This window comes from Meles meles, chromosome 8 (assembly GCF_922984935.1).
Source record: "Meles meles chromosome 8, mMelMel3.1 paternal haplotype, whole genome shotgun sequence".
Classification (NCBI taxonomy): domain Eukaryota; kingdom Metazoa; phylum Chordata; class Mammalia; order Carnivora; family Mustelidae; genus Meles; species Meles meles.
This window is the reverse complement of record NC_060073.1, coordinates 21118774-21401752: the sequence shown is the minus strand read 5'-3', so window position 1 is coordinate 21401752 and position 282979 is coordinate 21118774. Positions and strand designations below refer to the sequence as shown.

The 282979-nt window shown below is 53.6% G+C and overlaps 2 protein-coding genes across 7 annotated transcripts; one reads left to right on the top strand and one right to left on the bottom strand.

Moving 5' to 3' along the window:
* Positions 1-59853: 59853 nt before the first annotated feature.
* On the top strand, positions 59854-237399 carry TSPAN18 (tetraspanin 18). Of its 4 annotated transcripts, none has more exons than XM_046015226.1 (11): positions 59854-60150; positions 90928-91006; positions 181049-181186; positions 210417-210499; positions 218422-218494; positions 220994-221188; positions 227332-227406; positions 228563-228661; positions 229070-229252; positions 232220-232303; positions 234340-237399. In XM_046015226.1, the coding sequence occupies exons 5-11, from the start codon at positions 218432-218434 to the stop codon at positions 234385-234387; spliced, it is 747 nt and encodes a 248-aa protein (XP_045871182.1). In that variant the 5' UTR covers positions 59854-60150; positions 90928-91006; positions 181049-181186; positions 210417-210499; positions 218422-218431; the 3' UTR covers positions 234388-237399. The 4 variants fall into 4 exon arrangements, with proteins under 4 accessions (XP_045871182.1, XP_045871184.1, XP_045871183.1 ...); XM_046015227.1 differs by lacking the exon at positions 59854-60150 and adding an exon at positions 66037-66134; XM_046015228.1 differs by lacking the exon at positions 181049-181186.
* A 153-nt stretch (positions 237400-237552) lies between these two features.
* On the bottom strand, positions 237553-254163 carry TP53I11 (tumor protein p53 inducible protein 11). 3 transcript variants are annotated; one of them, XM_046015232.1, is made up of 8 exons: positions 253974-254163; positions 243902-243919; positions 242925-243084; positions 242277-242335; positions 241992-242040; positions 241486-241582; positions 240436-240537; positions 237553-239934 (listed from the first exon to the last, which is right to left on the bottom strand). In XM_046015232.1, exons 3-8 carry the CDS (start codon positions 243051-243053, stop codon positions 239801-239803), a joined length of 570 nt encoding a protein of 189 aa, XP_045871188.1. In that variant the 5' UTR covers positions 243054-243084; positions 243902-243919; positions 253974-254163; the 3' UTR covers positions 237553-239800. The 3 variants fall into 3 exon arrangements, with proteins under 3 accessions (XP_045871188.1, XP_045871187.1, XP_045871186.1); XM_046015231.1 differs by having other exon boundaries at positions 243821-243919; positions 253974-254162; XM_046015230.1 differs by having other exon boundaries at positions 243846-243919; positions 253974-254161.
* Positions 254164-282979: the final 28816 nt, after the last annotated feature.

Here is a 282979-nt window from a genome sequence, read left to right as displayed (position 1 = left end):
TAATCTCTGTCTATCAAATAAATAAATAAAATCTTTGAAAAAAAATCTATATAGAATCTTGATTTCCCCCAAAACGGAACTACTAATATCCTATTGTTGACCAGAAGCCTCACTGTGAACATAAACAATCGATTAACACATATTTTATATGGGATATGCATTAAATACTGTATTTTTACAATAAAGGGAACTAGAGAAAAGAAAATATTACTTTAAAAATGATAAGGAAGTGAAAACAAATTTGCAGTCCTGGACTGCATTTATTGGGAGAAAAAAATTCACATATAAGTGGACCCATGCAGTTCAAACCTGTGTTGTGCAAGGGTCAGCTGATTTAGGATTAACAAGAGAATTTAGCAAGGTTGCTGGATACAAAAGCAACGTAGAAAAATCCATGATGTTCTTCTATCCCGGGACTCTTGGAAAATGTAAATAAGGAGGACAGTGTGTGTGGCGGTCGCTTCATCTGTGAAAGGTGGACGGGGGTGCCCACCCCGCTGTGTTTGCACAGGGATTATGGGGATAAGTCAAGTCCCAAGTGGTGCAAGCTTTACTCAATGAGTAAACGTCAATTCTCCTTGCTCCTTCCCCAAGCCCCTGGGTCGGGTGCCCTCTGGGGACCACCTGGCAGGACACACATCTTGGCCTCGAGAGCTGCAGAAAGACAACATGACCCTCACCCTAATATCTGTAAGGCAGGACATGACCGGAACCACAGGAGACAAGGCACCCCAGGGCCAGTGCCTGGAGAGGGAGATGCTTTCCATCTGGAAGCACTTTATCAGGGAACCTGGAGTGGGCAGAACCGAGAGCCACAAAGAGATAGGAGGGGCCGGTATGGACAATGGCTAGAGATGGGAGCGTGGGGAGAGAGCCAGGGGCTGGTGTGGGCGGCAGCCGGCCTGGGAACCGTGGCCCCTCACCTCCTCCCACGCTCTTTCCTGTGCTTTGCCTCTGAGCTCAGCAGGGTCAGCCACTCGGTTCCCTGTTCCACCCAGCCCTTGCGGCTCCCATGGAGCTGGTGGCCTTCCGGGCTGTGAAGGTTAGCAAGAAGCCTCCCGTCTGCTAGAGGAAATCTCTGCTGAAGGTTAGCAAGAAGCCTCCCGTCTGCTAGAGGAAATCTCTGCGAGGTGTTTACTGCAGGGACCCAGGGCGGCTGTGAACCGGGGCTGAGTGCTGACCAGGGACTTTGGAAGGAAGAGGGAAGGGGCCTGGATGTTTGAACAGCTGGGGTGGATCAGGGGCTGTCGTCCCCCCTGCTCCCCTCTTCCCTCCCCTCCTTCCGGGCTCAGATGCCCCTTCCTACCTGGGGTTTCAGGCTGTCAGTGGATGGAGCTGTATGGCCAGAGGACCTTTTCTGCCCTCCGGCAGATTGTGGGTGGAGGGGTACGGGGCTCACGAGCGTACGGGCAGAATGGGGCTCTGCGTCCCACGGAGAGCTGGGTTGGAGGCCCAGCCCAAACCAAACACACCTACCCGTAAAACTGTCAGAAGCCACAGCTAACGGACAAAGGATCAAGTACAAAGGACACGTCCTCAGCAAGGGATACGGGGGATTTCAGGCCTCCCATCTCCCAGGTCTCCATGGAGACAGGCCTGAGAGAGTGGCAACTAGGCCTGGGACTTGTGGGGAACCCCCAGGGAGGGCTTTCCCAGCCCCAAGCTCTAATCGCATCTCCCCAAAAAACCAGCCAGAATCCCTCATATAGTTGCAAAAATGGCCTTTCAGAAACCAAGTTTCCTGAAGGTAGCATCTCAGGAAACCTAGAGTAATTACCTGTACCACCAGCAGCGTCTTGCTTATCCCTCCTGGGTGGATGAGGGGGACTGGGAGCCTCCAGGCATGGTCACTCTCCTGCCCCCGGCCAGGGACCATGGCCCTGAGTTCTCCCCATGTGACAAGGCCTGGGAAGGGCTGAGCTCGTGAAGTTCCATGTGGCCCACCCAAACCTGTGTTCTTGGAGAATCCCCTGCAGCGACCAGGGTCGCTTTCAGCCGGAGTCCTCAGAAGACATGGGACTCTCCAGGAAATCTCAGACATGGTCCAACAGAGTCCCCAGACCTCCTGGGCAGACAGCTTTCACCAGAGGTGGCCTGGAACAACCGGGTCACGCAGAAAGACCGAGACGGGTGGAGTAACTTGCCCCTGCTGGGTGGGAGGCTTTGGGGGAACACGCCGTTCAGCTCCGGTCTCAAGCACAGAGCTCCCCAGCTATGCGATCTTGCTGGGCCTCAGTTTTCCCATCACTAAGGGGGCGGGGGGTAGTGACTCTGACCCACAGAGTCGTGAAAGTCAGAATGGGACACAAGAGCCTTCTGCAGCCGCGGGGGCAGCTGGAAACCCCCTGCTAGGCCTGGCCAGGCCAGAGAGCTGGGCTTTCCTGCCTCCCTGCCGATGGCATCCCTGCCACCATTTTTCTAGGGCTTTCCAGCCCAGTAACTGCAGGCGGTCCTTGGAGCGTGGGGAGCAGGTGGCTGTAGGGCTGGGAATAGGGACAGGGCTGGGGCAGGTGGCTTTGCTGGCTTTGCCTGCCTCCTCCTGCCTGGGTCAAGGGAGTGGGAGGCTCCAAAGGAAGAGAAGCCGTTCGTGTGTCCTGCCAGCCTTGTTTCCTCTCTTTTGTGCCAGAGGCTGCAAGTCCAGAGACCAGAACAGCACATGGGGCCTATGGCGGAGAGGCTGGGAGTGTGAGGGTCATAACCCCTTTCCGGTCAAGGTTCTGGGTCCCCCAGCACAAACCTAGAAGTTGGGGCGCCTGGAGGGCTCAGTCAGTTGAAACTCTGCTGGAGTTCCCTGCTCAGTGAGGAATCTGTTTCTCCCTCGCCCTCTGTCCCTCCCCCTGCTCTTGCTTGCTCTCTCTCTCTCTCTCTGTATCTCAAATAAATTAGTTAATTAATTAAAAAAAAAAAGAAACAGAAAAGCTGGGCTCTTCATTCTGTTTCTCTCTGGCTGCCTCCCTCCCCCTCACTCTGTCCTGCCCAGTACTCCTCCTTCCCCTCCCTGGGGCACAGTCTTTCCCCGGAGAGACTGGGGCGGAAAATGAGGGAGCCGCTGGGGTTGCTCCTCGGTTTGGCCGCTGCCCAGCTGAGCAACTTGGAACAAGTCAGCCTCTCTGAGCCTCGAAGGTTTCATCTGTCAAATGGCCACAATGATGTTCAGTCTGTGGCCTGAGACCTAAGGAAGGTGGCGTGTTCGGTCCAGAACAGCACTGAGGAAGAGGGCCCTATGGTCACGGGCTCCACTCTCATCCTGGGTGTCCAGGTCCCCAGACGGCTGCCTTTCTTCCGTTCTGAAAGGGCCCCAGGCACCACCTCTGCCCCGTTTCCCCCTTGGCCTACTCCAGGGCCCGGACAGAAGTGAGGGCTGTCTCAACAGCCCTGGGTCCCAGGAAACCCACTGCTTGAATTCCAACCCTGGCTGTACGCTTCAAGGCTGGCGGACCTTGGGCAGCTGCCTCGCCTTCCTGAACCTCACTCTTCTGGCTGCAGAGTGGCGCCCAGCCCCGAGGGCTGTTCGGATTGAACGACGTGGTGTGAGTCGAGTCTCGGACCCCTGAAGTACATGGACCACTTGTTTACGTGTCAGCTTTTACATGATTCCCGGAGTTTCCTTCTCCCTTACCAGATGTCTCTGTGGCCTAGACAGGGCTGGTCTGGGCCAGGGAAGGCCTGGGAAGGAGGCATCAGGTGTGGTCTGATTAGACCTGGGCTCCCTAAGTTCATAGTTCAATGCCCTCCCCTCCAACCTCCCCAGAGACTAGACACCTCTCAGCCTCTTTCCCACGCGGAGGCTGAGATCAGGCCAGATGCTGGGTGGAAGGAAATCGCAGGCAGGGATGATCCTCTCTGTTGGTTCTTACCTCTCTGCCTGGCTGCTTTCCGCGCTCTGCTGGCTGATAAATATAGTAATATCACTTCTGGTTATCGATCTGGTTCCCCTGTATTACTTGCCCATGGTAGGCCCCCAACACACTTATGGAGCTCAGAAGGAGAAAACAGACACAGCCCCCTTGCTCAACAACCTTCAGAAAAGACAGACAATACAATGTGTGTGTGTGTGCGGGGGGAGTAAGTAAACCTTTGTGGGAAGAAAGGAAATGGCTAACTCTTGCTGAAGTTGGTAGAGGGAGGGGCAATCTTAGAAGACCTCCTGAGGGAGGCATCCTTGGGGATGAATCCTGGAGGGGGATGTGATTTCTTCTGGGAGAAGAGGACTAGAGTACTCTAGGAGAAGGAGCAGGGGCAAACCCATCAGGCCTTGAGGTGTGGGCTGTGTTTGGGGGAACACGGGATTTGCTGGAGGGAGGATTTACAGTGAAACCAGAAGAGGCACCATACATTTGATCCCCATAGTGGAATTGATGGTAGGACAGAGGTATTCTCAGATTTCTGTCCTGTGCCACGGCCTCTGGGCCCAACTCCTCAGCTGATAAAATGGGGGTAAATCTTATCTTCCTTCCAGGATGGCTAAGAGGAAACAAAGAGAGTGGGCAAGTAAGGCTCGTGGGTCACTGTAAGGACTCCTGAGAGCTGGTCCGTCCAAAGCTTCTCTTCTGTCCACCTGCTTCCCAAGCACAGAGGATTCTCAACTGCTGACTCAGCAGAATTGGAGCTGGCCGTGGACTTCACTCTCACTGTTGCGTAAGCTCCGGAAGGCAGGGGCGCCATTAGGTCCAGTCAAAAGCTTATTGAGCTGTCACAGTATGCGGCATGCTGGTCCCCTCATGGGGTACAGTGGCAGTGCCTGGTTCGTGGGGAGCTCTCAATAGCCAGAGAGAGGGAGCGAGAGGTGGAGGGATGAGAGAAAGGGTAGAGGGAGATGGAGACAGCTGGAGGGGGGATAGAGAGGCCTGGTTAGCTAGATGAAGGGTAACGGGGTGGAGGGATGGGTAGAAGGAGGGAGGCATCGAAGGAGGGAGGAAGGGATAAAAAGATGGATGGAGGAATAGAGAGATGGATGGATGGATGGATGGATCCACGAAGGGATGGAGGGTGGAAAGCGGATGGCAGAATAAAGGATGCAGAGATTGAGAGAGGCACAGAAAGGGGGATGGGAAGATGGATGGATGGGTGGAGAGGTGGTTGATTTGGTGGGTCGAGGGTGGGTAGATAGATGGGAAGACGGATGGTTGACTAGATGGGTGGACGGGGGAATGGATGGACAGATGGACTGACGGTAGGATGGATGATTGGAGGGAGAGAAGGAAAGTTGCTTGATTGGCTGGATGAAGGGATAAAGGGGTGGATGGATGAGTAGGACTAGGGAGAGATGGATGGAGGAAGGGAGAAATGGATGGACGGAGAGATGGATGTCTGGTCCTCAGGAGCTCACTGTCACCTGTCCCCGCAGGTACTGGAAAAGGATATGTGCCTGTTTGATTTCTGTTTGACTTTACAGTATGTACGTTTGCTTAATGGAAACCAGTGCACGTGAACCTGCTTTGGAAAGTGGAGGACCTGCAAACGCTAAAACACCCCCTTCTACTTGCTTCCTGGTCAGGAGCGGGAGGTGCCCTGAGGAAGACAAAGAGGAGAGAGGCAGGGAAGTCTGCTGAGGGAAGAAGGGGAGGCCAGCTCAGCTGTTCAGTGGAAACGTCCCACCCCGGTGGCATATGGGGGACATGTGGCCCTGTCCCTCCTGGCACCAGACAAACGTCATGCCGGGAGAGCTGGCAGCCGAGGGCCCAGAGCATTCCAGAGGGAACAGTTGGGCAGGACGTGAGAGTTCGACGCTGCAGCCTGGAGCCTGGCTCTGGAGCGGGGCCCGGCAGACGGCAGGAAGCCGAGAAGAAGTGGGCGCACAGGCTCCCCATCCTCCAGGGCTCTAGGCATCGTCCCTCCAGGCCTCCAGCAGGGACCAGGCCCCCACGGACCCAGGCCCTTGGAGCCCACCTCACTTTAAGGAGTCGGCGATGCGGAAAGAGCCCCAGACTTGGGCTTTCCTTTGCCACCCGCTTCCCATAGGACCTCGAACTCGTCACTCCTTTCTGGGCCTCAGTTTGCACACAGTTTCCACATCATTCCAAACACCATCTTGCCTCCTGGAACCAGTCAGCATCAAGGTCTTTATCGCTAAGGAAGGAAAACAAGCATTGTACAGGGCGTTTTCTACGGGCTCCGTGGTTTCCGTGTAAGAACTGTCCGCTGTCTTGCAATCATGCCCACCTTCCCCTCACACTGTTGGCATTAAAGCCTGCCATTTCTTTGATGAAATAAGGGCTAATAATAGTAATCTTGTCAGACAGCCCCCTTTATTGTAATATATTACTGGGGGTGCACGAAACCCCAAATTGTGAGCCACTAACCCACATAATTCCTAGAGGGCCTTCCAGAGCTGGGTGGAGTTCCCTCTCCCCACCCGGGCTCTGAGTTGGAACCTTGATGCCTACAACTACGGTCTTGAACCTTCCACCTGTGCCCCAGGAGACAGCAGTGTCCTTGGGGTTCAGGTGCAAACGGGCATTCCAGGCCAGCACTGGGTCTTGCTTTCAATAAGCCATCCGAGCCCCAGCATTTGATGTTCCATCCACCCCACCCCCAATGCAGCTCAAGGGAGGGAGGACGCCGTTCCCTCCTCCAGTGATGCTGTGACCAGACTCCCAGGAGGTGCCCTGATGACTCCAGACAGCGTGAGTGTGGTCTGAAGGCCGTTCCTGGTGAACTGGGATTGCTGCTTCTGGAGAGAGCCAAGTTCAGTTGAGACAGGGAGCAGCCCACTTGGCCTGGGTGGGCCAGACCACAGAGGACAAGACTGCAGGCTTGTTTGTCTCAGGGCATGTGGACAGGCTGGAGCGGACCCGGAGTGCTCACAGGCCTGCCGGAGGGAAGGTGCGGCCCCTTAGAGGCAGCGGGAGCATCCCCCACTCTGTGCGGTCTCTCCCTCCGGCAGACAGCAGGCAGATTGGGGGGCAAAGGAGGCTGCAGACAGGCGAGGCTCTGGCTTCCTGGATCTGAGAGTTTGCACTCATTTATTATTTAGTAAATATGTCTTAATCACGGACTAAGGGTTGTGTAAAGCCCCCCAGAGGGTGGGGTGGGAGTGTGTGTCTGTGTGTCTGTGTGTCTGCATGTGTGTATGTGTGTGTGTGTCTGTGTATGCATGTGCATGTCGGCATGTATGTGTGTCCCTGTGTGAGCACATGCGTGTCTGTGGGTGGGGAGGGGGTGCTCTGAAATGCAGCAGTGGGCCTCTGTGCTCCAAGGGGCCTGACCCCAGCAGGTGGAGAGTGGGAGGGTGGTGAATCCACACTCACGGGAGCAAATGCAAAGTTTGTGGGTGCAAGTTTCTGCTGCGTGCCTGACCCAGAGCCAGCAGCAGCAGCAAGGCCGTTCCAAGGTAAGTCGTGAGCCTTGACTAACCTAAGCAGGCTCGCAGTCCCTGGAGGAGGGGACGATGTGGAACGAATTAAGCTTAAATTTTCTTTAATTTGGTTCTTTAATTGGTAGTACACGCAGATATGGAAATGCGGATAATTTGGAAAGATGTCAGCGGAAAGTCAGCCTCCCACACCCCTCACTGCCCAGTGTCTCCCTTCAATGTCACGGGCTCCCCCCAAATCTGTATTCACAGGAAAGGCCATCCTATCTGGTCCCAGGGGTGCAGTCCAGGTTAAAGTGTCTTGTCCATATGGGGAAACTGAGTCATAGACCCCATGGGGCTCAAGATTCTCTGGGTCAAACTCCTTCCTTCCACAGACTAGGAAGAGACCCAGAGAGGGGACGGGGCCTTGAAATGACAAAGTGGGTGAGGCTGGGAGTCGGGGGCGAGGGCCGGAACCCTTGACGCCTGACTCCCACCCAGCATTCTTTCTCCTGAGAGCACTGCTCCCCTAGTTGCTGGGCAGAGGCAGGTGGGGCCCCTAAGGGGGCCTGGGACATGGTCAGTGCTGGGGCTCTCCCCAGGCCAGGACCACATGCTCAGCAGGACTTCGGATCAATGAAGTCTTCTTGGGTCAGAGCCAAAGCAGGAGCCTGGGCTGGGACCCCCCAGGCTGGGCATCACCGGATGGCTGGGGTGAGGCCCACTTCTTCATCCGTCTCCCCCCTTGTGCCAGACTCCTTGAGGGTGGGGGGGGGTAGAGGGAGGTCCCCTCCAACTGGCTTGTCATCGCCGGCAGGTGTGGTACTCTCTCTAGGTGGCCTCTGTGTCGTCACACACAAAGTAGAGACTCCCAGGCCAGCAGTGAGGACGGAACGAGAGAAAGCTTAGTTCTGGGCCTGGGACACACACATGTCTCCATGTCGGAGCAAAGAGGAATATTGGAGGCTGTGAGAACATGCCATGATTACCCCCTACCTGTGCCCTGGCCTTGATTTCTCTCCATGGCACTTATCTACATGTGACGTTCTAGATATTTGACCCACTTCTTTATCATCTTTGTCTACGAGAGGACGGGGATTTCTAATTGTCTTCAGTATGAATCCCCAGCACCCTGAACAGGGCCCAGCACGGAGGAGATGCCCTGTGAAAGGTCATGGAATGAACGAATGAGTGAGTAAATGATTTTTTAAAAAAATATATTTTATTTATTTATTATTTGACACAGAGAGAGAGATCACAAGTAGGCAGAGAGGCAGGCAGAGAGTGAGGGGGAAGCAGGCTCCTCGCTGAGCAGAGAGCCTAGATGTGGAGCTCAGATCCCAGGACCCTGAGATCACGAACCGCGCTGAAGGCAGAGGCTTAACCCACTGAGCTACCCAGGTACCTTCGGTGTCTTGGTAAGGCATCATGGACCATGGGAGGGAGTGAGTGTGAGGGCAGAAGTGAGCTTGCCCTGAAGAATGTTAGGGTCTGACCAGTCGTCAGTGAGGTCCTCAGCTCCATCAAGGACAACAAGGACCCACCTGGGCAGAGAAGCTGGGGGAAGGGCTTTCAGTGTCTAGCTAGGTTTCCAGATACTCAAAATGTGACCACCCTCTAGACCTTTGTCTGGTGGTGAGGACAGGACCCAGGGCACCTTTTGCCCAAGACCCTGGGTACCAAAGGCGGGACAGCCATGGGAAGGCTGTCTACCCTGTGGCCCCGGGCCCACACTTGTGGTCCCATGGTCTCTATGATTCTGCTGGCCTAGCACTTGCCCCGGGCCCCTTACCACAGCCTGCCTAGCTGGGGGGAGTGGAGTCCCCCCAGTGCTTGAGGGCATGGGCAGGGGCTGATTGGTCATCCTTTGCCTGGCCCTAACCCTAGCAGAGAATGTCACAGGGACTCGAGCTGCTGGAGTTGAGTGAAGGAACAAAGGTAGAAGTGCCTCCCTTCCCCAAAAAGGCAGCCCCTGCACCAGCCATCTCAGGACTCACTGCTGGCCTCCTGCAGTGCACCTTGGCTACTTACTCACTCAAGGGCAGCCTCAGAAAGACCCAACTGAAGGAACAGACCCTGCATCTTCTTCCCTCTCTTGTCTCTCCCCACCCCCAGGATTGGTCTCAGCTCCTTCCCTTCACCACCCGTTAAAATAAACATCCATTTAATGGGATCTCCATTTAATGGGATCTCCAGGGTGCCTCCCCTTCCTGGGCAGCCCCAATATGGGCTGGGAAAACTGCCTTCCTGCCCCTGGGTTTTCTTTTTATTGTCTTTTTCTTTTGACTTGCTGGGGGGGCAGGGAGGGAGAAATGCAGCTGTGTGGCCCAGCTGCTTCCCCAGCAGCCTGGAGCTGCTTCAGAAATGAGGTGACAGCCAGTCCCCCGCACCCCCCCAAGCTGGGCAAGGATGAAATTACTAGACTACCAAATGTATGCTTCAGGGCAGACACTCCCGGCCCCCCGAGGCAGGGGAAAATGGGCGAAGAGGGGAGTCCGCCCTGGTCCAGCGAGGTGCTGACCCACCATGAAGCAGAGACTCTTGGGCTCCCTTCCAGCCGTCCTCAAGCCACCCCCCAACCTTTGATCTTGCTTCTACTGCTTTGGTTACCAGGGCTGCTCTGCTGCATGACACCTGCAGGCCTTCTAACCTCTCTGGCTCCTCATTTTACCTTCTGGAAAGTGGGATGGAAAGAACAAGGCAGAAATGGGTGTTGGACTCCTGGTGCCCTGACAGTCCTTTTGGACTCTGGTCCCTCCATCACTCCTTGTGTTCATACATCAGTTCACTCAGCAAAGTTTTCCTGGGCCTCAGGATGTGTCAGACTAGGTGCTGGGGATTCGGGGGTGGCAAAGCACGCATTCAGCCCTCAGGGAGTCAGGTGTGGGACTGGAGGCAGAGGCAGAGGGAATCCAGTGTGGGCAGGGCTCTGGACAGAGGGGAGAAAGAGCCCTGAGGGGCACACAGAAGGGTACTGAGAGGTCAGGGAAGGCTCGAATTTGAAAGACCGTCAGCAGTTGCGGGTAGGAGAGAGTCGCATCAGAACCCAAACTGCTTTGCCCTGGGTGGCCACAGTTCTTTATGCATCCTCTCTCTGGAGAGCCCAGCTTCCTGGTTTCCATCTTGCCTGATGAACCCGTCCCATTACAAACATCTGTCAATGTCACTAGGTCTTGAATTAGTCAGGATTCTCAGGAGAAACAAAACCAATAGGAGATCGGTTTCATATACACGCACACACATACCTATTTATGTACGGCATATGGCATAGAGAGAGAGAGAGATGACATATATATATACAGAGAGAGCATATTTTATATATATATGGAGAGATTTATTATAAGCAATTGGCTCGTGCAGTTATGGAGGCTGAAATCCCATAATCTGTCATGTGCAAGCTGGAAACGCAAGAAGGGCATTGGTATTCAGTCTGAATTACTTTCAGGTCGGATGGCCTGAGAACCAGGGGCCCTGAAGGTTGGAGATGATGTTCCAACCCAAGCAATCTGGCAGGAAGGGACAACTTTGTTCTTCCTCCATTTTTTTGTTCTATTTGGGCCTTCTATAGATCGGGCGATGCCCACCACATGGGGGAGGTCACTGCTTTAAAGTCTACTGACTCAAATGTTAATTCTCCCCAGAATTGCCCCTATAGATTCACCCAGAAATCACGTTTGCCAAAAATCTGGACGACCCATTACCAGTTCAACTGACACATAAAATTAACCACCATATCCTTCTATTGACTTCCTTTCTGGTAACCACCTTCTACCTCCCTTTCCTTCTAAATCCAACTTAGAGACTACCATGACCCACCCTGTCAAAGACACTTGCCAATTCCTTCCTGAATCCCCCTCTTCCATTTATCTTTTGTATGCACCCAGAAAATTCCAGGCTTAGAAGACTTAATTCTCAGCTGTCTCCTTACCTGTACCAGGACAGCGGGAGAGAATCTAGGGTGGTCCGATTGCACTGTAGATGCAGGAGCCTTGGTGGGCCCTCATGATACTCACAATGCCTTCGTGTACCTCGGGAGCCCCCAAGCCCCACAATACCTCTTCCCTTTCCTGCTGCTGTGTAACAAAATGCCCAAGACCCATTGGTATTAAATAATGTTTAACTCGCAGATCTGTACTTTGGGGCTAGGCTCACTTTGGTTCTATCCAGGTGCTTGAGCAGCTCAACTGAAGATTGAGAGATCCACTTACGAGGGTCTCACTCCCATGACTGGTAAGGCAGTGTTGCTCTCAGCTGAGAACCTGGAAAATGTGCGTGTGTGTGTGTGTGTACGCGCACGTGCTCACGCCCGCGTGTCGGAAGAGTGGGGGCGGGGGGTGAGAAGGCAAATGGGGGTGAAATGCTTACAATAAGTGGATTTAGGTAAAGGGCATATGAGTATTCTTTGTACTATTTTTACCTTGGCAACTTTTGGGGTAATTTTGAAATTACTTCCAAATGGAAGTTAAGCAAAGGAAGTGTAATACATAAATCCCAAACACTGGAAATTTGGGGGTCATTGTCATAATGCATGTCACAACGGTCCAAGACCAGACTGGATTCTGTGTTAGTTCAATCCGTGGAAATCTGTTGAAAGTTATTTTGTAGCCCAGTAGAATCATTCTGGCAAATTCCATGTGCCCTTGGAGATAATTCTGTCGTTACTTGACGTATGTTTCTGTACGTCAGGCATTGCTTGTTGACTGTGTTGTTCCTACCCTCTCCATGCTTACTGGATTGTGGGGGGTTTTAGCCACCATGTTGTATAAGCTGCTGAGAGATGTGTGTTAAAACCTCCCACCACACTTATTGATCTATTTCTTTTTGTATTTCTCTAATATCTTTGTACTAGATGCAAATAAAAAACAGACATCGACAGCAAAATAAACCAAACAAAGCAAGTCCCCTCCACTGCTCCTGCATCCCTCACAGCCAATCATTCTTCTTAAAAGACTTGACTATAGCTGGGGCACCTGGGTGTGGTCTGAGGACCAGTAGCACGAGCATTAGCGGGGAGTTTGGTTGGAAAAGCCAGTTCTCGGCTCTGCCCCAGACCTGCCGAATTAAACCCCTGGTGGGTGGAGCTCAGGCACGTGTTCAGACAGGACCGTTCCTAGGCAGGGTGCATATTTGAGGGTCATTCACCTTCATTGCTTGCCTTGTCCGTGCCTTCCGTTTACTCCTCTACCCATCCAATCTGGCTCCTGCCTCTCACTCTTTCCAAGTGACAGCTTCCATCAGACTCAAAAATGATATTCTGTTTTTTGAGATTTTATTTATTTATTTGACAGAGCGAGAGGGAGCACAAGCAGGGGGAGCAGCAGAGGGAGAGGGAGAAGCAGACTCTCCGCTGAGCAGGGAGCCCAATGCAGGGCTCGATCCCAGAACCCCGGGATCATGACCCCAGCTGAAGGCAGATGCCTAACTGCTGAGCCATGCAGGTGCCCCCCAAAATGATATTCTAGCTACTAAGTCCAGTAGGAATTCTACCCCTTAGCAGTGTTCCGCCTGCTGACAATTTTCTCTCTGATTTTAGAGAACACTTTTTCATTTTCTATAAAAATAATATATATGTTTACACAAAAATTAATTACAGAATACGGAACCAAACACTACACAAAAAAATCACCCAAAATCACATCACCCAGCAGCAACTGTTATTAACATTTGATTACTACAATTCCAAACATGCTTTTTTGTGTATGGAAGGATAGAAGGATGGATAGATGGTAGAAAGACAGAGAGGTCTACTGTAATAATATGGAATAACAAATTATTATTTTTAGGTTAAAAAAAAACCCTGAAGTTAATTTTACTTGACCTTAGCAGTATAAAAATGAATCAGTGGGGGGGCGTTGTGGGGAAGAGATGACCTCGTTTTAAAAAACAATATTTTGGCCGCGTACCATCAAGCTAAAGGGGAAACACTGTACACAGACACTCTGTTTTCATTCATTTGTTCTCCAGGCTGCCCAGGTGAACCACTCTGAAACGGCTTTACACGCATACTAGGGCTGAACAAATAAACATGTATATTCTAGATTATGAGAGCCAGGTTTTTCACTGCCAGAGAAAGAAATCACAAGGAAGCAAGGCAGGGAGGCTAGAATGAATGCTGTAATCTTGGATTATACTCAAGATGTCAGTATGAACACGTTTATTTTATGTGGTTTTTTTAAGAGACATATAACTCATGTGTATCGACATGTTCCAGTAGGTGAATGGGTCGGTGGGTGGATGAGGAAACTGGGGTACATCCAACAGTGGGATATTATTCAGTACTAAAGAGATAAGCTAGGTAGCTACAAGGAGACATACAGGAACCTTAAACACATATTGCTAAGAAAGAGAAGCCAGTCTGAAACCCCAGGCACTATATGATTCCTGCTATATGTCATTCTGGCAAACAGGACAAGGCAAAAGCATGGAGACTGTAAAAAGATCAGTGGTTGCCTGGGTCTGGGGCAAGAGAGGGATGACTAGGTGGAGGACAAGGGATTTTTAAGGCAGTGGAACTATTCTGCACAGAGCTGTAATGGTGGCTACTTGTCATTATACATTTGTCGAAACCCATAGAATGTACAAGAGGGAACTCTAATGCAAACAATGGCCTTTAGTTAATAATAATGTGTATTGACTCATTGGTTGTAACAAATACACCACACTAATGCGAGGTATTAATAATAGAAGAAGTGGAGGTGGGCTGGGGAGGGGGAAAAGGGAACTCTGTACTCGCCACTCAGTTTCTGTGTGCCTGAAACTCTCTAAAATATTAAGTCTCGTCAGTAAAAAAAAAAGAAAAAAAAAAAAAAGACACTAGAACCACCCTGATTAATCTGCCAATGGCTAAGCCCAGAATAATTTGCACAACAAAATAGATAATGAAAGTATTGGTGATAACCCAAAGAATAAAATAAATATTCATGAGTCCATACTGACGTAAACAAATGATTGACTAGATAAATAAATGCAGGAGAAGGGACAAATCTTCCTCATACAGAAATGCCAAATAATAAATGTGGGATGAATGAGGGCAATTGGAAATTATCATTTGAGCACAAGAGTAATAATTACTGCCGATGAATGTCTCCAAAGTATCTCTCTGAAAATATTTATTAATTACTGTGGTGTTTTTTTGTATGTTTCCACAAATTCTTTCATACACTTCCCTCTAGAAGCTGGGCATTAACTCCTCTTCCCTTGAATAAGGGCTGGACTTAGTGACCCACTTCTGTCAAAATAGAGCATGGAAGGGGAAAACTAGTTTCTTTTCACACAGAAACCTGGCAGACCTCACTTGAACCAAGTGATCAAGGTTAATGTCACCAGTAATGAGTCCTGTTGCTCTCATATACTTACTGATATGACATGAAAGGGGCACTTGAACTTTTTAGTATTCTTCCCCCAAAATCTACAGTATCAGTCTGATTGTAAGGAAACATTAGACAAACTCACATTGAGGGACAGTTTAAGAACACCTGAGCATGGCTCTTCAAGTGTCAAGATCATGAAAAATGAGAAAGGACTGAGAAACAGTCCCGTAGTGAAGGAGGTTAAGGAGGCATGAGAGCTCAATGTACTGTGCTTTGCTGAATTGGATCCTGGAGCAGAATAAGATCAGTAGGAAATTCGGTCAAGTCCCAATAAAGTCTGTACTTTAATAGTATTGTACCAACATCAGTGTCTTAGCTTGGACAAATATGGCATGGTTATGTAAGATGTGAGCGTTAAGGAAAGCTGGGGAAAGGTATATGGAAAACACTTGCAACTTTTCTCTACATCTGAAATTATTTCAAAATAAAAAAATTAAAAGTCCATTATAAAATCGAAATAGAAGAAAGTGCTAAATTTCAGATAAAATTTTTTTCATTACTGGTGGTACTAGTTTCTATCAGGCCATTTAAAGTCAAGAAACATGATTGTGTAAAATAATAATTATGAGATTAGAATAATTATGGTATTTCTAAAATGCCATTTTCTCCTACTTTATTCCCAGTATCTCTTGATTCTTGCTGCGAAAGTGGAGGAAATCAACATATTCACACTTTTTCCCACTTTCTGTACTCCATATCCCAATCTTTGTTCGTCACATGAATACAGTTTATTTTATTGTTGATGTTTACGGCATTTACACTGTGCTCAATACTCCAGATTCACAAAGATTGTTATTTCTATATTTAAACGGATTCCGTGCTTATTGTCAATATGTTTACCCTGCCTTCTCCATTCTGAGATATTTATTTTAAGAAATCCTTTGCTGGGGCACCCGGTAGTTCAGTCAGTGGATTGTTCGACTTGATTTTGGCTCAAGTCTTGATCTCAAGGTCCTGGGATTGAGCCCACGTTGAACTCTGGGCCCAGCAGGGAGTCTGCTTAAGGACTCTTTCCCTCTTCCTCTGTCCCTCCCCAGTCTCTAAAATAAATAAAGAAAGAATCTTTAAAAGAGAAAAAGAAAAGAAAACCTCTGCTGGCTAGATTTTATTGCCCAATTGTCTGCTTCAAGGAGTAAGAGGTGCTCATTTTCAAAGCTCTTGGCTTTGTCTGTGGCCTTCCTATTGGAAGGAAACATATTGGAAGGAAACATATCTGGGTATAAATTCCCAATTTCTGTCCTTCAGGACCTTGTAGACATGGCCTACTGACCCTGGCATGGTGTATGTCTGAGAGGTCCACAGCCAGCCTGATTTCTCCCATTTTGTGACTCAAGATGGAGTTTTGCCTGGGTGCCTGTACAATTCTCTCTGTGACCTTGAAGTTCGGGAACTTCATTAGAATATCATGCTTTATCCTGAAGGTCCCGAATCTATTTTGTGTCTCCACATTCAGATCTTTATTTCAGGGAAATTTTTCCCATTATGTCTGAATATTTTTCATCTTTCTTCCACTCCATTTTTCAGAAACACTATGCAAATATTGTATCTCTCTAGTCTTTTCTCCATGTCTTTTAGTCTTTCCTATAACTACTTGTTATGGGCTGAACTGGTTTCCCCCAAAAGATATGTTGACGTCCTCATGCCCAGTACCTCAGAATGTGACCTTATTGGAAAATAGGATCGTTGCAGATGTGAATAGTAAAGATGAGACCATACTGAACCAGAGTGGGCCCTTCATCCAATATGGCGTCCTTTTAAGAAGTGGGGACTCAGAGAAGAATGCACGTGACAATGGTGGTAGATTGGAGGGTCACCAAGCCATCACCAGAAACTAGGAGAGAGCCGTGGAACAGATTCTTCCTCCGACCCCTCAGGAGGAGCCAATACTGCTAACACCTGGATTTCAGGCTCTGGTTTCCAGAACTTCAGGACAATACTTTTTATTTTCTTTTAAGATTTTTATTTATTTATTTGATAGGCAGAGGTCACAAGTAGGCAGAGAGGCAGGCAGAGAGAGAGAGGGAAGCAGGCTCTCTGCTCAGCAGATGCAGCCCTCAATCCCAGGACCCTGGGGTCATGACCTGAGCCAAAGGCAGGTGCTTAACCCACTGAACCACCCAGGTGCCCCAGGACAATACATTTCTGTTGATTTAAGACATCCAGCATAAGCTACTTCATTACAGCAACCCTAGGAAAATAGTATACTATTTTTATATGTTTATTTGTTCCTTCTCCATTTATTTTTGTGTGGTTTTCTGCAGGTGTTAGCTACGTGCCCCTCTCTGTTCTTTGTTTATTCTGTTTTTTTTCCCCCGATATGCTTTTTAATTTCTAAACAGCTTTATTTGTTGCTTCCACATCTTTCCTGAGCCCTACCAATTCAGTGTATTTCTGTCTGTGGCCTTGTCATACCTCTTTAGGGACATCTCAAATGATGTCCTTAAAAGATGTCCTCTTGAAAGATGTCCACTTCCCTGGACATCTCTTAGCTCAGAGAGTGCAAAGTGCCTGTGATCTCTTGGACTGCATGGAGAGCTATGAGCTTGAACTCTCCCTCGGCTTTTGTTTTATTTTTTATAGTAATTCCTCTTATGATGTAAGCTCTTTTGCCTTTTGCTTATGTTCCTCAACTCCATTTGCTTTTTTTTTTTTGAGTCCCATGATGATGGTTCCTTTGTGATCTCATTCACCTTGGAACAGGCCAGTCATTTGTTGAAGGATGATGTTGAAAAGAGCAGGCTAGGTAATCTGGGGAGTGATCGGGTATGTGCTCTCCAACGTACTCTTACTAAATCCTTCATTTCCTTTCTGAGAACACAGCCTCCCCTCCAGTTTCCATGCTCAGCGTTCTAAGATTCTCAGTAAAGACCTCTAGGCTGTAAAGCTCCAGAGCTGTAATCTGTAACTTCTACCTGTCTCCCTCCTGCTCTGCCTCACTTGCAGAGTCCCTGGGTTGGGCAGCCTTGGGTGCTGGGCTGAGAGAGAGGTGTCAGCGAGCAAACTCCTTTCCCGCCTCCACACTGCCCAGTGGCATTGAACTGGGTGTCTGGATGGGGAAGTGACTTACATGTCGATGGCCTGAACTCAGCCCAGCACTGTGCCATCCGGAGGGACACCCACTTCCTCCTGCAGGCTCTTTTCTCTCTTGTTTGAGATCATATTTTATAACACGTAGCAGGTATTCTTTATAGTTTAATAAAAGATGGAGCTCTTCTTCTTTTGTTCCTTCTTCTTTTTCTCCAAATTTGCTATTGTTTCCAGTGAGCTTTGGGTTAAGGAGAGTAAATAGGCTTTCAATTCGCTATTTAAAATTCCTTCATCTTGGAAGATTCTCTTCCCTTGGCATCTAGGACCCAAAATACATGCTCAATTCTCCTCTTTTCTGGCAGGCCACCTCTCCTCAGTGTCCCTTGCCCCATCATCCATGTATTGAGACATCCAGTGTAGGAGAAAGACCACACCGCTGGTGAAAGGGGAGATGCCAGGCTTCCCTCCCCAGGCACACGGCTCCATTATGCGGGGATGGGCCAGTTGGAGTCAGTTAGTTATCACTAGACAGAGCTACACACCTGCAGGTCCATGGAACGCTCTGTCATCCTCATGCCCTCCTGAGGTCAGAGTCCCAGAGATAATAACCAGGGGCTCCTGCAGTAAAGACATTTGTCCCACCTCCTTCCTGCAGTTGCAGGGCTGCTGGAGAGGGTCTGTTGGCTTCCAGGAATCCTGGATATTGATCCACCTGTTACATTACAGGGATTGCAGTGGAAGGAACATCAGTTTATGAATATAAACAAGAGACCGTGCCAGCCATGGTCTCACTGAGAGGTCCTGGAGCTCCCAACTGATTCCATACTCTCAATCAAGGACTGGATAAGAGGGTCTGGTGGCACCGAGGATAGGGAGTGGAACTCAGTGCCTGGGACTGCATTTAAGCCCAGCTGTGCTATTGATTGACCCATGGGACACACCCGGGGAACCACCCTCTCCGGCCTCTGTGTTTCCATTTGTACAAAGACTGGAGTGGCTGGAGGGATCCATGGGTCTGATTCTGGGTCCCCTTCAAGCCTCTCCTGGGGGCTCACCCTGCTCTCCAATCCTTCTGTAAACCATCTTGGGCAGCTGGGTGGGGATTATACTGGGACTTTGCTTGGGTGAGTATGAGAAGGCTCCTTAGAGCCTGAGGCTAGGGTCAGGTGGGCAACTCTGGAGCATTTGTTTCCAAGGCCTTCAGGTTACCATGATCATTCACTCTTCCTTGTCAGTGGAAGAGGGAGTCGGGTCTTCTCTTCCCCAAGGAGGAAACTTATGGTCAGTGAACTGAGGGACTTCTGTGGCTCTGGGGGAGCCTTTCTGGCCAAGGGGAGTTTCCTAATGAGCCATTTAGTTCTTCAGATGCTCCAAAGGAAATTTTTACTTATTTCAGAGACATAACCCTAAGTTGGTCTAGAGACAGCCTGTGGGAGGCTAAGTTACAGAACCCAGTCGGCATTTGGGCTATACACGAAGGCTTCTGGGACAGGTAGAATTTGAGTCTTATCTCCAGTCCCTAAGACCTTTGGATATTCCTGCCATTTTTCTTGCTTTCCTTTCTTCTATCCTTACTTTTCCACCTGTTCGTCCATCCATCCATCCATCCATCCATCTTTCCAACCATCCATCCAATCATCCATCCATCCATCCATCCATCCATCCATCCATCCAACCATCTCTCCAATCTAAGACCATCCATCCATCCTCTATACATCATCCATTATCCTCCATCTTTTCATCCTTTCACTCATTATACATCCATCCATTATCTATTCATTCAGTCATCCCTCCCTCACTCTATACATCCCTTATTCAAAAAAAACCATAGGCTTAACAACAATGCCGCTATGAACAATAATGGCCACTATTTATTGAAAGCTGTATGACTACAAAAGGTGCTGTGCTAAGTGCTTTACTTGTATTATGTCATGTAATCTACCTCTATCCAGTGGGCTCCATGCTACAGCTGAGAAAACTGAGATAGATAATCACCTGCGTGCTTTCCTGGGGATACAAATAGGAAGAAGATACCATTTCTCTAACGTCTGGTGCTCACCGTAAAGAAGACTGATCAGTGAAATCACACAGGGTGTCCATAAAATCTAGAAGCATAGACAACATTTATTTATTTATTTATTTGTCAAACTGAAGATGTCCTTGACAACATTGTCTATATTTGCAGACACTCTGTACAGTAGAAAGACAAAGTAGTAGATGCTCCAACAGCAGTAAAAAGAAAATTCCTTGCAGAAGCAGAGCAAGAGGGGAAGAGTCCAGGGAAAGGAGGAGGAGACCAGAGAAGGTCAGGGAAGACTTCACCATAGGGGTAATATTTGGATTGAATGTGATTTTGCTAGGCAAGGAATGGCTTCCCAAGTCAAGGCATACCAAGTACAAGGGCATGGAGGCACCAAGAAAACGTGATCAGAGAAAGGCAAATGGCTTTCAACGTTGGGTGTAGAGGAGCCATGGAAAAACCTGGGCAAGATGAGGTTTTCAAGAAAGGCCCTGAACCTGAACCTCTGGGGTCCTTCATGATGCAGTCTGAGAAGTAAGTGCCCCAGGGCTGCCTAGTGGACTTGATATATTTAGGCAGAGAAAAACAGCAGATTACAAAATAATCTATTCGTATTACCCCATTTTATGCTATAAAGGGCATATATCTTCATAGAAAAAAGACTGGCAGGATACCTAGAATTTTAATAATGGAGATTTCTGGAATCGGGATTTTTTTTTTCTTTCTTTCTTTTTACTTTCCTCTGTACTTTCTCCATAATGAGCATGAAGGATGACACTAGGGCTGGTAGTTAGGACACCTTGGTTCCTGTCTCCTTTTGGGCCCTGACTTGCTGGAAGAGTTTGGGCAAGTCCCTTCTCCTCTCTGGCTGTCTGCTTCCTCATCCAGAAGACAAGAATTGGCCTAGTGTGCTTCAGGGTACCATCTAGACTGGCTGCTCCAGATCAGGGTTTCTCCAGTGGGGGACTGACAATGTGTTCTTGGGAATCCTTGTATCCCATGAAAAATGTCCAAAAGATGTCTGTATGCTTTTGTTTTAATGATAATATCTAAGGAATGAGTTCATACACGTAAAATACTAAGGATTATGTCTGGTCCATAGTAAACCCTCCTTACCTGTGAGCTATTTTTAGTAAGAAAAAAAAATGTCGTTGCCATTTATCAAGACGGTCTCTCTTTTGCATGACAATTTACAATGGAAAGACCTTCTCCTAGACTAATATTTAGATCTTAGGCCCAAATTTCTCAAATAGGGGCCTGAGAGCCTGTGGACCTCAGGGCTCCCCAAGACACGTTTTCTTTTCTAAAGTGGGCCTACACGCTAGTCAAGTTCAAATAAGAAACACAGATCCAGAGGCCCTGAAGAGCAGGGAACGGGGGCCTTGGCTATCTCTTCTCTCTGTTTTCACAGCTTCCCTTCAGCCTCAGTGACTGGTTTTTTTCCCCGAGTTTGGCGGAGGCCTTGGAAACACACGTACCTTTCCCAGGAAAATGAGTCCCTGGGGAGGCCTCCCGGCCCGCAGGCTCACTCTAGCACCTGTGTTCTGTAACGGAGCCCTAATTGAAATCACATTAACATTATGATTCCATTACGGGGAACAAGAGGCTGGCTGCAGGAATGCGCCCCATGGGGCCTAATCAGCTGGACTGGAGCATTTATAAAGGACGGTGCATCTGCTTGGAGCTCAGTGTTAAGTAAGGCAGACGGGGCCCTATTCATTATTAACAAGGCTTTATGCGTTTGGCCAAGCAAGAGTACAAAGCTGGCTGCAGGGGGAGTCTGATGGAGGAGAGGCACGGGCACCGATTGCAAACACCCCGTCTGCCTGGCCCCTTGGTGGAGCCCAAGAGGCCTTCACCCATGTGGCCGGGGCTCCCATCCTTGAGTCTTGCTTGCCTGTGGCAACCCTTCTGCTCACGGGAGAGGCTTGTTAACTTGCCTGAGTCCCGTAACTAGTACAGGAGAGTCAGAATGTGAACCAGCGCCAAGTGGGATCCAGAGCCCAAATGCTGAGCCAGCCTGCCACACACAGTCCACCCCTTGGCAGCTGACATGATCTGGGACGTACTGTTGTGCCACTCAGACTTCCTGCAACTTCAGACCTTGGAGTTGGCGATGGGAAGGAAAGAGCACTGGAAATCAGGAAAGGAACTAAGAAAATGTGGCTGGACATTCAGCTCTCCTCTCTTCATTGATTTCATTCATGGCTCTAAGTATCCACACTGTGCCGGGCGCTGGGCTTGGTGCCACAGCTAAGAAGGTAGTTGAAACCCAGTCCTTGCTCAAAAGGAGCTCAGAGCTCCTTGGAGAGTCCCCGCTCCCTATAGAAACCCCGTAGACACAGGATCTCTTGAATCCTTAACTGCTGCAAATGAATCCTTAATGTAATGTGTAAGAACCATAAATGAGAAATTAATGATGTATAAGTACTCCGCTATGAAATATAAGGATGTAATATTAAATACGAAATTAACTAAATATGACCAAAGCCAATACCAGAGGACAGAAGCGCAGGCTCTGGAATGTACCAGACCTCATTGTAATCCTGGATCTGTTGCCTAACTGTCGCGTAGACCCTGGTCATGTCATTTCGCCTCTCAGCAGCCCCTCTCCTGCCTTGCTTTGTCCTGGGTGTGGGCATGAGGCGAGAGGACAAGCGACATGGACATCTCGGGGGAATGGAAGTTGTGTCATCACCAAATCCGCTCTGGGGTCGGGAGAGAACATGGTGGTCGGAGTGTGGTGGGTGAGAGGGTGAGTTCTGAAGGCTCTGGAAGGCTTTCCAGAGTGGACCTGGTTCCAAGTCAGGGCTCTGCTCGGGTGCCTGTGTGGCCTGAGCAAGTAATTCTAGGTCAGGATTCTCAGCATCTCCATGCGTAAACTGAGGACAAACGTAGCACGTCCCTCGTAAGGCTATGACGCAGGTTATATCAGACAGTAGATGTAACACACACCATGTGGTCGGAGACATTGTAAGTGGTTAAAAAAAAAAAGAAAGAAAGAAAGAAAAAAGAACGAAAAGAAAGACACCAACAAAAACAACCCCACAACAAACCACAAGCTCAGCTAGCATTCCAAAAACCTAGACAAGATGTAATGGGAGCATCCTTAGATCCCCCCGGCTGTGTGTCCTGAAACAAGTCTCCTGGGCTATTTGAGTTGGTAAAATAGGGGTAGGCAGAGGATTGAGGCTTTGGGTTGAGAGGTGGTAACAGGTATAGATATGTTTTATAAGCCATAACACAATGCACACATGTGTGATTGTCCTTATCACACACAGTGTGACTGTGTACTGGTCCAGAACTCAGAGATGGGAGAGATGGGGAAAAAGAGACATGGTCTTCTGATCTCCGGGTACCCGGCTGGCTGGGGGAGGCACTGTGACAGCTCAGACCATCCCACGTGTGTGGTATCGACTGGGAAATGCAGGTCCTTGGTGCAGGGTAGAGAGCTTCTTCTGCCTTCCTATCTATGGCATCGTGGGGCTGTCGGTTTACTGGGCATGAGAACACGTCATGTGTCTTTCCTTGGCCTCACATTTTTCTCTCCCCCACCCCGCCTTTTTTGGTGAGAACACTTGAGTTCTGCTGTCTTAGCAAGTTTCAATGATACAATACAGTGTTATCAACTGTAGTCACCGTGGTGAACATTAGATCCTCAAACAGTACTCAACTTATAGCTGAAAATTGTACCCTTTCACCAACCTCTCCCCATCTCCCCCTGACCCCAGCCCCTGGCTCCGCTTTTCTACTCCCTGTTTCTATGAATTCAACTTTTTTTAAAAAAAATAAAGATTCTAATATAAATGATAGCAGGTGTCTTTGTCTTTCTCCATCTGGCTTATTTCAGCATCATGTCTCCCAAGTTCAACCACGTGGTAGTCAATGACAGGGTTTCTGCCATTTCAAAGGCTGAACAATATTCCATCGTATGTGTGCAGCAGTGTCCTCCCCCGCCTCCCCCAGACGCCACCCTCTAGTAGTGACTGGTTATTTGTTCTTTGATCCCAGTATTCTTATGAAATAACAACAGCAACCACGACAGCTGCCATCTGTCTAACGCTAGCTATCGGTCTGGAGCCATGTGGGCATCATGTTCCCTAGCCCTTGCATCAACCACAGAAGGCGGATATACCCAAGCTACCATCTTACAGGTGAGGACACAGAAACCTAGACAGCTTCGTAGATCTAGGATGTGGCCCCGAGATCCCCCCACCCGCGAATTTCAGCTCAGCTTCTTCTCCCATTCATCCGACCTTTCTTCTGCAGGTACTGTGTGCTGAGTCCCACAGACACAGGTGCGTTCGATCCTCAGAATTTCCCTGGGAGGTTGGTACTACCATTATCCCATTTCACAGATGAGGCAGTTGAGGTTCCACGAGGAAACAACTTGCCCCCAGATACATCATTTAAGCAGCAGAGTGGGAGCTCGAACACGCTTCTTTCTGAGATCCAAACCCATGGTCTCCACCTCTCCTGTGTGCATGGGAGGGGGTCCTTGTGACCTTTCACATGCTGGGGCTAGAGAGGAAGGGCCCCGGGGCACAGGGCGAAAGCAGCCTCCTAGGGAAAACAGAGGCAGCCTTCTTTCAAAGCAACCCAAAGGAACCAGTTGTCTCCACCAAACTGATTAAAAATAGAGGCTGCCAGCTGGGCTGCTCAGCAGCCACGCCGAGATCAGAAACCACTTCCAGCAAGCCTGGGTCTTTTAAGTTATTTATCTGTCTGCATTTTTCATCATTTGCCATTGATTTGCAAGGGCCCTTCCTGAGAACCAGCCCCCACGCCTGCCTGGCAAGGTAGCTGGCTCTTTGCCTCTTTCACCCCTGGGGTTCTCCCCACTTGACCGTGAGGCAGCCGGGCACCAGCTTCCTGCTCAGTGGCCTCCGAACCTGGATCATGCCTTTCAGGAACTGGGGGAGGCCTTGGTCTCCCTCGGCTCTCCACTGCACCTCCGGCAATGCGGCGGCCATGGAAAGTCTGGAGAAAGTGGCTGGAATGCCCGTGGAACTCATGCCCCTCCACCCGCACTCTGCCCTCCCTGCCCCAGGGGGGTCAGCCTCTAGGGATCGCATCTCAGGCTCCCCTACTCTCCATGGTGGTTGGGAGATGCTGGTAGGAGACCAGAGTGGGAGGAGAGAGGGTTTGAGGTGTTTTCAAATAGGATCAGCTGTGTCTTGCTGGGTGGCCCCCTCTCACACCCCAGTCCTGGGGAGGTTCTCTCCCCTGGTGACTTCAGGCCTCGGAAGGTAATGGCCCCCTGCTGTGGCTGGTTCTAGGGTGTCTCATTCCTCATTCGCATCTCTGTGGAGTCTCTTTGTTCCGCCTTCCTCAACATGTAGGATTTCTGGCTTCTTCCAAGATCCCAAGTGATCCACAGGAAATCCCGGCTGCTGGAAATGCAAGCCATGGACAGAAATAAAAGCTCTCAGGGCAAAGCTGCCAGGGATCCAGGAGAGACTCATGTTCGTTCCTGGTTAGAGGACGCATGTCATGGTCTATCCACCACTCACCTTAGGTGGACTGTCTTATCTTGATGGATAAACACAGAAGCTCTGTTAGAGCAACACTCGCTTGACAGCGGCTTTGTCTAGAAAGGTCAGAGCCTTGGATTTGCACCTCCTGGATGGGAGACAAAAACTTCTGATGGGGAGGGAGCTTGGATCCCACAGGTTCAGCTGTGTCTTGCTGGGGAGGCCCCTCTCACACCCCAAGCCTTCCACTGTCCCTGGCCAGGGTGTGACTTCAGGCAACTCTACCACAGATCTCATGGAGCATCTCAACTGGCCTGCATGTGATTTAAAAACCAATGAAAAGAGCTTGACTAGCAGGAAAAGTCTTATTTCATCTAGAACGAACTGTTGGAGAATTGGAAAATTCAGTAGCTTCATGGGAGTAGGGCCCTTGGCTGTCTTCTCCACTATCCTCTTAGCTTTGCCCTCATGGTCACAAGGTGGCTGCCACAGCTCCAGCAACGTTTAGGATTACCTGTGCACTGGTTTTCAGCTGGGGTCTGAGGACTCCTGGAGGCTAGAAGAGTGGCACCAGGGCAGCAAGCCAGGTTCACCTGACTGATCTATGTGTTGGTTTCTGCATCTATAATTTGGCAATAATAATGGTAACTAGCCAGGAAGTTATTTTTAAGGTTAAATTAGAAAAATCTATATGAAGTGCTTAACACAGAGCCTGGCACAGAGGAAGGGCTCACACCTTGTTGGCTAGTGTTGTTGTTATCTAGTATTTTTTTTTTAAAGATTTTATTTATTTATTTGTCAGGGAGAGAGAGACAGAGAGAGAAAGATCACAAGTAGGCAGAGAGGCAGGCAGAGGCAGAGGGAGAAGCAGACTCCCTGCCAAGCAAAGAACCCGATATGGGACTCGATCCCAGGACGCTAGGATCATGAACTGAGCCGAAAGCAGCCGCTTAACCAACTGAGCCACCCAGGCGTCCCAGTTATCTAGTATTTTATATAAGAGATTTGAAATAAGAGTTCAGGGGCTAAAGCAGTTTGAAATGACTAATCTTAGGGTCCAGGGACCCAAAGACCTGTGACCTGGCTACCAGGCGCCCCATGACAAATCTCAGTCTCCTCTTGCAGAATGGACCTGCCCATACGGGGCTCTTATGCCAACTTGGAAAACACTCCCAACCTGGGGTTGTACCCCCACGCCAGGGCACGGGACTGGGGGACCATCAGCCTGGCTCCCAGCTCCCACCTGCTCCTGAGTTGGGCGCCCTCATGAGTCCACACCCGGCCCATCTGCTAGGGTTTGCTTAGGTGGAGGTCACAGAGCGCGCCACTTATCTGGGGTAGTTGTACTTGATATGGCGGTGAGGGAGCGGGGTTTTGGCACCTGTTGTGTGCTCATGAGGAGGTGTGTAACCACAGGTCCTGTGAGGCGACCAGCTGGAAGTCACAGGTAATGGGGGAGGAGGGGCTGGGGACGGGGTGGGGGGCAGCAGTCAGGAAGAGCTCTTACCTACCTCAGGGAGAGAGCGGGGGTGACCCTCTGACCCCCTTCACGGGGCCTCACCTCAGGGCTGACAGACCCACCTGCCGGGGCCTTTTAGATGAGGTCTTTGACCCCACGCTCCATTCAGGTGGTGGGACGAAGGGGGCTTGGGGAAGGGAAGCAGGGAGAGGAAGGCCCAGCCTCCCATCCAGCCTCTCCAAAATATCAAGAGAGACCCCCTCCCCTCCTTCATGACCTGTATTTTTAGAAACCAGATGTTGCCTTCTGGGTACTTTCTAGCCCTCTCTGGATAGGTTCCTTCGACAGCCCTAGTGCAAGATTTTCCAGACATGCCTGATCGTAAGAATCACTTGGGGCATTTGTCAAAAACATGGTGTCCAGAGCCTGGTTCTTGTTGCATTCTGATTCAGGGTCTGAGGAGCCTGCATTTTCGCCAGCACTGCAATGTTTTGATGGACACTGACGCTGGAGAGTCACATAGCCATGGAGATCAAGGGAGGGGAGTAGGCTATGGATCCCTTCTGACCCCTGCTAGATGCTGTGTGACCTCTGGCTAATGACTTAACCTCTCTGATTCCTTCTGAGACAAAATGGTGACCAAGAGGGTCACCTATCTACCCCAGAGGGTCATTGTGAAGCCAGAGACCAAGCAGAGGAAACTCGCCACCTGCCTGGCAAGCATCAGGAGATGGCAGGGACTGCTACTCTTTTTTGTTGTTGTTATTGTTAATATCAGGGAGAAGCCCTGCTCACAAGAGGACGTCACTGAACTGGTTGGGAGCCCCCAGGGCGCCTCCACCAGCCTCAAAGCCTACATTTTGGTCCCTCCCATGGCCCCAGAAAGAGTTTGGCCCTGTTTGCCCTTAGTATCTGTTGATGCCATTAGCTCTGGGGTCACACCCCTCCTGCCACACTCGACACCTCCCTTCCCCAGAGCCCCATTGGGCAGTGTCTGCTTCTCCCATCAGCGCTGCCCCGCATGCTGCCTCCTTTGGGGGCGGGGGGATGTGTCAGTCCCGCTTCAGGTGATGATCAGAGAGCTGCGGCAGGCCCCGGGGCTGAGGACTGGGGGCTGGGCAGGGATTGTGGGGGAGGCTCTCAGCTTGGAGGGTTACCAGTCCGGGCTCTGCCCTTTGTGTTGCCTGGCTGCCGAGTCCTGAACCCTCCCCTGGACTTTGTGGAGGTTGGAACGAGGTTGCTAGGTAAGGAGAGCAAATTGGGAGATATAAAGAGTCCCCCACAAGCCTCCTCCCTGACTTCCCTTGGCCTGAGGGTGGGGGGTCCTCGAGATCCAGAAACCAGATGTCTTCGCAACTCCCTAGCCAATGGTGGGTCCGCAGCGGAGTCTCCCCATTGCCTCAGCCCTGCTCAGATTTCTACAGGGAGAAGGATGGTCGAGAGCCGACAGGTCTGGGTTTGTCCCGGGCCTCAACTTTCTCATCTGTACAATGGGGTCCCAAAGCCCCCCAGGCAGACTCCTGGGAGGATGCATTCGCGGCCGAGGGATGGCAGCCAGCAGGTTGGGGTGGCCTCCTCTTCACACCTGCACCGCACAGACCATAGTCCAGGAGAACACAGTGTGGTCCCAAGCCTCTCCCCGCCTCACAGTCCTGGCTTCTTCCCCGGACCCTTCAGTCCTCGTCCACAATCAGACATCAAGTTTCCGAGTCACCATCTGATCTATATAGCCAACACTGCAACTGAATTTTTTCCCCCTACTTAATCTTCACCGAAGTATTTTGTTCATTTCATTCAGTCCCATACAAACTTACTGACCACCCCTCCTGCATGAGGCCCTGAGGGTTGTCATCTTTCCAAACCTTTACTGGTTCCTACAGGGGGAGTACCTCTATTCTTCCCATTTTAAGACGTGCGGTTAAAGGGCCCGCCTACGGCTCCCATGGTGAATGACAGGGGAAACTTGAACCCAGAAGCCAGGACTGGCTGATGCTGCAGCCTTGTTCTCCGCTGCCTACTCTGCCTTCGTGAGATCGGGTATAGTCCCTTCCCATAAAGAATGGCAAACTTGGAGTTTTTAAGGCACGTGCCGTGCCTCTGAGGTCAGACCTGACCTCGCCATTGCTCTAAGATAGGGTCTTTGCGTCGTAGCCAGTTGATTTTTTTTTTCTCCCTTTGGCTACCATTATGATTTTCACAATTCTGAACTACTCCCACGGTCTGGACCTCTTCCTTATGTTGGAGACAGGTCCTCGGGTGGAGAATTTCCACGGTAAGGTGAGAGATCAGAGGGGCGTGTCCTCTTTGCTCCCACCCCTGCTCCAGAGCTATAGAAGTTACAAGCCCTTTGCAGGTGCAGCAGAAAAGAGGGGGGTCAGACCCCTCATGAGTCCGCAAACCACTGTTCCTGCCATGTTTTTAGGATGCAGGGGGAAGGGTGCTTACCTGCCTGTGCCCTCAGACTTCCAAGCCTCCCGTTGGACATGGGACTGGCAGCAAGGGCAGAGTCAGAGTGCCTGGGTTCAAATCCCAGCTTTGCCACTTATTATCTGTGTGACCTTGGGCGAGTCCCATCACCTTGCGGTGCCTCAGTGTCCCCATCTGTAAATGGGGATAATAGTGGCACTCCCTTCATGAAATGATTGTGAGGGATAATTGAATTCGTGCCCAGCAAGGGGTTATTCATGACCCACTGCCTGGTTCGGGGGCAACAGACCATCGGGCCATCTGAACAGAGGTTCTGCATGTCCACCGGAGACAAGCTGTGATGTGTCCGCGAGCTTCGTGGAGCCCCCCGCCATCTGGAGACTACTCTGGCTTCAGCAAGGTCTCTGCAGCAAATACTACATCATCGAGATCTCTACATCAAATACTGTTTCTTACTCAGAACCAAGCCCAGGGAATTGTGCTCCCGCTTTTCCTCTCAGGGCTCAGATTGTGTTTCCTGTTTCCTGCCATCACCGTCACGGTGGTGAAAAAAGTCCTGGATCTGGACTCAAGTCATAGCCTCTGAGCAGACTTCCCGACACCTGGGCTGCTTCCCTTCCCTCTCCATCGGGCTGACTCCAAACCTATGCGGTGCAGACGCCCCATTCTTACCCCAGTGGGGTGGGCTTCTCAGCCAGAGACCCTCCCACTGTACTCTCTAGAAACACCAAACTTCTACACCTTGCTCTCTCCTGCCTCTATGCCTCTTCTCCTTCTTGGAGCCCCTTTCACCTTTTGTGCATTTATCATCCTTCCAGGCTTGCTCAGTCAGATTATCACCTCCTCCTTCAAACCTTTCCTCAAGTGAACGGAGAAGACATAAACTCAACATATGCTCAGGATTCTGTTGGTTGCAAATGACAGGAATGCAAATCAGAGCAGAAGAAGCAGTAACAGGGATCTCTTTCCTCAGGTACTGAAAATGTCAACACACAGGGCTTCAGGCACTGTTGGATCCAGGGGTTGTAATTCTCTTCTTGCATTGACTTCTGGCTGTCTCTCAGTTCTGCTTCCCTCTGGGCTGGGGCTTCTCACCCAGAAGCCAGAGAGCCCCTGGCACATCCAGGCTGACACATTATATACTCTTAGCAATCTTGGTGGAAGTGCAACTTCCCTTTTCTGAGTTAAATTCCAGAAGGGTTTTTTTGTTTTGTTTTGTTTTGTTTTGTTTTTTCCTATATAGACTTAGAATCACAGGTCCAATAGTATTAGTCATAATCCTTCCTGTGTGACACCCTCTTGTCATGGGTTTAGGAACAATTCTGTCTTGTTTGCTTATCTATATAAATAAGCACTCGGGACCTGATCATCCAAGAGAAGAATCCGAACATTGATTTTAAAACTTGCATGTCTGTGGGCTTCTGTCCTATTCCAGCTGTCAGCCTTCCTGTCTCCAAAGAAGCCACCAGAGAGAAATTCACTTTTTATTAGTTTTAAAGTATATACATGTATTTCTTCCACAAAAAGGAAGTTTAAGGAAAAAAAAAAGTCAAGCTGAATAAATGAAGGTCCGTCCACAGGATGACTAGCAGCTGGTCTGCATGGGCTGCCTTGGAAAGTTGTCCCCAACATGTTATCTAGTGTAGAAACAAGTTATAGAATAGTATAGATTTAATATGATCTAGGTTTCACAGAAGAAGAAAAAATTAGTGTGTGGATCGGACGTTCAGCAAAAACGTGGAGAAGGGCACATCGCGAGTTCTTAGCATGGCAGCCGGGGGCTGGTTAGTAGGCGAGAACAAAGAATTCCACTTTTCCTACTGCTCGGAGTCCTCTTGACGGTGTGCATCATGTATAAACAGAAAGTGTGGAAATAAATAAACGTGAAGCAAATGTGACGGGTTTTTAAATTTAATTTATTTTTTTGAGAGAGTGGGGGAGGAGCAGAGAGAGAAGGAGAAGCAGACTCCTCGCGGGGCTTGATCCCAGGAGCCTGGGATCAATACCTGAGCTGAAGTCAGACGACTAACCATTTGAGCCACCCAGGCGCCCTTCAATAAGGCATTTATAGCATTCGGTTTTAACTCATATAGTTAATGTTCTTACTATATAAAAAGCACTTCCAAATCAGTAAGAACAGTTTTTATTTCTGTTTAAGAATAGATTAGAAATAGGAAAAAATGGATAAGGAATAAAGGGATAATTTTTTGTAAAGATTTTATTTATTTCTTGGTCAGAGAGAGAGAGAGAGAGCATAAGCAGGGGGAGTGGTAGGCAGAGGGAGAAGCAGGCTCCTCACTGAACAAGGACCCTGATGCGGGACTCGATCCCTGGATCCGGGATCATGACCTGAGCGGGAGGCAGATGCTTCACTGACTGAGCCACTCAGGCACCCCAAGAACAAGGGATAATTTAAGAAAAAATATGCATGTCCAGTGAACATGGGGGAAGACTAAATTATACTAGTGATCATAGGAATGTCACTTAGAAGGCCAGTCCATTTCCCACCGGAACCATGCTCCCCCCACTTCCCTTCCCATCTGTCTGGACCTGGGCAGGAATTCCCAGCTGTCTCCCAGGAGATGGGACAGTGTGGCCTGATCCATGTCTGGCTGGACCTTCACATCCAAGTGGCCTCTGTTCAGGGGTCTTGAAGGCAAGACTAAATTCATCCTGAGTAATTTCCTGACCCAGAAAGAAGCTGTCTCCTGGAGTCAAAAAAAGCCTGGTGCTTTAGTGGCTCTGTGGAAAGTTCCGGAACTGAGAGCAGACAGGTCCAGGTGGGCCCAAGCAAGACATCCTCTGTGAATGGTAATGTGAGGAGTATCAGAGAGCTACCCCCACAAACATGTCTCAGTCATTCATGCATTCACCCATCTAATGTGTGCTAAGCCCCAACAATATTGTCTCGATTCTTACCACTTCGTAAGTGTTCTGCAAACTGGTTTTCCATCCCCTCGTGCCCAGCACCATCTTTTTATGTTAAAATTATGTAATATCCTCTTTACTACTCTCTGAAATGACTCCCACAGATACTGTAACTATCTAAACACACGATTTTAAAAAAATAACCATATATAATGCCCCGATATACAGGAGATGTATAAAGAAACTTCCATGGAATCAAATCTGTCAGAGTAAGTAAGAGCTCAGGCCCCAGTGCTCGGGAAGACATAAGGAAGGTGTCAGGAGCTGGAGCCCAGTGCGCATCCCTCACAAGGGTGAGGGCTACCACGCACAGGAACGTTGGGCACAGCGCAGAGACGCCACCACTCGCACAGGGTCACCGTCCAAAACTGAGCAGTTTTCAGCATGTCTCAAATAAAACAAAGTACAGACTTCCCTTGTTTTTGTCCTTGTTCATTGCACCTCTGGAAAATCCAGTGTCTGTTCAAACTGTGCAAAAATGCAGGGCTAAGGTCTCAGACCATATAATTACAATTATCTTTTCTCCCCTGCATGCATGTCCAGCAGGTTACCCGGCCGTCATGTGGGCTTTGGAGCGATTCCTCATTGGGCGGGACTGTCCCCCTCTCGGCTCACCCCCTGCCTTCCCTGGTCCGCTGCCCACTGACCCCTCCAAGTTGAGGCCATGGACAGAGGCACGTGCAAGGCACCGGGTACCCGTGGTGCAGGGCGATCGCAGAGTAAGAGCTCCACAGGAAATGGAGGCAGATGCATAGTGTGGGGGATGGCATTCGGGGCAGGGGGAAGGCCCAAGGAAAAGCGCAGTGGACAAGGAGGAGTGATGTGCTTCTTGTGAGGGGCACGGGGGTGGGTGGCAGGGACACAGGCTTGCACAGGAGGCTGCGATGTCACTGTGACGTGCCCGAAAGGTCCGGCGAAGCACTGGGATCTGGTTGGGTCGGCAGTGGGAAGCCATGGGAGTTTTTTGAGCAGGGTAACTCCACGAAGGTGTGAGTTCTGGAACAATCCCTAGGATCAAGGAGGAGGATGGGGACATGTGCTGTGGGACCAGGGAAGGGTGTCTCCGCATCCAGGCTGGGGAATGCAGGTAGGAGCGTGATAGCAGGGCCGTTTCACAGACAGAGGTCTCAGCCTCGTGACAGAGGGGCTGGGAGGTCCGGCGGGGAGCAGCCTCAAATGACCAGGAGTGAGCAGGTAATGGCTGGAGGAGAAGTTGAGGCAGGCAGGAGTCTGGATCGGGACACGGTGATGGTGAACTCTTTCTCCTCCTGGCACCTCTCCACCTGGAACAGTCTCCCCCCGTTTCAGGGTGGTGGGAGGTGAAATGTCTCCTCCTGGGAAAGGCTGTCCTGACCCCCAACCGCACTCCCCCCAAGTCTGAAGCCTACAGACCCTCTGCTACTTCTGTCCCTCCCCACCTCGGTGGCTCCTCCTCTCTGAAAGCCATCACTCTGTCCTTTGATGTCATCTCTACCACCTCCTCACCCTGTGGTCTTCTTTCAAGTCACAGGGGGTCGTGGGCCCTTCTCTCTGAGCCGCGTGGTGACTAAGGGATTTGTCAGGCTTTTAGTGGGAGACCCGGGGTAGGAGTGGGGTTGGGGAGCTCTGTGGGCCTTTCCCCCACCTGCTGCAAGAGGACAATGGAGGGCCTTCCTCCACCCCTACTTCGTATGTGTTTGTGTGTGCGTGTGTGTGTGTGTGTGTGTGCATGCGTGCACACATGCCTCTGTGTGCCTATGTGCGTGGAGAAGTGTGAGGGGCGGCAGTGGGGAGGCAGCCTGAGTCTTTCCTGGAAGCCAGAGGCAGGAGGCCAGAGGCAGACAATTCCCAGGCCCAGGGGAGGAAGTGCCAGACCTGAGCTCAGCAGGCTGGAGATGCGCCCGCTACTCCCTCCCCTGCCCGTGTCCTGCCCAAGGTCCTGCAGGCCTGGCCAGCACCCTTCTCCCCTCCCCACACAGCTCCTTCAAGGAGGCTCTGCTTTAACCTAGAAGCTAACCGTCCTCAGCTGTGCTCTGACATCCACTGTCTCCCTTGACCCTGCACCAGCTCTGGGACCTATCTCCCAGATGGGGAAACTGAGGCTGAGGGAGGCTGTGACTCACCCAGGGACTCAGACTAGGCAGAGGCAACATACACCGTCATTGCCATCCCAGCCCCATGTGCGGGCACCCCCCACCTGGGCTCCCCACACTGGCAGAGGGACCTGGCCGGATGGGGGCCCTTCAGCTGTGGGTGGTCGGCCCAGGCCCAGAGCCCCTGAGAGCCTTGCTCCCACCATCACAAACCCTCTCAGGAGGGCCTGCCTTTTTCTCCCTATCTCCTCGGGCAGGAAATGCACCAGGGGCAGATAAGGAGAAAAGGAGGGGGCTCTATGGACTGGGGTTTTGGCCGCCCTCACACAGGGCAGAAGAATAGAAGGAAATGGCCAGAGAGAGCCAAGTGTCTGGGGGACTGGGGGCAGAGAGGTTATCGTCTATAAATAACCCTATCTCCAGGCTCCCTCCAGGAGAGGCTCAGAAGGTGGTCAGGCCAGAGGGTCTGTTCTCAGGGGCCAGTGGTGGGGCCAGGGGTCATTAGTGTGGCCTGCCATTCAGATCAAAGGGTCCAAGATCTGTCCCCTTGCCTCCTACTAGAGGCAGCTGCTCTAACCCTATACTTGGTCAGGCAGGTGGTGCATTCTTGAATCTTCCACACTATCCTTGGATCTGTTCATGCACCCACCCCATTCACTCAGTCATACCCCTATTCATCCATTTTTTCACCCCACTCCCTCCTCTATCCATCTACCCACTCTGTCCTCTTGGCCTCTGAACTTCCCCATTGGCTGTTCCTTCTGTTCCCCACATTTTCTTTCACTCTTCACCTTGCTAACTGGGCTGTTAGGTCCCAGCCTAGACACAACATTCTCCAGAAGTGCTGTCAGACCTCCAAGTCCAGGAGAAGGAGTGTGCCCCCACGGACCCCCAAGGCCCTGGTCTTCTCTTTCTGTGGCACTTAATCACGATTCTACTTCTGGCTTGCTTCCATTCCCCCAACTCTCTGAGGGAGCCGATGATTCCATCCTGAGTAGCAGGCAGGACAAAGCCTGGCACTTAGGAAGCACTTCATAAATTCCTTTGGCATCTTTATGTTCATATCTGTCTCCTCTCCCTCCTTCCTTCTTCCCACCTCCCGTTCCGGGCTTCCTGAACACTGGCCTGAGCCAGGTCTGACGTTTGCCAGTGCCCTTGAGGACGGCTGAGCCTGGTGTGCAAGTAGATGAGAAGGAGGAGAGCGGAGCGTGAGCCTGCGCACAAGTCACAGGACAGCAGGTAGAAAGAGAGGTCAGCACCTGGGACTTGGAGGGAGTGAGCTCTCAGTGGCGGGGGAGGGGATGAGGAGGCAATGGGGAGGGGGTGCTTCACAGAGGAGGTGGCCCTCGAGCCAGGAGTTCATTGCGTGGAAATGGCGGTAGGCTTAGGGGCTGGCTCAGCTGTCTCAGGAGACACATAGGAGGGAAATCTCAGGCCATGAAGTGGCGAAACAGGTAGGAAGGGAGCCTCCCTGACACCAAGGAGGGCACCGGGAGAGTAAGGAAGCAATCATGAGGGGGAGGGGGAGACAGAGAGGGAGACAGACAAAGAAGTGAGGAGATGGGGGAGAGAGACACAAGACAACATGACAGAGACACAGAGACAGTGAGCTGTCCCCAGACCTCATTCCATGCCCAGATGTGTGTTGGGGAGGTCAGAGAACGGTACAGGTGACCAAACGTGACATGTCCCACTTGGAGAGCAGGGACAGATGCCTGGCTCCTAATGTCCTCAAGACAAATGGTCACGATCATAGACCTTGGGGGCTGATGACTCATGGCTGGAGGCTGCTGCCTCTGCATGCGTGGTGGGGGGTAGGGCCCATGCAGACAGCAATGACCCCACAGACAAAACGCCGGAGCCCTGGGGGGCCGTGACTGCCTGGAGGCCTCTGACGCAAAGGCACCAGTCCCAAAAGGAGAGGCCTGGCTGGGCCCACCGCTGAGCCTCTGGCTAAGCCGTACCCTCCCCCTACTGTCTGACTCCTTCCTCTATGGGCTCAAGGAGGGAAGTCCCCTCTCTGGGAAGTGTGGGCTTCCGGAGGTGAGCAGCGGGGAGTGGGAGTGCGAACCTTGGGCTCACTCTGAAGTTGAAGCTGGGGAGCAAAGCAGGCTATGGCTCAGCTGGGACCCACCATGTCGTGGACATCAGGATGTCTGGGGCCCTTGGCAGGGCAAAAGTGAATTGGCCAGGGGTAGCCCTGAGCTTGGAGCAGATGGTCCAAGGCTGGCCTTTCTAGATCCAGATCTTAGCAAAAGCGAATCCCAAGCCCTATTCAGACCCAAAGTTCAGGGAGTAGAGGCTTCTCATTTACCTCTGGGAAGACTTAGGTATAAAGAGAAAACAGCTACTTTAAAAACTCACTTTGTATCAGGCAGGAGGCTACGTGTCTCATACAAAATACTGTGTTTGGTGCCCCAACTAGCTGTCAGTGGTAGACATAAGTACTGGCTTTGTATCAGTTATCTCTTGCCATTAGCAAATTACTCCAAATCTTGGCAGCTTAAGGAAACACACACTTACTGTCTGTGGGTGGGGGTCTGGGCATGGCCCAGCTGCTCCCTGTGCTCCAGAGTCTGGTCTGGGCTGAGATCACCATGTCTGCTGGGGCCGCAGTCTCATCTGAAGGCTCGACCTTACGTAGTTCCATTTCCCAGCTTGCTCAGGGGTTGTTAGCAGCAGTGCGTTCCCTGTGGGACATGACTGGAGGCTGTCCTCAGTTCTTTGCCATGTGGGCCTGTCCTGCATGGTCACTTGTTGCTTCCCCAAAGCAGGCAAGCCCAGGAGACAGAGAGCCTTCTCACAGGATGGAAGTCACAAGCTTTCGTAACCTGATCAGAGCAATGACATCTCTCAGTGTTGTTGTTTCCTCTTGGTTAGGAGCCAGTTACATGGTAGAGAGGAAGGCACAAGGTCATGAGCGCCAGGGGCAGGACTGCGAGTGTTGTCTTTGAGGCCATCTGCCACACCCCTGTCTTATAGGTGCAGAAAAGGAACCATGCACGTTAGTCACCCAAAGTCACAGCTAATAAGTGCCAAGACTTGGATGTGAGTTTGCTGAATCTCCAATCCATAGTGCTACTGAGCCCAGGGTCTTATAAAAGACTGGCTCCCACCTCACACTAGTGGTTGACCTTGGGCGAGTTAGCTGCCACTCAACGCCTCAGTTTCTTCTTCTGTAAATTGGGTAACAACAATAATAATGATATATAGCCTCATATGGCACTTTCCGTAAGTCTTTTCAGGAATTAACTCACTTTATTCTCGCAAGCTCTTGCAGTGTGAACCTTTCTATTCTGCCCACAGCAAATCACATCCTTACTCAAACTTGACAATGGTTTCCCCTCCCATTGGAGGTGAAAGCCAGAGCCTTCTCCCTGGCCTTGGGGGACCTGCAGGATCCATCTCCCCACTCACTTCCTTCCAGCCACACTGGCTTCTGGCTTTTTCTAAAACACACTCTAAAAAGCACATTCTTCTCTTGGGTCCTGGTGTGCCTGGCACCCCCCCCCCCCACCCTGTGCCCCTGCCTGGAATCCCATTCCCATGTCATGGTTCTCTCTCTAGCCTCATGCAGGTCTCTGCTCAAGGGTCATCTCCCAGAGAGGCTCTCTAGGACCCCATTTTAGATACCCCTTTCTCTCATTTTCTATCCCCTTACCCTGCTTCTCTTGCCGTCATAAGACCTGATATGACATTTTAAACACTGGCTTATGTATCTATTGTCTACCTCCCTCCCTCACTAGATTGTAAACTTTGTGAGATCAGGACTTGTTTTGTTCACCCCCAGATCACTGGGACCCAGAATAATGCCTGACCTAGGTAAAGGTACTCAACTAATTGCTGAAAGAAAGAATGAATGAGTGAATGAGTAAATGAATGAATGAATGAATGAACGAATGAAAAAAAGTGCATGGTCAACCAGGGACATGGCCATGAAAGGCATGTCTGACCCTCCTGTTCAATCTGGCTACATTTTCCTTCCACTCTTTGCCTTCTTCCTCTGAAAGCCTGATCAAGGTAAAAAGGAATCCTCCAGGAATAGCTAAAAAGAGATTCCCCTGTTGATGCTCAGAACAGAGAAGCAGTCAGCCCCCGAAGGGCAGAAACTGCTCTGGTACCTTCCACCCGCCAGCCCTGGCTGCCATCAGCTGCCATGCCTGGTGCCTGCCCAGAGACTGGTCCATCCCACCAGCTTCCCTCACTCTCAGGAGCTGCTAATCCCCTTGTTGCCAATGGCCCATGTAGCTCTTATCACTCCTGGCTGAGGTACTACCTGGTAGGCAAGACCATAAAGCCAGGGACAGCAGGGCACCATCACCAGCAAGGCCTCCAGGCTTTACCCAGCAAAGCAGGCAGGAGCAAGCGGCCCAAGGCATGTTCCCTGTCCTCCAGAGGAGAGCCTCTCCGAGTCCTACTAGCCGTGACCCTTCTCTGGGTTAGGATCTTCATTTGTGAAGCTGAATCTCTTATATGGTCCTTTGATGTTGTGTAAACAAATTCCACTAGAGTTAGAGAACACAATAATAAAACAGCACAGATATGCATACAGATAGCCAAGAGCTCACATTTATGGAGCTCTCATTGGGTGTTATGAGCCCTAGTGTGTCCTCTTGAAGTTCAAAGTCCTAGCCTCCAGGACCTCAGAATGGGACTGTATTTAAACATAGAGTCTTTAAAGAGGTAATTTTAAAGGTAAAAGTAGTTTATCAGGGTTAGCCCTAATCCAATATGATTGAGGTCCTTGTAGAAACAGGAGATTAGGACACAGACAAGCATGGACAGCGTGAGGACACGGGGAGAGGCGGCCACCAACCAACCAAGGGCAGAGGCTTCAGAAGAAACCTGGCCCACACTTTGATCTTGGACATCTGGCCTCCAGAATTGTAAGAAAATACATTTCTGTTGTTTAAATCAATTAGTCGGTGGCCCTTTATTATGGCAGCCCAAGCAAACTAAGAGGCCAGGCACAGAGCTAGGGTCTATGGGCAATTCCATCCAATGGAATTGGATGGAACCTTCTAGAAGGTTCTTCTGCCCCTTAAAAAGGAACAGCAGGAGGAAGGGGCCCACTCTCTTTCTGGACTTCTATTTATATGAGGAAATAAAATTCCCCAAGACTTTAGGCCACTTTTTGTTGGGCTCCTTGTTCTTCGTATCAGTGTGGACTGATTCAGCAACCAGGGACGGACAGAGGCCCTGGTCACAGCTGGGGCTCAGACAGGTGGAGATGTATCCCAGATCACACAAGTGAGTGGGGTTGCTGAGACTCGGTCCCCCTCTTTCCACTCCAAAGTTCAAATCCTCTGAGCTGGGTCAGGCTGCCTTGGTCCTGACATCTTGGATGGCACAGGATCCCTGTAATCTGAAACCACTTGGCCTCCCAGCTGCTGAAGAAGGCAAGGGGGACTCACCAGGGCCCAGAAGCAGATGCCTGATGGACGTGGTCATGGGTTCAGGGAGATCCAGGACTTGACCAGGGTTGGGGCAGCGAAGCATGGATGGGCAAGGCTGTCTCCAGAAGCCATGAGCCTCAGTTTCCCCCAATGCACATTTGCGTGTATGATGTAGCATATTGAAACCCAAGAGCCCCATAGGCAGTGTCAAAATTCAGGGAAAGGGACCCTCTATGTTCCCCACACAGACCCCCCAGGCCCACTTGCTCTCTCACCATGTCAGCCTCGCTGACCTTCAAGGGATGCTTGGCCAGGGTTGCAAGAAGTGAGCTGGGGATGGTGACCATCCTCACAGCTACGATTTATCCAGCACCCTCCACGGACCTCACCTCCTTCACCCGTGCAAACCTCCTCGTCAAAGGTACCCTGGCCCAGAAGAGGGGACTGAGGGTCAGAGTGGCAAGGTCACTTTTCCGCAGTAAGCAGCTGCCCCCAGACATCTCTAGATTCAGAGCCTGCGCTTTTCCCACTCTTCCACGCACACTGGAAAGCGGTCACTTTAGTTCTCTGCTAAGAAACCTGTTCATACCCCTGACACAGAAAATGCTTTGGGGGAAGGTCAGTCTAGAGAAGGAGAATGCGGAAGAGAGTCTGTCTGGAGCCTTGAGAACAAAGCGAGGCCACTTCCTCAGCCAGGAGGCCCTGGAGAGAGCAGAGAACCTAAAATGGATGGACTCTGGACTTTGAAAGTCTCACAAAGGAGGGAGGCGTTTGAGTCCTGGGATGGCAGATCTGCGGGGACAGAGGGGCAGGGGAGACAAAAAGCTGATCTCCACCCATGCTTCCAGCCCGAAGGAATTCTCTGGGCTGCGGGAGGGGAGATGAAGAGTGAACTGGGAAGGAGTTGACCTAGGACCCCGCTGTGAGGGTGCAGGGCAGGAAGTGGGAAACTCTCGGAATCCCAGGCCCCCTCTCTCCTTGCCTCCACACCTCAGGCAGGTGCGCTGACCTGCGGAGCCTCATGCCCCGGAATCCCAGCGCAGAGGAGTCTGGGAATCTTGTTTTTCGGCCCTCCAACTTGCCCCCGAGGAGAGAGACTGAGAGAGCCCATCTGAGACTCTGGAGGTTAAGACAGGAGGTTAAGCCTGTAGGGGGTTATGTTTTCCACAAATCGAGACCTCTGGAGGGAGGTCTGGACGGGGGGGAGGGCTGGTGTTGGGTTCATGTCATGACAAGGTTATGGCGGTCCTGAGCAGCCAGCCTCTCTGAGCCTTTGATGTCCGCCTTCTGGTGGCAAGGTGGGGGTTGGGCACGATTTGGGGGGAGCCAACCAATACTTGTCTGCCATCAGAGCTGAGAAGCCAGAAAAAGATTAGAAAAATCTAGAATGTCTTCTCTCTTTACCTGCCCCCCCCCACTTTTAAATCCTTTAAAGCCACCAAGTCCAGAAAAAATAAATTAATTAATTAAAAAAAAAAAAAGCCACCAAGTCCTGTCCACATAGTATCCTCTCATTTAGGCCCTGCTTGTCAGCCCTCCTGCGTGGCCTTGGTCTAGGTGCAAAGGCCTGGGTACCACGACAGCTTCCCGAATGTTCCCTGCGTCTGTCCCTTTTCACCCGGCGAAGTTTGTCAGATACCGAAATGTGTCAGGCAAGACCTAGGCGCTGGGATAGTCTTGTCCTCACCCTTGCATTCATGTGGGGGAGGGGAAGCAACAAATCACAGCCATCGCGTGGGCCACGTGGATGTGGGTGGTCTGCCCATGACCTAGACGTACAGAGAGAGACTGGGATCAGGGAGGGCCAAGAAGGCGGTTCAGTTTTAAATTTGGGGGCTGTTATGGGTCGAATTGTGTCTCTCCCACAAATGTCCTTTGTACTGCAGCATGGGACCTCGTTGTAATTCATTTGGTCCCAGTGAGCTCATCCTGGGCTAGGGTGGGCCCCTCCTGCGTCCTTATGAAAAGGGGCAATCTGGACCCCGACACGCACATGCAGAGAGTGCCCTGTGGAAGAAGAAGGCAGATTTAGGACTCGTAGCCTCCAGAGCTAGGAGACAACAGATTTCTGTCATTTAAGCCCCGTTGTTTGTGCCAGTTCATTACGGTAGCCCTGGGAGACGAACACAGCGCCAGGTGGGGCTCATTGAGAAGGTGACTTTTGAGCAACGGCGGCGTGCAGGAAGTGGAGGTGAAGGCGATGAGGTCATCTGAGGGCAGAGCAGAGCAGGAGATGGGAACCGCTGGTGCCAAGGCCCTGAGGCAGGCAGCTGCCTGTGGCGTTTGAAGAAGAGTAAGGAGGCCAGAGTGTCTTAAGTGAGAGGCTGCAGACTTGTAGGAGAGGCGATCAGGGACATGAGCGGTGAGAGGGTAGATCCCGCAGGGTCCTTTGGCCATTACACAGACTTCAGCTTTTACCCAGCCTCAGAGAGAACCATCTCGGAGTTCAGAGATGAAGAATGACAAGATGTGACTCCCATTTTAACAGGATCTCTGTGGCTGCCGGATAAGAGGAGACTGAGGGGAAGGCTAGGCACGGGGAGGGGAAAGCCGCTAGGAGCTGTGGCAGTAGATGGGGGAGCAGGAGGCGAGAGTGTTTTGGAGAAGCGGGGGGGGGGGGGGGGGGGGGGGGGGGGGGGGAGGTGGGGGTGGGGAGAAGCGGTTGGATTCCAGGCACGTTTTGGAAAGTGCAGCTAACAGGATTTCCTGACACATCAGATGCAGGGGTGAGAGAAAGAGATGAGTCAAGGATGACGTCAGGGTGTTTGGCCTGAGCAACCGGCAGGATGGAGTTGCCATCAGCTGGATAGAGAAGGCCACGGTCTTCCTGCTTCTTGTGGCTTCAGTGGGGGGAGGTGAGGAAGACCAGCTCTGGACATGCGAACCTCACGGCTTCAAGCTCCGGTTTGTCCTCCTGACGGCTGCCAGAGTTAATTTTTCTTCAAAAAGCAAGCCAACAAACAAAACCCTTAGTTGGGGGCGCCTGGGTGGCTCAGTGGGTTAAAGCCTCTGCCTTCGGCTGGGGTCATGATCCCGGGGTCCTGGGATGGAGCCCCATATTGGGCTCTCTGCTCAGCAGGGAGCCTGCTTCCTTCCCCTCTCTCTCTGCCTGCCTCTCTGCCTACTTGTGATCTCTCTCTGTCAAATAAATAAGTAAAATCTTTAAAAAAAAAAAAACAACCCTTAGTTGGCTGAGGCATGAAGTCCCAGCTCTCTGGCAGGGGTGGAATGGTCTTTAATAAAACCTGCCTGGAAACCTCTTTGCAGTCCTTCTGTCCCGACCCCTCCACGTGCCTTGTACCTCCAACCTCCTCTACGAGCCTCCTGGAGCTCCTTCATTCACCCCTTCATTTACTCCCTCAGCATTCGCTTACCATGTCATCTGCCCGACCCTGAAAGACGCATAGAGGCTACTGCCTTACACAGAGCTCCTGTTACCCACCCTGTGACATTCTCTCTGACCCCAGTGCCTTTGCATAAGCTGAGCCATTTCCACGAAAATCCCAGTCACTCTTTCTCCTATCCCTATTCACCTTCTAGGGCCAACCATTAGCCTGTCCTCTGGGAGAACTTTTGGATGCCCTGGGCTCAGGCAGCTTGGTGTTTTCCAGAGTCCTCCATCCCTCTCATCTGTGGGGGGTTTCTCCAAGGTAGAGACCTATCTTTATTCAGCCCTCTATCTCCAAATGTTTGAAAGAGGGAATGACTGAATGATTGCGTGTGTGAGTGTTAGCCAGGACTCGGAGGCTTTAATCTACACTTGGCCCATGTTGTCCTGGTCATGAACCCAGTGGAGATGCGGTAGCAGTGGGTCTCAATGCCTTTGAAGGAAGTCCTTTAAATGTCCTTTTGAAGGTTGCATGGCCTCCTAGAGAAATATGGTGGGTTCTCCAGGCTGGAATCCCTTGGAGATGGGGAGAGAGGCTTGTTGAGGGGGAAATAGGAGCCAAGGAGATGCTTCTGGTCCCAGTCAGTCCAAGCCACCAGCGCCAGCATTTGTCCCCTGTGGCCTCAGGGAAGAGCCTGGGTAACCATGGCAACGAGGCACTCCAGCCAGGAGGGGAAGAGAGCCAGTACCAGGGAGAGGCTGGTGGACCAGGCTGGGCTCCAGGACTACCGTGTGTGTGTGTGTGTGTGTGTGTGTGTGTGTGTGTGTGTGTGTGTGTGTGTGTTGGGGTTGGGGACAGAGGGCGATGTGGGGAGTGTCCCAGAGACCAGAGTGCACTGGCTGTGGGGAAGGGGGACCCTGTAAGACACAGATTCGGGGGTTCTGAGCTGATTCTCTGTCCTTGTGCTTCACACCAGCGTTCTCTGGGCCCCAGCTCCCTTCTCTGAGATTCAGGAAGGGAAGATGGAGTAAGAGGCATCAACATAGAGGCTGACGCTGGTAACAGAGAGGGAGATGCACTGAGCCAGAATGCTGAGAGGAGAGGGAGGGAGGTGGGAGGGAGAGGGAGGGTAGGAAGGAAGAAGGCATTGGGAGGGAGAGAGGGGAGAGGGAGGAGAGAGAAGGAGGGAAGGAAGGAGGGAGGGTAGGTGAGAAGAGAATGTTGGAAGGGAGGGCAGGGGAGAGGGAGGGAGGAGAGAGGTGGGAGAAAGGAATGGAGGGGAGGGAGTACAGAGCGGAAGAAGGGTAGAGGGGAAGGAGGATGGGAGGGAGGTTGAGGTGAGAGGGAGGACAGACAGGAGGAGGGAAGGGGAGGGGAGAGGAAAAGAGAAAGGAGCAGGGAGGAAGGAATGAGGGGGGAGGAAGGGGAGAGAGAGAGGAGGTAGGAGGGAGGAAGGAGGGAGGGAAGGGGGAGGGAGGGGGAAGGAGGGCACAGGTGGAGGGCAGAGGGAAGGAAGAGCAGGAGGGAGGGGAGGGGCAGGGAAGGAAGGAGCAGGGGCAGTTGGATGGAGAAAGCCCAGAGAGCAGGACAGGAAGAGAGGAGGAGAGTCAGGGAAAGTCCTCACAGGAGACAGAAAAACAGACTCAGAGATGAAGAGACACACAGGGAGATGGACAGAGGGGACCAAGGGAAAGGGCTAATGAGAGGTGGGGGTGACAGGGTGACAGGAAGAAGAGAGTGAGACTGATACGGGAGATCAGACACCGGTAGGCCAAATGGGTAGGAGCAAACGGTAGGAACCAAATGGGCCAGGGGCTACCCCACCAGAGAGAGCCGTTGGCGAAAGCCAGACCAGCAGAGCAAAGGAGAAAAGTATGAGAAAAGTCCCCAAAACACTAGGTAAAGAAAACGGAGAGAGTTGGGCAGAGAGGGGGAGGGAGGAGGTGGGGGGCGGGGTTGGGGTGGAGGTGGGGGCGGGGCTGGGGTGGAGGGGGCGGGGTTGGGGGTGGAGGTGGGGACTCCAGCTCCACCCCCTTCCCCATGCAGTCCCAGAGACAGACCCTTGTCTGCTCCAGGATGGGTCATCAGGACTCTGCCCCTGGTCTGTCCCCAGGACAGCAGCCAGGCAGGGTGTCTCCGGGGCCCAGAGGCTGCTGCGTGGGGACTGCAAGGACAGTGATGGCAGCAGCAGGGTGGCTGCCAGGGACGTTTCCTGGTGGCAGCTGCGCACCCCGGGTCTTCCATGTGTCCCTGTGCATATGTTTAGCAACCTACCTCTGCAGAACCCTGAGCTGCATTTACACGGGGTGGGGAGGAGGGGGGACCGCCTCTCTGGGGAAAGGAAGCTGGCAGTGTTTTGGATTTCAAGGTGTTGTTGCCCTCTTGCCAGGTTGGGATTCCCAGGCAACCCGCACTCCAGCTGAGTGAAAATTAAGCTACTACTGTTTTGCCGCCAAAAGATAAATTCCTCTCCAGAGGATGGCACCAGGAAAGCGACTTTTCTCTTTCAAATAACTCAATAAGTTTCCCCTGCCCCCAAGACAAAGGAGAGCTAGAGAACCCACGATGTCCTTTTTGCTTTGGCTGATGGGAAGCTCAGATCTGAATTGCAATGTAATGCATTTATAAATAGCTTCTAATCTGCGAATTCTTCACTTGAAGGGCATGGATGCTGAACTTGTATGCAAAATTACTGTCTTAGCAGGCTCCAGCTACTATAACAAAACGCCATGGGGGGCGTGACTACAACAACACCCCTTTATTCTGCACAGTTCTGGAAGGTGGAAAGTCTGAGGTCAAGGTCCCAGCAGATTTGCAAATGGCTGCTTTTTCACTGGATCCTCACATGGTGGAGAGAGGAAGCTTGGGTGTCACTTTCTCTCCTCCTAAGAGCACTAACCCCATCCTAGGGGTCCCACCCTCAAGATGTCACCTTCTAATCACCTCCCAAAGGCCCCACCTCCAGAGACCAGCACAGCTGGGGGTTAGGGCTTCAATATATAGGCATTTGGTGGTGGGGGGGAGGGGTGGCACGAACATTTGGTCCATCACGATTATATGTGTGTGTATTTTTCTGAGGAGGGGGTCCTCAGCTTTCTCATGGTCCTCAAAGACGTTCCTTTCCTTGAAAAGTTTAAGAAAAAGGGGCAGTCTGGATTAAGCTTGCCATAGCCCGTCTGTTGGTCAAGCCCCATCCCGTATCCATCCCCCTGTTGCGGCAGCTGCTGGTGGTTCCCCAAGGTGGGGGTGGACCCCCCCAGGTGGACCCCCCAGGGCCCTGTCCTCTTCCGCCACAGTCACATAACAGCAGGTGTGTACTCGGCTCCCGAGGCGGCTGAATTTCCTGTCCTTCTCTGCACCTGGACGTGGCCGTTGTTGTGAGTGGAAGTCATGGTAGGACTCCCAGGTCGTGCCTCAAGACCCTGGGTGGACCTTTCCTGCATTCACTTGCTCCTTCCCCATGGCTAGAACCTGGCGGTGCCAGGGGCTCATTTTCAAACGACAGTGACTTTGGTGGAAAGTCCTTAGAAGAAACTTGTTAATCTTGGAACTATTATATGAGGAAGAAAGGCATCCCTATGGTATTTCACGGTCGTTTGGGGCCAGATGAGCTTGATCTCATCAAATGTGCCATCCTTGAGTTCCCACAGCAGAAACATAAATTTCAAACCGGAACCACCTACTTCCCAGGCTATCCAGCATGGGGAGAAGATGCTCCTGTCCCTGTGATGGCCACCCACACGGCCTTTGCCCCTAGCTGGACTTGCCAACCTCCTAGCCCTCCAGTCCTCTTGAATCTTCTCTTCTGCAGCAATTGTCACCAACACATGGGGCCCTCGCTCAAGTTCCCCCACCCCGAGGTCCCTCTGAATACCAGGCTTCCCCGTCAAAGGCTGACATAATGGTCGAGGGCACAAGCTTTGGGCTCAGTCTGGTCAAATCCTGACTGTGTTCTGCATGGACTTTGTGACCTCGGGAAGCTCAATGAACCCCTCTGAGCCTCTGTCTCCTCATCTTTAAGTAGAGGAGATGAAGATAAAGAGGGTCGTAAAGCCCCACTCCACAGGGCTGTTACGAAGATGATATTAGAATGCATGAGAAGATTGGGGGGTGTAGGGCGACTCCCTCTGGGAATCATCTCATTCTTGTCCCCCTACATCCCATCCATCCTCTCAACTGACAGCTGCCGTCCATGGAGCCCCCTTCTCTGCCCTCCTCCCCCTGAGATCCCAGGAGCCTCTCTCCACTCTCTCCCAAGGCCAGTCCTCTTCTCATTAATTATCTGATGCTGCAAAACAAATCACCCCCACAGTTAAAGGCAGAGAAGAACTCTCCCACAGTCTTGTAGGTCAGGAACTGATGGCGTGTGACCAGGTTACTTTGGTGCGGGGCCTCTCACGAAGTTGCGTCAAGATGGCACCTGGGCCTGAGGGCATCTGAAAGTGGGACTGGGGCCGGAAGGCCTGTTTCCAAGATGGCAGACTCACATGGCTCTTGGCTCCTCACCACATGGACCTCTTCTTGTGGCAGCTGGCTTCCCCAGAGCAAGGCATGAAAGAGAGAGACAGAAAGACAGACAGAGACAGAGCCAGAGGAAGGAAGGTGGAAATCAAAATGCCTTTCACGATCTAGTCTCAGAAGTCACCCGTGGCCACTTCTGCCCCATTCTGTTTGTCGCAAGGGCATCTCTAGGGGCAACTGGGTGGCTCAGTCGGTTAAGCATCAGCCTTCAGCTCAGGTCATGATCTCGGAATCCTGGGATTGAGCTCTACTTGGGGGGGCGGGTGGTTCCTGCCCAGCAGGGAGCCTGCTTCTCTCTCTCCCCTGATGCTCCCCCTGCTTGTGCTCTGTCTCTCGCTCTCTGTCAGATGAATAAATAAAATCTTTAAAAGGGGGTCATCACTAAGTCGGGCCCACACTTGAAGGGAAGGGAGTCAGGCTCCACCTTTCAAAGGGATTTGTGGACATAAAACAACCCCCCGCGCATTGTCCCTGAAGAGGTTCTGTTTGTACTGTGAGCAGGTGCACACATGCATACCCTGTCCTGCCCACCCCCATCCACCTACCCCTACCCCTGCCCCATGCACGGGCCTCCTGTCCTATCACGGAGCCATGGTCAAGAACACTGTCCCTCAGACAGCTAAGCCTCCCTTCAGCGCTACGGCTTCCTCTTCTGTGAAGTGGGCTCTAACAGTAGGAGTAGTTGACAAGAGCTGTCTGTGGTTTGAATGAGCTGAAACACACAGCTGGGAGCAGAGCTTCTGGCTGAGAACAGATTCTGATAATTGACGGTGGTCACTGGTGCTCTCCGGGGCTGCCCTCTGACGTGACTTCTAGCACTGCCCTGTATACAGTAGGCGTGCAATAAACATGTGCCTGCCTGACCAACTTACTCTCAGGAGCCTCCTGGTGTCCCCAGGTGGCTCTAACAGACCTCCGTAAACACAAGATGAACTCGAGGAAATTTGAAGCACAAGGGCAGATGGAAGGAGATTTAAAGGAAATAAATCACGCTGCCAAGCCCCACTCACAAATGAGCCCTCCCATGAATGACAAGCCCACCTGTCCCATCTTCTCTGTCTTGTGATTTACTGTATCGGGGATTTGGGCCCAGATGGGGAGAAGGGGCACCAGGAAGCCAGGGCCAGGCTGCCTCCCTCTGCCAGTGCCGGTGATCAGCCTGAGTGTGGGGAGGAGGGTGGGCTGGAGCGGTGCAGGGAGAGGCGTTTGCACTTGGTGATGGCCTCTAGAAGACCACCCAGGTCCTAATGGGTCTCTCTCTGTCATTCCCTCGCAGGGGTGGGGCAGAGGACCGAGTGCTTAGAGGAACAGGATGCAGAGCTTCCATGCAATATTTCAAAGTTTCATTCCGAAGGAGCTGGGTAGAGGAATAAAATTCTTTCATTCATTCATTCATTCATTCATTCATTCATTCATTCACTCATTTGTTCATTCCTTTAGCAGTTGACCATAGAACCTCTGCTGTGAGTCAGGATTTAAGCCAGGCCCTTTCTCCATCTCCTAGGCGTGACCTTTAAAACTCATATATTCCAGAATGTGGACCTGTGTCTGTTCTATAGCAAACATTTTCAAACTGTTTGTTGAATGAATGAATGAATGAATTCATTACCCTACTTAAGCTCCCAGCCTCCAGAACTCCTAAAGCCAAAATTCTTTAGCTTAGCATCTCAGGGGGGACTACCTAGTTCTCTGGATCGGCTTCCTACCCCCTTCCCCACAGTCATCCCAGGAGTTCATCATATGAAGCCCTCACAATTCCCAGAGAGTTCTCACACTCTTTCCTATGCTCCTCCCTTTGATTTGAAACACCTCCCCCTTTCTTCAGCTGGTGAACTCCTATATATACTTTAAAACCTCAATGAACATCACTTGTCATGAAAAGCCTTTCTTGGCCTCTCTGGTTGCCTTTGCTGTCTCCCGCCAGAGTCTGCCACATGGAAACAAAGACGCTGAGTACACCACCTCCGCTCTCAGAGGGTCCCAGTCCAAGGCTTCATCCCCATTTTGTGTCTTCTTTGTGCTAGGCTTTGTTCTAGGTACGGGGACACAGCAGTGAACAACGCAGGACCTCCATCCACAACGAACTTATCTTCCACCACTATGAATAAGTACATGGTACAGAATCTTAGAAGACCCGAAGTCCGATGAAGATGAGGACAGGATTCGTGGTATTAGGATTGCAATTTTAAACCATGTGGCCAGGGTAATCCTTGCTGCTTGGGAGCAATGAGATGAGACCGTGTGAATCTTGTTGATATCCGGGGCAAGACTCCAGGGTGTTGGAACAGCAAGTGCAAAGGACCTGAGGGTAGGAATATCTGCATGACCGTGTTGGAGGAATGGCCAAGAGCCGATATGGTTGGAGAACAGTAAGCAAGGTGGGAGATGGGAGGATGTGATACAAGGCAAAGGGTTGGGGACAGGTGAGGCTGTGCCTGGTAAGTCATTGTTAGAACTTTAGCATTTCCTCTGAAAAGAACAAGGACAAATGCAGGCCTGACCTTTGATCAACAGTTCCCCCCCCCACCCCCCGGTTCTCATGGGCCTGTGTGGGGGTGGGGTGCTCTGGGTGGAAACAACTGGTAGAAATGGGTTCCCCTATGGATGACAGAGAACAAGAGCCAGGATTATCCTCTCTGGCAAGCTGCAGGAAGGCCAAGTGCAGAGAGGCTGGGTCTGCCTGAGCCCTTTGCCCATGTGCTCCCCCAACCCCTGGACCACCAGCACCGGCATTTTCACCTTGTCACTTCTGAGCCCAGTAGCATAAGCTGGGGTTCCCTCCCAGGCCTGGGCTTGGCCGAGTCTTCTGTGTGCCCCGTGGCCACAGGCACCCTGGGAAACTTGCTTTGGAGGGTGAGAGCACACTCCTGAATATGACACAGTAGGACGCCCCCGCCCCCCCAAGAGTGCCGTCCCACGTGGAGGGACAGCAGGCAGAGAGGCAGGGAGGACAGGGAGGAGAGAGAGAGGTATTTATCAGAGCTGCAGAAAGCATGACCTGGAAGGGACTCGTGGCTCATCTCTGCCAACCCAGACCACTCAGAGAAGGCAGGCCCTTGTCCAGGCCACCAGCATGTCACCAGCAAAGCTGGAACTGGAATCTCCACCTGCTGATGTTGGGTGGGCAGACCCTGCCCCCAGCCCCAGCCCCAGCCCGGAGCCCCCACCCCAGTCCCCACCCTTATCCCCCTGCCCCAGGCTGCCAGCAGGTGCAATGATCTCTCTCTCTCTCTCTCTCTCTCTCTCTCTCTCTCTCGGCTTAAACTATTCCCTTGAGTTTTTGTTAGTTCCTTTATTTTAGGGGCAGTGGATCCAGGCTTGAACAAGTAAGAGTATGGATTGTTCAGTGGGTTTTTATCTCCAATAAAGCACTGTTGCTTCCCCCCTCCCCTGCTGTGAGCCCCTTAAGTGGGAGGTGAGTCACCCCCATTCCCATAAGCCACCAGCAGCAGTCTTTCCGTGCCTTGGGATGCCAGGCAGGGACTGGGGCCACTTCCCCATTCATAGGGCAGCTTCAAGCTCAGTAAATCCCAAGGTAGACAGCCTTGCCCAGGATCTGGGAGCTGCATCAAAGCAGGGGCTACAACTATCGGGTTCCCCATCTTCTACCCAGTGTTTACCCAGCATGGTTGTCCGCACCTAGCAGAACTCCGAACCACCGACTGGCGACCGGCCGGCTGGGACCTCTGCTTGGAGGGGTTATGCCCATGAACGCGGCCCAGTCTCTCCGGTAAGGGCTTGCTTGGTGGCCGCCCAGTTGATTAGAACAACAAGCTCTTTTCAGCCCAGGAGGATAGGCGATCTGACTTTTTTCCCTGCAGAGGATTTCATCTAATTCTGTTTTGTGTAAGCTAATACTTATTGATTATTTAATTCATGCTGTCATTCACTAGGTATTTCTCGAACCCCTCCTGCTGTCAGGTTCTGTGAATTCAACACTGGACAAGGCTGTCCCAAAGGGGCTGGTTTGTGTGTAGCGGGTGGCCAGCCCCCGTGACCTGCTGTGTTGCAATCATCTGAGCGGACCCAAGGTCTTGTAGCAAAGGTCAGCCTCTTAAAAAACGGAACCACTGAGCAAACATTCTGGGGGAGCTTTACGGAGTTAAGCTGTTTATGCTGGGGAAGCAGTTCTAAAAACCACACATGGGGCCTTTTATCCACCTTGTAATTGGCTCTGGCTTCTCTGTAACTGGGGATAAATCAGGCATCAGCCTGTCTCTAGGTTTATTAGAAGCTTACGTATTTGGAATAAAAAGCAAGGAATCAGGTAGGCAGTGGCAGAAAAGGCAGACACCTGGAAAGGAGAAAAACCAGAAGGAGAGACGTGGATAGCTGGACCAACAGGCCCTGGCCCCAGGCCTGCCGCAAATCAGCGGATGAACTTGGCTGCCACGTCCCCGCCGTGGGCTCCCACACCCGCAGAGACAGTCACTGGGGCAAAGTCACTTTTTGATAAACTGTAAGACTCTCCTCTGGGGGTCCTTCTTTCCTGCCTTCCTTCCCAAACTCTCACACCCGTTTTTGTCTCCCTGTTTTTGTCAGAACGGTAGCCCGAGGCAAGCAGGCATTGCAGGAAAGAGTAAGTGACGCTTGGCCAGCGCCTGTTAGCTCAAGAACGAGACACAGTCCGTATTCTTTTGGCGAAAGGGTCTGGAGGGTCAGTTCCCACACAGGCACATGAACTAACTGTTCCCATTAAATGAGTCAATCACGATGTGAACATTCATTTGAGTAAGGGAATCAGCCTCACTCTGGAAAAAAAAAAAAAGAGACACGTGTTTAAGCAGCACGGATGTGTACCAGCGCTCATGCGCGAGTGCACACACACGCATACACATACACACACAAGTAGGGATGTTTCCCCCCACGCTCTCTCTCATACACACAGACATATTTCGTGACATTTACACTTCTATACACGCATGCACGCACAAGTATAGACACACACAGACACACATGCCAGCACTGACATGTTCCTTACATGTACACCCATAAGCACACACACTCACACACTCAAGCATAGGACTAGCTAATCAGCCCCGTTCCTTCCATGGTCAAGGATCTGGGAGCTCCACGACAGGAACTGAGATCCTCGGGAAAAGAAGAGAGAGTGATTTTCCTCCTGCGAGAGTATGTTCCCATTTAACTGAGCGGCTAGCAGATAAAACAGGATCGTTAGAGGCAAAGAGAGAAAGAGGTGAAGAGCTTGGGTCCTGGAGCCATATTGCCCACGTTCGAGCCCCAGCTCTGCCACTTAGCTGTGCAGAATGTGTCCAAGCCCTGAGCCGTTCTGTCCTCAATGTTCCCCTCCGTGAAATGGGGATAAGGACAGTAGTTAACATTTGGAAAGCACTTCAAAATACACCTACCACCCAACAAGTGCTCTGTAATATTAGGTAAATGAGGAGCCCTTTTCCAAGCAGGAGGAGAAGCCTCTGGAGTCCTAGGCTTGTGTGCACCCTTTCTGGGGACAGCGGGCACAGAGCACAGCTGTCAGGGAGAACTTGACATAGGCAGGATCCTGAGTTTTGAGCCTGGTCACGTTGCAGTGTGTGTTTGGAACATGGAAGCAAGGACCGAGTGAAGCGGGAGCCTGTGTGTTTCCTTGGGACGTCTGTCTTACTCTCTGACATCAAGGTGTGAACAGCGCCGCTTTCCTTGGAGATGCTGGATAGCATCTTCCCACACTCTTGCCAGCTTCTGCTGGTGGTGTATGAGCCCTGGTTTGTAGCCACAGCCGATCAGTGTTGGCCACTGTCAGGGCATCTTTGTGTGTCTTCCCTGTCTTCCCTCCCATCTGTTTCAGGGTGCAGACTCTCCTCAAGCCCCACTTTTTTCCTCTTTTTTAGGAGGACACCAGTCATATTGGATTTGGCCCACCCTAATGAACTCGCATTACCTTCATCATCTACAGAGATGCTCTCTCTAAGCAAGCCCCTGTCTACAGGTGGGGGAGGCTGGGGCACCCATATCTTTCGGGGAAACACAATTTAACCCTTAATGGAGGGACAAGGAGGGAAGAAAGGGGTTGGGGGGAGGGAGAGGAGGCTGGAGGCAGTGAGGGAGCAGCCTGTCACTGTGGCAGCCAGGCACAGATCTGTCCTCGAACCAAGCCAGGACACAGCCCGGACATAGCCGGAACCAGCCGGGCACGGAGCCAGCTTCTTCAGCTTGGCTCTCTGCTGCTGACTGGTGCCCCAGAATGGCCATCGAAATCAATGACCAGGAGGGGGACTGGCCTTCCAGACGCCATGCCCAGCACACATGCCAGTGGCCTGAGATGACTCCCCATGAGGTCACTTAGCTCCAGAACAGACAGCCCTTCCTGCCTGGAGGGAACCCGTCACCCAGTCTCAACAGTCAGAGCCACTGAAGTGCATCTGGTACCTTCCTAGCTCTGCCCTTGCACTGTGCACTCCACCTGTCTGAACCTCACTTCTCCTCTTCGCTCTTCTGTAAAATGGGGATGATACTAACAATCTCTGGGTTATTTGGACAAACAGAGGGATAATGGGCATGAAGTAGTGTGAGTCAGGATAGAGAATCGGGAGCTCTGGAATATGACTGCCTGGGTGCAAATTCCAGCTCTGCACTTACCCGCTAAGCAACCGAGACCAGGTAACAATCTCTCTGAGCCTCAGCTTTCCCCTCTGTAAAAGGGGACAATAATGGGTGCTTTCTCATTGGATTGTTGGGAGGAATTAATACAGGTATAGTGGTGAGCAAAGTTCTGGGGACTTAGTAAGAGCTCAGAAAAGTTCTCGGCTGGTGGCCTTTATAGCTTTGCTTCCCCCAAAGCACACGGCAGGCTCTCGAAGCCTCGTATATCCATGACACTTGGTCTGCAAGGAAAATAGACACAACGGTCTTCCAGATTTGCCTTGTAACTTCTACGAGCACTTTCCATGTGTTAGCTCAATCAACCTTCCCACTCCCGTAGAGCCTGATACTATCTCCGTTTTGCAGAGGCCGGACCTGAGCCTCAGGGAGGTTAAGTGACTTGCCCAGGGTCTCAGTGGGCGGAGATTTCAGCCCAGAGCTCCCCCGTCCCAGAGTCCAAGAGCTGTGACGTTCCAGCACTCCCAGAAGCTGATCTTAGTCCTACCTTCACTTCCCTGGCCGGATTTAGCAACCTACACAAGGTGTCCACTGCTAATGGGCACATGAGCCCTTGGCCATGGACCCACCTCTAGGGTCTTCTGGGGCAACTCCTGGTGTAATTTGTCCTCCCATTCCTCCTCTTGGGGAGTTGTTGGCATGGGAGTGCAGAAGGGGAGACACAACAGGTTCTGGGTTGGGGAGCAGAGATTCAGGCACTCATATCTCACCGAGGGGAGAAGATATCCTTGAGAAACCAAAGCTTGGAGCACAGAAAATGAGGCAAGACATTTGGTCATAAGAAAGCTGATTTGGGAAGCAGGACCCAAACTTCCCTAAACTCCGAAGTCAACTTGCGGCAGATCTTGGATAAGTGGCCCTAGCCGAATCCCCAGCTTAACCTCAGAGTTTTCATCTGTAAAATGGGCGAGCTGTTGCCCAAGATGAATCTTAAATTTAAAAGTTCAATGGTCGTATTGACTGTTTCCCCATCCACCATCCAAACCAGGACAGGGACCACATACATCCCTTCTTCTGACTCCAGTTTGGGTGCCCGGGTGTTGGGCGAGTTCACAGATATGGTACCTTCACGAATATTTATTGCACAACTGAAATGTACTGGGGGACCCCGAGTTCCAAACCTGTCATCTCAGCAGTTCTACAGGGATGATAAAGGTGATTTAAAAAAGAGAAAGAAGTTACATTTGTTACATGCTTTCTGTTTATCAAAGTCCCTTTGCCGATGTCCTTTCCTTTGATGTTTACAACTGTCCCGTTGGGCATCCCCCTTGAGAAGAGGAAGAAGAGGGAGGCTCAGAGGAGCCAGGCCACTTAGCCAATGCCAACAGCTGGCAAGTTCAGTGCCAGGCTGGCTCCAAGTCTTCTGACCTCCTCCTGCCCACTGCTCTCTCCTGCTCTCACGGAAGTGAGAAGAGAAATGTTTGAACTTGAGTTTTTCATTTGCTGGGTGAACTCTGATTTCTGTCCATAGAACAGGATCCCTAGCTACCTGTACCTAATAGAGTTGTTGGAAGTCTTAAGTGAGCCTGTGTTCTAAAGGCCTCATCACAGTGCCTGGCATGGTACATGCTCCTTATGTTAAAGATGAAGAGTCTAAAGCACAGAGAGGCAAAGTGTCTTGCCCGAAGCCACACAGCTGACAAATAAAGGAGCCAGGCTTTGGGCCTGGGTTTATCTGTCCTCATAACCCGAGGTTCTACCCTAGAAAGCACTCCCTGATGGCAGTGATTAGTATTGTATTGTTACTAGCAGTTTATTAAAATAATGAATCTATCTCTTTTCCTACAGAGCCTGGGGGAAGAGAGGAGCATCCCCCCTCTCTTCTAGCTCCCAGTCAGCGGCATTCCTGAAGGTGAAGGGGGACCCTGGCAGGTTAGCCCTTGGCCCCAGGGCCAAGGACACTCGGAGAGGCTGGCCATGAACTGTGGGCAGCTGGGTGGAGGGATACCAAGAGGGAAAGCAGGAGAGTCCCCGCAGCTGGTCCAGGCCCTAGAGGATCCAGATCACACTCTTCAAACCCCCAAAGGATGTTCCTAGGATTTTCAAATTTATTCTATGAAAATCAACACAAAGATAAACAGATTCAATCACACTCAGTTGTACATTTAATGAACTGTCATTTTGGGGGAAATGATTGCAAATTACACATAAAAAGAAACACTTCGGGAAAAAAAAACCAGGGAGGCAATGATTAAATATTTAATATGCAGGCTGCCTTGGAAAAGCTAGATTGTAAGGTCAAGACGGCTCCTGGGGAAAGGACGCAGTCCTTCTAGCATCCTCCATTTGTCCATTCACACAGAAGTCTGCCCTTTGTTGAGCACTTATTATGTGCCAGGGGCGGGGCTGGGAGCTTCCCCTGAGAAACTCAGCCACCCATTGCTGGAGGTGTGGTTCCAACTCCCATTTAAAGCTGCTTCAGCTGAGGCTCAGAGAGTTTAAGCAGCTGGCCCAAGGTGGCACGGTTAGGAAGTGGCCTCCAACGTCCCTCTGAGCGCCAACTGTAGAAAGTCCTAGAGACCCAGACATGAACAAAGACAGGGCCCCTGTCCTTGAGAAGCTCACAGTCTAATGAGTCCTAAATTAATAAAGGTTAGCAGCAAGAAGAGGTCATGCCTTCTAGTGTTCTACATTCTTTGTAAGTGAAAGTGACTTTCTCATGGAAGATGGCATCATACAAAAAAGATGAAAGGGGAAGGGCTTGGGGTGAAAGCCGGAAGGGAGCCTCCCCCTCGGGCCCCAGTCCTTAGGCACCTGGGGACGGGACTGCTGGCCCATCTCAAGATCCGCTGAGAGCACCCAAATGTGTCACTTTACAGATGGGAACACGGCATCCTAGGACGGGAAGGGAATTGTCGAGATGGCCAGGACTGGAACCTGGGCCCGTGGACTCCTTGTTTGGGGCCGTTTGGTCTGCATTAGGGTCCCCAAGATGCCCACAGGCAGATGCTCACTTCCAGTGTCCTTTGTCCAGTGACGCAGGCAGCCCAACACTGGCCGCTCTCCGGCCAGTTTGGGGCTTTCGGGCCATTTCATCAATTTTTCCCAGTCGTCGGAGAAAAATGAAGTCTGTGAGCTCCTGCGGGGAGAGGTGAATATTTTCAAAAGAACCATTTCTACTAGTACCCCAAACACGGGGTGGGGGGAGTCGATAGAGCCTTAGTTCGATGCCCAGCTCTCCAACCATGACTAAGATCTAGTCCGTGGTGCTTCCTCAGTTTCCCCATCTGTCAAACTAAGTGGTTGAATTACAATGGATTCTCTACAAGGCTCTTTCCAGGATGGACACATGAGGGTTCTGGAACGTTCTGGGTTGGCCACTTCTGGATTTGGGATGACCTAGACTCCAGTCCCTCAACAGTGGCCCTAACACCTCATTCACTCCCTCCCGAGGAGTGCTGACCCTCGTCCATGCCCCCCTCAACGTTCTCTCCCTTTCCACGCCTCCCCCTTCCCTTCCCTCTGCTCAATTTCCTGATAAGCCATGACCCAGCGCCTTTCTTGCTTTTCTCAAAGAATAGCAAATGGGATCCCGGAAACCATGTGTCAAGCCTCTGGCTGTAGGGTGGAGACACTGAGGCCAGAGAAGGGAAGGACTATCCCAGGGATCACCCCGTGAGGGGGAGGCCCACTTTCTGCCACCAGGATCATCTCCTCCAATCCAGGACTATGCTCTTGGGGTCCTTCTGCCAACAAATACTTTTTTTTCCTGAAGTCTTCGAGGAGATTTAAGGAGTTCACCCATGGGCCTTCAGTCTCCCTGCTGGCCTGTGAGGACCTGGAGGTGGGGACTTCCCTTTCTGTTCCCTTTCAACCCTTTTGATCACAGCTTGGAGCCTCAATTTGTTGCTAAGGCGTCTTTAACACCTTTCTAGCCCTTGTTAATCTCCCTTTACAAGAGCTGGGGCCTTGGGCTCAGCACCTTCCTTGGGCAGCCGTATTTTGCTGGAGATTTTTTTTTATTGTGGTTAAATATACATTGTTAGAATTTAATAACACTGTTTTATTTTCATTGTATTTATTTTTATGGGACCTTCTATTTATAGTAATGTGATGCTGGTTTTCCATTTATGGGAATGATATAACATTTCTTTGTAAAAACAAGCACATTTAAGTAAAAAAAAAAAACAAAAACAAAACAAGAGTTGATTTAAAGAAAGCTATTAAGCAAACAGCCTTATCTGGTGCACAGATTCTTGATGGAAGCAGGAGAATGGCTGAGGTCTGGGAAACATTGACTTGGAGCTGGACCTATCCTCCCAGCTGGGCAGCTGAGTGGTCCAACTGGACTGTGCTGCCTTCCCCAGCCGGTGCTCCCCTCCCCTCTGCTGGCTTCTGCCAATCCCCCAGACCCTCGGAAACTCCATCCACTGCTCCTGCTGTCTCTGGCCTCCACCTCCCAGGCCCCAGTACCCTCGCTAGGGGCTGAGCCTTTTCCCTCTTTAAATTTATGTGGCGCCTTGAGTCCAAGGAGGCCCACACAGACAGCCTCTTCCAACAGCATTCCATAAACGCAGGGCCCAGGGGGTTTCTCAGAGTAAAGGGTCAGCCTCCCCCAACCCTGTTTTGGCAGCGGAAGGGATGAACGTGGAGGCTGAATCCCTTTAGGGTTTTCCTTGTCCCTGTTTTACAGAAATTGCACTATCAGAGATTTTCTTCCCTGGGGTTAAGCACTGCTCAATTGGAGTCCATCTGCAAATTCAGGCAGACCAGGTTTACTGCCCCCCAGTCACACCTCTCTTCTCTGTCAGCTCTTTCTCAAGTAGCCCAGGTGAACCTGTTGAAAGGACCAGATACCTCAAAGTCCTCAGAGGGATATCCTTTTCTGGAAATGTGGGCAAGGAAAGGCAGAGATTTCCAGCCCCTGGGGCCTGACATTACCAACCCTCATATCCAAGACTGGAATAGGGTCAAAGCCTATCAGTCACTCACCCTTTAGTGCAAACCAGCTAACCAAGGGGTGCCCTGCAGAGCCCCTGTGTGTGTGACTGTCCAGGGCTATCAGACACTCCACCACAGGAAAGCTTCAGAGTGGAGACTCAAAAGCGAGCCCTCTAGGGAAGAGGGGTGGGCATCCAAAGCCCTACTCATCTGGGGGTTGCCAAGCACTTTCACTTGGGCTGCCCTTCCATCTGCCTGCTGGCTCTTTTGGTCTGTGGCAGGAGGGGTAGAGGGAGCTTCTTCACGGAGGAGGTTCAGAGGTTAAGTGTCTCAGTGAAGTCATGTGTCAGGGGCTGGGGAGCGGATGGGTGACTGAGGCCGAGGAACAAAGATGAAAAGATAAGTCCTGAGATTGGAGACACAGCGCCGGCCTCCTGCAATCAAGTCATTTGCATCTGGTCTGGGGTCAGCCCCGCCCCCTCAGCCCCCGCGCCAGCGGCCTCTGTTATCCACAGCCAGCCGAAGCGGCCCTTGGCAGGGTGAATCCCTCCGGCTTTCAACAGGTACTCCCGGGGCAGCAGGAAGCCCAGGAGAAGCAGCGAGGTCCAGATGGACGGTCATCCCTTCCAACCCTGCAGTCGGTTATGGGGGGGCGCTGCGTGAAAGTTTCCCCGGAATGAATACTCCGGGTCTAGCCCGCCACTCGGTTCTCCCGAATTCAGACGAAGCGAGGGCCCGGGAGCAGAGCGGGAAGGCGGGCAGGGGGTGAAGGACGGGAGCAGGGCAGAGAGTGGCCCTGGGGCCCCGAAACAAGGCCCGGAGGCCGCACCGCAGGCGGAGACCGAGGCAGGGAGGAGGCGAGGGGCAGCCCGCCGGAGGAAACGTGCTTTCTCGGCGGCAGCCACGGCAGCGGTGGCGGCGGCGACTGGAGACTGGAGACTGGCGGGGAGGAGGTTTGGGGAGGGGAGGGAGCGCGGGGGAGAGGGAGGGACGGAGCGGTGGCTGGGAGGTGGGGCCGGCGGGCGGGCGGGCGGCTGCAGCTGCCGCCGGCGTCTCGGGGGCTCCAGGCTGCGGGGCGGACGCAGCGCCGAGCTATCCACAGCGGAGCCGCGCGAGGCCGCCCGAGCCCCGGCCCCGAGCCCCGCGCCCCGAGCCCCGAGCCAGCGCCTCAGCCTCCTCGCGCTTCCCGGTCCCCGGACACGCCGCCGCCGCCACCGCCAGGAAGGCAGCCGGCGCCGAGCAAGTTGCGAGCGCGCCTCTCCGCCTGGGGAAAGTTTCCCCCGCGGCCGTCGGCGGGAGTTGGCGCGGGGTCTGGCTGCTGCTGCTGGAAGGTAGGAGGCTCCGCACCTCCGGTCCCTGCGTGCGCCCCGGTGCTGCACCCCCAGGGACTTGGAGACCCCAGGGGCCCTCCCCCCCGGCGACTGTTGGACACGGTCGGGGATAGGGATGGAATGGGAGAGGGATCCCAGAACGGTCCCGGGGAAGCCCAGAAACCAAGTTCTACTTAAACTAGCCTGAGGAGGGGGCCGGGGAGATGTGTTTGCCCCGATCCCCGCCCCCGATCCCTGCCCGGAATTCGCGGGCTAGAGGCTCCCCCCCCCCCGGGACAGGTGCGGTCCCAGTTGGCACTTGGCGCTCTGTGTGGGTGATTGGGGGGCATCGAGAGGATGGCAGGGGGTAGCAGGTGTGATTAACAAGATTGGGGGCTCAGCGGGGGCTGTTCCCCGAGGGCGGGGGTGCGGGCCACGCCACTCTGTAGGAGGTCTGGTAGAGACTAGGGATTAGGATCGAGGATCCCTGCCCGGAGGATTGTTGGGCCCAGCCAGGGCACCGAAGGCGATCCGCCTTTGGGGTCCCAGCAGCGGGGCGGGGCGGGAGGGGCAGGGGCGCCACGCTTTCCTCCCGGGTCCTCCTCATCCCGTACGGGGTGTGCGCGGTTTGGGGAAGCGAAGCGGAGACTCAGTGGGTGCTCGGTGGGGTCCGAGCCTCTCTGGCACGTCCGTATTTACCGGGTATATATAATAGGAGTCCTCTGGGAGGGTTGCTTTGGCTCGCGTGGGCTCGCGCCAGCTCTGGATCCCCGCTAGATTGAGGTGAGCTGGCCCCCGCCAGGGGGAGCCCTTCCCCGGCCCTTTCACCCACAGGAAGGCGAGTCCTGGTTCCTGCGAGACAAATGCACGGAAACCCAGGACTTAGAACTACAGACCCTCCAACAGGCGCGGGAGGTACCGGCCGCCCCCGTGCGACGGCGCGGGAGAGGTCCGAGCGTGGAGCTGGGGTGCACGGTGTGTGGGAAAGCTTGGTAGTCAGGGGGTGGTTTTTCTTGGGGAGCAGGCAAGGTGTGTGGTTGATTAAAATACTCACCCCCAGAAAAAGAACAAGAGAAACTTGACACTAACAGCGAACTGGTGTAGAGAAAGGGGATGAGAGGATCAATTTGGTGAGGTTTCTTTGGGGTCTACAGCCCAAACGGCTGAATGCACCCTTCTTGTGTACCTTTGTTTCCTGCATGTGGCCAGATGGATGGGCTGGATGACGGTCTTGTGGGCGCTTCCGATCTGTCCTGTCTGGGCACAAGTAAGCTGGCAGGCACGGACCGGGAAGGGCCCTGGGAGATTTCAGCGGTCCAGGCTGAAGTGGGGGATTTCTCAGCCTGTGACAAGGGTCACTCTGCTTTTGGGTCTGGGTCTACAGTCCACTTTCATTCGGTCATTTCACAGCTGTTGGTAAGACACCTGTGATGTGTCCCTTTTTCTGACCTCAGCCCCCCACCCCCGTGCTTGGAGTCTGTGTATCTGTGCAGAGCCCTTGGGGGAAGCAGGTTTGCCATTGGCATCTCTAAAGAGTATCTGTCCTGTGTGGGCCTGCTCGACCTTGAACATGGACTGAAGGGACTCTTGCCCCCTCTTCTCTAATTACCCCTCCTCCCTGCACCCCAAGAGAGGACAAATGAGCAATCAAAGAACGGGCGGTGGCCTCATAGTGGCCCTGGGAAGTTTTCTTGTGTCTCTTGGCCAGCAGTGTGTGCTCCCTGGACAGCCCCTCCCCCACCCGCATCCCCAGAGTCCCCTGCAAAGGTCATGGAAATGGGGGCAGTCCCCGAAGGAGAGTTAGTTGAGGTTCTGGCTTTCCGTAGAGCCCACCAGATGTTTTTGCTGGATGTTACCAAAATGCTGTAGGGCAGAGGTGCCAAAAAGATCAGCATGATTTTTATTTTGAACAGAAGGGGTGGGAGGAGGAGACAGGGGAAAGGGTGGAGAGGCCCAATGGATGTCTCTGCGAATGTCTTCAAGACCTTCCATGGGGCCTGAAAACAAAAGGAGTTTGGGGTTGTGTTTTATTTCTCGTGATTCTTGTACCTCTGTGGAAGAAAGCCTCCTGGCACAGGCTGGACCCTGGGACCCAAATGTGAACACGGGGCCCCTGAGGGCTGTGAGCTCCTTCTTTCTGTGTCCCACCCACGACCCACCCCACGTGCCCTGAGGAGAAGAGGGAATTGAGACCTCCCAGGTGTTTGCGTTTGGGTAGTGTATCACGTGCGGACCCGGTATAAACTCCAAGATCTCTGATTCAGCAAAATTTCAAGTCTTGGAAATTCAGTCTCCTTATCTTCCTGTCCCTAAGTCCATTACAAAACTGGCCCTTGGGACAGCTTTACCCCGAAATGGCAGTCTACCGGGGCACTTTCTAGAAGCAGAAGTTTGTCTGGAATCGGAGTTAGGATACTTTGGGTCATCTAGGGAGTAGCCCCTCCTTCTTTAAAAAATTCCACGTCTGCCTGGAAAGAGCTACTGAGTTCCTGGATGAGGTTTTAGTGGCAGGAGGGAGGGCTGGAACACAGAGTGAGGGGTGGTGGTGAGATGGGTGGGAAAGGGGTGTGGAGGCAAGGAAGTATGGCAGGGATTTGTGGGAGGGGCCAAGGAGGGGAGGAAACAGCAAAATGGGGGGGGGGCTCAGTGGGGGCTGCTTTGAAATGGACCTTTACTGGATCATCCCCGGGGGCTCTGGACCAGTCACTTTCAGCCTTGAACCTGCTTCCCCAGTCTGTAACCTGAAGGCGTTGGCCGAGGAGATCTTGGTGGGCTTGCTGCTGAAAGGCAGGAAGGTGTAACTTCTTAGGGCAGTAAGCAGCTCTTGCTCTGCCTTGAGTCCAGCGGAGGGCACCTCTCCAGCTGTCTTGCCCCATCCCGCCCCAGCCCTGAACAACATCAGACTGCCGTTTTGGACGGAGAAGTTAATGTCAATAACCAGTGCCTGCTGGGAACCCTAAGTTTGTCTGCAGGCTCACAGGGGTGCCTGTCTCTGGTTGCTTGTCTAGCCCTCACTCCCTTTCCTTAAGGAGAGACCGTGTTGGTGGCTGGGCGCCCCTTTGAGGGACCCCTCTTTCCAGAGGGCTGGAAAAATCAGGAACATTTGTTCGCGCTCAGCTGGTACGCAGCAGGGGGGGGGGGGGGCTTGGAACCAAGCACTTTGGTCCCCCCGGAGCAGATGATCGGTCGATCGGATATTTCTGCAACCTGATGCAATGGAGCAAAGCTGCCAGCTTGGGCTCCTCCTGCTACGCGGGCTGGCACTTTGGACCCGAATCAGCACTTGGATCCCGTGGCGGGGGGTGGGGGAGTGGGGGGGGGTGGGGGGGATGGGTGTGTCTGCCGGTAAGGAAACTCTTTTTGAAAAGAGACACTGAGATGATGAGCCCCAGTGTTTGCAGCTGGTGAAGTAGGTCTTTCATGTCCACACTGATTATCTTAAATTAAGGTCCAACCCTTGTTTGTTGTCTTCTCCCAAGACCGCTGCTTTAATTAATAAATCAAACAACTCGGAGATGAGCAGAAGCGTGTTCACTGGTTCTGCGCATGTGCGTCTGGACCGAGAGGCAACAGGGTTTGGTGGGGGGAAGGTCCCCAAACTCTGAGAGAAGAGACTTGTGTTTGAGCCCTGATTCTCTTGCAGGTGGAGCTGTGTGACCTCAAGGGAGTCACTGGCCCTCTCTGAGCCTGTTTTGCTATTTCTTCAGCGACAGTGTCGGGTGGTGGTTAGGCTGCCTGGGTTTGAATGTGTGTGAGGCCCGGGAAAAGTCTGCTTTGAGAATGGAAGACACAAGTGAATAAAATATATCACTTCCCCCACCTCACCCCCCCCCCCCCGCCCCGCCTTTTCCTTCCCTCACTGAGGGACGCCTGAGTTAAAACCTTGTGAATATTCTCCTGATAGCCCCATCCCCGTGGCAGGGAGCCCAGTGTGACGTCACCGGAAATATCCCGGTTTCTGGCACTTGAGGGATGATATTTCCTCTGCTAGTGTTTGCCCATCCTCTCCCTTCCATCCTTTGTTTCCCACCCTGAACCATAGTATGAAGACCATATGTGCAGATAATGAGTTTAAGCTGATAAACAACTCCCAGATTCACCCAAATAAAAGGCCGTCTTGCTAGAAGACGCTTGCGACTTTAAAATAAATAAGCTGGCTTCTCTGCCCTGTTGTATGTCTGGCCAGCCCTGCTAACCCCCTTTGTCTTCTGCCCCTTGGTCTGCTGCAGACACAGAGGCTAGACCAGGAGTATGTTCTGGGCTTTCTGGGCTGCCCTGGCTGGGGCAGCCTCCTCCTGCTGCCCCCTTGCCTCACCCCTGCCTGTCAAGGTTAGTGCTCGGAGCCATCGTGGGGGTGATCTTCGCGGTGGCTCACGTTGTGGGCATGCTCACCATCGGCCAGCAGCTAGACCAGGCTCCATCCCATCTGCACCTGCTAGGCTGGGTCAGATCTCATCCCCATTTTGCAGATGTTAAAGTAAGGCTCTGAAAAAATCAAGTGAGAAGTGGTGGTACCAGGATTTGAACCTAGGCCGATCTCTTGGCCCATCCAGGGCTTTAAACCCGTGTGTGATACTTCCTCCTCGTGTACAGCCACAGGCAGAACCTCCTGTGAGCTCCAAAGCCCCAGGAACGCTAGCTTTGAGCCCATCAGGCCCTCCTCGCTGCTTCCGCTTGGCTTCTGGGCTCAGAGCCTTCTGTGGTTCCCTCTTTTCTCTTGTGTCCATTTCTCAGCCCTCTGGGAAGTCAGTGACCTTACTGAGCAACAACAGGGTGTTCCTGGAAGAGGATGCGTGTTGGAGTCACAGTTGTGAATGTGAACCCCGTTTCTGCCCCTGACTGGCTTTATGGCCTTGGTTTCCTTACCTGGGAAAAGCAGCAGAGCAAGTCATAGCAATAACACCGTTCAGCTAAATCAGCCGCCGCCGCAGAGGACTCCATCTCTCCATGGCTTAACCTTGTGGGTGTAATTCCTGCTTGCTTGTCTTGTCTGGGGAGGGTGTCTGCTCCACACGGTTACTCAGGGACTCAGGAGGATGGCGACTCCGCCATCTTGGTAGCGACACCTTCTGGAATATGCGGCATCCAAAGTTACTGCCGAAGGGCAGAGAGAGGTGGGGGAGGCCCTCAGATGCCCAGCCGCCTCAGCCAGAAGGTGACCCCCATCACACCAGCTCCATGCGTGGGTCAGAACCATCACGTGGTCCCCAGCCAGCTGCAAAGGACGCTGGGAAGGCCAGGACGTGCGTGGAGATTTGCTGAGCGCTAACTCTCCAGTTATACTTCCCAAAGAGAGTACTTTAAAGATTAATTGAGATGGTGCATTTAAAGCTTCCTGAGTAAACCTAGTATGTTGTCCGCCTGTAAAACATGGATGCTTCTGTTCCCTAAGAATCCGTGGTATGCATTGTTCTTTGTAGATTTCAGACTGCGTACAGGGAGGTGATCACAGGGGAGATCGTAAAGTACTCATAACACCCTGGAGGGAGGTGGCACACAGAGGAGCCAAGGGACTTGCAAGTGAGTACACAGCAAGGACACTACGCTGGGCCCTTGACCTTCATTCAGCCCAACGCTCCTGTGGCCTCCTTTGGCTTACCGAAATTCACTGTCCTGCGAACTTCTTCTAGGTCTTCCAAACCTACCTCCCATAGCTGCTCCTCCCGTATGCTAACAGCGTGGAGGGGAGACCGCAGGCACTATCTGGATGCTGAGGGAGAAGGGTGGGGGGTGAGGTGAGGGAATCCTAGTTGTCGGTATTCACTCAAAGCCGAGGGAATTCGGTGCCCCCACACACTGCTTTGGGAGTTACTTTGGAGTTCTTAAGCTTTGGAGCCCGCCCGCCCCCCCTCCCCCCACTGGCCATGACCTACAGAGTTACCTATGGTTCCTGTCTCACCTGTGCAGCCCGTGGTGGCCCGTTTGCTCCTTTGTGGGATTGGGCAGGGAACGAGAGGGACCCTCCAGCCCAGATTTTCTGCCAGCAGGAAGACGGTCAGACTCAGGTAGGGATGCTGATCCATCCGTTAGTGCTCGTTCATTCTCCTGGGACTCAGTTTTCTTGTCTGCAAAATGGGGAGTATACGGGAAACCATAAGGCTAATCCGGCCCGGGTGCGTAGTTGGTATCAACATGTTTGTGTATCTCTTGTCTGCCACCTGAGTAGAAGGAAGGGATGTCTCGTAAAGGATCAGCACCCAGGAGAGGCTAGAAGCGGGTCTAGCACCTTGGCCTGGAACTTCCGGGTGGGAGGTGATGGCCTCCCCCCACACCCCGCCCCACCGCCCGTGGTCTCAGCCTCTGCTCTCCTGTTGAACTAACAGACCTTTCATTGGCAATGGGAGAAGAACTTGAAGCTCTGGCCTTTGGATGTGGGCCCCATCTTTTGGAGTCTAAATAACATGCAGGGGTGGGGCCTGGGGTGCTGCGGGGCACCCCCTCTCTCTTTGATGCCTTCCTGGCTGGGGCGGATGACAATACTCTCCCTGGCAGGGCCGCTGTCTCTGGACTTGTGCTTTGGTCTCCTGGGGGAGCGGCATCCCCCCCTCCCCTGCCACCTGGTGCCTCACATTTCGGGGACTCCCACCAGCAGAGCAGGCGCGGGCACTCTTCTGCTGTGGGTTTGAGCCCATAGGGGAAGGACATGCTTCCCCAGCGCAACCATAAACACCTTCCAGAATAATGGGGGATTAAGTGTCCCTTCAAAGGAATAGCCAGTGGGCTGGACACTGGAGTGGAAGCGTCTTTGGTTAGGAAGACAGTGGTTCCTCAAGACTGGATTTTGAGGGCATCCCCCGCTCCCTGGGCATGGTGGATACTTGCACCTGGGGGCTGAGGAGAGTGGTCTTCTGCCGGAGCTGCCGCCAAGATGCTAGGGAGGCGAGCTGCTTCCTGCTTCTCGGAGAAGCACGGGTGGGCATGCGGGCCACGGAGGCCTGGGGGTGGGCATCGCGGGGTCCCTCAAACACACCTCATTCACTCCTGCCCCCAGACCTCACTTCAGCCGCCTCTGCCACCTGAAACACTTGGAGTGGGGCCTCGGAGCTGCTCAAGGGCCCTAAGAGGTGGCTGGATTCCTAGGGCTGCCGTGACAAGCAACCATGGTGGGAGCTGGAAGCCACGGACAGTTCTTGGCTCCCAGTTCAGGAGGCTAAAAGCCCCAAGTTAAGGTATGTGCAGGCCTCTAGGAGAGGGTCCCTCTTTGTTCCTCCTTGGTTCTGGTGACCGTCGGCAATCCTTGGTGTTCCTTGGCTAATGGACAGGACCCAGTGCCTGTTCCCGTCATCCATGCGGTCTTCCCCTGAGTCCGTCTTTGCTCTCCCTACAGGGACACCAGTTCTACTGGATTAGGGCCTTAGGGCCTCATCCTAACTGATTACATTTGAAAAGACCCCATATCCGAATAGGGACACATTTGCAGGTCCCAGGGGTTAGGACTTCCACATATCTTTTGGAGGTCCACCATCCAACCCGTAATGAGTGGGTACTAGGATTGCCCCATTTTACACCCCAAAAGTCAAAGAATTGGCCCAAGTTCCTGCAGCTAAACCACTGTCAAGTGATGGGTAAATTGGTCTTGGTACATTTCAGTTTTCTGAGCAGAAAGGAGGGGATTTATAGCCACCTCCTAGCGCAGCGAGGAGCAGAGAGGAGGTAAATGTTTGCATTCAAGCACAGTGAGTCCGCACTTAAGCACCTGCCAGATGCTGCAGTAGGGACAGGCAGGGTGTCCTGTCTGGACTCAAGGAGCAGGGACGTATGTGAATTGTAACCAGTTACAAGTAGCATGTTTTCTAGAAATAACAATTTGAAATGACTGAATGGAAGGCGCCAGTGATGTTCTTCCAGCTTTCTGGAGTCGTCTGTCTTTTCCATGTTCTCCTACGTTAAGAATAGCCCGTTGAGACAAATTGTCCCCACTTTACTCTTTATCCCAGACTCTGTTTCGTGCCAGAAGTCGCTGTGACTTTTGCAAGTTGGGCTTTTCTCCCCAGGGCCAATGTCTGGGCCTCTCTGCTTGAGGAGGGAGCCTAGGAGGCCTGAGCAGACAGCTCTGGGCTCCAGAGCCCACCCCAGGGGAGCCCCAGAGGGTTTAGGGGTTCAGCTGATGCTGTTGAGGGTTGAGATGAAGGCATGAGGAGGCAACACGCCATCAAAGGTTAGGAGTCCTGCTTCTGAACATAGGGGCCTGGGTTCAAACCCTGATTCAGTCCCATATCATGGCCTTTGTTTGGCCTTTGACAAATTACTAAACTTCTCTGTGCTACCATTTCACTTCCAGAGTTTTACGAAGATAGGATGACAATGCACAAATATGTCTCTGAGGATTGAGTGGGACACTTCAAGGATTCAGTGAATGCCAGAATTGTTCTAGGTATCTTATTGTCTGCTTCCATCAACGGAATAAAGGTGGGGAGACCCCATGGGGTGTAGCTCGGCGCCTGGGGTTGAATCGATGCTCAATAGGTAGAGAATGAATGAGTGAATGGGGAATTCCTCGTTCTAGCATCTTCGCGATCACATCCTTCTTGTTGTGCACTGAGGCTTCTAGCCATAAGCCCCTCGTATGTGGGGCACCGAGATACCATGGAACAAACAAATAGGGATCCTTGGGCGCTATGGAAAAGTTGGGAAAGGCACTTAGGTCTGGGAGCAAGGGCAGCACAGGCCTGCTCATGGAGTCCAGCACAAGTTGAATCTTGGAGAAGGGGAGATGGGGAGATGCTGGAAAAGGGGAGCCTGGAAGGTTATGGTCACCCCAGAAGGCAGGCCATTTGGGGGCCTGGTGTGAAGAGCCACATTTACGGTATCCAGTGTTTCCATGGCAAGCAGAGACACGCCCCCCAGCACCCCCAACCCCAGACCAGTTTTTTTTTCTTTCTTTCTTTTTTTTTTTTTTTTTTTAAGTAAACTCTTCCTCCAACACGGGGCTTGAACTTACAACCCCAACCCCAAGATCAGGAGTCAAACGTTCTGCCGACTGAGCCGGCTAGGTGCCCCTCCTCCAGGATCTTTACCTAACAGGTGCACCTCACTCGAGGCAGTCCGGATCTCTGAAAATGCCAGCTGGGCCGGGGGACCCCCATTCAATTTCCAGACGGATTAGCTCTCGGATTCCCATTGCTCCCTCCTGCCTTAAAAATAAAACTCAATTTACGGAAGCTCGACTTCCACACTTTGTTAGGAAAAACATCTGTCGTGCAATGTGATCGCGCTGGCTGTCTGGCTTGCGACCCTTCGGTGGATTCTCGATTGTGTTCAAAGGCTTTCCCACAGCCCCTGCCCCCTCCCATCCCAAGCCGGCCTCTCTCCTCCAGCCCACCTACCACCTTGCTTCCTTCTGTCCCCCCAACTAGCAGCATGGCCCCTCCGCATGGCACTGCCCCCTCCCTGCAATAACTTTTCCTCCCTCTTTAGCTACGAGAGTCCTCCTCATCCTTTGGAACTCAGCCGCTGCATCACCTCCTCCAGAAAGCCTTCCTGGACTCTTGCGTGGGCCAAATTCTCTTCCTGGTGGCTCAGATCGCACCCTTGCTGACTTTGTCCCTGTCATTCTTTAATGTCTGCCTGCCTCACTCTAATGCAGGTCCCCAGGGCAGGGATTCCCTCCCCCCCCCAACCCCCCAGCCATTGCTCAACGCTGCATCCAGGCCTCAGGCACGACCCTGGGTAGCTGGTGCCTCTCTTCATTTTCTCCCCTGCAGGCCGGTCTTTTCCGGGTTGTTTTGGGGAATGAGCACGGCTAACGGGTATTGATCTCTTGGAGTGTGCCAGGCGCTCACGGGTCTGAGCTCATCCAATAGAATCAAGGTTTTCACTCCCAGCTCTGCCCTTTGCTAACTCCACAGCCTCGGGCAAATTGCTCATCCCCTCTCGGCCTCATCTTCACACCCATAAAATGGGACTAAAAATAACACCTCATTTATTGAGATGTTGTGAGGATTAATTCAATTGATTTATGTTAAATTTATTTTCTCCATCCAGGAGGCTAGAAGCTCATGACTAAGGTGTCAGTTAGTTTGGTGAGTTCTGAGGTCTCTCTCCTTGGCCTGCTGAGGGCTGCCTTCCTGTGTCCTCATGTGGCCTTTCTTCTGTGCGCTGGCCTCCCGGCTGCTTCCTGAGTATCCAGATCTCCTGTAATAAGGGCTCTAGTCAAATTGGATTAAGACCCACCCCACTAGTCTCACAGGTCCCTTCATTACCATTTGAAAGACCCTGTTTCCAAACACAATCATATTCTGGGGTACTGGGGGTTAGGGCTCCAACATGAATTTTGGGGGAATGCAGTTTAGCCCATAACACCTTCTAATTCAGTATTATGATTGCCCCCGTTTTATGGCTCAAGGAAACTGGGGCACAGAGAGGTTAAGTCACTAGTCCAAGGTCACACAGCTGGTGAGCAGAGGTGTAGAAATGCATAGCCAAGCGGTCCCAGCCGCCAGCCCACTGTCAAGCATTAGATGGTCTGTTTCCTGGCTGTGCTCCTCTGGGGGGATACTGCGGGTCTCACCTCCTGGAGCTAGCCTGTGTCTCAACCAGAGCAGGGAGGATATCAGGTTCCAGGGGTCTCAGAGATCTCTTGCTTGGCCCTTTGTGCCCTTGCAGCCCTTAATCCCTTGTTCCATGGCTGCTACCAAACCTGTGGGGGAGTGGGGACCTGACCTGTTCCCAGGCTAAGAGAGAGGCAAGGCCATGAAGGGATGGGAAGGAAGGGAGAGGGTCTCAGAAAGGGAGGGGATTACTATTCTGGGGTTTGCTCCTTCTCCATAGTTCATTGATCCGATTTTCCAGGAGCTCTCAAAAACTCTTTGAAGATAGTCACGTTTTACTGGTGAAAGATGGAAGAATTATCAGAGTCAACGTAATAAGAGAGTAACAGCTGGAACAAGGGTGTATTCCATGGAAATGAACTCTCAGTCCTAACCTAGGCTCCTCACCCGGAGACCACCAGGTCACTTGCCTCTTGCTTCTCTGGAATTGTTTGCAAGGTAAATGGGTGCCTCTGTGTGTGTGTGTGCGCGTGCGTGCGCCCGCTTGCGCACGCAAAGCACCCTCTGTGGCCTGTCCCCAGGGGTGCTCTGTCCCTGCCGTTCTGTCGCCTGGCTGTCTTAGTGCGTGTCCTTCTGCCTTGTCTTAGCTGGGTGGCTCTCCAGGCAGACCCCGAGCAAAGATTTGGTTGCAAATTGTTTATGTATGAAGTTGGCCCTGGAGAGGTGAGCGGCCAGGGAGGGGAGGAGAGTCAATAAGAGATGTGCTGGGTAGCCCACTGCTTGGGGGGACTGGGGACCCTCCCAGTGACAGTCCTCTCGCCCCGCCTTCCTGATGCCCCACCTGTGGACACTCTGTGGGGACCACCTGTGGTGTGGTGGCCAGCTGGGTTGATGGCCATCTTCTCTCCCGAGAAAAGATCTTGACCCTCTTTGGCCTCTTCCTGTCCCTCCCCCACTCGGTCCCCACAGATGTCACCATGATGCTTTCATCTCAAGGGGTCAAGGAGCCAAGGCTGGGGTCTGTGGGAGAGCCCTGGGCCCTTCGGATAGGCCCTGTGGGCGGGAGGCCAGCAGGTCATGACATAGGGTGATTTCCACCTTCCCTGAGGGTTGGATGAGGCCATCCGTGGCACATCAAAGGGCTTTTTGTTGTTGTTTTATTTTCTTTTCCAGCGGCTTCTTGCTGGGCAAAGGGACTGAGGAGCCAAGGCAAACAGAGCGACCTCTGAAGCCATTGCCTGCTTGCTTGCTCTTGGAGAGGCTGGATAAGCTGGAGGTCCCCCAGCAGAGGGGCTGGAGCTGGGGCGACAGGTGGGAGCTGCCCAGGGCGCTTCCCCCCTCGTGGCCCAGAGACCAGATGGGGACCCTGGGGGCTGAGTTCGGAGCCTGATGCATCTCTGGAGACCTTGGAATGTGGTATTGCCATGGAAGCAGGGTGCAGGGTGGGGGCACCAGGAATCTGGACTGAAGCCCAAACGCCCCCCCCCCCCCCCGCCCCGGTGAAACATCATTATCTCCTCTGTCCCCCAGCTGAAGAGACAGCGAGAGCACTGGACTGAGAGTCCAGAATCAGAGCCTGGGGTCTAGTCCTACTTTTGCTCAAACCAGTTCTCTGTCCCATGGTGGACTTCTGACATTTCATCCACATACTGGGGATGGGGCGGGGGTGAGTGGTGCTTTTTTCTGGGTCTTCTTCCTCCGACTCGACAGTCTCCTCTGAGTCTCCAGCGGGGAATATGACCAAAAAGCCTTGAATCCCCTGGAGAAAAGCACTCAGGAAGCCAAGGCGTGGTTGTTGATGGAAGTGGGGTGTTGTTTAAATAAATTAAGAGCGCAAGAGGAAAATCCATCAGCATTATTTTCAGTAGCTGGGATGATATGCATAACATTTCCTTCCTTTCATTTGATAATTTTTCCTTCTCAAAGTAGTTTGAAGAAAGAAAGTGTCTGATGCTTGGCTACACAATGAGCTCAAATAAAAATATTCTTTTTAAAAAGCGGTTGCTATGTAATTGAATTTAAATAATGGGCAATTTTTGTTTCTAAGTAGCCGCAGGGCTCACAAAGTTTCTGCTCAAACCTGTCTGAGAGGTGCACGGGTGTGCAGAGAGAGAAAGACAGCACCGATAGAATATTTTTGGCAAAACAATAACAATGCTAATAACATATTTAAAGTTGTGTGCCTGAGTTCACGCACGTCTGCTGGGTCGAAATGTACGGGATTAAAATTAACCACTCTTTCGGAAGGAAGAGTTCCAAGGGCAGCTGTGGCGTCCGCGTGGCCTTTGAATGGGGCTGTCTGAAAGTGAGTGAGTGAGTGGGAATTCTGGCTTCTGGGTCTCCAGGAGCTGAGTTCAAATTCCGCCTCTCAGCCGCTGCATGATGGTTGGCAAGTTTTTTATCCTAACTGAGCCTCTTGTGTTCTCATCTGAAAAAAGGTCGGGACACGGGCCCAATCAGGTGTCTCATCTGGAGCTGGGTGTGAGGCGACCTGCCACGTGGGCTCTCTTCCCTGCCCCTTTCCCTCTGGAAGCACAGCAGAATTTTTTCGGGTGCACACCAGACCCATAAATGTGATCCCATTCGATGCCCAGCCCATCCCACTGGGCGGAGATTTTTAATCCCCATTTCGTGGAAGGGAAGCCCAAGATGATGAGGTGATGGAATTCCAGAGATGGCCCAGTCGGTGGAGGGGGATACGAGGAACGAGGAACGGGAGGGCTTGTCTGAACCATCCCCCAAGGCTGGCCCTTCCCATCCCAAGGGGAGTGTTGCTCTGAGGTCTGTGGAATGTGAAACGGCTCCCAGTGCGGCTTGGGGTAGGCGTGCATTCCTTCCTTCTTTCCTTTCTTGTGTGTCCACTAGACTTCTCCTGAAGATTGGAGGCTGCGGATAGCCAGCCACCCAGGCAGGACTGTGCAACTCGGTCTCGCCTAGGTCTTTAATGCCCCGATCTGTAACCACCACGAGGACTTCTCTGGCCCAGGCTGGGCCTTTTCAAGCTCCTCCCCAGGCTCAGGCCCCCTCTGTCCCTCCTTCTGGGGACACACGGTTTCTCCTAACTTTTGGTCACACCTGGAGGACCCCCTGCCCCTCGTGTGGGTGACTCAGGTGTCGCCACCCCACCACCAGAGAGCGGAGGAAGAGACAGCCAGCTCACCTCCTTTCCTGCCAACCCTCTCCAAGGCCCTGACCCTCCTGAGGCTGCCTAATTCCCAGGCACTGACCTAGACCTTGGTGCATGGACCAAGAAGCCTTAGAAGACATTGCTCTTAGAGCCCTCCTGTGGGGAGGGGCAGGCCATCTTCTTAGCTTATGTCTGTCTTCTTGTCCCTCTTGTCGGTTAACAGGAAACTGTGAACAGAAGAAGCAATCTTCCCCTCCCCTCGCCTGACCCAGAGAATTCAGGACCCCTTATGCGTGTGCCTATGCGTGCACACACGTAACATGCATGTGCACACATGTGTGTGCTTGTGTGCGTTCTGTAGGACCTGTGCCTTATGGCCTCACCAAGGGCTGAACGACTGACTATACTTTTGGGATGAGAAGAAACAGGATTGGGCCAAGGCCTGTCCCAGCCAATTTCGTGGGCAGTGGGAAGAGAGCCACGTGGAGTGGTGGTCAGAGCTGGGGTCCTGGGGGGCAGCCCTCCAGGGTGGCTTCTGGGCCTGCCACTTTCTGGTTTCTTCCTTTCCCTTCCACGGAACCTGGCTCCCAGCGGTGAGGCGGGTGGGCGGCCGAAGGCAAGGAGTGGACACGCGGTGCTGAGCGGAGTGCAGGAGAGGCTGCCCTGGGCCAGGCCCACAGCCAGCAGCCAGACCTCAGGAGTTTGGGGAGCCATGAACTAGACCTCTAAGAGAGGTGTGTGCCGGAGCGGGCAAGCATCCCCGCCCTTCAGCCATTTCTGGAGGTCTGCCTGGGGTGGTGGACGTGGATGGTGGACGGGGGTGCAGGGAGCCTTCCTCTGCCCCCTCCCGCCCCCTGAAGGCCCAAAGCTCCGTAAAAGAGAAAGACTGGAAGTGAAGACAAAGCAGTTCCCGAGGGAGGAAGTACTGCTGGACGCAGCTTCAGACACACGTTCCTGAAAATGGCCTCAGAAGGCGGATTTGCGGATGTTAAGGAACTTTTGGTATTTTTGAGGCTCCCCCCACCCCCCGTGTTTTTTGTTTTTGTTTTTGTTTTTGTTTTTGTTTTTTTTGAGTTGTAGCCTGAGGGAAGGGCGAGGAGCAAGAAGGAGCTCTGTGGCCTGGTGGAGGGGGGAACATGAGATTGCTTGGTTTTCATGTGCAGCGAGAGGCCCTGTGAGTTTCTGTGCAAATGTTAATAAAGACGGATTGCAGTCAGACAGCTGGGGGCCTCCTGCGCGGCTGGAAACACGGCCACGTGGCCGCCCCGCCCGGGGCTTGTGTACATTATCGCTTCAGAAAAGGGCAGTTCTCTGCTCTCAGATCACCGCTCTCTGCTGCATTGGGGAAAGTCTCTTTCTTACAGCCCAGGGACCAGCAAGAGAACTCGCCCGGCCTGCTCTTGGCTGGGGCCCTTGTCTGTGTGCTGAGATCCCTGCCCACAGCCCGCCTGGACGCTGTCCCCACTGTTTACTGCTTAGCGGGGAAGAAGGGAAACAGATGTGATTGGTTTGAGCTGAAAGAAGTTACCATCATGTGTCGGCATTTTCTGGTCATTCCTCATTGGTTATGAAAGGCCCACAGCAGTAGAACCTCGATTAGAAATGGGGAGGTGGTGCAAATTCCAGCGTTGGTGCAGCCTCACTGTGTGACCTTGGGCAAGGCACCGGCCCTCTCTGGGCTTGTTTGCCACCTATAAAACCCAAGGGGCAGAACCCAAAACCATCCAAGCAAAAACACCCCACTGCAGAGACAAATTATTTTCAAGCTACCTGAGCAGTGTGGGTGTGGGGGGGGGATCAGATTCAAATAAATCAAAGAATGAGCCAGGCTTGGGTTTGGTCCTGTTTTTCCATCCTAAGTGTCCTGTTAGGTCCTGTTTACCATCCTAAGTGTAAGAAAGCTAGCTTAGACTAGCAAGGGTTTCCTGGGCCAATACTGAATAGCAGGAGTGGCGTGTTATGGTCCCTGGATGATAAATGATTTTCATCCCGAATGCCAGTTCTGGTTCATTGGTAGGAACTGCTCGAGTCCAGCAGAAGGGTTGGGCTGGATGCTTGTTGTGATGGGAGGAGGGTGAAGAGCTAGCACACAGGGGAGATTTGGGGAGCCCTGGGGTGCTGGATAGAGCCTTTAGGAATTGGGGAACCTAGGTGCTTTGCTGTCACAGGGTTGATTGCTGTATGACCTCAGGCAACGGGTCACCATTGAGCTAGATTTCATGTGCATGAAGAGGCTGCTCGTGACTTTAATGTAATTTCATCCCAATGGAGGAGCACTCACTGAAGGACAGGCTCATTTCATTGATCAGTATAGGGGAGAAGTAGAATTTTCCCCCCACTATTACATTAATTTGTGACATGCCGGCATGCTCTCAAGGAAGATGGTCTGGCCAGTGGCTAAGAGGAACAAAGCACACAGACCAAAGGTACAAAACGATGGCCTGTAAGCCACATCTAAGCTGCATGAAATTCACCCAACATTGACATATTGGGAAATGTAACCAAAGGTGAGCATACACTGTCTTTATGACCCAACCACTCCACCCTTATGTATATATGCAACAGGAAGGCCCATGTATGCATGCATTTCCCCAAAGGGCATGCATAAGAATGTTCCTAACTTCACTGTCCAAGACAGGCGATACCCGGAAATGATGCAAATGTCTACGGAAAGTGGAATGGCTATGGTCCCGGGGTGGGATACTACGCAGCAGAGAATAAGCTCTTGTGGTTGACGGTGACTTGGAAGAGTCTCAGAATCCCAGTATGGAATAAAAGACACCAGATGTGGAAGAGTCTACACAGTGCACTTCTATTTATATGAAGTTCAAGGTCAGCCAAAGGACGCTCTGGTGTTAGAAGTCACAATAATGATAACCTTTGGGTGGAAGTTGGGGAGTTCTTGGAAGCAGCATGAGGGGTTCCAGGGGCTGGTCTGTTTGTGCCCTTATTCTGGTTGGTACTTTCATAGGTACGTTCAGTTTGTGAACAGTCATTCACTTCAGATCTCTGTACTTTGTCGTGTAAATGTTCTATTTCAATTTTAAAAATCCTATTAACTCAACAGAAGACATAAAGCGGATTCTAAGCTGTTGAAATACTGAGACACGTAGCTTACAACTCCAGATCCCTGCTTTCCTTGATAAATGGGACGCTGTGAGAGCCCGGGCCCCTATGTAGCAAGAGTGGCCCGAGGCGAGCAGGGTCTTTGTTGGGATTTCTAGTCGGAACCCCTGAGAAAATTCTGCCCTCTGAGGCTCCCAAACTCCATCAGAGAGAAGAGCTTTGTGAGGGATGGGTGAGTTAGAAAGGGCTGAAAGTGTCCCGGTCATGTCGTGGTGCGATTCTGTGTCTAAATTTATCATCTTGGTGACACTGGTTGTTATTTAGTCTCTCTGAGCCTCGGTTTACCTACATTGGAAAAGTGGTAGGACTTTTTGGGCTTAGGACAAGACCATCGTTCGCCAGTGCACCACGGGCCTGGTGGCTCTGGAGGCCTGCAGAGCTGCATCCTCTCCCCAGCCCCCAGACCTCACCACCCGCCCCAGGCCTGGTACTGCCCCCTTCACGCTGCGGGGAGGGGAGATGTGGTAGATTCGAGGGGGGGGGGTGGGCACAGCGTTCCCTTTGCTAATGGTGGGGTGGGAGATGGGAAACCCGTTTTCTGGGGTTCCGGCAGTGCTTTCCTCCCCGGCCCACCCTGGGCGCCGGTGCCCCCCTCACTTGGAAGGGCAGGTGCCTTTCTCTGGCCGGGCAGGGCCAGGTGCGCAGGCGCGCAGAGGACCACAGTAAATGCTGCAGGTCTGGCGCCGGGCACTCCGGGACAGGAGAGCACGTATTTCGCCTTGTGGGGCAGCTGGCGTCCCTGCTCCTTCTGCCAGGGCAGCCGGGCCTCCGGCGGGGGTGGGACATTTCCCAGAGAATCTCCCGGTGGGGTCTCTGCCGCCTCCCAGAGATCCCCGGGGCAGGGAGGTGTGCGGACCTGGCTTCAGGAGCCCTACCTGGAAAGTGGGGGGTTGACCATACCTGGCTCATCCCCGGAGCTCGGCAGTCCTGGCTGTGGTTGTCCGTCTTATTGGGGCTGTCATTCCAGGCCACGAGAAAGCACCCAGTGGGCCATTGGGGGTTGACTCTGGGGTAAAGGATGTGGTTTGAAACGGCCTCTTTGTCTCAGAGCAATCTGTTTTGATTTATTCAACTGTGGGAATTTGAAAATGGCCCAAATGTTTTCCCTCTTGTTCTCTCTCTCTGGCCCGCTGATTTCCTCGTGCTCGCCCCGCCCCCCATCCTTCTTGCTCACTCTCCACCCTCACACTCGTTCACACTCATCTTTTCACACCCAGGTAAAGTCCAGGTGGGGCTTCAGATGACCTGGCTGTTTTTCTCTCTACCTCAGACGCTTCCTCAACTACGTCCACTTCTTCTCACCCAGACTTCCGGACCTCGGTGCCCCTCCCTGGCACCAGCAGAGCCTGAGGGCAGGAGACCCGGTTCTAGCTCTGCCTCTTTTACCAACTGGTTCCGTGGCTGTGTGACATGGGCCAAGTCACTCAACATCTCTGGGCCTTCTTTAATTTCCTGCTTCCCAGCGGAGGCAAGAAGTCTACCAGCTTATGCTTAGATAACTTTCTTCTGCATTATCTCGGGTGCTCTGAGTTAAGGCCCCTTCTGCATCTTAAATTCCCCCACTGAGCCATTGAGTGGATTCATTCTTATTTGACAGCCTGTGTGCTGACCTGAAATTACTGTGTAGCCTTTTCCTGGTACCGAAGAGACATCATTTTATTTTGAGCTGGGAATTAACACAAGGTCAGGAGAAAATAGAAAGTTCAAGAGGATGATTCCCTCTTGACTTGAGGGAGACATAGTGTCGTGGCATCTCACTTGGAGTCATTCCTTTTACTTCTTCCAGATGTCCCTGGCAGAGGTGACTGGGGAAATGGGGAAATGGGGGGGAGGGGCAATGGTCAGCACTGCTGATGGGGGAGGGGTGGTGGAATCAGGGTAGAGACCCTACGTTTCCTGCGCTCAGCTCACCAGAAGGGTCCATTTCATTCTGTGGCCCCCTGTCACCTTGCCCCAGCCTCCACGGATAAGGAGAGCTAGAATTTATTGAGGACACATCACACGAAATACACTGTCCCACGGAATCCTTGCAGCAGGCCTACAGGTCAAGCGCAAATGTCATTCCCGTTGCAGGGATACTGAAACTGGGGTACGATGAGGCAAGTGTCACAGGGTGTGTGGGTGGTAGACCTGGGCCTTCAACCGGACAGCAGTCTGCACTTGAACTAAGCTTTGATCACCACACCATGCTGTCCTGGGTGGCCTCCTGGTGGCAAGGTGGGGTGGGAAGATGAGATTTCAGGACAGAGTCTGAGTTTTAGTCCTGCTCTGCTACAAACTCACTCTTTGTACCTTGGGCAAGTCCCTTACCCTCTCTGGGCCTCAGTCGCCCATTCGAAAATGGAAGCAAGGGACCAGTGGGACCCCAAGTCTGTGGTCAGGGTGGTATTCCGTGGCTTTCTGGGGCAGGATACTTTCAACAGTGATTAAGAGTCAGTGAGCTGTGGTTAAATCCTGCCTCAGGAGCTTGTGGCCTCAGGAAGGTTATCCAACGTCTCTGATGCCCGGGCTGGGCTCTCTGTCTGAACAAGGGAGAGAAGGTCAACACTTATTGCTTGAGGTTGCTGTGAGGATAGAGGGCTTGAGCACCTGGGGTCATGCCCCTCCCCCATTTGTGCCATTTAGGATCTCTCTTGGCAGACCCTTTGGCTTGGAATGGGGGCTTGTTACCTGACATGGAGAGTCCCCCGTTCCAGAATTGGAGGCATTCCATCCCCAAGCGATGTTGTCCATGGTTTGCCATGAGCCTTCTGGAATGCCTTGGGGTTTCCTGACCAAGATACCATCTTGTGCATTACAGATACTAAAGTGAGAAGGGCCTGGGATGATTTAGTTTGGCGGCATGCAACTTCCTTGTAGCCACAGAGCTCAAAGAAAGTTCGACATGGAGCCTCTGAGAAATCATTTCAAAATGGAGCTCCCCTATCGGAGCGGCCGTGGGGGGCTGCTCAGCCCTCCCCATCTCCTCCCTCCACTTTGATAGCTTCTGAGGCACTGGGAAACCCCATTTGACAATCACAGGCCATTAGGTGGTAGAGAATGACACTGGGACCCCGACAGGCGCCGTAACGCATGCAGGAGTCGGAAGCCGGAGCATCTGCTACATTACTTTCACTAGCGGGATCGTTTTCTGTCTTATAAGAGAGCTCACCTGTGTTTCTTTTGTCCATCCGTCTTAATTAATCACCTAGAGATGCATCTTTCAATATTGACACTGACTAAGCAGCTGACATTTCTGAATTATTCTGTCCCCTCCCTTCTTCACAAGCCATACAGAAAGGCTGGATGGGTATTTATTGCTAAATCAAGGAAAATAGGGCTTTTTATTTGGAAGCCTTTGAAACAAAGTGTTCACTCAAATAATCCTGCCTGAGTTGGCAGGTGTTTGGAAACCTAGGGAAATGTGTTTGGCTCTAATAAAGAAAGAAAGAGTGACCCGCATGAATCCACAGATGCCGTGGTCTGTAGGGGCTCTCAAGGGTCCTGTTTAAATGAAGCATCTCTCCCCGCCCACCCCCTACACCCCCTCTTTTGCCGCCCCCCACCCAACACCCAGTTCGGTCTTCAGAGATCACGCGGTCTTCCTCCCTCCAAACCTAATTTCCGCACAGACTTAGCCCATAGTGACCTGCCACGTGGAGAGCTTTAGTGAGAATCAATAGGCAGGGGTTCCTGGTGTGGGCTTCACGCCTCCCAAATGTAAAACACCATGGCAGCGAGGGTAAGATGGATGCTGGCCAAACATCCACGGTATCGGGCCACGATGGGTCCCCCCTCTGCCTTGTTTGGAAGGCAAGAAGACATGGCCCAGGGAGGAGGCTTGGTGATTTGCCCAGGGTCATGCGGTGACTTTGAGGCAGAGTCTGTGGTCTCTCGGGCTCCTGGAGGTCCTGTTCGACACCCCTCTTTGCTGAAGCCTGGCTGCCCTTCGCTCTCTCATCTAGGTAATGAAGCCGTTCCGTAGGACCTGCGTGGGCAAAGACTGGGGCGGAGGGACCTGTTCATTAGCAGCAGAAACTGGTTTCTCTAGAAGCGATGGTGTCGGAGCAAATAGAGAGTGGTTGGCTTTCATTTCCCGAGGGCCCGTGGCGCCCCCTCCCAGGATGATGGGAGGCCCAAGCCTGGAGAAGACCGGTTCCCAGCCTGCAAGTGTCGGGGAGACACATGTGAATTCAATTCAAGGCTGGCGAGGCCTGCGCCTGGCTTCCCAGCGCACTGTGAGCTCCGGGAGTGGGTGGGAACACGGTCTTCTCCAGGCCCAACCCTGGCTGCCCGGCAGATGTGTTTATTTCTTCCTTTTCCACTTGGGAGGCAGAAGTCTGGCAGGGTGGTTAAACAGGAGCAGCCCACACCTGGGAGCTGAGGCTAATAACTTCCTGGGTTGCCATCTCCTTATCTGTAGAATGGGGTACTAATAATCCCTTTTTCCTAGGGTAGTGGGGAGGCCTTAGTGAGATAATCTCGCATGAAGTGCTTAGCGCCATGCCCCACACATGGGCTAGGGAAACAATTTACATGAGCTATTGATTGGCTAATCTCTGATGAGTGTGTGTGTGTCTCCATTTAAAAAATGGCGTTCATCACTTTTTTTTCTGGTTATGAAACTCACTCGCATACCTATGCCAGCTACCAAAAGAGATCCATGGGTAATGTTTTGCTATATTTCTTTCTAGTTTTTACCCCGTACAGTGTGTGTGTGTGTGTGTGTGTGTGTGTGTGTGTGTGTAATCGGGCATGTGCTGACAATGTATAATTTTCTAAAAGCTAGAAATCCTCTCAGATCTCACACAAATCTGCAATGAACATGGCTCAAAGATTGACTTAATTCACGAGCAGGGGAGCCGGCGAGATGGCGAAGCCGGGTCTCAGGAGAATTAGACACATGGCGGTTAGCAGTTATGTAAGCATTGGAGCGGTGGGGGCTGGGTAGGATAGAAAAACCGTCAAATGCCCTTTAGGACAATAAAATCGTAAACTTTGGGGCTAGTTTCTCTACCAGACCCTCCCCCCCCCAAATATCTACTCCAAGTTCACAAGTAACTTGACATGAGTCGAAGTTAGATTCTTCTAGAATCCTCTACCGTGGATAACTAAGCAATCCGTAGGTAGGCCTGCTAAACAAGACTCCATGATGATGTTGGAGAGACGGGCCTCTCCTTGCCTGGTTTCCCACTTCTGCATCATCCGTGTTAACAATGTCGGTATCTCTGCTTTCGGCATCTACGGCAACATCACATCTGCTTTCAAAGGGGAGTTCTGAGGAAGGACAGGAATGCCCCCAAAGGGCGTGACCTGCTCAGACACAGCTGGTGGAGGCCCCCTCCACCTCGGGGTCCCAGGACAGCTGCTCTTGCCCTCCCCCGCCCCCCATCACGTTTTCTTGGATTCATCTCCATCTCTCTCTTTCTCTCCATTTAGACTGAATTTCTTGAGGTCAGGGATTTGCTGAGTTTAATGTCTTCCGGCTTCTTCCCCTCTAAGCACCTGCTGTGTGGGGCATGGTGATTCTTTGGGGCAGCTTTGCTGAATGAGGGAACGTCGATGGTAAGAGGCCTGGCCTGTGTCACTGATGGGGGAGAAATGTGCCTTTTGGAACAAGCAGGGCCCCTCTCCTGGGCTCGGCTGGGTCCTTCTAGAAGAACCCAGTGCCCAGGAAGTGTCACAGCATTTCCTCCGCGCTTGTCCCCGATTCTGTCTTAGAAGGCCTTCCATGGGCAGTCCAGAAAGCCATCTTGGCTCTTCTCCATAGAACTCCCATGACTGAGTTCCTAGCTTGCTTTCCTAATCAAGGTCTTCAAGGGGTACGAAGTTCTTGGCCACCTCAAGCTGCGGAGGGAGAGGCGTGCCTGGGATTAATCTCCGCACTATGAATTTTAAACTGCTCCTCCACGTGTTGGGAAAAGCCATCAAAATGCTAATGGCTCTGCGGTCTTACCTCCCGCAGACCCTTCTCGGCATTAGAATATATTTACATGGACTTGAGTGGGGGAAGGATTGCAGAGACCTGGGGTGCCCTTTTCCCTCCCATCCCACCGCAAGCAAGCCTGGAGGGCTATAAAGTCTGAATGACAACCCCCCCCCCCAGAGCCCCAGATTTCGGAGGGAAGCTGCTGTGGGTTGTGGGGCGGGCCCCTTCCCTCAGCTCCGATTACGAGTTCTCAGCTGCTGGCTTCCTTGCTAGCAGCACGGGGGGCCAGTTTGGAAACATCTCTATGTCCTGTGGCTTTTGCAAACTGCTCCTCTCCGAGGCGAACATCCCCGGCAGGTGCTCCTGGATGCGTAAGACCGCACGGTGGATCCACACTGAGTTCAAGATCTGGAACACGTGGAGACACAAAGGCTACTTCAGCCCTAAGACAGTCTGCGGTTCTTGAGCCCTGGACTAGAACCACTGGGCTGTTGTTGAAATCTTTGAAAGCCCAGCTATCTTTGCTCAAGTAGACAATGGCTTGAGGACCTCTCAGATGTACCCTCTAGAGGACAGATGCGACGGGCAGGCTGGACTCAGCAAAGGGGCTCTGGGGACTTTGGGTGCAGACCAGATTGTTGACTCTTATCCTCTCGTGGCTCAGTTTGGCTCTGTGACTGTGGAGAAGCGGTTGGACCTCTCTGAGCATCAGCTCCTTCCTTTGCTAAGGAAGAGGAGGACACTGGCCACTTGGTGGATGAATTAGAGAGCTCACATCTTTCCTTTTTTCTTCATGCACATGGCACAGTGGAGCCGGGTGGGGTGGGGGGATGGCGGGCCGGGCTCCCCCCTCAGAGAGAGAGAGAGAGGTCTCTTAAACCATCAGCTTCCTCTAGGTCCCCGTGGTGCCAAACACCCAGGTCTGGGATGCTGGGCACTCGCCTGGCAGGGGTGCTGGGGACCCGTCCTGAGAATGAGTGGGACTTTCTGGCAGACACTGTTGCTAGAATGACTTATGCTTTTCTGTTTTCCTTTTTCCGTGAGCAGTGCGCCCATGTTTACTTATGTAAAGCTGTGGGGCCTCAGGCTCCCTTTCCTCCTCTGAGAAATGGGAAGAGTGTAAGAGGAAGGACAAAGATCAAAAGGAAAGAGAGCTCCAGGGGATGGACAGCCTTTGTCCTTGCCTCCTTCGGGTGATGAGAAAATGCTTGCAGACAGGGCAAAGAGGGGCAAGTGCAAGGCCAGGCCCACTGGGGCAAGGGGTCTGAGGCTCCCAGAGGCCACACGTTCTTCATGCTCAGGTGAGCATCGTGGAGGAGTCCAGATCCCACAGGTACTACCAGGGAGGGCACGAGAGACTCAGGCTTGTCCACCTTAGGGAACCCCCAGACGTGCTGGGAACATGGGGACTGGAGAGATGATGATCCCTAGTGAAGGCTGCACAGAGAATAAGCTTCACGTGTTAACTTATGGGGTTGTATATGCCCTCTTCCCTGGCCCTGTCACCATCCCCATGCAACCCAGAGCTAATGGGCTCAGACTGACTCAGAGTCCTTTCCAGCTGGGTGGACCCTCCAGAGCCCTTGCTAGCGGTACCGGCGCCTTCTGCGCTGTGCCCAGTTCCGTGCGGGAGCGACCCTCTAGTCCCCAAGCAGAAAACAACAACAACAAAATCTCAGTCTTTCTGAGGATGTCAGGGCTCCCACGTCAGCCCCACTGGTGACCCTGGGGCACACTTAGCAGGCTCATTCTGGGACTCATTATGGAAACTAAGCTGGATGGGGCTGAACGACAAGGGCAGGTTGGGCAGGCAGCACAGAGAAGTCTCCCTCCCGCAGCAGAGTCAAGGGCAGGTGGAGAGGAGGTAGAGACCTAGAGACCAAGGCAATGGGAAAGGGCTTTGGGCAGCGGTGCTGGATGGGGGTGGGGTGATGACTGTTGTTGAGTCACAGAACCCAGCAGGAGCTCATCCCCCAAACTGTCTTGGCTTCTCTTCCTCTGGCCCACCCCCACATCGCCCCCCTGCATTGTCAATTTCCAATACAGCAAAACAAAGCCCCGGCTTTGCTTTGGAGCCAGAAAGTACAGCACTTTTATCTGTCAACAAGCAATGCATCTGGCTGACAGTGGCCCAGGCTGGCATCGCTGTGGGGAGAAGGGCCAAGGCTGCACTGGCCTCCAGGCTCCCGCTGACGATGCTGTCCCTTCTTGGGGCACGTGACCAAGAGTCTTTGTGGTCATGGGGCTTGGAAGGACACCTGTTCCCCCAGGAGCGAGGTAAAGCGAGGGAGCATACAGCACAGGAGAGAAGAACTGAGGGCAGGAGCTAACGAGAAAGGCTCCTCATGGGGCTCATCACCTTCCTCCTTCCCTCCCTTCTGGCCTGCTGCCTCTTCCAGGAAGACCTCCCTTTCACTTCCCCTAGAATCCTACTGACTTGGAGTTCTAGGACATCAATTCTGAATCAGTGGTCTTCAACATCACGTGGGAATGTAATATATAAAATAGGACCAAGTCAGGCTGCCGTGAGCTAAGTGTCAGGGTGTGGATGAAGTACGGTCTACATCTGTTCTTCACACGGGCCCCGAGGGAGAGAGGGACAGGTCTGGAGCTTAGAACTTGGAACCGCTGATCATGGCCACTGTCCCTTCTACAGAAAGTGGCAGTAGCTTCTGTTTATGTAATTCCCGCGTCCTCTATTGGTCGAACACCTGGTAGGGTTGGTCCCCGTGGGAATCCCTTGTGGCCCATTAGCGCCTCTGACCCTCCAGCTCAGGCCAGTGGGGTGGGGCTCTGATTGCCCACACACTGCAGGTGTGTGTGTAAACCTCACCTGAGGTTTACAGGGGTAAGGAACTTCGCCAAGGTCACACAGGGGGCGAGTGGCATAGCTGAGATGGAAACCCAGGCCTGGGGACCATGAGTCCTGGTCTATGGCCCACTGTTCGGTGCTGAGGGCTCCCCACCCACTGCCTGGCCTGACCCACGCTGCAGACAGACAGCAGGCTCTAGAGGCAGATCTGTTCTCCCAGAAGCTCTCTCTCAGGTAACCATCCAAAGGGTGCCCTGCTGTCCACGTGGCCTGGCCCTTCTGCCATTTTGGGGTCTCCCAAATGGCATCTTTGCAAGGGAGCTTGAAACCCCCATCATCAGCCATCCATCTGCTCTGGACCAAGGAGTTGGCCTGTTGCAGACCTGTCCCATGTCTGGCGAACCCCTGCCCCACAGTCTGGGGCTGGACTCAGACATAGGGAAACTTCGATCTCCTTGTAGCACTGATCTTTGCCACCTGTATCAAGACCAAGACAAGATGTAACTCTGACCCCTCCTTCCTGAGGCCTCATCTTGTGGGTCCACAGCTAGAGCAGTGAGGAGAGATGGGGCAGAGCTGGGGGCTGCCGATGTTCCATCATGTGGTCTCTGCACAGATCTGTAAACTCTAGAGGGAGAAAGCAAGCCATCACCCGTAGCTGTAAGAGGCTCAGCCCCCCGGGGTCCAGAGAAAATTATACAAGTGGTTGAGTCATTTATTCCCTCTCTCCTCCCATTAACCTAGTTCTGTCTTGCTGTTGTTAATTTCACCCATCCTTTCATAGATCCGTTCCCCTTCAACCCGGCTGTTTATCCATCCCTGCCTTCATCTGCCCGGCTATCATCCATCCCTCCATGCATGTGTCCATCTACCCATCCATCTATCCATGCATATGTCTGTCCATCCATCCATCCATCCATCCATCCCTCCATCCATCCATCCATCCATCCATTCCTCCATGCATGTCTGTCCATCCACCTATCCATTCATCCATGTATCCTTCCATCCCTACTGTTTTTCATCCATCCCTGAAACCAACTATGACCCATTTTCTCCCTCCCAACGTTTAGGCTCTTTTATAGACCCATTCTCTCCTCCTCCATCCATCCATCCATCTCTCCTAGCACCCATCCCCCCATCCAGCTTTATTTGCTGAGTCAGGAGCTGAGACCACAGAGGAAGTAAGAGACCATCTCTATCCTCGAGGAGCTCAGAGTCTGGTAGAGGAGAAAAACCATACAAAACAAAACACATACGACACTGTGATGACTTGACCACTGAGACACACAAATTGTAAGTGGAACCCAGAGAACAGTGACTGATCATGCCTGTGCCGGTCTGGGGAGGTTTCTCAGAGGAAATATTAAAGGAAGGTTTTGAAGGATGAGTAGGAGTTTGCCATGAGTTTTGGAGAGTGGGAGAAGAGGTAGAGTTCAAGGTTAGGAAAGGAAGAAGGGACTGCTGGGCCGAGTGAGCAGCAGTGAGGTTGGGCCAAGCATGTCGCGGGGGGTGTAGGGGCATGTGGTTCCCAGTGAGTTCAGTGTGACTGTGGGGTCTGCGCATATTGTGAGGACCTGAAGGCCCCCTGGAAAAGACAAGTGGGGCTCAGATTATCAAAAGCCCATATGTAGGCAAACGGAAGCCAGGGGACCCACTGACGCAAGAGAGAGACACATCTCTGGGCTCCGTCTGACAGCAAACCAGGGGGCAGTTTGGAGGGAACAAGGCCACAGCCTAGCAGACCAGTCAGGAGCCCGTTTGCAGCAAGCTGATGGGCAACACTAAGGCTCAGTCCGGGCAGGGACAAGCAGGGGCCATGGAGGAGGAGGGTCACGGGTGACTTAGGACACGTGAGATGGTGGAGAAACAAGGGCTGGGAAACCAGAGAGGAGTCTGTGATCTGGGTACCGTGTGTGGGAAGACTGGGAAGACTGTCCTCACAGTGCGTGCACCCCTGAGTGCGTGTGATCCATTTCAGGTTAAAACTAGAGCAGGAACCATTGGTGTCTTGTCTGGGTCTCATCCAGGACGCTGAAGTTCCTTCTTAGGACTTTTCTTACAAACTGAGGGCTGGTTTCCCCCACACAGAGCAGCATGGCTTTGTTCGGAAGGAAGAAGATCAACTAGACCTCAGACAACAGGAGAACTTGGCTCCTAGTCATCACGTTCCTTGCCCTTGATTGCGCACTTCCTCTGCTTTATGGATTTTCAGGCACCCTTTCTTTGATTTTTTTCCTATTTTAAGGTCTCCAGAACCAGAATGTGTCCCTCCACGAAGTGTTGCATGGTAATTCACTAAGCGAGGCCCTCAGATAATGGTGCTGTTATCAGCCCGGGAGTCTTAATTCAAGAAACGGGGCAGTGTGTGCTGGGCTCTCTGGCGTCCTGTCTGTCTGTCCTTCTTTCATGTGATCCTCACAACATCATATGAGCTATCTTGTGGTTTCCCAGATGAGGACTGGAGGCCTGAAGCAGGCAGGTCACATGTTCACAGTGACAGAGCCCGTCAGAGGCTCTCAAGGTGTCTTTGTTCAAGACAAGAGCGAGCCGAGCCTCGAGCGGAGAAGGTAGTGGCTTTTCCCCCCTGGCTTCAGGGTCAGTGGTGAGCACCGTCTCTCAGCCCACCCTCTTCCAAAGCAGCTTCTTGTTACCCTGCCCTTTCCCCCTCTTGGCCCTAAACTCTGGGATTCTCTTCCCCCTCCCAGGAGGGCTCCCGCTCTAATATCTGTGCTGACCTCCCCACTCCCCGAGAAGAAAGGGCCGGAATGAGATCTTGGGAGAAGTGGGGGGCGGGGCGGGGGGGGGGAGGAAATTCTGAGCCCAGCTGGTTTCCCTCACATAATGCAGATTTGCTTAAATGGGAATTAGGATTAGTGCTGGATTTTGCCTTTCCTGGCACACCAGTAATAAACTAATCTCCTCTCAGGCTGCAGCAAGGCAGAATTCCATCGAAGACAGGAGACGGCTTCAGGCTCAGGAGTGCAAAGCCTGGAAAGTAATTTTATTATTAACAGGCTCTGCCCACACCGCCTGACACGCCGCCCGCAGCTCCCTCCCCACGTGGCTGCAGCCTCTAATTTCGTTAATGTGTGACATTCACCCAGGCTGCGTGGCTGATGGGCACGCTTGACATTAATACGTGTTCCTCATGGTCCCCAGAGCTCATAAAAGCTCATTATCAGTTCTGAGCCCATAAATGTAGTTCCCAGCTCAGGTGGGCCCGAGTTCTTCAGACATGTCCCCAGGCAGTGGAGCGGTGGCCGTCTTGTGGGAGCCGAGAGATAAACGTCTCCCTTTGTCCTGGGGACTTGGCCTTCCAGGCTACCAGAAGGTGACCAGAAAGACAACTCGGCAGGCAGAAGAGCCCAGGGTGTAAATTTACATCCAAGAAAAGGGGACTCCTTCTGTCCTGCTCTCTGGGGGGACTCGATCCACTGTTTGGGGAAAGTGGGTTGTCGGAAGCTATTCAAATGTGGACGCACTTCCAGGCGTCCAGGCTGTGGACTTGCTCGAACGTTCCCACATGGTGATGTGAGAGGGAAGGGGATGGTAGCAACAAGGTTGTAGCAGCTGGGAATGGAAATATCCCGCGTATGTAAGGTGGGAGAGCTGAGCAGATGGTGGTCCACACCTAGAAGGAGGGCAGAAGACTCCAGAAGGTCTACGTATGCTCGGATCCATGGGTAGACATCATGGCAATTGCTAGCTGGGAATGCAGAATGTGTGTGGTAAGATCCCACTCGTGGAAAGTGTGTGTGAACCCCACCATCTCCATGGGGGCCCATGCAGGCACGTTCTCTCTCTCTATCAGACACACACACACACACACACACACACACACACACACACGTAAATGGTTGCATAGAAGAAAGCCTAGAGGGTCATGTTACAGAGATTTTGGAACGGCCCTGTGAACTACGATGGATGGATAAGGAAGAACGCTCACTTTTGTAGTTACAATCAAAGCTATGTACATGTACGTCTGTATCCCCCGCCATAGGTCCATGCCTTTGTCTAGGGATGGATATGGGTAGGTGCATGTATATAGATCACGAATTCCTTTGATTGTAGCCTTGGTCTACTCCATGATAAACATGACGTTCCCTGGGTCGACTCTGCCTGGGTGGACTTTGGAGGCAAAGGAAGCCAACTGGGGTCACGTCCTCTGGCCAAGCCCTGTTCCCCGTCAGTTTGCAGGGAGTCCCGAGCAGCTGCTCTCTGTGCAGTGTGCACTGAGCTAGGATCCGTGGAGCAGACCCGGAGCTCGTTGCTCTCGTGCCCGCGTCCCTCCCCACCCCACCCCATGGACATGGTACTGACGCCAGGTTTGACCTCCTGCAGACCTGTCTTCTAGTCCCGGCTCTGCCGCATTTGGGCATGACGACCTTGGGCAAGTTATTTAACCCCTCAGGGCTCATGGCCCTCATCCCCAAAGCGGGGACGCCGTCTCACGGGATCGTCGACATCAGCATCAGAGACAACGTGAAACTTGACCGCGGCTTCTACGGCGCGGCCGGTCCTGGAGGGCGGGAGTCTGGGAGACTTGGGGTCAGGGGACTCGGCTCTCCCATCTGTGCTGTCAGCTCTGCTCTTTTGTTCCTCGGCTGTGCACGGGAACAAGCCGGTCCCCCAGGGCTGGCCTCGGCCTGGGCTGGCAGGTATGCGGCCTGGATGTGGCGAATTTGATCCTTCTCCTGTGACCCAGGGGCTCTCCGTCAAACTGACAGAGAGGAAGTGGGGGAGAGGCTGGGCTTCTGGCCCCCGCACTCGGGGGCTGAGTTGTTTTTTCACTACCGAAGACCTCTTCTCTTCTTTTCTATCTCTTCATGGATACCAGATCTGGGAAATGTTGGTCTGCCCCCAAAGCCTGCATTCATTAAGCCATGATTAATTCTCCTTCGCATTTTCACCATTACTCAGAAAGCCTTTTTATCTTTTTCTTTTTTTCTTTTTTCTGCCCGAGGAGAGTGGAGTTTCTAGGACGGGTTGGTAATGTTCTAGCCAGAAGCAAAGACACGTGATGTGATATTGTGATTAGCATGCATGACATCATCACGCCACACTGCACAGGCTCCTGGGCCGATTTTGAAAGACTGAAATATGTGCCAGTCTGTAGGATCCGGGGACACCTCCTGGAAGCCTCCGGGGGGCTGGGTGCTTGATTCTGTCTTTCTGGCCGCAGCCACCCCATCTGGCTTCTGCACCTGCAGAGAGAGAAGGAGGGAGCAGGAACCTAGGGGACGGGGACACACCTGAACTGAGGTGGCCCCCAGCAGCCATAGGCCCCACTAGCTGCTGCCTTTTTAAAATTTATGTCTCTCTCTTCTTCTTCTAGAGTTTATCCTGAAGCCATCGAAAGGACACTGCAAGAGAATCCTGAGTCTCCTGGAAGGAACAGACACCAGTTGAAACAGGTATGGTTTGGTCACATGGCAACATGGCGGTGGCTTCTTCAAATAAGGGTCTGATCTTCTCTCCTCTTCTCTTTCCACTCAACAAACTCTCCATGGCGAAGTGAGAGAGCTTTCATCTGGTGCCCAAGTGCAGGGCAAGCAAAGGGCGGCTTCCCTTTTGTCCCCAACCCAGACATTTCTTCAGTGTTGGGGAGCATGGCTGAGGTGTGAGGAGAGAGAGGCTGGCGCCAAGGTGGGGTCTCACTGGGGCCGGCGGCTGCCCCATGAGTGGGCCGCCCATCTTGGTCACTCTTCAGGGTCGGTCCAGGAAGTGAGGGTTGAAGCATGGGAGAGAGTGAGCCCTCCCAGGGAAGGCAGAGCACTTCCCCTCTCCCCACTTCCACACCCACCATAGTCTTGGGATTGTGAGAAGAAAAGACCTTCCTAGAATGACTCCCCCACCCTCCATCTCAGGACTCTCTTTTGGATACAGTTCACATTCCAGGATGGAAATGACAATAGAAAAGTCTTGGTTTTCTTCTTGGGTTCCGGAAACTTCTTGGGCTGCCCACAATCCCAGGACTGGTGATGGGCTGCGTGGCCTCATGGAAGGTTCCTGAATGAAGAGCCAGGACATCTGTCCTCTGGCCCAGTCTGGATCACCACTGTACCTCAAGGGTCCTCAGAAATCATTTCTCTCATGGGGCCTCATTTTTCTCACCAGTAGAATGGGCAGCAATGACTGGAATCTCTGTCCCAGGCCTTATGGCCTCAGTGTCTGAGGTTCCCAGCCCCAGGCTGAACCAGAGGAAGTGACGGGTGTGGTGAGGCAGCAGGGAAGCAGAGAGGGGGTGGGGGCTTGGGGAAGGTTGTGAAGAGGAAGGACCTTGGAGGCTCTGAGGAGATTTGACTGCCAGTGTTGGCCAAAGGCTGCCTCAGACCCTCAGTGGAAAGACCACAAAGCCTGAGAGGCAGATGGACTGAGTTTGAGGCCTGTCTGATGGGAAGCCTCGGATCAACCAGCGCCAACTGAGATCTTCTGCATGCCAAGCTCTGTGCTGGGCACAGGCCCCGCACCGTCCATTCAGTCCTCATAACGGCCCTATGGTCTTGGCACCACAATCATCTCCATCTTAGAGAGGAGAGAACTGGGCCTCAGAGACGTGAAGTGACTTGCTCAAGGTCACACAGCAGCGAGTGAGATATGGTGGAGTTTTGAAGCCCTGTCTGAACGACCCTACGATGCTCGTGTGTTTTCCTTTGAGTGCCTCCATGACTTGGATCTTAAGGTTAACCAAATCCTTTAAGCCAGATCACCTCTTTTTTTTTTTTTTTAAAGATTTTATTTATTTGTTTATTTATTTATTTGACAGAGAGAGAGAGATCACAAGTAGGCAGAGAGGCAGGCAGAGAGAGAGGGGGAAGCAGGCTCCCCGCGGAGCAGAGAGCCCGATGCGGGGCTCGATCCCAGGACCCTGAGATCATGACTTGAGCCGAAGGCAGCGGCTTAATCCACTGAGCCACCCAGGCTCCCCGCCAGATCACCTCTTGAAATCACATTGCTTGAAAGGACATAAAAATGATTTGTTTCCTTATTCTAGATTTTTGGCTTTGAAACTTGGGGCTCGTCGTGACGTCTCTGCAGGTCTTGGTTTTCTGATCTCTGAAATGGGAACATAACGTTACCCAGGGGGTTGTTCTGGGGAGAAGATGAGATGAGGGAGGTACAGACCCTTCCCTAGCTAACCCCTCACCGCCTTCCCACCCTAAGACTGCTGGTGCGAGGGTCGACGGGATGTACACACTGTGGGGTGCCATACCCCGCCGTGTGATGGCATTTGTGGTTCCAGCTGCCTCTGGCACCGTGGTTGAGAAGCACTGGGCCACTTTCTCGGTCACTGATCTGATACCCGCCTCATCATTTCACTTCTGGAGTGTACCGCCAGCCGGCTGGGGTGTCTCAGGCCGGAACCCGAGGCATGGTGGCTGGCTCCCAGAGGCAGATAACGCAAGGCCAAACGGCCCTGGGTAGATAGTGACTGGGGAGCATGAGGCCCCCGTGTCGTGCGGCTCACCCCGCCCTGCCAGCTGCCTGGGCCAAAATCTCACCCGCAGCCTCCTGGCAGCCAGCCCCGCTCCCCACAGGAAGCCACTGGCTTATCACAGAGCCGGCATCCCGCACGCTTTTCTTAATCAGGAGAAGGCACTGAAGCGAGTCAGGAAAAGCTTAACTTCCCCAGGACTTTTCTGCTGGGCATGTTTCTCCATCGGGGGAAAACCGTGGGCCTCTGTGTACAAGAGGCAAGAACCTCTTTAGCACAGAGAAAAGCAGCTGGGGTGCTTTCGTTCTCGGTTTGCCTTCAGGAGGGTTGCAGGGGAGCAAAGCGATTCGGACTCACCACCCAACCCCCTCGTTAGCTAGGAAACAGTCGCGTAGAGTCCCGGGAACGTACAAAGAGGACTATCACCGGGAGGCAGACAAGCATGTACCACTGTGGGAAACGTCTGCTGGCCTCTGGGGCCTGGACTGGTGGAGGCTGGGTCCCAGCTCTGCTCTTCGGGAGCTCTATGGCTCCCGTGAGTGATTTGGTGTCCAGAGTCTCAGTTTTCTCACCTGCCAAATGGCCAGATAACATGTGCCTCATTGGGTGGCTGTGATGGGGAGGACCTTCCTGCTTGCTTTGAACAACGGAAGTCCCCTGGGATCATGTGGCCTCCCAAGGTGACCCCCTTGAAGAGGCTTGGGCTCTTGGGATGGATGAGCTGGGTGTTTGTGACCAAACAGGGAGGTTGCCGTGGAGACACATACCTCTTTCCGAATGCGTGGTCTAAAAAAGGGCCAAGAGGGGGGCCTGGGTTGTATCAGCTCTCTGTTCTGACACCCCGGCGTGTGGGGCACACCCCAGGTGTGGGTGTGAACACTTCTTCCTGAGCCTTTATCCCGTGCTTTACACTTCCCTCCCGACGACATTTACAGGACCCTTTCTGTAGATAATCGCTGATCCTCCCCACACCCCAAGATATAGGTGTTAATAAGCTCTTTATAGGTGAGGATAGCTGGGATTCAGAGAAATTGTAAAGTATTCCGGGTTTCATGTCCAAAAAGTGGTCAGACTGGGACCTAAACACAGGCCTCCTGTCCTAAGGATGCTGTGTTGGCCACAGCACCGCACAGCACCCACAGTGCCCTCAAATCTATCCCATGTGGCACTCACCCTTCTACACCTACGAGGTCTACAGCCGCTCCCCACAGCACCGCGGTGGCTTCCCACGTGGCCAGTGACAGCACTCGTATACCCTCCGTGACTCCCCAGAGCACCCCCAGAGACACCCACAGTATCCACAAGGCCCCCCTCAGGACTCAGGGCATCACCCTGACTCACTCATTGTGGCCCTCCTCCTGCATTCTCCACCCAGCCTTGCATGGAATTCGGAGCTCTGGGAGAAAGACGTCCCCCGATGGTTTTAATCTCCCCAGCCAGCCCTCTCCAGCAGGCTGAGTGAGCTAGTGAAGGCAGTTTCGAGGAAGCTGGGGCTCTTCCCCGTCCTGAGATCTGACAACAAGAAGCAGGTGCAAGGATGGGATGACAGAAGCCTGGCTGCCCCAGGAGAACCTGTACCCGGGTTCCAGTTTATCTCCTTTTTCTTTTGTTGCTCATGCTTTTGGGTGTCATACCTTAAAATCTATGGCCATATCCAAGGTCAAAAAGATTTACCCCTTTGTTTTCTTCTAGGAGTTTTATGGTTTTTAGCTCTTATATGTAGGTCACAGGTCCATTTTGAGGTAAGTTGTGTATATGGTGTGAGGTAGGGGTCCAACTTCATTCTTGGGCACATGGTTATCCAGTTCTTCCAGCCCCGCTTGTTGAAAGGACTGTTCTTTTCCCATTGATTAGTCTTGGCACTCTTATAGAAAATCAACTTGCTTTGGGGTCTAGGTTTGTTTCTGGGCTCTCAGTTCTGTTCCATTGGTCTATGTGTTCTTAAGCCTGTACCATGTTGTTTTTTATTCTTATAGCTTTATATGTAACTCCTGGAGGAGCCCTAGTCTATTCTAAAGCTCCCTGGTGATTCTAATGTAGCTCCTAATGTCCCTGGAATTTAAGAGGAAGATGAGGGCGGTTGGGAGACTTCCAGAATGATCTAGAGCAGTGCAACATGGAGAGGATGCCGCCCTGAGGGAAGCCGTGGTTATCGGGGTAAAGAGGTCATGATGGAATTGAGAGAAGTCAGGAAGGGAGATGTTCCGATCCTCCCCAATCCTGGGAAGACCTTGGAGCTGCCAAAGGTGAGAGTGGAAGCCAGTGGTCTCGCTGAGCTTGATGAACCTCCTACCCACCCCCAGGATGATTTGGAGCAAGATCTGGATGCTAGTCACAGCTCCGTTCCCCTGCGTGACCTCGGGCAGATTGCTTGACATCACTAAGCCCCTCACTGCCTCTGTAAGGTGGATTGGTACCCTCTGCCCCTGGTGCAGAGGATTGAGTGGGGGTCAACAGGTCAGCTCTGGAAAGGCTGAGAGGGACTTGAAGACAACTGAATGCTTGGTGGAATATCTACCGATTTGCCCGGTCGGCAGTTTCCTGCCCACCTGTCTCTATGGACTTGGGGTGTGTGGCCTCCATTGTCACCTATGTTGTCTTGGGCTGCCCTGGGCAGGCTGTGACAGCTCCAAGTGTCTTATTCTGCTGAGCTCAAATATATTTTCTGGTACCCTCCGATTGCTCGGCCGCAGAGAAGAGGCATCACCCCCTCCCCTCCAGGCTGCTCTCTGGCATCCCCACTTCACACACTTTACCCTTTGCTGGTGAAAGGTCATCGCTACCTCTGCCTTCCTCCAAGGATGCAGGTCTCGGTGCACTCCTGACGTCCTGTTCTCTTGACCCTCCTCTGGGAGGACTGTAGCATGAACTGGGCATTTTCACAGTTCAACCCTCAGAGCTAAGGCCAGAGCTCCGGCCATGTTCTGACCCCCACCAAGGTGGGTGGAACCAGCACCTCCCTCGGTCCAGACCTCATACTTCTGTTCATTCAGCCGACGAGGCATGGGGTCTGGTGATTCCGGCATTCCGGTTGGATTCAAGCTCTCATCTTTTCATTGGTTCTTGCTACATACCTCATTTTCCACCTAGTATTTATAAATCAGGGGGCAGTTTCTTGCAGGAGGGAAAGCACAGCTTTAGCACTAGACGAACTTCAGGGCTGTTGTTTAGCTACTTATGAGCTCGGGCAGATGAACTCCGTTTACTCTCCTGTTACGTGAAGATAGTCATTGCTGTTGTGGGCATCGTAGTCAAGATTCAATGAGATGATGAATATCAGGTGTGTAGCCCATCACCTGGGAAGGAAGCAACATTCCAGAAAGGGTGGGTATCATTATGGAGTGCAAGGTGGGGTGTGAGCCTTGAGTTTCAGCCCAGGAAGGAGCCCCAGCTGCCGGGCCTCCTCTCCCTCCTGGCTTCCCCATCATGCTCTGGCCAGGACACGTGTGTGAGGGGACAGAATGACAGGTTCTCACCACCCCAGTTTCCTGCTCTCTCAGCCCAACGTCTGCCAGAACTTTCTGGCCTCAGGCCAGCCCTGTGTCCATATGTAACTCTTGACAGCAACCTGGTCTTTTTCTGCCCTCTTGGATTCTTTCCATCCCAAACCTTTTCCTTCCTTTCTTTTTCAAGTGTTTGAAATTTACACAAGAAGGTTCATCCGAGGGCCGGATGCAACCTTGTCCCTGGGAGGAGACAAAGCCTGTGGAGCTTTTCCCTGGGAGATGCTCCCTCTCCGTGACATGGTTGGCTGTGAGAGCGAGGCCAGACAGACCCCTTCGTTCTGTGGGGTGACTGGTCCTCAATGTCATGGAGAGATACTAATAAGTCTTCATTTTCTTCATCTAAAGACAGAGCAAATCATTGCTTTTCTGCTCCCGCCACAAAACTGAGCAGAATGTGCCCTTAAGAAGCTTTATTATTATTATCGTTGTTGTTTTAGTAGTGACATATATTCGCACTGTGAATCATGGCTGAAGCACTTTCAAATGGCCGGGCAGGACATAGAGGGAGGAATAGGAACATCGCCATCAGATGCCTGTCAGCAACAGAGAGGGAAAGTGACTTGCTCAAGGTCTCACAGCTATTAGGTATGTCTTTCTCCTTCCCACTGGGTCTGGTGATCACTCTGCTGTGCCCGGCTGCCTCTTTTATTAATTCAGAATGTGAAATAATATTTTATCATTAACAGCCTAGAAAAATAAAAGGGAAAAGCCCAGATCAGCCGGCAGTGCAGTTGTCTTAGCTGGGGTTTGGTTTAATGACCTGCCCAGAGCTGCTGATGTGAGAAGAAATGAGTGACGTCCTCTCCTTGGACCTTGGGGGTCACTAAGGTGTCTCCCTCCCTGGGGTCTGGGCAGGGTTCTGTTAGGATAGAAGGGCACTGTGGGATGGAGGAAGGAGAGCAAACTCTGGACCCTGAAGGATTTTTTTTTAAATATATATTTTTTTATTTTAAAAGATTTTATTTATTTATTTGACAGACAGGGATCTCAAGTAGGCAGAGAGGCAGGTAGAGAGAGAGGAGGAAGCAGGCTCCCCGCTAAGCAGAGAGCCCGATGCGGGGCTCGATCCCAGGGCCCCGGGACCGTGACCTGAGCTGAAGGCAGAGGCTTAACCCACTGAGCCACCCAGGTGCCCCAGGATTTTCTTTTTAAATAGACTTTTTCTTCTAGAGCAGTTTGAGGTTCACAGCAAAACTGAGGGAAAGTGTAGAGAGTTCTCACATTCTCACTCACCTGCTGCTTCCCCAGCGTGGACAGCCCACACCACAGAAGCCGCACTGACACGTTCTTACCACCCGAAGCCTGGAGTTGGCGTTCCAGTTCACTGCTGGGGGCGTGCCTTCATTCTGTGGGTTAGGACAAATGTGTAATGCCATGTACCCACCACAATCGTGTCCTACAGAACCGTTTCACTGCCCTCCAAGTCCTCTGTACTCTGCCAGTTCATCCCTCGCTCCCCACTAAGCTGCTGATCTTTCCATTGCCTCCATAGTTTTGCCTTTTCCAGAATGTCCTATCATTAGAATCATACAGGATGCAGCTTTTTCAGAATAGCTTTTTTTCACTTAGAAATATGCATTTAAGGGGCACCTGGGTGGCTCAGTCAGTTAAGTGTCCGACTCTTGGCTCAGGTTGTGATCTCGGGGTCATGAGATGGAGCCCTGCATCTGGCTCTGGGCTCAGCAGGAAGTCTGATGGAGGATTCTCTCCCTCTGCCCCTCCCTACTTCCGGCAGTTACTTGCTTGCGTGGGTGCGCGCTCTCTCTCAAACAAATAAATAAATCTTAAAAAAAAAAAAAAAAAGAAATATGCCTTTAAACTTCTTCCATGTCTTCTCATGACTCGACTGCTCATTTTTGCTCTAAGTTTTTTATTTTGGTAAAATATACATAACATATCGTTTACTGCTTTCACCATTTTCAAGTGTACAGTTTAGAGGTATTAAATACATTCACAGTGTTGTGCAGCCGTTCCCCACCGTCCATTCCCTGGACTCCTTTCATCTTGTAAAACTGAAACTCTATACCCGTTGAACACTAACGCCCTATTCCCCTTTCCTCCCAGCCCCTGGTAACCCCCCTTCTTCTTCCTGGCTCTGTGATTTGGAGTCCTCTGAGTGTACCTTATATAAATGGAATCATACAGTATTTGTGTGTTGGGATTATTTTGTGTGTGTGCAGGTGCGTGTGTGTGCACGTGCGTGTGTCCCTGGATTATTTCACTTCACGTAATGTCTTTGACATCCATCGTGCTGTAGCAGGTGTCAGAATTTTCACGCTGAATATTTCAATGTCTGTATGTACCCAAGCTTATTTATCCACTCACCTGCCAAAGGACATCTTGGTTGCTTCCAAAGGAAGAATAAAGCTGCCTCAAACATCTGCATGTAGGTTTGGGTCCATAGGTTTTGGTATTAGGTTAACTGCCGGTTTCATAGATTGAGTTAGAATGCATTCCTTCTGCTTGTCTCTTCTGGAAGAGATTTCTGAGAATTGGTACATATTCTTCCTTATATGTTTGGTGGAACTCACCAGTGAATCTGGCCTGTGTTCTGTTTTGAAATGTTATTCGTTATTGGTTCAATGCATTTAATAGATCCAGGCCTATTAAACTGTCTATTCTTGTATGAGTTTGGGCAGATTGTGTCTTTCCAGGACTTGGTCTATTTCATCCAAGTTATCAAATTTATGGACCTAGAATCAGTAATTGTATTCTTTTCTTATCCTTCTAACATTCATGGGAACTCTGGCGATGTCCCCTCTTTTGGTTTTGATATTAGCAATTTGTGTCTTCTCTCTTATATTCTTAGTCAGCCTGGCTAGAGGCTCATTGATTTTACCAATATTCTCAAAGAACCAGCTCTTGGTTTTGTTGATTTTTTTCTATTGATTTCCTGTCCTATGGAACCCATGTTTTGATTATAGATCTATTACCGTCTCAGGGATCATGAGAGTAAATCCCTTCTGTTCTCTGATTCTTAGCTTCCATATCTGCACAATGGGCGTGGTGACATCACCTAGCCCAGAGTTAGTTTGAAGGCAAATAGCAAATGCGAGCCCACATTCATTGATTCACAAATACATGTTCAGCCCCTGTTGTGTACCCGGTACAGTGCTACATGCTGAGATCGTAGTGAACAAAACAGCCAGGTCTCCATCCTCACGGTGCTTATCTTCTGTTTGAGGAAGAGAGACCAACAAATAAACTGAACGTCAGGCAGCACGAGATGCAGGAAGGGACAGAGGCCAGAGAGTGGCTGGGGGTTTATTGTTTCGGGGAAGGGGCTCCGGGAAGGCCTTCCTGATCAGATATTATTTGAGCAGAGACCTGAACACAGTGAAGCTTTGACTTGTGTCTAGGGGAGAAGCATTCCTGGTGAAGGGAACAGCAAGAGTCAGGGCCATTAGGCAGGTGGGTGTCTGACATGTTGGAGCACCAGCGAGGGGGTCACTGTGCTGGAGTGAGGCTGGCGTGGAAGCAGAGGAACCGCCAGCTGGGGTAAGGGCTTTGCATTTTGATCCTAAGTGTGATGGGAAGCCAGTAAGCACAGAAGAGATAGGATGCAACTGACATGTTACCAAGATCAATCTGGCTGCTGGGTGGAGAAAAGGCCATACATAGGGGATGGGGAGGCCAGGGGGGAGGCTGATGTTAGAATCCGGGCATGAGAGGAAGTGATCTGGAAAGGCAAAATGGTGGTGGAGGTTCTGAGAAGCCCAAACATTCTTGATGCATTTTGAAAGTAGAGCTGACAGAACCACTGATGGGTTGGATGGGGTTGGAGAGGAGTTGGGGATAATCATAGAGTTCGTGCCTCTAGATGGGGGTCTTGGGTGGGCTAGGCTTTGGTTGGATGGGAAAGGAGAATATATGGACTTCTGTTTTGGGGCATTTTAAGTTGAAGCTCTTATGAGCCATCCAAATGGCAAGTGGCAAGAATGTGGATGGGGGTACACACCTAGAGTTCAGGGGTGAGGTCAGGGATGGAGAGACAAATTTGGAAGCCATAGTTTATTATAGAGAGTATTTCAAACCCCAGGCCTTAATGAGATCATCTAGGGAGTGTGCGTAGGTAGAGAAGATGAAGGGGGATGTGGGGTCTTTGGAGACCTGGGGAAGTTGCCCATTCATGGCTCTCTGGAGCTGCCCAGTGAGTGGCCCATCCTGGACACTAGAACAGACGATCTTATTTTCACAGTGTCCTGGGAGCTGTTGAGTGGCACAGAATGAGGAAGAGATGGCAGCTCCGAGAGCAAGACCTGGGCATAGTGCCTGCTCTGAAGGAAAGCCCTGTAAAGCTGTCAATGCCTGACGTAAAATAGAACAACAGTGGCTGGGTATTTGACACTTGAGGAATAGGATTTTATTGGTACTTGCCTCCCGTAGGTCACAAAATTATTTTTGGTAATAACAATGAAATAAAATTAATTCTCATAATGGCCAGACAAGAAACACGGAGAGTGAAACTTCCTTTTAGCGGACTTCACACACATATAACCAGGCCAGTTGACAAACAAACATTAGAGCACAAAAAGGGGAAAAGTAATGGGCTCGTACTTTTTAATTACATTAATGGATATCTTGAAAAAAGAAAGACATACTCAAGGAAAGTTCCAGAAGAGTGAACTCCACACAGTTCGGAGGATGACCTGTGAAGACATGGTAGTGGTGGTGGTGATGGAGCCAGTTTCTTTGTCTTCATCCTCACAATCACTGCGCTATCATTGGTTAGTTCAAACCTACTGTTTGCATGGGAGAATAGCTAGTGGCATAGGGCTGGAGATGAAAACTCCAGAGATTCTGAATCCTTATTCTGGAAATGAACGTGCTTAGCAGAATCCACTTGCACTGGGTCTGGCTCTATAAGAGGTGTTCTTTTTTTTTTTTTTTAAAGATTTTATTTATTTATTTGACAGACAGAGATCAGAAGTAGGCAGAGAGGCAGGCAGAGAGAGAGGAGGAAGCAGGCTCTCCACGGAGCAGAGCGCCCAATGCGGAGCAGAGAGCCCAATGCGGGGCTTGATCCCAGGACCCTGGGATCATGACCTGAGCTGAAGGCGGAGGCTTTAACCCACTGAGCCACCCAGGCGCCCCATTTAAGAGGTGTTCTTTGAACCAACTTCCACGTAAACACAGTGCCTATTAAGCTCTAAGTAATGAAACTGTGCTCATTTGAAGATTACATACATATTGTTAAAACTCACCTAAGACATTGATGAAAGATAGTGAAGGCAATACAAACAAATGGAAAGATATACCATGCTCATGGATTGGTAGAATTAATATTGTTAAAATGTCCATACTGCCCAGGCCATCTACAGATTTAATGCATTCCCTATCAAAATACCGATAGTATTTTTCACAGAACTAGAACAAATAATCCTAAAATTTGTATGGAACCACAAAAGACCCTGAATGGCCAAAGTAATCTTAAGGAAGAACAAAGCTGGAGTTACTACAATCACAGATTTCAAGATATACTTCAAAGCTATAATAAAAAAGATATGCTACTGGCACAAAAATAGACAAGTAGATCAATGGAACAGAGTAGAGAGCCCAACGTATCCAAAATCTACAAAGAACGTTTCAAACTCAACACCTAAAGAATAAATAATCCAGTCAAGAAATGGGCAGAAAACACGGACAGACATTTCTCCAAAGAAGTCATACAAATGGCCAACAGATGCATGAAAAAAGTGCTCAACAACACTCAGCAGCAGGGACATACAAATCAAAACCACAGTAAGATACCACCTCACACCAGTCAGAATGGTCAGGAAATGACAGACATTGGCAAGGATGCAGAAAAAAGGGACCCCTCCTGCACTGTTGGTGGGAATGCAAGCTGGTGCAGCCACTCTGGAGAACAGTATAGAGGTTCCTCAAGAAGATGAAAATAGAGCTACCCTATGACCCAGCAACTGCACTACTATGACCCAGCAATCTGCATCCTAATGTTTATAGAAACAGTGTCCACAATAGTGAAACTATGGAAAGATCCCAGATGTCCATCGATAGATGAATGGATAAAGAAGATGTGGTATCTATCTATCTATCTATCTATCTATCTATCTAATCATCTGTCTTATCTATCCACACAATGGAATATTACTCAGCCATAAAAAAATGAAATATTGCCATTTGCAACAATGTGAATGGAACTAGAGGCTATTATGCTAAGTGAAATAAGTCAATCAGAGAAAGACAATTATCATATGATCTCACTGATATGTGGAATTTAAGAAACAAAACAGATTGACATAGGGAAAGGGAGGGAAAAATAAAACAAGAGGAGATCAGAGAGGGAGACAAACCAGAAAAGACCCTGAATCACAGGAAACAAACTGAGGTCTGCTGGAGGGGAGAGAGGGGGGGATGGGGTCACTGGGTGATGGGCATTAGGGAGGGCATGTGATGTAATGAGCACTGGGGGTTATATACTGAACTGCCCTCTGAAACTAATAATACACTATATGTTAATTAACTGAATTTAAATTAAAAAAAGAATAGCCCAAAAATAACCCCACACTTATATGGTCAATTAATCTATGACAAAGGAGGCAAGAATATACGATGGGGAAAAGCCAGTGTCTTCAACAATGGTGTTGCAGAAACTGGACAAAATGGCTACTGTCAGGAAGACAAGAATGCAAATGAATGAAAATGGTCCACTTTCTTACGCCACACCCAAAAATAAATTCAAAATGAATTAGAGACCCAAAGGTGAGGCCTGAAACCAAAAGACTCAAAGAAATCATAGTCAGTAATCTCTCTGATATTGGCCTTAGCAACTTTTTTATGGATCTGTCTCCTCAGGCTGGAGGGAACAAAAACAAAAACAAACTATTGGGACAACACAAAAATAAAAAAAGCTTTTTTCACACAGCCAAGAAAACCATCCATGAAAAGACAAGGCAACCTCCTGAATGAGAAAAGGTATTTACAAATAATATATTTGATAAGGGGTTCATATCAAAAAGACATAAAGAATTTATAAAAATGAATACCAGAGAAACAACTATTCTGATTTCAAAAATGGGCAGAGAAACCGAATAGGCTTTTTCCAGAGAAGGCATGCCGACGGCCAGCGGACGCATGAAAAGATGCTCAACCTCACTCATCATCTGGGACACGCAGATCCCAACCACAGGGAGACATCAGCTCCCAACCAGTCAAAATGGCTACTGTCAGGAAGACAAGAAACAGCAAGGGTTGGCGAGGATGTGGAGAAAGAGGAACCGTCATGCCCTGTTGGGGGGAATGCAGACTGGGGCAGGCACTCCGGAAAACACTATGGAGGTTCCTCAGAAAATTATTAATAGAAGTGCCATGTGATCTGGTGATTGTCCTACTGGGTCTTGACCCAAAGAGTACACAAACACTGCTTTGAAAAGATGTCTGCCGCCCTGTGTCCACAGCAGCATGGTTTGCCATAGCCAAGATATGGAGGAGACCTAAGTGTCTACTGACAGATGAGTGGATAAGGAAGATGTGTGTGTGTGTGTATGTGTGTGTGCGCGCACGTGCATGCACGCACACACATGCGCACTGGACTATCACGCAGCCACTAAAAAGAATGAGTGCTTGCCTTCTGCAGCGACGTGGCTGGATCTAGAGGGTGGTATGCTAGGTGAGAGACGTCAGAGAAGAGCAAACAGCACACGTTCTCTCTCACACGTGGAGTCTAAAAACAAACGAACGCAAGCAAAAGCAGCCACAGACTCATGAATCTGGAGAACAAACCAGAGGTGGCTAGCGGGGATGGGGTTGGGGATGGGCAAAGGAGGTGAAGGGGGTTCAGATGTACAGACCTCTTGTTAGGAATAAATAAGTTACGGGGATGGAAAACAGTCCAGTTGCTGAGGAAAGAAGGGAACTCAGAGCGATCACAGCAGTTGTTAGAACATCAAAGTGTGTTTTGGTTTTGTTTGTTTGTTTGTTTTTTGAAGGCAGAGCAATTTATCCCTGACACTGTTTAGAATCCTCAGCTTTTGGTCAGTTTTCTGATGGTTTTTAAATACCCTATGGACAATTCGTGCCCTAATACCCACACCTTGCCCCAACGTCTCCCACTGGACACCAGTAGGGAGGTGTTTTCCAAGAGAGTGTTGCTGGGAGGGGCTGCGAGGGGACAGAACGTTCTAGAGGAGACGTGGTGGCGGGGCCTCCTGTATGACTGGGTAGTATCCAGGAGGGATGGGGGTAGACAGGCCTTCCACATGTCCAGGGTAGGCTGGACAGGAGTAGGGGCAGAACCCGAGCAGGTAGGTATTTGGCTCATCAGGTTCCGAGAACCAGCTGTGTGTGGTGTCTGGCATTCTGGAAAGCTCCATCCTTCCAATGGCGGTCTCCCTGGTGGCTATGAGGCTGCCTCCCTCCTGGGGACGCGTCCAGCCCTGCTTGATGGGATCCCTGCCCTCCCTCCCTCCTTCTCACTCCTTCTGTTCCTTTTCCACAGAGCAGTCTGCGGAGCAGCCATTCTAATGAAAAACCTCATAAATACCGAGAGATAAAAATCCAGGGCTTTTGGGTTTTATTTCTGCTGAGACTCCCCGGAGAGCCTTTTAGGTAGGAAATGTCCCTTTGGAGCTGAGATTTTCTCCCAGACTTCAAAGACAGGGCTTCTTAGGAACACAACATCTGTTTAAACTGGACTTGAACCAAGAGGCAAGTGTGTCCCGTGAGAGAGGGCTGGGACAGAGCAGAGGGTGCAGAATCTGCTTTCTGTCCCTGCGGGGAGCTCCCCGGGACCTGTCCCTGTGAGCTGCAGTGGGTCCCCATGCTGGGTGAATGCAAGGGGACTGGGGAGCAGGGGGCCTCAGACCCAAGGCTGGGCTTTGCGCTGCTGGCTATCCAAACAGCACCCAGGCCTGCAGGGACCTCCCCACCCAGGAGGGGGAGCAAGGACCTCTGGGGCAGTAGAGCCGGCTCCCCCAGCCTGGGAGGTCCTGTGGCCCTCAGAAGCACTCTGAAGTCCTCCCACTCTCCTTCCCTCCCCTCTTGCCTTTCCCTTCTCCCTCCCTCCATCATTAACGAAACACCCTCTTGGATACAGAGATGAAAAATTCTCAAAGTGCCCCCCATTTCAATGAACTTGAAATCTGATCGAACCACCCGATACTCCCAAAGATAAGAAAAGTGGAGCCCTTGGTGTGCGTGTGCACGCTGTTATTGTTAAGACAATAAAACAATGTTACAGAGCTTGGGAAAGGAGGGAAGAGACATCATTCAGATCCCCCGTCTCCCCACCCCAGGACAAGAGGCCCATTTGTTTCCTGCTTTTGTTCCCACTCAGGCTTGTGGTCCGCAGAGGTACCTCCAGAGCAGGTCGGCTGGGTTTCCTGCTTGTTTTCCGCTCCCATCGCCCCCGTTGCACAACAGCTCTGTGGATTCCTCCTGGAGCAGCCCTGGCCTGGGCGCCCCCTCCCCGACCACCGCCAGCTGTGGGTTCCCACTGCCCACTGTCAGCTGCATGCCCCCTGGAACTGGTTGCTACAGGGCTTGTAGCAAACAAAGCCACAGGCTGCCCAGTTAATGGAAACTTCGCGTGGACAGCGAAGGATTTTTTTGATTTAAGTGTGTCCCATCCATATTAGTCCCATGGGAGCTCAAGGAATCCAGCCACTGTGGTTCATGCTAAGAACATCCCTTCTCCAGCCTCTTTCTGGAAGCTTCCAGTGACTGCAGAGGTTTGGTTTGCTCTCTGTCAAGGGGAGAAGGAGGGGAGGTGCTCCCCTGGGGCCCTGTGGAGCTGCTTCTGAGGGAGCCCACCACCAGCGTCTTCGGCAGTGATGAGTGTAAGCAATCTCTTCTTGCCTTGTCCGAGGATGTAACAGGTCGGAGGGTGCTGAGCCAGGGCTCAGACCCACAGAGGTTTCTGACATCTTTCTCTCCATCAATGAACTTATTTTTTTATTCCAAGGCAGCTTAAGGGTGATAAAAATATACATCTACACGGCAAACAGTGAGATGCAAAGTGATTGACTGCGGAGCAGAAAGACAGTGTTGCCTTGTGGTTAAATGGATTTTCTGTTTAACTGAGGGTTAAGTAGAAAACTCGTTTGGATTCAACCTCTGTTGTTGCAAATCTTTCTAAAATGTATTAGCCTGCTCCCTGGTTTTCCTAAGTGCACCATAATGACCATAATTGAATCTCTTTGCTGGCCCAGCCTCCTGGGGGGCTTCGAGCGGCACTGTTGTAAATGTCAGTCCTCTCCATGCAGCTGGTGCTTGGGCTTGAGAGCCTGAGGCGGGGGTTGAGTGCTTTGCGGTGGCGGTTCTTATGGGCTGCCACCTCTTTCTTTCTTCCTGGCCACCTGGGCAGGGTGGGGCTCAGGAAGGTACCCTCTGATGGACGTGGAAGTTGAGGTCCGCCTGGTGAAGGAACCTGGTCCCAGTCAGCGCAGCTAGTGGAGGAGCTGGGCCTGAAGGTGGCAGAAGTGGCTGTGATGAGTTGGTCTGGATTCGAATGCCGGCCTGCCAGAGGACCATTAGGCTTCATGAGCCTCAGTTTCTTAATCTGTGAATTGGGCGTAATAACCTCTGCTCTCAGAGCATCTGTTGAGATGAAGTGAGGTAATGATGCACGTGGGTAGCACACCAGCACCCTCATATATATATATAGATAGATAGATAGATAGATAGATAGACATATCTATCTATCTATAGATAGATAGATAGATAGACATATATAGATAGATAGACATATCTATCTATCTATATATATTTAATGATGGCATGCACAGGGACACATGGGTGGCTCAGTTGGTTGGGCATCTGACTCTTGATTTGAGTTTGGGGCGTGGTCTTGGGGTGGTGGGATCAAGACCCACATTGGGCTCTGTGCTCAGTGGGGAGTTTGCTTGTCCCTCTCTGTTCCTCTCCCTGCTTGCTCATGCTCGCTCTCACTCTCAAATAAATAAATAAGTTAATAAAATCCTTAAAAAATAATGCTACACACAACTCCCCTTCTCCCAAAATACAAACGGACCCCGATCCCGAGCCCCTGCTCTCCTCCGAACACAGGTTGCTTTGTAACTAGACTCCAAGGCCGGAATGTCTGGTGTGACTCCTGACTCTGCTCCCATTCCCTGCGAGACTATATTTCTGGGCCTCAGTTTTCCCATCTGTAAAATGGGGATGATAAATAGTCCGCTGCCATGAAGATTAAAAGAAAACGAGCTCCTCTGAGGGCAAGTGCTCTTAAGAGGTTTGCCATTGTCATTCTGGGGGTCGGTTAAGTGAGTCCAGGCTATCCTCGCTTTCCTGCATTTGGTTCATGTCCTGAGCCCATCGACAGGGTTGGTCCTTGGGCCTGAGCTCCCAGTTGGTGCTGCAGAATTTCGCACTATCAGCTGGGAAAGGAGAGCGCCCCACACACCCTGAGCCTGCTTCCTGCCGCCATCTGGATGTTTACTCTGCCCTGTGTGCTCGGAGAAGATGCTGAGAGGGAGCTGTGGGTTATTCAGGATGGACCTGGTTACCACTGCCCTGGGGACACTTGCCCCCGTATGGCTCGTGTGTCTCAGACCTTCAGTGTCCCTCACCATAGGTCATACATCTCTAGCATTTCCGGGAACCATTTGTTTTCTCCTTAGCAAGGGATCCACTGGGAACACAGAGGCCTCTCTGTGTGTGTGACCTGTAGACCCTCCATGGGGCGTCCGGGTGTTTGGGGTACGGGGCTGAGGAGCATACTCGGTCAAGCCCATGCTTGGCAAATGAGGCCACCTGTTCTGGCCTCCGCGCCATGGGGTCGGCAGCTCCTCGGGTTTGGAGGCAAACCCACTTCTGCTCTGGAGAGACCCCCCACCACCCCCCGGTGAGAGTGGGTGTTGCTCTCCCGGTCACCCACTTCTGGACACCCTGTAGGACTGTGGTTGGGGGGAAAGGGTACAACAAAATAAATAGTCACCCTGCTATTCTAGGACAGGAAGAACAGCCTGCGTGCCAAGCCCCTGGGTAGACCAGTTTATTTATGCATTTATCTTTAATGGGAAGGCTAAGAGGACTTGCGTGGTTTGTGAATATTTACAGGCACATTACCTACAGGGAGGAAATGAATTCATTCTCTCTCCTCTCCCACTGTTAACAGATCACGCTGTGGTTCCCCGCCGCCTGCCTCCCACATCCCTCCCCTTTCTTCCTTGCCCTCCTTCTAATCTTTATACCAGCTCCAGAAGAGGGGGCTGGGTGAAGGTGTCAGTGTAATTCCCCGTGCATTTATTGAGCACCTACTGTATTCCAACCCCAGTTCAGAGGCTGGGGGTGAGCACCGTGTCTCCCCATGGAGGGGGGGGTGTGGACAAAGAACAGTGGAGCTCGGCAGGAGGAACCCCTCACTTGGTGACCCACAGGGGACTGGGGAGTGGACATGATGGACGGTCGGTAGGTCTCCAGGGAAGGCTGGGCAGAGGGGCTGCCACGAGTCCTGAGCCTTGAAGGATTTTTAACCCCCTGAAGAAAGGGTAGCTCTGGCAGAGGGAGGTGCACAAAGCCAAAGAGGTGTGAACCAGGCGACTTCCTGGGAGCGGGATGTCTTCTGGTGGCTTAGAGTATGGCGTTATGGAAGGAGGAGGAGGGGCTAGAAGTGTGGGTTGGGCCATATCATTCCTCCTTTTGAGGGGCGTGAGCAAGGAGGGTACCAAAGATGGAAGAAGGGCTGCCTCGTTTTCATAGCCAGCCAGGCTGACAACTCCCCCGTTGTCACGGACTAAGTTGGAAAATAATGGCCTCTTACAGAGATGCACACCAATGCTCAGTGAGTGAGTACACACTAACCAGCCCTCGGAAGGGGAGTGGGGGCCTTGCAGGGGATGGCTGGCCCTCGTGGTAGGCTTGGCAATGGGTTTGTGATGATGAAGTCCCATCGTCTCTCCAGGCCTCAGTTTTCTCACCTGGGAAGTGGGGAGAGGGCTGGCCCGCTTGATCTCTGAGGAAGTTTTTGGTGCCGGCCACCCCGCATTTGTCAATCCGCTCCTTTGTTCTTTCTCCCCACAGGGCGTCGTCACTAGGAATATATTCCTGGGCATACACTGGCCAGCCAGGCCGCCGAGACCTTCCCTCAGTTCTCTGAGGTGACGGTCCTCTGGTCTGTGGTTCTCAGAATCTTGACTGTGGACAGTCTGTTTGACTAAGAGTAGGGCTGGCCTTGACTGTCCCAAACAGAGGGCAGTGGCTGTCTGTCCAGTGGCCAGAGGGCATGGTAACACTTGGGACATCCTTGCAGAGGCCAGCCTGATGCTCTCAGGTCCAGTCTGGGCAGTGGAGCTCGGCCCAGGCTGCAGCCCCCGTTGAGCCAAGGGAGGACCTGGTCAGGCCACCGTGGACCTCGTGATGGCCGCAGGCTCACTGTGTCTATCCTGGAAGCCCGCCCCACGATTGACTCCCGGGCTTTTCTCCGCAGAGAGAAGTCCCTTTGTGCTCACTTTGCTTCTAGCTTTGCATGTTCCTCCTCAACGTTCCTCCTCCCCACCTCAGTTTCCCTGTGGGCTCTGTCCTCAGTTTACCCCAGCTCATGCAATGTAAGAACAGCCCTTCACCCTCAGGATTCTGCAGTGGGGCCAGGGAGAGGGTGGAACTTCCAGAACCATCTAGAGCCTCCTCGGGCCTCGCTGTCCTCAGTTGCTAAGAAACGCACTGTGCCCTTTTTGTGTTCAGACAGGGCCCTTCTTTGACCTGCTATGGGCAGGAGGGAGTGGGCAGAGCAGCTGGGTCAGATCCTGAGGAGGTTAATAAGGGGACAGTGACCTTCCCAGGTTGGGAGCCTTCAGGATCAGGGCTGTGGTTAAAACTAGTCCCCCGCGAAGTGAACGGAGCACACCACGGCAGCCTTGCTAAGACCCGGACTGCCTCCAACGGCTTTGAAGTGCCCACCCCGGCTTCCGGCATGCCATGCCTTCCCGCTCACTTTCCCACGCATCTGCCTACCCGCATACCTACTCAACTCTCCTGCTCACACCCGCAGACTCCTGCACACGCCCATCCGTGCCACACTTTCACTCTTACCCTCTCCTACGCCCCTATCCCCATTCCCACTTAGCACCCCCATGTCCTTGGCTATGCACACTCCTTCCTTCCTATAGATGCCCTCACTCCAAAGTGTCCTCCCCAGCCCTCCCCACCACACACACACACACACACACACACACACACACGTACGTGCTGCAGCAGACTTCTGGATGGTCTTGCTTGTTCCCCAGCTCCAGACCTACAGAACTCTGGATTAGTTGGGACCCCTTGACCCAGATGCTAAACCCAGCAAGGGCTCCAGGGAAAGTGGGGAGGTTGAGTCAGGGAATAATCTCGGGCTCTGTGCAAATGCCCTCTGAAGCTGGGTGTGTTTCCTACCTCCTTCTGCTCCTTTCATTCATTCGTTCATTCATTCATTTATTCATCATTCCAGTCCATATTGATAGCAGCAAACCAGGCATTTCCTTCATGATTCTGAGGTCTGTTAAGGAGAAAATGGCATGATGTGACTTCCTTTTGGAATCAGAAGCTCTGGAATCCAGTTCCTGCCGAGCGGCAAGCCTTGCTTGCCATGTCATGTCATGTCATATCATCTCTGAGCTCCAATTTCTCCCCTTGTAGAATGGGGATCCCAATGCTTCAGTCTCAGGAAGGGCCCTTGGCCCTGTGGATGGCAGCCACGAGCCCCAACTTGGGGACTGCCGTGCCCCTCTTTAAGACCCTCCTTCGTGGTAGGGGCGGAATGGGGCAAAGCAGATCCCTGCAACCTGCCAGCTTCCTGGGGCTGGAGTGGCAAGTGGGGACATTGGTGAGAGTTTCGGCGTTCTGGTGGGTCTTTGAGCCTGTCGGTGGAATGCCTGCTTTTTAGGTTAGGGTTGGTTGTGTCATTCTTCTGTCCATTGAAGAGAAAGCGACTGAGATGGGACTGGCTTATGACACACATTAAGGAGATTGGCTGCTCTCAGGGTTTGTGCAAAGGGTAACAAGCGTGGCCAGAAACTAGCAGCTCAGGCATCGTGCAGCTGTGCCAGAGGCCTGTAGGAAAGAGGCAGTGAGGCCTGGAGAGGGCTGGGAAAACCTTGCTGGCGTCTGCATGCTGGGCCTTGCTAGAGGCTGGCCCACAGTCACCGGAGTCCACTTAGAGACCCGACTGTACCCTGCCTCACCTGGCTCCCCCTGGGGACTCCTCGATGCAGGTCCTGGTGTTAGGGCTGCCAGGGGCCGGGGCAGGGGGGAACCAAAAGGTGGCTGAGTGGCTGTTTCTTTTTTTAAATACTATAACATTTTTTGTTGGTCATAGGAAAAGGTGAGGCTAACTTCTGGAGAAGTACAACACATGCACACACACACGCATTCACAATGACTGTCGGCTTCCAGGTAGATGGGACACGATCTCCCCCGCCTTTGTTGTTCAGAGGCTGTAATAGCACACAGTAGGAGTCAACAGATCTTTGGGGGATGATGAATGAAGGGAACCTTCCAGCAGCCTGTGCATGCTTCTCTCTCTCTCTTCTCCCATGTCCCTGGCATGTTTGGTAACAATGCCAGACTGTAGGGCTTTTTGAAAATGGGAGAATAGAAGAGATGTCATTGAAGGGTACAAATAAATCCTAGAGATCTGATGCACAGAATCATGGATATGAACAAGATTGTGTCAGCGTCAAAAAACCAGCTAAGAGACTAGATCGTAACAACTTCCACCATGAGAAAGAAGGGAGGATTATGTGAACCGATATGTTATCTATAAATGTATCCCATCTGGGTGGCTGGGTGGCTCAGTCGGATGGGCATCTGCCTTCGGCTCAGGTTATGATCTCAGGATCCTGGGATCGAGCCTCACATTGGGCTCTCTGCTCAGCGGGGAGCCTGCTTCCCTCTATCTGCTGTTCCCCCTGCTTATGCGCTCTCTCTATCAAATAAATACATGAAATCTTTAAAAAAATAAATGTATCGTGTCAATGTGTTGTGGCCCTTACCTTTACACAATATTGCAAGTTAAATATATTTCAATATAAATAAATAAATAAATGAACAGAAGCATGTCTTAAAAAATTAATTAAAAATTAGTCAACATACTCTTTTTTTTTTTTTTTTTGCAAGTTTTTCTTTTAATTCCAGTTAGTCAATGTCCAGCGTGATTGTATTTGTTGCAGGGGTGCGAGAGAGTGATTCAACACTTAACATCCATCACCTGGGTTGATAAGGTCTCCCTGTACCTACCCAGAAACGTTTTCTCTCCGCCCCCCCCGGCAAAGAACTACAAACTTCACTGAGGCACAACTGACATCCAGACCAAAAGTGCCCACTGTGTTTTGACGACATATATACCCATGTAATCCACATTCCTGGCGAGATAGCGCTCCCTCTGGCTCCTTCCCAGGCAACCGCAGATCTGCTTTGTCTCACTATAGATTAGCACTGCCTGTTCTAGAACTTCCTAGACATGGCCCACTTCTGCCATTCTTGCTCTTGCGTCTGACTTCCTTCACTCGGCGGAATGTTTCGGAGTTTCACCCGTGTTGTTGCCTATGTGAGTAGCTCATTATTTTTTACTGCTACGTGGTGTCTGATCATAGAGGTGCCTGTGTATACCCATAAAATGATTTGTTTATCCATTCATCCTGGATGGCATTTGGATGTTCCCAATCTTAGGCGGCTATATAGTCAACTTTCATGAACATTCGAGTACAAGCCTTTGTGTGGACTCATGCTTTTTTTTTTCCTCTTGGATGAATACTTTGGAGTGAAGTCATTGCATCATACAGTATGTATGTGTTTGATTTCTAAGGAACCGCCATGCTGTTTTCTAGAACGGTCGTCCTGGGGTCTACCTCCCCCGGCCAAGTGTGAGTGTCTGGAGTCCTCTGCAGCCTGGTCTATATGTATGTGGTCACGGTCAGCTTTTTCACTTTGGCCACTCTGTGGTTGTGCGGTGTTCTCTTACTGTGGTTTTAACTTACACTTGCTTGTCCGGTGATGACGTTGGGCACTTGACTGTCATTTGAATATCTGCTTTTGTGAGATACCCATTCAAGTCTTTGGGCCAGGTTCGATTGGGTTGTTTCTTTTTATTATCGAGTGGAGGGGATTCTGTAATTTTTAGAAGAGAATTGCGTGGCCCTCTGGTAGGAAAAGGTGTCTTAGATGGGACATTAATGATAGTAACCCTAACAGGGCAGTTTGATAAATTGGCTTTCACCAAGGTGTAAAGTTCTGCTCATCCAAAGAAACTGCGAAGAAAACGAATAGGATGGTGGCGCCTGGGTAGCTCAGTCAGTTAAGCGTCTGCCTTTGGCTCAGGTCAGGATCCTGAGATCGAGTCCTGCATCGGGCTCCTTGCTCAGTGTAGAGTCTGCTGCTCCCTCTCCCTCTGCCCTTACCTCCCCCCCACCCTCGTGCTCTCTCTCTCTCAAGTAAAGAAATAAAATCTTTTAAAAAAAATAAATAAAGGAGAGAAAATGAACAGGAAAGCCGCAGACGAAGAAGAGAGTCACAGCACATATGTATCTGGGATGGGGCATGGCTGTTTCTGGGGATTTATTTACACCAGGCACTCCCCCCATTCTCCGAGGCCCCGCAGACGCCGCTCCCATCTGAGCCAGAGCGCTCTCCGCTCTCCGTTGCTCGCACATCGGGTTGTGGCTCGCCCCAGGTCGCTTCCAGCCCTCCCAGGATGGATCCTGCTCTCTTCCATGTGGCCTCAAGGCTCTGCCGCCTCCCACTCGCTGTCTGGCCCAGGGCTGTGTATCCAAACTCTTTTTCCCTCGGAGCTGCCTTCACGTAAGCTGTTGCTCGAGAACACACTTTTCCTGGCTGTTCATGCAGCTACGGTGCCTTCCCCTTCCTTGTGCCTTCATCAGGGAACCTTCCTCAGACCCCAGAGCCACAGCCTGATCCTGTTGCGGCAGTGCGGCGGCTTGGGTGGGGAACGAGGGCTCAGGGTAAAAGCCTGTGCTGCTGGCTTGTGGGGAGAGATTGGGGTGCCGTTTCAAACCCCATCCTTTGACTCTGGGGCACAAAGAATGGTTTAAGGACACGTGGGTACAGCCCTGATCAGCTGGAGTGGACCCTGGTCATCGCACTGGTTCAGACGTCCCTGCCCTTTAGCTGCCGGGACCTAGACTGGAGCCCAGAGCCACAGCTCATTGCCAACCCGTGCCAACATAAGGCAGGACTTGGTCTCGTGTGTACTGGTCTTGCTTTTACCCCATTTTCTCTAAAGCATTTTCATTCCTGGCTTTACAACAATCCCGTCGACCCATTACCTTGACAGGTTATGAGAATGTGTTCAGGCATTAGTACCCTTAGTGCTGCCTCTCCACTGTGTTGAACCTCTTGTCGTAAGTTCTCTTGGGTGCCCTGTGCCATCACTTCTCTTATCTGTCTCCATAGAAGGGGGTACCGCTGTCATATGCCTTGTCTACTGTCTGTCCCCGGACTACAGACTCTGTGAAGGCAGCCGCTGCTTCTGCCGTGTCCCCGCTGTGTCCTCAGCTCTCAGGACTGTGCCTGGGACAGTCGTTGCCCAATGAATGCTTGGGGCTGATCAGTGAGGATGAACGAGCCACCCCCTGACAAGATGGTCAGCCCAGGTATATTCTCCCGTTCTCCCAGCGGGGAAACCAAGGCTCTGGGAAGTTCAATGGCTTCTTCGGGGTCTCGCAGCTGGAAAGACGGAGGGTTGTGAGTGAAGGGCAGATCTTCCGGTTTCTAGCATTTTCTGCTGTGGGATGGCTGCACTCCGTACTTTGAAGTTTAAACCCATCAGTGTGACTAGTGAACGCTATCAACGCAAGGAGCGCTGTATAGATAAAAGGCGCCGTTAAAAATATCTGTGGTGATTTTAATCATCCCCAACCGTGGTAATGAGACAACACACGATTCTAAACACGGACAAGGCAGGTGTACAAATCCAGGGGTTTCATAGGAGCTGGATATAGTTCATGCTGCAAATGTTCCCATGAAACGCTGATGAGATGCACAAAGATATGTGGACAGTAATTGCAGGGGATCCGCCCCATACATGAGCACCCACCGCTGACACCCAGGGCCCCCCAAGACCCAGTGCCTGTCTGAGCCCACCTCCTCCCACTCCAGACATTGCGTTTATCATCCTCTCGTCCTTTTTTTTTTTCTTTGATGGTTTTCCCACATCCCTTCCTTTAATAGGTTCTCTCCGTGGATATATTCATTCAGCAAGTGTTTGTACAGCTTCCCACGCCTGCAGCCCCACGGCTGTTCTACAAGGGAAGAGAGATAGGTGATGTTGTATTTGCCCCCGACTTAAAAATTCTCCTGGTGGTGTGCATCCCTGCACCGTCTGAAGCCAGCTTTTCCCCTCAAGTGCCTCTTTTGCGTTTTGGCCCACGCTGCAGCCCACTGTGGGTCTTTTCCACAGAATATTTGTGGCTTTGGCAAGGTGGGTCATACCATTAATAGTGCTCCCTTTGTCTGGAGTGGGCCCCCCCCAACCCCTGCATGCTCACAGCCGCCAGGCCACCCCGCCTGTTTCCACTGTCCTCATCGGGTCATTGATGAGACCTGGCAGAGCAGAGCTCGGGGCCCTGGGGCCTCTCACCCCTGCCAGATACTAAGCAGTGGTCTCAGTGCAGCTGCAGCGTGGGGATGGTCATGGTCAGAGGGCAGGGACAGGAGGCGCCTGTGGAGGGCAGGAGGCGCCTGTGGCCGACAGAGGACTCCCGGCTGAAGGTCATGAGTGTCAGCATGACCTTGGGCAAGTCACTTAACTCCTCTTGTTCTAAAGGCAAGGGGAGAGTGGGGCGGCTGGTGGGGGGGTGGTTAAGAGCCACATTCAATGGCCTTCTTAGCTTCCCAGGTTCAGAGCTATAAAACATTTAGCCTCTGGCCAGCTCCGGGGCAAACACTGCTTAGAGATTGGCAGGTGGGAACACTGTGTGTCCAGGAAAAACCCGGGAATCGGGCTGAGCTGTCGGCCAGCTCATCTGGGAAGCTTCTGCGGTGATTGGCAATGGCATCTTTTTTGCTGAGGCCATTCTCCACTGCTCTAGGAAGCCCTCGGTGTCCCTGCTCACCTCACTCGCTGTTCCTAGGCTGTATGTCTGTCTTAAAGCCCCTGATGACAGTCCAGGGCAGGCGGTCGCCCTGTGGGCCGACGGGAGCCTGGCCCAGGCCCGGGTCCGTTCCACCGACTCTCACCAGCAGAACGGGTACAATTCCGCATTTTACAGATGGAGAAAAGACAGAGAATGTGGACTACAGAAATGGGAGTTGGCTGGGTCTCCTTTCTTCATACCTCTTCTTCTGTGAGAGATGGCAGGGTCCCAGAGACCGTCTGCAAACAGTCAGTAGGTCAAGGCTCTCAGAGAGCAGGGTCTCCAGGGAGCCACTTGCGTCCCAGGGCCCTCACTCCCCAGACGGACGGGACCTCTGGCAGACTGTTGACCACAGCGTCCGCAGCTCTGGCCACTGTGCTGTTCCATGGAACATGCTATGAGGACAGAAATGTCCTGCATATGCTGCCCAACATGAGAGCCCCCGGACACCTTGAACGCTTAGGTTGTGACTAGTGTGGCAGAGGGCGACTGGCATTTTAATTGAACTAATATTTATTGACTTAAATCTACATAGCCACCCGTGGCTAGCGGCTGCCACTTTGGAAAGCTGGTGGCCCCTCGGTGGTGGCTTTGTCTCTCCTGCCCCCGAAGAAGCTGGCCAGGGTTAAGGTCACGCGTCAGCATTGATATTACACGTGTGACTTCCGCTCTGCTCGAAGGTGAGAGAGAGGTCACGTCAAAGGAAGAACCCATGCATCTGGCCTGATTCTGCTTTTCTGTGGACAAGGCCATGGGCGGGGGGCACGGTGGGCGGGACATGAGCCACACACCTGTGGGTGGCCGAGAGCCTTTCTCCTTGGCTTTTGGTGAGAGCATCGTGGGGCATCCAAGGAGGAAGGGGCACAGCAGAAAGTCATGTAGATTTTCCCCTCACGGCAACCTTACCCTGACACCAGCACCTCCGTCACTAGATTTCATTCATTCACCCGCAGATGGAGAAGAGCGTGTTGCATGAATTCATCAATGAGTTCTTTTCACAGCTGATGAATGTTTACATGAGGCAGAGCTGAGATCATCAGAGAAGCTAAGGCTCTCACTTCCCCCCAGAAATAAGTCCCAGGCAGGGGAGTAAAACAGCCACCTAGCATTGGGTCTTGTGGGCCGTTTCAAATCAATAGCCAACACTGGGGCTACATTGTCTGAACTGTGCCCTTCTGGTAGGAAAACAGCTCTGTCAGCGTTTATGTCTGCTGAGGAAAAAGCTTTCCGTGATTTATGTGTTCCTTTGTGACTTGCTGTGTGGCCCGCGACAAGTTACTTAACCTCTCTGAGCCTCGGTCTCCTTGTCTCACAAAGGCTGGCAATGATACTTGCGGGGGCTTGTAGGAATGCTGTGAGAGAGAAGAGGGGCTGGCCTTGGGAAGCAGCGACTCTGTCCATCCTTCAGAGAGCCAGCAGAGAGAGATGTGCTCTCGAGGAGGCTTTGAGATTAGTTATGCTGCTCCAGGAGCGAGGCAGGGGTGAGCTGTGTGCCATAAACCCAGAACTGTGGTATTTGTGGAATGAGAAGAAAAAAAAAAGACCCCAGATCAGTAGGAAATGAGTCTTTATTTTCATAGTCTGTCAGCAGGACACCGCGAGCATTGGAAAAGGAAAAACAATTATATAGTCTGTGTTCGGAATTTAGCCCTGCCCACCTCCTCCCAACCCTGGTCTGTGTGGGACTGTGCAGGGCGCTTGGGGCTGGAAGTCTCCTTCCAGAGTCCTTGCCTCATGCCAGAGCCCCCTCTCCAAGTGGCGTGGGGGCTGGAGGGATGCTGGCGGGCACACCAGGGAGCAGGGCGTCTCGGGGTTTCCCCAGCTGTCAGGACACCCATCTGAGGGTGTCCTCATTCTGTCCCTAAGTCCAAGACCTCCGATATCACGAACTCACAGCTTTTAGTCAGTCACGGAGGGGTCAGAGAAGGTGTCTGCAGTATGTGCGCATGAGCGCGTGTGCCCGCCTGCCTGCTCTGAGCTCTGGAGGGCAGGAAAGGCAATAGGACGTCCAAGGAGCCCAATCGAGCAGAGTGAGGTACCTCAGAAGAGGACACCACGAGGTTTAGAATCCTGTGTTCTCTCTGCGCCTCGGCTTGTTTGTCTGTAAAGTGGAGCTGAAGAGAGCTAATTCATAGCCAGAGAGACTCTTCTCCAGGCTCTCAGAAAATGAAGTCTACTGAGTCCCCATTTCTGTTGCAAGCCTGGTTGGAGGCGTGGCCTCGGAGACACTCCCAACAGGGTCTCCACTGTGAGCAGTGCGACTAATCACATTTGGCTCCTCCCACTTTTTTGAAGATAAGAGGTTAGGGATGCCTGAAACATGTTATAACAATTTCCATTCACACTTTGCACTAATTGGCTCCTCTGTTTCATCAGTGATGGACATGACAGGTCCCTGAAGAGGTTGGAGAGCTTCTACCTGGACCCCAATGTGGGGAGGCTGGAGGCCAGGGTAGTAATCAAGGAGCTGGTGGGAGAGTCTGGGTCCCTTCTGAATCTTTACCCCCCAGGCTGCCATGTGCCCCACCTCCTTCTCGTGGGTGCCGAGAGGCAGCCTGGTCACCCCTTTTGTGGACTGTCTGCTCCCCCTGGCCCCCAGTGCATCCCAGCCATAGGGGAGGCAGTCACTAAGGTCAGGGCAGCTGCTCCAGAAAGAGGGGAGGGACTCTGGAGCCGGAGCAGCCTGTGGGGTATGGCATTGCTGGAGAAATTCAAGATCAAGACCGGAGGTCAGGCCCCAGGGCTGGTGCCCTTGGTTCCTGGCTGTGCCACCTTGGACAAGTCCTTTCTCCCAGTGAGCTTCAGTTCATAATGGTAGTTACATCAAGGGACTGTTTCTCAGCAGTCCATGAGGGGCTAGCGTTTTGTACATTCATTCAAAAAATATTCATCAAACACTTACAATGTGCCATAGACACTCTTCTGGGTACTGGAGCTACAGTAGTAGACAAAGGTCCCTCCCTGTGGCCCTCACACTCTAGTGGGAGTGACAGACGACTAAACACATAGTCAACGTGAATTTGTTTCTGTTACATAAATATTATATATTGAGTCAGTGCATGATAGTGGGGACAGTTGACAGATCAGGGAGACCTCTGTGAGGGGAACATTCAAGCAGAGACCTGTGAAAGGCAGTGCGCACGCTCAGAGCACCTTTGGGAAAAAGCTGTAGGCACAGGGGACTGTGGACACAGAGGTTCTCAGCCCCGGGACTGGAGGGGTCTCAGTGCAGGTAAGTGAAAGGAGGTGGAGGTCAGGTAGGGCCCTGAGGGTAAGTCCCGCCGACTGCTTGGCACAAAGTAGGTGCTCCCTTGGCCTTCTTTCTCCTTCCTTCATTCGGTGTCTGTCAGCACCTCATGACAGCCCCTGAATGGGTTGTGGGGGCGCCGAGACGGAAGCACAGGACCTGCACGAGGACTCAAGGCCAGCCCTGGGACACCAGGCACATTGTCTCCAGAGCGGGCCTTTGGTGGAGCTGTGTGTGGGAGTGATGTCAATGCAGTGAAGTCCCCAGGCCCTGTGGAGCCCCTTTGGGCAGCAGACGCCTCAGCTAGCTCTCAAGGGACAAGTGAACCTCCACTCGGGGAGAAGCCTGGGAAGGGGGCGTCGAGCAGAGTGCAGATGGATAGCCTGTGCTAAGGCCCGGGGGTTACAATGGGCATGGCTATGGGAAAAGGGGGTCTTTCAGTGTGGCTGGCACTCCAGGATTTGAGGGAGGAGATGGAAGGGAGGGGAGCCCAGCATGGCCTACCGTGTGACCTGAGGTCAGCTGTCATAGGAGCTGACCCTGCAACAGGGGTTGTATGCACGTCAAGGATCTGCTCCCAGGGTTGCCGCTAAGCGAGGGGAGGGTGCCAAGCTAAGTGGTCCCAGGAAAAGCCCCACAGATGGTGGCTTCAGCTTCACTCCACAGGGGGGTGGGGTGTGGGAGTGGGGCTCAGAGCTTGTCCCCATTCAAGGCAGGGGAGCTGGGCTTTCCTGCTCCCACACCTGCCAGCCACTGGCTCAGAGCATATCCAGCTGTCTGCTGGGGGGCAGAGCTGCTCTAGGGGCCCAGGGCCCATCTGCTGAAGAGAAGTCACAGGTGCAGGCATTCAAGCCCCTGACGGCAGCGGGATGCAAGCCGTGTCTATGGGAAGAAGAGATGGGGAAGTGGGTGAAGGTTAGGTGAGCCATGGGCCTGAAGGGTTTCATGGGATGCAAGACCTGGAGTTCTAAAGCTGGGACGAGGGGGTCACCTGGAACACCAGCAGTGCTCACGGCAGTGACCTTACCTCCTCAAGCCTCAGTTTTTTCTTCTGTAAAATGGACTTCATTGTCACTCCTACTTTGTGGGAATGCTGGTGAGATTGATCATGAACATCCCAAGCAGAGCCCAGTGCCCACCCTAGAAGCCACTTGAAGAATGTTTTCTAAGCCCTCCCCATCACTTGCCAGACACCAGCTGATCTCAAGCCCTAGAAGGATGTGAGCCGACATTTCCAAAGCCATGGGTCCCCCTAGCTCTTCACCTCCTACCGCCCTCCCCAAGCATCTGACAACCTGCCGGAGGACTGAGGCCCTGGAGAGGAGGGGAGGCTGTGTCTTTAAGTGTTCTGAACAGCGCTGAAATGTTATGACAGTGCATCTCACGAGGGATGCCGTTTCCACGGCAACCCCACACTAAGATAAGCAAGCCGCCTGTATTTTTTCCTGCAAGGTTCAGGAACGGGTGTGGGGGGGGAGGAGGAATTAGGCGATCTGTCAGCGGGGGGGACTTGAAAGCAGGAGCCACGTCCATTAATCCTTGAGCTCTGATTGCGTTATCCGAGAATGAACGTTAGCCGTTAGAGGAGGGAGAAGAGGGCCCCTTCCCCTGGCGCCCCAGCTTGGGGGCTGGAGCAGGGGCTGTCTCTGGAGGCACAGCGAGAGGAAGAAAGAGAAGGAACCACAGTCAAGTTTTGTTTGAGAAATTGCAGCCCTCTCCAGCTTCACCCCTACTGAGTGTTTCCTAGAGTTAAAGCCCAAATGGCCAGGGGCTCTGCGTGTGTGTGTGTGTGTGTGTGTGTGTGTGTGTGTGTGTACATGTGTGTGTGTAGAGCCCAGGGCGGGGGTTAGCATTAAGGATTCAGGCACTGTACTCAGACTCAGATAGACATAGGGTTCAAATTCTGCCTCTGCCAGTGGCTGAAATATGGAGCTTCCTAACCTGATAGAGCCTCAGTTTCTTTAACTGTAGAATGGGCTAATAATGGGCAAGGAGCAAACAGCCGGGAGTCTGCTCTCCTTGCAAAGTTGTAGCTGAGACTACACGGTGGGCCAGGCGCTGTACTAGGCCCTTTAACACGTGGGAGGTAACTTTAAAACCCTTCACATCAACCCTGAGAGGTAGATTTTGCCCCCTAATTATAGCTGAGGTCACACAGTCAGTCTGCAAAACAGCAGACCACTAACAGGTCGTTCCCTATGAACCAGCCTACCTCGGGAGGCTGTGAGGAATGAGTGAATGCGTGAATGAATGAATGGGCCTTCCAGGCTGTCACAAAGGGGAGGGAAATCATGGGGGCGTGGCGGCCCCAGCAGGGCCTCTCTCTTTCTCCCTCCTCTTTCCCACTCCCCCAGCCCCCCAGCATCTAGGCTCTTGCTCACCAGCCCCAACCCCCAGCAGGGTCCGGTAGGGCTCAGATGTCCAGAGTCTAATTTGTGAACTCGCCAACCACGTGCCTTCGGAGAAGTCAACTTTTCAGAGCCTGTGCTTTCTCCTCTGGAAGATGGACCAAGTGAGCCTTGCTTTGTCTGCCTTCCTGGGGTGCTGTGGGGGATCGGATGGGTGACAGTGCCTTGTGCTCAGCAGACATGAAGGTGGTGACTGCGAGCTTGCTCCCGGGGCATCCGCGTTGGAAGGAACCTTGAGGACATTGCTTAGCCCCAGGGGAAGGGTCTGGGGACTAGAGCTGGAGGTCTGGGGATACCAGAAGCAAGATGAGAGTGCTATTTGGGGACAGGAGGAGATTCCTGGCACCCTCAGAGCTGGTAACAAAAGGAACCCAGTAGCTGCGGCTCAGATAAGTGCCAGCATCCCATGAATGACCATGTGCTTGCAGGCTCAGGCCTGGGGGCCAGGAACACGCATGTTAACAAATACCGTGGTGTTGGTTTAATCCAGCAGCTGACACAGGATGGGGGAGCTGGGAGCAGAGGAGGGGCGGCGGGCTTGCAACAGCCTGGAAGCATCAGGTCCACGGTTTGCCAGTTGCTGTGTGACCGAGAACACCCCTGTCCTTTGCTGGTCGTTGTCTCCCTTGTGGGCACCATAAGGGGACAAGATCGGTCATCACCGCCCTCCCTTGCTCCATCACAGCTCCACTGTGGGCACTGTGAGCAGGCCATGCCCCAGAGAGGGTGACAGTGAAATCCAGGGGGGCACAGCCCAGCCAGGAACAGGGATGGGGCTTAGCCAGCCCATGTGACCCCAAGCACTGAGTTCTTGTTTTCTATCTCCATAGTGTGAAAATAGGATAATTCCTCTGTGATGGAGGAGGAGCCCCCTTCCCTGGGGCGGGGGCAGAGACAGAGGACCCTGACATCCATTTCCGATGCATTATCAACGAAAACCCGTAAAAGCTGAAAACGGGTCTCTTAATCCGTCCTTCCTCCACTGCACAAAATATACACCTCTGGTATCTGCCAGTGAACTCAGAAGCCGGAGCATAAATAATTAAAATGAAATTACAGTTGTCAAAGTCAATTAGCAAAGACTTGGAGCCTCCGTTCTGTGCTCCGCCTTGTCATCCTGTGAGTTCTCAATTGGCCGTCCTGTAGGAGCTGATGAGGGACAAGGGTGTCCTGAATGCTGAGACAAAAGAGGGATGCGAGGCATGTTGTGGAGGGGCAAGGGAGGGGCGCCGGAGAGGGTTGGAGGGCACAAGTGCATAGATAGCCATGGCCCACTCCTGTGGTATAGGGTGGGCAGTGCTGGTGACAGGCTGCGGCCACAGATCTAGGGACAGGGGCTCTGGTCCCTCCTAGATGTCTCCAGAGCCACGGGAAGCCCATGGAGCGAGTCTGCTGTGGGTTCAGGGCATGGGGGTGGCTCCGTGTGTCCCCACAAGAAAATCGGTATGTCCCACAGCTACATGACCTATGGCCCCAAAGCACCTAGGAACTGATCAGTTCCAAGAAGTCAAACTGATTCTTCCAGGAGATTGGGGAGAGAGAGCCCCCCTTTCTCCCTGCTCCTAGAGCATGAAATCGGGTCTCAGGCCCTGGGGACTTAGACCACCGGAGGTGGCAAGAGGAAGGAGGTGGCATTTATTCCGTGTGGAACTTACTAGAAGTTCAGTAGATGTCTGATCTTCACCACCATCGCTTGCGCCACTGCCCTACCGTTTGGCAGGATGAATGAACGAGAGGATGTGGGGCTCTCATTGTGCCCATTTCACAGAGGAAGAAGCTGAGCTTTCGAGAAATCCTCTGGCTCATGTTTCATCATGGGCAGTGGGATACTGGATTTGAACTCTGGCAGAATGGCTTCAGTGCGGGCATTGTCAGCATCAGCTCGTGCCAACTTCAGGCTTGGGGGGCTGGGAGCAACATCTGCCGGATACTGTTGAGCCTTTCTTGCTGCTGTGGGTGAGCCGGGAAAGAGGGGTCCGTGCATGGAAGTTGCTGCTGTGAGGACCGGGACTGGCCCCGCGTGCTAAGCCTAGGGAGGCTGGTCTGGCTGGAGCAGGGGAAGCAGGGGAGGTGTGGTGCAGATGCGGTGGCTGGAGCTTGCCCGTGGTGAGGAGTTGGGATCTGACCTTAAGTGTGACAGGCCTGGGGCGATGGGGTGTGGGGGTACTTTTCCTGGTTGGGCCAGTACGCGGGATCTCCATGATGCCACAACTCAGTGACTATCCCCACCGCTGTCTACTGAACGTTCTCCTTCATCTGTCCTTTCAGCAAATATTTTGGGAAGCCTTCCTATGGATAGGCATTATCTAGATACTGAGACTAGAACAATACATAAGACAAATCCCCTTCCTCATGGGACTTTTTACTGTCCAGTGTGAGGAGGCAGAACATAAACGAGGAAACCAGTGACATATAAAACTTCTAAGCGGAGGTAGAGCTGTGCAGGAGACAAGCAGGGAAATGTGATAGAGACTGGTTGGGATGGGAGGAGCTAGTTTGGGTGGGGTGGTTAGGGAAGCCCTTGCTGAGGAACTGGACAGTGACGCAGATTCCTGACATCTGGGTGAAGTTCCAGGGAAAGAGAATTGTCGGCAGAGGGACCAGCAAGTGCAAAGGCCTTGGTGATATCTGAAAGGGAACCTCCAGCATGCCTGGAGGATCATGAATAGCAGAGTGAATTCTGTGCAAGTTGGTGAGGGAGGGAGGTTTTAGGAGACGGAGCAAGGAACTTGGTTTTGGTTTAGTGAGAGGAAGCTGTTAGATAGTGTTAAGCTGGGGAGTAGCTTGTCTGATTATATTTAGTTCTGTGGAGAAGAGACTCTGATGGGGTAAGAGTGGAAGCTGGGAGGTCACTGAGTAGGCCCTCACCTTATCCAGGCAAGAGACGATGGAGACTGGGACCAGTGCAGTAGTAGTTAGAAACGGTGAGCGGTACTTAGATTTGAGACATGTCTTCGGGTAGACCTGAATGTGAAGGATGATGGACAAGTGGGATAGGGACTAGTAGATTTTGGATCTGAGCGTCTGAGAGAAAAGTGTAGGAGGGGATACACACACCTGTAGTGCCTCCCTGATGGGACCAGGGATTCTTAAGGACTGTTTCTGTGCCAGGTTCATCACTTTACCTGCCTCATTCGGGACCTGACAGGATGAAGTTCTCACGAATGGTTTGTGGCGTGCAACGTGAATGAAGGAGGGGAAAGGGCTCGGGAGGACAGGAGAGTGTGGATAAGTAAGTGAGTAATACCGCCATGCCCAGGGTGGGATAACTTCGGCCTTTACCTAAGTGGTTGGCACAGAACGACAACCCTCAGCTCTAAGCAGTTGTGCGGCAGAATGGTTTAGGGACCAGTGTTGCCTCCCTTTCTGGAGATTCCAGATGCACATGGGGTCAAATAAAGGCTCTGAAAAGGCCTGCATGAAAGACTCTATTTAACTTGGGTTAACCCAGCATTTCCCAGACTTCACTGAGGGAGCTTATTTTGCTGGCTTATTAACACCCGAGTACAGTTCAGGAAAGGCCCTTCAGGCCAGCCCCCCTCATATGCGCTCAGTAGCTCCCTGTCCCTGAAGAGTGTCAGAGGGGCATTGCTCCTGTACTGACTCTTAGGCAATCACTCGGTGGTTGAGGAGTGCTCTGAATATGGTTCTGCCATTAGCATCATAATAATGGCTGTCCCTGGCTCAGTCCTGAGCCGGGCCAGCCACTGTTCTAAGCAGTTTCCATGCTTCCCTAGAGCTCAAAACAGCCCTTGGACATGGTGCTAACATCACCATCTTCCTTTCACAGATGGGGAAAGCAAGACTTGGAAGGATTACGTGCCTTGCCTAGGGTCACACAGCTGGAAAGTAGCAGAACAAGGGTACAGTTAGCCTCCAGAAGGTTCCAGAACATCCCCTGCTCCCAGCCTGACCACTACTGTATGCCGGTAGGGGCTGGGTACCCTCCCCATCCATCCCAAACCTTGGCCAAACCATACTGGGGGCCCTCCATTTGGTGTTTGCTTTCCTAAGTTGAGTCTGGACGCCCTTGGGCAGAGCCCACCCTCTGCCCTGCCCCCAGCCGCCCCGGGAGCTGATGCAGAACATCTCAGAAGTCCATGGAATTGGAGAATTTTAAACAGGAAACTGGTATAATTTTGGTCAGGAGCTCAGGCAAGAGGGAAAAGCTCTGCCAGGTTCAGCCACATCCAAAAGAAATAAAGAGGGAGGGTTTAGGGTTTCAAGTTTGTGCATTTAAGGGCTGTGAAGACAAATAAAGGACTTTTATTCAGCCCTGTCCCGGCTTGGCTGCCTTCTGCTTTTCCCGTCTCTCCTGTCCCTCCTTATTGAGGAAGGGGCCTGTGCAGTGAAGCCCACCTCCCACCCAGGCCTTTGTGACTTGGCATGTCTGGCTCTCCCTCCCCCACGCCCCCCACCCCCTCTCTCAGGCTCTGTCTCAGCCAGTGCCTGCCCCTCCTCACCCTTCCCCTCCCTTGGTTTTTGTTCTTGCAGGAGCTCCCCAGGGCCTGGGCCACTGTGGGGGGGGGGGGGTTGCTGCCGGGGCGGGGAGGACACAATGAAAGTCTTGTGAGGCTGTAGGCCCCTCCTGACCCCTCCCCAGGGGCCCTGCAGAGCATTCCTCTGTCCTGCCCCAGACCTCTCTGAACCCTTGTCCCCTTGGAAAACCAGACTGAACTTGGCTGGCTGGGGAGAAGGATTTTCTCAGCCCCAGGAGCCTGTCCCCCAGCCCTCCCCTCTGCGCATCGTACACCCACCATCCAAACAGCACCACGACAACACGCCAGCCTCAGCTTCACCAGTTATATTAGATCAGCCAGTTCATTCTTCCCTTAGGGGTGGCCAGCCCCCACTCTATTTCATCTCCATCCCACAGACGTCTCGTCCACGCGTGGGACAACAGAGATGAACAAGCCGCGGCTCCTGGACTGGTGGCGGTTGGGGGAGGCCCTGCCGTGTAGAACCACGCAGATGGCTCTTGCTGGGCATGTCACAAGGAGCAGCATTTAGTGAGTGTTTATTATGTGCCAGTGATGATCTGTGTGGCCACAACACCCCCAAAGGAAGCTCCTGCTAGTACTTCCTTCCTGCAGAAGAGGAAACAGGCAGGGAGAAGGACGAGTCTTGCCCACGGTCATAGTCAGCAGGCGGCAGGGCCAGGATTCGAACCCAGGCAGGTGCTTTCAGCGCTGATCTTCGTCACCACTCCCTGTGTCAGGATGCCTAGCAGGTGTTTGTGAGATGGGCACTCTTCCTACCAGGACGGTCTCCCCACCTCACCCTACCCCCTGGGGCACGTACTTTAAGATCCAGAACTCGCTTTTGGATCACCAGCTTCAGGATGACCACTCTGGTATTACAATATTGGCCTGTTGTGATGAAGGCGACACTAAGGTCCAGAGAGGTAAAGGAAATTGTTAGGGGCCCCAGAACTCGTGGATCTGGTCGATCTGGGGTTGGAGCCGCCTCGGGCTCGGCTGAATTTTAACATTAACATTAACATTCAATATGTGCGCCCGAGAATGAAAGGCCATCCAACGCCAGGGACCGGGCCCCAGGGTAGATGAGCCCCTCTATCTGGGAGAACCAGCCACCTGTCCAGGGCTTTCTTTACCTGACTGAGTTAAATCGCCTTCCAATGGGCTCAAATTTTACCATGGTGGGAAGCTTTGCTCAAAGTTCATTCTCATCCGAGCTCCCCAAGGAGCCTCTTCCAGCGTTTCCGGCAGGATTCTCTGTGACACCTGTTTGCGGGTTTCCGGTCTGCCCTGGGCCAGATACACCGCAGGCTCCTCGTAGCCCCTCCCTGAGAGGGACGATTCCCAGGGTTGGGACTTCTCAGGCCTTTGATCAGATCATAAATCGAGGGTAACTGCAGAGCTTCTCCCCAAGGAGACTTCCCGAAGGCCACCATGGCTCTCTGCCCTACGGACACTCCGCCTGGGCTGCGGGTGCCTGACCACAGCCCGAGGTCCCGCCACCAGTTGAGGGTGATGCCAGGACCAAACCTCAGATCTTGTGCCTCCCAAGTCTGATGCTTTTCCAACCACACGTGCTTATTTACTTTAAACGAGCACCTAAATGAGAATGGCAGATCGTTGAAGACGAGGGATGAGTACCCAGAGGTTCATGGTACCTACGTGTTGGACAACTTCCAGATGATCAGTTAAGACGATAAAACTGAATGTCGCCTCCGCAGAAATCCCTTCTCTGAATGAAAAGAGTAGATTGCCATTCTTCTTCTCGAGGGCCCCTTGTTTGCTTCCTCCATACACCTTAGCATAACTCACAGGCCATTTATTATTCATCTGTTTACGTGTGTGTCTCAGGGGAGTGTGAGCTCCTGCGTGGGCTCTGCGGACTAGTGTGTGTGTGTGTGTGTGTGCGCGTGCGCGTGCGTGCTAGCACAGAGTGAGGCATACAGAAGGCATCCAATAAATACCTGGGAGTCAAGGAGTATCCATGTGGTGTCTGCGGAAAGGACAGTGGCTTCAGGCACAGGTGTGGCAGAAAGGGAACAGTGTCTCCGTGAGTCTGGGGGCTCAGGACAGTGATGGAGTGCAGGGGACAGAAGGAAACCGTCTGGTTTGAAGCCTAGCTACATCTTCCCCGTGACCTTGGGGGAGTCTCTGACCTGCTCAAAGCCCCCAGTTCCCCACCTGTAGAGTGGCCTTCTTGATGGTTCTGTGCTGCGTGGGGGCCTGGTTCGTCCTGAGGGCTGCTTCCAGGCAGATGGTTCACTTCATGGCCCCGGGTCCCCCGATTGTCCCCTGAGTAGCCGTGGGAGTGCCGTCTAACCATCCTGGGACTCCTTGTCTGCCTTCTGGGAGCAGGGCTGTGGGTGACTTCTCTGAAGGGAGGAGCTGGGCCATGTCACCTCGCGGGCTCCCAGGCTTGGGAGAAGCACTGCTCTCCTCCCCCCAGAAGGTTTTTATTGCTGGCGTGGCTCTGGCAGGAAAGGGGCCCCCCCCCCCCCGCCCCTCTCAGCGATAAAGGAGAAATTCCTGACCGGAGGGGTAGGGTGGGGGGAGGCTTGTGGTGTCTGAGCGGGGTTTGGTGCAGGGGGGGACAGCTCTCAGACATGCGTTCCAGGGGCCTCCTGTGCCTGGGCTGGAGGACAAAGGAGGAGGCCAGCAGGTCCAGACTGGAGGCTGGCTCTGTCTCTTCCTACCACAAGACTTGGGGCCAGAGACCCCCAAACCCCCATCCCCATTCCAGTTGTGAGAGCTTGTTTGTACCTCTGCAGGCCTGAGGGGCCCACCCAGACTCCCGTGTGGCCGTGAGGGAAGGAAATTTCATGGGGGAAAGGGCCAGCTCTGTGGCAGAGGGATGAGGTCTGTGGAATGTTCTGGTTGCCTATAGACCTGAGCTCTGTCTAAGTAAGGCCGACGGTGCAGCAAGCTGCAGAAAGCCCCTGGTCCCCTAAAAGTTCTCTGGTGGCCGCGGTACTTGCTGAGTGCATCCCAGGCCCTTCCTGGGTCAGGTCTCATTTGTGGGGTCATCTCAGTGCCCCTCCAGATGTGAGCGCTCCTCTTCATTTCTGCCGTGTACATGAGGAAACCGAGGCACGGGAAGATGCAGCAGCTTGCCCAGATTACACAGCTAGTAAGAGGTGAAACTGGGATTTGAACCCAGGCCCAGGAGCCAGCTTTAGATTCAAAACCCTTAATGATAATGCATTCTTGCCACCCAGCCAAGGGTCGAATAAAGACAGAAGTCCCCGCTCCCCTCCTTTTCTACTTAAACTCCCCTTTAGGTCTTGGAGCTGTCTCCTGCTGAAGGGGAGAGGTCTCCCCATGCATGGAACAGGTGATAGAGGGAGTGTTTGGGAGCACTGGTGCTGGGAAGGCCCCCGGGGGTCTTCGAGGGGTATCAAACCCTCCAGGAGAGGGAACAGCAAACCCAAAGCTCTGAGCTGTCCTCAAGGACCCAGACTGCCAGGCTGTATTTGGCTGGGTGGTGGTGGGGAGAGAACACAGGGGATAAAGAGCACTGGGGGGTGGGGATGGGGGCTTCAAGCTTTTGAAGAGCCCTGATTTTATTCTAAGTGCAATGAGAAACGTTCAGAGGGTTTTAAGCAGAGGAGCTCCAGGTTCTAATTTGCATTTTAAATAAGTCTGTCTGGCTGCTGCATGGAAAATGGATTACAGGGTGAAAGGGGGAGCCAGGAGACAGAAGTCAGGACTGCTCCCCAGGAAGGACCTGTTTGGGGGTGGGCATTGCTCACGCATACACTCACACTCATACGTACACACAGACACACACGTCTTGTTTCTATCAGGATGGACTCAGGAACCTGGGGGAGAGGTGGTTGTGGGGGATGGTGACGGACCCTAGGGCATCCCCTGGGAGGTAGGAAGCCTCAGTTTGTCCAGACTGGTCCCCATAATAGTGGGAAAGAGGAGGAAATGATGAAGGAGGGTTTTGCGAGGAGAATCCCTCCCGGGTCAGCTCAAACCCAGTGATGCTATTAGTGTTGCTGTTCATGTTCTTTGTAATGTTATTATTTATCAGGACTAGAGAACATTATTATAAACAGTGCTGATATCTTAACACGGAGCTGCTATGGTCGATGCACACACCAGGCCCTTGATGGTAGGGGACAGTGTGGGGACAGGTTTGAGGAGAGAAACAATGGAGGTGGTTTTACTTACTACCCAGTAATTGACGGCACACTGTTTTCTGTCCCTGCTAGGCATTAACGATGATTCACTGGTCTCTAAGATCACACTCCTGCCCCCTAGGGATTCAGCCTTCTAAGAAAATAGAGGGAGTGAATACAAAGTAGGATGTGAATGGTGTCAGAAGCAAAATCCACAAGGGTAGGCTTTTAGGGGATAAAGTGGGATGGGGCGGAGTAAGCTTTGACTGAGGTGAGGTTAAGGACTGGGGGTGGGACGGAGGCATTCCAGCTTCCGGGTGGCATCTGCCAGTGCCTGGCCGTGGGAAAGCATGGGGTATGTATTTTCAGCAAAGAAGGAATGATCCCCATTGGTGGTAACCCTGGGAACATGTAGAAGAGTAGTGAAATATTAAATTGGGAAGACGGACTGGGGCCGGGTGATGGAAGTCCTTGAACGCTGAACTTGGGTTTAATTGTTCAGCCTTGGGGAGACTTTGAAGGCTTTGAATCAGGCCAGGGGTCCAGGGCTTTTGCTCTGATAGAGTGCGGGGGATGGACTGAAGAGGTGAGAGACTGAAACAATTTGCCTACTGCAGAGGTCCAAGTAATAGAAGATATAAGCCTCAAGTGGGGCAAGAGCACTGGGGTGGAGACAAGGAGCTGATGCAGGAGGCAGTGGAAGGTTCTACAGGATTCTGGAAGGAACTGGATGGGGCAAGAACAGAAATGGTGATGTGTCTGAGTCTTTGAGCTGAGGTTCCTATGAGACTGCCAAGAAAAATGAGGAGAATTCAGAGGTTGGGGAAACAGCTAGTTTGGAGGGGACAGAGAAATGATGAAAAAGAAATTAGGATTCTCACTCCATCACCTTTCTTACATCAAAATCCCTTTCTAACAGTATCCTCTCTGTACTTATATGGAAGTTTGACCTGCATTTATTAAGCCCTGAAAGTAAGAATACAATGTTGCCAACCCAGAGCCTGTCTATTTGGTCTTTATCAGATTATAGTGTTATTCATCTTCACTCTCCTGTTTGCCTCTTTCTGCTTCTAGATGTCAAATTCACTTAGGGCCACAAGGCAGGGGCCAAGTCAATTCTTTTTTTCTTTTTTTTTTTTTTTTTTACTTCTTTGGACCAGAATACATCATAGTACCTGGCAATAGACAAGCTCAACAAATATCTGGCTGGAAGGGAGGAGAGCCGGAAGGAGCGGGAGAGGAAGGAAGGGAGGGAGGGAGGGAGGAAGGCAGGCTGCTTTACTCACATCAGTTCAGCACAGAGCCTAGCCCTTGGCAGCCCTGAGCTAAGTCTCGAGCACCAGTGTGCTGCTGGGTGTGCGATCTCTTGCTGCCTGAGCCTTCCGAGCTCCCTTCTTGTAGCGGCTTTGCTGGCTCTGTGGTGTGTTTATCTTTATGGTGTGGATTGCAATTTTTCTTTCAAGTCCAAAGGCATTGACAAACCCCAGCCGAAAACAATAAAGTAGACTGCATTTCTGCAGAAGCAGGGGGTGGGGGAGCGGTGGGGGCAGGAGGGAAGAGGAAGAGGAGAAAGCAAGAGGAGCTCTTCATTCCCCTCCCCTGCTGATTTCTGAGAGGGAGGTTAGAGCTAGCAGGGTGTTTAAGTGGGGTGGGCAACAAGCCCAGCCTGCTGGCTATGGAAAAATAATAGAGCTCCTTCTGGCTGGCTTGTTAGCAGTGAACCCAAAGGGGGTGTCATCAGCCCTGTCTGTCTAGCACCTTGGGAGAGAAAGCAGGTCCCCCAGGCCACGGGGTGAAGCAGCCCAGCATTGTCCCCACCAAAGAAACCAGGCTGACAATTGCTTTTCCTAAGGGTTGGGTCTGAGGGATGCCTGGGTGGGGCTCCTCGAAATGGGAGCCACGGATGTCTGCATCCGTCTGTATGGAAAGTCGGTGAGAATATACCCAGAGACTTGGCCCATGACAGGTGGCCTCTCTGGCCACTTTTCCCAGCTCTTTGTGATGCAGAAGTTAAAAAAAGGAGAAAGAAGTTGCTTCCATTGGGGCAAGTATGTGTTGGGGATTTTCCCAGTGTTAAATTAGGGAAGGTTTCAGGGAGGGCTCTTGATGCCTACCTGGTGTTCTAGCCGCTGTTTCTGGGAAGCTACTGTTCCCCACAAGAGAAGATTAAGCCCCCGGCTGGGAGGCTGGGGTTCTAGTCCGGAGATGAACTCAACCATGGAAACTCAGCTCAGCTCCCAGGCCTCTCTGGACCTCCATGCCCCGCTTCTGTGTTAGTTTCCCAGGCTGCTGTAACCAATCACCCACAAACCCAGAGCCTTAGAACACCAGAAATCTAATCTTCCACATTTCTGGAGGCCAGAAGGCTGAAATCAAGGTGTGGGCAGGGCCACGCTCCATCTAGGGCTCCAGGGAAGGGTGCTTCCTGCCTCTTTCTGCTTGCCTCTGACAGTTGGTGGCCATCCTGGGTGTCCTCCCCAGCCCTACCTTTCCATCTTGAACTTGGACATCTTAGAGATGGCCCATCTTCCTCCTGTGTCTATTTCCTTGTGTGTTCTCTCTGGTCGCTGGATATAGGGTCCTCCTTCAGCGAGTGTGACCTCGTCCTAATGAACTACATCTGCAAAGACCCTTTTTCCAGATAGGGCCACACACAGTCAGAAGTTCCAGTGAAGAGTGTGAATTTTGAGGAGAACAGTGCTCAACCCAACACACCTTCCTTCCCCCTTTAAGGGGTTGTACTTCTTGAAGTTCAACTTATGTTGTTCATAAAAAAATTATTAAGTGCCTGTTGGATAGAGAGGGCTTATCTTATTTTAAGACAAGTAAGACACTGTTTTGGATTTGTCTGCCTTGTTCATAAAAAGCCCGTGTGAGTTGAACTTGCACTAGGCCTGTTGGGGGTAGGGGGGTGGGTTTCTAAGAGTCCAGAGCTTTCCCCAAGATCTGTAGCAGTTTGACCACACCTTAGACAATCTCCAGCTTGCTTGGATGTCAACAGAAGCTTGTTTAAGCTTTCCTTTTTAGGCCACTTGTCCCATGATAAAAATCTGTCTAACTTGTCTTGGGGCTGGAAGAACACTTTCGGATTCCGCAAACTCTCAATCCAACAGTTTTTGGAACATTGGCTGCATAATCTAGGAAGTCTTTGGCAGACCTAAATCCAACATAACTTTGGGAGGCCGGTTCCTTCCACACTTCCAGAGGGAGAGGAAGCGTATCAGCCTTTGGCAGCATGCAATAAGCCGGCTGATTTTAGGTGGAACTTGTATGAACTAGGATGCTTTTTATTTAATGGTTTTATAGTAATTAAATGAGTATTTGATCAAATAGATTTAACACATCGAACCCAGGGTTTCCTAGTTAGTATTACTTAAGACAAGGTTAGATTTTTTAAAAATGAGTTGGTTTTAAGTCATTCAGGAGAACAAGATTCAGGAATGAATAGTACAGGTAGGATATGGATACGGTGAAACCAGTGATGCTCATACGCAGGGAGATGTTGCAAATATCATTGAGGGAGATATGGGAATGACTCATGTTCGGTGAATACTCATGTTTGGTTGAGTGGGTTAGAGTGTTTGGCATTTATACCTGTGTTTGGATCTTGGCTGCTCTGCCTACCAGCCTGGTGGCCACAGGCAAGTCACTACGTGCCTTGGAGAATCAGTTTCCCCATCTGTAAGTTGAGGGTGGTGGGACCCCTGAGGCATGGGAGGGAGCATTCCTGTGGAGTGTGGGGCACCGGCACCCAGGGAGAGCTCGTGTGGCTGGATGTGGCTCAAATCTGTGTGCCTTCAGTGGGATCCAGACTGGAAAACCCAGAGTCCACTCATCCGAGAGAGCAGTCAATGAAGGACTGGCTGCGTTCCAGGACCGTAAGCTGGAGGGGTTGCCTAGATGCTTGACCCTGGGGTATGGTGCTGGGAGGCAGCCTCCAGCAGGTTCGAAGCTGGGATGGGCCCAAGAGGAGAACTCTTTTGTATGTTTCGTTTTCACAATTCAGGAAGCTTTGTTTTGATTTTTATTTTTGTTTTTGTCTTTTTTTTTTTTTTTTTGAGCTCCCACTATGTGCCTGGTGCTTCCCTTGAAATTTTATTGCTCCTGTAAAAAATCCCATGAGAAAAGCAATATTATTTCCATTTTACAGATGAGGGCACTGAGGCTTAGAAAGGCAAAGTAACTTGACCAAGGTCGTACAGTTGGAAGAGATGGAGGGAGGACAGGACACCTCCATGGTCCTGCTAGGCATGCCCTGCTCCTCTGCTCCAGGGGTGGGTGTTTTGAGCCTGGATGCAGAGAACAGCTGTGAGGGTGGGCAGGCCCGGTACAGAAGAGGAGACCGGAAATTGACTGGAAAATCCTACACCTTTTTATACATAAGGATCCCCTAGGTAACGGCATCCCACGGGTTTATGCTCTTCATTTCACCTGTCTTTCTAGAAAGGGGACCCTGGGGATCATTGCCTGATCTGTGGCTTTCACATTTCTCTGCTGCATCAAAGCAGGTGAAATTGTCCAAATGCATCCTCTGGAGACTGTGGGGGGTTGGGGGATGCAATCTCGTGGGATTGAAAAGCAATTTAAACATGAAATTACTCCCTGGGGCCTGCCAGCGATGCAGGGAGGGGGATATAACATTTCTTGGAAACTGATATTCTCACTTCCCGACGGATCTGGGTTCGCGGACAGTCTTCTGGGTTCTGTCTGCCGTGCCATGTTGGTGATAACTGTAATTGCCCTTATTCAGACAAAACTTGCATTTCCACGTGGACTTGCCCTTGAAAACAGGCCTGAGTTGGTTTGGCATCTGGAGGTATTATGGTGCACTGGGTGACTTTCTTGAACTTCATGCCTTCACGGCTTCCCAGGCAGACACCTTCCACGGGCAGAGACCATGGCAATGATAAGAGCTAGCACTAATTATGTAGCAAGCTTCACATGTTAATTTATCCTCAGTTTAGTTAGTCCTCAGCACAACTCTTTAAGCCAGGTGCAGTTGGCCTCGTTTTACAAATGAGGCACACAGAAAGGTTGGGTGACTTGCCCAAGATCACACAGCTCTGCTATGATACAAGCAGGATTGGAACCGGACCTACCTTCTGAATGCTGGGCCATGCTGTTTCCTGTGAACTCCTTTACCCACACCCAACACACCCTGAGCAGACGTCTCTCCCCGAGCTTAAGGTGTTGAAAATACTTGTTTATTTTTCTGATGTATCTTCGTGGGGAGTTCTTTGAAGCTGGGGCAAAAGCCTGTTTAGTTCTTTAGTCCTAGAACCCAAGATGGCAATTGGCACATGAAAACTGTCCAATAATGTTGTTTTTGTCACAAAAGGATGAATTTGAAGTTCACTTTCAAGGAAATTCGCATCCGTGGATGCCAAGAACTAAGAAAGCAGCAATTCGAGACACACAGAGCCATGGGTGAGATGTGGGGCGGAATGACCCAGCTCCTTGGCTCAGGACTGAACATTGGTCTGCCGCTGAGGGGGGTTCGTGAGTCTGGGACTGGCTGGTGCTCAGGTGTTTATCTCAGTGTAAGCACGGCAGGCATCCAGCTGCTCTCCAGAGCCCTGGTAATGGCTGTACTTAGTGGGGAGGTGGTGTGGTATTGTGGGGAGAGCAGCCAGGGCTTGAAATAAGGCTGTGCTTCTGATTTTCTTTAAACCTCAGCTTCCTGTTCTGTAAAATGGGTTCGTTATGAGGATGAAATGAGATGAACAGTGAAAATCGTTGACCAGAACAGCATAGTAATTGGCCTGTGAATCCTCAGTAAATGTTAGCTTAATACTGTTGAATTTTCAGAATCACTGTCCCTCTTGGCCCCTGCTGATCCTCCCACAGCCTGACGAGGTCCCCTTCTATAGAGAGGGACACTGAGGCTGAGAACGCAGGAAAGCAATAGCCTTAACTCCCAGGATTAGGAGAGAGAGAAGATCCAGACTCCTGACTCCTAAACCCGTGCTTTGTCCTGCCTGACGCTGCTGCCTTTTAACGCTGGGAAAGCTTGGGTTGGCCTTAAAAAATCCGTAAAGTACTACAAAAAGAATTGTTAAGTAGTTTATTGAGGTGAAATTCATGTAACATAAAATGAAGCATTTGGAAGTGAAGGCTTTGGTGTCATTCCGTTCATTCCCAGTGTGGTTCTCTACCTACTGAGTTCGCGAAATGTCCATCATTCCGCAGTCAGACTCCTTACCCAAGAAAGCGGTTTCCCTCCCTTCCCCTCTCCCCCAGGTCAATCTGCCTTCTCTCTCCAAGCGTTGGGCTCCGAGGGAGATTTCCTATAAATGGGATCGTGCGATATGAACCTTCTGTATCCCGCTTCTTTCTCGGAACATGAAATCTTAGAGGTTCCTTCACACTGTGGGATGTATCTGTGCTCCGTTCCTTTTTAGTGGCTGGAGAATAGTCCACTGTTTGGATCTGATACAACTTGCTTATCCATTGTCCGTTGTCGGACATCCGGGTTGTTTCCACCTTTTCGGGCTCCGAGAACGCATGTACATACACTTGTTTTCGAATCATTTGGGTACGCTCCACTTTCCCTACATCTTAAAGGATGAGGGAAACACAGGCTGCACTGTCACTTCAGAATATTAATAAACCAGCAGACATGGATAATTTAAACTTTGATTAATATCAGGGGGCCCCCAGCTGGCTCCATTGGGAACGTCTGTGACCCTTTATTTCAGGGTCGTCAGTTCAAGTGCCATGTTTGGCACGGAGCCTACTTAAAAATAAAAAATAAAATAAAAGGTGTGGGAAAATGTGGTTAATATCTATCTCATCCCTAAAAATGAACAAACTTCCTGTTCTACAAACATGGCTTTTTTTTTTTAAGCTTTTATTTATTAGAGAGAGGGGCAGAGTGAGAGCCTGAGACAGGGAGGGTCAGGGAGAGAAGCAGACTCCCTGCTGAGCCAGGAGCCTGATGCAGGGCTCGATCCTAGGACTCCGGGATCGTGACCTGAGACAAAGGCCGTCACCTAACCAACTGAGCCACTCAGGTGCCTGCAAATGAGGTTAAATACCTCCACTTTCCTGGTCAGTAGAATTTTATCCATAGACAAATGTGCACACGTGGGCTTGAGCCTTGTCAGACGGTGGCTGCTGCTTTTCCGCTGGTTGCTGTCCCACTGGGAGATTGTGTCTCTGTTGATGTTTATTGACATAATCTGATGTTTTGATTTTTTCACTGCCTCCGTTAGGCACTCAACACCATTCCAAGGATGGGAGGAGAGAGAGAGAGAGAGAGAGAGGCATGCTCTACAGTTAGTTTTGGAAATAGAATTAGAAATACAAGCATTATTCGTCGTCCAGTGATAAACTCCTTGACGGCTTGTACCGTATTTTATGCTTTTTAAAACACATGTCCTTTTGTGCTGAGAATGAAGTTGGGAATTCGCAAAGATGTGCTCAGTGAGGGAGTCACAACATTACTCCGGTATGCTGACAAGCCCTTGAGCGAAGCTGGCTGTCGGAGGCGAAATGAGGAAGCCCCAGGAGGAGGATAGGAGGGTCAGCTGGCTTCCTGGGAAGACAGCTGTCACCGTGAACTCTGTGAACGGGCAGGGCCATCCACACCATGTGTTGCCATTGGCTTGTTTCTCCAGGCTGCCCCTGGAGAAGAATCCCACCGCTCTCCAGGATGACTCAGAATAACATCCTGGGTCTCCACCAGGAGGGTCTCCAGGTTGGGACATCTTCTATCCTCCTGGCAGGCCTCACCGGCATGTCCTTTGCAGATCTACAGGCTCGCATTCAGATCTGGCCACTTCCTGGCTGGGTGACCATAGACCAGTGACTTAATCTCTCTGGGCCTCTGTTCCTTTAGAACGTTATGGTGACTGTAATGTGCTTTGCCAGATGCCTGGCTCATATCTGGGGCTTGGTTCTGTGATTATTGTCACTATACCTTTTCCTTCCTTGCTAGACATTTTGTTTCTTTTTTAATTTTTTTTTTAAGATTTTATTTATTTATTTATTTTGGAGAGAGAGTTTGTGTGCTCACGTGTGAGTGGGGCCGGGGGGAGGAGCAGAGGGAGGGGGACAAGCAGACTCAGCGCTGAGCACGAAGCCTGACCCAAGGCTCAATCTCACAACCCTGAGATCATGACTTGAGCCGAAATCAAGAGCCGGATGCTCAACCGACTGAGCCACATGGGCGCCTCTAGGCATTTTCTGTTTCTGCTGTACCGAAGAAGCTGTGGCTGAGCTAAAGGACGCTTTTGCTCTCATGAAAGATGGTCCACGGGGATGAGAAACTTGCAAATAAACACAGAGGGCAGATCCCGTGCTGCCGGAAGATGGGGTGGGGGCTGATGGGGGTGTGGACCTGTCTTCACAGAGACTGACTCCCTAATCTGGCTCCTGGAGTCAAGAACTGATCTCCTGGTGGAGAAGATGGGCCCCCCTCCCCCGGCATTCCCGGGGTGGGGGCCCAGCGTGGGAGGTGTTTCAGACAAGGTAAGATGCATGGCCTGAGGTTAGACAGCTGGAGGGCTCTAGGTGTCCTGAAGGTTGAGGTATGTGTGCGTATGTGTGTGTGTGTGTGTGTGTGTTTAAGGTAGAATCTGATAGCTACATACAGCCCAAGGTGAGTCGTAAATTAGGGTCGGAAGTTAGCGTCAGCCTTGGGTTAAAGAATAGCCTTGACTTTGACTTTTGTACCCCTTCAGAACTAGCCAATCCCCCACTCAAAGAGGGAGCGCAGGGAAGGACACCCCATGGGAAACAGGGAGCTCAGCGGATGCCAGAATGACTTCTCCAGACACCTCCCCACCAAACTCATCCCTCGGAGGAAGTCAGGTGTCATTATCATTAAGGCACACCGCAGGTTCATGAAATGGCTTCATGGGCTGGAGGAGAGGCTGATGGGTTCTTAGCCAAAGGGGTATCGGGGGAAGGGGGAGGGGAAGGCGCAGGTAGCCCCTTGCCCAGTGATGCTCCTGTGTCTGGCACCGTGGGGCCTCTGGGGTCCCAGGATGGCCGGAACCTGTCCCCACACACACAGCGCACAAGTGACTTCTTCTGCTCTGACAGAGATGCGTACTCCCTGTGTGTGAGTTCATTAGTGAAAGGACAGAGCACGGCCGGATCTCCGTGGAGCCCCCAGCACTGGGCCTGCTCCTCAGATGCTCCACATACCGCTCACCTCACCGCAGCCCTGGTCTCCTGTGCTCAGCACCCTCACTCCTTCCGAGTGGTCCTGCCATTTGCCCAGGACTTTCTCCAGCCCCTCCAGCCTGCTCCTGACCTCAGCAGCCTGGGGCTTCCTTCATCCGCAAGACAGGGGCTCTATCAAGCTGCTTCGGAGATATGACCCAGAGCAGAGAAAGGCCAGCTGAATGCTGAATGCCCTGTGGGCAGAGACCCATGGCCATGACCTGGGGACAGACACACGGGAAAGAGGCTGCACTTGGAGCTGATAGTGGGCGCCTTTCCCATCTTGTCCGCTTAGGACTCCTTGTATGATCATGGGCACTCACGTAAGCTCTCTGAGTCTCAGTTTCCACAGGGGGAAAGTGGGGAGCATGACACATGCTTGCCTTTGTGGGGCCGCCCCAGTGCTCCACACCCAGGAGGCCAAGTAAGTTGGAGACAGGTTTATGCTTCTCGCCTCCCAGACAGCTTGGCAGAGTGTTCTTGAAATTTCTACTCAGCAGGCACAACTGGGAGAAAGACCTCTAAGAACTGGCTTTGGGCCTCTCCTTGCTGTGTGACCTGGAACAAGACACTGGGTGTCTCTGAACAAGGCTGAAAATGGGGGGCTGTATGATGGTTCACGGCCCTGGCCTTGTGGCATACGTGGCATATGCCGCCAGTGCTGTGATTTTGCCTTTATTTATTTATTTTGCAAACTCTGTTAAGATCCAGCACTAAGGGGCCCAGGAAGGAGTGTGTGGGTGAGAGCATGGTGGCCAGGGGCAAACCATCGCCGGTGGCCTCGCTGGGCAGAGCCATCCTGGCTCCTCGGTGCCCATCCGCCCAGCTCTGCATACCCAGAAAGCGGGCACACCCCGACCTGGAGGAAAGTCTGAGCAAAGCAGAGGCTGAGACGTGAACAGAAGTATCAAGGGGGCAGAGGCCCTGGGAACGGGGCCTTGGAGACAGATCCTTCAGAGATCATCAAACTTTATAAAGCAGCAAAACCCCTTTTTCAAAGAAAGCCCAAAATAGGAAACAGACAAAAGCAAAGAAAGGAGTCCTCGGGCGGTTTAATTCTTCATTGTGTGGTGGAAAATGCCTCATTGTTTGTGGCCCGTCAGCAGAGCACCAGGGTGGAGGGTCCCAGACTTCATTTCCTTTACCAATAAAATTTTTTTTTCATTTTAAGTCAGAACTGACATCTGCATCTGGCTGATGGCCTTTTCCTGTTGGAGAGTAAGGATGTTAAAAAAAAAAAAAAAAGGCAACTACCATCTCCCATCCTATTATTTCATAGAAGAAAGAGGTGCCCCTTTCTCGGACAGGACAGGATGGGAGGGACAGGGCTTTACCAGGAGGACTCGTCTTGAGTTTGCTCATTGGCTGATTTGAAACTGGCAGGTAGCAAAGTGGCAGGTGGGAGCTCTTTTGGGAGGGTTTGCTGTCATAGGGTTTGAGATGCCTCCTTTTCCAGGTGTGGAATCTGAGGCCCTGAAATCTACACAGCTCATTCATTGACTGACCCTTTTGTCTGTTGCCTGCAATTCACATGCCTTGGTTAGCACAGCAGCTCCAGAGAGAAATTGCATCTATGTGGGTGGGATCCCAGAGGGACTCATGGGCGGGATCATTCATTCGTTTGTTCGTTTGTTCATTCATTCATTCGTTCCTTCATTCATTCAATCATTCGCCAATAGCTTGTTGAGCCATGGCAGAGCACCAGCCAACTGGGAATATCAACTGTGAACGGGCCAAGGTACCGCCTAATGGAGTTTAAAGACTGATGGGCAGAGCTCTAAGAGGAAAGTTCGAGGAAGTGAATAAACAAGATGATGACAGGGAGTGAAAGTGAAGGGGTTGTGAAACAAGATGGCTGGTGGTCGGGTGTGTCTCTGAGGAGGTGAGAGTTGTGTGAAGGACTGAACCGTGAGAGGAATCTGGCCATGCAAAAAGCTGGCAGAAGAACATTCCAGAGAGAGGACATCAGGTTTAGGGGGATGGGCATTGTTTTGGGGAGCAGTCACATGGTGGTTCCAGTGTGCTGGCCCGTGGGTGTGAAGGGGAGTGGGGAGGTGAGAGCAGGCAGAGACTTCATCGCGGACCCTCGGGGCCAGAGGTGCTCAAGAGACCTCACGCTGGGGTCTGCCTGATGGTTGGGCAGCGTGGAAATAAATGGAAACCCGCCTGGACTTCAGACTCTGATGTGGCAGCGGGGGGCTTCCTGGCCCCCAGCTAGGATGTGACTTCTACCCTGCCCCATGAACTGGACATGAACTAGGGTGAATCAGGGTCTGGAAGCATCTCTCCTGTCCTCTCAATGTCCTTCTCGGGTCTGAAACCAAGTCAGCAAAATAAACCTGTTCCCATTCCCAGAAGGTGACTGGGAATGACGAGAGGCCAGAGGCTCACTCCCCCAGCAGCACTGCTGACCCGCCCCTCCCCAGGGGCTGCTGGGCTTCAGGGGGCACCCCCAGAACTAGGCGGGATCCAGAGGCCTGCCCAGCTGAGGCATCGCCTCTGCTATCATTGTGGGGGCAGTGTGTGTGTGTGAGTGAGTGAAGGGGGGTCTGGACTGTTGAGGACTGATGGGATTTATTCAACAAAATTTATGGAGCACCTCTTCGATGTTGGGGATTGTTCTGGGCCCCAAGGATGCTGGGGTAATGATACTGAACACATGCCTTAGAGAAACACAGCCCATGGGAGGTGTGCAGAGGAAAGTAAAGATGGTGACAGGGCATCGTGGTGGAGGGAGGGTGTGCAGCTGTAGTCGGGGGGACTCCTCTTTGAAGAGGAGCTATTGGGCGTGGAGTGTGAGAGCCACCAGCCGTGGGACATGAGGAGGGGGCATGTGCCAGGCCGAGGGAGGGGGGAACAGGATTGCATATGGCAGGAACGTAATGGGGGCTGAGTGCTGCGGCAGAGAAAATTGGGCTGGACGAGGGCAAGGGTAGTGAATGGGGTTTCCTGTTAGTGCCGAAACCGGGTAGCACCTGCCAAGGCACCTAAGAGCCTTCTGAGGTCCCTTCTGGGCTGATCAGCCAAGAGTGCTGTAATCGATTAGTGATGTCTGCCACAGACGAGCTCATAAGGGCTATAGGTAGGCCCTGCATTTGCCATTTCTGGATCACTGTGGACTGAACTTGGCAGGAGACCACGCTGGGTATGTTTGTGCTTGTACCTGTCTTCAGGATCTGTGGACTTTCTTGAGTGTGTGCGCCTGGCACAGCCCGGCACCAGAGCAGTAGCGGCTAACGAGAGGTCTTTCCTTGGAGTCTATAGCAGGCCCTGGTGCTTGAACCCCAGGAAGTCCTCGTAGCAGTCCTGGGGACCGATCTTACGTCCTTTTTCTGGGATTCGAGGCCCAGAGAGCCAGGACTGGAGCCCATCTGACTGCAAACTCCCAACTCTTTCTGCTGTAATAGCCGCCTCCTGAGAGAAGGTGATGGCCCGGCGCGCATTAGAGACTCTACCCCGACAGCGAGTCACTTGGGGAATGAGTCGATGATTGATTGATGCTGACTGCCTGCTTCTCCTGTCCCTTACTGCTCTCCCTGAGCCTGCGGTCTCCAGTGAATTCTGCCTCCAAACCAAAGTGCATATAGATTTACTGGAAGGAGCTGGCTCCCGGGCTGCCTGCCGTCTGGGTGCAGGGAGGGGACCAGCCCAGCCAGAGTCTGGCAGCTTTCCCTTTCTGCTGCTGTCCGCATCTCCCTCTCCCCTGCCTCGCTCCTCAGTTCTGACCCTGCCCGGGAAGCATAAGGAGGTGAGAGAGATATCCGAGTGTGCCCAGGCTCAGGTGTGGCTGACATTTAGGGCAGGGATGCTGGGCCCAGCCGGGCTCTGGGGTGGAGCTACGGTTAGCGGCCCCAGGCACAGTCTGATGGGGCTACTTGATTTATTTATTTCTAAAGATTTTATTTATTTATTTGAGAGAGAGTACGTGCGAGCAGGGGGAGTGGCAGAGGAGAGAGAAAGGGAGAAGCAGACTCTCTGCTGAGCAGGGAGCCCGATGCGGGGCTCGATCCTAGGCCCCCGAGACCATGACCTGAGCTGAAGGCAGAGGCCTAACTGACTGAGCCACCCAGGTGAGATAGGGCTACTTTAAGGAAGGTCTCTTCTCAGGGAAGTGTGAGGCCGGAGGGGCAGGTGCTGGGGCCTGCTTGGCAAACCTTTCGGGTGGCACCGCACGAACCTCACGGCCTTGGCATGCTGGAGGGGCAGCTACGGGCGTGCCCGAGGCTCTGGGCAGGGCCTGGCCCTGCTGTCTACCAGCACCCTGAGCTTAAAGAAGTCATTTACCCTCTCTCCCTCCTAATAAAATGGGACTTGTAGTACTTATCACCAAAATAATGCCACAAAACAGAGGACTCCAAAGCTCAGTGGCTTAAAGCAATGTTTATTCTCATGTTCAAGGGCTGCGTGCGGGTCGACTGCACCTTGGCTGGCCTGGCCTGTCCTCTGGGCTGTGGCTCTGGCTGCACGTGAGGTTTGAGTCTGCTCTATGTGTCTCTCTCCTCCTTGGGGACTGTGGTCTCCCCTCCATGGGGTTCTCCTGGGGCCCAGGCTACAGGGGCAGGGACCACCGAGACATGCTGTCACGACGGTTGGCCAGAGCATAAGAGGGCCCTCCCCACCTCTGACCCTGGGTTCGAACCCTTAGCCACTATGGTCCAGGTACTTCCCCGCGGTGGCTTCTCTTACATCCAGCCTGACAACAGTGCCCAGGGGTACCTGCCGTCACTCCTGCCTCGTAGTTAGAAAGTCTGAGGCCAGAGAGGAGCGTCCCATAGCTGAGATCCCTCAGCCGGGAGGCCGGAGACTCTGTCTGCAGACCTCTGATTCCTTCCGTGCTGACTGCTAGTATCTGCTGCCTTCAGCCTTGAACCTTTATTAAGTCAGGGGAGCAGAGAGCACTGGTCCGCAAGTCAGGATATCCAAATCTTGCCTCTGGCTAGGTGTGTGATGTGGGCAGTCTCCGTTGTTTAACTTGGCGGCTACAGAGCTGATGGTGAATGGCAGGAAGGCCCACTTCCCTCCGAGAGCCCTGCCCGGGCCGCCCTGCCCGTGCAGAGGACGCTATTTCTATACATCCTCCAGGACGCAGCCCTCCTGGGCCCTGACCCTGACCTTCCTCCGCCCCCGGCTCCGAGGCCAGGGAGAGCCTAGGGCCCGGGGGACAGAGGATTTCCGGGCTCAGCCCCACCAGCTGGCTGGAGAACGTTCAGCAGGGCCCTTCTCCTGCCCTTCCACCACCCCCTGTGGCCTGCGGTCTCTATTTCCAGCTGATGGGGGCAGGCAAGGAGGTGGCCCTGATTTTGTTGAAGGATTGCTGACCCAGGGTCCCGCATTTGTCTCAGACCTGGCTCCCGGCTTCTCTCCTCTGAGAAGCAAGAGAGGAGGACCCTGTTCCTGAGGGCAAGAGAGAAAAATCATTGATCTGGGCCTCAGTTTCCCCAATGGTATGATATTAAGTCCTGCCAGACCACGTTGAGGGAACTGAGGGAGCTTCCCTGGGGGCAAAGCTGGAGAACCCACCCTCCCCCTTATCCCTCCATCCTCCACCTAGTCCCCCAGGGCTGAGAAACAGGGCAGCCACTGTCTTTCCCTCATCCTTGCAGGGGAAGGGAGGAGAAAATTAATTTTTATTTATTGCCCTCCTTTTATGTGCAATAGCTATTAAACTAATATAATATAATATATATAATATAATATAATATTATATATATATAATGTGTCCTAGATTGGCCTATAATATCACTAGAAGAGCCCTGGCTAGTGCTCAAGGCCTAGCTCTGAATTCTGGCCCTGCTGCTAATGGCACACTGCTTGAGTTCCCTGAGCCTCAGTTTCCCTATTTGCCAAGTGGCCCAGGTGATCTGTTATACCACTTATGACCGTGATAATCCACAGTTGAGCCTGACAGTTGAGCGAACAGTGCAGGCCTTTGCCTGTCTGAACAGGAAGGATCACCTTCACAGACCCAAGTTTTATGGATTGCCTAGAACATTCACTGGCGCCCAAGCCATTGATGCTTCTGGTTTCTAGATGGGAATCTGGTCCTAGAGATGGAATCCGCTTGTCCCGAACACACCCCCACTTCTCTGTCACCTCAAGACAGACTCTTCTCTTGAGTGGTTTGCGCTGATCTTTCCAGAAGCAGGAGCGGGACAAGATAACCCTTCAGGCTCCTGTTCTGAGCTTCTGTGTGGGAATTTGAATCCTGCCAAGTGCCTTCATGCTCCTGGGAGAGCTGGGAGGAGCTGGTAATTACGAGGGGTGAGGTCAGGGTATCTGGACTTCCCGGAGTGGAGGTGGGGCTGCGGAGAGGGCCGAGGTTCACGTCCATCACGGGGGCCCAGGGTGTATGTGTGTGTGTGTGTGTGTGTGTGTGTGTGTGTGTGTGTGTGTGTATTTAGGGTTCTTTAAAACTGCTAATTGTCAGGGTAAAAATATTTTCACACATTCGCTCTCCAGGAGAACGTTCTCACTGAGCATACTGGCAGCCTTATTGAAGTCAAATGGCCACAGTCAACATGGAAATCCTAATTAATAGACGTTCGTGCTGCTCTCCGGCATGGCAGCAGAAGTAATTATCATGATTTAATTGACTTTTCTCCCCTCTGTTATGCACTCTGCTTTTTCCATTTTCTTGAGCTGGGAAGGTTTGTTGTTGTTGTTGTTGTTTTCTTTTTAACCTTCTATCTCTCTTCCCACCCCACCCCACCCCCGCCCCTTTTATACATACGGTCTCTCACACTAGTGCTCTATTTGTCACATCCTGTCACAGTAAATATTGTGACAGCCCAAATCTCTATATTGCAGAAGAGTCCAGAGCTTGAGCCAATGGCTTCCTTGTTATGCCTGTTTCGGTTTTGTAAAGGTACATTCAGACCCAGCAGAGGTGTCTGGCGAGGAGAAGGGATATCAGTTTGCTCAGAGGTTGTGGTTTTAGCAAGTTGTTTGGGACTACGGGGGACAGAGGACCACCCGCACTTGCTGCCAAGATATATTTGGGGTTCCCGGAAATCCAAGGAGCTAAAATGGGGTGCCTCTGAGCTCCTGGAGCCAGAAAACCATCTGAGGAATTCTATCTCTGGTCAGGATCCCCTCTACCCCTGGGTGGCTCATTGCTCTCTCTGCTTTGACTAGCATGGTCTGGTAATTTATTCTGACCATAATCATCTGGGGAGTGGACCCCAAGTCCTCGTGGTCTTCCGGTCAGCACCACAGATCCAACTGGCTGTGCATCCTGAACCTCCCTGTGTAAGACTGAGTACCTTCCACACCAGACCATGCCTTCCCCTCCAAAGGTTAAGGGACAGGCTGCCCCGGGTGCAGGTGTCCTTCCTGGTCCAATCAGCTGTGGTGGTAAATGGGCAAGGTCACGTGTCCAATGTCTGCTCCTCAGGAGCTAGGGACAGAACCTTTTGCAAATAAAGGAGACTGTGGGAGGGGCCAACATAACCCTGCAGAACTGGACTGCTTGGCTCGAGTCCTGGTTTGGCCACTTACTTGCTGTGCATCTTTGGGCAAATTGCTTCAACTTTCTGTGTCTTGGTATCCTCAGCTCTAAGATGACAGCACTTACTCCATAAGGTTGTTATGAAAGATCCATGACTTCGACCTTGCGACAGACCCAGTAAAATGTGTATGTGTGTGTTTTAAGATTTTATTTATTCATTTGTCAGAGAGAGAGTACTATTAGGCAGAGTGGCAGGCAGAGGCAGATAGAGAAGCAGGCTCCCCATTGAGCAAGAAGCCCGATGCGGGACTCGATCCCAGGACTCTGGGATCATGACCTGAGCTGGAGGCAGACACCTCCAGCCACCCAGGTTTCCCCAGACCCAGTAAACTGTTAACATAGTGGGAGGTTCAAGTGAATGGGGGCGTCAGCTCCCGGTGTCCAATAAGTAAGAATGTCCTAGAGTTACAGACACTGGGGGCCACAGGGAGCCTGAGCCATCATCTAGGTGAGCCATCTAAATTGTACACCTGGGGAAGCTGAAGCACAGGGAGGGGATGTAACTTTCGAAGGTCAAGTAATTTTGACTAATGTGAAGTTGGGCTATTTGGCATGGAGCTAAAATTAAGACCAAGATATTTCCTTAAGTCTCATTGGGGATTATTAAAAGCACTTGAGTTTTAATTAGAATATTACAGGTAATACAGTAAGGGGGAAGAGAAGAGGAGCCTAGATTGTTTCATTTCTTTTCTTTGTCCCCCCATGGGCATTCCAAGTTAGACTCATACAAAGGTTTGAACCTTTTGAAGTACATTACCATCATCAATCATGTTTCTCAGATGATTCCTATGTGTTAGGTCAGTGGGCAAGATGTTACCAATCAGCTGTGTCATTTTAGAAAATTAATCTCTGAATCTTGGTTTCCTCATCTGAAAAATGGGATACATGACCCTACCTGGACCAAATGCTTCTCAAGGGCAGGGATGGTTTCTCCTTTAGCCCCTCTTCCTCTTCTAGAACGTTGTCTAGCACGCAGTAGTAGCTGTCTGCAGAAATGTCTAGAAAGGAACTGAATAATGATCCCTTGAGGTAGTCGCGAGGGTCAGAACAAATCGGGTGTGTAGACAGGCTGTGTGGATTGCTCTGTTCCTGAAAGGCGAGGCATCTGATACCGGAACCAAGCTTCTGAGAAGTCCAGAGACTCCAGTCTGCAACCGCAATAGAGAAATGGGGTTGAAACACGAGTGGAAGATTTGGAAATGGTGACAAGAGGCACAGACAGCACTTTTGAGAGATGTCTGTTTGTGAAAGGCAGGGGAGGGAGAGAATCACAGCTGTGCACTGGGGCGAGGTCAAGGACTGGGGATACCAGAGAACTTCTGCATGTCGATGAGATGGACTGGTATGGAGGGTACTCAGGAAATGTCTTCTGGATAAAATGGACTTCTGGGGGCATTCAGGGTCTTCCTCAGCGTTCCCAATAACTATGGGTGAGAAGGTTCATAATAACCAAGAGCCTGGGACTGTGGATTGATTAGGACATTGCTAGGCACCCCACAGGGTAGACCATGAGTCTCAGCAGCTTCACACAACACAAATTTATTTCCACTTGACAACTCTTCAGTGAAAGTGGAGGACAGCATTCCACACAGTACTTAGGGCCTCTGCTTCCTTCCATCTTCAACATGTGGCTTCCAAAATCACCATGGAAGGAGGAAGAAAAGCTTGAGAAGGCTCATCCGCTTCCTCATCACATCATTCCCACTCCTGTTGCTGAGAATAAGTCACATGGCCACATAGGTGCAAAGGAGTCTGGGAAATGTCGTTCTTGGATGGTCAGCCCCTTCCTCATCACATTGGCTTGGAAGGAAGGGTTCATAGTATGCTCACTCCCATTGGTGAGAATGAGTCACAGGGACACATAGGTGCCAAGAAGGCTGGGAAATGTAGTTCCTGGCTGGCCATCCCCTTCCCAGCCACAAGTTTTCATTCTGGAAGGGGAGCAGGAGTGTTTGAAGGACAGCCACCCTCTCTGCCCTGGAATTGCAAGCCCTTTCAGCTATTTGAGGAGTACTTGCCAACCACCCGAGGAGACACAGTCTACCTGGAGAAATGTCAGACCCTAAATGAAGACCAGGATCCTCCTCCTGAGATCAAGAGATAGAGAAATCACTGTTCAGTGCCTCAGTTTCCCCCACTGTATCATGTTAAGTCCTGCCGGACCACAATGAAGGACTGAAGGAGCTAAGGGTTGGCATGAGCTGGCGGAACTGAGTTTGAGGACTTGCTCTTTCCTTCCCTGGTTGTGTGACTTCTGGCGGGTTTCGAACCTTTCTGAATCCTCCCTGACTTGCTGGGAGGATCGACAAGACACTCATGACATAGCGTCGGTTCCCAGTAAACGTGATCTGCCGCGGTTAGTATCACTACATCATCAGCAGGGGAAGGTCATCACTGAGGTTCAAGGGCAGGATGGACAGAACTGACATTGCCATGAGATATTTTTGTCTTCAGCACCTTGTATCACTTTCTGTGACCATTAGAGGAGCTCATTTGGTCCCACAGCTGGAGAGGAGCCAGAGGAAGGAGTCCCCCACATTGGATCTTTCTGCCCCACTCACATGGCAAGACCAGGATGTGTGGGGCTTGTCCCTTCCTGGCTCTAAGGACATGTTCTGGAGTTCTGCTCTGTGACCAGCTGTTGCAAATCAGCTGGAACACAAGGCTTGGTACTGACCTGAGCACCGTTGCCACCATCACCACCACCACAGCCTGCTTTCCAGAATCTTCCCTCCTTGTCAAACCTGCCTCCCTGTCACAGTTGGGAGTTTGGAGTTAAGGCTTCTAGGTTTCTTCAAGTTTAGCTGAGTTCCAAGAAATCTCTAGGCTCCGGGTTCTTCCCTCTCTGCTAGGGAAGGTTGGGTCAGCGCCCCTCATTCCACACCCCCTCTAGCTGTCCTTAGTTAGCACTCAGAATTGTTGGTCCTGGTGACTTCTTTGGTGTGGGAAAGTGTTGTCTATTCCCCATTTTGACTTATCTTCTGGCCTCTCCGGTGGGACCTCTGACCACTGGCTGGCTGGGAAAAGAGACAGGGATAGGAGCTGTCTATGGTGGTCTCAGTGTCTCTGAGGAAACCAAGCTGTGAGGGGAGGGTCCCTGAGAAAGATCTGAAAAGAATATTCCGCCAGGAGGGGAATGGGTCATTCTGCTCTACCTTGGGTCTTGGGGCAATCAGCTGGCTCTGTGACCTCCAAACAAAGCCGGCCCCTGGCCTGGGGCTGTGGGAAGCTGGGCAGGACAATGGGAGGAAGGAGAAAGCACAGAGATAAAGCCCAGGTCCCAGGGGTCTGTGCCTAGGACTTGGAGGCCGGCTGCTGCCCCCACTGAGAGGAGGTTTCGGGGTAAACACGGGCTGGGCTTCCTGTAGGGCCAGTTTCTACCGTGCTGTGATTGTTGAAATAATTGTTTCCTCTCTGGAGAAGCCTGAGCAAAGACAGACTGGGCATCTGATGCTTCCGCAGGGACACTGCTGTCATCCATCCGTCTGTCCATCCATCCATCCGTCCATCCATGCATGTCATAGGTGTTTATTGGCACCAGCTGATGACAAAGTTGCTCGGTGCTGGGAATATACAAATCAACTTCCGCCTACCCCTGTCCTCAAGGAAGTCTTTTTTGGTCCCAGAGACAAGCGCCAAACAGATCCACACAGTTCGGTGAGGCCAGGAAAAAAATGACCACGTGTGCCCGTGCATTAGACGTGGTGCTGAGAATGGAGAGGCTGACTGACTGCCTGTTGCGACGTGTGTGCCAGCCAGGGCCTCACGCTGGGAAACCAGAGACATTCTGACCCGAAGGCCCTCAGTGCCTCCTGAGTATCAAAGGTGGGCAAAGAGTTCCCCGGCTTTTAAGGGTCCGACTCCAAACCGAAGGACTGTTAGAAGGCAGTCAGGTAAGTGCTACTGTTTTTCCAGCACCTTCCATGTGCCAGGAGACATGGGGGTTTTGTGTGGAGGTCTACCTGACCCCAGCACCCCCTCGCCTCTCACAGACAGGGTCCTGCCGTCCTTTGTCACCCTTGCTGCTCTCGGGGTCTCTACTGTGGAGTTCTTGGGCTCCAGCAGGGGCTAAACCCCTCCTAGGGCAGGGCTGGTCTTGCACGACTGGATGTGGCCAAGCATGGGTGTGGGGATGGGGTGCTCCTGCTGCACGGGAACAGGAAACAGGAGTCAGGGTTCCAGAAGGTCTCTGGAGCAACACTTGAGCCTGATAGAAACACGTCAGCCTGGCTTGTCTGGGTGTCCCTTCTACCTGGGGCCTGGATTCTTTTACAAGGCCTTTTGATGGACCCTCAGACTTCCCTGCTTTGTAAAACGGAGACCCTGCTGGCTGGTGTTCCATTAGGGAGCTTAGCCTTGGGTGCTTGCTTGTCTCAGATTGTAGCACACCCAAGGCGATATGGCCTTGGAAACTGGGGTGCTTTCCACCAGGGCTTCCCTGGAGCAGGGAAGACTTAGATAGATAGATAGATACATAGATAGATACATAGATAGATACATAGATGGATGGATGGGTAGACGGATGGATGGATGGATAGATGGATGGATGGATGGATGGATAGATGGATGGATGGATGGATGGATGGGTGGATAGATAGATGGATAGATAGATTAAAAAAAAACTCTGTTTCCACTGGTACATGAACAGGAGGCATTTTTGGATTGTCTGTGTGTCTGTTGGCTATATCTCCAGCCATAGCCCTTCAGCTTGCTGGGTGCCAGACGCTGAGCTCAAAGCTTTACATTCCCCATCTTCTCTCACTCAGTTTAGAGATGAGGAAACGGATGCACAGAGTGGTTAAGTAACTTATCCAAAGTCACACAGCTTGTAAGCGGTAGCGCCAGGATTTCAAACCAGAAGCGTCAGACTCCAAAAGCCAGAGCTTGCTCTTCATGCTGTGGGTCTGCCTCTTCATGTCTGTGTGGCATGCGTGTCCAGCAAGACACATGCAGGTGCTGGTAATCTGAGCAGAGCGGGAGGCGGCTGTAGCGGGAGGAAGAGCATGGTTTTACTCTCTGCATAAGGTCATTTCTCCTGGATGCCTTTCCCCCTCCCTGTGCCTTAGGCTCCTATGCCAGCTGAGCCGAGCCTTCCCTGGTTGGGAGGCTCGCTCTTCCCCACCTGAAGATGCTTGGACACTAGGGCGCTCCCTAATATGGCCTGCCCTGGAGCCTTTAGTTAGTGAGGGCCCTGCCTAGGTGACGGGCCCCTGTGGACTGGGCGGGAGCCGTGGGCAGAACTCCACAGGGCACTGCTCCCACTTAAACTTTCCTGCCTGCCCGAAGGTTGCCCAGGCTGGCTGTCATCCTCTGACCTCAGATCCCATCTGGGAACCTCGAGGTCCTGGGGCTGCTCTTCCAGATCCCTGGAATGTAACATAGGACAGGGCTCCCGGTGCGGAAAGCCATTGACTGACCAAGATCAGCAGGCTCAGTGTCATTGTCAAGTCCTCTGAGGGCTCAGGAGGGGACTCACCCTTGGAGAGCTACTGTCTTGAAAGATTTCTGATGCTGAGCTCATGTTGGGGGCCCGGGTGAGGCGTGCTGTGGGGAGACAGGAGCAGCGCCTTGGCATCTGAGACCTGGCTTTTGGCTCTGCCTCTGAAGCCATTGTGACTCTGAAGTCCCTGACCGCTCCCCCCCCCCCCCCCCCCCGCCCCAGAGCCTCAGTCACCTCATCTGTGAAACAGAGAGATGCGGTGGGAGAGTTGAATTAGATGATGAATGTCTCTTGAGCCATCCATGTGCCCTGCTCTGAAACTTCAGGAGTCGGGGGAGGGTCTCCTCAAGGAGAAGTACGGAGAGAGGGAACTGAGGCAGAAATAGGCCCAGTGTTCTGGGGATGGGGGCTAAAATAGTCAGTGGGAAACAAGCAAGAAATGAGGATAGAGGATGCGCTTGTCCGTAGCTTGGCTAAGCATTCGTCCCTATCCTGGGACCCCACTCAGCTTGTCACCTACTGCGTTCCCACCTGTCCCCAGTTTCTGTCCTCCTTCCTCCACCGTAGGTTCCCTTGTCCCTTTGTCCCTCCGAGTCCTGGACTCCACATGTCTGCCCTGGAATAGAGGAAGGGCTTCAGTTTTTCATCTTTGTTCATCTTTGTCACAGCCTTGCCCAGGCATGCCCGGGGCTCTGGAGACAGGTGCGTGGGGAAAAGGGTAGTGTGGAATCCTGCAAGAGAAGGTGGCAAAGGGCGGGGAGCCCTGTGATCACCCTGCCCTGGGCTGGCTGGATGGTCTCTGGCAATTCTCCTGGTTTTTCTGGGACCCTGCTTCCTCTCTGTGGGGGAATGGGGAGATCCACGAGGTCTTCTCAAGGCTGAGGTCACCATGGGGACATCTACAGTGTCACCTCACTGAGGAGGGGCCCCAGAACGGCTGGCCAAATTGAACTGACAGACATGAGCTCACTTCCATAGGAGCGAGAAGATTCCCTACTTTCCAGCTAGACCTCTTGCCGAAACTCCGGACCCCCATCTGCAATATCTGGATTTTCCACACCCTCTGTACTGACTTTGAAGCTTCTCTCTACCAGTCCTGATCCCCCTTCTGCAGCCAGACTGCAGTGAAGGGAACCTCAGTCCACCCGCCGTCAAGGCCACGGCCAGGGAATCCTCCGTGACTTGCTCCCTCCTCAGTCCTGTCAGACAGCCCATCATCATCATTAGGTCCTGTACATTTTTCCTCCTAAATAAGTCTTGCGTCCACCCTTCTCCTCTCCATCATCACCCTCTTGGAAGCCACCATGATCTCCCACCTGGACACCTGCTCTCCTGCTTTCACTTAGCCCCTCCCACTAACCCAGTCTTTCCGTTGCAGCCCAGACATTTTTTTTTAAATGTATGTTTATGTCTTAGTTTACAGATTTTTTTTTTTTTAGAGCAATTTTAGGTTTAGAAAAAAATTAATCAGAAAGTACGGAGTTGGGGCTCCTGGGTGGCTCAGTGGGTTAAAGCCTCTGCCTTTGGCTCGGGTCATGATCCCAGGGTCCCGGGATCGAGGCCCACATCGGGCTCTCTGCTCCGTGGTGAGCCTGCTTCCCTTCCTCTCTCTCTGCCTGCCTCTCTGCCTACTTGTGATCTCTGTCTGTCAAATAAATTAAAAAAAAAAAAAAAGAATCTTTAAAAAAAGAAAAAAGAAAGTGCGGAGTTTCCGAAATACACACACACACACTCCTTTGTCCTGTTGTTTACATCTGCATTACTGTGGAACAATAATGTGATGATGGGTGAACTGATACTGACACGTTATTAACATCCGTGGTTTATATTACGGTTCGCTCTTGGGGTTGTATATTGTATGGGTTTTGACAAAGGTATACTGACATGTGTCTGTCATTACCGTACGTATCATACAGGGTCTTTTCGCTGCCCTAAAATTCCCCTGTGCTCTGCCTAATCATCCCTCCCTCTCTCCCTGTCCTTACTGCCTTACCCAACCCCTGGCAACCACCGATCTTTCAACTGACTCTATTGTTTTTCCTTTTCCAGAATGTCGCATGGTTGGAATCACACAGTATGTGGCCTTTTTAGACTGGCTTCTTTGACTAAGTGATATGCATTTAAGGTTCCCACATGTCTCTTTCTGGCATGATAGCTCATTTCTTTCACTGCCGATTAATAATATCCCATTGTATAGAAGTTCTGCAGTTTCTTTATCCTGTGTAAAGACGTCTTGGTTGCTTCCAGTTTTTTTGGTGATGATGATCTTGGGTAGATCGTGGCTAGAGCTACTGTAAACATTTGTGTGCCAGTTTTTATGTGGACACAAGTTTTAACTCATTCGGCTAAACACCGAGGAAGGTGATTTCTGGTTTGTATGGTAAGAATATTAGTTTTGTAAGAAACAACCAAGTCCTCTCCCGAAGTGTGCCTGTTTGCCTTCCCATCAGCAATGACTGGCAGTCTCTGTTGCTTGACATCCTCGCCAGCATTTGGTATAATCAGTTTGGGGGGATTTTAGCCATTTTAATAAGTTTGTAGCAGTATCTTCTTGTTGTTTTATAGCCCAGACATTTTTGGGAAAAGGTGGTTTGAATCACCCCTGCCTCTCTGAGCATTTTGTCCTCCCACTGGCCCGAGAATAAAACCACTGCTCCTTCGATGGTCAGTCTCTTTTCTCCTCTCCAGGTTACATCATCTCACCCACCCCCACCAGCCTCATTTCGGTTCCTAGAACAGTGAGGACCCTTTCTTGCATCGGGGCCTTTCACAGGCTGTCCCTTCTGTTTAGAGCACTTTCCCAGATCTCTGCACCTGCCCCCTCATCCTTCAATGTTCGGCTCAGACCCACCTCCTTGGGGACACCTTCTTCTTCTCTCTCATTCCACTCAATTTAATGCCTTCATGGCACATATTTAGAACTGGAATTACAGATTGATTTGCTGGATTACTTCTTTAATAAGAGTCTGAGTGTCATGGGTGGAGGAACCACGTCTGTTCATTCGCCACCATATCCCTATGTCTTGTAGGGCACTTGGCATCAAGGTGTTACTCTGTATTTTTTTAGCTATTGTAGAGCAAATGGCCGAGTCAACGTAGCCAGGCAGGAGAGGGAAGGGGTACTATTCCCTGAGCCTCATGTCAATATCAGCCTTAGTCTGTAGCCACACTCAGGTTCATTATCTTGGTTTTTAGGAGAGAAGATCATGTGGTTGACAGGTAAGGAAACTGAGGCAGAAGGAGCTTAGCCTAGGGGACCACTCAGGTTCCTACAGGGGCCAGACAGCTAGCATAAATAAGTGAGCAGTCTGAGTGACAGACAGACAAACCAACAAGGAGTCCAAGCTGAATGATGACGGGCATTCAAACTGTGGCTTTCTGGTTTAGGAGACGCCAGGGAGCGGCAAGGACTGCGGCACACTTCAACACGTTCTCTATCTAAAGACATAAGATACTTTGTGGCCCCAGTGTTTTCAGATCTCCCAGACTTTAAAAAAAAAAAAGGTGAAAACTCATATTTTTTAAAGCGATGCTTCCCGTTTGTTAAATGCTGCCAATGATGTCATACTTAAGAAAAAAAAAATTTTTGTAAGATTTTATTTATTTGACAGAGAGAGAGAGAGACAGCCAGAGAGGGAACACAAGCAGTGGGAGTGGGAGTGGGAGAAGCAGGCTTCCCGCAGAGCAGGGAGCCTGACACAGGGCTCGATCCCAGGACCTTGGGATCATGACCTGAGCTGAAGACAGATGCTTAACGACTGAGCCACCCAGGCACCTAGGAAAATGTTTTTGTTAAATGCCACCGTACTGCTGCTGTGGGAGGCCCACAGAGCTATGGTCCACGAGACACCAGTTCAAGCTCTGGCTTAGGGCTGAAGCAGAAAAGCAGGGGAGGTCATCTGGGAATCCTGCTCTGTCCTGCCCCATCAGACCTGTTGAAAGACTGTCTCCTACCTCAGGAACTGATGAAAAGATAATGTATGCTCAGAGCTCTGGACTCAGACAAAGACATGGCCCAAAGGAGAGACGTTAGGGCTTCATGGTACACCAGAAATGTCAAGTGTTGTTACAGTCCTTTGTCCTTTGCTTTCAACATCCCTCGCCCAAGCCCTTAGGAGTCTGGGGGCCCCAGAACTTGGCTTTGGTGCAGGCAGGCCCATAGAGCCAAACCTGGACTTCACTTATTAACACAGCATGTCCTGTTGGAGAAGTCTGGGTCATCGAGTGTCTGGGTCATTCATTTACTCATTCATTCATTGGTTCACAAAGGTATATGGATATCCACTAGGCACTGGGCTGTTTTCTGTGCTGGGGAAACATTGAGCAAAGTCTCTGTTCTTACAGAGCTTGCTTTCAAGGAGTGACTAGAGTGCCAGAGACAGTCTGGTCTGGGAAGGCCTCTTGGAGGAGAGGACATCTGAGCAGAGACCTATAGGGAATGAGGGAGGGAATTGAGTGAAGATCCGGGATAAGAGATTTCAAGCAGAGGGAGAAAGGTGCCCAGACCACCCACGGTGGAGCAGATTGGGGTGTCCCAAGAATAGGGAAGAGGCTATTGATCAAAGTGGGGGAGGGAGAAGGAGAGCAGAAGAAGATCACTCCTCTGAGTTTGGTGGATGCCGTCCGCCTGTCTGAGCCCTTGACTTGTGTCATAGGACATCTCAGTGGAGTCCCCACTTTGTGACATACATTGTCATTATACTCACTTGTCCAGAGGAGGGAAATGAGGCACAGAGAGTTCAAGTCATATGCACCGAGTTAGCACCCATCCTCAGTGGCCAGCGGGTGGGATTTCATTCCCTACAACCCTCCTGCTCCTTTTCATCCACACGTTCAAGGCATCTTGCCAACCAACATCACTGTACCCAGCACAACTAGCCCATCCAACAGTGTTGTGAATAAATGAATGCGTGGATGATTCCTTCATTCCCTTTCTCTCCTTTCTTTTTCCCTCCTTCTCTTCTATTCCTTCTGTCCCTCCCCAGCCCTGCTTTTATTTCCAGGTCTCTACCCAAGAACTTCCAATTCCACATCTCGAGTGTGACCCTCCTCCAGCCGCAAAAGAATCTTCCCACCTCTGAGCTGCTCTGTCCACGTTGATGTGCCTGGAACCTGCCTGTCCTTTCCCCCCAGACCACACTAGCCCAGAAAGATCTAGTTCTCTCTGTGGCATCCTCATTCTCTCAGGGACTCCTTCCCCTGGCCCCACAGCCTGAGCCTGTTGGCCTGCTGCAGTCTGGCCTCCCAGAGCTGTATCTGCTCGCCCTCCCCGTGCTCTCGGGTCCTGGAGACACCTGCTCTTGCCTGACCCAGCAGCAACCTGCGGCCCAGCTCCTCAGTGGATAGCCTCCCCACCACCTCTCTGGCTTCAGAGATGCTCATTTATCCAAAGAATCTCAGTGTGGCCCACTGCTGGCCTTCACTGACATTTCAAGGCTTTGATAGAGCACAGGCCTGAATATCCTGGATATCCTCGGGCATTTACTTTCCAACAATGCCCCTTTGTTATCTTTCCAATAAGGCTATACATCTCTCTGCACTTGCACTCTGGGCCTTTGCTTACACAGCCCACTCCACCAGGAATGACCCTTCTCCGCTCTCTGCCTGCCTAAAGCTTCCACATTTGGAAGACACCTCCTCCAGGAAGCCTGCCTCTACTGCTCCAACAGAAACACGCTCTCCCGACTTGGAACTCTATAGCATGTTGTATGTTCCTTAGTGTCCACTCCCATTCCTGGCTGTCCATGACTCAGGGCTGGACATGAGGACCTGGGTTCAAATCTTAGCTTTCCTCCCTATTGACTGAGTGACCTTGGGCAAGTAGCTTAACCTCTTTGAGCCCCATCCTTTCACCTGTAGAGGGAAATAATAGGACTGCCTTGCTGGGTTCATTTCATGATTGGAGACAAAGAAAGCCCCCTAGCTCCATGCTGGCAGAGAGCCAACGAAGGCTGATGGGTAGGAAGTAGCCTTCCTCTGCCTCTAGCAGCCTTGATGCCAAGGGGGTCACCTTCCCTCCCTAACCTCCTGGCCTTCGTCCTGCCTCCTCCCCCGGCCCTTCCGTTACCACCAGCAGCCCTTCCTTAATGACCACTTTTGAGCCCTTGGAGCAGCTGTGGAGTGATGTTCTCCTCTATGCTAGACTAGGCTCACGAGGATGAATAACGTCCTCATACCTCAAGGAGCTCACCTGCTGGGGCAAGATTCACTGTGGACCGTTGTGTGCCCAGCAGGGAAGTGGAGCTGGGAGAAGGCAGGCCCCGCCATGGAGCCGAGAAGATGCTGCCACTTCCGGGCCGCATGCAGACCCCGACTCTGATACCTGCCTCACCCGGGCTCTTGGTTTCTCCTTCCTAAAAGTCACCCTGTGGGTCTCTGGGATCCGGGGACCTGCAGGGGGATAAAGACATACCTCCCCCATTCCTGGTCATCTGCAATGAAGTACTCACACCTGTGAAAGAGGGGAGGCTGCTTTGCCCATCACCCACCCTGATGGAACCTGCTGGGCAGGCAAATAACAAGCAGAAAAGGAATTTATTTATTTATTTTTTAAAAGATTTTATTTATTTATTTGACAGAGATCACAGGTAGGCAGAGAGGCAAGCAGAGAGAGAGAGAAAGGGAAGCAGGCTCCCTGAGGAGCAGAGAGCCCGATGTGGGGCTCGATCCGAGGACCCGGCGATCATGACCTGAGACAAAGGCAGAGGCTTTAACCCACTGAGCCACGCAGGTGCCCCAGAAAAGGAATTTATGATGGCAGCTGGGCCGTCGTTAATTTCTGCTGTCCCCTCTGCCCGGCCACAAGCGGCCCAGGGATCAGTCCTTGTTTCCAGGGCTTAAAAATGGACAGGAACCACAGCTCCAGGAGCAAAAAAGGACTTTGTATGATTCTTCTTCCTCCTTTTCAAAGGACGGTGGGATGGTGGTGCTAGGGGATGGGACCACAGGACAGCCAGCCATTGGCTCCTTTCCAGCCTGTGCCTAGCTGCTCTGACACAGGGAACACCGCTGCAGCGGGCCCTGAAGGCTCCCTCCTCCCCTGAGAAAACGGATCCCTGCCTCAGCTCTGGGCTCTGAGCTCCAAGGGGGAGAGGCACCCAGGTTCCTTCTCGGGAGGGAAGGGAGGAAGCAGCCCCAGGGCGAGGCGCTAGGGTTGGGTTTCAAATCACAGTATGCCTGCCTGAGTTGGCAAATGATGGATCTTTTTTCTTTCTTTTTTTTTAAACTTTAATGGGCTCCGAGGCCCCACAGGGTGTTTTCATCCATTGTCCTTCCCCAAGTGCGTCTCCCAGGCACCCCCTCCTTCATGTCTCATGCCTCCAAGATGCTGGGGGAGTCGTAGAGAAGAGGCCGGGCATGCAGTCTTGGTGTGGTTTCAAATTGTGCTCAGCTACTTAGGTACCCTGTAACTTGGGCCTATCACTGAGCCTCTCTGGCCTCAGTTTCCTTATCTGAGAAATGGGAATTATCACAGCATTCCCCTCCCAGCACTGCTGTTAAAGGGGTTAACATATAGAACATAGTCCAGATGCCCCAGGGGGGAGACCTGAGGCTAGCATTCTTGGATAGAGGATTTATTGGGGTGAGTTCCAGAAGAAACAAACCAGTATGAGAGTTGGTAGGGAGCAGGACGGGGAAAGAGAGGAAGCCAAGGAAGGCAGCAGCGACAGGCACAGTGGACGGGCCTGACCCCTAAGTTGCCCCTGGAAGAATTTGCCTCAACTTGAGAATGGGAGGGCAGCTTTCATCTTCCTACACCCGCAGACACTGGCTGAGGGCCATCCGAGTGTGGTGGAGAGAGATGTAAGCTTCCAGGCACTTCTGGCTCCCAGTGGCCAGGACACAGGGCTCCAGGAGCCTAAAGGCAGTCCTCCTGTAAGAGTGGTAGGCGCAGGCCCTCTGAGGAAGAAGGGGTCCCTGGCAGGGGCCGCTGCAGTAGGAGAAGCTCATGGCTAGTGTGTAGTGAGTGTGCGGTATGGGGGGGTCCAGTCTCGGGGGCCATTCGTGAAAATGCCAGCAGGAAGCTAAGAGTCACAGAGAGGCTAGGACTTGTCCTGAAGATGCACGGGGCATTCAGTGTGAGCGCTGGAGTAGGTCGATTCTTTGTCTGATCTCCTAGTTCTTTGGAGTTCTAAGCCAACATCTTACTGTTCTTTCCTGAGAGTCTTTCTCGTGCTTTCCCTGGGGGTCTGGACTACTCCCAGGGATGGGATTCCGCTGGGAAAGTAATCTATCGCCCAGGTGTGGCCTGACCAGCTCCTCTCATCTTAAGGCATCATTGGACTTCACCATTGGGGGGTTGGGGGGTATGCCACCAAAATGTGTCCACTCCCTTCCCGGTGAGCATTTGGGTGGCGTGGTGGGCAGCAGGGTAATATCCCTCCCAAGATGGCCACGTCCTCCTCCTGGGGCCCAGTGGATACAGTTTCTGACGTGGCTCAAGGAACTTTGTAGATGGGATGGAGTTAAAGACCCTGTGGGGAAGATTCCCCTGGATCATGTGGGTGGGGCTGATCTAATCACAGGGGTCCTTACAAGAGGAGGGAGGGGGGAGGGTCGGCGACAGAAGGGAGTGTCAGAAGGATCCAGTGGGAGAAAGCAGAGGTGCCATTGTTGCCCTTCGGGAAAGAAGGAACCAGGAGGCCCACGGGGGAGCCTCTGGACTCTGGGAGAGGCAGAGAAAAGGAATCTCCCTAGAGTCTTTCAGAACCGTAAGGTAACAAGCGTGCGTTGTTTTGCGACAATCCTTGACAGCAGCCATAGGTGACACGTTGCGTGGTATGAGTGACAGCTTAGCTTGGCTCCAACATCCAGTTTCTGGCCCAAACGCCAATCCGGGCGTTGCTGTGAGGGTGTTTGCAGACGTTGCTGACGACTTCAGTCCGTGGATTTCGGGTGTGGAGGAGGGCCTTAGAGCAAAAAACTGAGGTTTCCGAGAAAGGAAAGAATTCTCCCCCCAGACCGCAGCCTTGACTCCTGCGGGGGTTTCCAGCCTGCTGGCCTCCCCCACGGATCCCAGACTCGCCTGCCCTGACGGTAGCGCCAGCCACTTCCCTCAGAGAACTCTCTGGACGTCTGTGCACGTGGATCTCCTAGTGGTCTATTTCTCTGGAGAACCCAGGACGAGAGGTGGCTTGGAGCGCTTCGGGCTGTTAGGAACAGCGCCGCTGTGGACACACTAGTGTGTGTGCACATTTTACCTCCCAGGGGAGCTGCCCTGCCGTGCAGAGCCAGGATGCCTCGGACCCCGGGATCCCGGCTCTCTGTCCTGTCCCCTCTCGGTGCAGGCTGCCTCCCTTGCTTCCTGCGAGGGGACACCGCTTCCCAGCTGCTGTCTGGGAGCAAGCCAAACACAAGACCCCGCGTCGGCCTGTTTCCCTCTCGAGAGTTCCTCTCTAAGGCTCCTCTTCCCCTTTTCCTGGCTCTCAGGCCCCTCTCTTTCCCTCCCTTGTTGAGTCTCTGTCTCCCCCTGCACGACTTCTCTTGGATCCAGCTCCCTCCATCAGTCTTCTTTCTCATCTAGCCCTCTCCTGCCTTTCCCTGCCTCCCTCTCTCCCCACCCCCTGGGGTCTCTCTGCTCTGAGTGTTCCTTTCTGCCACCCCCCACCTGCCTTCTCTCAGTCCCACTAATGTCTGCTTGCCAAGACCAGCACCGCCCCCAGAACTGAGCGTGCAGGGGAGGGGCTGGCAGGGTGACAGGGTCTGATACTCAGGAGCCACTGAGGGGTCTGGGGGACCTTTCCCAGCAGGGAGGCAGCCAGAGGCCAGGGCCAGTGTCTGTCACAGAGAGGCTAGTCACTGTCTAGGAGGGCCAAGGCGGGTGTGGTGGGTTTATTCCTCGGGCTCCCCAGTCTGGATGGTTCTCCTGGGCCCGGAGCCGAGTCCTGTCCTCCCACACCCCCTCCCTGTCCTGTGTGCCGGCCCCTGAATGCCACACTCATGGCAGGTGGCCATCCTCGTCTCGTCGCAAAGCTGGGACTGGAAGGCGTGGCTAGGACCTTCCCCAGACTGCATGGTTACCTCAAAAGTGACTGTAATTCCCCATCAACAGGGGTTCTCACTACAGGAGACAAAGATGCTACATTGGGCACGTCCTCCATGGGAAGGAAATCCCACCTCCACAGCCAGGGAACCTTGAGCAAGGTTATGCAGACCACCTGTGGCTCAGTCCACCCAGCTGTAAAGTGGGGCTGATGGTGATGCCCGACTCTGGGCTGAGCCATGAAGGAGACTGCCTGGAGAGGGCATCCTGCCGAGCCTGGCCTGCGGTGAGGACTGCACAAGAGGGGTGGGGAGGGGCAGCCTTGAGTGTCCTTGCCTGGCTCACCCAGGGAGGCACCTCTATGGGGGGGGGGGGGCGCTGATAGAATGATAGCTAGATGTCCTCAAACATCAAAAGAGGAGCAAAACTCGTCCTGTGCTTTGGAAGGAATAAAGAAAGCTCTTTTTCTAGGTGATCTCCCTTAATGTTCCTAACAGCCCCAGGGTGAGAGAATTAGTCTCATTTTGCAGACGAGACAACTAGAGTTCAAAGGAATAATGTGTATGCCCAAGGGCACCCAGCTCTGAGAGAGGATGGAGCTGGATTCCAGTCCAGGGCAGCTGGCTCCCCAAAGCACCGGGTGCATGCGGCGGCTGCTTCTCCAAGGGGCAGGGGCAGACTCGGGCGGACAAAGCAAACCTCAGACAGGCTCTGGCTCCAAGTCCACGTCTGGGCAGCTGCGTGCCGCCAGACGGCACACAGAGCCTCACACGTTAATTATCCTGCTTGATCATGACACAGCTCGTAGATCGGGCAGGAGATCTTAGCCCCGCTTTGCAGACAAGGAGAGCCCAGCCTGGAGGGATGGAATCACAGGCCAGCACGTGGCACAGAGCCGGCTGTCTCCATGCCCAGGCCTCCTGGGTACTGGTATATGACTGTGGCCACCTCTCTTCTCTGCTCTAAGCCTCAGTTCCTTCGTACTTCTGTGTCCAAGGGTTGTCAGTGAGAATTAGTTGGTACAAGATTGCAGGGAGCCTGGAATCCCCCATCATCCTTGATGGGCCCTCGGTACCGGGTGCTCTCTTTCCTTCTGACATGAGCCCCTGAGGGCGGCAGGAGCTCCAGAGCACTGCCTGGGAGGATTAAAAAATGCACAAAAATTTATTAAACGTCTACTGTTAGATGCCAGAGGCTCTAAGGGTCACAGACACTGTGGCTGCCTACATGGAACTTACAAGGGAGCCACAAATTCATCAAATGACTACATGTCATTTGGGACATGGGAAAGAAACAGCAAGGAGAGGGTCTGCTTTATCTGGTCAGGGAAGGCATCTGAGGGGGAGCCCCTGGGGAGGGGCCGCAAAGCCAGCAAAGGCTGGCCATGCAGAACTGGGGAGAGGAGAGTTTGGGGTTGAGAGGGCAATGTGTGCAAAGGTCCTAGGACAGGAATGGGTTTGGGGGTTCAAGGATGGAGGGAGGAGGACTTGTTCAGGAGTTTGGATTTTGTTCGAACCCTGATACGAAGCCATAGGTAAGGTTTTAAGCAGAGAGAGACATGATGTGAGTTGGTGGCAAGAAGTAAGCAGTTTGTAGGTTCATGAACAGTTAGAGTTGGAACGATTTGTCAGTATGATCTGGCCTTCCCCTGCATTGTGAAGAGGGGAGTGTGAGCCCCAGAGGTGGGAAGCAGGTGGACTTGTCACAGCACATCAGGGCAAAGACAGCCTGGAACCCAGGATCTTAGACTTTAACCTCCAGGCTCCTTTCTTTGAGGGGCTGGCAGAAGCCCCAGGCTGGGCACCGCCTGTCTCCTTCAAGGATGAGCCCTGTATGGCTCTGGACTGACAGTCTCAGGGACCACACCAGCATCCATGCCCTCCCAGGTCAATCCCAGGGCTGTCCCTTTCCCAATATGACTTCTGCTTCGTAGCCACTGTCTTAGATCCCTTCATGCCACCAAAACACAGGAGGACCAAGCTTGATTTCTAAACCACACCCTCGCCATAGTCACTGCAGTTCTGCCTGATTTGCAAAGATACATCTGCTAGCAATTCTGGGAATGCATTTAGCATTTTTACTCTGTGATGCACAGAGCATTTTCTGTGCATGACCACGATTCTCTACTTGGAGGGGAGTGCAGGCGGTACGACCCTTTTTTTTTTTTAACAGATGGGGTGATGAGGCCAAGAATGGCTGACTGAGTCATACAAAGTCAGAGAGGGAGAGGGAGCAAGAGCAGAGGCCCCTCCGGGCAAGCCAGATGACAGTGAAGGGAAGAGAGATATGAGAATGAGCACAGAATCCCCGAGTTCCAGCACTAGAACCTGGGAATCCTTCTCCAGGCTCAGAAGATCATAAATGGGCTGGTAGATCTTAGAGATGGCCCGATCCAGTTTGTCATCTACTCTAGCAATTTCTTAAAAATCCTGTTTTGATGTTAAATATATCATATGTATATATATATGTGTGTGTGTGTGTGTGTGTGTGTGTATCATATAATATATAGATAGTAAAGTATGCACATCCTCGTTATATAGCTCAATAGTTTCCTTAATACTGAGTGACCCCGTCTAGATTATTTGTCCAGTCTTCTGTGGGTGAGCATTGAGTTGTTTACCCCATGAGGGCTTACGAATAAGGCTGCAATACACATTCAAGCCCACATCTTTTTGTGGGCACACATGGGCCTTTCTCTGGGTAGGTGACAGCGTGGGCATGCTGAATTGTCACAGGGCGGGCAATATGTAGCTTTTATAGATGCTGCCAAATGGAATGGTTGTGCCATTTGACAGTCCTGCCAGCAGGCAAGGAAAGTTCTAGTTGTTCCACCTCCTCCCCACACTTGGTATCATCCATCTGTTTGGTTTTAGTCAACTGGTGGCCTGATAGTGACATTTCAGTGTGGTTTTTATTTGCATTTACCTGGTGGGTAATTATGGGGGTACGTTTTCATATGCTTATTCGCTATTCGGGTATCTTTTGCCTGGAAGCTGTCTTGCCCAATTTTAAGCTGGGATGTTTATTGTTTCCTTATTGGCTTGTAGGAGTTCTTTATATATTCTGGATACTAGTCCTTCGTTACATATTTGGATTGCAAATACTTCTCCCAGTCTATTGTTTGCTTTTTCACTCTCTCTCTTTTCTTTAAATTTCTTTTTAAAAATTTTTTTAAAGATTTTTTTAAAAAGATTTTATTTATTTATTTGACGGACAGAGATCACAAGCAGGCAGAGAGGCAGACAGAGAGAGAGGAGGAAGCAGGCTCCCCGCTGACCAGGGAGCCCGATGCGGGGCTCGATCCCAGGACCCTAGGATCACGACCTGAGCTGAAGGCAGAGGCTTTAACCCACTGAGCCACCTAGGCACCCCTTAATATTTTTTAAAGATTTTTATTTATTTATTTGACAGAAAGAGACACAGCAAAAGAAGGAACACCAGCAGGGGGAGTGGGAGAGGGAGAAGCAGGCTTCCTGCTGAGCAGAGAGCCCGATGTAGGGCTCAAACCCAGGACCCTGGGATCATGACCTGAGTTGGAAGGCAGACACTGTGCCCCCCTCTTTTTTTTTTTAAGATTTATTTTATTTATTTGAGAGAGAGAGCAAGGAGAGGGAGAGGCAGAGGGGGAGGGGAAGCAGATACCCGCTGAGATCATGATCTGAGCAGAAACCAAGAGTCAGATGCTTAACCAACTGAGCCACCCCAGGTGCCCCTATTTCACTCTCTGAATGGTGCCCAAGGATAGTTTAAGAAAGAAGAGAATGAATGTTTCTTGAGACCTTCCTTGTCCCCAGCCTGGCGCTCCACACGTCTGACTATCTCACCTTCCCTAATGCTCATCACCCCTCAGTGAGCTGGGCATCATCACCTCCAACTCTCCGTGACCTCACCAGCAGAAGGAACTGGCCAAAGATCTCCGGGCTGGCAAAGGGCTGGACTGGATTTCCCAGGTCCCAAAGTCCCCTCTTTCCTCTCTGGGTGTCAGTGAGAGTGGAGGTTCCCACCCTTCCCAACCCTGTCCGAGTCACCACCTACAGCCACGAGAGAGGCTGGATCTGGGAAGTCCATGTCTCCTTGCTGTCCCCTGTGTAAGGACTTCCTAATTCGGCCACCCTGTCTTCCTAATTTGGCCACCACGTTTTGTTTGGAGTGAATTTCTTGGCATCTCCAACTAATTCGCGTTCCATTGCAGACTCAAAAGAACTTCCAAAGCATACTGAAAAACTTGGCACTATCTGGTTATTTGGAATTAGTCTTCATGCTAACAACGTCAGTGTATGTAACTCCCTTAGTTGATAAAGGACATCCATGATGGTTGTCTTACTGCATATTCATTAGTTGAAGCCAGCGAGGTAAGCAGGGCACCAGTTATAAGAGAGAGATCGTGTTTGGTTGAATTTTGCAGAAGACTGACTCTGTACCAGGCAGGCGGACACAGTTGAATGAGTCGCGTGCTTGGGCCATCTGAAGTCTGTTGAGTAAGGTGTGCGTCTCCAGTCAGTGTCTAGGGCAGGGGGCCAGAAAGAGACTCATTCATGATTAGGTGAGTTTTTATGACATGCTGAGTACCATGCTCAGTGGACATTCCAGAGAAGAAAGCAGACACAGTCCCTTCCTTCGGAGAGCTTGCAGAGATGAAGAAAATGCAGTGCGGGCAAAGCATAAGAGTGGCCACCTTGCCCTGGGAGACCTGGAGACTTCACATAGGAGGCGACATGTGAATTGGGTCTTGAAGGATAAATAGGAGTTCATTAGTGGGATATGGCGTTTCAAACCAACAGAACTGCATGGACAGAAGCCTGGGTCTGTGACTTACCCAAGGTCACCTGGCCAGGAAATTGGTGAGCCCCCGCCTAAACCCAGGTCTTTGGCTTATCAACCCTGTGTTCTTTCTGCCCACCATGCTGTCTCCCCCTTGACCCTCACCCCAGCACATGGTCCACACAGAAGTGAGTGAGTAAACAGAGCCTGCGTGGCATTTCTACCTTGAAGGTGCACCGTCCCCAGTGCCAGCCCCAGGGGCAGTTTGCCAAGGCGCCAGTGACTGTTCTGGGTGTCTCTCATCTGAAACACTGGCTTGGGACACCTGGGTGGTTTAGTCAGTTAAGCATCTGACTTCAGCTCAGGTCATGATCTCGGGGTCCTGGGTTCGAGCCCCACATTGGGCTCCACATTCAGCAGGGAGCCTGCTTCTTCATCTCCCTCTCCCTCTGCCCCTCCCCCTGCTTATGCTCCCTCTGTTTCTCTAAATTAAATAAATAAAATCCTTAAAAAGAAAATGAAACACAGGCTTGCTAAGAGGAGTAAAGCATCAGCTTGGGGATTCTGTGACTGTCACAGAACTCTTCCTGACCTTCCTGGGCCTCAGTTGTTGCATCTATAAAATGGAAATAATAGCACCCACCATCATTATGACATTGGTGGGACCTTTTCTCTGTTCCAGCGCCATGTTGAGTGCTTTGAACCCAATAATACCTCCTTTAAACTATACAGTGGCCCTGTGAGGTATAGTCCTCTTACTGTCTCCATTACAGATGAGGAAACTGAGGGTCAGAGGGATGACATGACCTGCCCAGCATTTCCTGTCCATCAAAGCCAGGAAGTGGCAGAATCCCAATCCCTCTCCGCTCTGTGCGACTCCCGCATTCCAGCTCAAAGCCAACGGGTCCTGTGTTCACACCTCTGTCCCCGCGCCGCCCAGCATACAGCTCAGGTGTGTGACAAGGGTCTGTTTAATGAACGTCAGTGTCCCTGCCAGCTGGGATTTTGGAGAGGTCTGATGCAGGGGCGGGGGGGGGGGGGCGTCTCCCAAGAGGCTGGAATTTCTGATTTTTCTGGACCCTTGGAGCCTCGTGGTAGAAGCACCTTGTGGAGCAAAACAGCAGGCACAGTCAGGGCTTGGCTCGTCCAAGAAGCCTCAGGCAGAAACAGCGGCTCTGGGTGTGTGTGCGGGGGCGCAGCCAGCCAAGAGGAAATGACGTCACATTTATCCTAAACTGTGAACCCACATAGGCTCCCTGCCTGGCAGGAAAACAGACAGGAAAGTGGCCGCTCGTCAGGGGCGTTTGTCTGTCTCTCCCCTTCCATCCACTCTCATTCGAGGAGCTCCCCCGGGAGCAGGGTCTGTGCAACAAAGCAGAGGTGCATCAGCAGGTCCCAGCCCCTCAGGAATGAACCCAGTCCCTTAACAACCTCCATTTATTGAGTGCTTACTGTATGCCAAGCACAGAGCTCTGAACTCAGCGGGCATTGTTGAATCTTGTGTGGTTATTCTCTGAGGCCAGTGGGTGGCAAAGAGAAGGCCTGCACAATGCCAAGTCTAGCAGGAGGCCAAAGGGGGAGCTGGCCTTGGAAGGGCATGGGGCTCTGGGACTCCAAGGTGGGGAGGACCCCTGAGGACTGGGAAGGGCTGCAGGTGTAGGAGTCGCTTTTAATCAAGGCCATTGAAAAATGAGTTGGATACTGGCAGCAAAAATAGGAAGGAGGGCCTTCCCAGCCAAGGCCACAGCAGAAAAAAAGGCCCAGAGGCGAGAGGGTGCATGGCAGGCAACTGGAAGATGGTGGCCACGGGCACAGATTCTTCAGCCACAGAGACCCAAGCCTGAAGCTGGAATCGCACTTCCCAGCTCATGACCTTTAGCAAGTTACCTCACCTCTTCCCCCATGCTTCCTTTCTCTGCTTTTAGTTGAGACAAAACTCAAGTCATGTAAAGCTAATGGAAGTGAACACCTCGGTGGTACTTAGTACATTCACGGTGGTATCTAGTACATTCATGGTGGTACTTAGTACATTCATAGCAGTACCTGGTACAGTCACGGTGGTACTTAGTACATTCATTGTGGTACTTAGTACATTTATGGTGGTACTTAGTACATTCAGTGTTGTGCAACCAGCCTTTCTCTCGAGTTCCAGAACATTGTCATCACCCCAAAAATAAACACTGTACCCATCAAGACCCCTCCTCCCTGCCCTTGGCCCCCACTGATTTGCTTTCTGTCTGTAATGTTTTACCTATTCTAGATGCTTCATACAGATGGAATCACTCCATATTTGCCCTTTTGTGTCCGGCTTCTTCCACCTCACATCTTGTTTTGGAAGTTCATCCACATTATAATAATAATATGGATAATAATACTAGCCTTCATTCCGTTTTTTTGGCCGAATAATATTCCCCTGCATGGCTAGATCCCATTTACCTGTTTATCCAATCATCTCTTGATGGACATTTGGGCTTTTGCTACCTTCTAGCTGCTGGGAACATGCGTGACAGGTTCAGTCAGTCCGTGTCTTCATTCTTTTGCGTATATATCTAGGAGTGGGATGGCAGAGTCATAGAGTAAGGCCTTGTCGAATTTGTTGAGGATACATTGCCTCTTTGAAACTTAGTTTCTGCATCTGTGGAATGGGTTTGTTAATGATACTACCTGATGCAGGGTGGACGGGAAAGGATTTGAGAGTTAAAGGGTGCACAATACCCAGGGTAGAGAGGGCTCCAGACACACGAGGGAGAGTCTGTGTTAAGAAGGGGTGATGGCTGTGGGAAGGAAGGCTGAGGGGGCAGGGGAAACTGGCACCAGGAAGGGCGCAGCAACTCTCCTGAACTTTGGGCTCTTTGAGGTGTTCTTCCCCCAAGAATGGAGTGGACTGGGCAGGTGGCAGGTGCCCTGGGAACCAGATGTTCTTCCTGGCTCCTCTGCCCCCCCAACCCCTGCCCCCACAACAAAGCCCCAAGAGACTGCCTCTGCGGTGTTTCCCACTTGCTGCTTATCCCTCTCTCCCCTCCTCCTTTCCGAGCCTGCTGTGGGACTGCTCAGGCTTGGCAAGCCTCAGGGGCTCAGGAACCAAATTAACAGGTAAAAATTCCCATTCCCTGCCTGTTACCCGCCTGGCTGAGCTGCAGAGTCTGAGACATATGGGACTTGGGGGTGGCAGGCTCGGGATGAGCCCACATCCATGAGACTCATTTGAGAGGGAGAGAGCCCCAGGCTGGGGATGTGGGAAGGGGCTCGGGTGGCACCAGGGAAGCAGTCACCAATGATTCCCACTTCTGCCTTCTCTCAGTTGCTCCCTCCCCCAGCCACATGGCCCAGGAGGTAGCAGAGGGGGATAGCAAGCTTGGCCTGGGGCGGGGGGGACCCTAACATTGGGCTTTCCCACCCCTCCTCTCTTCCATGGTATTCAGGTGCTCTTTGTTGGTGGGAGGCAAGAGCTGGGGCCCAGTGGTGACGCAGAACTGAGTTCCGGTCCAAGTGCAACTGCGTGTGAATTGCGAGTGACCTTGGGCAAAGTGTCATCTGTCTGGTCCTCAGCTTCCTCATCTATAAAATGAGAGATCACAGACCCTCCCGGCTGGGTTGTGGCTGGCATTGGATGAGATGAGGATCAAAAGTGGGTTGCAGAGCGCGTCGGAAACCCTTGACATTGATGGCAGTGGGGCGGGGCGGGGGTGGGGAGCAACGGTCATGGTCAAAGGGATCATCTCATAGTTGCTCAGTGTTTCAAATTTGACTTCTGCTGTGCAGTGACTCTCATGACAGCAGGAGCCATATCTGTCTCCTTGAGGCGCTCCCCCTTGTCCTTGGGTGGAACCCGAGTGGCCGAGTTTGTGCCACTGAATTACCAAGGGGGTGTCACAGGAGAGACCTTCATTCAGATGCCATGAGGAGAGCAGCTCCATTGGGCCCGGCGCATAATAGGCCGTCGGCATCTGTTCGGCAGGTGGGGTCACTGTGCTCACTGCCTGGCCTGCTTGGAGACCTTACCAGGGCGGGGTGTCTCCTGCCTGGCCTGGCCCAGAGGAGCTCCTTCCCTCGTACAGGCCCGTAGACTACCTGATCCCTGATAACCCCTGTCCCTAGGGCTGCGAGAGGAAAAGGCCAATGTTCTCAACTCACTTCCTCCAGCAATGAGAAACACAGCCAAAGCCTCCTATGTTGGGGTCAGTCAAGGCCCGGGATTTCCCCAGAGGCGGCTGTCTTCGAATGAATGATTTATTCCCATTGTTATTTCACAAGGGATATAGGAATACGTTTTGCTAGTGAGAAATGACACATTTCGGGCGGGGGGCGGGGGGCGATTAGGAGCCCTGATGATGCCAGGCTGCTTTCCCCATGGCTCCAAGGAATGACCACTGTGCGCCCAGAAAACTCAAGTCGACTCCCGAGCCATGTGTGTGTGTGGCTGTGGGGGGAGGGGCATGGAAAAGTCCTCCTTGGGGGCTGGGGCTGCCAGGGACCTAGGAGGACCTCACACCATCCCACCGAGGACCAGGATGAAGGTCAGCCACTTCCCAGGGTCCCTGCTCATAGGAGGATGGCATGGATGGCCCAGGAAGCCGCCTGACTGAGGTCTTCCCAGGACATGATTGGAGCTATAATTATAATGCTAATAATAGCTTCCTCTTAGGAGGCTCGCTTGGCCCCATTTACCATGCCGGGCCATCTCCTTGTGTCTTCTCATTTCACTCTGAGAAAGAGAAGTGCCATTGTCCCCACTTTACAGATGAAGAAACTGAGGCTCAGACATGTTCACATAGAGCGTCCAGGTCACGTAGTGAGTGATGTTTGAAATCAGCCTTGCTACCGTTGAGGGAGGCAGGGTGCTGGAGGGCGTGAGTGTGTGCCCTGGTGTGAGTGAACAGCTAGATCGTGGCGGGGACGGCGTGTGGGGGAAGAGGACATGGGCCGCCCACAGGGAATGGAAGGAAGGTCCCCTTCGCTGTTGCCTTCATCATGTGCAGCCTGAGTGCCTGCCAGCCAGGGAGTGGCCACCCCTGGGTCACCCCGAGGGAAAACAATGGCATCCTGGCTGTGCGCGCCCCTCTCTGCATCTACCTGGAGTGGGCACGCTTCTTGTTTTCTATCCTGCATCCGCTGCCACCCAGAGCTCGCCTGTGCCTGCAGTCTTGCCTTGTGGCTGAGCAGGGAGTTTTATGCAAATGCCAGGCGAGAGAACTGGGGGACCCTAAGCTTCCCAGGAAACCTTTCCATTAGCTTCCAGGTAGGGGATTTCAGACCCCTAAGAGCAAAGCTTGAACTTCAGACAAAGGAGGAAAACCCAGGACATGGTTGGTCCCCCTTGCCCCGTTCACGGGCTTCTGTGGCTTCAATGCTCCCCATTGAGCCAGGCTTCTCTCCCCGCCCCCGCCTCTCCCCCATCTCCTCTGTCCTCCCTGCCAGTGCCAAGCAGAGCCTGTTTGCTGTGGCCCACACCTGTCCCTCTAGTTAAGGCTCTTGTGCTGATGCCTCGGCTGTGCCCGGGGTTTGGCGTGCCTTTCCTCCTCTTCTCCCCGACTCGTGGAACGGAACTTACCCACCCAGGTGCGCCCCCCCCACCCGGCCCCTGCCATCTTCAGCAGCACAGCTGCCCATTCATCTAGCATCCAGATGTGACAGGCAATTGAGGCTTCAGGAAGAGAGCAGGGAGTGGTTTCGAAATTTCCCAGCCCCCGCCCTCTCCCAGCTCTTGGTCAGTGGTGCTCAGCCTCACTGCAGAGACAGCACCACACTCCCTCTGCCTTGCCTGGTCCCTGATGAGGTGATTTGTACCCGAGGCTGAGGGAATGTGCGAATGAATGAATGATCAAGGGCTGTCACTTTATCGCCTCGCACTGGAACGTTTCTGCAGCGTCTTCTCCACCTGCTGATCGAGTATTGCTTGCCATGTTCTGCTCTAGGCATGGAATCTCTATATTCCCAGATCTGTTATCCTTCTTAATAACAAAATAGCTGGCATCGGTCTGGCTCTTTCCGTATCCAGGCACTGACCGAAGTGTGATGCAACCACGGTGATGGTTTCAGTAGGAGCTATGATAGCCCCATGTGATGAGGAAGAACTGAGGCCTCAGAGAAGTTAAGGCACGAGCCCAAAGTCACACAGCTTAGCCAGAGGTGGAGACGGGACTGGGTCACTGGGGGTCTGACTCCGGAGCCCGACGTTCTACATTGACTAAGTGATGGCAGGAGTGGCCCACACCATTCTGGTAACTGAAAGAGTCCATGCAGGCCCAGAAGTAGCCACACCAGCCCCCCTGTGCTGCCATGTGCCCCCCATGCGCATGCGTGCACACCTCTCTCAGGCTCTTTCTCCAGCGGGCGCTGTCCCTGAGGGAGGCTGTCAGGATGTCCCTGAGGCTCATCTGTCGAGCAGACTGCCCTCTAGCCCTGCATCTGAGCGTCCTTATATAGTCTGTTTGCTTAGCAGAATATTTACTGTGTCCTGAAAGATGAACTCTTTTTTTTTTTAAGATTTTATTTATTTATTTGAGAGAGAGAGTGAGAGAGAGAGCATGGGCAGAGGAGGTAGATAGAGAGAGAGGAAAAAGCAGAATTTTCCTGCTGAGCAGGGAGCCCGATGTGACTCGATCCCAGGATCCTGGGAGCATGACCTGAGCCAAAGGCAGATGCTCAACCAACTGAGCCACCCAGGACCCCAAGATCAACCGTTCTTAAATGTAGCTGGATTTAGGGAGGATGTTTGTCAGGGGAAGTAGGAAGAAACCAGGATGGTGTGAACATGAACAGTGAAGGATAAACCCCAAGTCTGTGGAGCACGCAGGCTTATGAAATGCTCTGGGACATTCCAGCTTGGTGGACATGGGTGCCTTTAAAATCTAGTGAGACATTTCTTCACTCATCATGAAAAACTTAGTTGCTTGTGCTATGCTGATGCCCTAAGAAATGAAGGAGGAACTTGGGGGCATATGTGATCTTCTGGGGCCTAGAACACCAGAGGGGAAGGTGGACCTTTCTGCACAGGCAATGGGGAGCTACAGAAGCCTGTTGAGTGGGAGAGTGACCTGGTCTTAGCTCCACTCCTGAAGATCAGTCTCCCTTCCCAGTGGAGGATGGAATGGGTGGGGGGAAATGGGGTGGGGGGGACCAGGTAGAGGCTACAGCTGTGGGCCAGAGGAGAGGACAAAAGCTTGGATTAGGGAAATGAGACCCCTGCAGGTGGCACGGTGTGGAGAAGGGGACAATGTGAGATTTTTCTAGGTAAATAGGACTGAGCTGTTGGGGTAGAGGAGGGAAAGAGAGTGGAATCCACAAACCTGACCTTTTAGGAGACCCAGTGATTGGGAGGATTAGGGGAAGGGCCATTTCTGGGTAAGCAAGAACAATCATAGCTATTCCTGAAGCCTTCTTCTGCACTGGGTCCTGTGCTTAGTGCTTTATGCCTGGTGTCACATTCAGTGCTCAAAAGAAACCCTGACGTAATTACTGTTATCCTCTCCATGTTACACGTGGGGAAACTGAGGCAAAGTTAACGTGACTGGGATCTCACAGCCGCTAACTGGTGAAGCTAGGATTCAGCCCCAGGCAGCTGCCAGCAGAGCCACTCAGGTCACCCCTGGCCCAGTGGCACGGCTGCAGGAGGCTGTCTTTCGTTCTGGAAAGGAGGTGCATTTGCAAGCCCCCCAGGGTCGGGGGTGGGGGGTTGCTGAGAGGAGAGGACCAGAACGATTTAGGGTTCCCATTAAAACAGAGGTGAGCACCGTAGCAGCGCCTTGAGAAGGAGCCGGCAGCCTGCGTCAGCTCCCAGTTCTGTGTGGTGGGGACATCAGCCCTGGAGATTCATGGGAGGGCAGGGGGAGGCGGAGGAGGGAGGGAAGGAAAGAAGAAAAATTGCTGCCCATTATACCTGTCCTTTGGCAAGGCCGGGTAATTAGCAAAGCCTCAGCAATAAAATATTTCGTTTCGGTGTAATTGCAAAGTAATTATGTGGTATGGGTTGTGTATTAATCGTGTTGATTAATAACACTCAGGTAGTAATTAAACATCTGCTTCATAATTGCGTGCGGGCTGAAACTTAACACACACACATGCGCACACACGCGCATGCACGCACACGTGTGCGCACACACACACACGTGCCTGTGCCACAGGCAAAGCTCCCTGGTTACTGTTGTGCTCATTCACATGTGTGTGTGTGTGAGAGAGAGAGACAGATGGAGAGACATAGAGAGAGAGAGAGAGAGAGAGGCCTGGTTAAGAGCCCCCTCCCTTCTGCCACCATACAATGAGGTCTTTGTGCCCCAGCCTCCCTGGGCCTGGGGCTGTGCCACTCAGCAGCCCCCTCAGGACAGAAGCCAAGGCGGCGCGGTGTGGGTCGTCTTTGTGGCCGAAACCAGGTTCTGTGTCTGACGGTAGCCATAGGGTCTTAGCACTCCTAGCAGCAGGGAGAAGGTTCTTAGGGTAGGAGCCATCTGGACTGAGGCCAACATAACACCCAGCATACCCAAAAGGCCCGATTGAATGAGCTGATCCCAGGGCTGCATGGACCAGAGCAAGATGTCGAGCAGACAACCAGGAGCCCTGATCCTAGCTTGGCTCCTACCTCTTTTGCTGTGTGTTCTTGGGCAAGTCCCTTGCCCTCTCTGTCCCTCTCTGTTGGACCCCTCTGGGCTCCGGGTCCGTAAAACAAAGAAAACTGAGCTCAGAGGCCTCCAAGGGCCTTTCCAGTTCTTCTGTACTCAGATTCTAATTTGGTTTGCACTAATTAGGAATCGGAGACGATTTAAATTCAATACATAGGATCCTTAGTGAGTAAACAATTGGAAATAATTCCCTCCTTTATGACTTCTCAAAGACTCACTCATGAGCAATGAGAACCCAAGCTAAAATCAATAGCTTTTATTTTTCAGAGAGAGAAATTGCAGATTCCGCGAGCTGCTGGGCATTGCAATTCATTCTTGTATTTTAAAATTTTATGTTTATGTTTATGGACTGCCATTAGGTAATATGGATTCATCCTGAAGGTTGATTTTTTTCATTAACTTAACTCATTTTACTTATTAGTTCACATTTATAGCTCGGGTTTAATAAGCACAGAGTGCAAAAGTCATAAAGCAGCCCTCTTCCTTAGCAATATTTTAAAATCAAGACTCTTCTCTGAGTCAGCCCAGGTTTATTTGCTCATAACTTGCTTCTGCTGATTTGAGGCCCGGCACCCCTGGCTGTGGCCAGTCATTTGACTCTGAGCTCCTGTGTCGTCACAGGAGAAAGGCACCACTAATTAATAAAAGCCATCGATGCTTACATTTTAGAAAGCAAGCAGCCAACCGTCACTTACCGTGCTCCAAGTGCTTCTCGTGTTATCTGTTTGTCCTACATCGCTCTGAACTGGCTTTATGTTTTTCACTTTATAGAGAAGGAACTATGCTCAGAGAGGTTAAATGACCTGCCTGGGCCCCTTGAACTTCCATCCTTTCACCGTCTGTTTCCAACTGCCCAGGCTTCTACCTGAAGCACACCTCTGCTCTATGACCTTCGGTGGCTCCCCATTACCCTTGAGCAAAGTTCATCTTCCTGGGCCTCGCATTCAAAGAGCTTACCCAGGCAACCCCTGCCTTCCCTTCCTGCCTCATTTCCCACTCTACCCAACAGGCAGCCTTGGCTCATGGTCCTGAAGACCCAGCCCACATTTGGGTACCCCCATGCCTTTGCTCACCCTGGCCCCTTTGCCCACAGCACCCTCCTCTCACCTCCATGTATTTAAATCGGCCCCCTCCTCCAGGAAGCCTTCCCCACAGCCCACATTGGGAAGCACACCTCCTTCCTCTGAACTGTATGGTGTGAGCTATGTGATGAACCCTGCTCATCTCTGTCATCCTACAGTCCCAGGCACACAGCCGGTACTCAATGAGTGCTTGTGTTGCTAGTGGTCCCCAGGAAACAGACGTCCTTGTGTCTTCTCTGTGGCCTGCAGACCAGCCAGTGCAAACTCAAGGGAAAGACCCTGGCCGGGTTCTATCACCTGTCAATAGCTCTGCCTCCCTCCTTTCCTGCAAGCGTCCCTCCATCTTCCCAGATTTGTCACCTTCCTTCCCGGTCAGCCATTTTCCTCTTATTTCCCATAAAAATGTCCCTGTCCTGAGCCCCCCATACTCAGCCGATTGCTGCACGAATGGTCTTCTGGTTTCTGGCAAATGCAACCCAGATTCTTTGTTAATGGTGAATCCTGGCAAAGGAAACTAGACCCCGGGGGCTGTGGACCACTCTGTATCTGGGCTCAAGATCCTCAGTTTTGCACATGGGGAAACTGAGACCCAGGAGAGGGTAGCAGGAGACGTACATAAAGATGTTGGCTGGATTCTCAGTCAGGGCTCCCTGAGGACTCTCTCTGACTCCCTGGGCTGTCTTGGCCACAGGGATTAAAATCACAACCGCATCGGCGGGCTCCATACTTTACAGTTTGCATGTGCTTTCCCTGAGGTAGCTGGTCATCTCCACAGCTCAGTGGGCTTTCACTGGGGCTCAGAGAGGCAGGTTGCATGTCCTGATGACACGGCCTGTGGCTGGGGGCGGGGTCGGGGCTGCAAGACAGGGCTGGCTGGCTGGCCCTCAGCTCTTGCCATCGCCTGCTGGCTTCTCTACCTGCCGACGGCGGCCCCGTGTGCCTGTCTGGCTCTGTCTGCACGTCCTGTTCCCCTGGCTGGGACTGAGAAACTAAGCCGAAGTAGATGTGGACCAAGGGCAGGAGGTGCCCCTCTCCCTGGCAGCAGGGCGATCGGCCTCTGGTCACGTGGAAGCCAGGGAAGGTGGCGCAGGCCAGGCCAGCTCACATCCTGGAGAACAGGGCTTCCTGGGCTGCTGCGGGATGGCCTAGGCCTTCTGGCTGCTTGGGCCAGATGGCCCCTGGTCACGTCCTGCCCAGCTGGCATTGCTGGGCCTGGACCCCTGGCTGGAGCTGCACTTGACAGTGACTCACACACATTGACAATGTACACACGTTCACACACTGAGCTTCCTCCCCAGACCACAGTGGGGCCCACCCTCTGGTGCCACTATGAACTTATCTGTGCGTGTTTATGACACACAGGATCCTTTATTTCTCTAGTTCACATTCTATTTTAAGCCAGCTAGATGGGGCGGTGGGGGTGTCCCACAGTGATCAAGAGCTTCTGCTCTTAAATCAGCTGTGGGTCAAATCTAATCTGTGCTATTTAACAGTCATGTGTCCGCCAACTTACTTAACCACTCTGAGCTTCCATTGCTCATCAATAAAATGGGAATGACAGCACAGTGAGGACTAAATGAGGAACTGCACATAAAGCACTGACCCCAGGACCTTTGCATCTCATCTCCCACTCTGCCCTGACAGAGAGCCCTGGCTCAAGGCTCCCCACTTGGGTATCTCCATGCCCTTGCTTACCCTGCCCCACTGCCCACAGCACCCTGCTGTCATCTCCACACACACACCATCTGCTCCCTCCTCCAGGAAGCCTCAGTGTGTCTGCTGGGGTCTTCAGGGCCATTGTCATCAGGAAGTTAGAGGAGGGGGGAGCCTTAGATTGGTATCTCCACCTGTGAGTTACTACAACTGGGCTTTAGACCTGACCACAAGAGATTGTAGGGACTGCCTGTGGGCCCAACACCCCCTTTCACAGATGGAAAAACCAAGGCCCCACAAACAAGAGTATGTACCTGAGTGCTCCCAGCAAGTTTGAATGGCATTGGGACTGGAACCTATGACTCCTGTCTGCAAATCCTAGGGTAGGAGCTGGGAGGTCCTCTGTAGCTGCCTCTTCCTGGGAGTGACTCCCTGCCAGGGGTCTGTTAATGGAATGGGTGGGTGGTCTGCTTCTTTCAGCATGTTTGATGGAGCGAGGGTCAGGGTGGGAATGAAAGGCGGAAGCTGGGGGTCCCCCAGATGAACCTCTTCAAGTGTGTGCAGGGAAGAGGCCCAGAGAGACTGAGAAACAGCCATGACCCAGATGGGGGCCGAAGACGGCACCACAGGCACCGTTGGGGGAGCCCCAAGGAAGGCAGCGCTGCATAGCACACTGCTGAAGCAGTCTCTGTCGTCCCCTCTTCCCTGCAGCTGTTTATTTATTTCTCTATCTCACCTTTCTGGAAAAAGCCGAGAATGCCACCCCTCCTGGGAAATTCACTCCCACACCCCTCAACCCTCCCCAGTGGGTGACATTAGCACTCACCGGCTCGCAGAGTGTGCTAATGACATTTTGCTGGCTGTTGAAATGTGGGCTAGGGTGTGGGGATCCCATGGGCAGGGGGGGCCTTTGCAGCCTGCAGGGAGGGGCCGGTAGGCAGGGCTGGGGACCCATGCTGGTCCAGGAGAGGCAGAGAAGGGGGAGCAAGGTCGAGGGTGGGGGAGAGGGAATGAATGACTGGTAGAATGGAGAGATTTTTGCCTAAAGACTTGCCAAAGACACAGAGCAGCTCCTGGTCCAGTGCTCCATCTCCCCCTGCAGGCGCTCACAGTATCCTCCTCTGCATCACATCCCCAACATCTTTTGAGCGAAGGCTCTGCTGCAGGCTTCACAGACTTAAGGAAGTCATTTTGGACTGCCTGCAATCCTTGAAGAGAGATGCTATTATTATCCCTGCCTTATAGACAAGGAGACTGATGCTCTGAGAGGACCCCTGGCTTACCCAGGATCCACTTCTGGGAAAAAATGGCCCCAGCATGTGGCGATGATCTCCCTGCCTCCAAAGACCATGCTTCTGACCATTGCGGGCACCACCTCTTCCTCCTTGTCTGGGTTTGGATACACCCGGGAAACAATTCTTGGCTCTCATCCTGACCACCATCCACCTGATAGCTTGCGGCAGACCCCTGTCTTGTGCCCACGGTATTCCAGGGGCACCTCTGTTTCTGGATGTCAGTTTCCTCATTGGAAAAATGAAGCCATTGGTCTGGCTGGCTGGAGCATCCCAAAACTGCATTTTCCCATGAGGAAGGATCTTTCCTCCAATGCACTCAAACTCTCGTGGAGTTTCCACCCACTTACTTCAACATATACATTTATGTTTTCCATCAAAGCAAACCGTGAAACATTTGTCGAGCTTCCCCGCTCTGCAAAGGGCACTGTGCTAGACACGGTGGGTGTGATGCTTATGTATTTTTATTCAGGGCATACACACAGAGGCATATGCATATCTTTGTGTCTTAGACGGGTTTCCAGGCAAGTTCAGCTGGGACCTCTATCCTGATGCATGGCCCTAGGTTCCTGCCATCTTTGCCCCACCACGTGGCCCCCCTTGGGGCCCAGAGAGCATCTAGAACAGAAAGGAGCCCCCTGGGGCAGCATGAGCCAATGAGGTCTTCCCCCTACCCAGCAGTTAATGGCTGATCTGCTTCTCTGCAACAGGTAGGCATCTCCTGGACGGCCTGAGCTGGCAGCGGCCAGGCCATCTGACACCATCATCAGAGTGACTTGAAACCTTTGACTTGGCCACTTAGAAACAGGCTTGATCCTTCTTCAGACCTCTCAACACCGACCATCCAGGTAAGGGAGTTCAGGCTTGTTCAGCATGGGGTTCTGCGGCTGTGTCTGTTGTCAGTGTTGCTAAGAGAAACATCAGTAGGGCACTCTGTTGTCCTTTATCACAGTGGCCTCTTTCATACCCTTCATTAGCAGGAGAGCCCAAGGGTTTAGGCTCAAAGTCTAGCAGACCTGGGTTCAAGTCCTGGAACCATCAATTACTAGCTTTGTGACCTTGGGCAAGTTCCTCAGCCTTTCTGTGTCTCAGCTTCCTTGTCTGTCAAACAAGGAAGAAACAGCACCCACCTTCTGGGTTTGTGGTGAAGATAAAATAAGGTTATAGATGAAAAGGGCTTAGAATAGGACAGACACGTAGTAAGCTTGGAATGCAAGAAATGTTAACTGTTACTAATCGTAATTCATTCCTTCTCACGTTGATGGTCTGTCTCCTGCCCGAAAAGGTGGAGTCTATGAGGGCAAAGGTTCATCTACCTAATTCTTAGTTGAATCCCCAGATCCCAGCACGGTAAACTGGCTTTGATCCGTTGAGTGAATGACAGTGTGAAGATGCTTTGCCTGTTTTATACAGAACCTTCAGGACAGTCCTCGAAGGTCCTTACATGAGTCTGGACATGGGTTTGATTGTTTATGACAAAAACCACCAAATAATAGTCCTTTCAGTAAGAGATGTTGATTTTTCTCTAAGTAAAATTCTGAGCTAGGAGGATTTTTCCACACAGAAACGTTAGGGTCCCAGCTTTCTGTATCTTGGTGCTTCACCATCGCTGGTCTACATGATCCACGGTGGCCCATGACAGCCTCTCCATTCTACTCAGCAAGGAGGAAACCAGAAGAGGAGAGGACGCCACTTCCTTTAAGAGGGTGCATATGTCACTTGCATCCATGCCCCATTGGCCAGAACACAGTCACATGGCCCAGTTAGCTGCAAGGGATGCTGGGAATTATAGTCTTCATTCTGGGTGGCTGTCTGCTCAATTGCAACTCTATTTCGAAGGAAGAAGGGGAAAATGGACACTGAGGGACCCTCCGCCTTGATCCACCCCTTTATTTACCCTTCTTCCCTGCTTCCTCCCTCTGGCAACCAGTAATCATTTTACCATCCCCATACTTTTGCCTTTTCCAGAACGTCAAATAATTGGAATCATAAAGTAGGTAGTCCTTTCAGACTGGCTTCTTTCACTTAGCAATGTGCCTTTAAATTAATTTAATTTAAATCCATGTCTGGGGTGCCTGGGTGGCTCAGTTGGTTAAGCGTCTGCCTTCAGCTCAGGTCATGATCCCAGGGTCCTGGGATCAAGCCCTGATTCAGGGCTGATTCAGAGGCTGGGGGGGAGGGGGGTGGTCCCTGCTCAGTAGGGAGTCTGCTTCCCTCTCCCTCTGCTTCTCCCCTCTGCTCCTACTTTCTCTCTTAAATAAAGCCATTAATTAAAAAATTATTTAGAAAATTAAAATTAAAAAATATGTATATCTTCCATGTCTTTCGATGGCTTGATGGCTCTTCTCTTTTTATTGCTGGGTAACATTCCATTGGTTGTACCACTTCTTACTTACCCATTCACTTCTTGAAGGATATCTTGGTGGCTCCCGATTTTAGGTGATTGGGACTAAAGGTGCTCTGCAGTCTCCTGCGGGTTTTTGCGTGGATATGAGTGTGAGCCTATCGGGGTAGCACCTCAGAGCAGGATTGCTGGAGCGTATGGTTAAGAATATATTTGGCTTTTTAAGACATTGCCAAACTGCCTTCCAAAATGGCTGCACCATTTTTGCGTTCCCACCAGCAATGAATGAGAGTTCCTGTCGCTCCACATTCCCATCAGCAGTCGCTGCTGTCAGTTTTGTGCATCTGGGTCCTTTCGTCAAATGTGTTGTGGCATGACCCCATTTTAGATTTGGGGATTATAAAATTTGGAGGGGCAGCTTGCCCAAAGTGGTAAAGCAGATAAGAGATTCCAGAACTTTCCCCAGCCTGTTTGACATGTGAGTCCAGTACTCTCCTGCCACCCACTGCCGCCCCCTCACCCAGGAGATTCTGCCTATGGCCGTCTCCCTGAGACTATGGACCAAAGCCCTGGGATGATTCTTCCTGCCCCACGGTCAGGAGTGGCTGCTGTCCAGAGCTCTTATTCATTGTTTAGTGTCAGTCACCCCTACTCAAGCCCAAGGTCAATGAGGGAGAGCATTGAGGGCTGGGGACAAAGTGAGTGGACTTGAGCCAAAGTTAGATGAGCCAAAATACAACCCTTGGAGGGGGACAGGCGGCCAGGAAGGCTGGGATACAGATGAGTCCTGCCAGACTACTGGCCTCTGGCCAGTCCTTGAGTCTGAGGGCCCCCAGGCTCAACTGCGGAAGGCTGGAGCTACCACCAGATCATCAAGAGCCAGGGACGGACCAGAAATGCAGGGGAGAAATGCCAGACTGGGGTCAGATGCCACCTTAGTTGGGAACCAATCCTCAACTTCAACCTGATGAAGCAAGACAAGCAAATTATTTGCTTTTTATTGGTTTCCAATATATTGATAATTTGGTGTTCGAGGCAGAGTTGAATCCAAGGCTGAAATGGTGCCCCTGTCTGTGTCCTCTGCTTCCCTCCTTGGGGTTTTCCATCCTGGGGAATGCACACCCCACGGGGTGGTGGGGCAGTGACCAACAGCTCCAGACGTACAGCTCGCTCATTTCCAAGCCTGTGAAAGGAGAGCTTCTTTTCCCCAGGAGCTCCAACAAAAGTTCCAGACTTGAAGCTTATTGGCTGGTCTCTGGTCACGTGACCATTTCTGACCAATTGGTGAAACAAGGAGGAGAGAATGTGCTGATTGGCCGGACTGGGTCAGGAGTGGGCCGTGGTAGGGCAGTGTGTGCTGTTGGGGGTGGGGGGCAAAGAATTGGCCTGACTTTGGGAGAGGACAGGAACCCCAAAGGGAAAACTCGGGTGCTATTTCCTGAAGGAAGAAGAAACGCTAGGCAGAGGAAACAACAGATGACCCTGTTGGTGTCATGGCAGGGGGCGGGAGACGTGGAGCAAATGGGTCCTTCCTGTAGCTCACAGCATCAGGGTGGCCTTTGTGTGACAGGTGTACGTCGGGCTCTGTGGATCTGTGCGTGCACACTCACGCACTCACACGTATTCACGAACTCACACACACCGTGTGTCTACAGGTGAAGCTTCGCCTTCAGGAAGGACTGTCCCCGGAAGTCCTTCCCACACGGAGTCCCTGTGCTCCCTAGCAGCCCCCCGTATTTCAACCACCCCACGTTTGGCTGCCTTGGGGTCGCCTCCTCTTGCTGGGAGGACATTTTCCTCCCCCCCCCCCACTTCCTCGTGGCTGGGGAAAGTTTCTAAAGCTGCTCTTAGCGAGTATTTGCCGGAAATGGGTTTCCAGAAGACCCCAGCCTCGGAAGGCTTCCTTCCCAAATGAGCAACCGCAGCCCTCCCCTCAGCCGCGGCCACTCCAACGTGACTCAAGGCGTGGGGTTGGGGTGGGGGGCGGGAGAAGGAGGCAGCCTCTGACCCAGCAGGAGCCCCATATCTGGGAAGCCCAGGGGCTTCTGTGGGGTTCCAGGGTACACGAGAGTGGGCTGTCCTCTTGGCAGCAGCTGACATCCGCCGTTGCTGCTCTGTTATGCATTTAGGGTGCGGTGTATGATTTCATTAGAAAAAAGAGTGTTCTGCAGGAAAAAGATCTAAAACCACAGCATACGATGCTGCCTCCCAGGCAGCTGTGGCCAAGTGCTTTTTATGTTCCCCCCTTTGCTTGATTTCGGTCAACCACAAACCTCCTTGCCTTTCCCAGTCTCTCTCTCTCTCTCTCTCTCTCTCTCTCTCAGTGTCTCTTGCCTGTGGATTCTGCAGCTCTGACTCACCACACAGACCAGCTCAGCATTCAGCACCCGCTGGCCTTATATGGTGCGTTCAGTGCTGCTGGGTCAACGAGTGTTCATTCATTTCTTCGGAGGGGGCTGGTGCGTTCCTACCACGTCCCCAACACTGTTTTAGGTACCGGGGATCCAGAGTGAACTAAGTGGGAAGGTCCCTGCTCTCTCCTCTGGGAGATCCCCTGAGGGCAGGACCCTTCCTCTGGGTGTCTTGTCCCCCCATCCCTTGTCCAGCACCTCATTCAGTGCTGAACCGCAGTTGAACTTGGTGAATGTCTGTGGGTTGCTTATTTTCCACACTATTTTTCAAAGCTCCCACTTATGACGGATGCCACAGAGATATTGAAACGGCTTGGTTCTCACTCTCCAGGACTCCAGAGTGTAAAAGGCAGCTGGCGATAGGTCCTGGAGAGGGAGGGGAGGCCATGGTTAGAGACCCAGTCTGGGAGTGCTCGCGAGTAAACGGAAAGAATTGGCCAGCCTTCATTCCCACCATACCTCGCAGTCGAAAACACCTCAGAGGTCAGCCTCCTAAGAGGCTCCCGGCCTGTCAGAGGGAAACAGACATGAAAGCAAATCGCTGACATATAAGGTAGAGAGAGTAAGAGGGTTCGGAGTGGAATGATAAAGGAAGGCTTGCCGGTTCCAGGGCCAGATCAAGAGGTCACTTCTGGGCGGTGACGGTGATGGGAAGTCAGGGAATGTGGTGCACTCCAGCTGGGCTTTGAAAACAGGGATGGGATGCGGGACCTGCAAGGATATTGGAAAGGGCATCCCAGGAGAAGGAAACGGTGAGAGTAAAAGCCTGGAGGTGAGGCCCTGGGGCTTGGAAGATGGTGCCCCGCAGGAAATGAGATAAAGGCAGACCGCTTCCTCCCTGCTGGCCTCCAGGCTTGGCTGTGCAGGCCGGTGGCCATCCTCAAGTCTACCTTAAACCACAGCCTGGGTTTAGAGTCAAGTGGCTCTTCCATTTTCCTTCTTTTCCCCCAAGTCTCAGGAAAGGGAATTGTGGAGGGCCCTTCAAACGAGGGGCTGCTGCACAGGGACCGAGAGGAATGAATTCCTCCATCTCCAGGGTCCTTTGCAGAATGGAGAAAAGATGTTCACCTGCAGTTTCATAAGTTGCGACAGGGCCAGGGCTGGAAGTCAGAAGACTTGGTCTCCTGTCCCAGCCCTGCTACCGATGTCCCCAGCCTCCCTGTCCTATAGTTTGTCGGTTGTAAAATAAGGGGGAGGCCTCTCCCAGCTTTAGGGTTTTCTTCCAAGTCACACCTGGGTGCAGATCCCAGCTCTGCTAGTAGTATGGCCTTGACCCTCTGAGCCTCGGGTGTTCTCGTCTATAAATTGGGGGTAGTGATGCTTTCCATCTCACTGGCCTGGTGTGGCGATTTCATGAGATGACTAAGTAACAGAAGGTGCTTACCAGCGTGCCTGCTAGAGGGTCAGTACTTAGTGATAGCACTCAAGCTATTGGTGTTCTTATTACTTATATTTTCAGTTTTATGCCTCTGTGGGAGGAATCCTCAGTAGAGTCTTGGGTGTTCAGGTGCCTAGAGGGCAGCTTAAGTCCATGTCCCCCAAAATATAGTGATCGGGCCAGGTTCCACCCCTCCCATCTCCAGATGAGGGTAGAGCTGCCTTCCTCGAAGTCACATTCATTCACTTAATCATCAAATGTTAACCGAACACTGACTGTGAGCCTGGGCCTCTGGAAGTTGAACAGGACAGCCATACTCCCTGCTCTCAGGGGCCCAGTCTACACTTGGGGCAGCCTCTGCTCTCCCGCTGGCCCCACAGACACCATCAGCTGCAGGACCTCATGCCCAGCACGGTTGTGTTCGGGTCTGCAGGCTGGAGCCCTGGGGGAAACCCCACCCCCACCTCCCAGGCTCCTGCAGCTTTCACAACCCCTCCCTTTCCATCTCGGGGCTAAGGCCTGGGTGAAAAGCGGAAGAACGTAACACAGCTGACCCAGCACCGCACCCGGGCCAGACGGTCTGCTTGGATTGCCAGGCTCTGCTTCAGCATTCTGCAAACTAAGTATTTTGGAGGAGAAGAAGAAGAAGGACTTGCTGCTGGGCGTGGATCGCATGGCTGTGTTTCGTTTGCAGCCCCGTTAATGCCTGTTTGGATCCCGAATTGCAAGAGGTTTTGGAAATTTCCGGGGAACATGATGCCTGTAAGTTGGAAGGTGCCGGGGGCCCAATCGGCCCTGTGCTCCCCTGGTCCTCTCCTGGTGGCTGTGGGCTGTGGGCCCTGTGCTCACCTGGTTCTTTCCTGGCGGCTGGTGTCTGTCTGGCCTCCCGCATCCAGGACAGAGTCAGGCACGCAGGGCCTTCAGCCAGCAGCTGGTGAACAGAGGGACAGATGGACAGATGAGAGTGGACTGCCTGTAATACATGCTTGCCTAGTCTCAGTCCAAGTTTCCAAGGTGGCTGGAGACATCAGGCTGTGGCTTCGTTTGCCTGTGACAGTTTGATTTTGGCTCCTGGGCATCATCATGGTTTTCAGGCCATGGAGCAGACTCAGAACAAGTGGTTTGTGAACTTGTCAGTTTCTTAGCGGCGTTGGTGGCAGGAGGGGGCACGGTGCGTGGTCCTGATCTAAGGTAGGAGCTCGCCTGCCACCACTTACAGCCAAGTTCAGAGCCCAGCTCCAAGGCTGGGTGACTTTGGCCGTGGTACTTAGTCCCTCTCAAATTCTATTTTCTCATCTGGAAAATGATAGCACTAATAGCATCCAACACATAGGGCTGTGATGAGCTTAGATTAAATAATGGGTGTACAAACACAGAGCAGAGCTCTGGGCACGTGGTGATCACACCAGAAGGATGATGATGGTGTATTTAAAGACCCCTGCCGCTATTTGTTGCCTAAACTTCTCTCTTCCAAACAGATTCTTGCAGACTGCTTTGTGTTTTTAAGACAAAAGTTCTTTTTTAAAAAGTCAGTGTTACAGAAGTAATACACAGTCCTTAACAATTCAAATGATCCAGAAGGGTTTAAATTAAAAAGCAAATCTCAAATCCCCCCTCCCCCCCACCAGCAGGCTCCTTCCCTTTCCTAGCTGCATTTTTCTTTTTAATGTACAGCTTCCAAGTATGGAACTTTCCTCCCTTTTTTTCTCCCCAAGAGCAGGGGACCGGGTGTGCCTTCAGGTAGGAATGGTGGCCAGGTGGCTGTTGTGTTGCATTTCTGTCAGGGCTTCAGTGGTCCCATTGGAGCAGGGGGTAGGGAGGGGTGGGGGAAGGGCAGAGGCTGCGGGGGGTGGGGGCCTATAGCCCACGTCCTTGGGGCAGCCAGACCTCCCTGCTACAGTTTGCTGTGAGTCTGGATGCTCCCCAGTGTCCAGAAGTCCTGGCAGGGGGCCTGGGGCGTGCCACATCGAGACCAGGCTTGGAGGGACACATTCACAGACACCATGTCGGGCTGTGTGCTGGGCTGCCTCTTCAGTCAGGGAGTGCCGGTCTCAGTCCCGCCCGGCCTTCTGTGTTCCTCTCAGGACATCTGCTCATTCTTGTCCACCTGCTGAGAGACTGCCCATCCAGGTCTGGGGCCTCGGGTGCCCCACAGCTTCCCTTGTTAGGCAGAGCCCCAGGCCTCGCCCGGGCCCCCATAGCATCGGGGCTAAGTGCACACCAATATCCAAGTGCGAGCTACACTGCCTGCCTTTACTTCCTCCGATCCCACCATCCGCCGTGGAGCCCGCTCTGTCCATTTGAAGGACATCCCCTCCCAGGCATGTTGGGGAGGGGCAATTCTTGCCCTCAGTGATCCTGTAGGAGTCTTGGTGGTCTCCATGGGGCCCAGAACACTAATGGGAGGCTCCTTTGCCAAGCGTTGGGGTGCAGTGAGGGCAAGTGGTCAGTGGCCATTTCTGTGCCACCGTGGGCCCAGCGTGGTGTTCTTGCTTAACAGCTCTTGGCTGTGAGTTTGGGTACATAGACGCCCAGCCTCTCCCAGGCAGCTCGGGGTGGCCCCATGGAGGTCCTGTCACCTCTTTGGAAAGGCTGTTCCCAGGATCATCAAGGCATTTGAGCCTGTAGCTCTTGGAACCCCCGCCTCTCCCCCAAGTCTACTTCTTGCTGATATCCAGAGATGTTCAATGACTCTCTCCCTGGGTGTGCTGCCTCTGCCTGCCCCCCGCCAGGCTTATGCCCCTCCCCACCTCTGTGGGCCCTAGCCTATGCCCTCTGAGAAGTTTCTAGGGCCCAGAAGGTGGGCTGTCTTCTTAGACATCTTCCAACAACCTCTGTGCCTGGTCTTGGAAGTCAGCAGCCCCCAAGACATGGGAGCCAAAGACTTGGCCACCATCTTGGGAAAAGGGAGAAGGAGATCCTGCCCCAGAGCCAACAGATCAGGAAAACTTGTCTCAGTAAATTCTCTTACCACCTGCACTGGCTGTAACCAACAAATCAGTCCCTCTCACTCATTTGTTTACTGAGCACTCACTAAAAAGCAGATTCGTTCCAAGACTGGAGGTGAAAGAAAAATCAGACAAGATGGATCGATTTCAAAGAGCTCGGGTTTTAAACAGCAGTCCGCAGATGTGGTCTTCAGACCGCCCGCATCAGCATTGCCTGGGAACTTGTCGGAAATGCAGCTCTGCAGACTCCCACCCCAGACCTAATGAATCAGAGATTTGGGGGTGAGATCCAGCAATCTGGACTTTGACAACTTCCCCAGGGGATGCCGATGCAAGCTCAAGTCTGAGACTCACAGACCGCAATGGGCAGGTGGCAGGTAGTCTAAGGCACTGATGCAGGGGCACATGGAGGGGGTGATGGGGCTCACGCTGGGGAAAGGGGAGTGCCGGGGAAGGCTTGGATTATGAATGACTTATTTCGAGGTAGACAAAGAAATCTGTGTTTGACTTGGTGGAGGGGAGTGGATTCCTGGCAGAGGGATCAGCACATGCAAAGTCCCTGGGGCATGCTAGAGCAGAAGCATTCAGGACCTACAAGTGGTCATGCTGGGCTAGAGGGGAAGAGGGGTGGGGGAGGGGAGAGCTAGTCAATGGGCTGCTTGTGCTCTGAGCTGGGTTTCCTCAACAGTGCTGGAGAGCCAGGAAAGGGTTTATGCATGGGGGAGGGAAGATCTGTACCCTGGGAAGATGGGTGGTTGAGATCAAGGATCTCTGAACCACAACAGGTGTTGGGCTGTCTTCTGGAAGGCAGGGCTGAGCCTGTGGTGGATGGGAAGCCAGGGGCAGGATGGGGCTGGGATATCCTGGGTCTGCCCTGTTGCCAGAACATTCCCACCAGGGAGCCACACCTACTGAGTGTTGAAGCCCAGGTGGCCCTCTTCTGTCCAGCTCTTGGTCTTTCCAAGAACACTCTGTAACTGTCTGGCACTATAATTAGTCTGGGCGTTCATACCTTCCACCCCCAGAGTCTCCATTCCCCATCTCCGAGGGAGAGGAGACTACAACTGGGTCTGCACGTCAAGGTTCCAGAGCTGGAGGGGCGGCACTAAGAAATGCAAGATCGAGTCTAAGGGTGGAGCTGGGTGGAGGCTGGGAGCTGCGGAGAGGGGCCCAGGTGGATGGTGGACTGGCTCAGGAGGTCTCTGGCCTCCACCCCGCAGTGCTGGCTGCCGGCCCAATGGAAGCCCCCAGCCCCACCTCCTCCTCAGAGACCCAAGCTCCTCTCGAGGCCCCAGCCTCCCTTCCGGCCTTCCCAGCACCAGAAAGACACATGAAAGGGAACCGGGGCCTCTCCCAGGCCTGGGGCTCTTGTTTGGGAAGGGGCCTCTGATGAGTTCATCCAGTGGTGAGTCGGGCCAGCACGGAGAGGAGGGAACGTGCAAACTACAACCAGGATCCTGAGCCCTAGGGGAGGCCAGAGCTAAGGAGAGCAGAGGCCCCTGTGAGCCGGAGGGCGGGACAGGTGTGCAGCAGGCCTCTGGCTGGAGGGCCAGACAGGAGCCCGTGTGCTTTGGGCTGGCAGCCCCTGCTTCCCAGGCACCCACCTCTGGGGCAGTTCAGGCTCAAGGGCATTCGCTAGGAGCCCCGAGGTGCCTGCCCCAGCCTGGCCTGTGTGTATTCAAGTATCACGTTAGCCCAAAGCAGCAATCAGCGTGGATTTGTGGTGAGCGCTCGGAGGAGTTGTGGTTCTAGTGGAGGAGAGAGGTGCCAGCCAGGGCCCTTCCTTCAGGATGGCTCAGGCCTTTCTGCTTTATCCTGAGTCCAGATTTAACCCTTGAGGGAAAGGCACGGCAAGCCTTTGTGGCCTCACCGACCATCTGGACTGGGAGGGGTTTCAAGGCCATCTGTTTTGACCCCTTGAAATGTGTGTACATTGATCTTCTGCTTACATACTGCCGGCAATGGGGAGCTCACTACTAGTCAGGACAGCAATGTTCAGATCACTTGAAAAGTTCTTTCCCCACTTTGCACTGGAGCAACCGCGAGCAAGTCAGCTCTCTCCTCAGTGGACTGTGGCACAGGTCTCCTCTGATTATCGGTAGACCCTAGGGTGTCACCTCCCCCAGATGAGGGTCAGCCCTTCCCTGGCAGGGAGCAGTGCTCAGGACAGGACTGATGCCATCCTCACTTCTCTCAGGGGGACCCACCAGTGCCTTAGAGATGAGGCCAGGCTGAGCCTTGGGCTTTCATCCTAACTCAGAGACCCCAAGCTATACCATGTCCTGAGCCACCCTCCAGCACTGACCTCCAGAAGCTTCTGGAAGGCTTGTCTCCAGTAGGCCTCCTTCTTCCTGCTGCCCCCTTCTTCCCAGGCTCCCCATCCTTCCACAGAACCTGCCTTCTCACATCCCTGGGGCTTCACTTCAGATGTTCATGAGGTCAACCGGCGGGTCTGTTAAAATTTGTCTTACAGGATAAGAAATAACAAGACTAACCTGTGAACCCACAGATGGTGAAGGAGTCTTGAAACTGGCCTTGACCTCCGGCCTCAGCCTGCCACTGCCACGCTTCCCCCCAGGGTGTGGGCATCACCCCCAACTGTGCATCAGCCCCTCTCGACTTTGTTGTTGACGTTGCTGTTCGGGTTTTTTAATAGCTTTATAGACGTATAATTTACATACTATGAAATTTACTCATTTTCAGGGTAGGAGCCAATGGTTTGTCGTAAATCTGAGAAGTTGTGTGACCACTTTCCAAGCCCCACCAGCACTTTTCGGGGGACAGACACAGGTGGAGAGCATGCGAGAGAGAGGTTGGGCAGGGGTTGGGCTGACCCAGGCTGGCTCCCAGGACCTTTGAGGATCCCCAACCCTCAATAGCATAGAGTCGGCTGGCTCTGCTCCCCATCTAGTGACCCCAGAGAAACTGGGCGCCCAGGGAGGGTCAGGGCTTCTGGTCTGAACAAGTTCTGCCCACGCTTCAGAGGAAAAGGCAGGAGGGAAACAGATGTGGCATAAACTGGAAGAGAAGAATGGGTCTGGCAGTCCACTGACCCATTTTACTTTTCAAGCCAAATGGGACTCAACATGAAACAGGAGGCCGGGCTCCATGTCCCAGATATCCCTTGTAGCTAGATCTGCCCTGGGCTGGGGTGGCAGGCCTGTACAGAAGGGGAATGTGCCCCAGCCTGCCTTCTCCCCGACGAGTGCCCCCCAACCCAGCATGGGCTTGGAAAGCTGGACAGCCCAACCCAGAGCCAACCTCTCCGATGCCACTGGCAAATACCAGACCAATTCTTAGGCTTTCCAAGAGATCTGGTGTCCCCCAGCAGAGTTGCAAGCCTGCAATTAGGAAAGCAGCAAAGGGCTTAACCTTCTCCGGGTTGCGGGCTTTTTGGTGGGGAAGGTAAGCTTGGTCTGGATTAAGCTGGAGGGTAAGATAATATTTACTCTCAAATAATGCTCTCTGGCTAGGAGCAATCTGGGCCCCGGGGTTTCCACAGGTAGGAGTCTTCAGGGGTTCTGCCACCCCTTACCAGGTCCCCAGGAAACCTTGCCTGCCCGTCGATGCTCAGCCCGGCTGGTTCACCATGGTGTTTGCTCTCATTAAGAATGAAAATGAGGAAAGCTGTAATGTTCGACGCGTTATTATCAGCGGAGCGCTTAGCCTGTGCAATTATCTCATCCAATCCATGTAACTTCCCGGGGAGTCGGGCTTGTAACCCCCGCAGAGGTCCAGGCTTCAGTCCCAGCTCCACCACTCCAAGCTCTTGAACTTGGGGAGGTGGCGACCTTTTACCTCTGAAATGGGAGCACTAACGGGTGCCTGAAAGTGGGGTCGTGAAGATGAGCCATGGCGTATATGAAACACCTATCCGGTCGCCAGCTCCTCGTGCTGCTGAATCCGTGGTAGGCTGTCTTACGAACTATTCGAATTGCTGGGAATAAGGTCCGGTATGTGGCACCACAGCCTTTCAGGGACAAAGTGAGACTCAGACCCAGGGCCGCGGGGCTGTGTAAGCCGGGCCTCTGATAGACCAGCGAGGAAGGGGCTGGGCTGGTAGCCGGGTGGGCAGGGGGGCCAGGCCAGGCACTTGAAGGGGCTGCAGACACAGCCTTGAGCTCCAGAGAGGGAGAAAGGGCCCCAAGTGCTTCCTGTCGCCGCTCCCCTTTGTGGAACAACAACCAGGCCATTCTCTGTTCTTCATTCTATGCCTCACTGGTTTGTGCCCCTGGAGGCAGAGAGAAGAGCGTCCTGGCTCATTCCTGAGGAGAACAAAGATGGAGGTCAAGGCTGTCCCCGACAGGGCAGGCACTGGCTCCAGAGAAGGAAGGGGGTGTTGAGAATCAAGGGGGGGGATGTTGCCAATCTCCCACCAACCCCTGGATACTGTAAACAAAAGCCCTTCTGGATTCTAGCGGAGACTTCACCAGCCATGACCTAGCTGTAAAGACTGGCAAGTCCCCTACCCTTCTCTGGGCCTTGTTTTCTCATCTCCAAAATGTGGAACCAAACAGAAGGAAATGCTGCCTAGGCTGGAGAAATCAGGGAGGGCTTCATGGCGGAGGAGAGGTCAAGCCGGGCACTGAGGGGCGAGAAGTTCTCTAGGCAGACAACAGGAGAAAAGGTGAGAGAGCCCGAGAGAGAGCCAGCAGCTTCAGAGTGAGGGGCTCGAATGGCCTGTTCACAATGATTTGTGAATGAATAATCATGAATCGTACCTGTTCCTTATGAGAAAAAAAAAATTGAAGTCACCTGACTATCAAGAATAAAAGAAACATCACCAAAAGTCAGTTAGTACTTGATACCATCTCAACCCTTTTTAATATGATTAAGAAAATAGCTTTTCTTTCAGCTCCCTCCTAGATGGAGAATCTGAGATTCTGGGCAGGCAGGAAAGAACAAAGAGTTGTCTTCTGGAAGCAGAGCCAGGCCCAGAGCGCTAGACAGACAGACAGCGCTTCCCGGGGGTAGGGGTTGGAAGATCAGGCCGGTGGGGGCAGAGGCACAGGGGGGCAGACGCAGGGGACAGTGGAGCAGCGCTGGCACCTGCTCCCCCACAGACCCTGACAAAGCCTGCAGCAGGACTGCGGGGGGCTGAGGAGTAGAGGCCTGTGGGGGGGGGGGGGTCTTTGTGTGTATGAATGAGGCCTTGTAGGAAGGGCCCCTGCCCTGCTGCTTCTGGGAAGGCCCCACGTCTGTCAGCTGCCAGAAGTGGTTACCCCACCACCGCCAAGCAGCTGAGGGGTCCTCATAATGGCTTTGCTGTGGTTTCCTAAGACGTCTGGCTGCAGGGCGCCGCAGGCTGCGGAGGGGGCCTGATGACACTGGGAAGTCATGGCTGCCATCTTGCCAGTTCTTTGGAGCTGCCATTAAATTATGGTTCGTCTTCATAGACAGGCCCCGAGAAGGCAGGCGGTTGGGACGGTTGGCCTGGGCAGGGAGTGCTCTGTCTGCTTGTCCACTTCCAGACCCAAAGCTCAACTCGGGGTCTCTTCCCGAGATATGTCCACGTCCTCCTTGCACTCCTGCCCCCCGTTCCTCCAGCCGCCCCACACCACTGAGTTTTCCTGCAAGGGTGCCCCCACCCCCCTTTGACTGCCTCCTGGGGAGTCTGGACATCGGGGACGCCCTGGGGGAACCCCGGTGCCTTGTGGGGGTGGGGGGGCATGGTGTCGCCCACACCATCATCACGGTGGCTGTGAAAACAGGACGGGGGTGTTCCATTTCCTTCACAGCCCCTGTGAAGTCTGTTAACACTAATTACGAAGTTATGGGGAATTCCCAGGCCTCCTAATTAGTGTTAATAGGGGCCGGGTGAGCCATTCCTGGGAAAACAGATGTCTTTGTTTGCGTTCTCAAAATTAGACCACTGTGTTCTGCCCGTAGGTGTGATGGAGCCGCGTTCTCTTCTCTCCCCCCTCCTCCCGGTCCTAGAGCCCTGCGCACAGTGGTACATGCCGGCCGGCCGTCACAGTCCCTGTGGGCTCTCGTGTGCACACAGACACACTCAGACACGTGCATATACACATGTCAACACACACACGCGCACGGCAATAGAACCGACTTCAAGCCCTTGGCTGGTGGATTAAGACATCGCTGTGCAAGACAAGCACCGAAAACCAAACAGCGTTTCAGCCCCCCTCGCAGCCCTCCTCGGCGATACCATGAGAGGCTCCCTGCCCCCACGCCGCACCCCGACCCCGGAGACCCCGGTGCGCCAGCCTCCCGAAAGCAGACTGTATTAACAAACCATTACGTGTTCCAATTAGCGTGGTGAGTGAACCTGGCTGGCTGAGCAGGGTAATAACACTCTCCGCTTCCCGCTAACAGGCCGAGGCACATTTCCCCAGGAGGAATGAGCCGAGCCGGGCTCCCTTCTGTCTCTGTTGGAATAATGAGATCCGGCCTCCGACCCAGGCCTGTGGAAGGCTCCTGGCCGTCTGGGTCTGTGGCCACCCTGGAGGAGGTTTCCTTTTGGACGAAGCAGACGGGAGGGAATGAATGAGGGATGGAAGCCAGCCTTTATTGTGTAGTGCGAGCTGCTGAGCCTGTCCTGGGGACTTCTTGCCCAGGATAATGCTTTCTCAGTTGAATGGTGGGGACCCACGGGGCTGGGGGCACCATTCCCCGAGCCAGGGGGCACCCAGACTCTCAGGATTAGCCCTGTATGTCCTAATAGAACATCAGTACTCCTTGAAGATTTGGAAAACAGTACTTTGTTTTGATATTAAAATAACAGTGGCTATATTTTGAAACGAAATCCCATATATATATGTGATATATATATATATATATATCCCATATATATATATACATATACATATATAGTGATATTTGATACACACATACATCATAAATCTGTGAGGTAAACAGGAGATTTGCAGGCAGTTTTGCTCTCTCGCTTTCTTCTCTGGGCTGGTCCCTGGGTTTCTAGGTGGGTGGGGGTAATGAGATTTCTTCCGTAGCCACTGCAGGAACTGGGAACTAAGAGTTTGTAAGGGCTAAGCCATAGCATAATGCTGTGTGACGTTGGCCGAGCGCCTACGCCATTCTGATCCTCTTCTCTCTGAATGGCACAACGGCAGTGGTAATAAGTCCCCAGGGCCGGAGTCAAAGTATGCAATCAAGGCAGTTGCAGAGCTGGGGGGATTGGAGGGGGAGGTGTAATGCTTAGAGAGGCCCCACACTTGGCTTAATGCTCTGCTGTTGCCATCTTAAAATTCTTAGCCTTTGCCTAAAAGGTCCCTCATTTTTACTGCGTCCCACAGATTAGAGCTGGGCCTGTGTCTTTTGATGGATTTTTTTTTTAAGATTTTATTTATTTATTTGACAGACAGAGATCACAGGTAGGCAGAGAGGCAGGCAGAGAGAGAGGGGGAAGCAGGCTCCCTGCTGAGCAGAGAGCCCGATGTGGGGCTCGATCCCAGAACCCTTGGATCGTGACCTGAGCCGAAGGCAGAGGCTTTAACCCACTGAGCCACCCAGGCGCCCCACTGATGGATTTTTTTAACAAGAGTTAAATCGGAAATTTGTGAAAGAGGCCCACACAGAGATTCCTTCCTTCCTCCCTTCCTTCGTTCCTGCCTTACCCAAACATCCACTGGGCACCCACTCTGCAGCAGGCACCATCCCAGAAGCTGGGATTCGGCAATGAACCCAGCAGACAGAGTCACTGCCCTCCCGGGTTCGAAGGAAGGGAAAAGAAGATAAATAACAGGAACAACAAAGGGACAGACAGTGGCTCGGGAGAGGGACCATTTCAGGCTCGGGGGAGAGGGGCTGGGGATGGTCAGAGACGGTCTCCCTGAAGATATGATCAGAGACCTGAAAAAAACAAGGGTATGCCATGTGGAATAGCTGAGGAAAAGAGGGTCCCAGGCAGAAGGACTAGCAGGTGCAAAGGCCCTGAGGTAGCAATGTGCTTGCCATGTGCAAGAGACCAGTATGGCTGTTGTGGGGTGAAAGAGAAGAAGGATCTGGGCCAGGCACTCCACTGTTGGTGGCCTCCTAGGCCTCTGCCTCCTCTGACTGGACAGTCTCCTGCTCCATCCCAGCCCCATCATCCGAGCCTTGCCCAGGGGGAGAAGCTGGGAAGGAGACAGAGTGGTAGAGGGAGAAGCTGCCTATCTTTCTGGGGTCCGCACATCACTGGCTGATCATGCAGTCCTGGGCCTGCTGCTGCCGGGGAAGGCCAGTCCCCTCTGGGCACAGCCGGGCAGCTGGGCATCACCACTAAGTTTGCCCCAAGGTTCCCTAAATCCATATTGCAGAGACAACTCCAACCTTAAAATGGGGTGAGGTCATTGCAAAGTAGCAGAGAGAGGACTGGAAAGGCTTGGCTTTCCAGTTCATGCATCCAAGGTATCCATACCTCAGAATGTTGCCGAAGGTTCTGCTGAGGTGTGTGCAAAGACACGTGGAGCCCAGCCATGTGAGGGAGCCCTCCTGTGGCGGGGGTCCCTGCTACATACCGGGCCTGCTTCTGAGCGCACCCTCATTGTGTCACCCCAACTGACCCGGGAGGTACGGCCTGCCCCGGGGGGCACACAGTGAGAAGAAGGTTTATTCCCAACCCTGTCACCCCTTGTCCCTCGGGTAATGGGATCCGAGTTCTCTTTGGGGTTTAGCTCTGACTGGAACATCTGCCTTAGAAAGCCCCATATGACGCCTCTGCAGGAGACCGCTTTCCCACAGACTTTCTTCTCCAACATTTGCTGTTCAGAATTACTCCAAGGATGGAGCACCCCGTGGGATAACAGCCTCAAGCAAAGCTCAGAATCATCTTCCCGGCGCTCTAGATAGCTACCGTGTATCCTGCTGTTTGGGTCCTCCTCGACGTGACCTAGCTCTGCACGTGTGGTCAGGGCCTGGTGACTCTGAAGTCTCCTTACAGGGACGCAGACAGGAAGTGACTTGCTCAAGGTCACACTGGAGCCTCCTTGTCACACAGCCTCCTTGTAAAGCCAGCTCCTTGTGCCTCCCCCATCCCTGCCCCCGCCCCATCCCTCTGTGGCTCCTGCCCCATGAACTTGCTGAGGCTTCCTTTCTTAATTATGGGGCTGCCAGGGGGAAATGAAACACCTGCCGGGTTCTTCCTCTTCCCAGCAAGAAGGCACCCCAGAACCCCCTCCTCCCAGCGGGGGCCCCGGCGGCGCTGAGGTTGCCTCCAGCAAGTCAGCTTTGTAGAAGGGCTCAGACATGCCCCTCTAAATTAACTGTGGCCTCCACCTGCTGGGAGTCACAGTTCCAGGGCAAGGGTTAGGGGATTTGTGTCCAGGCCCCGCTGAGGTATGCTTTCAGGGGAGTGTGGCAGCTGACATAAATAGGTAGCCTTCTACCTCCCCAGGAAATGGTCAGTGTGTGTGTGTGTGTGTGTGTGTGTGTGTGTGTGTGTGTGCACGCAAGCACGCACACACTTGCCATCACTTTTAGAAGGGGGACAGAAAGCAGACAGAGGCAGAAAGAGGACTCTAAGATGGAGAGGCAGAGGCTGGCCATAAAGTTGGAACTTGAACCCAGATAACAGGACCAAGGACATACCTTATATCCTGACTTCCTCAGGAACTGCAAGAGGTGATTTGAGCTCAGCCTGAAGCCCCTTCTGAGGACTTTCGCCCTCACAGTGCAGAGGACACATGGGGGGCAGGGGGTGCTGGCAAGCCTGCTGTGTGCTCCACAGGGCAGCCCCTGTGCACAGAGAGCATGGGACCTTCACTACCAAGCTCATGCACTTGTGATCCTGTGTCCGTAAGGGGTGAGTCCCACCTTCCTCTTCTCCCCACGTGCTGCTTTCAGCCAGCCTTCCTAAACTCTGTCCCCTAGATTCCTCTGTAGGCTGCGGACTGGGCTGTGTTTGCATGTTTATAAATATGGGGTCTGTGTGTCGCATATTCAGACCACCATTTCCATTCCTAAAAGGACGATCCTTGAATCCTTTCTACCCAGAAGTGGAGCCCATGATCCCTAGATGTGTGCTCAGCCTTGGCACTGAGAGCCATGAACTTGGCTCGGGGCCGGATGGCCGAACAGGAGGTGTGGCTTCCAGATGAATGACGGTAGGGCTCCACGAGAGCATTCTCGTGTCTCAGGCAGAGTGATCTCACCGGCGCTCCTGTGACCATGAGACTTCATGGTCCTCAGTGGCTCATGGAGGGCACAGCCACGCGGGTAGTGAGTGGAAGAGAGGAGTCCCCTGTCCCTCTGATGCCTTTGGCCGCTCCGCGCGCTGCCTCCCCAGGGCAGCCCACGGAGGATGAGTAACTTGCTCAAGATTATGCTGCTGGCTGGTGGTAAAGCAAGGCCTAGGTCCTGAGCCCCCCACTTTTCCCTCTTTTCTAGTGGGTTTCCTAATTCTGGAGAATTCCATGGCTTGCCCCACCAGCTCTGAGACATCTTAGACACCCTCTAAACCCAGATGCTGGAACTAACTGCCTGGGTTCTAATGCCAGCCTAATAGCTGTGCCACTCTGGCCAAGTTACTCCAATTCTCTGTGCCTCCGTTTCCCTGTCTGTAAAATGGGCATAATAATTGCGCCTGCTTCAGAGACAGTTGCAAAAATTACATGAGTTAATCGATATGAAGTGTTGAGACTTATGCTTGGCATGCAATAAGCACTCTGTCAATGCTAGCTCCTCATCCCCATCATCAACACCTGCCTCCCTTCCCTGCGGATGCAAAGGCCACGACTGGCTCAGAGTTGGCTGCACCATCCACCAGCCTCTCTGCCCCTTCTCATTGCTGTTAGGCCTTCCCAGGCACAAGAGGTGAATCAGAGGGCTCATCTTTGGCTTATAATAGGCTCTACCTGGGTCATCTGTCATTCGTTAGAACCGCAGAAGACCTGCAACAGGCAGGCCCACCAGGGCTGGCCAGACATGGTATCTCCGTGTGATGGACTCCGCAGTAGCAGGGTCAAGGCCAAGGGGTCTGCCTTCCTGGTCCTCTGGCAGTCCTGGTGCAAGGGAGCCCCACTCCAAAGAGTGCTTGACAAAGGATGCATTCCAGGATTCAGACAAGACAGTAGGGCCAGGCCCTGGCATCAGAGGGTGACCAGCTCCAACTCCTCCAGCCCCTTTGGCTGGAAGGCTCCCCCGAGGGCTGTTCAGACCCTCGCATGCCACCCCTCACTAGCTGCCAGAGGCACAGCCAGAGCCCTGCTTGCTGTGGTTAACTTAGCCTCCCAGCCAGGGTTTGCTGATTGCTGAGCTGCTCCCAACCCACAAGGGCCCCCTTGGGCACTCCCCATAACCTCCCCATAACCTTAGGGGGACCTTAGGCCCTCCCCATATCCTGGGCCCTCCCCATAACCTGGAGCTGTTTCCATCTTTATCCTTGTGTGCACAGTGAAGCCACTGAGGCTTAGAGAGGTGTTGTGAATTGACAGAGGCTGCCTAGCCTGGACACAGGGCTGGAACCCAGTTCTCTGAACACCCGGTTCTGTTCTCTCCCATTCTCTGCCCCCTGCCCAGCAGGGGGCGGGGAACCACATTCACTTTTAATCTGCTGTTTTAACCCAAGGTCAGTCCCCAAATATTCCTTAGAGCCAGGGCTCTGCATTCAGTGAGCCAAATCCTGCCTTGTCTTTTTTTGTAAATAAACTTGGGTTGGCCCCCAGCCATGACCATTCCTTTACATGTGATCTGTGGCCACTTTCTCCAACAAAGCAGAGTTGAGTCATTGTGACAGAAGCAATATGTCTGCAAAGCCTCAAATGTTTACTGTCTGGCTCTTTAAGGAAAAAATTGCCACCTCTGCCTCAGATGAGTCCCTGGTAGACCCCGTTCTGTCCCCTTCCCGAGGTCTTCTGTCCTGCCCAGCACCAGCTCATGGGAAGAAGGCAAGGTGGGGATTTCTATTGGACAGATGGAGAAACCAGGACCAGATAAAGTTTTATTTTTCATTATTAGGATTTTATCAGAAGGAAGTAGAAATCCTCTTCTGGTGCATTGTAAGACCGAATACTTGCTCACCTCCAAAGCTTCCGGGCAGGGTTGCTGGCATCTTTCCTGGCCTGAAAATAATGATGTTTGGTGGAGTTGGTGACGGGCTTCTGTGGAGGATGGAGGATGCCTTCATTCCCCTTTCTCTGAGCCCCCACACCCCCACACCCCTGGTCCCTGTCTCCACACAAGCCCAGCCCTTTCCCTCTCCCACCCCTGACCTGCATCCTTCTTCAGGACCCTCCTCTGAGGAGCAGCTGGGTTGATTTTTTATGGGGAGTCAAGAAAACAGGGCTCTCTGACTCCAGCCTGTCCTTCTGCTCAGGCTCCATCCCAGGTTTTCCTTTGATTCATTTCCTCACAGGCTCTTCTAGGCCAGACGGGAGCTTTGACAAGGTCTCTCTCGGTTTTTCAGTTTTTCAGGTGTTTGCCCTTCAAAACTTGAGCTGCACATACCTATAGTCATTCCCCTTATGGGAAGGGGTTGTGGCCTCCCTAATTCGGGCCAGGTGACTAGACTCAATGCAGTTGCCCTGGGAAGACCCAGTGCCTCTAATATTTATTGCCTAGCAAATGTAACTGGGGCGAGGACCGCCCTGGACAGGAGGCTAGGAGGGGGAGGGAGCAGGCTTGGTTTCTGCTCCAGGGACAGTTCCTGGGCTGTGGTGGGGGAGGGGCGTACAGGGGAGTTCAGGGATTCCCACCCTGTTGGGTGAGAAGGAGGGGGAAGCCTCACCCAGTCTGCCCCAGTACAGGAAACCTGCTAACTCGGGGTGGGGAAGCTTCAGGATCACCTGGGATAACCCAGGTTTGAGGGGCCTTCCCTCCATGCTGCACCAGGTAGCACATAGGCAGGATGGACGTGAGCCAGGACCTGTGAAGTCCCCTCACTGAACACAGGCTGAGATACTGAGAAGCTCAGGGCAGATAGGAGCAAAGTGAAATTGACAGGATATTGACAGCAACCTGGGTCATTGAAATAATGGCGGCCAAAGGGAAGGCACCACACCTGGGGTCCACACCCACCTTGAGCAGGAGCTGTGTCACCTCAGGCAAGCTCCTTAACTCCTCTGAGCCCTGCTCCATGTAACTTAAAATCATCTCCACCTCGCTGGATGGTTGTGAGGAAGAAGGAAGGGCGTAAGTTTGGGAGGGCTTTGGGAGGGGTAAAGCGGGGTATTGAGGCGAAGTGTTGTGCTTGTGATTGACGTCAGGCAGGACGGAATTTCCTTAGATGCCAGGAGGGACTTCCCTCCTTGAGGAGACATCAGAATAAAGTCCTGGGTTTATGCCCCTTACGGAAGATCTTTAAGACTAAGTTCAGCTCGGTTTGCCTGTTTAGCTATCCTTGATGTTGGCAGAGGTGTGGGACAGATGACTTGAGTTGTCTTTTTTCGTGATACTGTAGTTCATTCAATCAGGCAGAAAGCAGCCAGTCGCCCTGTCCATGAGTGTATGTGTGTGTGCACATGTGTGCACATGTGCCTCCATGTGTGTACGTAGCTATATCTGTCTGGGTGTCTGTGTGTTTGTGTCTGTGTATATATTTGTACATGCGTCCATGCACGTGTGTCTGTCTGTGAGCGCAGGTCTGCGTGGCTGGGTCGCGTTGTGGTCTGTGTGGGTTTCTACACATGTGCCTTGTGTGGAGGCAAGTCAGTGAAGGCAGGCCTCAAGCTGACTCATATTGCTAGGTCGTTGGAAGAATTTCCTCTTACCATCCTATCCAGCTTTGGAGGATGTGGTCAAAGCGCCAGGGCAAAAAAAAAAAAAAAAAAGGATTTTAAGTTTGATTTTAATTCATTTATTTTTCCTATACACGTTTCTGAATGTGGGATAAGAGAACCGGATGAAAGGAACCAGCTCCAGAGCGCACCGGGCGGGGGGCCTGAATCCTGCCTCCCCCGCTTACCTATGATGCTGCTGTCTTACTTCCCCTGGGGGCCTCAGCTTCCACATCTGTGAAATGGGTCTAACAGTACCTACCTCCCAGTGTCATCGTAAGGGTTAAGTGAATTAGGGCATGCAAAGCCCTTAATGTGGTGCCTGGCCCATAAAATAGACTTTGTACATGCTAGCCGTTGCTCTTACCAGTGGACGCAGTGTTTCTGGCCCTGGATCCCAATACATGGAGCAGTAAAGAACCAGCTTTGGAGCCCACTGCCTTGAGTTCATGTCTGCCACTTGGTGGCTGTGTGGCTTTGGGCCAGTCACTGCATGTTTCTGATCCCACTTTTCTCAGCTGTGACTTGGGAACAATACTAGGCCTGCCCCATAGGATGATAGTGAAGTTCAAAGGAGAGCAGGCAAGAAGTTCACACAGTGGCCACTGGACAGTAGGCCCTATTTTTTAAAAAAGTCAGTTTCTCTTGTCCACCCACAAAAGAGAACCCCCCTCAACTCCCCCCATTAACCCTACTTCCCCTACTGGTGGAATTCTGGGTCTCACCCACTGCCTGGTTCCCAGTCCTAGTCTGCTTTATCCTGTGGGGCATTAGCGGCAGCCACAGAGCCTGAAGCCCTCAGTTCCCTCCCCCTCCTGGGAAGTGGGGGTCCTATCTGGCAGGAGATGCCAGGGCTCCCCTGATCCTTCCTCCTCTCCCCCTCCCCCCACGTCCCTCCTCCCCTGTTCAGACCTGTGCCCTTTCCCGCCCTGTTCCCAGGCTCCCTTCATACTTCAGAAGCCATTAAGTATTTAAATCCGTTCTGTGTAGCCTAGCCAGGTTGCTCCAGCAACAGCCCTGCATATTTTGGGATGGATTATCAAAGTCTTTCAAAGGGTCTCTTGGAGCTCCAGGCCCTGAAGGGGGATGAAATGTGCGAAGGGAGGGAGGGTTGGGGGCTCCTGCTTCCCACTGAGGCTTAGAGATGCAGTTGGCTGTGGGAAATGGGAAAGACTCAGGGTTAGAGAGAGGGGAGGCAACGCAGGGCTTTCCGGACTCGAACCCAGGACTCACTCATGCCCATCGGCTCCTTCTCTTTACCACTGGCTCCGCCCCAAGCAGTCTAAGAGCCCGTCAGCCAGTCAGTGCTTCAGCTCCTAGCAGTGTGCCTTCGGGGTCTGAAGCCAGCTGGGCCACTGTGGGATGCTCACTCACCTTCTCTGAGCTCACTCACCTTCTCCACACTCCCCAATGGGAGTAGTTGGCCCGTTGATGGTGATGTTGGGAACAGTGCTCAGCGCCATCCCTGGCACGTGGGAAGCAGAAGCAGTTACTAGATGGATAACATCCCAGCCAGTACCCTGTGTGTCCCCTGAAGGGACTCAGAGGAGGCAGGAGACGCAGCTCTGGCCACCCAAGAGCTTCCGTCTTGTGGGAGAGGCTCGGCAACAGTGGTATGTTCGGACAGCACGTCTGGTGTCCTCCTTCCCTGCCCCTTCCTGTAGTGGAGCCACAGCCACATTCAACCTTTCCTGTGGGCTTTCCCTAGGCAGAGTTTTGAGGCCACTCCCAGCGTGTGGCAGGGACCATCCAAGCTGGGGTTCCAGACGATGTCTTCCACCCCTGACTGTGCCGTGTGCCCTTAGACGGGTTCCCTCCCCCACCCCGCACCCCCGCCCCGCACGCCTGTGTCCTTGGCCACTGGATGGGGTTGACCTCCTTTCTGGAACAGCGTCCCTCCAGACCTCCAGACGGCAGGGGATGCACTAGAAAACTGAGAGGAGGGGCTGTTCTCCCAACACTTCCTCCTGTGGGTGCCCCTCGGGAAGCAAGCCTGGCGAGGATACTGGTTTTGCAGGCTCCTCCTGGTCTCTGTGTAGGCTCTGCTCCTTGAAAGCGACTGGAGGGCTGGTGGGGCGGGGGTTGGGGGGGCACCTGGGAGGCCCAGAGTGCCCATGCCTGACCAGGGGACACCGACCACTCTCCGAGATCTCCATCGCAGATCTCTGGGGGAAGCAGAAAAGATGTGGCCGCCACCCCAGCCCCCCAAGCCCCAGGCTCTCTCCAAAGGCAGGAGAGTTTCCAGAGAATTAAAATCTCTTGGCTGCTCCCTCCTTGGAAGGCTGGCTTTCTTCCTCATCCCCTTGGAACCTATACCATCTCTCAGAACCCAAGTGTTCCTGTCGCAGCCCCACAAGGATGTCCCCTGAGGCCTGGGAGCCTTGCTGTTTGCTTGGAATGCCCTCTCATTTCCTCCTCCTGCCTCCCTTTCCTCGGATCCCAGGGCTGGCTCCCTTCCTCCCAGGGAGGCCCGAGGACAGCGCAGGACTGGCTTTGGGAGGAGGGCTGGCTTTGGCACTCGTCCTGCCCTTGTTCCTCCCAGCCCTTGGGCTCTGGTGTCCTCAGGCCAAATCCTGTGCCTGGCACACTGAATGACCACTCTTCTCTGCTCACGCCCAAGTTCAAATTGGTTGCCTCGTCTTCAGCCCCTTGACTGTGGCAAGTGAAAGTATCTGTAGGAGGGTGCACACCTTTGTCCCCAGAGGCCTTTGCAAACAGGCCGTTGGAGCACCAAGGCAGGAAGATGGACCCACTGTCCTGTCTGGCATGACCCCCTCTGTGGCTTCGGTCCACCCCAGGTCCATGGAGGGAATGGAAAGTGTGCATTGTGGCGAGGGTCACTATGGCCTCAGCAGGCCCAAAGTCCCTAGGGCCACACCTCCGGAAGACAGCCAGGGTAGAAGGACAAGGAATCCTGCTTTGCCTGTCCGAACCCTACCTCCAACCTACTGTGTGACTTTGGACCATTGAGATTACCTCTCTGAGCCTCAATTTCGTTACTGGTGGAGCAGGAGTGCCCATCTGGGTGATGGGGGGATTCACTGACGTGGCATGCGATGTGTCCTTTCGGGAGCCAAATGAATTCAGATGTCAGTCTTGGGAGGCTGCCTTGGGTCGGGGAAGAGCAGTGGACTTAAAATCAGGAGCTCCTGCTTCCTGCTGTGCTGTGTGACTTTGGGCAAGACCCTGGGCCTCTCTGGGCCTCAGCATCCACTGAGAAAAGAGGGAGTTGGAGGTCGCCCTCACTGAGGCACTTCCTTCTTTGAAGATTCTCTGATGGAAACAGCCCCATGGGAGTTCTGGGATAGGAGAAAGGGTTGTGGCAGGGACCAAGCGCCCAGGCCTAACTCAACTCACACCCTAGACATGGGGCCTTCCAGACCCTGCGGATCAGAGGCTCTGTCCCCTCGACATCCAGGATTCTGTGAGTTTGGGGAACAGGGGAGGCTGGCTGTCTTCTGGGATCCCATTGCATCCCTGGCAGGCTGTGCGTGGTTAACCTTCATGGCACTGCCCCCAGGAGCCTAATTAGATTTGAGCCCCCGCTCAGCTGTGTCCATGTCCCCATGTCTGTGCCATCACTAGGCACGCCAGGATTTCTGGCCAATTGCTTGTTTATGAGACTGTCTGTCTTGGGAGGAGGCCCAGTGGGCACAGCTAGCGAGCAAATAACTCCCCCACCCCCACCCCCTAGCCTTGAACCTGATGGCAAGAATCATTTTTCTCCGACAAGCCTCTGCCCCGTGCATGTCCTGATGAAGGAAACAAACACGGGTCTCAGAGTCTGGCGAACCTCGGGTCAGTTCTGACTCTGGGACCTTTCTAGCCCCATAGTGCCTTGGTCTCTCGGGCTGTGCAAGGGCATAACAGTGGCATCATCTTATTTTGCAGAGCCTTTTGTGGGATCGAGTGGGATCGCTCTAGGTAAACATCCATGACCCAGTGCCTCATTGGGGCCCGGTGCTCCCTGGACCCCGGCCTCCCCGGCTCCGAGCGCCCTCTCCAGCCCCACTGTTGCTTCTCAGGGGGGCCCAGAACGCTTGGTTGGGATGGCTGTTAACATTCCTCTCCGAGCGTGGGGCTATGACTCGGCCCTGGATTTGAGCGAGTCCTTGCGGGAGGAAAGTCACTGGTGTCTGTGCCTGGTACCGCGCCCAGGGCTGGCACTAGCGGGGTCCTGCCTCGCAGGAAGGAAGGAACTGGGTGTGCAGCCACCAAAGTGCTTTCAGCTCCACCATCCCGCCCTCCCCCCATCCCCGGGGCTGCAGCGACTCTGAAAACCCCCATCTGGCAGGTGAGGAGCCAATTGCTCAGGAGGTAGACTGGCCCAGGTCTCGCAGCTTGGCGGGGCAGAGCCCTGCTGGTGGGAAGCCAGGTTGCTGCAGGTGTGATGGCTCTGGGGGGACCCTGAGGCTCTGCCCTGGCCCACAGCGCCCTCACCTGGCCGGGGCGCTTGCAAGACTCTTCTGGGCTCTCTACCCTACCCCATACCTGCATTTTGCTTCCGCCCATGAGGCTTCTCATCGCTCATGTCCACCTGCCTCCTTCTCTCTCTCTCCAGAAAGTATGCCCCGGGGGGGCCGAGGGCAGTGAGAGTAAAAGGAGTGATTTATGAACTGAGCTGTTCTCCTTAATCAGAGGACCCCTCCCGGGCCCGCACTGTGCAGATGGGATGGAGCCGCCATCCCAGGCGGTAGGAGGGGCAAGGTTAATAAAGCTGTCTGGCCCAGGCAGGGGCCTGCACAGGAGAACCCCGAGGCACTGCGTGACCTCACCCGTCTCTGCCCCTCTCTGGGCCTCAGGGCTCCCATCTGTCAAGGGATGGCGGGATTGGGTCATCCCCCCAGGGCCTCCACCTGGCACAGGGAACGATGCTGGCTGGCTCTCTGGGAGTCTGCCTGGTTGCCTGATTCAGGACAGAGCAGCCCTGGATTGGAAATTCTGAAGCCCAAGGCATAGTTCTTCCTCTTTCGGGTGCCCTCTCCCAGGGCTGGTGTCTTGTTGGGAGCTCTGGTCTGGAGTCCAGCTGGCTTATGCCTGAATCGTGGCTGTGTCTGGCTGACCATGGGAACAAACTCAGGCCAGTTCGTTCCATTCTCTCAATCTCAGCTGCCTCGGATGGAGCACACGATAATAGCGGCACTGACCTCGTAGGCATGGAGCATGCAGGGGAACGGAGGAGAAATGCTTAGCAGACCCTGCTCCATGGTTAGCACACTGCACTGTGAGTTACCGTTGGAGTCGGTTATCACATATTGTAGCGGTTACCTTGGGTTTGGAGCTACTTAGGGGAAAGGTGTTTATAGCCATCCCGACCAGACCGTTTGCCCTCAGTTCTCATCCATGGCCACCTCCACTGATGACTCCACTTACTTCCAATTTATGATGCTACTAGTAATACCAGCTCCCCACGGGAAGAGTGCTCGGAGGTTTCCAAGGGTTTTTGTATCGTATCAGTCAATTTCACAAGCTTCATTTCATGAAATTTTTTTTAAAGATGTATTTATTTATTTGAGAGAGAAAGCATGAGCAGGGAGGAGGGGCAGAGGGAGAGGGAGAGAGAGAGACTCCACTCTGAGCGCAGCGCTGGACTCGGGGCTCGATCCCAGGACCCTGAGATCATGACCTGAGCTGAAACCAAGAGTCAGATGCTTAATGGACTGTGCCCCCAGGATGCCCCCATATCATGAACACTTACAACCCCGTTTGACTTTGAAATCAAGAATCACAGTTTTCAGAGAAGAACCTGGCATCTCAGGGAGGGTCAGTGACTTTCTGAAGGTCTCACGGGAGCCAGCTAAGGCAGGTGCCATCCCAGCTGTGATGGCGTGCACATGGCAGGCATCCCTCAGCCACCCTTTGCCAGCATCCCCTAATACAGCTCTTTGCTGGGTCAGGAAACAGTCAGGAGTCGGGCGTTGGGCTGGGGGAACGAGAGGGGCAAAGAGAGATGGGAGGCTCTTCGGGGCACTCAGAACCGCAAAGAGGGGTAAGTCCATTTCAGCCCAGGAGCCACCATACAATGGGGCAGGGATCACCCATGACAAGGAGGCAGGGCTTCCTCTTAGGAAACAGCCGTGCCTGTGGGATCCTTGTGTCCAGGTGTCGTGAGCACCCAGCGAGCTCACGTGTGACCTGTAGCCCGAAGTTCTGGGGCAGATCCAGAGGCAGGCGGGTGATAAGCCTGCCATGTGGGTGTGTTTGGGCCAAATCGGGGTACTGGCTCCCAGGGCCTCCACGAGCTGTCAGGAGGGAGGTCCCTCCCTGCTCCTGCCTTTCTGCCCCGCCTCGCCTCCACGCTTCCTGGAGACTTTCTCCCCTGGGCCGCCTCTTCCCTGAGAACCGCTCTCCCGCCCCGCTGCCCCTAGTGGAGTGGAGTTACACCCGTGGGCAGTTAGTCCTCCTAGTTAGTCCCCAGCCCTATTGTCTTCCCTTTGTTTGTCTCCTCCAGTCTCCTCCACCGCCACAGCCCGACACAGAAGGTGAGCTTACCGGCGTCTCAGGCCCCAAACGCCACCAACCGTGGGGGCTCATACATGTCCCCGTTCCTAACACGGCACCCAGCACACAGTAGGTACTCAAGATGTGTCTCCCAGGCGGGTGCAGGTGTGGATGGAGAGGAGTCTTTCGTCCACCAGCCCTCTCCTGATGTGAACGGGAAGGGATCTCAACGGGCGCCCGAGACCCCCACGTCTCCCCCACCCCATGAGAATGCCCCCTGCCGTCCAAGTTCCACAGCCTCACTTTTCCAGGCTGTGGGATTCCCCGAGGTGTGGCTGGACACGAGCCTCCATCTGGCCCATTTGGACGACTGAGAACAGCACTCATTTCCACTGCTGCGGTCTGGCTCCTGCCAGAAGGCTAAGTCCTTCTGTGAGGCTGAAGCAACACTTTCCAGCATCTGCTTTTCTCCCCCAGGAGCCAGAATTTCTGGGGCAGGGGGGTTTGAGGAACACACCCCTGCTGGCACTGTCTGCTGGGGTCTCCCCACAGGTGCCCAGGTGACGTCCAGGTGTGTGGGTCCCCACGCCCGCTGTCTTCCTAGTGCCTCGGCCGCATGCGGTGTGTCAGTGCAGACCGAGCTTGTACCAGACGCTGAAAGTGTCTTAAAGCTGTGGTTCCCCCTCTGGGCCGAGGGCAGGCACCCCGCGCAGGCCTCCCCAGCTGGAGTGGGCCCAGATGCCGAGAGCTTTTCATTAGCACTAATGGACCCAGATTAGCAAGGCACTTGCCCTGTGTGCCTCCTTAGGGCAGGTTTTCATAAACAGCTTCTAGAACGTGGCTGCTCCTTACTGACTTCCTATAGTAATTGAATATTTTCCCCTTCTAGGACAAGCTGGGCCAATAAAAGAATATACGAGAGCCCCTCTGACCCGGAGATTCTGTCCTGCTGACGCCCAAAGTGTTGCCCAGGTAAGAAGTGAGCCTTGGCGCCCCTCTCTCCCTGTGTACCACTGCCCTGTCCCCTGACAATGCCCTCCCTCTCCTCAGCTCTTTCTCAGTCTGTCTCGGCCCACGTCACCTCCTGCTGTCTGCCTTTCTCCGTCTTTCCCTCTCTTCCTGACAGCTCTTTGTTTCTCTGATTTGCAAGATCTGCGCTGTTTTCTGTCTCAGTTTCTCTTTTCTCACTATTCACCCATTCAGACGTCTGAATGGAGGACCCACTGTGTGCCAGGCACTGCTCAGGACATTAGGAATCAGGCAGTGGATGAACCAAGTCCCCACCTTCACGGAGCATGAGTTCTAACAAGGGGAGACGCGTGCTACCAACATCAGCAAGCACAGGACAGAGCCTGGAGCCCTTTCCCAGGGCCCTGACCTGACCTTTGTAGACCGGGGCGCTCGGCTCACATCCATCGCTAACTGGTCTGCTGACTTGGCCGCACCCCCTTTCCATTTCTCAGCCTGTTTTCTTGCTTTCAAAATGAGGGGATCCGGCCGGTCAGAGCTGCCCTAACGGCTCACAACTGAGAACTTCTGTTACAGAAATGAAAAGTTTCACTTAAATCCCCTTAAAGCTCTGAGCCACCTGGTTTCATTGTACGAGAAACGGTCACTTGCGTCTGGGGTCACGTTGTATGATGAAACACCCGTCTGTGAGCCCAGAGCCGTCACTAGGCCGGGAGAGGGGACACCATAACAGGAGCCTTGAGACCGTGAGATCCAGGGCAGCAAGCCCCCCACGCCCCCCACCAATGCTCACCCTGGGGCGGGACCCCCGCGTGGAAGGGCAGCTGGGACCGCAGCTCCTCGCCCACTCCCCTGCACGTGGGGAGCTGAACGCACATGAAACTGAGCCTGCCTACAACGTCGACTCCCATATTTCCTCCCTCTGGGCCCCACGATATGAAAGGATTTTCTCTATCAAACAGTGCCGCCTTTAGCAAGTCATTTCCTAGGTACACACTGCAGTTTCTCTTGCATTTTTGTACGACAAAGTCATACATAGCGGGGGGTCAGAACTTCTGAACAACCCGAGAAGTAGGGTCCCCACCCTGGGGTGGCTTAATTGCCCCCCAAAACCCCAGCTACTTGCCCCTTGAGGCAGCCGGTGCCAAGCGGATGATTTCTGAGTGTTTAGCTTTGGGAGATTGTTGGTTTCAGGGAATCCTGTTGGAGAACCGCTCTCCCCACTCAGAAATCCTCCTCCGTACCTGAGTCCTCCTCTGTCCTTACGCGGGGGAACTTGGCCTGTGTATTGGTGTCTGGGAGAGTAGGGGGGAGAAGAGCCGCCTCTTCGGTGGGGGGTTGGGGGGCATGGAGGGAAGAAGGGACGGAGAAGCCGTGTGCCAGGCATGGTGCCAGGAGCTCTGCATCCGTGCCCGTTCAGTCTTCGGTCCAGATGATTTCCTGAGGAGGCCAGCATTCCTGGCCCCATTTCACAGGTGCGAAAGCAAAGGCCCAGAGAAGCTGTGTGCTTGTCCAAGGCTGCGAGGCTGGAAAGTGGAAGCGCCAGGCTCCCCGCCAGGTCCCGGTCACCTCCAGGAATTTGAGGAAACCCCAGTGGGCTTTGCCCCCCCCGGCCCTAGGGAGGGCGTATCTTCTCCCTTAAGCAGAGAGACCTCCCTTGCTCCTTCATAAGTGCCTTTGAACATTATTTCTGAGAAACAGCTAAGCCCTTGGACCTCATAGTTTCACGATTCTTCTCAGCCCACCTTCCGGAGACTATCTCTGTCCCCACACTCCTTTGAGGTAAATTAGGGAACTGGGCTGTGATTCGCTTAACTTCCAAAGGCACTGTGGGTGAGTGGAGCTCTCACTGGACCCAGGCAGGGATCACGGGTTCCCTGGTCTGTCCCTCTTGTCCGGCTGTTGACTCAAGAGCTGTGTCCCACACTCAGAAACGCCTGGTGGCAGGTGGAACTGACAGGCATTGGTCTTGTGACTTCAGCCTGGCGGTGGCTAATGACCCAGAAGGCTGATTGCCCTGGACAGGGAGAAATGAGGTGGCCTTGGAGGTATAAAGACAGGCCTGAATCGTGGAGGAGAGTAGGTGAAGGGGGCAAGAGAATTAGCACTTATCGAAAATGATGATGAAGACAGACATGGGTTCAAATCCTGGCTCAGGCACTTCTGTGCTGTGTGACCTTGGATGAGTGATGGCGCCTCTCTGAGCCTCAATCCCCTCTCCTGATAAGTGGAGATGACATTACCTCTATCTTGGAACTTTAGGAGGATTGAGATTGTGCATATCCCTCGGCCCGTGCTAAGAATTTAAGATCTGCCCGCTGATAACTGGCTGTTGCTACTGTCAGCTGCCGTGTGCTGAGCCCCGCGCTCTGTATTTTCCATGCATTGCATGGAAAGCATTATTTTTATTTTTTTTTTATTTTTTTTTAAAGATTTTATTTATTTATTTGACAGAGAGAGAGAGAGAGAGATCACAAGTAGGCAGAGAGGCAGGCAGAGAGAGAGAGAGGGAAGCAGGCTCCCTGCCGAGCAGAGAGCCCGATGCGGGACTCGATCCCAGGACCCTGAGATCATGACCTGAGCCGAAGGCAGCGGCTTAACCCACTGAGCCACCCAGGCGCCCGCATTATTTTTATATTAATTTTAAAGACAAAGAAATGCAGATGCATACGGTTTAGGAACTTGCCCCCCCCGCCCAGCTAGGCTTGGTGGGGCTGGGATTCAATCCCTGGTCAGGCCCCAACACCCTCTCTCCACTCACACCCCTCACCCTGGAGCAGGAACTGGGCCTCTGGATCTCCCTCGGCCCTCTGGCTCCCATCGTCTTTTTCCCTATCTGCTCACCTCTGAGGTTGTCAGAGGCTCTTCTTCCCAGGAGACACGCTCCTTTTACTGCATTTGTCTGGGAGCCCAGCACGCCGCAAGCTACCCATTAGATGTAATCTGTAACGAGCACAGTACGTAATAAATACAGGTAGCCTGTTTATGAGCTGCCATATTTATTATGCCCCTTAATTACTACAAAGCCAGAGTTGGCCGAAGCCAGACCCTGCTGTGGAGAGCAGCTTTGCCTTGGTGGGCTGAGGAGGGGCCTGCTAGAGCCTGGACCCCTGCAGACTTCCAGCGTCTTAGTCGGGCCGTCCCTTCTGCTATCCAGAGGCCCATCCAGTTCAAGTTCAAGCCTGATGGAAGGAACCGACAAGTTGTGAAACTGCTCCATCATTTTGCAGAGGGAGATGCTGAGGCCAGAGAGAGGAAGTGACTCACAGGGCAGGAGACTCGGGCTCTGGACTCCCAGTCCAGTGCTCCTTCTGCCCTTCTCTCTATCTGAAAGCTGCCCCCAGAACCCGGTGGAGCACAGGATCTGGAGTGGGCTGAGCGGCGTGCTTATAAGCCCTGGGATATTGGGCAGGTCTCTTGGCTTCCCTGAGCCTCGGTGTTCTCATCTGTACAATGGACAGTGCTTCACATTTCGTGGGGTCATTGAAAGAGTCCGGGCACGTGCTTCATAGAGCTGTCACATGAGAGTGCCGAGTCTCAGCAGACATGAGGAGTTGGGTCAGCCTGATACCAAAGGGAGAGGGGGTCGGAATGGAGCGCCTAGGGTTTAGGGCACTGTCCTGGGGTCCTGAGCTCAGGGAGGCCCATATACCTGCTGGGTTGGTGTGACTGTGGGAAGAGCTGTCCACCCCGCTGCAGGCCAGCAAGGCACTGACTTCTCACCACGTGCCGCAATGTGGGCCCTCGATGTCCATTCTTTTTTTTTTTTTTTTTAAAGATTTTATTTGTTTATTTGACAAACAGAGATCACAAGTAGGCAGAGAGGCAGGCAGAGAGAGAAGAGGAAGCAGGCTCCCCGCCGAGCAGAGAGCCTGATGCGGGGCTCAATCCCAGAACCCTGGGACCATGACCTGAGCCGAAGGCAGAGGCTTTAACCCACTGAGTCACCCAGGCGCCCCTCGATGTCCATTCTTGTAGGCGGGGAAACTGAGACTCCCAGAGTTTGGGTCATTTAGCAAAGACATGGCGGTAGAAAGATAAAGAACCAAGATTGGAGCCCAGGTGTGTTCAACTCCAGAGCCTATGCTCAGAACCACGATGTTTAAATTCAGGTGGCATGCTCTTTCTAGAAGGCTGGAGGTAGAGGAGGGGCACAACTGTAGGTGGGCCTGGAGACGGCCTCCTGGGGAGCTGCTCTGGAGGCAGAGAGCCTGGGCTGAGGACTGATGGAGGAGACAGAGATGAGCACAGTTAAGGATGAGGGCCAAGATGGTCCAGTACGGGTGGGCCCAGGCGCAGACCAATCAGAAGACAGGCTGGCTCTATAGCTGGCCAGCCAGACCTGGGGGTCCCCACGGAATCTCAGCCCTCCCACTACCCACGGGGAGGATGGGTCCCAGGACAAAGGAAGGGCCAGGTCTTCCTGATCCTGCCTCTCAGGAGATCTGGAGAGAAAGACAGGCCAATGGGGCATCAGAAGGAGCCACGTGGGGACCGTGCTCACTCTGGAGGGCACAGCAGATAGAGGAAAGGAGGAAGTTGGGAGCCCCCCTGCTTGTGTGGATCCTCATGCCCCCCTCTTTCTAACTGCTGGAGGGGTCGGAGGACACAAAGATGCGCTGCCCACAAAGCCCTTAGCCTCGCACCAGGCTTCCTGCCCAGGCTGTTTAATTAACGTTCGCTATGTGGCCGGGTTTTGTGCAATCCTGACCACGTACCAATCCCCGCTGTGTCCCAGGAGGAGGACACAGCTGCCATCCCACGCCTCCAGGCTGGTGACGTAATGCTACACAGTGTGTGCGTGGAGGGGGCAGCGGTGGAGATCAGCAGAGGCTGTGGGAGCTCCTGGGAAGGCAGGGACAAGATGGGGGGGCTGTCAGGGCAGGAGGTGATGCCTTGAGGGATGAACAGGGATTAGGTGGGAAGGGAGGAGGTGGAAAGACAGTCCCAGCAGAAGGGATTATTAGCTTGAGTGGAGGCACTAAGTGAGCTCGGGGGACTGTCCTTTGATGTTGGCGATGGGGCAAAGGAGGACAAAAAGGTGGCTGTGGGAGTCTTGGAGGCCCTTGCTGTCCACAGGTAGGGGATGGCTGGTCTCCTGGAGAGCCTAGGTGGTTAGCGGGGAACATGATGTGGCCGGACGTGCCTTGCCAAAAGGCCCCTCTGGGATCACTGGCTGGAGTGGGAGTGGCTGGAAGCAGAGAGACCAGGCCTGGGCTGAGGCCACTTGGGTGAGAGAGAGGAGGTGGGAGCAGAAAGGCTGGGGGCGCTTGAAAGATCCCTGGGATGGAGTGGTTGGTGCCACCAAATTCTAGCTTTGGAGGCAGATGACCCTTCATGAAGTCAGGCCACAGCTCAGTGAAGGAAAGAAGAGTCACACACACACACACACACACACCCCGCACGCTCCATCCTTTGTAGACTGCCTGGCTTAAAATCTCAACCTCACCATGCACCAGCTGCAGCCTTGGGCAAATCGCCTAGCCTCTCCCTGCCTCAGTTTCCTTCTCTAGAAAATGGGGATGATGACTGTACTTATCTCGTAGGTTCTTGTGAGTTCATACGTGTCTAGTGCGGAGGATGGGACCCTACACCTACTAAATGCTCATGTCCGTATTCCCAGGGTTGGTGACCAGCCAGGTGAAGCCAGGGACCCTGTGTTCCCCTTCTCCTCTCACCTGATCTAAGAAAAGCCCTTGGGCCAGGCACCTCGGAAGCACAAAGGCTTCAAGCCTGGAGCCCTTAGCTCAGGGTCACTGCCTGATTTTCTCTTGGAGCGGCCTTGGGTTCATCATGGTGTCGCCTGGCGCACTGGGTTCTGCCACCCAATAAAATAAGAAAGTGCATCTGGCTCAGATGCTCTGGGCCCTGCCTCAGTGTCCCCCGCTCGGCTCTGGCATCGATCGGCCACAATCAGCCGAGCAAAGCAGTTGGCAGGAGCCGGGCAACGTTAGGAGGGAAGTTGTCAGGGCCCAGGGCCCTTGCCTGCCTGACCCAGCCCCTCCCTCATGGACTCCCAGGTGCCGAAAGTGGTGCCATGGCCACTGCCCAGCCAAGGTCAATGCTTGGCACACCAGCAAAAACCACAAGGAGAGGAGATGAGAGGCACCAGCCTTTTCTGCACACCCTTCCCCAACGGCGGGTTCTGCCTCTGCCTTTCTCTATGTGGATTCAAATGCACTTTTTAAAAACCCGCTAGCCTCAACCTGAGTGCCACTCGGGGCTGGTCCTGTCATCACCAAGTGCAATGAGCTCGGAGTGCAGGAGACGAGCGCAGCTCCGTCTATGAGGCTTTCCTTGCTGGGAGGGCATCGGGTTATGGTCTGGGATGGGGAGGGGGCAGATCTGCTGAGTGCCCACCGTGTCCCAGGCACGCACCGTGCATGGGCTTCAGGGTTAGATCTTAGCATTGCCTCCTGCACGCTCTGTGGCCATAATCTCTCCAATAATCACATACACCTTGCCAGGCTGACCTGAAAATTTGCCATAATCAGTGCCCATACCTCATTGCCCGTTAGGAGATTTAAATGAGATCATAGGTGGAAAGCACTCAGCACAGTATTAGCACACAGCAGGTGCTCCCCAAATGGAGATTACGATGATGTAGATTAATCCTAATAAGCCTGGTGACGACCAGGGTAAACAGGACTTATCAAACTTACTTGTGGGGAAGGCACACTGAGCCCAGCTCTCCCCGGAGGGAGGGTGGGAAACCGTGGAAAGAAACAAAGCGCTGTCTTCCCCACATTTGATACCACCCAACACATACTCCCAGAACCCTTTGCACCACATCCTGTCCTAGAAGGACAGACCACCTTCCGGGGTTCCCTGGAGCGGGACTCAGGCCAAGCTGAGCTGCAGCCGTGCCCCTTACCAGCCGGGGGAGGTTGACCTGACTATTTTCAACTCCTGTGGACCTCGGACCCCCGTCCCAATTCACTCCCCTATCCTCGAGATTCGGCTGGGAGGAAGCTTCTCTTACTCCCCCGGGGGCCGTCATGAAGAAAGTATGGCAACACGGACTGCTGAATATGGACGTGACCATGGGCTTCAAGTCTGACTCGTGAGAGCAGATGCTGCCTGCTTCCCCCGGGGATGTGAAAGGGCTGCATCTTGTTGGTTTCAAGCGCCGGCGCCTGGCACACAGTCGATGCACAGTAAATGCTGGCTGAACGGAATCATATGCAGTGACTCACTACCGGGAGCAGACTTTTAGGCAGAGACGGGAAAGCTCCTTAGGGAGGTGGGATGCCATAGGTATCAGGACAGAGGTAGTCAGGGCATGAGGAGGGTTTGGCCTCAGGAAGACGTCTTTTATCCCTAGGTAGGCGTCCACCACCACCCCCCTTTGCCCCTGTGACAACCCTCCATGGGCCCCATGGAACAGCCCCAGGCCGTCCTGCAGGCTGGAGGCTGTGTGGGGCGGCAGGAAGTTTATGAGGCCCAGATTGTGATCCAGCTCCATGGCCTCAGCAAGTTCCTAAAAGCTCTCAGCCTGAGGGAAGGCTCACCTCTGCCATCAGGCCGGGTCTCGAGGCAGCCCTCCTGGACGCTTGGCACCTGCTAGACGCCGTTCTAAGCGTCCACGGCTTTATCTCTGTGAACCCTCGAGATTTGGCTGGGAGGAAGCTTCTCTTTTTAATCTCCTTCCTCAGGTTGGAAAGAGCAAGCTTCAGAGGGGTGGAGTGATTTGCCCAAAGCCACACAGCAAATGACTGGCGGAACTAGGCTTGAACCCAGGCGGGGTGGCTTCCCCGAGTTCTCACTCCTAACTCTGGTCCCACGAGGTAAAGAGCTACCTCCCAGAGAGGAAACACTGGCCACAGGGGCAGAGCTGCCCACTCGGAACCCCTGGGGAAAGGGGCCAGGACTCTTTCCGGGTGGGGCCCCCCAGCAGGGAAACTGAGGCGCTTGCTCTTTTGCAGGTAGAACACCATGGAAGGCGACTGTCTGAGCTGCATGAAGTATTTGATGTTTGTTTTCAATTTCTTCATATTTGTAAGTATTGCTGGAACATGCCCTGGGTCCCCCAAGGCCTCTGCTGGGCGGGCAGAACAGATCGTGGCTTAGAAATAGTCACACTGGGCAGAGTCCTGGGGGCAGGACAGGGGCCAGTGCCAGAAGCAAATGTACCCGGACAGCCAGAACTGCCTGGACGAGAGGCCCCCAGTGGCGCCTGCCCCACTCCGAAGAGCCCACGGTCACGGAGGGATGTTTGGTACAGACCCTTGGACGCTTCAGGCCCTCTGACAAAAGGGTCGGAGCCTTCGTCCTGGCTGCTGCCGCAGGATCAGACCCCTGGTGGAGAGTCGGGAAGAAGCAGGGGATGGAGAAGAGGGCAGCCGAGACAGCCCCCCTCAACCCTGAGCCCCAGGGCAGTTGCGGGTGTCAGAGCTGGCTGTCCGAGCTGTGTGACCCCCCCCCCCCATGTAATCTGAAACCTCTCCGGGGCTGGGAGCAGCCAGGGTTCAAAGCCAGCTCTGCATCTTACCAGCTGTGTGATCAGAAACACATTTCACTTCTCTGAACCTCAGTATCTTCATCCCTTCATTAGCTACCGCAACAGGCTTTTTTTTTTTGAAAATTAAGCAAGATCCGTTTAGGAAGTACCTGGAATGTGCCAGCACTCTCTAGCTTAGCTCCATCCGCATCCAGCGTATGGACTCGGTACTGGAAAGCCCAGAGAGTCTGAGCGCTCAGATGGCCAGCCCAGTGCCCTGCAGCCCAGCTCGCCTGCTGGCAGCAGCCCCGGCAGGCTCTGCTCAGCCCCTGGCCTCTCCCAGGAGCAGAGCCACACTCCCGGAGTCTTAAGCCAACCCTCCCCCCCAGCTCTCCTGACCCCACCTCAACCTTTGACCTTAGTGCAGCCAGGTCGTGGGTGAGAAAAAGTCCTCTGATGCCCTCCAGGCCAGGGTCACTGGGAAAGAGAGGTCCTTTCTGGTCACAAATGACTCTCTCTGCCTCTTTTCTCTCTTTTCATGCATCCTGGCAACTCTCGTGGGGTCCCTCCCTTGCCCATAATCCTGAAGCACAGGGAGCCCTCCAGATGTGAATTCCGGACCCAGCTTCCAAGGTGGGGGGCCCTGGGCGAGCCTGAGGGTCCCCACCAGAAATGGGACTGTGTGCCCTCAGGCCGCTCAGTCTGTGCCCTTGAAGCAGCCTCAGAACACAATTGTTGAACCCCAAAACCTTAAGAGCAACGAGGAGGAAGGCAGCTTTTATCAGAGCATTTGTAAGGGATGGAGGAGAAAGGTGGTGCCCGGCACAGGGCGATCGTGGGAACTGTGTAATCAGCAGTCCCTGCGGGCCTTCCCTTTCTCTCTGCCCAGTGATGGATCCTTCCAGCCTCTCCTTCGCTCCCCTGCTCTGACCCCTGTACGAAAAATATCGTCTCCTGCTCCAAGCCCCAAGCTGTGCAGTTCTGCTCGCCAGCCTGCGGACCCTTTTCAACCCCCCAGAGCTCACCAGTTTGCTCTTAGCCACAGCCTGGCATTGCTGGCACGTGCCTCTGGGGGACCTCTGGGGGGCCTCCGGTCCTTCCACCACACAGGGATTTCAGACACTTCACCCTGTTCAAAACCCGAACAGGCCAAACTGTTCTCTTGTAACAGATCTGCTTCCAGTCCTTGTCTGTCCCCAAGGAAAATGAAACAGGTATTTACTGAAACTTACTAAGCACATTCCTAGCCACCCTGGCCTTTCTTCCTTGGTGTCACCTTAGGAAGGAGGGTGATTTCTATCTTCTACCCATGAGGAAGCTAAGGCTCAGAGAGGCTAACCACTTACCCATGGTCACACAGCTGACAAGCGGCACCACCCTTTCTCTGACTAAGCTGCCTCTCTCCAAAGATGAGTAAGGCATGGAGAGATGGGCCGTGGACACGAAGACATAAACAAGAAGGCTTTGGAGGAGATGTTTTGAGTGTGGTGAGCCCACGCTGATGAGAGCTTCTGTTGAGGACAAAGGGGCCAGCTCGTGTCCATGTTTTCCCAGCCCCTAGCGTGGTACAGGCCTCAGAGGATGTGCTGTGGACTTAGTGTCAGAGAAGCCTGGGATTCAGCGCTGGCTTTGCCTTGAACTTGCTGTGTGACCTTGAGCAAGTCACGGGCCCCCTCTGGGGCTCTGTGTGGAATCAGAGGCTTGGACTAGTGACCTCATTATCCTGCAGCTCTGACATTTAAGGAGACTCTAAAAGTGGCCAAAAAGCTCCCTGCGATATGGTCCCCAGCAGCCCACGATGGGGTATGGATCAGAGATTGGGTTTAGAGAATGCCCTTAAGGCCTGGGTAACCCTGAAAATGCAAAACAGTGAAAAGCATTGCTTGGACACTGGTCTCTGTGGCAAATCAGGTTTCTGCCCAGTTCTCTGGGGCTCCCGGGGGCTCCCTGGCTCACCATGGGGCCTCACTCAGGGGGAACGGTGTGCATTTGGAGTGCCTAACCAACCCCCACCCTGTCTGCCTCTTCTCCCCACTCCTAACCCACCCTGGGAATAGCTGGGCGGGGCCTGCCTGCTGGGCATCGGCATCTGGGTCATGGTGGACCCCACCGGCTTCCGGGAGATCGTGGCCGCCAACCCCCTGCTTATCACGGGCGCCTACATCCTCCTGGCCATGGGCGGCCTGCTTTTCCTGCTGGGCTTCCTGGGCTGCTGCGGGGCCGTCCGTGAGAACAAGTGTCTGCTGCTGTTTGTGAGTACCCACCCTCACCCCACCCATGGGTGCCAGGGGCAGAGTGAGGGGCTGTATCTACACCGCAGAGACTCAGCCATCACACTCTTGCTCGGCAGTCCTCCGGGAGTGTCCCTGGTGGACAGGCATGGGGGAGGCCCAGGGGGATGAGAGGACAACAGGCGGGCCTGGGTTTCAGTGTGCGTCCTGCTCTGTCCCCTACCTGATGATGGGGCTTGGGTCTGGTTTCTTAGTTTCTCTGAGCTTTAGTGAATTCGCTTGATAAACAAGGGGCAGCTTAGCTGTAGGTTGGCACCAAATGAGGCCACCGGTGGGTGGTCTGTTTCTCTGGCCTTCCATCTTCCCATGGGCTGTGTCCTTTGGGGCTCTGCCTACTTTTCTGGCCTTGGTGGATGGGTCTCCCACCCCAGTAGAGGACCTGTGGGCGCCCAGGAGTTGGGGAGCTTCTAGTTGGAGCCCAGTCCCGCTACAGGGCCAGGTAAAGACAGCACACTTGGGGAAGTGCGTGGGGGCGGGACAGGGTGTGGGTGCTCCTTGTGGGTGAGTGGGGGGAGGGGCCGGGAGTTAGGGGATCAGCGTAGTGTGGGCCAATGTGTCTGTTCCTGTGGCTTTGGGAGGTGGAGATCTGGCACCATGTGCCCCCCCAACTCCCCTACAGATTAGAGCAGTCTGTATGGGCCCCCATTCGTGTCACAGTGAGATTCCCCACATCCCAGGCAGGAAGTGATATCAGCGTGAGATGTGTGACTCTGGAACCCTGGCCCCTTTTGGCCTTCACTGCCTGAACACTGTGAACTTTGCATTTGGAGAGAAACAAAGAAACCTGTGAGCGCCCCCTGGCGGAAGGCCCTCTATAGCGTCCCCCGGGGCCCAAGGAGGCTTGGGAGCCCATGGGGACTTTAAAAGCACCTGGGATGTGGGTCCCACATCATGCCAGTCCCTCTTCTTCCAGCTTTGCCTCAGCACTCCCACCCCCCGGGTCCCATCCCTGAAGCCAAGACAGGAGGGCAGGCCTGGACACAGCGCTGGGAGCAGGCTGGGGGTCTCAAAAGTCCTCCCCACAAACAGGCAGCCTCTGAGCCGGCCACTAGATGGGCACATCGGTCCCTGTGGAGAGGACCGAGACCCAGGGACCAGCTGAGCTTCCCTCCGGCCTCCCGAGGGACAGCTGAGTCCGGCTGTGGCCAGAGCCCAGCCCTTCAGGCAGCCCCTTCCAGCCCTCTCTTCTGCCACCTTCTCCATCCTCCCTTTTCTCTCTGTTAGTCTCGAGACCTAGGAGACCTACCTGCGTTCATCCTTTTCTTTGCTTGCTCTTTCTCTACCTCTGTCTCTCTGCCCCTTATCTCCTGCTTTCTATGCCTGCTGCCTCTCCTTATCCCTCTCCTGGGCTCTCCTAGTCTGCCCCTCTCCCTTTACTTCCCCTGTGTCCTCTCCCCTCCCCTTTGTCCCTCTCCTCCCATCCCGCTCCTCAAGTCTCTGAAGCCCAGCGCCTATCAGACTGAGATCTCAGTGCGAGTCACAGGCAGGGGACTCTAGGACCCAGGTCCCCCGTGTCTCAGGCCTAAAATAGACTCACATGTCTGAAATTCACCTAGAATTATGTGCAAAATATTACATTAGGGCCTTGTGTGTGTGTGTGTTGTGTGAACATGTATGTTTCTGGGGAGATATGCCACGACTTCTGGAAGGTTTTCAAAAAGATTTATGACTTCAAAAAATAAGAAGAACCACTTCTCTATTCTGATCTGGACTGGCCATGTGGTGGTCCCAGCTGAAGAGGGGCACCAAGTGCCACCCCTCACGGCTGCCAGGGGCCTTCGAGAAGCCTGGCAGCCCTGCTCCTCAACCTTCGGGGAGGAAGGGAGGACTTGTCATGAACGGAACCTAGAGGGAGTGACTTTGGCCACCTGGGCCGATAGGGAGAGCTGGGGTGCGGGGAACAGAGAGCGTCCCCTCTCCCACCCCCGCTCTGAGGCTGAAACCCCAGGGCCCCACCACCCTCAGCCTAATGACCACATCACCTGACGATCAATTTTTCTAAAGGTACAGTTTCCAAACCCTCCCGTTGATCAATTTTACACCCTTTTCACATAGAATAGGACAATCTCAGCCTGTAATGGGCATTTTGTGGCATCCCTTTCTCATGGTTGCTTGCCTAGGAGTCGTTCACAGCATGTTTTTAATCTATTTATTTAAAGATTCAAAAAAATTTTTTTTTATATTTTGATGACCAAGATGCTAATTTGGAAAGGAGAACAGCAGAATGAGACACGTGTACTCAGAAGAGATAAATAAGCTGAATGACACATAAAGGATGTAAATTTGGTAAACATTTATTAGAAATGAGAACCGAAACTAGATGTGCCCATGGGCAGATAGGCTAGAAAAGTCTGGAAATGTTTGCGAGGAGGCAAAATCGCAGTTTCCGTCCCTTCGTTAATTTTTCCATCCGAAGCAAAATGGTGAACATTTGAGGTTTGGGAATTACTGGCAAATGTGTCCTTAGGCAAATGGGATGAGGCGAGATTAACTCAAAACTCCTGGGAAAGGCCCTGCCTCCTGAGGGGAAGTCCGGGAAGGCGGGAGGCGTCAGGACAAGCTCTGTGGCCGGATCCAGGGGGAGCCCCTCCGGATAACCAGCAGTAACCCTGGTAAGCAAGAGGAAGTCATTTCCTGGGGAGAGGGCCAGAGGGCAGAAGTGGCATCTAGGGCTTGAGGAAACCCTACTCCAGGAGGGGACAGTGGCCATGGCAATGGCGATCTGCAGGCCCCCTCCCTCTGGAGAGCCCTCCTTTCTCCTTCAGTGAGTTACTAGGCTCATTCTTGCATTTCATCTCAGGAATCATGAACCTTAGCTCAACGTAAACTGCGTGCTGATGGGGACCACATCTGCCTTGTGTATAGGAGTTTGCCAGGACCTAGCATAGTGCCTGGTACACAGTAGGTGCTCAATGGGTAGCCCTGGAATAAAGGGACAGAGAGGAGGTGGTCTTAGAGGTGTGGTAAGGGCATGGGCTTTGGAGTCAGGAAAGTCTAGGTTCTAATCTCTGCTCTGCTACTTCCTGGCTGTGTGACCTGAGGGTGGTTACTTAACCTCTCTGAACCTAGGTTCCTCTTGTGTAAAATGGAGATGATGGTACCGCTTTCCCAGCCACAGTGTTGTGATCATGGCTCAAGAAGAAAATGTGCATCTTGCTTAACTCTGTTCCCAGCACAGGCAAGCACTTGACAAATGTGAAAATAAAAGCATTAGGTTGGTCCACGGGAAACCCTACACGCCATCGGAAAGTCTTCAGACATGGAGGCTCTTATGGGTCTATGTACTACCCACTCTGGGTCCCGGGCACCCCCTGGGTAACCGGAGTGGTTGGTGGTAACCACGGCGGCTTCACCAGGCTGCCCAGAGGACCCCGGGAAAGGAGCCTTGGATGGTCCTCGGCACCTCAGTGGTGAGCTCTCAGTAGGGCTGGCTGGCGTTACTGTCTCGGGACTTGGCATCAGCACTCGCCCTTGGGAAAGCTGCGCCTGCCTCTTGGTTCTGACCCCCTCTGAGCGGCTCTCTTCTGTGCCGGCCTCAGCCTTGGGCAAAGCCCCCAGCCGCACCGTCCGGAGAGCCCCACGCTCCCGGGGCGCTGAGCACGCGGCATGCACACGGCCTAGGCTCTGGCTCATCCGTACTTTTTAACCATCTCAGCTGTGATCCATAGCCAGACCCAGCTCCGTCGCCTCGCTGAGGATGGAAACCATTTCCAGGGCTGCTCTTTGCGAGCCTGGGAACTGCCAGCAACTCCACCAAGAGGGCAAGGGCAGGGAGGAGGTCCCGTGGAGGCTGTGTAAGACAGGGCCAGGGCTCATCCATCACCAGCCGCACGGAAGGGCCAGGAGGCCTGCCTGGGGCCTTTCACTGTCACGAAGATGAGAGCCCGGGGTGGTGGGGTTGGCAGAGTGGACAGTGGAGTCCGATGGGGCCGAGACAGGGAGGGCAGCCTGCCCTGGGGCACAGGAGGCCCTCTGGGACACTCCCCTCCGGGCAGGGACTCTATCCCCAGCAGACCCCAGGGTTCAGAAGAGTCAATCCCTCAGGCCAGTCCTGAACGTGCTTTCCAGCAGAGAGAGAAGAGGCAGAACAGATTGCTGGATTAAGAAGAAAGGTTTTGCTTTGGCATCTTCGGGCTGCCTACCTTTCTCTGGCTTTTTCCTCCAGTGTGGACCTGGAGACTAAAGAGAAAGGCCATGGGATGGGAATCGGCTTCTAGAGCTGAGCAAGCATCTGTGAGCTGGAGCCCACGTGGAAGGCAGCTTGACCGGCAAGCCCGCTGCCGAAGGCGACCACAGGGATGAGGAGTGAAGTCACTCGTCCTCCTTGGGGTGGGACATTTAAAAACAAATGAAGCCACTGACAGGTCTTGGGGCTGTTTTCTGTCCCCACCCTGGATAGACCATCTCAAAATCCATCCCAAGGCTCTCTGTCCGCAGCCCAAGCAGTTCAGAGAAACCACAGGGCCTGCGCTGGGCGGCCGCTGTTAGAGCTGCAAAGTCAGGGAGGGAACAAGACTTTGGGGTCTTCTCGGGATGAGGATGAAGCGACAGAAACCTTCTTCCGACTGGAAGAGATGCGATCCAGGAAGGGATACCGGGGCTCGCCAGCAGCAATGCGTGTCTGTGGGGAAGCCGGCGCTGAGCGAACCCCTGACAGCTGGGCCCCCCGGGGCTCCCGTGGGAGCTGGCTTCCTCGGTCCTTCTACACTTGGAGGAGCCTCAGCGACAAGCTTTGCTCAACCTCTGATGACAGACAGAAACTTGCTCACCCCTTATTTCAGGATTCCCCATGATGATCCCAGGAGCAGAAGTGAGCATCCCCATTTTACTGACAAGGAAACTGAGGCTCAAAGGGGTTTTCATGATTATCCCAAGCCACATGAAGGGAGGCAAGGAGGCTGAGTTGTCTTGCCACTGAGGGCAGGACTCCCACCTCCCTCCAGCCCCGGCACATCTCAGGGCAGCCGGCCGTGGGGGCTGGGAGGGTGTGCAGGAACCGTGGGCAGTGGGGATCTGGTCCTCTACTGGTGGTCTCCAGGTGCGCTGACAGCTCCGGGATGGCCACAGACCAGAAATGCCGAGGGCACCTGCGACGCGGAGTAATGAAGGCAAAGTCATCACCTGTTCCTTCTGCCCATGGCTCTCAGCCAAAGCAGTGCCCACACTGACCGTGGTCTGCGATGTGGCAGAGAGCAAGGTCATTAGGGTGAGCGGGTCAGTCCGGGATTCATTTGTCCATCTGGCAGCCGTGTCCCAACACCTTAGCTGGCAGGCATGGGGAATGCTTCTGTTTGTGATATTGGGGGGGGGGGGTAGGGGGTGCAGCAGCTGCTGGGCAGGCATCTCTGGGGGGCACTGCAATGTGGGGGACGCCAGAAACAGCTTCCCACCAGGCGAGGGGCTGGGCTGAGCCTGGTCTGGAAAATGAGGAGCTGGTGGACGAGGAAGGGAGGAGCCTTCCTGGCACACGGGGGTGGCCCCAGACAGGAGGCATCGTGGACAATTTGGAGAATGTCAAGGAGTGCAGTGAGTAGGGCAGAGAGGGGTCTGTTAGATTTCAGACTCCAGCACCTGGTTTCCCGATGTTAATGGGCCCATCACTTCCCCTCCTGTCTTGCTCCTTTATTGTGCCTGAAGATCAACATCAGTTCCCCACTGCTCATGGGAAGGAGAGGTGGCCAGGCAGGGAGAGGTGGCGCTGGGGGTACGGAGGGTGGGGAGCCAGTCTGGGGTCCCCAAGGAACTCCAGATTTCCATGTGGAGAGGGTCCAAACAGGTCAACTTCAATCACCTTCCAGGGCTACCAGGTGACGTTGTTCAGGCTGAACACTGCACAAGGGGCATCGTGGAAGGGGTGCCATTTGCCCGGAAGCCGTATTTGTTTGTTTACTGTTTCCTATTTGTATTATAACCTTGCTGACTCTGAAGGTGACTTGTTGGTAGGCTGCTTATGAAAAGATGCTGAGGTAGGGCAGTGAGGGTCCTTCATCTCATGAAATTGATACGTTGAGTCAACTGCGTGACAGATGGACAGGGGCATCAGCGAACAGTCGCCTGTCCCCTTCCCACCACCCTCGGGGCTCACGAACCTCTTCTCTTCACAGTTCTTTCTGTTCATCCTCATCATCTTCTTGGCGGAGCTCTCAGCGGCCATCCTGGCCTTCATCTTCAGGGAAAATGTAAGTGCAGACCCCCCATTGCCCTGGCCCCCCTTGGGGGCCAGCCCCTCCCCTCCTCAGACAGGGTCTCATAGAGTCTGCAGCCTCTCGGTTGGCAATTCCAGCCCAAATCATGACCCACCACCCCAGAGACCCTCTTCCTGCGAGGGTGTTTCCAGAAGGTAGAATCAGAGGGTCCTTTAGAGTCTCTGTTCTTCCAAAACACCTGATATAACGCCACACCTGATTCTGGAATCTTCCATTCCATAGCATGCCCGGCAATAGTCATTTGGCAGAGGCTAGTTGGCGAGGCTGTCTCTAGGCCCTGGGGTGTGTGATGTGCAGGAGGACAGAGCAGGGCCCTCTCCGTTGAGGTCGTGGCCAGTATGCAATTTGGGCAACTTGCCCTCACGAGCCGCCTTTTTCCAGGAGCTCCAACTACCCAGGGCACCAGCCCTGTCCTGAGTCCATAGGAGCCAGGCACGGCCAGCCACAGGGGGTGCCTGGAAACAGGAGGGGGAGGGAAAGGGAGGGTGAGGGGTCCGGACACACGAGCTGGTTCAGAGGAGCAGGAAGGCAAGCCGTGGACAGAGGGGAAGAGGCAGCCACTCTGTGGGCTGGGAATGGAGCCTTCCAACCGGCAGCACACAGGCCAAGTCCTTTCTCCGCAGCAGGAAGGATGGAAGGGAGGACAGTGGTGAGGCCCAAGGAGAGTATGTGGAGGGTGGGAGCGCCTTCCCAGGACACCTTTGGAAACCAGATCTGCAGACTCCCTTCTTCAGGGCCAGGGACCTGGGGCACACCTGTGGCTCTGAGGAACAGCTCAGAGGGGAGGGAGTGGGGTGAGGGGCAAGCCCCCCCACCCTGGATAAACCCTGCTTCTGAGAAGAGCTGCAGGGCGGAGAGGGCTTCTGGGCTCGCCGCCCAGAGGTGTGTGTGTTGACTTCCTATTCCAGCTGGTGATCCGGGGGGGGGGGGGGGGCACACGCCCTGGAGGGGGGACTCAGGAGCCACCCCAAGGTAGTGGCTTGGGAGAATCCCCAACCCTGGGGCACTGAGGCCTTGCCTCCCCTCCAGAAGCAGCTAGCTGAAGAGACCAGGATGGGCTGGGGTGCCCCAAACTGCTGGTAGGGAGGGAGTGGGGGGATCTTAGCCTGCCCTCTGCCTCTCCCTCCAGCTTACCCGTGAGTTCTTCACCAAGGAGCTCACCAAGCACTACCAGGGCAACAACGACACTGATGTCTTCTCTGCCACCTGGAACTCAGTCATGATCACAGTGAGTGATGACCCCAGGGATGCTGTGAGCATTCATGATGCCAGGTGCAGCGAATGTCCCGCCTCCAGAGCCTGCTTGGCTCACAGACCTGTACCAGACATCACCAACTGATCAGGGCTGGCCCACTGAGCCCAGCCTGGACCTTGGAACTGCCATCCACACAGCATTCTGGGCTGTCATTGTCACCATTACCCCCCATTTTACACAGAAGGGCACTGGAGGCTCAGAGACGTTGAGTGACTTTCCCAGGGTCACACAGGAGCAGCAAACAGAGTCAGTCCCTAGCTGACTCTTGACTCTGCTCCTTGCTTTATGGGGGTCTTGAGGGAGACTATCTGGCCACCTCTGCCCCCTGGGCCCAGCTCCTACCACTTCCCCCCCAGACTCTTCCCTTCACTGTCCTCCTAGTTTGGCTGCTGTGGCGTCAACGGGCCCGAAGACTTCCGGTTTGCATCAGTTTTCCGACTGCTGACTCTGGACAGTGACGAGGTGCCCGAGGCCTGCTGTCGGAGAGAACCACAGACTCGGGACGGGGTCCTGCTGAGCAGGGAGGAGTGTCTGCTGGGAAGGGACCTGTTCCTGAACAAGCAGGTACCAGGCCCTGCTCCCCCAGGCAGGGGGTCTTGGGTGGCCAGAGCTGGGCGAGGAGAGGGCCTTTGGTCTGGGGCTGAAGGGGAGCTGAGACTCCGCTGTGTTCCAGGCGGGGCTCACCTTGAGCTTCTGACAGTGCTGGTTGGAGCCCAAACTGAATTACATAGAGGGGGCCCCTCCTTAGATCTTATTTTGGGGGAATCTCACCTTCTGTGCCATAAAGAAGCCCCTTCTGACCCCCAGGGGGCAAGGTTCTCCTCCAAGGTCAGGGAAACTATCAGACTCTTTGCTTCTCTTGCCACCCGAGGACTTTATCTGGGTCCTGGGAGGAAAGCCTTTTCCTTCTTGCACGTGCCGTCTCTGGGGGACACACAGCGCCTGCTTTGCCTCCCCCCCCCCCCGTCCCGCCCCCGCTGTGAGACAAATCATGCCCTTGTACTTGGTGCCTCCTTCCCACGGAGCAGCGACCCTCCCTGGGCCCCTGGCCCCTCGGGTGTGGGTGTGAGAGACCAGGCAGGGGGAGTCGGGGAGAACAAGGATGAGCCCAGGACATGCCCCATGCCCCTCCCTTGATTAGGCTTCTCGTGAGGCTCTCCTGGGAGACTCCCAGATGCAGGGGACACAGCAGGAGGCGGGAGACAGGGGACTCGCGTTCTGTTGAAGGAAGCTCGTGCTGACCGAGGAGCAAACTAGAAGTAATAATTTCACATGGTCATGATCACTAAAAAGAAAACCAGATGCCAGGCTGGAAGGGATGGGGACAGGGCAGGCCTCAGAGAGCCCCGTGGAGGGGGGCCGCATGCTGAGGCCTGCCCCTGGCCCTCTGATGAGGTCTTTCCAGCTTCAGCTTGGAACTCAGCACCCCTCCCCACCACACACGTGATGTCCGGCGACGACATTCAGGGGCCCTGCGATCGGGCCACATGAGCCTGGGGCAGGGAGGGCCACCAAGGGGCTTGGGTCTCAGCCTCTGAGAGGCTGCAGGACATGGAGGGGACGCAGGGGAGGGGTCAGGCTTTGAGGTCCGGCAGGCCTGGACCATGACACCCCTTCTGGGCCTCAGCTTCTTCATACCATCGCAGAGCCAGCTGGCTGTCCTCCTTGGAAAGGTGGCGTGATGCCACCACCACCAGGGAAAAGCGGCGCTTCCTACTCCCCGGCAGCAAGGCCAGAGGATCAGGCAGTGGCCAAGGAGAGGCGAGCAGAAGTGGTACAGGGTACCACTTGTGTCCTGTCCTTAAGAGAAAGCCCTGGGCCAGTCCCTCCTCCTTTCCCCCAGGACCTGGCCATGGAGGGTGTCCCTCTAGGATATCAGGGTGTTACGAGAGGAGTCTGGGCCATGAACAGCTCCATGAAATACATGGACCACCTCAGCTTCCTACAAAAGGCAAAGGAACATCTAGCTTGTCCGAGGCCCTGCTGTTTGGGATGCCCGGCGCCCAGAGCCAAACCAATGTCCTGAGGCCACCTGTGGATTGTTCAGGAAGGCATCTCATAGGCTCTGTTCCTGTAGAGTCTCACCCTCGTAAGCTTCCCATTTCTGGGCTCATCCTTGATGACGACATCCCCTTCCATCTCCCGGGCATGACTTTGGAATCCGAGCTCCTTGGTAAGGCCCCTGCGCAGCTGCCTGAGCTCTTCGTGGTGCCTCTGTTCCTCATGAGATCCTTTTCTGGAGTCCTTTTCTCCTTGGCATCCCCATCACAGTCTTGAATCAGTGGGCAAAAGTCTGAATGCAAGGACCGCAAAGCCCACCTCAAGGGGCTCGTGCACATGCCTCTGTGTTTCACACATAGCAAGAATTCTGGAAGGCAGTGGCTTTGCCCATTGCATCAGTAGCTTTGTCCTGTCTGTCAAGGCCTGGCCTCCGTGATCTTTGTGGCCTTTCCTTGGTGGCAAAACAGCGGCCATGGCTCCAGACATCCCACCCATGTTTAAGACAGACAGAAGGGAAAGTGTGGCACCACCTTCTTTCCCAGAAAGTCCCAGTGGACATCTGTATAGACCTGGTATAGCCAGGACTCAGTGACATGGCCACCAAGGGCCGAAGCAGAAGGCATGCCTCTGTGGATGTTGAGTTAGTCCACCACTGTTTACCATTGACCTCCAATGAGCAGAAATAAGGAAATCCCTCAAGAAGGTGGCCCATGATGAATACTCAGAGTCAAGCCCACCAGAGCTGTTTCTCCGGCTCTTCTCAGCCTTCCCTGGGTCAAGACGGTCACCCAGGCAAGTCAGGGATGTGTTCTCCTGCTGGAAACGAATCAGGGGGTCTCCCAGTAGATGACAACCTTGCTAGAGCTTGACTCCAGGCCAGAGGGGTGACCACAAATAGGAAACCATCCATATTCCCCATCTCTCTAGGTGATCTTAAGCCCTCTCTCCCCACAGCATCACATTTTTCTCCTTTATCCCCAGTGCTCCCCTACGTGCTCCCTAGCAGGTGGTGAGTGTGGGGGCTGCTGTAACTGTCCACATAAAGGGCTACACCCTCATTTTCCTGGCATGGGAAAAGCCTTCCAGCCAGAGAACAAGAGCAGCATGTGCAAAGGCCCTGGGGTGGGAAAGAACATGGGGTGCTCCAGGAACCAACAGAAGAAGGCCAGTAGGGCAGGAGCACAGTGAGCAGGGCAAGACTGGCTCAAGGTGAGGGCATCAAGAGGGCCACTCCCGCTCTCTCTGTGTGTCTATATCCACCTCTGTCTCAGTGTGTATATCCCCAGCACTGCTTGAAAGATCAGTAATAGCACAGGAATCCATCCATTTAGAGGGGCCTGGAGGGATGGGCTCTGGACCTTAGGGGAGGCCCACCCCATGGTGCCAACAGAGGTTTGACAGGGTAAGCCTGTTGCTGCCCAAGCTTTGGGGCCCCAGGCCAGTTCCCAGGCTTCATATTTCGGTCCTGATGCTGGCCCCTGACCTCAGACTGTCTCTAGCTATGGCCTCACTCTGGTCCTTTCCTCCCAGGGCTGTTACACAGTGATCCTCAACACTTTTGAAACCTACGTCTACCTGGCTGGAGCCCTCGCCATAGGGGTGCTGGCCATCGAGGTAAGTAAAAGCCCCCCACTTCTCTGGATCCCCAGAAGCAAGGCATATACCGGGTCTCAGGGAGATCCCCCATGGCCTGCACTGCCCAGCCTACCTCAGTCTCCACATCCTAAATCCAGGACCCAATGGGTCCCCCACTGCGGGGACTGTGGTGTGGGAAGCCCAGCTGTATCTGTCTGTTGCCTGAGTCACTGTTGGACTCTGGGCCCATCTGAGCAAGCCTCCAGCAATGAATCAGCAGGCTCTGAGAGTCACCCCACAGTCTTCCTCCCACTGCCTCCCCCGCACCCCCCACCCCATCCCTGTTCCTCTCTGGCTAAGCCTCCCCCAAGGTCCAGAGTGAACCCTTGACCGAGAATCAACACCGCTGCCTTGTGGGAGGGGATGTGGCTTGTGCGTCCAGATCATGCCCTTTCTCTATGGGAGGCTCAGGGCCTGTGGGGCCTTGTCGACCTCACAAGAGCAGTCTTAATGAACCCCCTTCGCCCCAGTCCCGGGGGCCCCATGAAAGGGGGCGACTGCAGAGTCCGGCCACCGCCACAAGGTGGCGCTTCCACTGACGGACGGAGCTGCCCCTCCCTTCTCCCACCAGCTCCCGGATGCAAACCTCTCCTCCTGGACTTGGCACTGACCATCTCCAGGAAAGACACTCCTGGGCCTCAGCCAGGCCTGGGCGGGCGGGGAAACGAAGTCAGGCAGCCCGAGCCACAGGCTCCCTGTCCCTCCTTCGGCAGGCGAGGGGAGGTCCAGAATATCTGGCACCAGAAATGTCACTTTGCTCAGCTTCTCAGGGTGTCCTCCCGCCCTGCGTGGAGCAGTTTTGTGGAGACTACTGGGGATATGGGGGTGTGGTGGGGTGGTGTCATTTATTCGTTCATTCAGCAAGCGTAGATTGAGCCCCTACTGTATGCCAGCATCGTTCCAGGTAAAGCGGGTCTCTCATAGGGCAGGGGACACAATGAACAAGGGACAGATAAATCTTCTGGGACTGCGGGAATCACAGGCATGTGTCCCGCTTGGGAAGGACATGGGCTTTTTGGGGATGACTCCCAGCTCTGCCTCTCCCCAGAGCTATAGAGGACTCCTCTGCAAAATGGTACTACTACTCTGTTCCCAGGCCGCGGTTGCGGCTGGACATCGTAAGGATGGCAGAGGGTGGGGACTCCATGCCTGGCCGGGTTGTCCTAGAGTCTTGTTCAACAATGTCTGTATTCTTGATCTGCTGTCCTCACCCCCGGCTCACAAGCCTAGCTGCACCCCGATGGGAGGCAGGACTCCGCTCCCAAAAAGGGACTTTTACTGTATCCCTGTCCCAACCTCACCTTGCCCACACCGCTTCCCCAACCAGAGATCTGGCCCTGAGCCTGTGGTCTGGGGACTGTCCCTTCTGCTACTTGCAAGAAGACCCCTGCCTGTGGGGGCCTCAGCCATTCTGGTCAGAGGGGCGTCCCTGAATCTGGGTCTCTGCCTGTCCTACCCCCCAACCCCCTTCCACCCAGGGTCCTAGTGAGGTGTTGGGTCATAGTGCTCTCAACTCTGGCAAGGGCTACATCTTCCCCTGCTCCTGAGAGCTAGAAAGGGGAGTGCACGGGACTTCTGAGCACAGGCTGCAGGGTCAGAGTGCCTAGACCCAACCCCCAGCTCCCTCACTTGCAGCTTGTGACCTTAGGTGGGTTGCATGACCTCTCTGTGCCTTGCCTCTGCTCTGTTGAAGGTTTCTGAGAAAGTGCTTAGGACTGGGCTAGGCGCACAGGAAGCTCTCAGGCTTCAGGGAAGGGACGCATTTGGCCCAAGTTGCTGCTGGCAAATAGAGGAATTAGATTTGAACCCATGTCCAAAGCCCCCTTCTTTCCATGACTCTGCTGCACAAGGGCCAGTGGCTGGCAAAAGGTGCTTGCCCCCAGGAATCCTCCCGCAGGAGTGTGCCCAGCGATGGGTGAGCCCACTTGCTGGCTGATGATTACTTCCCCTTGGGAGGGGACAGCCCGGTGCCAGGCTGGAAGCCCAGCCTGACAAGCCAACTTCTACTCCTGCAGCTTTTCGCCATGATCTTTGCCATGTGTCTCTTCCGGGGCATCCAGTAGAGGGCGTGGCCTGGAGCCTGAAGCCTCACCCACCACCGCTGCCCAGCCCTCGACGCCCTCCCCTCCCCTGCGCCCCTGCCTCCTTGGCCCCAGGGGAGGAGGTGAGATCACGATGAGTGGGCAGAAGGGGCAGAGAAAAATAGCTATTTTTTTTACAAAAAAATGAAGAGGAAACTACGATTGTTAGACCTGCCTGGTCTCCGGGTGGGTGCCATGGGCTCTCTTTAGGGGCTTGGTGCCTGAACCCCAGGAAGTTGTCTGCACTAGAGATCAAAGGAACCCCAGGGCCAGGTTCCCTCCTCGGTCTCAGCAGCCTCTGGCAGTCGCCAGCCTGGGCCTTCTCCACAGTTCCAGGTGCCAAGAAAGTGCAGATCTAGCCAACGAAAGGCAAAAGCAGCTCTCAGAGGTCGAGAAAGCCCCCCAGGGCCTCAAGGAGACTCGGTCACCTTGTCCTTAAGAACTCGGAACCTACGTGCAACCTCTGGTCCTCTGATGGAGTTGTCCCTGCCTCAGGCTGGGGCCAAGAGTGGGCTGCAGACACTGGATCCAAGCGTGGCCTAGCTGGCAGAGTCCTTGCTTCCCTCATCTGTTGGATCAAATAATCCGGAAAGCCCAGAGAGGGGCCATTTTTCGTTCAGTCACACAGCATATGCATGACAATTCTGAATAAGAGCCCAGTGGTCCCTAGGCTGCCCGTTGCCCCTTCCAGGGCTCTGTAGGTCCCAGCAGGTCTGCTGCTCACACCCCTCCCTGGCCTCAGCATCCTGGCTTCCCCAGGAGAGAAAGCAAGCTGGTCAAGAACTTACCAGCTCCACAGCTAAGAAAATTCTGGACTGTCCTCCCTGCTCCCTTCCCACCTCCCCATACTTCTTTCTAGGCCCCCAGGGACACACACACACACACACACACACACACACACACACACACACACACTATAGTCACTTTTCTACACTGCCCACCTCTTCCCACAAGTCGAACCCCTTCCCTGTTCCCCAACAACTCTGTGGCTCCCAGGGCTGGAAGAAATCCCCAAGACCATCTGTTCTCCTCTCCCCTCCCAGAACTGAGGCTTGGATGTCTTCCACAAGATTTCTGCCAAGACTTCACCACCCTCTTCTTGCATACCTCCAAGGATGGGGAGCTTTCTACCTCCCAAGACAGACTTCTGTCTTTGGACTGCTTTGACTTCTTAGCATCAGCTCGGTGCACCTGAGAGTTCTGTTTTCTCTGCTTCCATCTGTGGCATTCCACTTGCCCTCACTCCCCAAAGTGTTAAGGCCACACAGTGCCTCCCCTGACCCCCATTTTCTCCAGGCTAAAGAACTCCAAGACACCTCATTTCTGCTGCCAAATGGCTTCTTGTCCCTTCATGGGCCCTAGCACACTTCTGAGTGTTTCTTCCAGGCTGGGGTAGGGAGGTGTTTTCCCCTAGACCCACACCCACACAGCGCCCACAGACCAGTCCCTCAAACACAGGCCAGGCATTCTAGACCAGTATTGGCAACTGTATCGCAAGACCCCTCCACCCCAGTGAATCAGGACTGCCTGCCAGGCCTGTTCAGAGGATCGGAGGTTTGGGCAGGGTTGGGGGAGGGGGAAGGACGGCGTCATCCCCATCGGTGGTATTGGGATCAATGGTGTTAGCCAGATAATCAAGGCTTGATTATTGACGGTATGGCAGTGGGAGGGGCAACACAGAGCCTGCTGTCCTCTCCCACAGTCCCTCTTCAGTGTCTGGGGAGAGCCCATTCTGAATCCCAGACCCTGTGTCCGCTTCCAGCCTCCCAGCCCACCAGCCCCTGGGAGAGACGGGGCTGTGCCTGGAGCCCCATGCTTCCTGGCTCTGCCACCAGCCCCCTTTACAGATGCAGCCCTGAGCTCTGTGCCTGCTGTAAAGTTCAGGTTTAACCTCCTCCCTGTCTCTCCCTTTCCCCATCCCATCCTTATGCTGCCCCCTTCTCCCCCAGTCCCAGGCCCTGCTCCTGGTCTCCAAGTAGGGGGCTTTCCATATTGTCCCTGGAACTCCAGACATGGGGCCATGAACTCCCCAGTGACTGGGCATCCCCGGGACCCAGAGCCCCCTGCAGCTAGCGGATAGCCCAGCCCAGCCCGAGCAGGGCCTTGGACTTGCTCCTCTCTAGATGAACCCCCCCCCCCCACTGCCCTCAGCTCCAGATTCCTGGCAGAGGCAAAGGGCTGGTCTGAGCTTAGCAAAAAGTAACAACCGCTGTCTTGGCTGGACTCAGGGTCTCATGGGGCAGCCGCGTGGCTCTAGTCCAGGGGCATCCCAGGCTTCCAGGTCCCCTCTGGTCCCCTACCAGCCAGGAGAATCTGGGGCCTTCAAGGTAAGAAGGGCCTGGCCTCTGGCATGCACTCCCTTCCCATCTCCAGTCATGTCCATTCTTCCCACCCCTTGTCGGCCCCAGGAAGGTCAGTGGGAGGCAGAACAGATCCCAGAGGAACATCAGGCTGAGGCAGGTTCAAGAGCCTCATCCCCCAGGGTTTTCCAGAAAGGTGCCAAGGAGCGCCGAGTCCGCCACTGCCCACACCGGGGCTGGAAAGGGCAAGCGGGCAGTCTCTAGCCGTGACCTTCTGCAAGGCTGCCTGCAGCCCATCCGAGGTGCAAAGGACAGAGCCCAGGCCCGGTCTGGTTTGCCCCCTTCCCAGGCACTGCGATCTGACTGGGCCAGTTCGCATACAGACTCAGCACCTGTCATAGAGTGCAGGTGCTAGTGGCTGTGGTCTGGCTGCGGGGCCACGGGGCTGTGGGGGTAGGGATACCTCTCTAAGGAGACCTCCTCAGCCAGCCTGCAGAGGCCGGCTTTTGGTCACACCCACACAGCCTGGACTGAAAGCCAGGTGTCTGCTCCAGAGCTCCTGCGTCGTGGAAAACGGAAGCCACCCAAGGGGTTCGGAGGCTCTTATCCCTCTTGCTCTTCCACGCCTAAGGGGCCCAGACCGGAGACCCCAAACCAGCTGAGGCCCAGCACCCCATCTCCCAGAAGCCCCCTCTTTCCTTCTCCCATGGGTCCTAGGTCGAAAGTCTATTTTGAAAACTGTAAATGTTCCTCGCTAATTTATCATGTTTATTTCCTGTGATCCCCCCCTTTTTATATTCTATATCAAGAGGAGTTTTTGTGATATAAAACAGGACACCCACACTGCTGGTTTTGCACTGGTTTTTGTGACTGTTTCTTACAAAAAGAAGGAACGAAGAATAAATAGTGACTGTGAAGAAAGGTGGTCTTGCTTGGGTGGGGTAGGGGAGGCGGAGGCGGGAGCTTGGCCGGAGGGTGCTGGGCTCCAGGGACAAGGGTAGAGAGTGGTGGGCTGGGGGTGGGGTGGGGGGTGATGTCTCCCCAAACCTTCAGGATGGAGAGCAGGCCCACCCTGGGTCTTCCTCAGAGGTGTGGGTCCCCCTCCCCATTGTCCCTGCCTCCATCCCAGTAATGGATCCTTGCTTAGTGTCCCCCACACCCCCCATGTCCCCAGACCACTGGCTGTTTGCCAGGCTCCCTCCCCCTGGGCCCAGCTCTGATGTCTAAGCCCCCAGCACAAGCCGTCCCAGCAGGCCCTCCTGACCAAACCCCAAAGGGCAAGGCCGAGCTCGGCCCTCCAGCCTGACCCAGTGCACCCCAGTGGGGAAAGGGGGGTTGAGGGGGTGAGGCCAGCACAGCCCCCAGAGCCCCACAGCTAAGCTGGAACTTTCTACCTCCCTGCTGTCAACCCCAGGGGCACCGATCCACAATGCCCACTGGGGAAGAGGACAAACCACCCATCCCCCATCCCAGGATGAGATAGGCCTTAAAAGGCTGGGGTCCGGCTGAGGACAGGAGAGTGGCCAGGGTTCAGTGGGTGCCCTGCCTGGCCAGGGCTTGTGAGCAAGCAGCTGGATTCTGAGGAGCAGACCACGCGACAGCGGCAGGAGGCGGAGGTCAGGGAAGAGCCCAGCCTCTCCCCCCTGCTCAGCCGGTCACCAGCGGCCTGGCCTCGCCCCTCGGCTGTGAACCCGCAGCAGCCCCACAGCTGTGCCAGGGACCAGCTGTGTGGCTGCGGGCACAGCTGGGCCCAGCGTGGGCAGGGCCAGGTTCCCGGGCAGGGGTGCGGCCGGCAGCAGCCAGAGCTGGGCCGTCCCCTGCCCACCACCCGCCTCGCCTCACCCAGCACGCTGGATTCCAAGAGGAGAAGCAAGTGTGGGGCCCTGGGCTGCCTTTGTCCATGCCGACCCCAGAACACGAGGGCCACCATGCCCAGTGCACACGCTTGTGTCCCAGAGGGAAGGAGTGCAGGGGGAGTGACAGACAGCAGGGGCACGCACACGGTGGGGGGACAGGGGCAGGACACGGGGTCTTCGGCTCTGAGGGAGCCGCCAGTCAGCCTCCTCTGGGGCACTTGGGTTGGGGGACATGAGCGGGGCCTGCGGAAATGTGTTTCGTTTCCCTGCTGAGTTGGAAGGACACCCAGTCCCATCTTGTCGAGTCTCGGGGGCAGCACCCCGGGGAGAGGGTGAGGGTAGGGGGAGGCTGAGCCAAGCGGACCCCAGACCCTGAAGGACACAACGAGGGACCAGGAGATGCCACTGCGGCTTCTCTGTCTTCCTCCGCTCCAAACCCTGTCACTCACGGAAGCCTCCACGGGGTCCTTTATGCCCACTGCTGGGGCTGGCCTGCGGGGATGCTATTTGGGGGCCTCTGGACCCGGGCCAGTTGGGGGGAAGGGACTCCTGAGCGCCTCCAGCAGCCTAGAGCGAGGCCCTAGCACAGAGCCCGTGGTGGCCGGGCTGGGGCTGGGCAAGGGCTCTGGCCGCAGGTGGCCTGTCTCTCAGGGGTCCCTGCCTGTCAGCCCCGCAGTGGGGCGGTGGGAAGGGCAGGGATGTGTGCGGAGGGGCAGCCGGCGGCTCCCACGGGTGGGGAGGGCCCAGGCCGAGGAGGATGGGCGCAGGGTCGAGTGGTCAGATCTTCCAGGCATACACAGAAGCCACGTTCAGCTGCGTGGGCGCTAGAGTGGGGGGCGGTGCAGGGAGGACAGGGAAGCAGGGCACCCCTCCCAAACGAAAGAAGAGTGTCCTGGCAGAAGGGGCAGAAGCCGCTCCTTAGCCCAACACCCCATGACTCAAAGCTCTTCGGTCAGCGTCTATCCACGGGATCCGGAGGCCAAGAGAGCCAAGAAAGGGAGGCGCTGCTGCGTGGGGCGAAGGGCAGAGGTGCCGAGGCCTTGTCCCTCCCCAAGCCTGAAAGTCCAGGAGATCACAGCATGTGGGGGTGCCCAGGAGGAAAGGAAGGCGAGCGGCCCCACCTGCCTGGGGCAGGCCTGGTGCAGGGCAGGGTCCTTCCTGCCTTCCAGGAGCCAGAGGGAAACCGAGGCCCCAGGCAGGGTCTCCCTGCCCCACGGGGGCCCCTAGCCCAGGAAGGGGCTAGACTTTCTTGGGTTTTCGGCCAACTTGATAATAGTAGTAAACGCTGATGGCGACAAAAAGGAGACGACTGGCCAGGAGCAGCAGGATCCCCAGGGACATGAGGCCTGTCTCAGCTAGCGTGGCGGTGACCACTGTGAGAGAGAAAGACCGGGAAGGGACAGAGGTCAGAGGAGGGGTGTGTGTCACAACCCCCAACACAGAATGACCTGCTGCGCTGGGGTCTCCTGCCAGCTGCCGGGCCTCAAGAACACGTCTGGTCCCATATCCCCCACGGGAGATGCTGGGGTTGAGAGGGAGCACGTGGGCCACACTGGGTGTGCGCTATCACACCTGTGCTGGGCACACAGGGGAGCGATGGGTTATGGGAAGCTGCAGGTGCACATGCGTGGGGGAGGCTGTGAACATACGCACCTGTGTGTGTGTGTGTTCAAGAAGGTACAAGTATGTCTCAGGTGTGTGAGCACAGGTGTGCACACATACGGGTAAACACGGCCAGTGAGCCCCTCCCCCTCAGATTTCCATCCCTTCCTGGAAGTCAAGTGGGGGGAGCTGGAGAGCCAGGGGCCAAGCCGCCCTGGCCGTATCCCCCACCCCATCCGTCTTCCCGTTTCACTGCCCACCTTGGGACTCACCCAAGAACTGGACCCCGAAGTAACAGGCTTCGGTGAGCAGAGTCCACCGGATGATAACCTTCTCGGCCGTGTAGAGAGCGTTCCACATGATCAGGGAGATGCCTGCGGTCAAGGGCAAAGAGCAGGCTGGGGGCAGGCAGCCTGACCCACCCACCCCCTCGAGGCCAGGACAGGATCCCAGACTTCCACACCCTCCACCCCCACTCACACTCCCCAAATTAAAACTCATCCATCATCCGGCTTAACCTTATAACCCTAGGTCTCCCACTGCCTGAGTGAAGGGCTTGAAGGTACCCCAGTCACCACCAGGCCCCGCCCCCCCACCCCTCATACCGGGGCAGACACTTGGGGGATGGGTATTAGTGCCATCAGCACAAGGTCAGGGACACTGCATCTACAGAGGCATGGAGGCCTGCCGACACGGCGGGGTGGGGGGGTGGGGGGCTAGGCATCATGAGATGGGGCTGATGTTGGGGTCCACTGTGGGATCTGAGGGAGGCAGGTCTGGGCCTTTATTCTGCAGGCAAAGGGAGCCATAGAATGTTCCAGAGAGGAGGAGGAACGCTACCTGGGTGAGGCCTTAAAAGCTGTAATTCAGCTTCCTACCAGGCACTGCGTGTGACTCAAATCAGAAAGGAAACAGGATGGTTCACATGAGCGGCCCAAGAGTGGGAAGGGTTTTGCACTGTGTTGATTTTGTCTCCTCCTCTAGGCGGCGAGGTCTGGAGGGCAGGGCCAGGACCTCATTCATCTCTGCACCCTGATGACCGATGACGGTGGCAGGAGGTGCACTAGGGAGTAAGCCCTCAGGAAGCCTTTGCCCAGATGATGGCAAAGACACCGCCTGGTCCACTGGGTACATTGCAGCAGTGGCCACAAGATGGCAGCACACACCCAGCAGAGACAGACTCCTGGGCTGAAGGGGGTTGACGGGTGCTGGGAAGGGGAGGGGAGCCCCCCATTCCCCCCACACAAAGATAGGTTTCCCCCGCTCCTCTCAGTCTTGGTGGGGCCCCAGCTGCCCATCACGTCTGCCCCAGCAACACTCACTGAGGAGAGCCCCGCCGTAGAGACGGATGGGGGTCTTGCTGGTCACCTGGGCTCCGTCGAAGACGGCATCATAGAGCTGGTCAGGGAAAGCGAGGGCCTGTGGACAGGGTGGGCAGTTCAGGGGAAAGTTGGAATGTCTCCTGGACATCTTTCCCCCCGGAATCCAGGCCGAAGTGCCTTGACTCTCCACCACACTCCCGTGCCAGGACGGAAGGCTCTAGGTTCCCAGAAGCACTGAGTCAGGAACATGGGTCCTGGGATCTAGGATACTCCAGAACAGGCAGGGTTCAGATGGGAAGGACTGTCCGGACCCGCGACTTGGGAGGGGGCTGGAGCGCCCTGACAGGTAGGGACTTAGCACGTTGGCCTTGGGTGAGAGGCAGCAGGGGCCCCAGGATGGGGAATGAACCTCCAGAAGAGGCCCAGGGTGGGACACAGGGAGCCAGACCTAGGGCCAGGTCCCAGGGGCGGGGGTGAGGGCGGGGGCGGGGGGGGGCGTGTCTCACCATGATGGCAATGCCGGAGAACAGCACAGCAGAAGCAAACTGCCAAACCCTGGGGACATGTGGAGAGAGAAGTCACAGCCAGGCCCCCTCACTGCCACCTGCAGGGCCCAGGGGACCCTCCCCTCTCCAGCCAAGATGTCCAGGGATGGCTGGCTTTAGAGAGAGGAACGAGATGGGATGGAGTCACGGGCATGGGGACACAGGGACGAAGCTGACAAGGTGGGGCCTCAAGCAGCACCCCTCCCCATAGCCAGGCACCCACCCAAACGCACCCTCGACGCTCACCTCAGCCCCAGAGGCTCCCGAACAGCAAACTTGATTTCATTACCCAAGACCTGGCTGATCTGTGGACAAAGACAGGGTCAGGGGCGCCCATTCACTCCCTTCCCTGAGCCCCCCTGGCATGCCCAGGGACCCACCTGGCTACTTCTGCTTAGCCAAAGGGTCACCCAGGCTGGGAGGGTCACACTGAGGCCACCTCCCTCTGCCTGTTCTTGACACCAGAGCTTACAGGAAGCTGAAAATACGTTGCTAAGAATAAAAGCTCAGGGTTCAGCTGGACACGGGCTTAAAGCCTGGCTGTGCCCCTGCCTGGGTGGCCTCGCCCACGTCCCTGACCTCTCTGAGCCTCAGTTTCCTTATCGATAAAATGGGTTCATAACTATCTCCCAGGACTAGCCAGATTAAATCAGACTTATAAAGCAACTGGCGCGGCAACGGGCACACAGTAAGCATGAAATTCATTCTAACGATCTTTCTTTTTGTCATTATTCCCCTAATATTTCCATGAAGTTCCTAGAAAAAAAAAAAAATGAGCCAAGTAGGTGCTCCCACAGCTCCACAGCTCCCGAACGGCAGGCTGGACCCGCCTTCCCAGATGGGGGTTCAGAGGGGGACCCCGGGGTGAGGCCAGTTTCAGGCCCCTCAGCCCACCTTGGAGCGGTGCACCTCCCCGTCATCATCCTCCCCGCCCACGCCGAGGATCTTGCGGGTCTTCAGGCGGCTCACGAGGTCCGTCTGGCTGTGCTTCTTCATGAGAGGAGGGGGCTGCTTGGCCGCCATCTTGCCCTGGAGGCTGGTGTCTGCAGAGGGGCTGAGGGGAGACACCTGCCTCAGCCACGGGTCCTGTCCAGCTTCCAGACCTCAGGGGCAGCCAGACCTGACCCCTGGGCCTGCTGAGACGTCCCTGTCAGCCTGGGGCAGCAGCAGGAACTCTGACAGGAACTCTGGGAGGCCCAGGCTTAGTATTTAGCTCTCTAACCACCTGGTTGTTAGGGGAAGTCTCTCCCCTCCCTGGCCTCAGCTTCCTCATCTATAAAATGGGTGGGCGAGCATGTCCCGAAAGCCCTTCCAGCTGTGTGAGCCCATCTGGCCTCCATGGACACGGCACACCCCTGGTAATCAGGCGAGATGGAGCCTTACAGAAGGCCTTGGAGGACTGTGTGGGCCCAGGAAAGGCATTCAGGCCCCAGGGGAGACCACATCCAAAGGTTCCTCGGGGAGAGGGGCAAAGAGGAGTCCGGGCCGGTCTTGACAGAAGAGGGCAGATCTGCCCAAGTCCTGGGGTCCAGGCGCCACAATGAATTTTTCCCCAGATCCTCTCTCTGTCCAACAAGCTCTCCCTCCCTGTCTCGCAGACAACCTCCTTCAAATCTGCCAGGTCTGAAAGACCCCAGGGCCCAGCGGAGCCAGAGGAAGGATGGCCTGGAGCGCTGGCAAAAGTTCTGGGCCCCTTCCTATCAGGGACACCCACCACCGTCCTCTTCCCTACCCTGGGTCTGCTCACGATCCCACACAATCCCCACACCCCAGCCACCCCCCAGCTTCACCTCGGGCTGGGACTTGAGCACCTACTGTGTGCTTGACACTGGGCTGGGAGACACAGAGTTGAGTTGACTGCTGGCCCTCACCTTCAATCAGCACAAAACCTATGTGAAGGAGACAAAAGTGTTGACCCCAGTGAGCCAAAGGCTTCCAAAACCTGGGCCAGGGGTGGTCGTGGGCTCCTCTATTCACAGCACCCCTCATCCCTGGCGGGCGATGGGAACTATTTACACCCATTCCACAGAGGAGGAAACCAAGCTCAACGAAGTCCAACAGAGAGGGGGCTGAGTCACTCCAGTACCCACCATGGCACCCCATGCCCAGCACCTCACTCTATAGAAGCCCACAGCCACCCTCCGGCAAGGCCGGAACACTACCCTCACTTACAGACGAGGCTCAGAAATCGCACATCCCTTGGCTGGGCCTACTGGACCTTGGTCACAGTCACCCTGCCACCTTAGTGGTGTGTGGCCCCAACCAAGTCTCAGCCTCCACGCCCCGGATCAAGGCTGCCAGAGGCAGAGATGGCCCTAGGTCCCCTCTGGTTTTCTAGCCTCCCAAGTGTCTTAACACAAAACAAAGCACCCAAACAAATAAACCCCAAGGCACAGAATCAAACTGCAGGGGGCCTGGGAAATGTGGCTTTAGACTTGGGTAAGGCCTGGGAGTAGCCAAGCAGCTCCCATTTGAAACTGACCACACAGGTCAGTCTCGGGGGTCTCCGCTGAGTGATGTCCAGCCCCCAGGCCTCAGTTTCTCATCTATGAACCGGGGGTCGCTATGCGATCCCCTCCCCACAAACCCCCGGGGGCATGGAGGTGGCTGGTGGTGGTGGTGATGAAGACAGTTCCAATGCCCAAGGCCATTTGATTGTGTGTGTGTGGGGGGGGGGGTGGCCAGCCCCATAGGAGAATGCAGGGTTTAACCTCACTGTTCCCCAGGGGAACAGGCGTTGTCCCCACGCCTCAGCACTTCCCACAACTTCTTGTGACTCCAGAGAGGCAACAACCAGCCTGGCGTCCCTCCCACCGCCCAGTGGACCAGTTCCAGATGGCCCATGAGAGCTGGCCAGCCACAGCTGGGAGCCGCCAGGCCTTGCTGCCCTCAGCCAAGAAAGCACCGGGGAGCCCGGCCCACGCCCTTCTTCCTTTTCCGGCCTCCCCTCTGGCCTTTCATCTTTTTCATTTACATACTGCAGAACCAACATTTTTTGCTGTTTTGCAGTTACACGACTTTTAGCCAGTGTAGAGATACGGAGAACAACCAACAGCGCATCGGGACACCTGCCTTGGCCCTCTCCTCCCCTCCCCCCTCGCCTCTCGCAGCCACTGATCTGTGGGCCGTCCCTCTAGCTTTGGTTCTGTTTTTTCAAACACGTTCTATAAATAGACTCATACAGACTAGAACCACTTGAGACTGGCTTCTTGCATTCTGCCTAACGCTAGGGACTCATCGGGGCTGCTGGGCGCCTTCCCCTGCCTGGCCCTCTTTATGGCAGAGTAATATTCCACGAAGCAGATGGACCCGTTGGTTTATCCAGTCACTCACTGAAGGACATCTGGGTTGTTTCCAGAGTTTGACAGGTACGCATAGATCTCTACCCCGTGGCATAAGGTGGCACTCAGGTCAAGCCAGATCCCAGGCTGTCTCATGGACTCCCGCTCAAAGCATCAGCTGCCTTCCTCTGCCCAACGAGCCCTCCCCACCAACACACACAGGGTACTCCCCTCTTCACCGCAAGCCTCAATCTGCAAAGCAAGGGCTCTGGGGGGTGGTAGTGCCGGCCTCCAGGGACAGGGTACAGCAAGGGGACTGTAGCGTCCTGGGCTCCATCGGACACCAGCAAGACTCTTAGGGGGGACAGTCTTTATCCACAGGCACCTACATCACGAAGTTGGGCTGGAGGGACCCACTGTGGTCTCCAATGGAGCCCAGCCCCCAACAAGGAGCTTATCACCCCCAAAGGGCAGGCCTCCCGAGGAGAGTGGAATCCCCGGGGAGTGTGATCCCCAGCACCTGTCTCGCACAGCTAACCACTCTGAGCACCGAGCTCTGTCCCTTCTTCACCCACAGCACCAGGCTCCCCCTGGGAAGCCTAGGGGGAAAGCTGCAGTAACGCTACGCACCTGCCAGGCCCCCCAAGGCAACCCCCATACACGGCCGCCTCCGATCTGCCCTTGAACTTTCTTCCCCTTCCCAATCCAAGGGTGTTTTCAGGCCGGCCTCATTCTAACCTAAGTGGAGACAGAGAGCACCTCCCTCCGCTCCACTCCCTGCACCGTGGCTGGACCAGAGGCGCGTTCAGGTCCTGGGTCTGCCCTCTTACCAGTCGTAGGGCTTCGGGCCACCCCTCGCAGCTCTCCCAGCCTCAGTGTCTGCCACTGTGAAATGGGGTTAATGAGAACACACTCTCCACGCAAGTGCTGGAGGCTAAGGAGAGGGAACACCCGGGGTGCCCCACCTGCTTTCCCCCCAACTCCTACTTCCCTTTCTTCATTCAGCCATTCAGCCGTGCACAATGGAAAAAGCCTGCCTGATAGGGCTGTGGCTTCCTTTCCAGGGCCAGCTGCCCTCCAGAGGGCCCTCGGGGCTTCACCCCTCCCCCAGGCCAGGCTGCCAGAGGCTAAGGGCAGGGGAGGGTGGAGGAGAACCTGCCAAGCAGGGAACCGGGACAATGTAGCCTGCAGCCCCCAGAGCCCAAGTTCATGACCTTCCACATTCTGCTCCTGGCCGGCCTCTCCCACCTGGATTCCCAATAAATCCAGCAAGTCCCTGTCCTTCTCCAAGGCTGTTCCAGTTCTAAACCACTGCCCAGCCAGGAAGGTCCTCCTTGTGCGCTGCTCCCCGTCTCGACCATCCTTGTTCTTCAGGGGCCTTCCCGGGACACAGCCTCTCCCTCTGTCCCCTGGATTCCCTGGGTCTCCCTGTGGACGGCCACGGCCCACTGTCAGCCCAGATCCCTACTGCCATCACAGGCACCCGGCTCCCAGAGACCCCATGATCTGAAGGCAGGGCTGCTGCCTGGCCCAAGAATCTTCTCGCTGCCCCTCTGCACACGGGGTGGGGTGGGGGGTGCTTGGTCAGCACGGGCCAGTGAGTGACATCTGGGCCATGGGGAGTAGTGGGACCCACCCAGAACACCAGGGATCACACTCAGACGGGGCAGTGCCCAAGCGGAGGCTCGGCTCCAAACACACACTGGACGAGGCAGAAAGCTGAGGCCCAGAGTGGGCCACATAGGAGCCAGTGGCAGGCGCAGGCAGGAAAGGGGCTTTGCAATCGGGCGGGGCTGGCTTCAAATCTGACCTCTCCTCCTGGCCTGTGGCCTCGGATCCGTGGGTCTAGAATGCTTAAGGCATAGGAGAGTAGGTACAGATGGTCTTGGCAAAGGGTCTGGCCCATAGGGTGCCCAGGAAATGGTGGGGGTCGGGACTGGGGGGCGGGGACAGTGTGGTGCGACATCGCCATGCCCCCTCTGCAAAAAGCTGTGGCCATCACTAGAAGACCAGCATCCCGGGGCCAGGCTTTCTGTAGGTCTTGCTCACAGAGCCTGGGACACTTCCCGGCATGTGAGGAGCTCACCAAATATTTGTCACCAAGTCGTGAGTTGGGGAAGGGGTGGAGAGTCCCCTCGCCCGACTGCTGGCCAAGGTCTGACTCCCTGCAGCACTGTCCCCCCCCCACCACGTCCCTACCCGCCCTCCCATCAAGTGCAGGGACATGTGAGGCTGGGAAGAACATCCCCAAAGAGCTCTCCATGGCAGCAAGACAGAGGGGTCATGACTAGACAGAGGCCAGGACCAGAGAAGCTTATCAGGGGTGCAGGTGTCGGGGGAGAACAGGGGGGGCGTATACTTAATGATTAGGCAAACTTGGGCTCAAACCTCAACTTTTTCTCTTGTCTGTGACCTCAGAAAGTTTCCTAACCACTCTAAGCTTCCATTTCTGCCTTGGTGGAAACCACGGTACTCGTTTTTAGCTCACAGGGCTGTGACGAGGCGCTGAGCAAAGGCAGTCAAGGGGCCCAGCCCCTGCAGGAGGCTCCCTGCAGGACAGCAACTGATGGCATTGCTTATGGGACGGCTGCCTAGGCCCTGCCCTGGCAGGAGGTCGGGTGGGGAGGGAGCACGGTTCCCATGCTGGTCCTAAAGGACCTCTCCCCATCCCCCTATAGCCTTCCCAGGAAGCCTGGTTGCCATAGAAACCATCAGGCATGGAGACTGTGCCCATGAGGGCTGACTTAAAAACCTGACCAGCAGTGGGGGGGCGGGGGGAGGGTGGAGGCTGAGGAAGGGGGCCTGAGGCCCTGCAGACCCGCCAGCTGCCAAGCCTCTGGGTGATGCAGGGGGGAGTCGCTGCTGCTGCTGAGCGTCACAGCCAAGAACGACGTCCTTTTCCAATAAGACCCTTTGCTGGAGGGACAGTGCCCCCCCCACCCCGTCCCTCCCCATCTGGTAGACACTGCCCCCGAGAGCATCTGTCCGAGGGCTGGAGGCAGAGAACAAGTACTTCCAGACCAGGAATTCTTGGCAGCCCCCACAACAACCCTGTGAGAATGGCTGTGTGGACAGCCCCATTCTACAGAGGAAGAAACTGAGGCCCGAGGGACTTCCTCAAGCTTCTCAGGGTGAGCTGCAGAGCTGACACTGGGAGCGAGTTGACTACGCTGTAAATAGACATCCTGAGCCGAGCCAGTGTGTGTGTGCAGGCACTGGGGCGCTCTTTGGTGAACCTGACCTCTAGGAAGAACTAAGCCCTGAGCCATCTTCCTCATCACATCGCCTCTTGAAAGCCCCTGGCAGGTTGCCAGCATCTGAACTCCTTCCTTCCTGGGGTCTAGGATCCCTTGGGTTAAGGCCCTGTGACCCCAGCAGGACCAGGGAAGGGCTGCAGGGAGACCCATTGTTCTCTTATCACGTTGGTGTAAAATAGCTGGAAACGGGGTGTGGGACAGGGCAACGAGGAGAGGGGGCACCGCGGTGGGGAAGCAAGGAGCGAGGGCCAGCAAGGAGGCCAGGGAGGCTAGAGGGTCCAGAGCCCCTGTCATCCACCCCCGTGGTCCCTTCCTGGAGCGGCCCATCAGCCCCCTGGCCCAGAGGCCCCTCCAAAGACCCCCAACCCGGAACCCGACAACCTGAGCCCTCAGGCAGAGTGACTCTCACATCTCAAAGGCTGTGCTGAAGGGGTGTGGGCGTGGATAGACCCACGTTCATTACCAGTCTGAGGCCGTGGGGCGGGTCAGCCTGCAGACCCTCCATTCCTGTGCTATAAATGTGGGTCACGATGCCTGACTTACCAGGCTGAGGCAGAATTACAGCCAAGCTAGGAAATCACAGGACACAAAGGGGGCTTGCTTCACTAATGCATAACTGGCGTCATGACTGACGTCATCACAGTGGCCCCCAGGTGCGGGTCTGGTCACATGGGTCTCGGGGCGACAGCACCAAGCCAAGGCAAGGCTACACGCCACAGAGCTTCCTGGCGGTGTGTCCCTCGAGAGCAGACTTATTCTAAAGGCTGAGCCCGTCTGAGTCAGCCTTGCCTCTCCAGCAGACCACAAGCCCGGACCGGCATCATTCATCACCTGCCTCACCCCACCCCCACCCCCGGGGGCTCAGGGTGGATGCGGGGCGGGCAGCAAGTAAGCGCTGGCAGTGGAGAGGAGGGGGCAGGATCTGAATCCCACTGTGGGGACAGACGTGGTCCCTGAGACAAAACCCCGACTCAAGAAAAAGAAGGCACTCCATGTCCCATTTCCAAGAATGTTCAGGAACACGGGAGCTGGCATGGTGCCCAGCGGGGAGACAGGACAGCTGAGGTCCCCAGAGAGTCTGTCTGCCACCACGGCAAAACCAGGGCCCTACTCTGGGACTCAGTCGCCTCATCTAAGAAAAACTGAGAGTGTGGTCTCTGTCATGTTCAACAATGTGGCTTCGAAATCCACACACCAACGGGACACGAGGCCCTAGCTCCAGCTGCCTGGCTGTCCCTGGGGACACAACGGATTTATCTACTGTTCTCTTTCTTTTGAAGGTGCCTGATTGCCAGAATGGCAGAGGGAAGCCCAAACTTTTCATCACAAACAAACGTCTCCAGAGCTTCAGGGACTGAAAGTAAACACTGCCTGCATGCCAGAAAGGCTGAGAGGACAGAACAGAGGAAGAGACCTCCCTGGGCCTCACCCCCTGGGGTGGCGAGAAAGGGGGATCCAGCCCCCTGACCAGCAGCCGTCACCACTCAGATGTCATTGTGTGTGTGTGGGGGGGGGGGGTGCTTTTCCCTGTCCCTGCTGACGCAGAGGGAGAGCACAGGGAATTTCTATCCTTTTCAACCGGGAATGGGCCCGCCCCCCCACCCCACCAGCCCAGGGACAATGTCAGGGCCCTCAAAGGCAGCTGGTGCTTCCAAATCCCATGGGGGCCATGACCATGGGGACAGCCTGACTTCTGGCTGCCCTGGGGCCAGGGCTGTGGTGAGGAGGTAGCGGACACACGCCATTCCCCCCGCCCCCCATCGCCCCTCCCACCTCTCTCTAAAATTCTGAAAGGGGAGGACAAGAGTGGGGAAGGGGCACTTCCTTGTAGGGATTCTTCAGCATTTTAAGCCAACTTTTCCATAAACAAGAGGTGATTCGCCTTCTGGGTGGGTTGGGAGAGGCAGGCAGAAAGGTCCCTGTACTTTTCCCAGGGTGCTATGGGCTAGACCTACAGTCCAGGACCGACCATCTCCCCCAGGGTTTGGGGCTCTGGCTCAGGGTCAAAGGAGTAGATCAGGACTCAAAAGGCCTGTGCTTAAATCCTGCTTCTACCATTTATTAGCTGCATGGCCTTGGGCCAGTGACACCACTTCTCTGGGCCTCAGTTTCTTCATCTGTGAAATGGGTGTAATAAGGACACCTACCACCTAACTGATGAGAAGATGCACAAAAACACCAACAATGGCAACCGTTTTATAGCAAATGCTCAGTAATAACATTGTTGGTATTATTTTCAGGCTAAGAGACTCAGCTTCTTTGCCTCAGTTTCCCCCTTGACCATACCAGCTTCAGTCCCCTTCTAGGGGTTATATGTGGATGCAGAATGGGGTGTTTACAAGGGGTGGACTTAAGAAGGAAATGGGAAGGGAAAAAGGGTCACTCCGTGTCAGGAGAAAGACATTGTCCCAAGGCGCTCACAACGGATGGGCAGGGAGAACCTGGGGAGACGGCAGATGGATGGGTGGCAGGGCTGCGGGCCCCTTGAGGTTACTAAGCCTGGGTGGCTCCCCTCCACGTTTCCGGCACTTGGCCAGGCCTGACCCTGGCAGGGATGCAAATCCGTGTTGCCAGTGAGTAGGTGAGACGCAGGGAAAGTGCAAACAGTATGGGCCAGGAGGCAGAACCTCAGGCACCCCATCCTGTCGCTGCATGTCCTGGGGTGACTTACATGTCATTGCTGAGTACCAGTTCCCTCATCCACGAAAGGGACCTGTTTCACCCCTTTTCAGTCGGCCTTGCCTCCTAGCTCTGCCCCACCCCCTCACTCCACGAGAATCACAGAGGCTTCTTACTGTTTCTCAAATATGGTGGACACATTCCAGCCTCAGGGCCTTTGCACAGGCCATTCTGTGCAGGATGTTTATTTCCCCAAGCTATCCCCACAGTTCATGCTTTCAAAGCCTTGGATCAAGAGTCACCTCCTCAGGAAGGCCTCCTCAACTACCTTGTTTTAAATGGAAACCCCGGGTGCCTGGGCAGCTCAGTGGGTTAAGCCTCTGCCTTCGGCTTGGGTCATGATCTCGGGGTCATGGGATGGAGCCCCACATCAGGCTCTCTACTCAGCGGGAAGCCTGCTTCCCTCCCTCTCTCTGCCTGCCTCTCTGCCTACTTGTGATCTCTTTCTGTGTCAAATAAATAAAATCTTAAAAAAAACTAAATAAATAAAATGGAAACCCCATCCTTGGCCTCAGTACTCCTGACAGTCAACTCCCCCCTCTCGCCTCCCAATACACTATATAATTTATTTTATTATTTGTCCTTCTACCTTTTAAGTGTCAGCTCCATGAGGGAAAGTCTTTGTTTTGTTCTCAGCTCTCTCCCAGTGCCCAGAACTGCCCAGCATTCGGTTCACTAAACCACCTTGGTATAGGGCCCACAATTTGTTCAATCAGCGAAAGTAAAAAAGAGTCTGGAACTATGCATATCAGAGGTCACTGCTAATTTCATCACTCTCTTATCCTCACACAGTGAGGGGCAGGCCCTTTCTCCAGAGCTGGTGGGGGCCTATCATCAGATTTGGGGAGAGGGAAGGCAGCAAAGTACAGAGTTGGAGAAGTTTCAGCTGGAGCCTGGGGGCAGGCATCCAGCAGGTGTTGACAGCCAGACATGGGTGAAGGCCTTTGGTTGGGCCTCAGCCCTCCACCCCAGATTTGTAAGGACTGATTAAACCGACAGCGTGTGGGCAGAAAAAGAGAAGTCAGGGCAGCTTGCTTCCAGCTAATGGAGCCAGAGGGGACCTCAGGGACCAGACGGCCCATATTATAGACAGGATAACAGAAACCTGGTGAATATACAGTTCCTTATGTCCTAACAACCCAACAAGAAAAACTTTCCCTCCTCCAGGGCTGAGTGTGGGGCTGGTGTGAGGCTTCCGCTAAGGAATGGACAGTGTCCCCTCCTGGCGCTCCACCAGCGCCTCCCACCCCACTCCACTCTGTGTCCCTGGGATCTCAAGCTCACAGGAAGAGAGGGTCTGCAGAGGGTCGTGGTCCCCTCTGCACAGGCCACCAGAGGTTTAGGTCCAAGAGGCTGCCCAATTGGGGTGGGCATCCCTGTGGCCGTGATGCCTTCTCCTAGCAGGACAGCCCCACCAGGGAAAGTTTGAAGGAAATCAACCAGGAAGCGCGGGCGGTGGTGGGAAACCGAGGGAACACTGGTCGTCAGCGCTGGGCTCCAGAGGATCCCCGAGTTCCAGGCCTCGGGCCACTCCTGCCCCCGCCCACCTTGCTCCAGAGAAGAAACCCACTCCACTGGGGCCGCGTGGGGGCGGCGGGAGCCCGGCACTTGGTGGGGGCGGGGAGGGCGGGGCAAGGGGACGCAACGCAAACGCCAGACCCTGTGGGGCGCGCCCGGGATGCGCGCAGGGTTCCGGCGTTTCCTCGATAGACGCCCCCCCCCCCGTGATGGATGCGACTATTTTGCTCCTGGCAGGGAAACCCGCCCCCCCTCCAGCCCACCGAGAGCCAAGCCGATGGCCCCACACTGCCCCCTTCCCGCTGAGCGCGCGACTTAGGGGAGACTGGGGGGCGTCCGTCTCCACCTGTGCTTCCCGGACCCTCCCACCCAACAACTGGGTCTTAGGTGCGGCTACGGTTTCTGCCTCCTCCCCCTCCCCCCGATCCCTCCTTCCCTCTCAGGCCCGGAGACCAGGGTCTCTCCCAGTCTGGCTTCTTCTTCCGCCACTGTGTCCTTTATCTCCTAGCTCCAGGCACTCACCCACTTTCTGAGACCCGGGCCTGAGAGCTGGGGGACCCCAGGCGGGGAACTCCGGGCTGCCGGACGCCCCCACGGCCCGCCGAACCAGTAGGTCCGGCCAGCGGGAACTCCGCCACCGCGGTCCGCGGCTCTGCGGGGGCGAAGGCAGAAGGAGGGGCACTCGCAAGTTTGTGCCGCGCACTCCTCGGACCGGGGAACAATGGCGATGTGGGGGGAGGGGACAGAGAACCGAGCGCGGGGACAACAGTCGGACCCCAGGGAGACAGAAACTGCTCTTGGCTCTTTCTCTCTTGCTCCGAAGCTGAGGGGGAGCCGAGGGGAAATCAACAGTCCAAGAGGGAGGAGACAGCAAAGGGACAAAGCCGGGGTAGAAAGGGAAACCGAGGCAGAGGGAGGGGCGGTGCGATTGGAGAGCGCCAAGGGAGGTAACTGAAGGGGCTGCGGGGCTGCGCCTTTTGGGGGGGGCGGGGAGGCGACCCCTGGAGTCCCGGCATTATCCGCCGGGGCCAAGAGGTCCTGGGGCGTCCAGCTGGCGCGCACGGGGTCCCCAGGTCCGCCGCGGTCCCTGCGGGCGGCAGAAGCCCCGCCGGGCTGGGCTGGGCTGCGCTGCGCAGGCACCGGCCGGCGGCCGGCGGCGGGAGGGGAGCGTGCGAGGCTCGGAGGCGGCGGCGGGGAACAGAACTTACGTTCCTAGCGCATGCTGGCGCCGGCGCTGCGCGGAGCTGGCGAGCCAGGGGACGCTCGGGCCCTCGGGAGCCTCACATCGCGCCGCCCGCGCGGGGCAGGGCAGGGCAGGGCCGGGCCGGGCGGGACTGCGCGCGGCGTCCTGCGCGGCCGGGGTTTACCCGAGTCTGGCGGCCCGCGCTGGTCCCTCCTCTCGGTCCCGCGCGCAAGCCAATGGCGCGCCGTCCCCTCCCACGCGCCGGCTGCCTCGCCCCCGAGGGTGGCCGCCCGGTGGGAGGGGGAGAGGGGTTGGGGCCACTGGACTCCGGGGCTCCCCCGCCGAGGCTTTCCTAGGGACTGCCTGTTGGGGGCGCGCTCAGGCCCCGGGAGAAGGCGCTGGAGAATCGAAGCCGAGGGCCCGCGCCGCCCAGGAAGACTTTCTTGGCAAGTTCTGAAGACTGCGCCCCTTTCGTGAGACTCTCAACACCCCCATAGGTTGGCAAACCACACTGTCTTAAATATCCTCGGGGTATCCCCTGAGGCCTAGGCCAGTGTCTAAAATGGAAGGGACTGCTTTGGCTGGTAGATGCCCAAGTGTGGAGGGAACACAGTGACAACAATGGTCACCATCTGCTGAGCGCCAGCTCTGTGCCAGGCACCGTGTGCTCAAGGAGTTTCGAGCATTAACTCATTTGATTCTCACAACAACCTACGAAAGCGGCATGATTAATCCCATTTTACAGATGATGATCAGGGACTTTTGATTTGGGCTTCCAGCCTTGACCCACCTTTCTCTCCCCTTCCATAGGACACCCACCCCCTCCACATACACACCCACTTTCTTCATCCTCCACCCTAAAATCTGGTCTCCACGATGTTGCCCTACACTGCACTGTTATGGGACTAAGATCTTATCTGGGACTCCTGGACACGTGGTGGGGGGCACAGTTGTCAGACCTTTTATCTCTACACATCCTGCGGGGGGGGGGAGGAGGGGTGAGGGTATGGCTTGGGGGTCCTGGAGGCTCTCTGGGAGCCCCTCAGCCTAAAAGAACCAGGTTCCTACAAACAACGCCCCCACTCACTCTGGGCTCATTTAAGCCCCCTGTGACCAGTAATGTGTCTCCCACCCCAAATCCCACCACAGCGCACCCTCCTTCTGAGAAAAATGCCCGGTTCTCCACATCTATCTGATGGTTGTGGGGGTGGGGACAGAAGGGCAAGGTTGACGACAGGCTCCATTTCATGAGAGAAGTAAATAGGGCAGGTGGGGGAGAGGTGAGGGGTTCCCCGGGTCTCTAGCTAGGTGGGTATTTTGACTCTTTCCGCATTAGTTCCTTAAGGGTTAATCAAGCAGGCTCTGGGACTAGACCAAGAGCCCAGATTCAAATCCTACCTCAGCCATTTGGTGACTGTGGGACAAGTTACTTAACCTCTCCATGGCTTGTTCCCTCTGCCTACAAAATGGGGGTGTCCCAGAGTAGGAAGCGCTCCTGGTTGTGGAGCAGCAGCTGCGCTCACTTACTGAGCCCTGACTGTTTGCCAAGAAGACTCTCACTGCCCTCCCGGGAGCTGGGACTGAGCCGGAGAGGCTGTGCCCTTTACACGGAAGTAAAGGGAACATTACCTGGCTGGCAAGAGCTCTCAGCAACAGAGCTGTCCTGATTACCAAAGGAACAACTCTGATCCCGAGGCCCCTCTGTGGCTCACAGAGCCACCAACCCTGCTTCCAGACTAAACCGCCAGGCACTGATGGCCAATAATGAATGAGTAAGTGAATGAACGAATGAATGAATGACTAGAACTACAGATCAGGATTGCTCCTAAGTGTGTTGGGTGAATCACAGACCCAAGATCCCCCTAACTCGAGGCTTCATAGTCTTTGAAACAACTCGAGGCTCAGCCCGCTGCCTCAACAGAGCCAGCTCAAGCTAGGATGATGAATTCCTTTGTTGCCTCTTCTGTCTTCCCAGCCTGCGGGGCTCTGGATCGCTGCCGGGCTGGTACCGACCTCACTACTGTGAAGTGTCACCTCTGACTGTCTCCCTGGACATGGAGACATTGCCAGTGCTGCCTTTGGTGTGACCATTGTATGTACTCAAGACTCTGACCTTACATCCACAGGAGGAGCTCTGTAACAATCACCCCAAGGTCTCCAACATGTGAGGCGTTGCTGTAGTAGTAGCGAGCACCCTGTCACTAGCAGCATGCAAGCAGAAGCCAGGGAAGAATCAATGACAGTGCCAGAGGGGGATTCACACCTTAGGTGGCAAAGAACATAGATAAGCTTTGAGCCCTGTGGGTCTTGATTTTGTGTTCTCTCTGTTTCTCAAACCCATCCACAGGGAGCCTGGGAGCACAGGCTGTCCCCCCATCCTCATAAAGAAGGCAGTCTTGTCTGGGGCCTTCCTGTGTGTCAGGCCAGGTGCTGGGTTCTGGGGCCCTGGCGGTGAACAGGACCCAGTCCCTGTCCTTGGGGAGCTTCCAGCTCCTGGGAGACAGAGGCACGCACAAACAGCCATGGAGACAGTTCACAATAACAGGTGAAGGGCTGGGTGGGCAGGAGGACAGGGAAGAAGCTATCCATTACCCCCATATCGGCACTCCCTAAAGCGCCCATTAGACACTCATGCTCTCTTCCTTCCTATAGAGTTTTCTGAAGTGATGTGCGTCTAGTTCAGAAACGTTCCTTGGATTGCCATTCTGCTCTTAACTTCTCCGTTACCTCATCTTTATCTTTATACTGGGCACCAAAGAAGTTCACCTTGCTTGGCTGTCATGAGCCAGAAATTGACATCGTCAAGTGCTAGGCGAGAACAAGGCAGCGCTAGGCAAGGACAGGTGCTCGGAGCTGCTGACCATGATGTGTCATTATTTGCAGCTCAAGAGAAGGAGCCTTGGTGGAGAGGACGAGATGAGGGGACTAGGGCCCTGGTTCCACTCCTAACTAGCTGTGTGACTCTCTGCTGCACCTGGAAACGGATATACAAAAACACCTGCCTCTGGGAGCTGGGCATCGTCAAGTGAGGGATTTGATGAGAAAGATCTGCCAACTGGCAATGCTGATTCCTATTACGATCATGCTTACTGGGATTCTCTTTGTGAAATTGGGGCGTGGACGTGGAGACTAGGGCCAGCCAGCTGGGGGAGGATCAGTCCCCTCCAGCCTCCCACTGGAATCTAGGAACAACCAGCCCCAGGTGCCCTCCACAGGAGCAGCAGCACCCCCATTGCGCCTGTGTGTGTGCACACGTGCGTCTGTGCAGATGGGTGGCATGTGGGTGGGTTTGTGGCTGGAGGTTGGCATGGGCACAGGAAATGCCAGTGTCTATGGCCCAAAATCACTTGTGGATTGTGAATCCCTGGGGAGGGATGAAATTGCAATTGGATTTGGAAGATGCAGCAGAGGGACTAGTGTTTGGCACCTGTGGAGGGAAGGGGGGCGGAGAGGCTAGGGGAATGCCCAGTTGGGCTTAGCCTTTGGGGGTGGGGCCTGGGGCCTGGACTCAGCAGTGACCCCCCTCCCTTGGGATGGGGGTGGGGCACAGAGACGACCCCAGAGATGGGGATGGATATCATCAGAGACCCCTGTGGCTGAACCCAGGGGTTTTAGAGCAGACAGACCTGGATTCAAATCCTAGTTATGGATCATGGGTCAGTGTTTTCATTTCTCTGAGCCTCAGTTTCCTGGTCTGTAAAGTGGGGGGATGGGCAGAGCCTACTGTTACTGGGAGTTTACCAAAGAGGACAGATGTTAAGCCCTTAGCAAGGAAGAGGCACTATTGTTGATTTTGGTAGTAGCAGCCAGAAGGAGAGAGGGAGAGGGACTCCGCAGGAGCGGGTGCTTTTGTAAACTGTAAAGGTTGCTCTGAGGTAAGTCAGTCTTCACACCGTGGTTAGCTGAAGCTGCTGGGAGGAGCACCGTGTTGTACCAGGATGAAAGGGCCACTGTCCCAGGGAGTGAGGGGGAGGAGTCGAGCTTTCATAACCCCTATGGGTTCCTCTTCCTGGTTCCCCTCACTTCCTCTAGAGCTTCCTTCTGGGTTAGAGAACCTGCCTGGTTAGACCTTCTGGGGGTTTCCTCGCCACCGCTGGGAGTCACAGGCTGAGCCCAGCTCTAGGGACTGAGAGGAGCAGGTGCAGGAGCAGGCACTCTGAGGCAGGACTCCCCCACAATGCCTGGACCCCGCCTCCAGCCTGGGGAGACTGCCCAGGCCTCCTTGCCTCCACCCCATTCCCTGGAGGCCTCCCTCCCGCCTGTGAATAATCATCACGGCCACCTGCGTGTGGGAGAGACAACCATCAGGACGGGGAGGGGTGGGGGAAGTGATAGGGGCTCGGCTTTTCCTACAGTAAGGGTGGGACAGCTTGGGGGCCAGAGGACCACAGCAGGCCCTTTCCAGCTTCCAGGGGGGTGAGTTCCAGGGGGTAGGTACGAGCAGGACTTGGGAGTTAGACCCTCCTGGATTTAGTAACAAGTCCCTAGTCCTCTGCTAATGAGCTCTGTGGGCTTAAACGACTTTCTCAGCCTCTCTGAGCCTTGGTTTCTTCAGCTGCCCAATGGAAAGAGGAAAATCATGATGACCCTCAGGGTACTTGGAGGATTAAGTTAGACTCTCTGCATGGAAGTCCTGGCTCAGGGCCTGGCTCATAGTGAGTGCTCAGTAAATGTTCATGGACTCAAGGAATGAAGAAACGGATGGCCATAGCAGTGAGTGGGGGTGGAGGGGGTACAGGTGGCCGTCTGCAGAAAAGCCATCCTCCACCTCCACTTCCCTCCAGCCGGGAGAGCGAGAGGGATGTCTGGAGGCCTTGTATCCAAGGCCCAGAATACCCCAAAACTTAGGATGGGGTGTAGAGCTTGTGGGTACAGCTGTTGCTTCTGCAAAGCCTCAGGCTGGGTCAGACTCCCCAGGTGCTGAGCCCTGATTGAGAGAAGAATTGCTGTGTGGGTGTGAGTTGTGGGAATGCATTGCAGTGAGAGCCTACAGCAGCCACTGTGGGCTATGAGGTCAGGGCCTTGGACCCGGGGTGGCCACCTACGGTGGTAGCCAGCACCTCACCAACCTCCATCCCAAGGGGATACTGGGCCACCTGGGGACCATACCCCAGAGGGCTTTATCATCTCAATGGATAGTTTTCTGAGCACCTACCTTGTGCCAGACACTGGTTTAGGCACATTATATGCACATAATCATCCTAAATCTCAGCATGCTGGTACCATTATTAGCCCCATTTTAGAAGAGGAAACTGAGGTCCACTGAGTTGCAAAATTTGCCTAAGGCCATGCCCTAGAAAGCCCTGAGGTCAGGAGTGGAACCCAGGTCGCCTGGCCTAGTGCCCCCAGATGGTTCTGGCTGTGCTGCTGACCTGGGGCCAGGATGTCCCCCCTTCTTGCAAGGCAGTGCCCCACCCCCTACCCAGCATAGTCAGTCAAGTTTGGGACAAGGGCGTCACCCATGCCAAATAGAATCCAATTCATAAAAAAACATCCGCCTTGGAGAAATGGTTCTCAAAGCAGGGTTACTGGGCGCATGTTAGGAATGCAAATTCTCAGTCCCACCTCAGATCACAAACTCTGGAGGGCAGGAGTCGCTGGGGCAGCACTCTGCATTCCCACAGGCCGTCCAGCTGTTTCTCCTAGGAGCTAAAAAGTCTGAGAATCATGGTTTCAGAGTTTGCAAAGCAGATTCTTAAGATTCTGTCACCCAAACTGTCGCCTTGGTAGTCTTCGGCCCATTTTACAGGTAAAGCTAACTGAGTCTCCCTTTGCCAGATTTCCCATCAGGGAAGTGGAAGAGCTGGGCCTGGAACCCACCGAGTGTGGTTCTGGAGTAATTATGTTTGCATTCTCCAGACCACAGTGTTGGCCAAGGTTGGGGGCGGGGCTCTGAGCGGGGCGGGGGACGGGGGCGGTGCAGACAGAAGGGCGGGCTGTGTTGATTGTTCCCTGCGAGGTGCCCCAGCCCAAATCTACATAAATAAAGCCCAGCCTGCTATTTTGAGTGATCGGTTTATTAATACTCACAGGGTCGCTGCCGAGGCGGATCGCAGCAACAAAGGCGGCCGGCCTCCGCGCTCCGGGGGCATCATTACGTAAAGGCTCGGAGGAGCAGCCCGGGGCCCAGCGCTAAGGGCGGGCTGGGGGCTCCGGGGCACCTGTCAAGGAGTCCTCACCCCGCTCGCACCTCCTCCTCCCACGCCGGAAGCGGGTTAACCCCTGAGTGGCTGGCTGTAGCCCTCCACTTGGGCAGAGGGGCTCTCAGAGGCGGATCCCCTGCCCTTGGCGGGGGGAAGGGGTGGGTACCAGAGGCTGAACCGGGGCTTCCCCTCCCCCCCTCACCATTGCCTCTCTGAGCTGGGGGAGAGAGAAAGACCAATGCAGAGAGCAAGTTGTGGGCGCAAGTGCAAGAGGCGTGGCTTGCAAATCCGGCTTACCTCTGTGCGGTGACCCATTTTACAGACGGAGATTTGAGGTCCAGAAAGGGTTGGCTTTGTGCACCAAGAATTCTTACCCCCAAATGGGTCCAGAGCCCACGTTTTCCCCTTGCACCCCACAGCAGGTCTTGCTAACCACCACGGATCTGCTGGTGTCTCAGTGCTCCGTTTGGGGTCCAAGTGGCAGGAGGCAGTGGGCAGGGTGGAAGGTACTGTGTGCATCTCTGTCTCCAGGGCCTGGAGAAGGCTTGGCACAGGCAGCCCTGTAGCCCGTGTCCACTGAACCAATGGGGCCCAGGACACGCCATGGCTGTTTGGATTAGTGGGGACCCACCCACTAGGCCTGGCCCCCACCTTGCCACCATGCCCAGACCCTGAGAACCAGCCCCCTGCCTGCCGTCCCCCCAAATGCTCCCAAGCTTCAGTCCTACTGGACTTTGACCAGGCGGGGACCTTGTCCAGGAATGTCCTCCTCCCATCCACCATGCAGCAGGTCCTTCTGGGAGATCTCCCAGCACCCCAACCGCCCCCGAAGATCAGGAACCTTCCCTCCTAGCCGTGTGGCTTTGGGTAGCTTCGGTAGCCTCCCTGGGCCTCTATTTGTCCAACCGTAAACCGGGATAACAGCAGCCCCAGGCTCACGAGCTTAGTGTTTATTGAGCACTTACACAGGCAGGAGATTCTGCGGACTCAACACAGCAGCCACGAGGAGGTAGGAGCTGTTTCTAGCTCCACGTTAGAGATCAGCATCTCTCCCAAATGACTAGCCCATAAGGGACAGAGTCCGGATTCAAACCTGGTCCCTGTCTCCCTGGTTTCTAATCTCCTGCTAACAGGCTTCTGATTCTGATGATCAGATGAGAAATAATTAAGGACTGCATACAGTAGGTGCTCAATGATACTTCTGCTCTTCACTGGAAAGGTCCCAGGGCAGCCCTTTGGTTCCCACACTATCATCCCCATGGACCCCAGGGCATTCTGGGAGTCCCTCCGTGGGGGTGGGGGCTGGAGGAGGGGGTTGCGGGAAGCTTTGGCAGACGACCATGTTCCGGCTTCTGAGTATAAATAAATTATTGTTTTATGTCCTTATATAAGGAAAGGGCACAATGCATTTGCCAATCTAAGCATGTTGAACTGCAGCTTCCCTGTGTTTTGCCAATTGCTCACATGTGTTTTCAGCCCAAGGCAGTAAATAGTAGCCCACGGGTCCTGGCTCTCTTGCAGCCCTGCTGTGTGGGACCCCCGCCAGGCCTGTAGACCATGGGTGTCAGTGGGGAGACTGAGGCAGGGAGAGAGTACCTGTGGGCCTCCTCCAGGCCATGGGAACTTAGCGGTACTCTTCACTTCCTGGAGCCTCCATTTACACAGCTGGGATAGGGCCCGTTACTGGGGTCCTGTCTGCTTCCCCAGGTGAGAAAAAGTGCTCTGAAAGGTGCTTTGTGCTCAGGAATGCTAACATATTCGTGTTAAGTGTTATTGTTGTGGATACTGGGCCTCTCCACTTGGCTGCTACCATCTCCCCCAGCAGGCCATCCAGCCCACCAACCCCAGGCGGCTGTCAGCTCCCACTGGGATGGCCATCTTTCCTCTTTGCTGGTCCCCCAGCTCCCAGCTGTGCCTCCTCCGAGTCACTCTTTCAAAGCAAGCTTCCAAAAAGTTGATGGGAGATTAGGAAACATGGCTTTCCCTCCCGCTTCAGGTAAATTCCAGACCTGTCACGATAGCTAGACAGTGTGACCCTGCCTCTGCTGGCTTTTCCTCGTCCCCCTCCCCCGCACTTAGGCCACACGGAGTCCACCTTCCTAGGCCTTGCATTGCTAAGCATTACCAGTTCCAGTTCCAGCCCTTGTACATGCTGTTCCTTCTGCCTACAATGCTGTTCCCTTCAGGCCTTCACCAGGCTGCCTGTCCCTCTCTCACCCCTGGTGTCTGCTGAAAGGTCACCTTGGCAGAGAGGCCCTCCCACATTACCAAATCATAGCAGATCACCTCACCCAACTGCTTCACCCTGTTTTGTGCCCATAGAGCATGTGTCATATCTAAGATTGCCTTTAAATTTTAAAATTTACCTGTTCTTTTACAGTTCCTCTAGAATATACTGCCTTTGAGGGTAGGGACTTTATCTGTCTCACTCACCACTGTATTCCCAGCACCTTACTCTATACATATTACATAAGCTGAGGCAGGGGAAGAATAATTACTACTAATTAACGACGGTGGAGAGCAGGGCCACAGGGCATTACTACTATCTCAGAGGGAGCATTGCAGTGCACAGCCTGTGCAACAGTACATGGCAGCCCCAAGGGTAAAGGTCATCCTAGATCTTTCTGCTACTTCACTCTGCATGATTTGTAATAAACTTTGTATTGTTCCAGTTAAAAAAAAAGAAGCCATGCAAATATATATATATATATATATATATATATATATATAAATGAGTGATAAGGAGAACTCTACCTTTGCATCAGAGAAACTTGCAATCTGCTGAAGACAGACTCTGAGCAGATGCTACTCCAAGTTGCCCTTTTGTGCATCACTCTGTTCCCTATCTGGACTTGTCCTATGTGCTGTTTCCTCTGCTGGGACTTTGTTCCCCCGTCATGACCCGGTCTTCATGAGCTGGCTCTTGCTCATGCTTCTCCTTCCTCTAGAGACCGTTCCCAACTCGCCTAGCTGTGCGCTCCCATCCTCTAACTCAAGGTTGGGCCACACAGACACCCCCTCCCACCTCCTACCATCTGACCCCAGCAGCGCCCTCAAAACATTGTAGTGGATTTGGCAGCTAGGTTCCAAGTGTCTTGGGCTGGCCCAGAGCTCCTTCCAGACAAGACTGTGTTTCGTTGCTGCTCTATCTTGGTGCCCTGCACAGTGCTGGCCTGTTGGGGGTGTCTGAGAAGTGGGGGGATCAGGGGGAGTCTGAGAACAGAAGTGGGCATGGATGTCCTTGTCCTGGATTAGAACCCTGCCCCCACCCTCCTGCCTCCTGCCCTCTGCCTGCTCTACCCAGCCCACCAGGGGTCCAGGGCAGCCTGGAAGATGGTGAGAAATACCACGGCCACCCTGGCCTCTCCTTTGTCCAGCCCTCCTGCCCACTCTCCTTTTCTGTCTTGTCCTTCTGCTTTGCTTTGCACTCAGTCCAGCCAATGAATGCAAACCAAAAAGGAAAAAGAAAGGCCCCCATGGCAGTGTCAGCAGTGAAAAATCACAGCTTTCAGGAGCACTCACTGCTGTGATGATTGTGGGAGCCCTCCTTCACTGCGGGGGACCACGCAGAAGCTCTGGGGCTCCCAGGCTCCCTGAGTTGTGTGGCACGGCCTGTATGTGAGCTGGGACCTCGGTGTCTCCTGTCTGTGAAATGGAGGGACGAATATCGGCCCCAGGGTACTAAGTGTCGCCTTAATCTCCTGATTCTCCCTGGAGCTACAGATCACAGGTTGAGGTGGCACACACCACCAGCGTGGGGACCCTCCAGGCACCCGCTCTTCCTGCTTGGGGCCGGTAGGAGGAATCCAGTGCCTGAGGAGGGGTGACCAGTAGGTTCACGGTCCAGGGGGTCTCAAGACAGGCTTCCTAGAGATGCTGGCACTTAACTGAGTCAGGAAGGACACATGGGAGCTCTGGAAAGGGATGGAGTGATGGAAGGTCAGAGCCATCATCATCAGAGGGAACTGAGGCCCCAAGAAGGGCTATGGGATCTGTTCAAAGTGCCCAGACATTCGTGGCAGACCCCAAATTAGAATGTGAGTAGCTTAGGGGCACCTGGTTGGCTCAGTCTGTTAAGCCTCTGCTTTTGGTTCAGGTCATGATCCTGGAGTCCTTGGATCGAGTCCCGTGTCAGGCTCCCTGCTCAGCCAGACATCTGCTTCTCCCTCTGCCTCTGCCACTCCCCCTGCTTGTGTGTGCGCTCTCTCTCTCTCTCTCAAAAAAAAAAAAAAAAAAAAAGGAATGTGAGTAGCTTGATTCCCGTTCCAGTGCTCTTTCTTAGGATGTCCAAGTAGTTCATAATGACAATAAGAACAGTGGGTTGCTCACTCCCTTCGAGCCAGGCTCTTGGCTAAATGCCTTATGCGAGTGTATGCTGTTTCTTTTCATCTTTGAATAATCCTATAAAGGGGGATTAGGGTATAGACCCTGTTGTACCTTAGTGAGGTCCAGGGAACTTCAATGCCTTACGAGGCACCCAGCACAGTTGGCTCTTTTCGCCATCGCTGTCCCTCCCGGCTGCTGCATTTTCAGCAGCATCTAACACTGTCGTCCCCAAAGGAGTGAGTGACTTCTGGGCTGCATCCCTGAGAGGCCTGCCCTTCTCTCTCATCTCTAAAGATGGCTAGGCAGGGGGGAGCTCTTCCCCTAGAGGGGTGAGGAGGGAGCCTGGGCTTTCCCCAGGCAGGGAAGGCAGATGGTCAAGGAGACAAGAGGCCCACATTTCAAGGGCCTGTCCACAAGTCTTGCAGCTCCAGGGTCCCTCCGGAGATGCAGGCTCCCCTGCTTGGTGCATTCCAGCTTTGAGGGAGGAAATCTGGAGGGACTGGCTGGGGAGCGGGAGACAGGAAGGGACCAGGTCCAGGAAAGAGGGGGCTCTCGGCAGCCAGCGGGCTCCTTGCCCAGACCCCACGTTGGATGGGGCCCAGAGACACTGAGCTCTCCCAGGAATCAGGGATATTGCTCTGGGTGCCGCAGAAGCAGAGCCACCAATAAAATGAATTTAAAGAATTCAGTATATTTTTTAAATGCACCCAAATGCTATTGCCGTCATGGGACACCTTACAGTTATTTTGAAGTTAAGTGCTTGTCTTATTTAGGATTGCCCCGGGGATCAGGGGAGACACCACTGTCTTTCCAGGACTGGGGGCCTTTAAGTGGTGAACTGGGAGGAGGTGGAGGAGGGGCAGGGATGATCTAAGGGTCATTCTTGTGCTCCCCTGGGGAGATGGCAGGGCCTCTCCTCTGGAAGCCCTCAACTGAGCCAGAAGTCTTCAGGACCCCGCTGGGCTCATGTGAAACTTCATGCCTTTGGGGCCTCAATGTGTTCATCCGTGGAATGGGGACAATCACTCCTGTCCTGCCTGCCTCTCGGACCCTGAACTGCCATTCAGGCTTGAAACACAGGGGAAAGATTGGCAGGGCCGGTAAGACCTGGGAATTTTCTGGAAAGTTGACCAGAAATGCAGACTCATAGGCCCTTCCCCAGGCCTCCTGGGGTCAGAATCTAACGAACCCCCTCCCGGCCCCTCAAGAGATCCCTGTGCCCTTGCGGTGTAAAGACCACAGCCGTGAGGCAGCAGGACCTCACCAGGGGCCAGAGACTCGGGTTCCAGTTGGCCTTGTCCTCTGAGGAACTGTGCGGCCTCACGCGGGCCGTGGTGCCTTGTGTGTGGACCCAGGGGACTGGCTGGACCCCGGGGACCGGCTTGGTGGCGTCTGAGGGCGTGGCCCTCCCCAGTGCCTCTCTGAATGGGGGAGGGGGGTTGGCTGGGTAGCGCCAGGTGGGGAAGGTGTCCGGTGTGGCAACAAAGGCCCCGTGAGGAAGGGGGCCCAGGGCCTGAAGCCGGGTGCTGACCAATCCTGTGAGAGAAGGGCAGACCCCACAACCCCCGCCTCCAGCTGGGCCTCGGGGCTCCCTGGTTTGTGTGGAGGGATGGCAACGGGCCATCTGCTCAGACCTGCATGGGGGTGGGGGGAGGCACAGGCAGGGAGCGCTGAATGGCCTCTCTGTTGCCACCCAGCCTGGAACAGATGGCCTGGGGGCCACTGGCAGGTGAGGGGGCAGACGACAGAGACAAGACCTGACCCCTTCCCCCCTGCCAAGTCCCAGAGTCCTCTCTTCCTGGGAGGGGAGAACCCCACAAGTCCCTCTACATGAGAGTAGCCCGGAGGAAATGGGTTTAAGGGGGATTAGCGGCCAGACAACAAGCAGTGGGAGGGCCCCCGGAGGGGAGTGAGGCCTGTGGCCTCAGCTGGAGCTGGGATGGCACTGCCCAGGGCGGAGGGAAGGGGCTGGAAGAGCCACAGCAGGGCAGGGGAGCTGAGTCCTCCCAGCGAAAACCACTCCCTGCAGTTTTGCCGGTGGGGAAATTGAGGCCTAGGGAGGGGCAGAGACCTCGCTGCACATCAGCCAGCAAGTCAGTGGCAGAGCTGGCAGGTCCTGGTTCCTGGTTTAAGGCTCTCCCCACCACAGCCCCTGCCTCCCTCCCCTCCCTCCCCTGCAGTCAGGCACAGGCTGCCTGCTCAGACCTGGCCCCCGGCCAACCACCTGTGACCAACCACCCGTGAGCTCTCTTGCCCTTCCTCCTGCAAGGTCCTTCAATACCCAAATCAAGTTCCTGCCTTCTGGAAACCTTGCCACCTGTCCTCAGAGCCTAAACGTCCTGAGTGGGAGGCCCACGAGCTGTTGGCTTTGGGTTGTCAAGGCCTTTCCCTTCGCTGTAAAGAAATCACTGAGACCCAAAGAGGGAAGAACGTTTAGAAATGGACCCTACCACCTCCTCCCACCGCCCCCCCGTCATTTTCCTCAGCTTCAGTTTTCCTTAAAAATATATTTTAGGGGCACCTGGGTGGATCAGTGGGTTGAGCCTCTGCCTTTGGCTCGGGTCATGATCTCAGGGTCCTGGGATCGAGCCCCGCATCAGGCTCTCCGCTCATCAGGGAGCCTGTTTCCGCCTCTCTCTCTGCCTGCTGCTCTGCCTACTTGTGATCTGTCTCTGTCAAAGAAATAAATAAAAATCTTAAAATATATATATATATATATATATATATATATATATATTTTAAAGCCTCACTTCACAGAGGTGCTCAAGGAATCTAGTAAAACAAGGGTCCCTTTGGGCCCCTTCCTTGAAAGGAGATATTTTCTCCTGCTTTCTCACCAATCTTTCTCACGCGGTCAGATTTCATTTGCTTTCAGAGGCAGACACGGAGCAGGAGAAGCTGGGCTGGAGCCCAGGAGCCTCCACACCTGCCAACCACCCCTCCAACCCCCATCACCCCGGCCCAAGGTGAGACCAGTGGTTGTCTGCTCCCCGAATCCCAGTAATCACAGGGTGAACACGTTCTGCAAATTGCCTCACAACTGTGCTGGACCTGAACCAGGGGAGGCGTCGGGGAGTGGGGAGATGCAAGGAGGCTGGGGGCGGGGGTGGGATGAGGGCCCCCTTGTGCAGGAGAGACCCAGGTGTGATCCCACGTCCACCATTCACTACTTGTGTGAGCCCCGACCAGTCTCTCAGCCGGGTCTGTGCCTCCTGGATCCGGCTGTGGGGACACCCCAAGAGGGCCCTGGGAGGATCATGGGAGCCCAGACTCCAGTACCCAGAGAGGGTGAAGTCAGGCCTCAGCCCTGCCCCCTCAGAGGCCTAGCCCTGTGACAGCCCTCCTGCCCCCCATGACCACACAGCCCTCTGGGCAGCTCAGTCCATTTGACCAAGAAAACCCCAATTTGTGTCTTTACCTGCATTCCTGGCTGAGCTCTCTGTCCTGACCTTCCTGTGTATCTTTAGGTACAATGCTACCCCTCTCTGACACTCTAGGTTCACAGTCCTCAAGGGGGGGTGTGGATATCTCCCTCTCCACAGCCTCTTCCACATCTGGAAAACCTCTCCGGGCTTTCTCTGAGCACTTTGAACAGATACCTGTGGCCTCCCTGGTGTGAGGGAGGCTGGAGAGGTCAGAGCCCTGGGAGGTGGGAGGCTGCTTCCCCATATCCAAGAGCCTCTAGCTGCAGCCAAAAGGTGAGTCCAGTCCAAGAAAACATCTGTAGATCCTTACCGATCTGACCTATTCTTTTCATTATCCATGCATTTATTGAGCACCTTCTGAGTACCTGGCTCAAGGCACACAGCAGTGAAAGAAGCAGACATGGGTCCTACCTGGGGGTCTTCGAGCTTGTCATCGAGGGTAGGAGACAGCAGAGACCACAAATGGATTTACATCGTGACAAAATGTGACGGATGCCTCCTGGGGTACTGAGACAGGGGATAGTGGGGGGGAGGGGATGTTCTTTAGATGAAGGGCCAACCCTGGCCTCTCTGAGGAGTAACGTGAGGACTGGAGAAGTGTGCAAGGCAGCTCCTCGAGAGGAAAGGGGATGTTAGACATTGTTATCTCCAATATTAGAATTCAGAATCAGACCTCAGGGACACCTGGGTGGCTCAGTTCGTTAAAGCCTCTGCCTTTGGCTCAGGTCATGATCTCAGTGTCCTGGGATGGCCCGGAGTGGGGCTCTCTGCTCAGCGGGGAGCCTGCTTCCCCCCGCCCCCTGCCTCTCTGCCTACTTGCTATCTCTGTCAAATAAATTTTAAAAATATCTATAAAAAAGTAAAGAAAAGAATCAAACCTCACCCATATTTATAGGTAGATGCTGACGCCCATATTTGGTCTTTATGCCAAATGTTACTCCAGGGACCAGTGAGAGTGGGATCACACACAGAAGCTTGCCGCCAGGCCTTTGCCCTGGTTTTTAGCATTTTAAAGAATTTTTCCTCTTCACGTGAGTCGAGTTCAGCAGCTTTATAGGGGATAATATCCTTCACCTGATTTTTCGCCAAATGGACAAGGGACTTAAAAAGAGCAGGAAATGAAGAGGAAAAAGGAAAGTAAGAAAACCCTGAACAGAGCGTAGGTACAGAACAAGGTGTGGCCTGGCCATTCCCATCCTCGCGGCGCGGTCAGACCGCCGCAGGCGAAGCAAAGACAGTGACTGTCCAGTTGGGTCTGACAAGAACGTGGTCCCCAAGTCTCACATCGGTGTGAGGGGATAATTGGAAGAATTTATATCTACCATTGTAACTAATGAGCCTAACCTTAACTATGGCTTTTTGCTTGGAGATCTTAGCTAATGAAGGCAGGAAACCAGCCTTAGTAAAATGACTCTGAATGCTACTTTACTCTAACTTAATTTACCTTTAATTTATACTGTTGTGTTTGATGATATTCATAGTATGTTACTCGATAACGCATGAGTGTGTGAGGAATGACGGTATTGAGTGATCTACACACTTTGAGTCAGGTGTATACTGAGTAGGTGTATTTCCATGTTTTGCTGTTTTAAGGGCCTGGGTGCGCTCGGTCCCGCATGCACAGTGCTGGCTTTCTGCGGAAGGTCACGTCCAGGTGGTGCCTGCTGAGGGGGGCAGGGTAGCCACGGGGGGTGAGGGGAGCCTGTCCCGGGAATCCTCAGGTTCCCATCACCATCCACACCAACCGTCTGGATCACTCGGGGTCAGAAACTGGGAGAAACACTCTCCCCAACCCAGATTCTTTTCTGGGGAGGATTTTTTTTTTTTTTTTTTTTTAACTCTCCAAATGAAACAGAAGTTCATTCCCTTAAAGGGTAAACGGCAGATCCTGGCAAGGGTTTCCGATTATTTATTCACTGGCCAGTAATAGAAGGGAACACACACCCGGCCGGAGGAGAGGACTCTTCTGGTGCCCACACACGGGCTGAGCCTGGGAGGCCTGGAGCTTGCCCCCTGCCACGTTGCCTGCCAGTTCCTTCTACACCAAGACCCACTTTTCTGGCCTGTCGTTATTGGGCACATCGTTTCTGAGTATTTCTCTTGACCACATCCTGGAAAGGTGCTGATAATGCTAGCCGTGTGTTCAGAGGGTCTGCTGTGTGCCTGGCCCCGGGGCCCCCCACTTCCTACGTATGATTCAGACTTCTTCCTATGGAGCCCGACATCAGTCTGGCCGCCCCTCAGGGGCATGTATCTCCCTGCCCTTACCGTAGCTTTGCGGTTTCAGATCCTCTGTGGGATCTGAAGGCCACCTACCCCTGTCCCTCCCCCACACACCCAGGGTCTAGCTGGCCCTGGGGGAAAAGGTGGGTCTGGCTGCCCCCGGCTGGGACAGGCAAGTCTCCCAGCCCCAAGGGGCTCCGAAGTCCTCTGGCTGGAGGGTCAGGGCACCAGGCTCCTTCCCAACCAGTTCCTCTCAACTCTCCTTCTCCCAAAAAGGTCTTCACAAACCCCAGAGGTCCTTGAATGCCCCGAGATGCCCTAAATTGGGCCAGCTGGCTGCCTGGCTCCCTTCTCCCCATAGATCCCTGGCTGTTTCTCATGTCGCCATCATCCAGCCAGAAAACTCCCCAGAGTGTGTTTCCACTCCTGTTCCCAGGCAGCAGTTTCCATGTTGTTGGCATCGGTACACATTTATTAATAAAATGATCAGAGGAACTAAATGCTTCGGCAGCTCCCAAGGTTTGCCAGAGGCTCTCTGAATGCCCAGTGGCACCCAAGGGTGGAGACAAGCCCTAGAGAGGAAGTCTGGGGGGAGCCAATGGGGCCTGTGTCCCCGGCTGTTGCTGAGACCTTCCAGAATCCGCCAAATGCGGTCTTGGCTCGCTTGGCGGCTTTTGGGAAAGGAAGCCATGATGGGTGGGCAAGGCCTGAAATGGTCGCTTTGAGGACCTTGCTCAAGAGAGTCTCCCCAGCCCTCCTCTTCGGAGAGAGGGTCAGATGAGGACACCACCCCCCCTCAGCCGTAGGGGGTAGAAGAGAGTGGGGAGCGTTCTTTTGTGTAAATAATACTAGTTTAGGGTCCTCCCTCTACATTCAAACCCTGCCTCTGCCCCTCACCTGCTGGGTGGCTTTGCTCAGTCACCCAAACCAATTCCCCTTTTCTGAATCACCTGGGTCCATCCTGGACTCATGGAGCCGTCCTCTGCACACTCGGGCTCCAGAACTTGACTTACCACGTTTTCCACGGGCATTTGCACGTGCTCAGGTTAACCCTCAGGAGCCACTAATTTAACCTCTCGGCTTTCATGTTCCAACCACTGCCCCCCTGCCCTCCCACAAACAGGCATGAGATGAGAAAGAGGAAAAAGACAATCGTTCCTACTTTCAGGGTCATTGGGAAGATTACACTGAGGAGCATATGTAATCAACAGCAGAACTCGTCGCTGGCCTTTGCCAAGACTGCTACCGTATGAGCTCACTTCATCCTCGTCACAATCCTGAGGTGGGCGCCTTATTAAAGCCATTTCACAGATGAGGAGAATGAAGCTCAGAGATGTTAAGTAATTTGCCCAAGGCTGCACAGAGTGCCGTGGCTGGGGTGGATATACACTGTTTAGCACAGTGCCTGGAACATAATTAGTACTTGTTAACTGGTTTGTTTAAAAAGGAAAAAAAAATGGGGGTTCAAGTCTGTTGCTCAGTCTTCAGGAGGGGGATGTGGTTCCTGTCCTGTAATTCAGAACATTCTGCTCTACTTCTGGTCAACCCAGCCTAAAGGAGCTCCTTACAGACGTGCCCCAATGGCCAGATGTAAGGCCGGCCCTGGCTGCCTCTGCCCCACCCCATTTAATGGCATCTCCAGGCCCTGAGGGGAATCTTAGAAGCAGAATCCAGTATGATCCCCCTAGCACTAAGTACACCCACTCAGCACACGACCGTTTTACCTTGAAGCCCATGGAGGCTCTCACACCGGGGGAGAGGGAAAGTGCTTTCTGCTTCCTCAGCTCACGCCTGTGCGTTCAAGTTCACAAGTGGTGCTTTTCTTAGACCGGCAGATCGTTTATGCTACGAGCATAGACTTGACACAAGGGAGGAAGGAAGAAAAGCGTGTTAAGCCAGGCATCGCGATGGGACCTGGGCGTGTTGTCTCATTTCGTCTTCCCAAGCGCCCTGTTCAGATCCCTCCTGAAGGTCTCCCCCATTTCCCAGTTGAAAAAACTGAGACCCAGAGGTTAAGCAACTTCGGTAACGTTCATGGTAATAAGCAACAGTTCATAGTTACTGAGTGCTTAGTTGCCGTGAGGGTCACATACATCCACGGAGTCCTCCAGTCCTCCAAAGTCTTCTTGGAGGCACAGCTGTTGTCCTCGTGGAGAAGATGACTGACTTGCCCAAGGTCACCCAGGAACTGAGAGAGCCAGGATCCAAACACAGGTCTGTGTGGATCCCAAACCCTTCCCTCTGCCTCTAAAGGCCAGTGTTTTAGTGTTTCATGATTTCTTTTAGACATGGGGAACCTGTCCCCAGGTTTGCTTCAAACCCCTTCCTCCTGGGAATCTGGAATCTGCAATAAGGACTGAGTATGAGCCTCCACGTGCTGTGTGACATGGCACGACTTGCTCCACCTCTCTGTGCTTTGGTTTCTTCACCTGGAAGTGACAAAGAATGATTCTTGTCAACGTTATTGAGTTTGTGGGGACCCACCCAGACAGCAACTACACGCACAGATGTAGGAGGACTTGGTCTCGTTCAGGCGCAGCTTAAATCCCCTTCCTGCCACTCTGGGTCAACTTTACCTGCTATTTCAGGTCAATTCAATTTGACTGGTGATAGGAGAAGCCATGTGTGCTCAACAGTGCTAGTTCCAGGGGTGCGGTAGGAAGGAAGGCCCACTGGCATCTGGCACCAGCCCACCCACCCAAACCTCAGCCCACGATGTTGCTCCACAGACAGCCTGGGCCACCATCCAGACATCTCCTCATCCTTCTTGACCTTGTCTCCTGACTGCATCTCTGCTGCCCAGATCTGACTTGTCCTCTGAGACCCAAGTCCAACCTTGCAGGAAACTTGCGCTCCCTCTCTTGTGATCCCTTCTAGCCATGCCACAGCCTCTCATCATGAGTCCTGGCCCCGAGATTCTTGTGTGGGGGTAGGGGGAAGGAGAGGAGGCCTCCAGAACTAACCAGAAGCCACACAACAACATGTCCCCACAGCCTCCAGCCTGGAGTTGAGGTTATCAGTGCAGAGCACTTCCATTCCAGCTCTGCCACTTCAGGGTGACAATGGCAAGTTGCCTTAACTTTCTGTGCCTCGGTTTCTTATTCTGGAAGGTGAGGATAATAATGGTAACTGCTTCATAGAGTGTTTGTAGAGATTAAATGAAGGAGTAAGAGTAAAGGGCAATGTCCAGTTCCTGGAATAGGAAATCCTCAATAAGTAATAGATGATAATGACAATTATAAGGATGGAAATATTATTAACTCTATTGTTGGGATAGAGCTTTAGCTGATGACTTACAGATTGCTTGACAGTAAGGGTCAATGGAACATTAAGAACGTTCTTTGTGAGATGCCTGAGTGGCTCAGTCACTTGAGTGTCTGCCTTTGGTTCAGGTCATGATCTCCGGGGCCTGGGATTGAGTCTCACATTGTGCACCTTGTTCAATGGGAGCTTAGCTTGCTTCTCCCACTGCCTGTCACTCCCCTTGCTTGTGCTCTCTCTCTCTCTCTGACAAATAAATAAATAAAATCTAAGAAGGAAGGGAGGGAGGGAGGGAGGGAAAGGAAAGGGAAGGAAGGAAGAGAGAGAGATAAAGTTCTTTGCAGGCATCAGGCAAGGGTGGGGAGGAGAGAAGGTGGGAGGTAGATGCAGAGGTAGGTTCCTGACCATGGCTACTTTGGGGGAACTCTGTGCAGCCTACAAACCAAAGGCCCTTTATCTATGGTGACTCCTCCCTCCTCACCCCCAAGAACTTCACCACACTCCAGCTATGGGGGATTAGACTTCGGTGGGACACGTGACCCAATCTGGACCAGTCAATTCTCTCTCCCAAACATTTGGCTCTGGGAAGGGGCAGAAAGGGCAGGACACAGCTGTTTGGTCTCTTACATGGCTGGGCCCGAGCCAGGAGAGTGGATCCATTTGCTCTGGGCAGCCACGGCCTCTGAAGAATGGAAGGCCCTGCTTGGCAAAGAGGCAGCAGAACGAAGCCAGCTGGCGGAGAGGAGTCCAGATGAGGAAAGAGAGCCAGCGCCAGTGGCTCCCAGCCCCAGCTCTAGTCTCCCCAGATCCGCCCCTTCCTGCCAGCCCCGGGTGGGCAATCTGGAAGACACTGCTCGGGTCTCATAAATGAGTCCCTGTTTGTCGCCGAACCCAACCTGAGTGGGTTTCTCTGAAGCAAATCTCTGGAACCCAACCATATGGTACCACCTCCCTCCAGGCCAGAAAACACCTCGATAGGGACCTCCATCCTCCAGGCCTCCTTCATCAGAAAGGCTTTGAGAGAGGAACAGCTGAGCCAGAAGTGTTGGGACTCCCAGGATCCTGGGTGCAGAGCTGGAGCTCTGGTACCCGGGAGCTGCCGGGGCTCCCTCCCTGTCTGAGGACAGGATGGTGGCTCGAGTTCATGCTGGCTTTGATCTGGGCTGTCTTGAGTCATTTCCAAAAATGTGAGCCCTCACAGTCGATGCTTACTGATGACCTAACCGTGGTTGACATTGATTGTGCTTTTTGGCTGTGCTGATGGCCTTGGCACCAGTCTGGGAAGCTTTCCTGGATTACCTCATCAGGCCATGCAGGTCTTCTGTTCAGGCTGTCCCGCTCCACTTAGGCTGAGTAGGAGGGCAGAGCACCTGCTTCAGAATAAGGTAAGCCAGGTACAAATCTCATCCCCTGCCCCCGTTTCCCTTGGTCCTCCCTTGTGGGAGTGCCACAGCTCCTCATTGGGATGTTTGATGGATCTTATCACACTTGGTATCAGAAGAACTCAGCACAAAGCCTAGCATTTAGGGAAGTCCCCAAAAGCGCTCGGGACTGGTAGTTGGCTGGTTTGTACATGTCTGTCTTCCCCACTGGTCTGTGCTTTGAAGACAGAGCATGACAAGAGCAGCAGTGCACAGTGGAAATGCCCACTCAGTTACTGATGGTGTGTTCTGGATCCATGAACTTCCCCAAGGTGTCCCACCTACCGAAGGCATGGTCGGGGCGGCATTCTGCTTGGGCCCCGAGTGTGATTAGAGCCCAGAGCCAGCTGAGCTGCGGCTGAGGGCAGTCCCCACTTTCCCAGCTTGTCTTTCTGTTCAAGATTCAATAAGTCCCCTGCTCCTTGGATGTGAGGCAAGCCGTGGACCTGGGGTCTCCTTGGCTGGGGGTCTTCAGGCAGGCCCTGACCAGGGGACAGGCCAGGAGAGGAAAACAGTGACCCTTCCTGGAGGCAGCCCAGACTCGGCGCCTTGCCCCAACAGGCCAACAAGTACTTTGCTGAGTTTGGGAGTCCCGTGCTCCAAGTTTCAGAGGGCCCTGGGCCTCTAGGGCCTTCAGAACCATCCACCCAATTGTCCCCAGCTCAGGAGTCAGGGTTCCACACTTGGTGCAGCGGGGCCCTTGCTTAGGTCTGTCTGGGCTGTGCCTTCCTCCCCTTTGCAGCCCTGTCATCCCCCCAGCTCCATCCCGAGCCTGACTTTCAGCACAGGGTTCCCTTTGGCTGCAGGAGGAGGGAGTGTCTTGAAACAGTGCAATGTTGGACTTGGGTCTTCGTGGCCTGCCCTGAGTTGACATTGGACTGACTGAGCATGCTAGTTTCTTTTTTAAAAGATTTTATTTATTTATTCAAGAGAGAGAAAACGAGAGAGAGCACAAGAAGCGTAAAGAGCAGAGGGAGAAGTGGGCTCCCCACTGAGCAGGAAGCCTGATACAAGACTTGATCCTGGGACCCCGGGATCATGACCCCGGGATCATGAGCCGAAGGCAGACACTTAATAAACTGAGCCAGCCAGGCACCCGAGCGTGATACAATCTTTCTTTAAGGCTGCCAAAGCAGTTCACAGCAGCCGGCCAACCCCACCGTCCTTATTACCACTGTCCCCACGTTGTTCCGATGCTGGAGCTTTCCCAGAACCCCATCTTTCACCGTCCACCTGCACCTCGTGCCAGCTCACTACAGGAGAGACAGTCTCGATAAATGTGATGCTTGTCTGCCCGAGCTTGTCCCCACCTCCCATCCCCCTGCAACAGGGGTCTCACGGCATCTCAGCAAGGAGTCCAGGTCAGGAATGCCTCCCTGAGGTGTTGCTCACGGTGCTGTGACAGTGCCGACTGACCTGTCCTGGGGTCCCCTCACCATCAGAACCTGATGCAATGATCTGTGTGTAGGGAGTTTATTTTGGAGTTGATCCCAGGGAGCAGAAACGGGGGACCGACACAAGTGAGAAAAGGAAAGCAGAAAAGCCAACGTCACGGGGTATCTCCAGGTCACAGCTGTGGGTGACTGGGGCTCAGTGCTGCCAGGACCTTCCCAACAGTGGATAGAAGGACCCTCGGGTTTGTCAGCCAGATGACAGACTGACAGAAGCACCCATCCATCAGCTCCCATGCCCCACTGCTGGAGGTTGGCCCAGTGGAAGCTAACCGCCCCCCTCAGCATGTCCTCACGCTGAGCACGCTCCTGCCAGCAGTCCATGTTGGGCACTGCACAAACCCCAGGGCAAAAAAAAGAAAAAGGCTTTGTGCTCACACGAGGCGAGTGCTGGCAGTGCAAAGTGAGTTAAAGCCCGCGTGGAACCGTTTGGCACAGCGTGGCTGGAAATAGAGGTGCCGCTGAGCGCCGGGGAGGCTGTGAATACACTCTCGAGCCAGACTGTCTGAGTTCAAATCCTTTTGCAGTGCTTCATTCTCCTTCACTTATAAAAGGAAGAGTTCTAAAAGGAAAACTACTTTATTGGGTTGTCACGAGGCGAATGAGAAAGTCCACAGCGCCTGGCGCATAATAATCGCTCAATGAAGAGTGACTTCTATTATCCCCACTTTACAGTTGAGGAAATGGAGACGTAATTTTGCAGGGATGAGACAGAGAGGGGAGGAAGTGGGGGAGGAGACTTCATTTAGACTCCACACAAGCCTCCAGAGAAGCCTCGGTTTGCATCTCACAAAAAAACCTCGTATTTCAGAGGACAAACCCTCTCCCACTTGGTGTTCTCTGCGCCCGCTTCCCCAATCACAGGAGGGGCTTCCGGTGGGGAAGCTGGAGCTTTTCGCCCAAAGGATGCATTCGCACTTCCTCTGCCCCAACTGCAGGGTCTGTAGGTTCCTTGTGATGTCACAGCCGGTTGCTATGGAGACCAGGTTGCTGTGAATGGCAGTCTGGGCCCATAAGGAGCGCAGTGAGCTGCATCCCAGCCCAGGGCAGGGAGAGAAGAAAACGAGGCACCCCGGGAGGGCTCATAAATCCCTCTCCGTGTGCCCCAAACACACAGACACACACAAAATGAAGCCAGCAGGCCCCACATGCGTTCCCTGCACCCTCTCCACTGTGACCATCTATGTCCGGGGTTGGGCGGGGGGGAAGCAAGCGGGCCAGGAGCAGGGTGACACGTAGTCAACATCAGTCGCTGCCCCTCCCACTCCTTCTGGAAGAAAGGTGCAGCTCGGCAAGTGGCCGTGGCATCGGGAGCGTCCCCATGGCAACGCTGAGGTCAGACCTCACGGGGGTGACCTCACTGTGGGGCCACTGTCATGACAGGAATTGGAGGCGCTGTGAAGGAGCTCTCCAGATAAAAGGAATCTGCCCCCTTGGGGTCATGGCTCTGGGTGAGTCCGTTGTAGCCCTCCTCCAGTTTCAAGTGAGGACAGAGCCTGCTGGGCCTGGCCTGGTTCTTCAAGGGATGGCTGGGCCCACGGGAAGTGGCTTTCCTGCCTCTGAGGACAAAGGACAGCCTCCCTGGAAAGGGCTTCTGTCACCCTCTAGCCACGGGTCCCAGGGCAGGTGGCTCTGAGACCTGTGCCTGGGGAAAGCCTTCTCGGGGAGATGGGAAGAGGTAGGGGTGCACTCTCAGCCCTTCTCTGGATTCCAGGGGGGATCCTCCCCACAATCCCCAGCTGGACACTTACCGGCTTGCAGGATGGAGCCATCCCTGTTCCTGATTCACTGTCCTGCCTGTCCTGTCCTAAGCCAGGCCCCTCCACCTTCCTCAGCCCCATGTCCCAAGGGAGCCCCTGCTTATTTAGGACCCTCACTCAGGAGGGACTCTCACCTTCCTTCTGCTGGAGCTTTGTAGGAAACGTTAACTCCTGACCTGGACTTTGACCTTGTAGCTGAGGTCCCATCATCCTGCGGGAGTCCAGTCTGGCAGAGAGAGGAATCACCTACCTGTCCTGGATGCAAATCCCATTGTCGCCTCTTTCTTGAACTCTGGCCTTTTTGTGTCTCCTCCCTGAGACTTTTGTTTGCTCAGGGTTCAGTGCAAGAATTAGCTGGCCCCATTAGTTCAGAAGCCTTCTTCGTGGTCCACCCCCCACCCTCGCCTTCCCCCTCCCCGGCCCGGACCCCCAGGTTCCATACTCTTGCACATCCGCTGCGTCATCTCTTACTTCACTTGTCCCCTCCCCCCCAACAAGGGTTTTCCACACCTGCTCTCGCTGGTTCAGTGAATGTGTCTAACTCAAGTCCCTCCTGAGCCCTCTCCACCTGTCCCCTCCGGAGAGGAGGAAGCCCGTGGCTTGAGCTGTGTTAGGATCTGTGGTGGGCACTTCACAACCATCATCCTATGGAAATTTGTCAGGGACGTTGTCACAGGTCCCACAGTGGGGACGAAAAACACGGAGACTCACAGAAGTAAGATGATGGGCTTTGAACTCACACGGTAACTCCAGTGGCTGCTTGTGAAGCATTTCCTTTCGGTTGCGTTTTATGCTCAAATGGTTTATACACTTTATCTTGGTGGAGAGGAGGAAGTTAAAAACGTGAATTCTGGGGCCCGCCTGCCTGGGTCTGATTCCTGCCTCTGCCTCTTAAAAGCCGTGCGTTAGATAATGCTATATGTCGGTTACATTTCAGTGTTGTTGTTTTCTTTTAAAGCTGTGTGACCTTGGGCAAGTTCTGCTCCCTTTCTGTGCCTCGGAGTCCTCAAATAAGAGAATAACGGTGCCTCCCTCACAAGATTGTTACGAGGATTCAATTAAGAATCAAAGTGCTTAAAACGTGCCTGGCACAGAGTCTGTGCTATATAAATAGTGATCATTGAACAGGAAAACCGAGAACAAGAAAAGGAGGTGAAGGGTGAAGAAAGTTTTCAGTCATCTCTTTGAGTGGAGTACTCCCGTCACTTGCATCTTCGGAGGGAAACAGGCTCAGAGAGGTGAGTTATGGCACCTGAAGTCACACAGGATTAAAACCCGATGGTCCTGACCCCTGAAGCCTGCCAGCCCACCTTGCTGGAGAGGACAACGGAGGTCCTGCTGGGTGCTAGAAAAAGGAAGGTCCGTGGGGACTCAGCACCAGGGGGAGGGCTGCCCAGAGTCCCAGGAGGTGACCAGGAACTCTCCAGGGGCTAGTCCTCTGCTAGGGAAAGGGGGACTCAGGGGCTGGTGGAGGAGGAGGGGGAACGGGGCTTGGCACAGGCTTAGCAAACCCCAGCATGCAAAATTCCTTCTCCAGCTGCATCCAAGAGTCACGGCTGCACGGGGACACAGGCAGAGTTGGGCCCCAAAGCCCCTGCTTCTTGCTCCAATGGAGTGTGACTGCTTGAAAAATCCTTAAATTTACTGTAGTCACAGGGGCGAAGCCCTCAGAAAGTTAGGAGGGTCCCAGTGGAGTAATCACTTCCCTTTCTCTAGCATCTATTTCTTCATCTGTAAAAGGGGGACAATATGGTTAGCTATTAGCACCTGAGCTTGTGATAGTCCTTTGGGAGGGTCCATTGATGGCCCATATGCAATGCGGAGTGGCTTTTCCCCCAGCACAGAGGGTGTTCCATAACTGAAGCTGTTTTTTTCTAGCTCTGTGACCTTAGACAAAGCTCTTGAGCTTTCTGGGCCCTTTGTTCCCTAAGTCATTACTCAAAATGGGTAAGTTAACATTGTGAAGCCCCCAGCACAGTCCTGAACAGAGTAGGAGAGATGAGGTATGAAAGTCCCCTTCACCTGGCTCGGTGAGGCCACAGCTGGCCCGTAGGCAGCAGAGAGAGTCCAGAACAATCCCTGTGTGCCCAGATGGGCACTCGTCCTGTCATGTGGCTAACCTAAGTGGCGAATCAGAGTTTCAAAAAAGTCTTTGCCATTCCCTTGGAGTTTCTTGGAACGGGAAATCTGGCCTTAAGAAATCACTGTAGGCCCTATGTGGTTCTTCCTGCAAAATCATTTTGGAAATGACAATCAGTCTCTGCTCAGTTGGAGGGAACTCAGGGTAAGGGGCTCAGGCCAAGCCAGAAGGGATTGTGTTGATCACAGTGAGGCCAACATGGTGGAGGCAGCAAGACAGAGCTGCTGAGTGAGACCCCACGGGAGAGAGGAGATCCGGTGGCACGTGGCGGGACCCCACAACATGCCTCTCTGAGCTCGCCCCTCAGTCACATGCCCTCACGCTCTCATACACACCCCTCTGTACACACCAGTGCTTGAGACTGCTGCTCACCCCATTCCTGGTGCCCCTTCCATGCCAGAGCATCACACGGGCGGCAAAGCTTTGGGAACTTTCCCTCCCAAGTGCCTAACATCAAAGAAGAGCCGAGATTCCGAGATTCCCGGTGGTGGTCTGAGCGCTGTTCCTGAAAGTCCACCCTGCTCCACACGCATTATCTCATTTAATCTCATTAGCAAGAAATGCCTTTGAAGCCTTGCGTTTCAGCTTAAAACCAGCAGTATCAGTTTAGCTCTTGATAAAGCTGAGCTGCTTTTAATTTGAAAGGAGCCTGGGTAATCACTCGGCAGGGGAGTGATGACCCCTTCAGGAACAGGGCCTAGCTGGGTCCCTAAGCTGGGGGCGGGGGATGGCGGTGGTAGGAAAAGCAGAACGTTGAAGTAACAGTCAGGCAAGGAGGGTGTGGGGTGCAGAAGTGTTGGGGGGCAGGATCTAGGAGTGAGAACTCTGCAGCCAGTGAGTCTGGGGGCTGCTTCCAGGAGGGGGAGAGGAAAGATAGAACCCTAAGTGTTCCGGGAGAAGCTGGCAAAAGTGATGGGTCAGAGGGGGTTCCGAAGGGGAAGGGGGTCAGTCAAAGTCACTGTGTGTCTGTACCCTGGGTGCCGGGTCCTCCCTGGCCCAGCGTCTTGAGCCACCCCTACCCCCTGCCCCGAAATGGAGTCCCTTCAGTCTCTCTTCCCCACTGGGCTGTGACAGTCGCAGGGGTGGGGGGGTACGGCTTCGCCCCAGAGGCCAGGCCCAGCCCAGGACTTGCTCAGACTCTTCCTGGGCTTGGCCGAGCTCCGTGCAGGGGTTAGAGGTGTGCACTCTGTTTGTTTTCTAGGTTGGTTTTATTTAACAAAGGAGTGGGCTAGGGTGCAGACTCACGTCCTCGCCTTCCCAGCTGCAGTTTTGAAAATGGACCATGGGTTGGCCTCTAGTCCCCACACTGGTTAGCCCAGAGCCCGGCTGAGTTCCTGGGCACGCACGAAGCCTTGAGGCCCCACGAGGGGCTTCTGGCCCGGCCCCTGGATTATCTGATGGGAGTGAGGATAAGCCCAGGCTGGCTGCTCAGAGGCCAGAGGGTGGAAGGAGCCCCCTGCTCATGGCAGTCGGTCCCACTCCAGTCCGCTGTCTGTCCTGGGCATTTGAGCGTCAGGGAGGGAGGCAAAGGAAGCCTGCAGTCCAGAAAAAGCAAGGTAAAGCCCCCACAGCTGCTGTTCTCATTATAGGAGGCATCAGACAGAATACTGGAAGCTGCTTTTTTCCCATTTAGGCAGGAACGCACCGACGCCAACATGCGGAGTTATGGGAGCAGGGGAGGACTTTTGGGACATCTTGGGGGAATGTCTGGCCGCCTGGAATGGGTTGCCATGTCAGAATGTTCTCTAGAGAGAAGAAGAGTCCCAGGGATTGGCAAGCGTTCCGAGACGGCAGGCGCCATGCTCTCGGGGGCTGTGGGAAGGTAAACGGCTCGGAGAAGGGTAGATCACCCACGCAGCCTCGGCCCAGGCTCCATCGTGAGTCATCGCCAATTAGCTGATGCCGGTGGGGAGCAAGGTGGGTGAAGGATGGGCCCTTAGGAGGGGAGGGAACAGAATGGAAGGGGTGTGTCTGGAGGGAAAGCTGGAGGCCTGAACAGGCCGCCAAAGGTGGGGCGGGGGTCATACCGGGCCCACATTCCTTACAAGGTCAACTCCATCCAACTCACCTGAGCTTGGCAACCAGCCCGGTGGGGCTGTGTCTTGGAGGCTGAAGCCAGAGGGCTGGGGAGGCGTGTGGAGGTGACCTTCCTCACTAGAACAAAACAGCTATTGTTTACGGAGTGCTTACAATGCACTCGGCTGGCCAAGCCCTTCTCATGGGAGCTACCATGGCACTTACTGTGTGTGTGGGGCTCTGTTCACGCTCTTCCTCTCTATTCCCTCACCCAGTTCGTACTAACCAGAGGAGGAACGGGGGGCATAGAGAAGTTCAGTGACTAGTCCCAGGTTGCTTAGGATTGGGACCCCAGAGTCGGTACACCAGAACCGCACCCCCCTCCCCACCCCGAAGCTCTAGGGACAGTACTTGTCACGGCTGCACGGGGCTGTGCTTCTTCCCATTTCACAGATGAAGAAACTGAGGTGTGAGATTAACGAAGCAGGAAGGCGCTCCCTCCCTCTGGGCTAAGCTTTGTCCTAGCCTAGTTCCCATCTGTTATTTCTTCCATCCTGGCCACAGGTTTATTATCCTGGTCTCATAGAGGAGGAAAATGAGGGGAAAGGGGATAAGTCATTTGCCAGAGTTTGACTCAAGAATCAATACAAAACCTGTGTAATTTTCAATGATGGATGGATGTGATTTTTCAATGATGATCATTTTTCAATGATGGGAGCCATGGCTTTGACGTCCACATTTAGGGGTCCAGTAGGTTTCCCAGGCCTCCCCCCACCTCCCCCCACAGTGCTTGTGGGGGGAGGCACAGAGAAGCTCGTGGGGACTTCAGCTGGGGCCTGAAGTGTGACATGGGTGGGGATCCAGG

Bases quoted from the DNA above. Each gene is read 5' to 3' on its own strand.
- TSPAN18 (XM_046015228.1), top strand. From the start codon at position 218,432: ATGGAAGGCGACTGTCTGAGCTGCATGAAGTATTTGATGTTTGTTTTC. The intron at 227,407-228,562 runs GTAAGTGCAGAC...CTCTCCCTCCAG, and splicing joins CCTTCATCTTCAGGGAAAAT to CTTACCCGTGAGTTCTTCAC. The intron at 232,304-234,339 runs GTAAGTAAAAGC...CTACTCCTGCAG, and splicing joins TAGGGGTGCTGGCCATCGAG to CTTTTCGCCATGATCTTTGC.
- TP53I11 (XM_046015232.1), bottom strand. From the start codon at position 243,053: ATGGCGGCCAAGCAGCCCCCTCCTCTCATGAAGAAGCACAGCCAGACG. The intron at 240,538-241,485 runs GTGAGTGTTGCT...CCTTGACCGCAG, and splicing joins CTACGGCGGGGCTCTCCTCA to GCATCTCCCTGATCATGTGG. The intron at 239,935-240,435 runs GTGAGTCCCAAG...TCTCTCTCACAG, and splicing joins CTTCGGGGTCCAGTTCTTGG to TGGTCACCGCCACGCTAGCT.